The following is a 239,162-nucleotide window of genomic DNA, read 5'->3' as shown; positions in this document are numbered from 1 at the left end:
AGCCTCCTCTGCAAAAATTCACAGAGGTGTGAGTTAGCTGTGTGTTAGGGGTGTGAGGGGTAAGCCCTGACAACTGCATTGCTTGGGAAGTATTGTTAATAACGAAAAGACATGTCCCTTAACAGCATGGTTCCGGAATGCCCGCAGATGGGGAGTTATTCAATATCTTAGCACACTGATAGGAAGTGTGTAAGAAACACAATTGTTTCCAATTACCTGGCATGTGTTGTGTGTTCTGCTTTTCCCCCAAATCTCTCTCTGTGTCTCTCTTTCACCACATGTACTTTTCAAGTGTAAAATTATTCCCCTCATCTGAATTGTCTCAGTGCACTGCACTTCCATGTAATGAGGGAAACTTTCAATGTTGAGTACAGAAAGGAGTGCATTGTTAAAGTCATCCGGAAACCAGTCCACAGCTGAGATATTATCTGGAAATGATAAAGTTTGGGTTTTAAAACTTCTTAACTGCTCGGGCAATTACATGGTGCTTTTCAACCGGTTCATTCTAGGTTAAGTCTGCCTGAGGACTGCTAATTATAAAGTCTCATGTTCTCACATTTTCAATTTGACTTTTTAGCGAACAAACGCAAAACGCATTTGGCCATCACGGCCTTTAAATTTGAAAAACGATGGCTGAAATGAATTAGGAAAAACAAAAATGACAACTCGTCATTGAGATTTCAGACTCAAATGTCAGGAAAAAATGTGGTGACCATTTTTGTATAGTGATTTGAGACTCATGTTGCACTACACACTGATAGATGCAGGGATTATTGTTTTATTACTACTTTGTTTCATTACTGTAATTAGCTTTTTCTTCTTAATTAAAGCAGTGTTGTCTGGGCATGGTAATGCTGTATGTTCAGAAAGCCAGCACCCTTGTTCTACATACAAATCCCATAACTACATTTCACCAGATTTAACCACACTCCCAATTGATTTTAAGATTTTGCTGCCTACTTACACAACTCTGAAACGTAAGGCTATTTGCATTATTCTTCTGTTCTAATCTCATATTCTAAGATGCATGATACATTCTCTTGAAGCTAGATTGAACATTATGTGCAACAGGGACTCGTGTTTTTATGCAATAATGCTTTAACCAAGCTTATTTGAGATTCATCGGAGACTTATTCAGTTAATGAATACTCACCCAACTGAGTAACCCAGCAATCCTGTAGTTTGCTCCTTTTTTTCTTTTTAAGCTATGATGAACTTGACTGGTGTGGTTCTAAATTCCAAAACAACAAAATGCTTTTGTTGTCTTTAGAAAACAGTGTAAAAGCCTGCTTACTCAATGTGTGAACTTCTGCTTTAGTTTAACGTCTCGTACGCGTTTCCAAGACAGTAAAAGTCATGCCAGAAACACCGTTTTATTCAAGTGAGATGAAGTTATTTTGACTTCACCTTCTTTTAAAAATACGTTTTTGTGAATGTGCCCCGTATCACCCACCACAGAGCTTAGGTGAGGCAATTAGAAAAATTATATTACTCTGGATAAGCATAAGTAAGGCATGAAATCACTAATTGTTATCATATGATGAACATTGTCATGACTCTCACCAAACTGAACATTGATCGATTTTGAGCGTAGCTTGACCCAGCTATATAAATATATAAAATATACTACATTTAGCACCATGAAACTCATATGACCTTCCAAACTTGCTCCATACAGTGCGTGTAAGATGTGTATAGCCATTTACTCAGAGCAGTACAAATATACAGAAGTGAGTTCTAGTTATGACATGGGACTGAGCTGGAAAGTGCCATGTCACTGAAGGCAAATGGAGAGGTTAGAGCTACAGCACTGCGCTGGCAGACAGGAGACAGAAAAATCCTGGGAATGACTGTGCTGGCAGACAGGAGACAGACGAGACGGGGAATGTGCAGTCCAGCCGAGCTGAATAGGACAGGAAAGGCATGGAATAGCCGTGCAGAGCAGATGGGGAAGTGGCACAGTCCCACAGGTTTGGCTGGTCGCTGTGAGGCGTAGCGATTATAGGGCAGACTGGGATCCAGCTGGCCACGTGCTTCCGTCTTGAGATGGGGCCTGGGTAGTCAGGCCGATTTCTTGTCATTCCGATGGGCTGGTTAGCGCAAGGAGCACTTTCCTAAACCAGCAGGAAGCTCAATGACAGAGCGACTAACCGTGGACAGGGCTGTGTTTAAGTAATCTGGAGCTGAACGGGTATTTACCCGTTAAGTGGGGGCAGGTGGCAAGGACAGCCACCCCAATCGAGTTCTCATGGCATCAGGAGGAGTCTGGCTCTGTGTGCGAACTCGGCCAGTTGTTGTGGGCATAACAGTTATTCAGTGAAATTGCGCCGGAGCCCAAAAAAAACATTTGCTCATGTTCTTCAGATTGCTACGCTGACCAACATCCTTAAGAAGTACTTCGAGCTAAAGACTCATATGTGTCTCGCAAATTAGCCAGGCCACGTGGAGAGTCGCATGTGAGGAAAAATCTCTTTTGTTTTGTGTGCCACTTTCGTAAAATGCAAATTAAGACAGCAGGCGCTCAGAAAAAATGCTGATGAGAGTACGTGCTGATTTTTCCAGGCCTGGAAAAATTCCTGGCCTCCAGTTTACAGGTGGTGTGGACCCAGAATTGTTCATGCGGTCAGGACAAGTTTTGTGAGCAGATTTACTCATGCAGTGAGCTGGAATTGGGTCTAGGGAGGCAAGTAAAGGTTGATGTGATTGTATTTGCTGCCAATCCAGACTACCTTCTTTTTTGGAGATCTGTTTTGGGAAGAGACCTACAGTATATTAGTGAGAAGCATGTTTCTATTTTGCTGGGAACACCTACATCAAAGCATGAAGAAGGCTTTGCTCTTTTAACCATAAAAAAACACACAGCGTCTGCTTTTTTTAAGGGGGTCAGAATTCATGCAAATCATTACAGGCTGTGAGAGAACAGGTTCGAATAGCAGAATGTTCAGCATGATCCAACATTTTGTAAACTGCAGACATCAGCACTGTTCTTCTAGTAATCATTCTTACAGGATCTTAAAGGAGCTCAAATGGTTTACAACACAATATTAGTTGACACACCAAGTTAAGCCATAGGGGTAAAAGTACAGTATGTTATTAGGTCACAATTCTAAGACCAAATGTATTCATTTTGTCACCTGTTGCCTCTTCAGAAATTGAACTTTAAAGAATTAAACCTTCAATTTAAATGTAAAATGTAGATCCATTATAGTTTTCTATTCGAGGCAACCTCATACCCTAAATCAAATTCAAAATACTGAGATCACTTGTGATTAAACACTGGGCTTTCTGGTCTTAATTTAATAAATTAAGGAAACTTGAGGGCAGAAAGAGATTTAGATTTTTGTTCCAAATGATCTTGAAATAAATTTTACCAATCACTTCCTTAAGAAATCCAACAATCCAATAAAATACCAAGCATTACCTATACCATCTGTAAGACTGAGCCTCCCCAATACCAGGATTGGAGACTCGAAGGACTTCCTTCCAGGACTGGAGGCTGGAAGAACCATCTGTTGAAGAGTTGTTCGCTCAAGCAATCTGATTTCACTCGCGTGTAAGACACATTCACTTTTTGAAAAGGAAGAATAAACAGTGTATTTATGCTTCCAATAAAAGTCATATACCACATGTACTGAACAGTAAACGTGTTACAATACATACTGAGAGACAATAAAAATGCAAAAAAAGGCTGCTGGCTCCAATGTTCATTTATTGTTTTTTGATTCAGTACTCAGTTTTCCTTTTATTTTCACTGATTAACTGCTCAACAAATCCCAGTTTGCTTTTTATGCATGGTATAAAAACAGAAACCTACAACAAATCTGTTGCATGTTTTTTAAGAAACATTTTTTTCTGTTTTTCCATTATCACCATAAACAAACTGAAACAAATACACACGACAGATGAGTATGTTTCAACGGATCTTGACGAGACTGGCTGGCTTTTCAAGGAATTCAAGATCAGATTCTGCAGATTAAGTAGTATACATAATACAAGGAGTAACGCAGGGATAAAACCCCAAATATGAAGGCAACCGCAATTTCATGCTTCGGTGAAAGCTAGTTTTATAGACCTTTATTATTTAAGGGTTTAGTCTCAAATCAATCCGACAAATATAACTGAAATAAGGCAAAATAAAAAACAATCTATAAGCAAATTAAATCAATCCATCCATCCATCCGCCCACTCACCAGAAAGCTGTTTATTCCCAGTAAGGGTTACAGCAATCTGAAGCTTATTCAGGAAGCACAGGATGAAAGGCAGGACAAATTCAATCAATAAACTTAATTTATAAAATTTCAAAACCTTTTTTTTAATCTAAAACAAATCAACGTTTCTAGAGGCACGCAAACCAAACAAAAACTTTATTTGACCAAAACCTTCCATAAGAACGGACTGATTTTGTTGCAGAACATGCTTGTTTTTAACTCCCCCTTTAAAATCGGTGCTTCCTTGCTTTGTTGATGAGGTGCACTGCAAAGGCTTATTCTCCCAATTAATTAAAGAAAACAGATTTATTCTGTAGGTCAACTTTATTGAACAGAGAATAAAAGTTTTGAGTACTCTTTTTTTTAAAATGATGCATTTAAATGTACATATGTGTGCTGCCTGAGTACCTGAGCCCAGAAACTAAAACACAAAAGAGAAAGTCTGTTTCAGCTATTTACACCCTTTCCAGAGTAACACATTTACTCTGAAACACAGAGTAACACAGCCTGAAATCAAGATACGTTACATTTCATTTTTAATTAATTTTAAGAAAGTTTGAGCATTTGTTTTTCACTTTGAGGCTGTGCGTTTCAATGTTTAAATAAAGGTAAAATACATTCTGATTTAATATGCCTTGATAACAAGCTGTGAGGTCACAAAATGTTTGTTTGGAAAGGGTGTGTAGACTTTCTATAGCCCTGGACATTGCTCTTGATTTATATACATTAATACAGTATAAGAATATACAAAATCCATCTTTTGTTTCTTTTTAATGCTTTGGATGAGAGTTCTGTAGCATTAAAAGTGCATTCTTCATTGCTCCTTTTTAAGAGAAACAAAAATAATCACGCTTCAGTTAGGAGCAGGCGATACATGAAGAACATAGTATTAATGTGTAAATTCAGGTGTCACCATATAAAGTAAATAAGAAATTAATGAAAGAAAAGAAATACAGTTGTCAAGACGGTAACAAAGCAATTTGAAAGTCAAACATTTTATTTTTCCATGGGAATATTAATCTCAGATCATTTTGCTTCACACATTTCCACATTTAAATAGGGTGTATTTCATATAAAACTACAGGTAGTGGATAGAAAAATGGAAATACCAAAGTAAAGTCACTTGACAGGGCAACCTGTGAAACCAGTATGTCCCAAGTCCCACTCCTGCAGTATGTGCTGTGGCATAGAGTACTTCTGTAATTCTGCAGGAGGGATACAGCACCATTCTTCCACAAGAACATCAATCAGTTGATGGAGGTAGAAAAGTTCCTGATTGCCTGAGATGATAACATCTGCATCACGTTCATCAAACTTCTGGGCGACTACGTGTGCTCCCTGGAAGGGAAAGACCCCCCCCCGCTGGAAAGAGCTGGGATTAAGGAGATCACTCAGTACTATTAAGCACTGCAATAAGCATTGGAAACAGGCCTGTGAAAGGAACTGGGCGCAACCAAACCATATCAGAAAAATGCACCCCAGAGCATTGCAGAACGACAGGAACCCTTCACTACTGGAAACAAGGCCTCTGTAGAGTTCCTAAGCTTGGCCCCACTCGTGCAGTAGACCATTTGTTGAGAATATTGTGATTGATTAACATCACATTTCTCCACTGTCTGGTAATCCCATGCTTGTAGTCTTTGCAGCATTGGACTGTGTATTGCCAGGTTTAAGAGTGGTTTGTTCTCCTCTTCCAGCCAAGCTAGTCATTCTCATAGACAACCAGACCTGTCCAGTATTTTGTTCGTTATTCAAGCAGGTATCCAAGCTACTTGCTTGAATAAAGTATGAATGAGCCACAGCTGAGTGAGCTGAGCTTTTAAATATACTTGGTGTCACTCATTTGCCCAGATGCTTCCATTTTTTGGTCCAATACCTGTAGATCCTCACCTGATCAAAAGAGATTTCACCTGAATTAGTTCCACTGGGGAACAGGTCTGTTGCCTTGTCCCCAACAGAGTTGTGTGCTGTTTCGTCCTGCTTGTGTACAGTACAGGAATGTCCTCAGACTGACTGCAGGCTGTCAGGTCTTCATCAGTCGCTCAAAGCTGATCAAGTATGAGGATTGAGTATCTCCTTCTTTGGAACATTTACAGTAACAACAAAATAAGCGGTAGATAACATTTGTCCCTACTCTTACACCAAACATTTGCTTAAACATTCAAAAGGCTTACCAACTCTTCGTATTAAATAAGTAATAAAGAAAGTAATTTTGGAGATGGTAAGACAGATTGACCTTTGGGTTTGACCCCTCCTGTCACATGGCCTCCTTAATTAGCGTTGACAGCCTCTGGAAAGCCTGAAAAAAATATTGTTTAATCAGTTTCAGAGAAAAAGCCCTAGTTATTGTTTCTTCATCTGCTAATTTCTAGCATGAAATTGCTAGCAAAAAGGAAGTACATACTTTGCAAAGAGTTCATTTGTTTTTTTTGCCCGTATTAAAATGGTTTTCCCTCAGTGATATCATGATATCACAAATGTTGTTTTGCACACACCTGTCTTAACTCTATGAACAGGCTTTGTGGGTAAAGCTTGTGGAGGCTGAGGGCTTTGTCTTTGTGTTCTGCAGTTGTCTGTTTGGCAAGGGCTGAGTCATCAGAACATACTGTACATCATCAATGAGGGGAAAAAAGAAACCTGTTTGCTTTTATTCAGCCTGCGTATTTTTTAATCTTTCTAAAACACTACCACCTCCCGCTTTATACTGCTGTATCTTGCTGCCCACATTTTTGTGGAAATCTACTAAGCACGAACACTTGCCCCTTTGCTCTGGGACTGGAAAAAGAAAAAGACAACTGTACCAGGTCAATCTGCTCTGGAGAGGACTGGGAGAAGGCTGCTCTCACATAGGGACAGGGCTCAGAACTGTTTATATTGAAAACTCCTCCAGGGACGAGCAGCACCTACACAAAAGAAAAGAGTAATGTACAGTACAAGCTACTGGTGAATAGAGGTTTCCATTCGTTTTCAATGCGGTACACTGAGGCTACCCGTGACTAAGAATAGGAAAGGTTATATATCAACTATTAACTTGTCATACTAGCAACCAAAATGAGCACTTGTTACAGGAGTTTGGGCTTTTGGGTTTGGGGTTGGGTTTGAGTTTCTTCAAGGACCCCAGGCAATCTGCTTTCTCACTCCACTCAAAGCGCTTTACAGGTAATGGGGACTCCCCTCCACCACCACCAATGTGCAGCCCCACCTGGATGATGCGACGGCAGCCATAGTGGGCCAGAATGCTCACCACACATCAGCTATCAGTGGGGAGGAGACCAGAGTAATGTAGCCAATTCATAGAGGGAGTTTATTAGGAGGCCATGATTAGTAAGGGCCAATGGGAAATTTGGCCAGGACGCCGTGGTTACACCCCTACTCTTTTCGAGAAACGCCCTGGGATTTTTAATGACCACAGAGAGTCAGGACCTCGGTTTTATGTCTCATCCGAAGGATGGCGCCCATTTACAGTATAGTGTCCCCGTCTCTATAGTGGGGCTTTAGGACCCACATGGACTGCAGGGTGAGCGCCCCCTGCTGGCCCCACTAACACCTCTTCCAGCAGCAACCTTAGTTTTTCCCAGGAGGTCTCCCATCCAGGTATTGACCAGGCTCACGCCTGTTTAGCTTCAGTGGGCTGCCAGTTGTGAGTTGCAGGGTGATACAGCTGCTGGCGAGATCATTTATTCATTAAGACTGAACTTGAATTTATTCTTTCCCTTTGATGGCTGTTCCTCACTCCATTCTATAAATTCTATAAAATGGAGTTCTTTGAAAATCTCACCGAGAATGCAAATAGCTGTGAAAAACACCCTCTTAGATTTCTGAAAGGCAATTAAAAAAATTGAAAAAACTGATAGGCTTTGTGTTAGCGTGACCCTTATTTGGAGTAAGTGGCTTCCTGACGATGCATGGACTTTCATTTGATAGTGCAAATTAAGTTATCTTTAGTATTTTTGAATGAAAAGAGAGAAGTAAACATTACACTGGAAGGAACACAATGTTTATAAAGTATTAGGACAATGAAACCTATGCATATTATATTACAGGAAAGTATTTACGACTTCTTATTACATATGCAGAACTGAAGAAACCACTCTTTTCAAATAATCTTCTAATCTGCACCATTTATTTAAATTTTAAATCATGCTGCTGGCATCTGAGCAGTCTCTTCCTTTTTGAATAAATCAGCTTTCCACAATTCAGTTCTGCAAATTGACAAACATGAACGAAGACCAGAGGATCAAAGGGCATTTGGTTGTTTGTCAGAAGATGTGACAGTGCAGCTCATTTAAATTCAAGTTTGATCTCAAAAACGGTATAAATGAAATATTAATATCCTGAAATCTATTATTTACAAGCGGAGAGATTTTATTTTTATTTCAAAAGAAGTGGGAAGGAGATTTTAATTGAATCAAACAGGAAAGAAAGAAAGTATGTTTGAGAAACAGATTTTGTTCAACTATGACATATTGATATGGAAAAGTAAGCACTGCCTCATATTACTGGATTAAAATATCGTCTCATTCTTAATTAGAAAACACATATTCCACTGCCAGAACAAATTAAGATGAGAAATTTCTTCCAAGAAGAATAAATAACCTGAACAGCTCAAAAGTGGATTTCATTAGTGGGTTTGTTTCAGGATACTCATAATCTGCCGCTCATCAGTTATTCTGAAACCCTTGTGGACTTGAAAGACATGGATTTACTGCAATACTCCTTAATGCAGCTGCTAGCTGCACACCAGCAAAATAGGCTTCAGTCACCAATAAGATGTGAATGATGGCAATTCAACTCAACCACCTAATCCACTAAGAGAACATCAAGGGACAGAAGAGACGTCTATTATGCTAAATTTAAAGGCCTCCTGCAACAGCAGAATTCAGCACTTTCCAGAGAACAAGGTAACATCACATTCTGTAACAGGCTCAGTGCCTGCTGAGCTTTGTAGCTCACAGCAAACATTAACTTGAAAATAAGTCACAAAGAGTCCAAATAACCTACAACCATGTATATCACAGTAGTTGCATGAAAGTCATTAGCATTAAAAATGTGTGTCAGAATGCTACTAATTTAATCTCTTTTCTGACAATATGAAATACGCTTGTGCGCCAAAGTGCAGCTACAATTATAGCGCTCGATGTGCTTTGTGTAAAAGGTAAAAATGAACTAACCACAAGGCAACTCTTTAAACACACTCAGGAGTTCAAAGTTCTGTGTTGACCAAGCCTTGATTTAATTGTCAGATCTAATCACGTATTTAGTAAAAGGGTTACTTTAAAGGAAAATGGTCAGATCCCAGAACCTTTCATTTGGTGACCTCTCAAACAATATATACACAATAATCAATTAAATGGTTTTGTAAAACTTAACATCTTAATTTCTAACAGCTCCTTCACAGGCAAGCAAATGTCATTCACTGAGTAACATACAGCCGTGATGCAAAATGAATGCCAATTTCTACTGAATTTTAAGGTATTATTTTTCAGAAAGATTTCTACATGTACAAAATGAATAAAAAGTGTTTTATATACACTATTCCTATACCAAACCCTTCCAACTTAATACATAAACAGCATATTACTGATCTGATTAATTTATCTATATCTGATATTATAGTGCCAATGGCACGGTCATGTGAAAACTATACACAAGCCAACTTATCCAGATCCCAGATGCTTCTATTAAAGTTTACTAGTTGGCATTAATGCAAAAAAGTATTAATCCGGCTCACCACCTAAAAAGTTCCCAAGTGTCTTGCAAGATAACTAATGAAGAATTGTCTTCAGCAATCCAATTATTCATGGTAAAGACAGACTTTTGTTAATTTCTTCTGGACAACAGGGAATTTCAATTGTAACTACATGCTAACGAAATTCAGTGAAAGTGATGTGGAGCTTTCTACGGGTGTCTGTTAATGGTTATGTTATGATTCAACAGGGTACAAGAGTTTACCTCCTTTTCTAAAGCTTTCTCCATGATAAGCCTCTGCGTGTCTGTGATTTCTTTTAGCTTGATCCAGAGAAACATGCCGGCCGCAGGGGCGTGCCACTCTGCTACACCTGCGGAGCAGACAGGAGGTCAGGCTGGCTTGACAGTTCAGTAAAGCTGTGCTTTAACAGAAGCACATGTTGGCCATTGGCTATTTCTTCCCACCCCCCAGGCTGTGGAGGGAAACAGTAGGAATCGGCCTTCAGCAGAGTATATCCCGTTACCTAATGCTAATCTTAAAACAATGATAATAAATAACAGAAACGTTCCTTCAGCCTGTCAGTGTAGGGCATGCCCTTAAGCCTGGGAATCTATCTGGGTGTTCTGTACACAATATTCTGAATGATATTTCACTAGTACACTGGTAGACGTGTAGTGAATACATTGTTTTCCTGCAATGACAGGAAATTAAAATGAACTCTTTGTAACCTCAGCAGGCTGCTTTTATCATTATTTTTTCTTCCAACTCCATCATTCTTCCACACAGCATGAAGTTACAGATTTTCCTCATGGTTTTTGAAAGAACATGAAGTCTTCAGAGAGAGCATTACAGTTTGTTACAGACCCTTAACAACACAATTTAGGGTGACCCATGGTGCAATTAATTACAGCTTTCCATTAAGAAAATGAACGGCAATATACAGTAGTCCCCAATGCTATCTTAAGTCTTTTGGATTGGAAAACGATCCAATCTAAATTTCACAAGTGTTCACACTTATGTTCGACACACTTTTGCTTATATTTACATGTAGGAAAAGAACGTGAAAATGTCTTATGATAGAAGTAACTGCTCTGCTAACACGTTGGCATTTTTTTTTGTTTTAAAACAGTACCAACCTTTGAGCCACTTGTCTGCAGAACCAAGCATGGCATCACGCTGTTTTCTGTAAAACTCCACCACACTGCAAGTAAAGGTATCACAGTAAAAACTGCAGGAGCTGGGGGTTTGTGTAGAGGCACACACCTCTTCAAAGAACTGCCTAGAAATTACTGGCCCATGAGGCACTGAGAAGCCACAATCACCACTGTCTCATGAATACCTGCTTTCCATTGGTAAAATGCAGATCTAAGAAACGTTTAAAATGACAGAAAATACCTTACCTCATGGAAATTAAGGATGCATTACCTACATCCTTCAAAATAGAAAATCTAGCACCATACTGCTTAAAAAAAGTAACTGTCAAAGAGGTCTGTTACTTTAAAACAGAGTTCACTGGGTTGGGCACAATTCCAAAGAGAAGACTCTAAAGGTAAAATAAATAAGTTTAAAAAGCTTCATCCACTGGAGTATTTGAACAATACCATACTAAAATAAAAAGTATTTAATATTTTAGGCAGTATGTTTATTAATTCCTTTGTACTGCCAATGGCTCCTGTTGGAATATTTTTTAAACCCTCTTTTAATTAACAGAAACATAAGATAGGTTACAAAAATGGATGCCATTCAGACCATCTTGCTTGATCTAAGGATCTTACCCAGATATTTCTTGAATGAAACCCTTGAGTCTGCATCACCAAAGCTGGCTAGCACACTGCAGGCATCCAGAAGACAGTCTTACATTTTAATCTTTAACACACAATCTCTTAAGGTCTCCAAGTTTCCACACTTGTTTCACTATTGGCTCTGATCTAGTGCCATGACCTGAGTTTGTGAATGCCTTTCAGGGTCTTAAGGTGATCTCAAAGCCCAAACGGAGGATGTTTGTAAGACGTTCTAGGGCAGTGTGGCCTACAGCATTCTGACCTCCCACCCCTTACCTGTCAATGTGTTTTAGGAACCCTTCCTGTCCCCATCCCTGCAGCAGCTGTGAGACCATGAGCTGTAAAAGGGAGAAGGAGAAAGATCGGCGAGATGATACGATGGGTTAAGCGCCTCCAGGCAAAGATTAACTGAAGATCAACTGACTGCAAAATTTCAGACTAGGGCGGCGGGCAGCCGGTTTCATCAATCTACCGAGAGCTCAGCAGGGCAGGATACCGTAGCCGGGTGGCAGTGCGCAAACCTCTCATCACACCGGGAACGCACGCTTCAGAGTTCAGCGGTGCAAAGAACACCAACGAGTGGACAACCGGGGAGAAGGGGACAAGTTCTGAGGAGGGATTAGGGGACTTGCCTGTGTGAAGGTGCTGGTGTGCATTGTAGAGGCCTGTATGTGGAGAACAACCCTGTCAATGAGCGGCTTCGGCCCAGTCACAAATCCCACCCTCAGCCTGCAAAGCAGAGAGACAAGCGGGCGAATGTTACTACGTGTGCCGTAATGCAGAAACTGGGAGTGCAGAAAAGAGAGGGATCTTTTTTACTTTTTGTATGTGTAATAGGGTAAGGCTGGTCCACATACAGGCAGTTTGAACAAAGCTGTGGTCGATTAATTGGCATTAAAAGTGCCTGGATATGTTCATTTACCCGATGAAGTGGAATACCAGTACATCACAATTAAAGAGAAAAGCCCTCCTGAGAATCTGCTTCTGTTCCCAAGGGACTTACAAAAGGGCCGGCAGTAGAAGCCAGAGAGGCTGAACGAAGAGCGACTCTCTAACCTGCTGCCTTGGTCCTGAATGGTTCCTCCAAACATTTCCGCTGTGAAAATGATCTGACAATCTCTTCTCTTTCCGGATAAAAGGTCAACTCAAATAACACCTGTTAGGCCTCCGGGCATCAGATAATGATTGGTCTTATGCATCGTGGGCATTTCAGTTCACAGCTCTATTTATATCTTATCTATTTTATATTTCTTTATATCTTATTAAGTTATTAATACGATTTTGATTTTATAATGGGCACTGACATTTAAGATGCATTTTAAAGAAATACTTTATTTACAGAATGCTTTGGTTTGTCTTTCATTTGAGACAAAAGCTCAGTGCAGTGTATTCTCACTTTCTTTTTATTCATGCATCTTACAGACCACTTACTGAGGAATCTCAAGAGCTTCATATTCTTTACATTCACACCACTATACAATCACAATACCGTACCAATCAAAACGCAAAAACTGTAGCTGACAGTGACATCTGACTTATCAGGGGTTCCTTGCTTTGATCATGGGAGATTGATATAATAATAATAATAATAATAATAATAATAATAATAATAATAATAATTGCTTACACTTATATCGCGCTTTTTTGGACACTCCACTCAAAGCGCTTTACAGGTAATGGGGACCCCCCTCCACTACCACCAATGTGCAGCCCCACCTGGATGATGTGACGGCAGCCATAGTGTGCCAGAACATTCACCACACATCAGCTATTAGTGTGGAGGAGAGCAGAGTAATGTAGTCAATTCATAGAGAGGGATTATTAGGAGGCCATGATTGGCAAGGGCCAATGGGAAATTTGGCCAGGACCCCTACTCTTTTCGAGAAACACTCTGGGATTTTTAATGACCACAGAGAGTAAGGACCTCGGTTTTACGTCTCATCCGAAGGATGGCGCCCATTTACAGTATAGTGTCCCCGTCACTATACTGGGGCATTAGGACCCACACTCACCGCAGGGTGACCCCCTGCTGGCTCCACTAACACCTCTTCCAGCAGCAACCTTGGTTTTTCCCAGGAGGTCTCCCATCCAGGTATTGACCAGGCTCACACCCGCTTAGCTTCAGTGGGTTGCCAGTTGTGAGTTGCAGGGTGATATGGCTGCTGGCGTTAAAGTATAAGATATTTAGTCTAGGACAGGGCTGTCCAATCCTGATCCTGGAGGGCCAGTGTTACTTCAGGTTTTCCAAGTCTCCATAAAACAGCAGCACCTGAAGAGCTGAGAGAATCTCTCATTGGCCCAACAGGTCCAATTAAGCCAGTAACCAGCTGGTTTAGGCTGATAAGACCTGAATAGGAATGAAACCTGCAGACACAAAGGCTCTCTAATAACAGGACTGAATACCTGTAGTTTAGGGTTTGTTATTTTTTACTAGCATGTGAAGTGTTGTTTTGGTTTTGCACATATATATATATATTGTATATAGTATGAGGCATTAAAACGCAACAAAAGCAATTGGCCCCGGTACTCATTTGTTGTGTTTATAATGCAGTCTCTGTATGTATGCAAATCTTCAGCATGAGGTTCATCTGATGAAAATGAGTCACTTCCCCCTGTTCACTTTTATCTCTTTGGAGTGACACTGGCCACAGCGCATCAAAGAGGCTGTAATTTCTCCAATTCTGGAATACCAAACCACAGCTGCTGTGTACTATCTAAAGGAGAGATAAAAAACCAAACCACGACAAAATTGCACTTGTGAGTTATTAAACGATAAAGGTTTTGACAACTTTAAAAATTCATTTTCATGGTCCAATTTTTTAATTGACAAAGGGTGTTTCTGAATGGAGAAAAAACAGAGTGACATATCCACCCTGTTGACATTTATTCTTTCATTCAAAAGTGTTCAGCTTTTACAATCACTTTCAATTACAACTATTCTGTTTAAAACACCTATAAGTGCGGTTTGGAATTCAAGAAAATGAAGCATCGTTAAAACAGCTGACACAAATAAAACACTTAAAGACAAACATGTTAGTCAGAAATAACCAAAAATTCACCACTTTACCAATCCAGAATTACTGGATATTAAGAACTAGTTTGTGGGCAGTAATGATGTTTAATAAATATCTGTTATCATTAGTAACACCCTTTGTACTTAATATGTTGTGAAAACCTTTAGGTCTAGTGTCTAGCATTCAAATCAAGCAAAATACTGTTTATATAAACAGTATGTCTCTTTGGACGTTTGATACCATAGTTATCATGAAAATACATGTACTGTATCCTATTTTTTTCAATACATATACTTGTTAAGTCCATTTCTTATTTTACCATTCACTAATGTCATCAGATGGTCAGTCTGCTCATAGAATATTCGTACCACACAGTATCTGAATACAAAGTGTAAGACGATGTGTGAACGCTAGAACTGGGACAGTTTTCTGTCTAAACCAAGGATTAACACCTCACCTCTTAATGGCCTAAATTAGCTCATCTTACTCCCATTTCTCCAGGAGCTGTTGCCTTAAAGAAACCTGGGAAAGACTGCCCACCCACGCTGGCTCTCTAGGAGCAGGATCACATATCCCTTATTTAAATCTGTATGAGGGACAACCCTTTAAAACTCCTTATAAATATGCCTAAACTAACGGCTCCACACACCCCTAAGTGCAGAGCTGCACGGGCAACAGTGTAAGACTTTTCTCTTGAGATTTCGATAAATTTGTTTGGGTTTCCAACCTCCGACTTCACTTTAACAGGGAGACAACCTCCACCTTTCCCTCCACTCCAGAGCGTGCCTCATTCATCTGGCTTCTGAACTGTCCGGAGTTCTCTACTCACCCGGACGACAGGATCTTGGAAAAGGAGTCCGTGCGGAGAACTCGACCGTCCACGTCCATGGACAAAAACGTTGGCGCCCAGGGCTATGGAGGGGGGAAAAGAAAACATCAGTGATGTGAAGACATGCTGGACCTCCTCTTCTCTGCCAGCTGGCTCACTGTCTTTGTCAAACAGCGCAGCTCCTGTTGCGTAGCTGACATACAGTACAAGCGATTAAATAAGTCCCTAGTTGTATTACAACACAGAGACACAAGCTCTGCTCATTTATGCAGCTCCAGCGGGGATATTCAAAGAGTGAACTTTAAACTTATACTTCAAAGAGTGTCAGATTAAACACTTAACATAAATCAGTTAAAGCCCTCTTGCACTTTAAAACAAAATCTGAAAAAGTGCCACACTGTTTACCAAACCCCGTCTACCAACATCTAGAAGCAATTGCTGCCCCCATGTGGTCATGATGAGTAAAAAGGAGTTTGGAAAAAAACCCTTTCTACATGTGCATAATTACCTTTTCAAACTGTAGAAAATAATAGGGATCATCTTCAACGATGAGGAAGTCATAGTCTCTGGCAATCTTTTAAAAGGAAAAGGAAAATAAATCAAAAGAAAAAAAGGCTTGAATTATAACTAATGTATTACTCAGTGTTCAGTATCCATGAATAATTCTAAGTCTGACCTTTTGTTAATTATATAGAACCCATACATTTATAACTATATTGATAACTGGCTCCCATGCTTTGTCGTCTTAATACCACTGTAACCTTTATTCACCTAAAAACACCGGGCTGGTTTCATGAACAGACACACTTGAACCTGCACAACCCTTGAACTGCTCCATCACAACTTCCAGCAATAGCACAGGTCTGCGATACCGAAAAATGCATGAAATTATGTTTTCTTTTCACTCATCTTTTGTGACTAGTAGCTTCTGAATAGGTAAACAGCAGCATTTTAATTGCTGACTGTGCCCTTTGATGTAACTGAATTGAGAGTAATAAGGAGGCAGTGTTAAGTCACTTCTGTGACCATAAAATACAGCTTTATAGAGTCATCTGGTTCTGTAGAAAATGAATGTTCAATTGTAATGTTCCACTTTTTACAAAACAGCAATCTCCTGCTGTTCTTATTGCTAGGGAATGAGAACCTGATAGATTTCGGTCTTCCGCTCTGTAGTCATCGAAGCCCCAGTGGGGTTGCCCCCATTAGGAATGGTGTAGAGGACTTTGGGAATGGGACTATCCGGCTTCCCGACTTCATCCAGGCTCCACTTGGAAAGAATTTCCTTTAAGGCTTTAGGAATCATGCCACGCTCATCACTTGGGACATTAATGATGTTGCACCCTAATGGCTTCAGCTGTAGAAAAACAAGAGTGAACAATAACCACAGGGTAAGTGATGAGTGCAGCTCAACCTGCCCCTGTCCAGAGGCGATCCTGGTCATTTGAGGGCTCCAGGTACGAAAAGGGCCACTCCAAGACCAAGTCCTCCACCATGTTGGAGTCCTGCACTTTCTACATTTCAAAGGGCGGTAACTCACTCAGCACTGAGCCCTGGTAAATATACAGAGCACAAATACAAAGTATGAGGGTCAGCTTTTAATTAAGAATAAATACTTGCGGTAAGGCCTATTGTACCAACTAACACAATGTCTTTAGTTCTCAGTTAATTACTGCAAATGAAAATATTATCTTATATAATGTAACCTCATAAAATCTTTTCTGAATATTGCCCCTAACATCTGAATCTTGAAAAAAATGGATCACTTCACAAAGTTTCACAAGTCCAAGTGGCAGAGGAGAACTTACAGCAGCCAGTGTCCCAGAGTAAGTAGGAGCATCTAACAAAATATTGTCCCCAGGATTGATAAGCATTTCAAACACCTAGGAGACAAAATAAAATAGGATCTTGCATTAATATTGAGATTTCTTCGTCTTTTTACATGGAACGTATACTAAATGTTTATGCTTGTAAATATTTCACCAATTACTCAACGTCCATGAAGGCATTGACAAATTCCACCCAGATTTCTTCAGAATGTGCAGTGAAACACAACTGTTGGAAACTAGATGAAAATGCTTTTACAACTGAGAAAAGGTGGTAAATGTTTGTCGATAGAGGGGTTTGGAAGTATGGAACAAGCTACTCAGCCAGTTGGTGCAGCCCGTGTCCTGGCTTCTCCAAAGAAAAGGCTGGATGAGGTCCTTGAATAAATTAATGCCGAACTTCCAAATTGGGTAATAGGACTAAATGGCCTCTTCTCATTTGTAACACTTCCTGTGTTCTTCATTGCAAGTGGTGCAGGGAGTCTCAAAAGGCAATATTAAATGTCCTGCCAGACAGGTTTGTCAAAACGGTACACTGGAGCCACACAGCTCACATTAGCAAGAGATAACTTGATTACAAGACCATGCGAGAATACGTGCTGGAAAAGACAATGCAATCTTAAAACTGAACTTGGGTTCCAAGGAATCTAATCTGGGGGTGGTTATCCTAGGAATGAATAGAAAAGATTGTACAGTATGTGACTAACACTCAATTTTCTTTTGACCTGAACTCTGGATGTCACTGTGACTTTATTATGCAAAGCTAAGCAAACCAGAATTGCTGCCATGACAGATCAGATCAAGGCTAAAACAGAACAATTCATATTTGTGGTACACATGCTTCCTTTATTTCCTTTATTTTTATATACGCTGCTGTGAGCTTTTCAGTCTTCGTTTCTTACTTTCAACTTATTGGGAATCATTTTTGTTAAAGTGACGGTAACAAACTGTTAAATTAAAAGGCTGTCTTACCGTAGAGTGAGATTTTATTACAAAATTTGTCATTGTGTTTGGTACACAAGAATAAGATATCCACAACAAATCGGTTATTGTTTTTCTTCAAACTCGTTTTAAATTATTCAAAACCATTTACAGTGTATGCTGGGCAACTCCAGCTGATTTTCCAAAAACGTTAAGTTACAAAATTATCATTTTCTCTTTTTGTTTTTGTAGTCCAGTGCTAAATTTGCACCTCTCAGTGACTCAAGTACTTCTAGAAAATGGTAAGTATGTATTGCCTAAGAGAAAAAATCTTTGAAAATCACATTGACATTTCTTGGAAGACTAACAGAGGTTGTTATGTTCTTGGAATATTACATTTTGGCCCTCTCAGCCTCTTTCCAGAGAAGGGTATGATGGACTTTTTCCTTTAGTACTTATGCTAGGTTACTCTGTCTACTTTGCAAAACTGATCAATGCTTCTAAAAATGTTGCTGGCTATGTCTTCCCTTTCTCCTATTTAAAATGAATGTTTTACATGTTGAAGATGTCAATACAATTATAAGACAATCAGTAATTTCTTGTTGTTGGAAATTTGGCAGTTAGCAGCTAATAGATCAGAGGATCTTATTCAACCATTTCAGTAAAAAAGCCAAGGTATCAGCTTCAACAACATGGTTGGGTAGCTTGTTCCGTACTCTCCGAAACACTGTGTAGAATGCCTCCTGTCTGTCCACCATAAAAGAAAAAAATATATATTCTAACAAAAATATGGATACTAAATTTAATGGTAATACATTTCTGGGATACTAAAGAATTTCTAACTTTAGGTGTTGCGGTGCCTTTTGGTATTATAGCTAATTGATCATTCATTTGGAACTGTAATTCCACTGTATTGCTGAAACGCCCTTCAGAGAACAAAACCAAAATAGACCATGACTGTTTCTGCCCTGCTACAGATAAACCAACCTCACAGTTACTTTAAACTGTACCTTGCACAGGCCTTCCTGGCTGCCCGTTGTCACACACATTTCCATCTGGCCTCTCTCTGGGCTGTAGCTGACCGTGGGCGGGTTATGGAGGCTTTTCTGAAGGTCCTTCATCCAAGAGAGCAATTCTGGAATCCTGAAGGACATCTTGTAGCTTAACACTTGGGGAAAAAAAACACTCCCAACTGCTTTACAGTTTAAAATAGTTTACAAATATATCAACCTTAAATACATTTTATAGGAATCGAGTTAACTGGAGAGTTAATGGGCCACCTGGGTTGAGCCGGATACTCTCTATACTTGCGTGACCCCAAAACTAAGAAAAAAAACAATACATAGAGCAAAGCTCACCCATAAGAGCCAGAGTACTGCAGGGCTCTCTTCATGATGCCCTCATCAAACACAATGTGGCCCCCATTCTTCAGCGTGATGGTGGCGGTTTTAAAGGGGAACGTGTCTGGATTGGGAGCCCCCCCTGCTAGTGAGATCAGAGAGGGTGGGGACTTCTGTTGTAGCTCAGCTATAAAGGAATGTAAACACACAAGAGGGCATGAAGAAATCAAACTGAACCTATGAAAAAAATAATTCAACATATACTGTATATATATGCAAAGATATCAACCCTTATTTTTGTTTAGAGAAAATGCTGGTGGGTGTTCAGAGCTTAGCTTAATTGATATACTTTGGCCAGAAGGATGTTGTTAATTCTTATTTCCCTTCACCTCCCGGGCCAAGCAGCATAATATTTAGCAAAATATGATGTGCGTCTAGTTTTACAAGCAACAGACTCCGGTCCAAATTGTACAGAGGGAACAGATGGACAGCTTCAATCACATTTTGACAATTTAAGATGATAAGTACAAAGTATCCAACACTTAAGTGTTTGCTTATATACAGAAGTCCTGATCTTAAGTACTTGTAGTAATGTCCTTTATACACTGTACTTTAAAGTGGTGGTTAAATATCGACAAAAGTCTAAATGAAGTGTGTAAACTGTGCCAAATTGGATCAATAATGTACTAAATTAGAAATTCTGTTTCAGTTCCCATGTGCCATTTCATAGCCTGTAGTACACATCGTGATTAAATATACGTTTTGAATGCGCAACTGCTTTTGCTTAATCCACCTCCATAATGTCTGTAGAATGACAATGAAATCTGAATCCACTCAGACAGGTCATAAGAAAACTCTGCACCACTTCATCACTGGTCTGCACTGTCACTGAATGGCCTTCCCTGTGGAACTTCTGAAATGACACTCAGCAACAATGCAGACGAAGTTGACAAAATATGTCGCATGATACAAGTGCCAAATATTAAACTAACATTTCTGAGTGGCAAAGCACTTGTAGATTCAATTTCCCAAGAAAGAAGGCTTTACTCATTGTAAATCCTTCAAACCTGCATCTTACAAAGATACAGTGTGTAAGTGACACACAATATCCAAACAATGGTAGAAACATTCATGTAAGGATTGCAAGGGTTATTTTATGTTTCTATAGCTGGGTTTGATATTTCCAAGCTTACTTAACAGACGGATTGGAGAAGCCTTTCTTGCTGCACTGACAGCAGTCACAAATCTTGAATAATTCATGACACCTACAACAGAACAAAACATTTACATGAGAAAATCACATGAAACTCATTTCATTCACAACAAATCAATACGTTGTCTAGAACTGAAGTGCGCTTTGTGTATCCAACACCCTGCCCCCAGAAGAAAACAACAAAAAAATATCATTAAAGAATAGCATTCCTAAAACATTACTGTCCATGTGTTATGGAAGGAACATCTCACAAAACCACTCCTGTGTATTTACTGTAATGTGCAGGGATTTCATGAAATCTCTGTTTAAATACTTAGGAATTATACACCTTAAATAACGGAGGTCTTCAACTTTTATCCATTGTCCCCCTTATTATCACATGTGGGTGTAAAATCAAATAACGTGGTCTGCATCCTGTACGAGCTTGCACACGAGACACTGTTCTGGATGATGTTGGAGATCCCAAAAAGCAGGCAGTGTCACACATGAATATCCCGAAACGAGACACTCAACTGGCGTTATGCTTGGGCCTGCAACATCTCAGAAGTGGACTGAGCCATATCTGTCACATCCAAGGGCTTTGCAACAACGTGTTGGGACATTTCTGCTTGAAGCACTCTCTGAAATGAATTACACTCGTTGGAGGGTAACCGTGGCATGGATGTAAGGGACCCCCTTTCATGAATTGATGGTTTCCCAACTTGTCTCCTCAAATGCCGTAGTTATCCTCCCACGTTCCAATGAATAAACTGGATACACGTTGCACACAGAAGGAATTCCTGATACCTGAAGGCGTTCCTTTGTTACCTCTTTGCTTGTGGCACGTTTAGTTGCAATACCCGCAGTGAGAAAATAGCAAATGACCTTGATAGTATTAATAAATTCACCCTATTTTTCACAGCTCCCGGGATGAGACACTCAGGAGACAACGACAATAAGTCTCACCGGTTTCAGATTTCACTGCACACACTAAGCGCACTTGTAGAAATTGCACTCACTAAATAGCTGTGCTACCTCTTGTTGCCCTGTCTGATTGCATCAAAAACTCAAAAGTATTGCTGGGCCTCTGTCTGAATTTATAAATAAAAAAAAACACTGCTCCAGTATGGTGAGCAGAGTTTTGCTACAGGAATGGCCATCCTTCAGATGAAAGAACTCAGGACCTCGGATTAACTTGGTCATTAAAGAACCCAGGTCACTGTAGAGTAAGGATGCTAACCCTGGTGTCCCAGCTAACTTCCACTCGAAACTTGACCAATTATTTGTTGAATTAAAGGTACTCTGATTTTACAGATCACTGAAGGACATGCAGAGCTCTGTTCCACATTATCTCAACCTGCAAATCACCTGCTTGGAGAGCCTGATCATTGTTCTGCAGCAACTGAAATGCGAACTATTTCAAGCCGTCATGGAACTTCAGTCTCAAATTAAATAACCATCAACCTATCCATTTTCTAACCACTTTCGCGGTTGACCCGGGGGCTAAATCGGGGTACAAGGTGGACAGGACGTCAATCCATCGCAAAGAAAATCAATAACTTCTGATGTAATTATTGATACATTAAATGTCTAAAAACCTGCATTACGATTCTAGCGAAGTACGGCTTTACTGGCAACTTTACTTAACCGTCACATTGAAATGCATTAAGCACTCATTAAAGTGTGATTCGTTATTCTTTCCAGATCCAAAATACATTGGGGACCTATTACACTTCACCTTTCTCGTGTTATTAAACCGTATAAACCCGTCTTATCGGGTTTATGGACACCGGGAGGGAGATACAGATTTCCAGGGAAAGGTGCGACACCGGCATTGCACGAACTTGGCTTTTTCGCGTTCAACGTTAGTATTTTTTTAAATATTATTACTGTCCTCCAGTGGTTCGGCTGTTATAAAGCAATGGTCGTAAACAGTTTACTTAGACAAAAGGTCTAAGCAGCTCTAAAGATTAAGAGAGTGTAGTATGGCGACAGGAAAAATATCGTTCAAAAGTAAAGCACAATCTCACCTAATGCCAGTCCCGTGTGCTTTCGGAAGGCTGCACCGACAACTGGGCTTGAGTGATCGTGACTGCGGCTACGTCACTGTGCAGCGCCACACTGGTTTTGGATCAGAGAGACATTATGGGCAAAGACGGGGGAGATGTATGCTATTTATGGAAGAGTAATTCCTTCGTTATTTAATGCATCGTCAGAAAATGTATTTTTTTTGCTGTTATGGGTCATTAATAAGCAATGCTTCCTTTCGGAAGTCTACTTAAAGCACAAATCGGCCTGATACCGTCACAGATTGATGTGTGTGCAAAAAAAAGTATAAGACTATAATTCGGTAACATAAAAAAATGCATGACAAAATCACATTATACTTAGCTCTCTGCGGATGTCTACAGTGCGGAAATGTTACTCGATTTGACAACGATTTGCACCCCCTTGCTAGGTGGGGGTCCGTACAGGGGTGTCGACATACCTCTCGGTCAGCTCTCCTCTATGGACTCTAGTTACGCCTAATGTCTGCGTCATCCAGCAAAGTGGTAGAGTTACTTCACTGCGGTTTTTAACTCATTCAAACTGTACTCTGATTCACTAAAAATAAGCCTGGTGAGTTGGTCTTCAAAAGTCTTTTAGCATATAAACTTATTTAATGTAACCCCTAACACCACATAACCTCTGTACTATGGACAAAGTGCATTTTGTGTTTTTTTTCTCACCCCCCGTTTCATTCACTTGTTGCTACCTTGTTGTGTCATGTTGAGACATCTGTATATTTGCATGTATACAGTATACCCGTTTGTTGTATTTCCCCCTTTCTGTATTTAAATAAAAAATTAAAAAACTTCACTGTGGTCAGTGGCAGATGGCAGTAACACTGTCGCGGAAATGTTTTAATTCTAAAACATTTCATGCATAACATACCATGTGTCGATGATGTAGTTGTGTGCATGAACACACTGTAACTTAATTGATTACATTACGTTGTTGGCTGCATCAGCTCAGTAAGACTATTCGAGTCAGAGATTTTTTTTTATTAGTAATCAAACTTTGGCTCTCATACCTATAATAACACTATTAAAGGTATTAATATTTTAGGTAGGTAAATATGTCAACTAGTGGATAATACTACTGTTTTCCTTAAGAATAGAACAGACCTGGCGATTGCAGTTAAAAATGGTTTCATCTGTTTCAGTATTATCTTTTAATATAAACGAATTTGAACTATTTCCCCTTGAAGAACTAGGAACAATTGATAATATACAGTACAGTACCTGTATAGAAAGTGGTGACATACCTGGGTGTTAAAATTTGCAAAGATCAGGAAGAATTACAGATTTATCGCTGACAATTTGTTGTATTATTATCAAAAACATAGGGCATTTCTCATTTTGTTTGTGCTTCATTTTTACTAGGTTCCTAAACACATATTAGTGATGATTGTGTTACAGGTATATGTCACACTGAGGTGACCCCGCACACTAGAATTACTTCCTGCCTCATACATGACTACGCCAACTAGCAATACAAATGAGGTGCTAGACCCACTCTACTTTACTACACGTTCTGTTCATCACCCAGAATCACCAATGCACACACAGACCAGCGAGCATTAGTATCATATAAGTCAATATTTACTATCACCCTAAGACACAAAGAGAACAGCATTTGCTGCAACAAAAGGTACTTCCAAGGGTCATAAAGGATTCCTGAGGGTCAGCTGTCCTTTTAGGTGACAAAGAGAGGGTGTTACAAATTCTTGGTGGTTCAGAGAATAATAATAATTGCTTACATTTATATAGTGTTTTTTCTAGAAACTCCACTCAAAGCACTTTACAGGTAATGGGGACTCCCCCCCATCACCACCAATGTGTAGCACCACCTGGATGATGCGACAGCAGCCATAGTGCGCCAGAACATTCACCACACATCAGCTATCAGTGGGGAGGAGAAGAGAGTGATGAAGCCAATTTATCGATGGAGATTATTAGGAGGCCATGATTGGTAAAGGCCAAAGGGACATTTGGCCAGGACGCTGGGGTTACACCCCTACTCTTTTCGAGAAACACCCTGGGATATTTAATGACCACAGAGAGTCAGGACCTCGGTTTTACATCGCATCAGAAGGGCGGCGTCTTTTTACAGTATAGTGTCCCCGTCACTGTACTGGGGCATCAGGACCCACATGGACCGCAGGGTGTGCGCCCCCTGCTGGCGCCACTAACACCTCTTCCAGCAGCAACCTTAGTTGAACAGCAATGCAGAGACGAGGGATGCAACGCACTCCAATTTCCTCAGTCTCCGTTTGGGCTATATCAGGAGTCCTCCTTTAGGCTGCTCTACGTTCCCCTTGGTTCAGAATCGACTCACCAAGCCGGTTACTTTTCTCCATGCCACCAAGTATTAAATGTCCCTGCGCAGTATCTCCTTCCTCTCCCTTGGTCTGCAGCTCCTGGGCCAATCTCCTCTGTGGTCTCACAGGCTGCGGCCTTCCCTGCGCTGCCTGTCTTGCGTCAAGGGGCTCATCGGGAGGAGTGATCTACCTCTGTTCAGGTTCAGATCTTTTTATCCCTTCCATAAAACCCCCTCAGGGGTTTTCCCATTGATTCTGTCAGTGGCAGGTGTGCCCAAGAGATTACAGATACTGCAATGCTCTACTCGCTGGGGTATCTAAATCTACTCTGAACAAACTGCAGTATGTCCAAAATTCAGCAGCCAGAATCCTGACCAGGTCTAGTGCAAGTGTCACATTACTCCTATCCTGGAGTCCTTGCACTGGCTTCCGGTCCAATTCTGCGTAGACTTTAAAATCCTCATACTCACCTATAAGGCTCTACATGGCTTGGCACCTCAATACCTGTCTGAACTATTATCGCCCTACTCCCCACCTCGCAACCTTCGCTCTTCAAATTCTGCCCTCCTCACTGTCCCCCAAGCCTGTCTACATTGTATGGGCGACAGGGCCTTCTCCTGCTATGCCCTCAAGCTCTGGAACTCTTTGCCCAAGGATATCAGAGAGTCACCTTCTCTAAACTCCTTCAAATCCAGACTCAAAACCTTCTTCTTCAGAAAAGCCTTCACTTAACTGGTTCCATTCTTCACCCCTCTGCTCTTCTTAGTACCACCTTCCACGGTCTCCTCTATTGTTATTGTTGTATTGCTGTAATTGTAATTGTGTCTTATCTTGTGTATTCTTCTTATTTATTGTTGTAGTCTTCTTATTTATTGTTATTGTCATCCTGTAAAGTGCTTTGAGAAGCCACCTTTAAAGGCGCTATATAAAATAAAGTTTATTATTATTATATATTATTACCAGGAGGAAGCTTGGGTTATTTTGAGAACTGGCAGTCCCAGGAGTCATGGGCACTTATCCCTTATTTGTTTGCTTTACTGCTCCCCTCCTCTGCCCAAGGTCTGGTTCAAATTGGCTGAGCAACTCCTCACTCCCTCAAGCGTCAGTACCTAATGGCTTCCTGGCTGGATGACCTGGGTGTAACAATTGTTACAAATTGTTCCCTGCCCCACCTGAAGTTGAAAACGTATATTCAGACTGGTTCTGCGGATAGACTTGGAAAACGTTAGCTTTAAGTATGTCAATGTGAATGTTAGATTTAAGGGGTTTGATATTATATTTTGCAAGATGTAATTAATCTGTTACTAATAATAGGGAGATATCACATCCACAGTCGTCCGTTTCTACTCCCTCTTTCAGTGTCTATAAGGCAGAACTTCAATACTGTTTAAACTCCATCAAAAACTTGAAAAAATATTTCTAATGCACATTTTCTAACGCCGGCATCCAAACATAAGCCAATGGGACTCCGCCTGCAGATACAGGACATCCTGTACTGCGGTGTCGCTCTCTTTCTCCTTGACAGCTGCTCCACCAGTTATATCGGAACACTATCTGCGCAGGCTGTGACGTCAGAAGAGCGACGCGAACGGCGGCGCAGTATCTCGCTGTGTTTTGTGTAACCTAGTTATTTATAGACAGCAGGCTGCAAAGTGCCTATCTTTTTCAGTTTGGGGAATTTAAAGTTGTTACCCTGAGTACTTTAATATTTAAAAAAATTGCAAAATAAATGAGAAATTCTATTTTCAGACAGTTTCATTAGGATTGTAATTCATTAGGACTGACCCAGTTAAAAGGATGGTGCAAGTTTAATTATATTTAATAAAACTTTAATATATTACAAGTCACATTTATGCTTGTAATCGGCTTTGAGAGCATGACCTTTGCAAGCACCGCCTACCGCCTCAAGCAGTAGCGCTGCTTGCTGGTTTCAGAACTGAGTCTCTCGCAGGAATGTAACAGGAGAAAAAACAAAACATTTTCATGATCATTTGGAGGTTTTAAAGCAGTACGCGATAGACGCCAATGGGGAAGAAGAAAGACATGATCCAAGAAAAGTTTCTTTCGGGTAAGGAACATTTCTTATCTCTTCACCTGAACTGGTTGTGTACAAAGATTTAAGGCACAATTTCGTCGGAAAAGGCCCGTTTTCCAGTCGAGAGGCTCAACTGACGGTTGCGGGCTGAAATTTAAACGCTGTTCTCTGAGATGGTGTTTTATATCTGATCGCTTCCGTTACTTTTAAGCTTCTCATGGTATAGGCTACATTGTAACCGGAAAATAACCATGTAACGTTTAAGGGTTATAGAAAAGGCTATACCCTCCACTGGCCAGTTTTTGCAATGAGGGGAAAGAAGATTTTTATAGGACTACAGTAATTTTAACCAAAATAGTGTAGGATAATAATAGGTAAACTTAACAAAAGCAGATTTGCAATTACAGCAGTCCTATAGTTTCGATTTTTAGGTGGTGCTCTGAAGAGATTCTTTGTAACGTTATAACTCAAATAGTGAGAGTGACGCTGTTTCCGAGTCCATCGTCTGCACAGGGCTGATTTTCAATTCAGTTTATTTTCATATAGCGCCTTTTAAAACAGATTTGCCCCCATGCACTTAAAAAAGCTGTGTGACAATACATGACGTTACAATACAGAAAGTGAAAAAGCCAGAAGACAACGGAGGAGAGGAAACAAAAGTGATTTTCGGCAAGTTATCGATAAAATAGTCCATGCTATTGGTTTTGTTGTCACACGTTTAATATGGTGTCACTGATTGATATTTGCAACTTCTTGTCACGTTAGCAAGTTGCAGAATAATTTGCGAAAAATGAACCCGAGAATACATGTAGAAAGTACGAGGAAGTGCACTTTTAAAGGACAACAGGGAGCACTTTATCCGAAGGGTTGTGGGAGTTTGGAACAGCTGATATCCTGGCTTCGTTCAAGAAACGGCAGGATGAGATCCTCTGATCAATTAGCTATTACTGAATGTGGGGAAAAGTGCTCATTATCCACCAGTGCAGTGTAGTAGCCATGTGCTCTGCTCCTGCAACCCACCGTAGAGCACATCAAGTAGAGAAGTGGGTAGCTGTTTCACCGAATGAGTAAGGTGAAGGTTCAGAAAGGCCAGGTTATACAATGTCAGAGTGGATGTTTGCCGGAAATCCAGGGTTAACACTCCTGCTCTTGCAAACCTGTCTCATCCTGTAGTGTTGTGTCTGGTGTCACTCCAGCCCCAGGTCCACCAACACCACTTAAAGCAGCAACTTGGTGTTCCTTAGAGATCTTCCATCTAAGTACTGAACAAACCTGCTTAGATTCTGAGATCTGGCAAGATCTGGTTACAAGGTAATAATGCCATTGCTGTTATTGGTTAAGAACATTAATAACCGTGTTACTGCTTTGAAGGCTGATGCAGTTGGATCAGAAAAAAAGGTTAGCTTAAATGATAAAACCTGAACTGCTATGCAAAGCGATTGTTGTTTAAGTCTGTGAAGCATAGTCAACATTTATTGGTTTTTTTTTTACAGTAGTGATCTGAAAAGTACACGGTCTCATTACTTGAACTCAAACATTTGCTCCCGCCCCAGCTGAAGAAAGCTGAATGAGTTCCATCGTTTTCTGCCTTGTGTTCTCAGGAGATGGAGATGAAGGTGGTGGTCACAATGCCCACAAAAAGAAACACAAAAAGCACAAGAAACACAAGAAGAAGCACCACCAGGAGGAGGGGGGACACAGCTTCTCCTCAGAGGCGCTGGAGTCCGACTCGGGAGTCGTCAAACCCCAGCTCAAGTTAAAGATCAAGCTGGGAGGACAGACGCTGGGAACCAAGAGGTAGCAAAGTCTTCATTCAGCCAGCTTAGTTCTAGACAGCATTCACACACCTTCACCTAGACTTCTTAATTTGAAACTAATCAATTGCAATCTCTGGGTTGCGCATTCAGCTTTATTGCATATCTTTATGCGAGGCAGGATACACCCTGGATGGGACACCAGTCCATCACAGGGCGCACACACACCGACACAAACGCATTCACACTAGGACCAGATAACAACAGACAATTAACTTCCCAGGACATTCTGTAGTCAGAAACCCACATGAACACGAGGAGACCTTACAAATTGCAATTGATTACTGCAATTTCCCTCACGGGATCAATAAAGTATCTATCTATCAAACGCCACACAGGTAGCATCCCAGGTCCACAATTGAATCCCATAATGTTAACCACTGCGCCACCATGCCACCCTTTTATTACATATTTTTTAGTTAAATCACCTTAAATCTTAAATCGTGTCGCTTACTAAATTGGATGCTGTTATCTTAGAAGACATTATTAGTTAAGTACAGTTGAAGAGGTAATATACATAAGTCAGTGAAGAATTAGTGAATTACATTATTCGAGATAAAAGTGCTGGAAGTGGCTAGTCTTCACTACAGTCAGTACAGATGTTTCTCTCACATATCTTGTCCAGAATGTTTTCCCTGACTCAGTTTTTAGTGATCTCTAAAAATAAAAGCTTATAATACTTTCATGTCATGCTTATCTGGAAGCACCGTTGTCTAATTATCCAAACAGTATTTTATTATAATCATTAATTCACTAATCAAGTCATTCACTAATGTTACATTTTTATTGCAGATTTGTCATCTGGATAATGTACAGACATGTTTTTGTCTTGTGTGTGTAATCAATTCCAAAGCAAAACATCTCCACTTTCCTGGGTAAAAATGTTGTATTTGAATGGGATTTAAATGTCCATTTTTCAAGTATATCAAGCCTTTTGTTTTCTGCGTTTCGCATTGGTATCATGTATAAAACTACAACTCCCGTTTTCTAGTCAATATCTTCCGTGTTTTGTGTGTGAGCAGCGTTCCAACCTTCACTGTGGTGCCTGAGGAGAATCGGTCTCCGTCTCCTCTAATGATAGTGGATGACGACGAGGAGCCCACAGAGGGGGTCCCCATTGAGCAGTATAGGGCTTGGCTTGGTAAGGATTTGAACTGTTAAGTTTCATTACACAAAAGGGCTCATCATTAAAATCATGCTTCAATTTATTTAATAAATTTGGGTGACTTCATCGTATTGAGACACAGTATAGAATTGTTTAACCATACCTGAGCTCTTAAACATTCCAGCTACTTTATTTCTGATAAAAAATATAGTATCAGTCTTTGTATGTATGGTGTCTTTACAGTATTTCCTTTTCCATACATGTACTTTGAACATGGCAGCGAGTTGGAAAGATAGTTTAAAACCCCAATCAATGTACATTGCAGTTCACTTAGGTAGCTTAATGGCTATCAGTCCTGTAAATAACAAAGATGGGTTGAACCTTTTGGATAGGTGGACTGGGCTTTGTTTTGGAACCCACCTAACTTGTACCTTGTCTTGCTTTGAGGACAGATGAGGACAGTAACCTGGACCCCTCTCCCCTACCCGATATGGACTCCGAGTCCCTGCTGGGGGGCCCCGAGGATGAGGAGGAGAAGTGGCTGGATGCCCTGGAGAAAGGAGAGCTGGACGACAACGGAGAGCTGAAGAAGGAGATCGACGAGTCTCTGCTCACAGCCAGACAGGTAAGGGAAATCTGGTAGGGAGTGTGGACTGAGGGCTCAGTTCTGTTTCTCCACGTGAGAGCTTGTCCACACAACACTGACTCACCTGGACCAAGAATTAGACGTTTTGGGAATCAAGTGGCTTCTTAAAGATTGTGTTTTTTCTGTGTACACATTTCATATGTGTATTCTTTTTGGGTGGGGGGTTCTGTCCTCTTATAGGGGAAAGACTTTGGTTTCATTATGGAGATAACTCTTGTGGGTTTTTTGGAGTGCTAATTATCCTCTCAGGGGTAACGTGGCATTCTGTTGTGTTTAAGCGACATGTACCATCGCTCAACGCACATATTTCAAGAACAGAATAAAGGGCTGGGAACGTGTGATGAAATCATTATGTCAGTCTTTATCTCTGGTGGCTAGTGGTAAATTGAATCTTCAAACTGCATTGCTTTGGGTAGGCTATATAGCAGACTTGCAAACAGACATGAGAAGCTCAGAGTATGATCTGCATATAGGCTCTATAAATATACTGTGCACAAAGTTGTTACAGACACACCACTGTAAATTGCCAGACATGTTTTCACAAAGCACTAAGAGTTATGGCCATTCATAAGTATGTTTTTTGTGTCTTTACAGTCAAGAGTTGAAAGTGAGCTTTTTACCTGTACATGTTCAGTTTGAGCATTCATGTTTTGATTAAAAATATTCACTTCACATGTATATCATACAGTATATGGATACATACAATATGTAGATATAAAATACATAATTGAAAGGGGATGAATGCTTCACTATTTTTGTATAACATTTTCATTGCAAGCAAGAAAATCAAGCATTTTTTAAATCAGAACAGTCAATCACCTTGGCCACCACTACTCTTTAATGTCTGTGATAAGCAAAATTAACATTATGTATATGTTCTTTTGAGATCTGTTTATGAATTTACCACTAGATTTATTTTTAAATGACACTCATGACAGAAATTAGAAAACGTTTTGGAAATGTACACGTTCAGAATGTACATTTCTTAAAGGCACCGGAGACTGCTCACCTGGCTGTGTGCATTCTTTTCCGGTCTCTAGAGGGCGCTGTTGCACAAGCAGCAGAGCCAGCCCCTGCTGGAGTTGCCCATGGGCTACAAGGCGAAGGAGATGACGGAGGAGATGATGCAGAAGAGGGAGGAACGGGCCCGGAAAAGGCGCCTGCAAGCTGCCAAGAAGGCGGAGGAAAACAAAAACCAAACAATCGAGAGACTGACCAAAACCAGCAAAGCCAAAATCAAGACCATGAGGGAGAAGAAGTCCAAGCAGTCCCAGGTCCCCATGATCCGCTACACTGACTCTTTCCAGGGGACGATGATCTCCTTCCCCCAGGGGGTGCCCACTCCAGTGGTCACAAGCCCGTGCCCCACCCCTGTAGCAGTGCACTGCGGGGTCACCGGATGCTCAAACCTTAAAAAATACTCCTGCTCAAAGACCGGGACGCCCCTCTGCAGTCTTGAATGTTACAAGAAGAACCTGCTTGTTCAGCCTGTTGCTTGACTGCTCCGTCAGAGGGAGGCAAGAGAGTTTAACTGTGCTAGTTTAAAGGCAGTGGCATTAAAAGCTCAACAAGAACTTATCCTGTGCATCTCTCTCTCTCGATCAGGGATGGTAGCTTCGGTTCAAGCATAATTTATTGTAATGTTTCCGTCATAGGTTATTGTCTGTAGTAGAACTGGAAATGCAATCATGGAAGTGTATGAAGAATGGGGGAACAAAAAGTGTAAATCATTGCAAATGTAAAGAAAAAATGTATTTATTTAGTGTCATAAAGAATATCGCATGTGGTGTAGATTTCTGTGAACTGGAATACCAAACTTATTTTTGTACATAATAAGATAGACGTTTCTCAAAAGATACTGTTTGAGTTTTGTTTTTGTTACCAATAATTTCCAAATGCAAACACCACAAATGTGTTGTCTTTACACCCGAGAGTGTTAACGGGGACATCTTGAAGTCAGATTGTGTCAAATGGTATAGTGACCATATCCACTTATAGAAAAAGCAGTCTGATAACTTTTTTTTGTTGTGACCATACAAACTATAATGGGAAATGCATCCTGTGAGACAAAATCATATTGTCACAAGAAAGTTGTTATTTCTTGATGAATAAAAGATAGATAAATGGACCTGCAGTTTAACTGAATGAACTTATATTATAGTTATGCTGGATAAGAAGTACTCCATAGTACCAACCATTGAACAAACCTATATTACAGCACCTAACCAAATTTATATCTTGTTCTGTCCAGGTTTCGTCAGATTGTCAGAAATGCGGAGTACACTGAAAATTAAGCAAAACATTAATTACCTTCATTCTTGAACTTTGTTGATTAGAAATGTTAATTACAGGGGAAGAAATGCTTTTGCAAAAATGGCTTTTAATTAACAGTGATGAGGTACATGAGGTACAAACAGCAACATTTCAAAAAAGGGAAACATTTCTCTCAAAATAGTGTTTAAATAGCATATAAAAGGGCTTTCTTCAACATGAAATTCAAAGTAGTTAATTTTAAGAGGCTTCATTGACCACATGATACAATACATCATAAAATACAACAGCATCTATGTTTTGGTACAAAAGGGAGAAGATGTCTTAAAACATCTGGTCAATGACAGAATGGGTTCACGTACAGAACATAGAGGAAGTGGCCTCATTTGCTCTGAATACTTTTCTGCACACCACGCCATACTCCTAAATAAAGATAAGGTAAAACAGAGACATTTTATGTCTCTATTGGATAGGCTTTTTTATATCAAGACATGATATAAAAATATAATAAATATAAGGATAAGCACAATAATTTTTCTGGAACTATAAGACAGCCTGTCTGTAAAACAAAGGTTGAAGGGCTTTAGCAATTTTAATACAGTAGACCCTGAAATTACAGTATGTAGAGACACAGAGCTGTCAAAAGGTTAGGTGTGAGTCTCAAACCAACACCTGAAGTCAGGGATCAAACCGACTACACTTGAATCTCCACATTGATTAATCAATAAGTTCAAAAGTGTTTTTCTAGCAGCAAGAACTCCTTTGTACTGATTGATGGCAGCCTGACTGCACAGGGGTACACTGATCAAGTCCTGCGGGCACATCCTGCAGAATCCCGATTGCAACAGAACAAACACACATCCTCGTGCTGCTCTTGTAACTCCAGCGTTCTTGCAAGATAATGACAACCCAGCCAGATACCAACTAGTTTGCAGAATAGTTTTCTGGAACTGCAACGTATGGTGTGTATAAAAAAAAACAGTTCGAGGGCTTGTAAACAAGGTCTCTTCCTCACGAGGCTAGACCAAAAGAGAGCCGGAATGCCATCTCCACTGGGACCTCAGCCACAGAGTCATGAAAGCACACGTAGAATTCTTGAGGAGTAGGCTCGAGAAGCATCCTTCTGCGGCACAAAAAAAGTAACAAGAAACCAAGAGGATGAGTCCAAGACTGAACACATTTTTCGCAGTGTTTGCAGATCACAAATATGTTGCACCGAATACTTTGCATGGAGCTGTTAGTTTAAAACAAGGGGGGTTGCCTAGCTCTTCATCTGTTTCTGAAAGAATACTACTACGTGCCAGCAGCCTAACTGAATCACAAAGTGTTTATCATTTCAACTCTGTCTGGGTTCTCAAAAGCCTCTCTGTGAAAGCTCTCGTACTGAGCTGATTAATCACTTCACAGCTGCTGTCTTTGAAAAACAGAAGAGAGTACTGACAGGAGATCCTTCTGCAGAATGGTGAGATAGAGGCATGTGACAGTCCATTCATCAATGATCTCTCCTGTGCCGAACGCTGCGTACCCAATAACCCAGTAGGTCATGCTAGGAGGAGGCTTCCTCTGGTCGGTCCAGTTCTCGGGCTTGCACTGGAACAGAACCCCGTGCTCCTTCACTGACCCAAAACCACGTACGTTCTGAAGCTCATCCGCAGCCTTCCTGTCCTGGAGGGATGGAGGTGAACATCAGTGGAGAAGCTGGTACTTTTCACAGCACTATCACAGGCATCAGTACCATCCCATACTAGACTGATAGTAAAAAGCTTGTTTGTGCAGTAGCACCTGATAAAGAGGAAAATTCACTCATGCCAGACTGTTTTACCATCTGTGCTGTGGACACCCGAAGAAGGCTCCACAGCCGAAACATCGTGTTTTCTTTCTTCTCTTTTAAGCATGGAATAAACCTATTACTTGTTCATTTACAGCCTACTCATGCTGACGCAGCTACCCACCTGAATTGTTTTAATATCTGTTTAATCTCAGGATCTCTACCTCCTGGATAGGTGTCCTGTATGGCAGGGGTCTCCAAACCTGGAACTCAAGAGTCCCAGTCCAGAAAATATTTATAGGTAGTCTTGAAATAATCAATTTCTAATGATCAGAACAATTTAATCATGATCAATTGCATAGGTGGTGTGTTCAGCAAGTCATTTAGAGATCACTGGGAACAAAAAATGGAATATCCCCCAGACCTCAATAACCAGAGTCACATTCATTAAACAAATTCTTGCTAAACAGACAGTAACTTAAACATAACCCAAAGGTATTTATAACCTTTAAACAAAAAATACTTAGGTTGTCCCATAAGACTAACTGAATGGGATACTTCAGAACCGGGGTTAGGGAGGTCTTACTATATTGAATAATATAGTCAGGTTACAGTAATTGCTGAAATGTGATACACAAAAGTATTTTCTTATAAAGTACAATCCCTAGAAATAATGAGGAAACATTATGCTTGAAACAGGTAACAGACAGATTGAGGGCGTGGCGCAGCGCGTCCTGACAGTTTAAAAACCCGCGGCGTCGGGCTCTCACCTCTGACAGGAGGCTCCGCTGGAACACGGCTCGGATGGACAGGCAGCACCGGTGGAAGTTCTTGATGAGCTGCGGGTGGATGGAGCCACTCAGCTGCGCCACCTCCCTGTGGGTGGGGGAGATGAAGATTCCCTGAACCGTCTCCATGCACACATAGTGGAACAGCGTGTTTTCGGCACCAGAGGTCAGCCTGCAGCGGGGAACAGTCAGATCAAAAACAGCCCACAGAAAGCAGATTTAACCATTACGCACTGAATTCCCACAATTTCTGTTCTGACTATAGTAATTAAAAATCAGGGTTAACCTGTTTAAAACTAAATTAGCTTTGACATTCTCTTCTACGGAATCCGAAATTCCTTGTAATAATGAAGTTATACCTTAGAACCCCGGCCTCGTCATAATGTAACACTTTAAAACTCACAAAAACACACATACGGTACATCACCTAACAAAGAAAATGCATTAACAAATAAAATCAAATGTCTGAAGACTGCTTTTCACATTACTACTACACTTAAACTTTAATTAACACATTCTGTTTAAAATCCGTTTAAAATGCTCTTGATTTTTAGCGGCAAAGTTGCGATATAAACATTTTCAAACATTTTATAATGTGAATTCATTTCTATGCTGAAAAGAGAAGAGATGGGACGTTTCCTCAGGGGTCACCTGAAGAAGGCTCCACAGCCGAAAAGTTGTGCCTCTTTTCATTTCAGCTTGGAATAAACCTTTTCTTGTTCCTATTTCTCATTTTTTGCAGAGGAGAGCACACTCACTTCAGTGTGTTATACATTTCCTCGGTCTCTCTTTCATTAAGGCTTTTTTTCAGCGTCCCCAGGTAGAAAGGATTAGGGTGCTTCTTCTTGGTGATCTACAGTAATGCAACACAGAAGCAAATACAATCAAGCCAATATAGTTATCCATTAGTCTACCCATTCATCTGTGCACCACAGGTTATCATTACGGTATGGCTATTGTTTATGATGGACAAGGAAGACTGAGGAAGGAGTGGCTCATAAAATGGCACTTTGTAGTCTTGTCACATAGCAAGCTGGTAAAGAAGGAGAAGTACAGCAACATGTCTGACAGTAGTAGGGGTTAGCAGCCAGAACTGGTAGGTGCAAAAATAAAAATCTTGTGACAAATATTAAGACTAACAATGGCAAAGAATAAGTGACTAAGAGTCACTAAGTGACAATGGCAAAAAAATGAAGCTGACATATTAGTTGCCGAGGTGTTAATTCGTTATTGAAGCACTACAAATGGAGGGCTCGTGTTTTTGGGAAGGGGGTGTTACCCTGAACAGGGACCCGCTGCCTGCACTGCCGTCGGAGCCCCCAGATCCCTGCGAGTCCCTGCGCCCCAGCTTCCTCGTGGAGTCGGGCGTGGAGTGGGGGCTCGGGCCTGGGTTGAAGGACAGGTTGTCGAGCGGGCCCTCGCTGCCGCTGTCCGAAAGACTCCTCTGCGGGCTGGGCCGGCGAGTCCTCAGCGCCGGCTCCCCGAACAGCACCCTCCGGCCGGTGGGCGAGGTGGCCTTGGAGGAGCCGGGCAGTTTGCCGAAGACCGGGGAGCTGGTGATGCTGTCCAGTCTCTCCCGGCCGGAGGGGAGGAACCAGTCGGCACAGGACAGGCAGGGCATGGGGGGGGCTGCCAGCCTCTCCTCGATGCTCCTGTCCAAGCCCTCCAGCTGGAGCAGGGTGGCTTTCACCTGATCCACGTAGATGCAGTCCGGTCCCGGGTTCCCCAGGGCTGCAGACGCACACCCTCCTGCCTCTAGCAGCACGCACTGCATGAAGTGTCTCTGAAGCCAGACAGACACGGGAGAAGAGCCCATGAGATCAGCACAGCTTTGTACACACAGCACTCCCCTCCAAACCACTCCCGGCGCATGTATGAAACTGTACGTAGTTTCAAATTCAGTGGATCCGATAGTGCTTTCTTCGGCTTGTCCCTTTGGTTGCTTCACCAAAACAAATTCGTTCAAACTCAAGGTGGAGTCGCATCAGGCTAGAGCTTATCACAATTTCTATAGTGTTCAGCTTTCAGAAATAATGGCAACAGCCCCTAGACAGAATGCTAGCCCATCACAAAGTAACTCTCATCAATACAGTACTGGTACTCAGGTATAGTACACAAATGGGTGGACTAGAACAATTCAGGACAAGCAGCTGTGTCTGCAGCTGCACCTGAACCCCAAAACCTTCCAGTTAGGAGACCAGAGCTCTTAACAGCGCTAATCTATACTGTCCCCCACATATCCTCTAAGTTTGGTCCTTCTATGATAGGGACAAACTTCTACTAGGATTAAACTGGCAGCATCACAGCTTTTGGACAACAAGTCAGAGATCCACAAGATCTACAAGATTTACAAGCCCAAAAAAAGAATAAAGTCAAAGCTATCAAACATATCAAACTATGACACTACATTAACATTTATATTACATGAACAGCAGCTGGGTGTTAGATTGTCTGGGTCGTAAAAAAGAAACATTTCCCTCTTCTTGGCCTTAATGCATGCACATGCTGTTCAGAAATGAAAGGAATGACAACACCTTGGGCTTCACACTAGGGTTCACTCTGAGTCCAGTCAGACTGCCTCCAGTGCAACACAATGTTCTGCACTTTGCTTTGACAGCAGTCAGAGGGTGATCAACCACAAGCACCACCATATAAAAGGGAAAGCAGGAAGTCACCAGGCTTGGGATTAGTTTAACAGGAATGTGCGCTATTCAGACAGCAAGAATAGAAACAGCAGGGGACGGTAACATAAAGAATGAGGAATATTTAGAATATCTACCAAAACAGATCACTATGTTTCATTATGAGTGTTTTCTCCGCCGTTTTGGATTTTCTTCAGCACAATGTAAAGTTACATGGAAACAAAGATGTGCATTACACCTTTCCCCATACACTGGGATATTTTCTCACACAACGTGATCCTTTTGAGGAATATTGCCAGATTTCTTTAACACTGGGGGGAGGGGGAGAGAAAGTGTTTACCAGCCCGACAATGAGCAGAAAGCAGCGCCCGTCTGGCTCGCTGTATCCTGGGGCGGCCGGTTCCGCGCTGGGCTGAGACTGGCGTTGAGGAAAGACCTCCCTCCAGATCACCAGCTGCCCGATCCTCTGCTCTGTGGCCAGGGGCAGCAGGCAGTAGTGGTGACAATAAAGTGCAATGTCCAGCAGGTCCTCCTTTGGCAAATGGTTTCCGATCAAATAGCCCTGCAAAACAAAACAAACAAAAAACAAAACGAAGAAGGACCTTAATGCATGAAACAAAACAGCCCTCTGGATGCACTGTAGAATCACAGCCAAGCTCTTTGTATTCTCCCCCTGAGTTAATTCCTATGGAATTGGAAACCATCAATAAGAAATCACTGCCACTCTGGTGAGTTACTCCTGGTAAGTTACTCTACAGTCCTGGTAAGAGACTGCACACCTTTCCAGTCTATGAAGACATTAAACGTCTTTTGTGTACCACTTAATGAAATGTCAGCTTATACCCGATTTGTGTACAGCGCATCTCTAAAATCTACAAGCAAAGCAAAAATGTTTTATATACTGTATATAAGTGCTAAAAGGTCTGGTCATAAAGTGGTGCCTGGGCAGAGAGACGATGATAAAGAAAGTGGTTGTACTGGAAGACAAGTCAAATCTTTTATCTGAAGCACAGACATTCCCTCAGCTAAAAAAGAGAGGAGACCTTCATTTCCAGCACTGGTAAGAACGTCCAAATGAGTACTTTGTTTAGGTGATACAGAAATCCCCCGGCTTAATAAATATTTGAATCAAAGTTGCTCAGCTATGATCTGCAATTAGAGCTACTGTAGACCCCAGAGATGCATGGAATACAATTTCAATGTAATTGCATCCATGACAGGACTAAAAAAAAAAGAAGCTGGGTACTATCTGTTACCTACTGGAAGCTCAGTGTTCACACTTTTAGACCAGGGACAAGCCTCACCTTGTAAAACAAGCACGAGCCCAGAATCACATAAAGCCGTCTCATGTCATAGTAATCTTCAGACTGAAGATAAAGGGAGGACAAAAGAGTTAACACACAGCCATTCACATGACTGAACAGCACAAGCTTAGACTTTACAGGAACGGGTTTCTGCTAAAGGAGATGGCTTGACTGGTTAATTATCTGTAAGGAGTGACAACCTAAATAATTTAGCTGAGGCACTCAGAGAGCTACCTGAGAAGGACCTATCCCTTTCTTCTTTGTCACCTTGAAAATTAGCTATCTTTTTGTAAAAAGCATTACTCCAATTGTTATGCTAAATCGGGCTGTTCAGAGAATTGCACACTGCAACCTACTTCACATGTGAGAGAGATGGTTTCATAAAGAGCCTTATAAAATACATTTATAAGGTACCCATTGACATATTTCTTTGAAAATTATTTAATCACTGCTTGTATGCACTGCAATAGGGATGTAATTCATTTAACATTTTTGTTACATTGTGAACCAAAAACTAAAAGTGCTAAATGATCACACGAGAAACTATCAAGTGCAAAACCAAATGAAAGGAGGTCTCAAAACAGGAACAAACGGGGATCACACACGTGTTAAAGATGAGAAAAAGACACCTGACCAATCTGTCAAACTTTCTGCACTAGCAGAACCTAATGTGGTCGAAGTAAGTCTAGCAATTTATTCTTTTTCTTTTTTTGAAAACATATGGGGTTGAATGGGATTTGTGGCAGGTTATAACTGGTTCAAGGCTCAGTACTGCAACAGGTATAGTTTTGTCTGTGACAAAATGACAGCAATAGGAATCTCCTAAAAGGTTTTACTGAACTCGCTCACACCCTCCTCTCCAAACCACCATTTTCAAAGTATTTTTATTAGGAATAAATCATTGGATTTATCTTTGGGTGTTCTGACTTGTCTGCATTCAATCACATGAAGACACGGGTTGTTAACTTTCCCATAAAGGCTTCTGTGTTTGCCGTGTTCAGACTGGCGCACCATGATTGTTACTGCCTGCTGGGGACGTGAGGAAGCAGCGATTTGCATCCTTCCAATTCAGCTTTGCTTTAAAAAGTTTCAAGGCAAACGTTCACACAGATACCAATAACAGGAATGCAGATGCAAATGGAAAATTCAAAACAACAGGAAGGCAAAGGACGAACAATTCAACAGCTTTGCAGGTGGTCAATTTTCTAGCAATTACCAGAAATGGAGCAAACTGGAAACTGGTAGGCAATGATGTAACAAAGCCAAGTGCGCTAAAAAGGATGAAGCGTCAATTTAAAAACAAAAATAAGAAAATAATACAAGTTTTACTGCCAGGGGAATTTTGAAAATTTCTAAACCAATTTAATCATTTCAGCTTACATGAAGCACCACATAAATGAGAACCACATGCTCAAAATTGCAATGTCTGTTTTCAGAGTGAGACTGAATTAAATTTTACATCCACCTGCCAATGGTAACTTATAGACCTATTACTTGAGGGTAGCTTTCTGTTTGCCAGAGTTGACCTGCTTCTAGCCAGCATAATCAAATACTGGATCTGTACTATGTAAACCAAAATTTTGATCTAATCTGGGCTTTAGTTTTGAATAGAAGTTTAAAAGGGCAGGATAACAAGAATAAAAAATAATGTTCAAAAGGGCCATAAGAGTTAAACTAAGAGTTATCTTTTATTTACCATGTCTCCGAAATCTGATGATTCAAAATCAGACAAAACTGTATCGATTTCCACCTAAAAGCAAATTAAACAACATAATTATGTTAAGGTAGAACAAACGAGCATTATACAGTTAAATATATATGCTTACTACTGCATTTTGTTCTCAATGATGCCAAATTAAGATGTGATGATAAAGTTTGTCGCAGCTGAGAGACTTTCTCAAAATAATTATTAATCTTGTGGAAAGGAAAATATAGAAGGAGCTGAAAACATTCTGTAAACTTCCAGTGAATCGGCTTGCAGGGAACCCATAGAAAGAACGTTTTTATTTTATTCGCAAAGCACATATTTATTAAAAGGAATGCCGATCTGGGTTTACTGAGATCAGGATATGAAAGGGGGGTTTAACTTTAACCTGGCAGGGCACTGCATTCCCACTGAGGTATAAAACCTTCAGGGCTGCGATTGTGATTTTGGTTCAGCTGGAATTAATGCAGTTTTTCAGAGACATCACCCAGATGATCTGACCAACCTCATAAACAAACATGACTACTAAAATAAACGGCAGTCGAAAGTTGTTCCAAAGTTGCACAGTACTATAGAACGTTAAAGCTGCAGATAATTTGAGTACATTAAATACAATAATAATCATCATTATGGATGAAGTTAAAAATGCATGAAATCTGGAAGGGTTAGTGACATGAGTTACAGCAAGGTCAAGGTCACTGTAAAGTTTGAGCAGAGAGATTTCTACTGTAAATACAGAAAAATAAATGTAACTGAACATACTCCATGCAATCAAATATAGAGTCTATACTTTATTTAGGTTCGTTCTCAATTCACTTACCAAATCTTCCAACTTGGTTAAATGCTACACTGTGAGGGCAACTTAAGATAAATTGTTAAGAATGAGGATTTTCAAGACTTTCGGAGCTATAACTACATAACAGCAGGTGGCAGCATGACCACAGAACACTGGAACACAATCCAATCACCCCCATGAACTGCAGTTTCACGTTTGAGAGTGCTTTCCATAAACCACATTGAGAATAAACTTTCTGCTTGAAATAGAGGCTGATGAAAGTCGAAGGTGGTTAAGTCTACAGCTGCAGTCACTTCAGTTTAAAAGGAATCAGAACTGAGAAACGCAGCACTGGCTAGATAATACCACTGCCAACTGAAAGATCTATTCTTCAGTTGGAAATAAAGACGACACAAAACATTGTCAGGCGGCAACAGTCAGTTACAGATGGAATTTACCTTGATCTCCTGGGGTAATGTCAGCCAGCGCACTGCGGGCAAACTGTTCAAAAACAAATTTCTAGAAATATCGAGCGGCTGAGAGCTGGGGCTGCCATTCGGCTTAGGCAGCTGGATGAGCTGCTGGAAGAACAGGCAGAAGAAATGGTCCAATCGAGGCATGTTGTCAGCCTCACAGAAAGCACTGCACAGGGAAGAAGAAGGAGAAGCTTCAGGACAACATCCAGCTGCACCCGGTGACTCTGAACTACCTCCAAAAGCAGCCTTGGACACCTGTCCTCATTCTATAATCCATCATACACAAGGCTTCAGATGTCCAGGAGCACAAGAACACATGAAGTCATGGAAGAAAGGAGTGAAGCAAAACAAACCTGTCTAAGGAGCTGTACATGACTTTCAGTGTCCGGACCAAACCGCCAACCACATTTTTCAGGTGTAGAAGTGGAACCCTCGAAAAAAAACAAACAATTAAAAATAGTGGAGATAATAACACCACTCTAAGCTATAAACAGTACTTAAGCCTAGGTACTTTAGTGTTGGTTCTTCTTCGCCTATTAAAAGATGCGAGACGATTATTCTTCATGTACTGGGGTGAAGATGTCAAGTACAGTACCTGGAGCCTAACTATATGCAATTTAGTACCGAGTTCAGTAACAACAAAAAAGCTTTTTTTTAAATATTTACAGAGTCTGGATAGATGACATACAGTACAGTATATGACAAACATACATCCTAAATAGGTAGGTTAGACACTTTTTCATGATTTTCACAAACTAGTTTGACTTGGATATATGGACTGCACTGACCATGCTTCACCTATATTACACTTTTGGCAAGACTCCTGCCCTGGTGAAGCATGTCCAATGGTAGCCAACTTACTAGATGCTGAGTCATTCTGCAGTGAAATTTAAACACTTAAAATTCCTGTGACACCTGTGGCTTTAAAAACGTTTTGAAAGCAAAATTCACAAAAAAAGGACCAGGATTTCTGTAGCTATTATATCCTACTTTAAGGATTAAGCAAAATATGGACATGCAGGAAGCGGTAGTTCTAATTGGGAGGAGAGGAGGGAAGCTTTTACTCTAAATTAAATTCAAGCTTGCAGTTGACAGCTCGCACCCTCACCTTTCTGCAGGCAAGCCGACGACCAGCAGGTTGTCTCCTTCTTTCCAGTAGCCCACATGGACCAGGTGCTTACCCAGCAGCAGTGTAGAGCTGAGACAACAGAGAAAATGACCTACTGTACCGATGCACCTCTTACTTACTGTCACAGGCAGTTCCAGCCATTTACATATTCGCACCTATGCACAGAGGAACTGAAATGCACGCTGCACTTTTCCAAGAGGAAAACCCCTTGCCAAGGAAAGTCAGCCTGGTAATTACAACGGGAAGCCATTCGCAGTGACCAAGGGGTTATGTGGAGGGATGCTGGGAAACAGGCACAAAAAGAGCGGAATTTACTCTCCGCTGATAGCTGGTGAGCGTACTGGTGCACTATGGCTGCCGTTGCATCATCCAGGTGGGTGCTGCACATTGGTGGTGGTGGAGGGGAGTCCCCATTACCTGTAAAGCGCTTTGAGTCTAGAAAAGCTCTATATAAGTGTAAGGAATTAGAATTCACGTCTGCGGCACGGGATGGGAGGGCAGTGGTTTTCTTCCCTGAGCTTTCTCTTAGTTTCTAAACCTATGTCTTCACATTATCGTGATAGAAATATCCAGGCTGTTTTTTTGTTTATTGCAGGGACTCCAATTAGTCACACCAGCTTTGAACACGAGACAGAAAGTTAAGTTGAATCAAAGCCACAGCCCTGTATGGGATGAATTTATTTAGTGCATGCATGGGTGGCGGTTTAGATCTATACCTGACAATCTGTCCTCCAGTCACACCTTCGAGCATGTCACAGAGAGTGAGAAATATTCCCCTTACTCCCTTCAGCTGCCTAGAGGCCTCAGATACCGGATACTGGTAGAGAATTTCTTGCTGTGAGAAAAGAAGGAGTTAATTCAACAGGAAACAAAAACTCTGTACAGAAACCTCTGCCACATCTGACAGTAGAATGTAACCAATAAGTAACAACCTATGTCCAGCTCTCAGAGTTGAGATATAAATATATTTATTTATATAACTAATAAATTATTCTTATTCTTATTCACAGCAGTATAAGTAGTGTGGACTGCTAAGTCTCTCCTAATCCAGGTCTTGAAATAATTTAAAATAAAAAATGCAGGAATTATCCTTCCAACCTGTTCAAAAACCAACTGCCTGCATTTTTAGTAAGAACAGAGTTGCTCATGAATAGAATTTAGCTAGCAGCTAATTAGGATTTTTTTATACAACCATTTAAGTTTAAAACGGTAACTGGCAACCAAGCAAGTTTAATGAGAGACATTCTGCCTCTGATCTGAGCTCTACAGAACTCTTCCAGCGACCCAGCTTCACAACCAAGGAAACGAGAAGCAAAACAAACGATCTGTTTGAAAGAAGCACAGCACAGGTCTTCCCCGAGCTTTGCAGAATGGCCTTTTATGTTGCTGACAAACACAGACATGGAATGTTAATGACAAAACTGTCCCTTAAGTAAAACATTGTTAGAGGAAAATGGCCTAAAGAATGTTCTCAAGAGAAATTATCTCTCAGCTCCTTTTTGTGTGATTTCTCTCCGTCTCATTAACCTAGATTTCAAATCATAAAGACTTGAACAAAGAATCTCCTTAATTCTTTGGCTCCAATAACAGCACCATTTCGGTGCAGAGAAAATAAAAAAATAAAAACTTGGAAAAATCTTAATTAAAAAATAAAAGACACATCGGTACAGGAAATAACAAGTCTTAAAGACTTTGCAAGTCTGCTTTTCTAAGATGCTGTAAAACATGGCCATAGCACAGTGGAAATCAAATTACGGAGAGACTTTCAATTTAAATTCATTTAACATGCTTGCATGGTAAGCAAAGCAGATGAATTTGTGCCACCAAGAAACAAAATACACTGAGGCTAAGAAATGAACTGGACTCAATTATATACATTTACCAGCTGCTAGCTCATCAAACTCAAGCAGACATGCAATACTTATGATGCAAGATTTCTATTTTACATTAGTTACAATGGTGGCATGACCTTAGAGGTTTCACAAAAGAGCGCTGCAGTTCTTAAAATTATATGCGCAGCATCAAATGCTCCTTGTAACACAAGATTTCACCTGCAGCCTAAGGCTCTGCTTCTCATCTGTTTTTATAGTTCACACTGGAGAGTGTGGCAATTGGCAGCTTGAGAAAACTAGCAATGCCAAGTAATAAAATAAACACAGAAAAAATGTGTTATGTTACGGATTTTTTGTTTGGTTTTGATCTTTTTTTCTATAGCCCTCTAAACATAATTTCAACACACACAATAATCCCGAAGAACGACCTAAGAATGAAAGTCTACTATGGAGGCGTCTTTAGCCAGGCTGTGTATTATGCAGAGAGACGCTGAGACACCTACTGTACTTGTCAGCAGCAGTGAGCTGAGTCTTCAGACTGAAATACTTCTTCTTGTGCTAAGCAAGTGTTCAGGGCTTTTGCACAGAATCGTACTGAGACAAGCAGAGGATACGCAAAAAACCACAAACAGGAGGCTTTGGTAGAAAATGAGATCTACCAGACCATTAGACCTACTTCCTCTTTTGGAGACTCCGAGTCCAGTTTGAGGGACAGGTACATTACTATGTGAGGAATGTTGCCGATAGACATCTGGAGTTCCACGGCATCTTCACCCCACAAAAGCTTGACCAGGTTGCTCACAGGTTGCGACGGTTTACGGTTGAGATGCTCGGAGTCAGTCCCTTCAGCATCGAAGGAGGCGGTCTCAAACGTTAGCTTCACCTGAGTAAAAAAACAATTCAACACAGTCAGATTTTTGGTGTAAACGTTTCCGTCATTTTTTTGGTGCAACGTCTTTTGATGAATTGGGAAGAAAAAGCCACGCCGAGGTGCATTTGTACCTGGGGTAGGTGAATCACATGATAAACATAAGAAAGTCTGCAAATGAGAAGATGCCATTAGGCACACATTCAGCGGCTCATTTCGATTTTAGTAACTAGGTGAGCAGCCATTTCTAGTAAGAAGCAAATACACACTACAGACAACATGGTTGGGATATTTGTTCCAGACTTCTACAATCTCTTATGTAGAAAAGTTCCTTCTCGTGAAACAGTGAAATCCAGTACACGGGCAAAGAGGCCTTGGGAGTACATTCCTGCAGACAACGACAAGCAGATGGCTTTGTGCAGCTGTGTACAAGGCGCTATACAGTATGTGTATGTATCACAGACAGTGATCATGTTGAGAGCATGTAGCACCTTCCACTGTTCTTCGTGTCAAGAACAGATAATAAGAAACATTACACAATAGGAGGCAACGGGCTTTCTAGCCCATTTGGTATTTAGTAGTTTACTGATCCAAGGATCTCATCCAGCTGTTTCTTGAAAGAATCCAGGTTATTGACTTCATAACATGGATGGTTAGCTTGTTTCACATTCCCCCAACCCTTGAGTGCCTCTATAGTAGCTCTCAGTTTAAAATGAAAAGCCGCATGGTTTCCACTTGTATCCTATTTAAACACGGCCACTGGTACTTGATTAGGATATTTCACACTGCAGCATGTTTGATTTACAAAAGGAAAAGAGAAAAAGACACCTGACTTCTTGACTCAAGAAAAATATATTTTGGAACTGTGTCATTGAACTCCTCATAAAATAAATTAAAGTGATGAACACATCGCCAAGCAGAGATGAACAGATGAACAAGCAGTGGCATGGATTATAACAAAAACTCTTTTAGTGATTTGAAATAAGAATAACTTTGCTCATTTCAGATGCATGCCGGAATTTTCCTCATGTGTTCTTAATTTCCGGTCTGGCAAGAGAGCAACAAATAAACATTTTCAGTATAAATATAAAAAAAAATATTTTCCATTTGTGATTCATTCGGGAAAAAGAGTTCACGTCATTTAGGAAGTGTAATTAATAACATAAACTAGAGGAAGACATTCTGCCCATCTAGTAGTATTAAGCCTATATGCCTATCCTTAGTTATTAGTTTATAGCTAATTGAAGCAAGAATCTCCACCTTTTTCTTAAAAGAAACTAGGGTCTTGGCCTGATCAACAGGGCTGGATAGCTGGTCCCAAACTTCCTGGATACTTTCATTATATTAAAGTTCCCAAATGTATGCAGCTACAAAAATAAACCAAGATGTTACTATTGTAATTTGTACACATTTTGAAACATGCAATCAATGGCATGAGCTGAGTAAGGCAGGCTTTGATGTCTGTTATGAAAAGCAGTAATTTGGGTTTACTGTACCTTGTTAAAATTTAGAAGTAGTATAAACTCACTAAACCAGGAAAAACACAAGCTTGTATGTACTGTATACAAACAAAACAGCTCTGATATTTAGAATGATAACACAGTGTACATAGCCCTGTTTCCTACGAATAGAGGCTAGGGATGATACAAGGTCTGCATATTGCATAGCTTTATGCAATACACATGTATGCTAGAGCACAAGGATTACTGAAAAGTGATAGCTATTGTGAGAGGATTTGGTAAACAGATTTCTAAGCAATGTTACAAATGCTTACTGACTGGTTTGGTCAGAGACAGACGTTTATGCATGAGAAATCGAAGCAATGCGTTTTAATGAGGGCACCAGGGCTGCTGGCTCATAAAATAATGAATTAACGGATGATGGAATGATGACAAATAACTGTTCCATTGTTAATATGGCCGTTTCAGCTTTATGAAATGTCCCCTTAAATACTGAACTGCAAACATTTAAAAAAAAAAAGTAAAAACTCTTAGCTACAGCTGGACAAAGCGCCACACCAGTGTCTTATCCTCCATACTGTAATAAAGCTGTCTGAGTCGAGGGAAAATTAGCTTGCTCAGCAAACACACATACTGTACAACCCTTGCCAGAGTGATGCTCAGCCGGCCCCTTCCGTGCAGTCATGGAATTGCCAGGCTCAAATGTCAGCGCAGGAAATGTAAACGGACCCGCCAGCACTTCACACTCTAGCACGCTCAGCCAAGGTAACTTGAAAATCGAGCAACGTTTGGCCTCCAGTCTTCCCATCCTCTTGGCTGACCACTACTGACGTGCACGAGCCGTGCGCATTTGGACTTTGACTAAGCCCTCGCTTCTGGGCTCTTTCCATCCTTGAGAGTTAAAATGGGAGCCTGTCATTAAAGGCTTCCCTGCAATGGTTTCAGCTGTCACTGTCCTCTGCAGACTCACTCACCCTTGATCATCCGATCCTTGAAAATGGTCAGCATCAAACCAAGGAAGCTGCATTAATTTCTACTTTTGCACAGCGCCAGATGGGAGATAATAGCAGGGGCCAGATGCACCATGATATCATGGTTCTTAATAGACGGCAATTTTTATGTACTGACATATGGAACTACTTCTTGAATTTCTAAGCACTAAGACAGGAAAAAAGACACAGAAAAAGAAATGTAACAGTTCCGATCCACATCGTACAAAAGTAACGAAATTACACAACCTTACTTTGACACAATACATGGCCTTTTAAAATCTTCCATTGTGTGCTACCTGCAAAAAGCAAACTTTTAATAAGAAAGACAGATAGCTGGTTACTGTCCGTTCTCAAAATTGAGAATTAGGAGCTGCAAGAGCAAATGTCCAGCTACATTTTAAATTCACTTTCATTTAACACCTAACCACATTTACTAGTGACACTACCATTCATAACCTGTCAGTGCTTTTTAGTTTCTAACTCTCCTTAGAAAAGTGATAAAGGTTTCACATTTGTTACCTGAAACCTGACCAATTAAACAATTAGCTGTTACAATAAAAATAACTGCAGTGTTACAGTACATCCTGTACTGTTAATTACTATAACGAGGCAAGCACATAGTGTATGCTTCGTATCCAAGGACAGTGCATTTAAAAGCATCAGAGGACAGTTGTTTTGGAGTTATAGGATTTTGCTTTCACTGTTTCGCAGCAACCACTTACCAGAGCACACAGAAACATTAAACACTAATCAGCCTCTCTCAGGATGTTTAATATGAGCGTATTACTATGAAAACGACTGCCTCAATAATGGTTTGCTTAAGCAAAATAATAAAGGAAGCTGTTTTTTTTTAATCGTTGGGCCTTGCATGTTGAAATACCCAAGCAAAATTAATGATCTTAATGATACGGGAGGAGGCTGGGGTTCACTAATTCAAACAACATTTCCTCGCTCTTAACAACAATTATTTCCTTCCCTCCTGGGGCAGCACATAAGAGGGTGATTAACAAGTCAGCTGGCAAATGCCCATATAGGAAAGAAGTTAGAAAAAAACCTGGGAAAAAGTTCAATATGGCAGGTAAGGCATCCAGAGACACATTATTAAAAGAGCACAGAGCTCACCACTTCAAAAAATTAACACTGATTTGTACCACATCATAAAAGAGCAGCATCTCGCATCCCCCTTTCAATATCTCATCCCCTCACTGCAAGATCTTGTGCTCCTATTTACAGAGACTTCCAGTGTAAAAAGCAGGTTGCAAAGATACAGAACAAAAAACATTACACCCTTTGCATCTTTTGAATGCACTATTTGGTTGCGCCTTCGGATCAATTGCGCTGACAAGGCTGCAACATAATTGTGCTCTTCCTGTGGTTTTCTAATCGTGCCGCTACAGCTGTAGTTTTTTGCCATGACTGGATTAGTCACTGCGCACCGTATAATTTTAAAACCCCCTTTTATGGAGTAAACGGAGACACAGACAGAGATTGCAGCTGTAAAGATGAAAAAAATCTGTCTATGCTTAAGGTTTATGAAACCAACTAAAAGAGAATGTCCGCCTCCTGAAGCTGTTGGTTGTTTGACAAGAGTTCTGCATGGCCACAAACTCCGCAACGCTTGCTTGTGAATGACAGCCGTTTATTCTCGTCTGCTCAGCATCTTCGCTTTGGCGAAGCTCGGGTATGATGAGCTGGCGGAGATGAGCAAAATTCTTGCCCTGTTTGAGAGAAAGGTACTGTAATACTGTAGAATTGCCTTCATTCTGATGGAAGAGAGGTACATCTGCAAAATGACAAATTATGTACTGTATGTTTTTCCCCAACTAACCCTGGCGTTACTTAATGATTAGATTTCCCTCAGCTGAACCACTGACTCTTCTCTACCCTGACCCAGTTTAACAGCAACATTTCATAAGCTCATTTTTGCCATTTTATTTTTACCACTGACTTTAAGACCCTTTATTGAAGAAGGGCTTTATGGATGAGGAACACAATGTCAATCCTTATTAACATCAGGTTAGTTGCTGCTTCATAAATTGCTGTGGGGTACACACAGCGAAGTTTACGTGTCATACTTGCTTACTGTGATTATCTACTGTGCTCTGGTTTATACTCAGCAAAACAGCTTATACTTAAAGTAAATTGGGTCTATTTTCCCTGTTAGCCATCATTATAACAGTTTTCACTTACCTTCTGGATTACGTAGCATTTTAAAAAATATAAATTTTGTGTAACAAAACCTAAACTTGTATCTTTGTGTCACAGGAGAGGTCGGGGGAAGAAAACTAGAAGCACGAATACCCACTGGAAAATTTTGTTCTTTATGTCTATAATATTCCTTATGCCCTTCTCTTATGGACAATTCAGTCCTACTCTCTTTAGCTAAATATGTGCCTCTATGAGCACGGACTCCCAACCCTTTTACATAATGTCTGTGCATTTTTCACTGACTTCCTGCAAGAACATGGTGATTGTGTCTTAAGACTATGTGTAGAAAAAGTGAAAGCACACTGCTTGCATCTTTTAAAACACAAGTGAGTCAGTGTATGCCAGCAGAAATTTAGGATGCTCTCATAACTAATCAGCTTAAACACTTCTTAAGGAGCAGTCTTGAGTCCCTCATGAATATTTTGGATTCTTATGATGGCAAAGACAAATGTGACTATTTCCATGACATTTAATAGCAAGGAACAAGCAAGTTATAGACACTGCTTCTTTAACACTGTGATTTACGAACCTACTTAGAGCATATTAAAAAAGTTCAGTGCCTGCAAATTCACTCTTGCCTTGTTCCCTCTGTAGGCAGCGCAGTTCAGAACTGCTCATCTAAATAACCACATTACATTTAGAGGACCTTTTAATTGCTAAGAACTTTGGCCGCTATGGTTTCAGTGGTTAGGACTGAAGATAAAATCTGCAGAATTTTAGAACTATGTATATAATTTACGCAATCATAAAGTTCCCATCAAAAATATCCTTTGTTTTATTCCCCCATTTTCCTCTGTAGTCTACTGTGTAGTCTGGACTTTTTTTTTTTAGATGAAAGGACAAAAACACACAAAAAACGCAATGCATTCCCGATGGGAAACCAAAAGTATTCACAGCAGAAATGAAAACTTGTACAAGCAGTCATGTGACACCTACTGTCACACCCAGTGACTGCAATGACAGAAAGTAGCAGTGCTAAGAGGTGGTATCCCAAGTCTGTGGAAACTTCGAAGACTGATCAAGTGCAAGAGCTGCATTTTCAAATGTCCATTGGAAATAAACAGCTAAGAAAAAATGTTGTCCAGCATTTCCTTGCAATGATTACCTGTCAACTGGAACACTCGCACAGTTGTGTCAGATTTCATTCACAGATATGCTTGTTAATGCCTGTATGATTCTTTATGAGAATCAGAAGTTATAGTTTGATTTACTTTTTCTTTTCAGTCCATCTTTAGAACGTTTTCTTAATAAGGGATTCATCAGCCTAAAAATTCCTTAAACTCCTGATCTAGTACATTTTTAGATGATTAGAATTTGTACATTTTCCACTCTCCAGTATATACATGTGAGTGCATGTCTTTGTCCTGCAACGTGAAGGTGTCTCATCGAAAGTGTACTGCCTTCCTCCCCCTGCCTGCTAGGTTAGACTCCACAGTTCACCACATCCTTTAAAGGATAAAGCAGTTACTGAAAAGGAGTAGATGGATGTCTGTTTAATACAATGACACAGTGACACATCCTTAAGGAAAATAAGGACCATTCTCTTTCAGTAATCTCACAGGAAAAGTGACAAATGTGGAGAAACCTCATATTAAACTTTAGAAATCAGAAGATCTTACTCTCACAAAACAGGAAGATTTATGATTAAACTGAGTAGTCAATTTCTAAGTTCTAAGCTTAACTACTTAGATCTGTTGTTTTAAAAAAAACACCATCATAGCCTGTTATATCATGTAAAAATATTTTTTGGAACGACAAAGGGCTTCATTCAGCGAACACCTTAAAGTGAATGGAAGAAGGCAATTTTCTCTGAAACGTAAACTGAGCCCCTCAGTTGTGAAACTGTGCAGAATCTTTCTTAGGAGGGTAATTAAAAGTCTTGCAAGTTTATTTTTCATGATTCTGGGACTTCCTCTAGTAACGGTGCCAGCAGGATGTCAGCTGTGTAGGGTTCTGTACCGAGAACACAGTTTCATACCTGTGTAGGCCCTGGGATGCAGGACAGGACCCTTTCAATATTCTCCGACGTGACATCGACATCGTTGACCGCTACGAGAACGTCTCCTGCAAGAAGAGAAAACGGGGTCTTCAGGGGGCATGGAATCCTCCAACAGCTCTCACGCCTCACATCGTGAGAAAAGCAGGAGTTGAAATATTGATTTCTGCTGTGTTTAGGCAAGACCTGACACCACCTCAATAATCTGCAGGTCTGTCAGGACATTTTGGAAGAGAAAAAAAAACGTATCGCCGTTGCACTTGTGTGGAGTAACATGGCCTTCCATGATAAGATATCCATTATAGCCATGATATTGTACACAAAAAATGTACATGAACAGCACTCATTCCGCAATCAGACCGCGATTCTACTGTACATTGTTGAAGCAGATGGTAAGATTAAAAGGAAATCCCACTGTAAGGATTCATCTCAGTTGAGGTCAAAGTATAGAGGTTGGGTTTGCAAATAACACATTTTCATTAAAAGACACTATGCAGACCCAGGGACAACACACAGGATAAAATCATCTGAATAATCTGAAAGCCACCGCCTGGCTGAACACTTCCCAGCCGTTGATTCTTCGCAGAGTTGTGACACCACTAGGGGGCGCAGCAGCGTGGCAAGTTATCTTTCAATAGGCAGGTCCAGGGGAAACAGACACAGAGGTATGACAAAAAAAACATGCTCTTTATTTACATGGTCCGAAACACAAAGAGACTGAAGATCAGCCATTTCAAGACCGCCTCCTCGCCCATGAGCCACACTATCATGGGGAGGGCGGTGGGACAAACAGGAAGATTTTCTCCCTCTCGGGCCGTCTACCCGCTGTCTTTCCAGGTTACCCTGGCAGCATTCTGCCTTCTCTGGCTGGGGGCCCAGTCGATGGCCTAGCTACCTTTTCAGTCTTGCACGGAAACCTTCGGAAATGTCTTACAATCTTTTGTTCCTGAACGTGCAGTACAACACAACGCTACTGAAAAATTCAAGAAATAACTCCCAGCAAGGAAACATCTTACATATTTGAGCAGTAATACCCCGCAGCGAGGTCTCTTATCTACCTTGTGATTTATGATGACAATTACCGAGGCAGAAAAGGTATTTCTCTTATTTGATTTCCCCACAAGTAGGAGATACAAGTGGAGAACAGTGATGCATGATTCATTTATTATAATGTGTGTTCTGCTTTCAGTTATATTCTAGCTGGCTGAGGCTTGAGAATCCCAGGGGAGCGCTGGACTGGCAGAGCAGAGTTTGGGCTATCTGAAGAGCTGGCTGCGGCCACGTTTGGTTGCTCAACGAGAACTACTATATCGTTGGCAAGCAGAACCACTTGACTTTCAAGTAGCTCTTAACCTTTTATGACCCCTAGGAAAAGAGTCAATTTCCTCCTGGAAGTATGTCCCCTCAAACCTTTTTTTAATATCTCTGGAAATGTATACAGTAGATGCCTGGTTTATGGCTTAAATTAAAGCTAAAACATCAATCTTCAAGCTCTGCACAGTGGCTACAGAGTTCTGCTGCACACACTGTGTTGTCTCTCCACAGGTCCATGTGGCAGCTGAACCTTAAGTTCATTTCACAAAGATGATAAACAAAGGAATGAATTTCATGACTGACGGTAATTTCCCAGTAGATACCAATGTATACAGAAAGAAAAAATACATTTTCCCAAGTATAATTCCCTATGGTAGTACAAATCAACATAGGATCCTTAAAAGGTTTCCAGAATCTCTTCTTCTCCGGCCAAGTAGTGCATGAAATCAACACTCTTGAGACAGTGGATCTGCCTCTAAGAGTTCTGCATTTATTATTTTATAAACCGAGTCACAGATCTGACAAGCGGTAGAGATATTCCAAACCGAACAGATCAGTCCGATCTCCCACTGGCCTAGGACCGCCAAAATAAACCTTTGCCCCTAAGAACCAGGCAGTTGTGGCGTTTTTAACAAAACGCCACAACTGCTCATTTGTACATCTTCTGACCTGCACCTTCTGCATACGTTTACCTGTAGCAGTGCAGAACGCAGCAGCAGAATCACCCATTCTGAAGTATGACATAAAATTAAATAACAATATTGAATGTACTGTATAAATACTGAGATATAAAAAGTAGTTGCACACAAAGTAGTTTACATTTTAAGGTGGGGGGGGTTAGGTGTTTATCCAGAAATCTACCAGTTACTTATCTGAAATATTTACACAAGATACTGGTTTAAGCATGAACAAGGGTTTCCCCCAGGAGGCCCTCTAAATGCTCACTTATGTGCCTGCTTCCCAGAGCATTTCAGCTGGCAAGCCATTGGCCTCTTCCCCGACAGCTGAAGTGGCTGAGCTCTAGGAGACCACTTCACAGAACTGGCAGCACAAAGCGAGAGGCAAGACGAGTCAGCCCTGAAAGAAAGCCTTTCAGACACACGCATATCTGTCCGCGCCGAGACAGAAACAGCTTTTTTCTTTCGCCTGTGCCCAGGCAGAACTGATTTTCCATTCGACGCCAAAATCTATCTGGTCCCGCAGGACTCCAGAGGAAAAGGCTCAAATTTTAAACTCCCATTGGAAATCGGTTCTTCGTATTAATTCCAGTTCTTTGAACAGCATATGAAAAAAAAACACAATAGTTAACTTATAAAGTAAAAAATATGACATGTGTGCTTAAGCACTGGAGTAACTTTTTGCTCAGCAACAAACCACAGATATGAATGAAGGATCAGCAAAGTGTTATGTCCAGAGTTTTAACTTTGTCCACAAAGAAATTTAACAATATACACCCATTCCCCAACATACATGAGGGTTATATTCCTCCTTTACGTCATCTGAATTTTACTTTAAGTTGGAAGCTACATTTTCTTAGCCGTTATGCGAACACATACAGTAGAACTGTTCGTGATATTTATAAATAGGAAGACTTTATGGGAAAAATTAAAAGACTAATTAATATGATTAAAGATGTAAACCTAAAAATACACAGAAAATAATAAATGAAACATTAGAGACAGAGAGAAAAATTATTTAACAAATTTGAAAATGTCGTATATTTTAATAACTCTACACCAACGTTCCCAATCCTGGTCCTGAAGACACCCACACCTGTTGGCTTTTGTGCCACTTGAGTCCTCAGTTACACAACCAAACCCTTCATTGAAGTAATAACAATAAAATTAATTTGAGCTCTTTGTTCCGAGCTCTTAAATATGTTGGAGCTTTAGCCATTGTATTTTGCATGTGAAAAAAAATCCCAAACTCGCAACTAGAAACAAAAGGCAAATATTAAATTGAAGCAACTTCTTAGATCAAGTTAGGCTTCAATTATCTAATTAAGGAGGGCTGGGATGAAAACCAGCTGGTGTGTGGCTCACCAGGACCAGAACTGGGAACACCCGTTGTAGTCATTACACACGAGATACAATAAGACAATCCTGCAGTGACAGGACTGCCACCCCCACCAGTGATAGTCCATGGACAATGTATCACATTGTCCATGGAAATAGGTCGGTAAGACTTTTATAGGACCTCACAGACAGTATACCACTTTACTTACCTATCAGAATCTGTCCACATTTAATTGCTGGACTGCCTGGCACCAGTCCGTGCACAGCAAGCCTTTCTTCAGCACAGGCTGCTTCTGGCTCCTCTCCTTTACCGACTACCTTTCTGGCCCAAGAAGGATGATAAACAATCCCCAGCAAGGACTCCAGCAGACGACTCCCCTCCGTTGATAACAGGTTCCCCAACCTCTTAGGGTTCACATAAACGCAGACATCCTTCAGCTGTTGCTGCACGAGAACCCCCGGCCTCTGACTGGACTGGTTCTTGAGAATCGAAGCCGGCTGGGAGGACTGGCTTGCGTTCTGGCACCCAGAAGGGCCTTTATCATCGTCCGTCCACCTCCGGGAGAGGCGTTTCCTCCTCAGGATCTTGGCCAGCCGTTTCAGTTTCGGCTCCAGCTTCGCCCCCTCCTTGCGCCTCTTGCCGTCCGTGATGATCTCGGCTTCCTTGTCGCTGAAACGCACATGGTTGGCGGCAGGGCCCTGCGCGGCGCCGGACTGGGCGAGAGCGACCTCCTCCTCTCCCTCACTCAGCTCCAAATAGAAGAGCTCCCCATTCTTCTGGACATCATCCAGCCATTCAGGCTCCACGTCACTGCCACAGAGAGAACAGCCAGGAATCAGGAGGCAACGTCGGAGAGTATACAACCTTAATTACACCTAGGCCAGGATCGTCAGCCCTCAATATGTATAATAGTTGGTCTGATGTCAAATCAAACAACTAATCCAGCTGGGTACAATATCGGAAGCCCTTTTACAGATTCGCAAAGACACAACATTACAAGCCGCCTTTCAGATGAGACGTTAAACCGAGGTCCTGACTCTCGGTGGTCATTAAAGATTCCCGGGCACTTCTCAATAAGAGTAGGGTGTTATCCCGGTGTCCAGGCAAAATTTCCCCCCTCGACCTTTACCGTGGCCTCCAAATTGTCCCCATGTGTGATTGGCTTGCCCTTGCCCTGCGATGGACTGGCGTCTCGCCCAGGGTGTACCATGCCTTGCGCTCGTTGCTTGCCGGGTAGGCTCCGGCTTCCCACTTATGAAGCAGTTTGGCAAATGCCATGACATGAAAACACTACAAGCAGCAGTGTTCCACCATGCCCTTACTCTGCACTATTTAGCAGCTTCTGCACCACCTTATTTCACTTCATTGGCATGATGGATAATTTACAGTGTTGCCTTAGCAATAACGATTAGGAAACAGTAGCTTTTCTAATACAGTTACATTAGCTAGAAAATTAGAACAATGTATGAAGACGGAGGAAGAAGGGGAAAGGAAAGAATTTCAGTGCCCTCCATTGATTAAGTACTTCATTTTTGCTTCAGACTACATCAGTTGGTGTCTGTGATCATGCAGTTTCTATAAATGACATTATACATTTTTTTAAAGTAATTCCATACATACATTTAATAAGAATGGAACAAAAACATTTCATGTTCATCTTTTAATTTCAAGTGTCAATAAGTATTTGGGACAGATTCACTTTAAGTCAGTTTCAGAATTTGGTTGAAGATCCCTTAGAGCCAATAACTGCATGTGACCCACTGAGCTAAATACTCTGTGCAACCACTTGCCACAATCACTTTGAGTTCTTGACTGTTTTTGGGATGATCCTGGAAAATCGTAAAGACTGCCATGTACTGTAAAATGCACACTCAATTAGATTTACATCTGGAGATTGAGTCGGCCAGTCTAAGATTTTCCATTGTTTTTTTTCTACTGATGAACTCCTCTTTTTTCTACTGGTCCTATAGTCCTATAGTCCATTTAGTTTGGGTCACTGTCATGCTGCATAGTAAGGCACCACCGTGAAGAGAAGCATTTATTTCTCAATAAGAAGCCCATACATTTCTGTAAAAACTTTGAAATGCATTCTGCTGCTGTCATTATTAGTTACATCATCTATAAAGAGGAGTGAGCCAGTTCCAAAGACAGCCAAGCATGTTCAGGCCATGCCTTTATCTCCATCGTGCTTCCAAATGTGCTGTTAGGTACAAAGATCAGCAAAATGAAGTTATGGAACACGTTTTAATGATGGGACCAAGATACACCTCGACAAAAGTGGTACAAAAATGACTGAAAGTATGGAGAAAGAAAGGAACTGCAGATGCTGAAAATAATACCACTTCATCTAGCCTGGGCCTGCATGGTCACCTCTGGAATGTGCTCACCTTATTCAGGATGTAACTATGGATGGCAGCAAAACTGATTTCTGGATTTACAAGAACTTCTGGAGTGATTCCAGGCCAAAAAAAGAGCAATCAGATACAAGCCTAGGCTTCTTAGACAAATTCCTAAAAAGTATCCTTGGATCAATTATCTACTATCATCCAAATGGCTTCTTCATTTAAGCTTTCTTATGTACTCGTATACAGTATGGGAAAATAATTTGGGCTGCATTTATAGTATAAAACCTTGTCCCTACTGGTATCCACGTACTGGGTTCTGTTAAATGACCACTTTATTTCAGAATATGCAAAAAAAACTCCTATGGCCACAAGTAACCCAATTTTGTGGTTTGGCAAAAAATCAGCAATTATTTTTTTTTTCTCTTTGAAATGACCTCTTGCGTCGAAATGCTAAACTCAACGTTGCACATTGCTGGCCATAGTAAGTGTTCACTCCAACACCAGCAATGAGGCACAACACCCTTGGTAAAAGCTCTTGTCTCGAAACAAGACTAGTCTTCTTACCTGTGATTCCACATCCCAGGCTGATGAAATGAATAAAGAAAACCAGCTAAAGAATGAAGATGTCCTTCATGCTCAGTTCTCAAGTGCTGGCTGTCATATAAAACACATGAATGTAATCCACTGGCGTGTGTTTTCATATACTCCATTTTCAGGTTTGCAGCTCTTACCCACAGAGTATTTTTCAGTATCACCCACACTGCTAACACAGTATAGACTTTGTATTCAGCTACTGTACGTCTTTCCAGCTGCAGTCCACGAATATAATCATCCTATCAAGTGTGTATGGGTTCCCTTCTTGACAAACACGTTAAATAGGTTTAAGGTTATCAATAAAATGTCCAACCCTGCTAACCTGCAGGTCAGAACTACGTTTGATTTAATTGTACCCACCTCTATTCCAACCATGCAAGCAGATCTCACAAAGTGCTTGCAAAATTGTTATACTTAATGTCCAAAAATCAGATACTGCCGTGATGCTAATTGACTCAAATTTGTTGTCGAATTCTGGCCGGATTTGCCAGATTTGATTTCCCTCTAAATCAAACTGAATTAGAGGGATTCACTTTTTTAACCTTAGATCATAAAGTAAATAAATGAACAGTGACGTGGACATATCTACAAGTTACATATAGAATCCATTCATAAAACAATTCTATATTTATATAAAATAAATCTTAGACTCCATTTTGTGTGGCTTTTTTTAAATGTCTGCAAAGCGACGTTCACAAGACGGTCAAAAACAATGTATCTGGAGGGCAAGAGATGAGAAAGTGGTAGTCTACACCCCCTAAAATAAAATGTTCTAGCTTTGCAAAAAGAAAACCAAAAATCTAGGCAGACATTTGTCTTTCTTTAAATTAAGCCACGCCACTCCTGTGGTAAGGAGCACTTGAAACCACATCCATAAATTTTATAAAGATGGTGAATGGCATATAATTATTTATGAAGGTTCACTTTCCAAATTGGAAACAGAGGGCTTTTTTTTTGCATTAGACACTGAATGAAAGCTGCAGGATACAGTACAGTAGCTCTTTTTTATATTTGCTCTCTACAGTAATTCAATTTATTTAAACTCCATGTTAAATTAAGCACAGATGATCTTTTTCAAGTGATCTTTTTAAAGTGAGAAGTTTTGACAAGATAGAGTCAACATCAATCCCTTGCTCAAAGCATGATTTGTCACACAAGAAAGTTGAAACTAATACGGTTTACGACATGGGATCGAAGCTGTAGCCTCTGGCATTTGCAAATCAAGACCAGCCAGGAGAATCAGAAAGCAAGACATGACTAAAAGAATATAAAGATTAAAATTGAGAGGAGGCCATCTGCTAGTAGCTAACTGATCTGAGAATCTCATTAAGGCCATTTCTGAAAGAAGTCAAGGGCAGCTGTTGTGACAACCTGAGCAGCTAGTTCCAGATTCTTGGAACAACTTAAACGTGATGCTGAAACATATTTTCTTTATTTTCAGCGGAGGTTGCATGAAACTGGCCTCAAAGGTCCAGTTTCTGTGTTTTCCAGCCCAGGCAAGTCTCTTCCTCTCATTCTGCACTGTTAACAATGGTTTCCTTGCAGCAATTTGTCCTGGTAGGCCAGCTTCACGCGACCTCCTCTGAACAGTTGATGTCGACACATTGTACTTCTAGTTGCATTGAGCTCAGCAGTTAGCCACCGGTTTCACAGACTTGTGACTCTAATGAACTTATTCTCTGATTCTGAGGTCACCTTTGGCCTGTCTGACCTTTTTCCATCCTCGCGAGTTCCGGTTTATTCATATCGTTTGATAGTCTTGGCCACGGCAGTTACTGACACTTGCAAAGTTCTTGCAATTTGTCGTAAAGATTGATCTTCATTTCTCAAAGTAATTATAGATTGGAATTACAGACTTTTGCCCATGCTCCCTATATTTATAGTAATCGTGGACCCTCACCTGTTTACCAATAATTGGTGACAAAAGGTAAATGAGGTAACATGCTAGTTAACTGTGAGTTTACAAAGAATTTTAAACTTATTTTAGTGTTCTAACACCATGTTATACACATTTCTAACTTTAAACTAACCTGGGCTTCAGACTGAAATCCGCCTGCTTTGGGTGTTCATTTTATTGAAAATCAAAAATTAACATTTTCAATGCAGTTCACTTCAGATTAAAAGTACACATCTCATGTAATTAAATATTAAGTGCTTTATAGACAAGTTTATACAATTTAAAGCAGAGATAATCATAAACCTGGTTTCAAGAAGGTGTACTCAAACTTTTGACTGGTACTGTATATTTTTGCACCTATTCTGTGGAAGCCTAGAAGACTGAAAATCAAGAGACATTCTCTGACACGGACATCACGAGACATTCTCACACGGACATCATAGTCGCCTTTACCCAGAGGACTCAAGCAGATAAAAAGCTGTTAAATGTCTCAGCCCAAAAAGATCAGTTAAGTCAGGCTTAAATTAAGTCTGTACAGCTGCCCTTCTGCTCATCACAGCCCTTCTAACCCCTTAATTTTCTCTTCTTTACACTCATAACAAAAAAGTAAAAAGTAAAAGCAGACTCCGAGATGCCCAAAACCCTTGAAGCCACCAGGATTTCAATCACTTAGCTCCCAGAGAAGAACTTAGTGCACTGAAGCTTACAGAAGTTACTAGGTCACAGAGGCACACAGAAATTGTTCACACTGTTTGGTGTACAGTATCAGTTCATTCCATTTGTCTTTGGTGCTTTGGAGCTGTAGTTCAACAATTCACTATTCACATGACACATTATCCTATGTACAGTACATGATCACCTCAATAACCGATGGCTCAAGTGGTGCACTGTATTCTTGTTTCCTGCCCTTCTAGTAATAGCTGTCCCCTACCTTGCAGAACCTCAAGCTTTTTTCACTGGCTAGGAAGGCCAACAAACACGATAATTAGCAAACAGCACTCCTACAGTAGGACATGTAACAACAGCAGGTGACATAATGATTTTTGCTGCCCTCAGTAAAATCCCCACCCTGCTTTCAACTGAGAAAACATTACATTTAAAGGGCAAATCCAAATGAATATACACAGGAAGACAAGGCCACAGAGAGCGAGATCAGAGAGCCCCTATACCAGCAAAGTGAAGGAGATGATTCAGGCCATGTGTGGATGAGAGACAGACAAAAAGCAGGGCCATTCTAATGAGGGTATCCAAAACTACAGAGAGAGGAACCAGCAGGAAAGAAAGACTTTGCAGTGAGGATGGCAGGTGCTCAGGTGGGACAGATCTAATTACAGCTCATGCACCAGTGCCTGGAAGAAACGAAAGAGGAGAACTAATGGAAGAGACAGAACCATCAGTAGGATACCTGCTGAAAGCTTTAACATTGCAGCATCCCAGACGTCACAGCAGAGCCAACAACCACAACAGGAGAACTCAGCGAGGTGGAAAGCAGCAGCACCAGATGAAGATGCAACAGCACTAATGACAAAGACTAAGGGAATTGTTCAGAGAAATCACATAACAAAAACAGAGACTGGTAACAATACAAAAGGTCCCACTGCAAGGACTGGAACACCAGAGCTATTAACACAAGCACTGCCCATTGGTTTGAAGGTCACAGAACTGAGGGTTTGAAGGTCACAGAACTGAGGGAAATTCTGATAGTCAAGGCACAGACAGAAGTACTTTAAACACTCAATGGGGAAGGTTGCTCAAAGAAGCAAAGAAAAGGTAGGCACTTTTGAAGATGGTTCAGCTGTTTTTTTCTAAAAAATAAAAAAACACCGTAAATTGTGCGTGTTCTGCTGTAATTTTTCAAAAGCCAGGAGATGAGACAAGAGTACAGGATGGAGAAAAAAAACACTGTAGTACAAATGACATTTTTATACAACTGAGCCTTAATCATACTGCACTCAAATTTCATTCTGGGAATTTATCTGAACCTTGCATATCTAAGAATCATTTTAGATCAGCACACGAGAGAAAACCCTTCTTAACCTGTTTCTAAAACTTTATTATCACAAATTAAGTTAGTGTCTTAAACCTAAATCTCTGATATTACTACCTTTCTGAGTGAGAACTCTAGAATTTACACTGTCATACCAGTAACTCGCTGTACATTATTATTGCAACTATTTTGTATCGTCTGCTTTTTAAAGCTCATGACACGGTATACTTTATGTAAAAACAAAAACTAATAAAAGACGTTATCAGTAGTTGGCAGCATAGAAATACTTCAGCCGAACTCTGTAGTAAATATTATTCACAATTACACTACAACAAAACATCTAAGCATATTTTCAGATTTCAGCTCGTAATTCAGTTAATTATTTTCATCAGATTTATTTTTGCTACGTTGTGACGGTATCTCACTCTGAGTAATCGGAGGGGCTGTAACTTGATGTAGTGTCACTCTCATAGCTGCCTTCGTCGTCCTCCGGTTGTTGTTCTCTGTATGGACCGGGGGTGAAAGGAGACTCGGAGGATCGCTGGAAATCTCGAACCTGGGAATTCATCTTCTGATACGCATTAACACGTTATAGTAACGCATACCGATCTTTCTCTAAACTGTCTACAGTACGTTACTTTCTCACGTTGACAACTAACACTTCGCCATATTGTCCCGCATACGGGTTAGTTTGAGTCATGTGACAGGAATACCACCTTTCTGATTGGCTAGCAGCGGGGTTGCCATAGGCACAAGGAAGCCTTGACAAGCATAGAGGCAGGTTACACAGGTGTGAATGGATAGGTGTCGGCGATTAAATAAGAAATTGCAGAAAAGCCATTTCCTTAGTTATGCGTTTGTGACACTTAGTATACACACAAGTATATACAATTGTGTGTACTTAGCTGTCTGTCCTATTTAACAATCTGTGTTATTTGTACTGTACATATATTTCAAAATCATAAAAAGATTATTTTAATCGGTTGCTTTTATTTAGTTTGGGAGTAACCTTATAACATTAACATAATAATAATGTCTGTACGGTAGAATACATAGAAAGTATTGTGAAAGTTGAAGTAAACTTTGTAGTAAAATTTGGCTTTACATCATTAAGAAAATATTGTTTAAAAATCGTTATCTAAAAATTAATTTTCTTAAAACATTAAAGTGCTGCAAAATATTCAATTTTTTGTCAATGCGGTAAAATTTTTATTATATCAGCTATTTAATTATGCTTGAATACGAGGTGTGTGCTTACCACGGTTGACAGTTTGCAACTTACTTTCTTGGTAACCTCACTGTTGTCCTGACGCCAGAGGCGTGGATGGCCACAGTGCTGTAAAGCCTAATAGTTTCGACAGAGAGTAGATGTATTTCTTGCTTAACGTCTAATGCTACCACTTGCGGTTGTCTTTTGAAGGGTTTTTATGGACTAAACTGGATGCTTACCATTGGTGTTCTTACTGTATTAAGAACATTCAATGTGAACAGAAAAATACAAGTGAAATGTTTCTTTTTACATCTCAATAAAACTTCGGCCATTTGGCAGCAAATTCCCCCTGATGAAAAGGCACAGTACAGTGTATTTCCTTGAGAAAGCTAACAGTAACGGACGGCGATGTTTTAGTTTCCCTATGGGTTTACAGTAAGAGAAGGCAATGTTAAAATAAATTCGATATTATTACCCTTTAAAACACGTCATGCACAGAAAAGGTTCTGGAGATGCTTTCCAGCTGCAAATGCTAAACGTTTAAAAATAAACGTATCTTGATCATCGTTGCCACCCATTACAACTAGGTCAAATACTGTATTATCAGAAAAAGGAAATACTGTTTTTATGTTGAATTATGTCAAACTGGCTTCATGTCTTGTGTAAACAACGCAAGTAACGTGACTGTTATTTTGAATGCGAATACAATAAAAAAATATGTTGCACCAAGCAAGACCTTAATCCCCAAGTATTCATTGACCAGTACATGAATACAAAAACTATGCGCACTTTCTCCCCACATCTACTGTACAATCTGTTAAATGTAACGTATATGGTTAAAAATTCATTACTTCCCCAAATGCCAAGTTACTGTTGTTGGAGAAGAAGACCAAGGTACACTAACCTGTAGAGAAGCACGCTGCGCACAGAATCGAAATCCTCTAGGTTCTTTGAACAGGGTCTTGATGTTCTTCCATCTATACCGACATTAAACATTCTTTATTCCTGGATCATGTTTCCACGAGGAGCAGATGCTGGAATTAATACCAGTTGGATACAAACCCATTGCCTTTGAGCGTTAAGGTTTAGCAGCTATACGTTGGCTGTGCCGCGACGCCAAAATCCCTCCCATCGCAGTTTTTGCAGTTTATGAAGAATAGCCCCTTCAAAGACCGTGGCTCTCGAAGCGGTGTTTTAAATTGTGTTAACAACAATGTAATCTCTCGCTCTGGCAGTCGGCGGTACATTCCAGACTTTCTCGCCTTCAAACTGAATGAAAACTCCTTTCAAATTAGCTTCCCCCCCAATTCACACGCCAGTCACTGACGGTACAAAGCTCTCCTTTACCACCCGTTGCTTTGAAGGCAAGGGAAGCGGCACTAGAGTCCTTCACAGAGCCAGGGCGCAGTCGTTAGAATAAATACCGAGCGCCAATTCTGGACAAGCAAGATCTGTGCTCTGCGGTAAAGGGATTACTGCCTTTCCTCAATACTAAACTGAGTTTTGTATTGAATTGTGTTAATCCGCAGCCTTTACTTAATCGTTTAAAAGGCGACTACCAGACGAAACGTGGTATGCACAAACATTTCACATTGAAAAAAAAACCCTCAAACTCTCCTATGCATAAACAAGAAGTGCGCATTCACGCCTTCAAAAACTATATACTGTACAGCGTAACCAGTACAGATTTTATGTAAATAAAAATCTACAGTACATTCAAGAAGCGTTTAATCCAGTAATGCCAGAAATATTACTTTTGTCACGATTTTAGACATTCTTTATTACTTTGAAAAATGTTCATTTCTTTCTCAGATGTCTGCTCATAGATATACAGTATCACCCACAACAGACTTGTGGTTGCAAGTAAAGCAAATTTTATCCTATTTTATGTTTGTTAGTTAATGATAACCAATAATACGGAATTAATAACGTTAATTTATCTCATGTGAATTTGCTTCAGACACAACAAGATTATGCAGTCATTCTTATTGTGTTTTTAAAAAAAATTCTTAATTTTATTATTACTTTATAAGCAGTAACACAAGTGAGGCAAACGAGTAGTCGGGTGCAGTTTCATAACTATCCAACTTGTGAGGACGTAGCAAAATTAAATTGTGTTACATCGCATGTCATTATTATAGCACATTTTTTACTTCTCACGTTGGTGAGTAATTTATAGGCTGCCACTTAGAGCCCGCAATTCGACCCAGTATTTATTTATCATAATATTCTTGGTCATATCCAATCAGCTGATTGTTTGTCCTTTATAGCGCTCACTAGTGATTGTATTAAACTAGATATATATATTTACATTTATTGATGATTTAAATACCAGTTACCATGGATGATGGCCACTGCAAATCACAGACGATTTAATAATTGAATTGAGAGTGCCATCTTGTGGCGTGAAGAACGACCAGGCCGTTCTGAGGAAAAAAGGTTTCAAAGTATTTCAGCAGAATAACGCGATTTTCGCCATTTAGCCAATGAAGAGGTTGACACGCACAACAATCTGGGAGTTGTGTCGGAGTTTCTAATAACTACCCTTTCAATGTCGTGGACAGACAAAACTTCCCCTCCCACATTATCGGTCTAGTACAAGTCTAGTATTGAACCTTTTTGAAAAACTGTTATTATTAGACTTAACGGAACCACTGTGAAGAGAGACCGCAGCAATAATTCTTACAACTTGGTTTCCAGGACAAGAGGTTTTCACAATAAAAAAAAAAATCAGATTTTATTGGAAATCAATACATATCAGTAAGCATACATAACAGTTCACAAAAAATATAAAATGCCCTTTTGCTGAATGGGTTCTGACTGTTTTTTTCAGTGGAGAAACAGTATTTAAGTTGGACCTCCCAGCTATTTATTGCACTTGACAGAAACTGTCAAGCCATTTTTTGATAGCATGCAGACCATTACACATTCCCAAATTATCCCTACTTGTACAGAAAATAAGAGACAGAAGTGTCACTCTGTTTGATCTTCCCACAGTACCTGCTTGACTGTTCTGTGGGACAGCTACATGACGAACTTCCTAACAGAGCAGTATTCACTATATCAACCCACCTGAATCCCCATTTACTGTGTCACCTCTTTTAAATTGGATAATGTTTGTTAATTCTTTCAGGATTTACAGAATTTTAAATCACTGCATTCAGTTGAGATCCTGGCTTACAGTAAATTCATGTCCCTTGCTGTACAGTATGTCAACATCTTGTGCTTTCATTTTGAGTTGTACAAAAAACAGCTCTTCTTTTTTTAAACGTTCATTTTAAAATAATTCTAAAGGCAGTTCTCATTTAAAACTTGTACGTTAAAAAAAACCCCAATTCTACAGAGGTCCTAGCCAACTAAACACTTGGTTTGTCTTTTAAACATGAAAGAGTTAAATGTAACTGAAGTTTAAACCTCAATAATGTAGAAAAAATGCATAATCCAACATTTTAAATGTGTGCTCACAGTTTATTAGTTAAGGTACTGTAGATATTCATAAAATATATGGCTTTTGTTAACCCAGAGTAACTTCACAATTTATGTTTCATCAACAATAATCATATTAGACATAAAATTCAAGTATTTTAGAAATATGGCAACTTTGAAACCCAAAGTATTTTTCGAATTTCCTAAAATTCACAAAAATCAAATCCGTGGACGGATTATCTATATATTCCATGAATTTCAAAATATTTAAATGCATAGTAATCCTTTTCAAATAGGCAATAGCTTTTGAAATATCATTTTTGGAATCCGTATTTTCAAATGCGTTTAATGTCTCACTGGCTGCCTGACATATTGTATTCGATTCGAGTCAGACTACTTTGTCCCTGTTGATGAATCATCCAGATGTCACAAAAATACTTTAACTGAAAGGCGGCATCAAAATTTTAAACTTACAATAACCATCTCAATGAATGCATGTGCGCTATGTGCATTCTTCATATGCATATAATTTAATTAATCAATAATTGAATTAAGATAATGCAGATTTTGTATCTTCCACATTTTGCTTTTTTGTAAAAGTTTTTTTGTGCATCTTAAGGGTTGCGATCAGTTCACAATGACTGTGAAATCTTGTGCTTTGTCCTTATTGCCAGTTTACAGCAGCCTGAATGCTGAAATGGAAAGGTTTAAAATCCTGAGAAGAGATGCGCTTAAGGACAGAAGAGAGGTGGGCACTGCTTCACACAAAGCATGATGGGATCTGGAACAAGCCGCTTATCCAGACAGTTCATCCCAGATGGATGGCTGTCACAATCACGTGTCCAAGTGCCCTGTCTGCATAGCCCTAGCAAGTGAGCAATGAACACCCCTCTCCAAAAGAGTTCCCTTGCAGCAGAGTGTTTGAATATTCCTGAGAAAGTTACATACCTGCTACAGTTTCATTTTACTGTACATCCTGAGACCTGACGCACAAAGACTGATATTTTACAGGAAGTAAAAGATCGTTTCGAGGCTTGACTAGCGATGACCAGTTATCCAACCGGATGAGAAGAATAGGCTCCCCCCATTTTGAGCTCTTCCTGTGTTCTGATTATCTTCCACGATTGTTAAGTTTTTCCTCAGATGATTCGTAATTCATCCAAGGTCTTCAGATCTTCATCGTGGAGAGGTCGGACGAGATGGAAGAACTCCAGCAGGTTCATCAAGACCCCTCTGTCAAACAGACTGGCCCGGCCGTCTCCTCCTCTGAGATAGCTGTATTTGTGATGGTTGAAGTACTCGTTAGTGGTCGTGTTGACGGCAGCCATGTAAAGCTGTTGACAGATGAGGGGGAAAAAAAACCAAACATGAACATAATTTTAGAATTGCAACCCCAAAACAAGCATATGCAGTCACGCTAATCTCAGTAATAGATGAGAAATCTAGACGTTATCTGTAACAAGGAGAAGTAATCCATCCTCTAACCACTTTTATCAAGACAGGATTGTGGGGTAGCCAGAGCACATCCCAGCAAGCAGCGGGCACAAGGCAGGGTACACCTTGGACAGGACGCCAGTCCACCGCAGAGGTCACACAGACGCAAGCTTCACAGAAACCAATTAACCTACCAGCATGTCTTTGGACTGTGGGAGGAAACCAGAGCACCCAGAGGAAACCGATCTGAATGCAGAGAGAACCCGAGGTCGGGAATCGTACCCAGGGCCTCAGTTCTGTGAGCCAGCAATGCTAACTACTGTTTAATCGTCCCCCCCCCAGTTCAGTCAAAATCTTTAAAAAAAAAACTATTTTCTATTTTTTGGTAAATTAAAATAACTCTAACAAGTGCAACAAACTTTAAAACAATTTTAGTATGTAAAATGTTCATCATCAGCATGCGTAGGCTGCAATTTTCAGCATCAGCATGCGTAGGCTGCAAAGGAAGAAGTAAAGGTTTATTCCATGCTGAAAAGAAAGGAAACAACGTTTTCGGCTGTGGAGCTTTCTTTGGGTGTGAATTCTGAATAGTGTTCTTTAAGGATAAACAATACTGCATAGCCTGTATCATACAACAGTAATGGCATGCTATATAATACTTTCAACATTTGACATTCAAAAAATAGTACTTAAAATCTTACCTTCTGTTAAGCAGCAGTAAACAGTATATTACCTTTAGCTCTAAAGTGCATTTTAGCATCAAAAACTTAAAGTAGGATATCTTTTCAGTGTCACTTACACTAAAATGCAATGGTGTCTCATGCTGTTTGTGTAAGAATTTAGTTATGTTTATGTAAGACTTGCCAGAAAACTTCTCCAAGCCCATTTAAAAAAAAAAAAATCATAATGTAACTTTGTGTTTTTACTACCTCTAGATGTTTTAAACTCTAGTCAGACGAGACTTATGCTTGTAAAACTTTCATGTAACAGACGACCTTTGCTCTGACAGCTAGAACTCATGATTCATTCAAACGTACTTTTTATTTTTTACTCAATCTAGACTGTTTTACAGTCCCGAAAATGAACAACAGCCTTCATCCATTGCTGGATGACGTAATACAGTCTGGGTGTCCGATGAAGCAAGCGTTTGTCATGAAACTGTTCCTTTAATGAATTACTCTTTGTCCTCCATTTGTTACCATCAAAGGTCCAAAATGCTTTAACACCAATATAGGGCAATATTTATCTAATTTTAATACTCTGTAGAAGGTAAAATGTAAACAGATGAAGCGCTTTTTTCTACAATTCCTCCACAAAAAGTTTGATTACAGATGTTCTTGGTCCAATGAACTCATGTGATCATGTTTGTTACTTTGTTATTTTGCAGAACATCTGGCATACTGCACTCACAAAGTTAACCCCCTAAACACATTTACATTTATTACAAAACGTTTTATTGTGCCAGTACAGGTATATCAAACATTTGCTACCATTTCATGTGTATTAATTGGAATATTGATATTTAATAAAAATAGTACTTTAGTATGAAACTAAAAATTCTCTTGGCTTCATGGCTTTAACATTCAAAATTTCTATTAGGTCTCTGTAGTTAACCTGAAATGTAATAATAGGCACAGATAGTGTACAGTAAACTAAACAAATCTGCAATATCATTCTAAAGTAATTTCCCGACTAGCAGGCGGCTTAAATCAGCTGCCTTACATAACATTCACAGGCAATTTAAAGCATGACGATTACATAAAACCATAGCCCTAAGCCTCAGTGAACAACAAAGTTATTAATATCTAAAATGACATGGGGTCATGCTATAAAAATCTCTAAAAATGTTTAATATCTACAGTACTACAACTCAAATATTTTTTAAAAATGTGTTTTGTTTCAGACATAAGTAATCTTATTTATAGTTTAACAGAAGGTCACAGGGAAATACCGAATACTGACTGATAAAAATGTCTTACTGAAACTGAATATTGTGAAAATGTAGCAAATGTAGTAAAGCCTGATTTTCTGTGAAGAGCTAGAATTAGCCAATATTTTTTACAAAGCAGCTAGCTTACACCAGGATATAATAGGAGGTTCCTTTAAAAATAGCTGATACCACAAATGTATCCCCTTAACAAATAAGATGAAGAGAATGACACATATTATAATATGGTTGTTAATATTGTACATTAGTTAACAGGCTATAGTAACCATGGTGATCAATATAGTGTATGTGATTTTAAGACGTACAAGAGCAAAACTACTACATTCAGTGCTGTGTGGAGAACACAGATAAGTGCCTCTCAAATTAGTAACATACAGTACAATATATTTGCTATTTTTTTAGATCTTCCGATTTTGGCTGCTCTGTTTATAACTCTTGGTGTGAGCAGTACTGTAGTTCTGAGAAGGCTAACAAATGCGATCTAAGATCTAACACCCAGTACTACATGGATCCACAAGAGGGCAGTTCAGTTCAGAAACTACCTTAATATCCTTAAAGGGACATCTGATTCACTTGCGTGTGGCGTACTTACACAAGCGATTGCCATTAAGCCAGAAATGACCCCTATCGCTGCCATAAAGATGAAGCCAGCTCCTACAAAAATGCTGCGGCCCATTACATGGAACCAGTCCCAGCAAATATAAACTCCCAAGAAACAATTGATGCTCATGGTACTCAGGAACCCCAAGAAGTAAGTCCTAAAAGAAAAGAACACAACAGATTTAATATTTCTGTATAGACTATACAGCACAGAAAATTCAGAATTAACACCAATAATTGAAGGAAATGGGCTAAGAATTAAGTGTTATTAATGCCCTCAATAAATTTTGATTTTACATCACAGTATCCTTATTCCTTAAACTGGATCTGTTTTTAAAATATTGTACAGTGCATGTGAATGAAGGAAGAAATGTTTTCAGGAGGGTTTTTGCTAGGAAGAAGTAGGCCGGCCAATGGCAAACTTAAAATCAAGTGACAGAATTTTAATGTACGTTATTTTAAATCGCAGGACATCACAGTGGCGCAGAGGTTAGCATTGCTGCCTCACAGCGCGGGGGTCCTGGGTTCAATTCCTGGGGTGTGTTATCAGTGTGGAGTTTTCACATTGTCCCCACGTCTGAACAGGTGTCCTCTGAGTGCTCGTCTCTTCCGGAGGAAGTCTAAAGATATTCTGGGAGGTGAACTGGAAATGGGAAAAAATTGACATCCGGTGCGAGTTTGTGTTTTTGTCTATGTGTGCCTGTCCAGAGTGTATCCCACCATGAATCCAATGCTTCCCGGGATCAGGTCTGGGCCACATTGACCCCCGAATCGGACAAGCGGTTTTTCTAAGTGATGTGGTGGATTGGAATTTTTGATAAAATGCTGGCTTTAGCGTCCGACTTTTTCACTGAAGTGCGAGCCATGAAAAACGATCAGAGGAACATCTTTGAAGAGGAGACCAAAAAGATAAAAAACTGCCATGCAATTATTCTAAAAAAAAACAACAACCAAATGATCCTGGTAGAAAAGGAACCTGTTTCTGCGGCCCACGTCGTTATAGATGTAAGGGCAGTAGTGATCGAACTGCTCCACGCAGCGGTTGGTGACACGGCAGTGCTTCGTGCGAAAGGGCTTCACAATGTGACAGGTGTGGCACAGTCTCTCTAGGGGGTTCCTACCCCCTTTCCACTCTTCAAAGTGCACCGCCTGCAAGGACACCAAGAGCAACTGAGAGAAAGTCCACAGCAGAGAGTTCGCTAGGACTACAGATCTACACCCTCTATAAAACAGAAAAAATACACAGACAAATAACAAATACATTGCTGAAGAAAAAAAAATACTCAGATAATCAACATATTGAGATAAAAACTGACAGTCATGAATTTCAGTAACAGTAACAAAAACAGTCCAATTTCTTTTTAATAATCATTCATCAAAGTAGAGTAATATTTAATAAAACATTTTAGTAAAGGTCAGTCCAACTGCTATCAGCAAACCCACTTAAGTATTGAAGCTTTTGTAATAATCAGCACAATCATCCAGTCCAGTGACCATTCTGATCATTACAGCGATCATATGTTCCATTTCTATTGGAAGACAGTGGCTTGTTCTTATCTACATTAGTCATATTATTCTATTTTTAAATTACTCATGTTAGGAGACCTTGCAGTAGACAATAGTACCTACAGTTTATGACCCACAGAATGATCCTAATTCATTACTGATTACATGTTACAATATTTATATAAACTGGGATTCTTTATATTTTACATGGTCAAGCCACTGGCCTTAACAGAAAGCACAGATTATAAAGAATAAAAGGATACAATCTGTTTTGTTACATAAAATATTAAGTCAAGCTGCACTTATTTTTCTACGTGACAAGATAAAAAGAAGCACAGAATAGTTTAAAAATAAAACAGGGCACTTAAAGTCTTTATCAAAACCAATTTATAGCGAATCTTGACACTTCATAAGGATGAAAAGCAGATCTGCACTTCTGCTCAGTTCTGACTAACCTTAGTTTATTAGAATTACACAGAATTTCCCAGAAAGGACTAGCTTTAAACAATAAAATGTACAGTTTAACATGTACAAAATTATTCTCATTCATTTTATGTTATTACCTCTGCTCTTTCATGCATTTTTTGTTATGTCTGAGGCTAGCAGCTTACGTTTTTTAAACATAGACATCTAAAAACATCTAAACTAAAGCCTCCAAAAATTTATTGGAAATTAAATGATATTGTTCACACAGTATTTGATATTGGAAAAACATGCATCAACTGAGCTCGCAGCCACAAATAAAGTAAGTGACAAATAAGCGTGTGTGCATCGTTTCTTATCAAAAACTTAAAATTATGCACTGTGACCGTGTTACCAATAAACTGTTATATGTGCATAACGTGGAATTATTGGCGTTTAAAATGGAGCGTGTGTGCCTACATGCATGTAGCTCTCTCTCTGTACCTCAGTGTCTGCATCCCAGGAGAAGAAGATAGGTTCTCTACCTGTCTAATGGCCCGATTGTATTCCTTACTGTCTCTGGGAAGAAAACCCGGATCCATCAGAGAAGCTTTCAGGAAGAGAAACCACATCAGGGCATTGCCAAGCAGGAAGGCCATATGAAACTCCCACAGCTTGTTAAAGGAGACAGAAACAATCTGCACAGTGGAACAGAGGGCAATTTCACTCATTAGGGTCAAACTAATGGCTTTGGCAAAAGGAATACATGTAAACTGATAGCCCTGAATCGCACATTTACACCAGCGTGAGAGGCTCCCCCAACTGGATTACTGATGCAGCCAATGCTTCAAAAGACAGCGAGTTCGATCTAAGTTTTAGATTTAATGACCAGCAGAAGTACTAGTTGGAACATATGAACAAATCAAATTCTCAATGTCCCAAAAGGGTCAAGTCAAAAATCTGAATTTCGATATTTCCTGCCAGTGCTTTTTTTTTTAAGGTATCCCTTTTTAGCCTGTGCATGCTATAGCTCACAACTATTACAAATTAGTAGACCAGCTTAAACAGCCAACGTAACAAATGATCATTTGTGTGTACCACACTATTTTTAGCTTTGAACCGACTTCTACAGTAAACACGGCCTCACCTTTAGAAAGTAGGTAGGGTATCCCCATAGAAGCAAACAGCCGTACAAGAAAAGTATTGGACCTTTTGATTTCTCAGGTGGGCCAAATACCAAAGTACTGGAAGACAGAAAAAATATCTTATAATACTATATTCCTCTAGAAAATGAACACACCACACTATGAGGACAATGTATAGTGGAATAAAACAATCTTTTGTAGCCTCCCTGCTGGGTTATCTAGTGTCTCAATAGCACCTCCAATCTTTCACTCTCTGTTCCTGACATTTGTAGGCTTATCACAGAAAAAGCACTCTAATCCAACTAAGGAAGTTAGCATAAGCATCTCCTTTTTGGTTAATGGTACATATAATTAATGCTTATTGTTGTTTCAACGATACTGAAACTACCGTAGCTGATTTTACATTCAGGTTATGAATGTATTCACAGCTATACTGCACGTACAGTAATTGTTAGTATTTCATGTTTTGATTTACTTTGTTTCAAGTGGGCGTCTAAAGCAATTCTGGAACCCATTTTTAGCTACTAATGCTATCACCACAGGGTCCAGAATTGTTCAATGAGGAAAGAGAGGTGTTTGGAGCACACATTGATCTCTGTGGGACAGATGTGTCCAGTTCCAATCTGGACTATGTCGTTTAGTTCACTGTGGCCATGATTTTCCAGGTTGATCGCGATTAGAGAGAGCCGCCTTACTCCTGTATTTCCAGAGGCATTGTACAAGATCCTTGCCCTCCCCCAACAATGGAACAAGGATATTGGTGTTATCAGCAGAGGCGATTTATAGTTTCCCATTTTAGGAATTACAATTGGCCATTTCACAATGGAGGGATATAGAAGGAAAAATTATTAGCCATCGCATGTTCTACAAAAAAAAAACACTACAATAATTTTACTCACATGGTGGAAGGTTTGTTAGAATGTACCGCTTTTCAATAAGTTGAAAGGCAATAATGATCCTTTTTGCCTACTGGGGTGTTAATAGTTCATTCGTGCTGAAAAACTGCCTTTTGAAGGAACTGAGTCATCATGTGCGTGTCAAAACCCCCCACACACATCTTTTAAGTAATTCATTGATTATCTCCTCTTTTGCAATATGGCACGGCTCCTTCTAAACATCATCCCAGTTGACCCGTCGGGCTTGATACGGAGGTAGTGTGAGTGCACGTTTATATTTATCCGTCATTAACAGCCACTGCCAAGGACGATTTTGGCAACCTGCTCACGTGGCAATCTATTTACAGCACTGCGTCTCTGAACAAAAATGAAAACTCTCCCGGTGTGCGTTTTTGTCTGCATTGTCCTTCTCAGAAAAAAGGACCCAACTAATCTCTAGGGAGAAAAAAAAAATGTCCTGAACTCTGACAAGCATTATATAACCAGATTTGCAGGGTGATTATTATTTGTTTTATATGGCATATTCTCAGAGGAGACGAAGGTGGAATTTCCAGCAGGGGGGGACAGATTCCAGAGGTTAATACAGAACACGTGTGTCTGCTTTTGGGACAGTCAGTCTGCATGGAGGGAGAAACGTTGGCAGATCAGAGGTCACCCATCTGTCATAGAAAAGGTTAGCAACAAAAACGGCCCCCAGGAAGGCTTTCTCCTGTTAAGCCACACACAACGAAACTTTCCAAATTGTAACTCATGTTATTTAAAATTACCTCACAAAAGCTTGGGAGATCCCATTTGCTATAGCTCACTCGCACATCAAAAAGCCCCGAGCTACAATTCAATAACAATTGAATTGATTCAAGACTCATTTCTAAAATGTGTTTGAGAGTTCATTATTCACTTTACAAATCATCGTAGAGTTGCAAGAGACCAAATAGCTTCTTCACAGCGATACACTGGCTGAACTATCGCCACCAAAGAGAGCACTTGTTTGTGGAAGCGTTGTTGAATTCTGAGAAACAGTCTCAGGTTTAACTGTCTCTGCAAAGTAATGAATTGTCTTTGTAGTCAACCACTTCTGAGAAATCTAACAACTAGGTAAAACAAACTATTGTAAGGATGATGGTTCGTAAATGTCTGCAGTCTCTCAAAGTACATTTTCAATTGCTTTTAACATTTGTTGTCACTTTCCAGTTCATTAAGTCTTTAAGAAGTTTCTCTTCACAGAACCCGAAATTACAATATCTACAACTCATTTTAAAATTCTGTGGATTATTTGTGCTATTCTTAGTTAGTCTCTCATCTGCAGAAGCGTATTGCTGCCACCAAGGAAAAAAAATCCTCATCCTTATCTTGTAATTACGAGAAAATTCTCATAATTATGACTTAGTAATTCTCACATACTTTATGTGCTCATGTAATAGCACAATTGTCATATAATACCTATATCAAGTAGGTAGCTACGTCAGCAAGCGTAGGCTGCAAAGGAACATGTTAAAGGTTTATTCTATGCTGAAAAGAGAAGAAAAGAAACAACGTTTTTGGCCGTGAAGGCTTCACAGCTGAAATGTTTTGTTACCTTTTTTTCCCTCTTTATTTATTTCATGCTGCACATTAAAACTGGTGTGAAACAAAATAAAAGACTTGGCTTAGTTTGTTAAGGCTACATGCAGTGCAGTTCATAATTTGAACTGATAATTAAATTGACACATCGAAATCTGTTCCCCTAAAGAACACCTTTTGTTCATGGCTGCAGGACTTCTGTCACTAGAGGACACTCGAATTAACTTTGATCCCCGCAGGAGTATTGTGCCAAAAGTTGTGATCAGCAAAAATGTGAAAAGGGTAGCTGATAACAGATTTATCTGCATTATACTGTAAGTAGAGCATAGAAACTACAGGTACCTATATGCATTTGAACATAACCTCCCTTAATTCAAGGTAAAAGGTGACTGTGGTCTTCATAACAGAGACCAAATTGGGGTGAAGCAACGCACCATGGATAATTTAAAGCAAGAAAAGTTTCAAAAACCCTTGGGTAATTTGTGCACTTCTCCAAAATAGTGAAAGATACACTAAACTACTGTACATAATATAGTAACACTTTGAGGGACAACTTACAATATTTATGTTCTGAAAGCACTATAATTCCATCCATTATCTAACCGTTTTTTCCAAATTCAGGGTGCTGGGGGAGCCAGGGTCCGTCCCAGCAAAAAACAGGTTCAAGACAGGACACATAAACCCAGGCCATCACAGAGCTGACAGATACCGACACAGACCTCCACACCGACAGTCCAGAATTGAACCCAGGGCCCCAGCTCTTTGAGGCAGTAATGTGCCAGCGTGTTACTCCTCAGAATGCACTAGTACTATTCAAAAAGTAAAGATCCTGCTACCAGGACACTTCAGTATAAGTACAGCAGCATCAACAATTTCCTGCTATTTGCTTATTTCCTGCTAATTGGATTACATGTTCTGAGTGCTCTCTGCTACTTGCAGCTATTCCAGTAAAAGCTTTTAAGATAATAGGAGGCTCATTTACATGTTTAAATGGAGAACCTTTACACAAAGAGTTGCGAGAGTATGGAACAAGCTACTAAGCCACATTTTGGAATCCAATACCTTTGTTACTGTACCATGAGATCCTGTAATCTATTAACCACTAGCAACCCAACAGATGAAACAATGGCTACCTCTTATCAACGTCCATATTTTCAATTGCAATACAGACTCTGCAAAGGCTCTTCAAAGCTGCGTGGGAAAGCAAATTTAGTTTCCAGCATAACAAAGTAAACATGACAAGAACAACTGTAACATTGGAAAGACAGAAAGCGAATTGGAGGAGATGGGTGTGTGTTTCACAACATTCAGCAATGCCATTTCAGCTCTGCGACAGGTTGTCAACTTTCGGGAAATTTTCCAACGGGCTACCAAAATAACACTTTTGAACTCGGGTAAATGACATTTTGGCATCTAACCTGTCTTAAGGAAGCATTTGGGTGAATGTTTTATTATCTACAGGATTATTGAAAAGGTCACAGTATAAGCTTCAGAATGGAGAGAGACAAGTGCAAATCACAAAGGTCGGCAGTCAGATTATTCATATCCTCTTAGATAGCCTCAACCAATCTATTAATGATTCAGATTTTATACCTTATAAGCACAAACCGATGAATTACCTTACAGATGATCACAATCCAGTTTGTATAATTCAAGAACCACAGACATACTGCACTGCTGAACTGCTGAACACTGGTAGCCTTCAGAGCACAGGTAAAATGCAAGGTTATCTTTATCATGACCCCATTGTATGACAATTCAAAATGTCAAAATGCTTTATACACCAGGCAAAGTTTCTCCCAAGGAAATATCCTTCAGACCTTGTGTGTTGACAGACTATACAGTTTTTCTCTTTGAATTTGGATATCAAACTGTCCATGTCATATTTCAATAGAAAGAATCTTAAGGTTAGAAACTCTAAAAAGTGTTTAAGAAAACCTACCTCCAGTCAAACTTTGGGACAAGGCGCCTCGATTGCTTTCTAAGGTTTTCTAAATACTCTGACAATTCATAATGTTTTCGAACCCTGGACAGCTTCAGTGGGGAATAGCCATTTTTATCTTGGGTTTCCAATTCTACGCCATCCTGTAACATAAAACAGTTATGCATAAAGATGATGTGATATCTCACAAGGGGAAAAAAACAGATACATCTGCAACTTCAAAAAAACTTACATATACATTACATCCCTCATTATTTATTAAAAGCAATCCATAAAAACGTTAGTATTCATTAATTTCATTTGAAGGGTTTAGTCTTGTGCATGCCTTAACATAGAAGAATCATAATTTATTGTGTCTGACCTGTATTCTGTATAGATTTTCCTAACATAATTTCTGAGTCCTTTAGAGGTTTTCATACACATTTTTTATTACACATCTACAAACTCTGTCTATATTCTCGATATGTTGACTTTGACTAAAAGAACAAATTACATCCCCAACAAATGTGTTTTTAAGTTCATATTCTTCACAAGTACTTATCAATATAATCTTATGCAACTGAAATTACATTCATCTTCTCAGTGCAATAATTAAAAGAAATGTGATAAAGTAACCGATTACTCCATTAGATGTGCATTTGAATAAAATGCGCCTTTGTCCTTCAAATGAAAAAACTTCCTCCCCAAAAATATTTATAAAACACAAAGAAGTTTTAAACTGCTATGAAGAAAATGGCACAAAAAAGGACTTGTATCTCTTTTTTTTGGTTCACATGGCTCCACGGATAAATACCCTTCCGCATTATTCTAAAAACAGCCATACAATGTCGGAATGCAAGAGGAGGTAAACAGGTTGTCCAGCCGCATCACTGGTGAGAATCTCCACAGAGGTCTAAACTAATTAGCACATAGTGTGGAGAGAACGATCTGTAGCACGCGCACACAATCTGCTCTTCTGCTTCCTGCATCAACTCAAGTTACAGCAATTAAGTCAGACATCTGAAAAAAAGCTTGACTCTCCATAGGAACAGAGAAACCTCAATAAAAACTGAAGTACAAACGTGTGCCAAATTGTTCAAATACAGATTGCTGAATACTCTAGAACTTTTTTTTTTAAAAAAAGGAAGTTGTTTTAGCTGGCCTGGCATTGAAAGAGATTTGATCGGTCAGGAAATAAAAAATCCTTCAAATCGTATGTATTCAAAAACAATCTTCACCAACTCTATCCAAGACGAAGAGATTTTTCTCCTTTTCATTTTCTATTTTTTTTATTTATTGGAAACTGATGTTGAAGATGAATGCCCAGAATAAAGTAAAAATCTCCGGAATTGCACTGGATGGATATAATTAATTATGAATCCAACTGTTCAAAACAGCAGCTTTGTAGCCTCAAGCCAGATCTCAGAATTCAAGAGAAGCTACACCTGCTCTGTACCTGGATGAAAGTCCTTCAATGCAAAAGGTGGTTCCTGGTGCAAGAGGAGCTGGAGGAATATTAGACGCCAATTCTTCCTCTGGACCAGCATTTCCAAAAGGACACAACCCCCCAGTGTGGTGATCGGGAGGCACTGTGAGGCATAAGGCGCTGTCCTTTGGATAAGATGTTAAACCAAGATCCTGACTAGTAGGTCATTAAAAATATCAAAGCACTGCTCTAATGGAGGAGTCTGGTGCTGGAAGAACCGGGTCTCTACATGTAAAGTGCTATATCAATGTGATCAATCATTAATTAGAAAAATCCAATAATGGAATCCAGTGGGATTCAGTGGTCAGTTGTGGTGGATGCAGGACGTAGAAGGTTTACCAGCTAAACACGAAACAGCTGCTTCATACAGGTAGATGAATAGATCGGATTTGGTTTGAGAACGATCTTAAACAAACCGTTAAGTTCAGCTGCAAGGCAAGTGTCTACTGTAGCTGTACTTTTACTCTTCCCTTACGAGTGGCATTCACGCAGTTTTAAAAAAACGCATCAGTGTCGTTTTAATGAACAACAAAATCATTCCCACCTCCCTATCCCCCATCCCAATCAGCAAAATATTGTCTATTGGTCAGCAACCCCCCCCAGTTTCAAAATATCCAGCTTCATTATTTTCAAGTTCGAGTGAGGGGGGAAAAAAGACTGCAACAGGTAAATGTGTCCATACAGTAGGTCTTAAACTGGTAATTCTTCAAGGTTATTTTTTCCGTCTGTGCAGGTATGGAGCTGCAGGCATGAAGGCCCACAGACGGCTCTACTGACCTGTTCACACAGCAGCTGCACGGTAAGAAAGTCCCCACTGAGAACAGCCAGATGCAGAGGAGTCTGTGGAAGAGAGCAGTGTTCACGTCAGCAGAGTGCTCCTTCTGCCACATCACAAGCTATTAGCAGGAACACCTTTCACATCGTAATTAGCCAAAAAAAGAAAATGCACAGACACACGAGCTCTGCATCTAGATTAAACAATGCTCCTAAGAAAAGGGCAAATGTGGCCTCCCAGAGAGTTTATTTCTAATTTGGTGTAAATATATTAACAGTACAAAAATCCCCTGCCATAAAGAAGGACTTGTGTTGTATTCTGTGGGTGTAGAAACACTGTGTTGTCATTTTTCATGTTCAACATACCGGCCATAAAATATGCAGTGTCTCACAAAAGTAGTCACTTAATTCCAATAAGGTCACATTTTGTTGAATTACAAAGGGTGTACATGCATTTCTTTAAAGTGAATATATTTAAACAAAACTTGAAGGTTGAAACTGAACTCTTTTATTGGTGAAAGCCATTACATACCGGAAATCTGCAAAGAAAAATGAGAAGCTATTAACAGAAAATACTGATTGCAAAAAATGTCAACCTTTTGCCATCAAATACCTAAATTAGTTCACGTGCGCATTTACTTTATTCAGCATCTGTGAAATGATATACCTTTCTCTTACACTTCAGCAACTTTGCGCTCCATTGTTTAGAAAACGCCTTGATCTTTATGAATCTTGGCTTAAAAGTTACTTTACAGAGGTATGTGCATTTATTCTGAAACAGTGTGAGATTCTATTATTATTGGCCTCAAATTAAAACGACAAATTGTAGGACTGTGACCACAATGAAGTCAACAATCAAGAAGTGGAAGGTGTATCGTACTACCTAGACACAGTGTTGACAACCTGTGGATGGGGGGGGGTGGTGGCATTCTTTTGCAAGACACTATATCTTTCAAAAATTGACACACTACTATAAAGGAAGCTACTGAGTAGCACCTGTCTTTATCTTCAAAAAGATAGTCAAATAAGCTAGAAATAAGAGCTTCAGTTTTAAACAGCAAGCCTAATTCTGAAACTGTTAACAGTTATTAAACAAGACCATTACTATGGAAATGCTTGTTTCATGAGCCGCAGAGCCATACCCAATTTTTCCCCATAAGGTATTACGTTTTCACCAAATTCACCATTTCTGGAGACTTCAAGGTACCTAACCCTCATGAATACCAATGTTTTATTGTATTGGCAGTTGGAAGGTAGTCACACCTAAGGGTGCAAAGGAACAAGTAATAGGTTTATTCCATGCTGAAAAAAAGAAGAAAGAGAACACAACGTTTCGGCCGTGGAGCCTTCTTCAGGTGTGATCAATGTGATCAATAAGGGTGATCAATGTCCACTGAGATTTACTCTCTTTCAGAAAGTACACCTTGGCAGTTTATCTGCACGTATTAACAATTCATAATTGAGCTCCAGAAAATAAATAAAAGCATGCACAAGTAACAAGGAATGTGAAAACAGAGTCTAAACCATTAATTGAACAAAACATTCCACTTTTTCAGGTGGCCTTAAATCTGTTTACCATAAAAGAAAGATCGCTGTGGGCGAGTTGAGACATACATACCCCAAGTTAACTCGGTTCAAGATATCCGACTTCCATGCAATAAGCATTATATTATTTCTAAACAAATTGTCACCTCCCAGGAGAGTCTTGATTTGCCCATCTCTCTGGTGTACCTTGCGATTTGTGAAAACAACAGAGCCTTGGCAGATTCGCATATTTCTGGACTGTACATTTTGGCTTCCCAGAAAGTTGGTCTTATCAAATAATTAGTGTATTTCAAGAATTTGTACAACGTGCACCCGATGTTAAAACTAGGACGGAAATTTGGCTGTAGTTATGTTTAAGGGACCATATTTCGGTTTACAAAATGAAGGTACTCTTTATAGGGAAAAGAAATGAGAACGTTTTCCATGTATTTTGCTAAATGACAGATTGCTAATGCTCTCTTCAGGTGGTATGAAACCAATAATGTAACCAGCAGGAAAGCAGAATTGCATTGTGCTCCATTTCAGTGGTGCGTGTGCTTTTATTCACTCCGATAAACACAGCCAGACTCTTTCAGCATTGCAGAAAAATAACTTTATTAACAACTATAGCAACAAATCTTGAAACAGAAAATCAAAGAAGGATTTCATACTAAGCACAGAAGAATGTTTTCTAAATTATTTCACATTTTTTTGCATGGAAATCTCCCATATTCTAGAAACAAGTGCTCTGGATTCGGCCCAAAGAAGAATAATCAAACAAAAGTTGCAGGCTTAAAAGAATGCCCTACGTGGACGAGCTGAAATACAGTAACTGCATTTTTTAAGGCTTGGACAGAAAAGACCATGATTGGACATGATCCAAATATTCAGAATCTTCAAAAGTATTAAACTCAAAGATCAAATTCAGAATCAACAGTGAAATATGAATCAGAGGGCACAAGTGGACACAATGAATGCTTTTATAACCGAAACTGCCTGGAGAATCATGTAATTTGTGGACTCTGCATATGCAATTCAAGAAATGCAAATCAGTATTGAGCTATCCAGATGGAAACATGGCACAGATGAGTCCTTGAAGTGCCCAGTGACCAAGGTGTCAGCTGACGCAGGCATATCTAATGCCAACACTGCTGTAAGGAGAGACTGAGGACAAAATTTTGCTTGGTCTTTATTTAGCGCTGAAGTTTCACAGATAATGTTGCCTACTCACTTCCGGATCTCAGTTTACTTATGGGAGCCCACTGGGTGTACTTGCTTTTCATTCACTGGAGCTCTGATGATAACTGACTGCATTACGGTCAGGAGGAACTGTTTTTGCTTTAAACCTGATGACCAAAGGGAAGTGATCCACTTAGGATGCTACAACACTCCTAACCTCCTTCTGTAATTTGCAGAATCAAATGCTTCACAACAAATTACACAACGGAATTTGCATCCTAGTGGAAATGCATGAATGATACGGCACATTCGAAGTGTACTATCTCCAGTTAAAATATGCTTTTTTCTTTCATGGTATTTTTCTATAGTTAATTCACCTTGTCAAAAAGCAGTTGCGCTAAGGGTATAATTTAGGGCTTTTGTTAAGAATGTCGTATCAGGATTGTAAACTGGAATTTTTCAAACATCCACAGCAAACGTCTGTGAAAATCAGTGCAACAAGAAGGATTAAACTAGATACCCACTGAATTGGCCAGGTCTTGATTGACTTAACTGAAAGAGTGTAATAATAGCCTTCTAGCCTTTTGACAAACGTCCGTTTTAATATTTTTCCATAACTCTGTGTGGTTCCTTTGTAGATCAAAATAAAGGAAAGTATATCTCATACAGTAAAGTGAATCTCACATGAGCCACTTTTTATTGGGCCTCTGGTTTTGTTACTTCCTGTGCAGTGTTTTACAAACATGTTAAATAATTAATTTCATAGGGAAAAACAAGCAGCAATGCAAATCCTGATTCTTGTAGTACAACACTCCCTTCTACCAATCTCTGGAGCAGCAACACATTTAACATCTTTCCTACAGTGAAATGTTTATTGGGTATGAAAAATAAAAAACCCTAAAATTCAGAATTTAAAAAAATAACAGACACAAACGCCAGTCCTAAAAACCAATACAAATATCCCAAAGAATGTGATCTTACCTGGCCAAAATGATCTGGTTGTGTAGGGCTGAGTCCTGCGTAGATTAGCAATCGAGTCAGTTCACAATGGCCTGATTATGGAAGACAAAAACTCAATTAGAGAAATAACTAAAGAATTAGCCCTAAAAACTAACATAATACATTAAATTAAAAAATGATTACTCACAGTTTTACTGTTCTATGCCCACACTAAAGTCTTTCGTTTTCGATTACGGACTAAGACAGCGCATTTGTTTTCAAGATAATAGTATTTGAAGTATTTTCAAGGACATACAGATATGCTAACATACACTTCTGAAATAAGTAAATAACATCTTTCTTTTATGAAGACTTTCATGGAATTGTTAATGCAGACTTGTTCACTTACTACCAATTATCTGTCTGTCTGCATTTAGTGTAAAACACTGCATATATTGCTTCTTTTTACAGGTTTCGTGGAGTACAACCTCCAGATTGGGGGTTATTAATAAAGCCCTGGCTTCAGCAGGGGGTTCTTAAATTTAAATTTATGTTTACAAGTTATGATAATGTAGAATGATTTAAGACAATATATTAAATAAAAACAGGTCAAAGCTAACAGATGTTTCAGTCAGCAATGAAGATACATCCATTACTTGTGCAAGATGTGTACAAGGTAAAAAAAAAAACAAAAAAACTTGTAAAACATATTGCTGTGCAAAAGTCTTAGATATTTTATCAAAATGTTTTTTCTTACACGGCACTCTTCATGACTAGGCATCCTAGAGCACCTTATAAAAATAAAAGCATGAACAAATCCAGTTATATTGAATTAGAAAAACAGATCTAAAACATAAATCTTCAATCTGCCTTTAAAACAATCTAATATCCTAGATAAAAGTTAAAACTGTTAGGTTTCATGCTGTAGTTACTAGTTTCTGATGTGAAATGGAGGGCATAGCAGATGAAAGACTTGTGCCCAAATCACTTTAAACACTGCCAGGGCACAGTCAGTAAACCCACATTCTCTTCTCGATGAGCCATCTGGGACCTGGGAATATTACAAACTAGAGGAGGCAATTTGGTCTTTTGGTCTCTAATAGCTTAAAAATCTTATGCTGACATCAAGTGATTTCAGGCTGAGCTTAAAAATTGTGGCTGAAGAGCTCCAGACTCTTATAATCCGTTGTTTAAATAAATATCTATTGCTTTACAGCCAAAAAAAGAAAGCAAATCTATTCTTAGGTATTGTAGCCCTTTTCATACATAGGCATCCCACAGTGCTTTAACAAGAGTAAAGGCAAGGCAGTGCAAGAATAATTTTTAATTTTAATTAAGTTTAATCCACATCTAAAAGGGAATTCCTTCAATTTGCTTTTAAAACAATCTAGTGTCCTAGATAATATTTAGAATAATGAGGTTATATAGCTATTAGATCATTTCTGATGTGAATTGGGAAGGTACTCCATAAAGAGAGGCTATAGCAGCTGAAAGACTTAAAGAAATTACTTTAAACACTGCCAGGGCACAGTCAGTAAACCCACATTCTCTTCTCGGTGAGCCGTCTGGGACCTAGGCGGTAAGGAGCTCTTGAAGGTAGATGGGTCCTGACCTATGAAGGACTGTATGTATTTTAATTGACTCCATTAAATCTACTTGAAAACGCACAGGTAACCAATGCAAAACCCCAGCACTGCAGTGACTTGATGAGAAAAGCCGGTGCCCGTCAGCAGCCAAGCAGCAACAATGTGAACAAGCAGGAGCCTGCAGGCCTTGCAGTCTGGCTCATCTACAAATAGAGTTACAGTAGGCGTCAAGTCGTGAACCCATGAAGGCATAACCCAGCATCTCCAAATCCTTCTTATCTGGCACAAATGTACATTAGCACAATTTCTCAAATGATAAAATGAAGTTCTAATTATAGTCGTAATACAAGGGTCACATGCAGTCTCATAGCTCAGAATAATGCCCGTTCTTAAAACTTGGGGGCACAGAAACAAGCCACCATCAAAATGATCCTGGAAGAGTTAGATTTAAATAGCTTGCAGTTAGAGCAGACAGACAATGTGTAAACACAGACTGCCATGTCTGCATGGCTTGGAAATGCCACGTAGCTCTGTGTATTGAAGTAAAACTCCAGTTTATCCTTTCAGACGCTATTACCAAGTGCCTGCCCGGCGTTTCTCAGGGCTCTGTGTTGGGACCTAGTCTGGACAGCTCTCAATGCAGAATTAGCTTTGAATATTGAGACACACTTAATGGGTCGAGAGACAGGTGTGAGTTTAAAACCAATAAACCAACCTTAGGCTGCAGGAATTTCAAGAAAATATGATAATTTTACAGTTTAATTAGACGCAACAGGGAGATTAAGAATAACAAGCATGCCAAGAGCAGAAGAATAACTTTTTTTTTCTACAGTTTTCACTTGTTTTTTGTTCTTTATGCAGAAAAGTGATACTGCAAAGTGATCTTCTGCAGAAATTGTTGTTTTAGTACTTAAAGCTAAAGTTAAGATGATATATCCATATTTTGCAGTGGTGTTCATGAAGTATTATAAATGTGCTGAAAGCAGAAAATGATGTCAATGACAAGGAGCACCTGACTATGAGTCAGTTAGCTAATCCATGGGATTTACCAATCAAACCTAATATGACACTCCATATTGGGTACTCATGCATAGTTTACCCCTAGTGGCTGTGATACAGTTTTGAAGACAACTCAGTAATTATACAACAATCATCACTGGCTATTATTTTTATTCTTAACATCTTGCACAAGTCCGTGGCTCACATCTTCCTAGACTGCTCCGGATTAAAAACTGCGACAGAGAACACAGAAAGCGTCTTGAAAGTTTTTTTTTTTGAAAAGTTGAAAAAATAAAGCAAAAAAAAAAAACACCAATACGCAAAAGCAGGGAACAGTGAGCTAATAGAAAAGGTGTGGCCAATTAACAACATCCAGTTTTTGAATCACACCACGTCTAACTTGTGAATCGAGGACTGTGACAATTTACATCATAGGAGTGCAGGTGACATCCCTACCTTTAAATGCAGCCCAGTGCACAGCACTGTCCCCTTCACAGTCACAAGCGTCCAGGCGGGCTCCTTTCCCCATGAGATAACAGCACAAGGCCGAGTGCCCAAACTGCGCTGCCAGAATCAAAGGAGTGCATCCTCTTTGGTCTGGCGAGTCAACCGGGACTCCGGCCCGGAGCAAGAGATCGACAACTGCAATGTGCCCGTTCACCGCTGCCCAGTGAATTGGTCTCAGTGCCAAATCCGCTTGGCTGAAAAGATTAACTGCGCCCTTGCACTCAATGAAACACAGGATGAGGTCAGAAAACCCATTCAGGGCAGCCCAGTGGGCAGGAGTGTACCCTTTGGCATCAAAACGGCTCAAGACCTCCGGTCCCTCTGCGTCGATTATTCTTTTACACTCTTCCAATCGTCTATGAAAAGAAAACGGGGGAAATAAGACCTAGGCTCTGCCGTTCATTACAAATGTGCTCATTTCGGCATGAACTCAGAATTACACCTGCATGCGTAATATCCTGACGAATTCACTAGTATTCCTCTTACTCCGGGTTGTAAAGCTTTATTAACACACGGACGTTTATTCAATAGTCAACATTCAAGTTCATACAGTTCAAATTTAGTTAGCAGTTTTTTAAGTCTTGCACATATCTGGTACAGTATATACGCTATTTTGGGCATTTTTGTCTGGTATGTGAATCTTCCAAATGATTAACCACCTTTTCCCCTTTATTCACACGGAATAAGGATCACACACGGGAATTCTCTGCTTTCTGAAGTACAGACATAAAGTGGTAAAACGATACTTTTCCAATGAAATATAATTATATTCACTTAACTATATGTAGCGCAGACCACCGAACACTAAAAACTGTGTACAAACAGGTAGGAGGTCTCCAAACATGACTTCTCAATTATGCACTCACCCCAGTTTAGCGGACTGGAAAATATCCCACTTATTGCTGCCGACTAACGACCGAGACGATTGACCCTTTTCACTGCAACGTTCCTTCTGTCCCGACAGATTTAACAGAGGATGGTGATGAGCTGGTACCATTTTTTCAGAACGCGTGTAAAACCTACAGCTCTCGCCACAAGCGCTTCAAAACCACCATCCTTTACGGGGCGAAAGAGAGAGCAAGCCTTAAGTACCAACACCCCCACCCCTCCCCCTGTCTACTCATACATACTACTGTACTTGATATCCAGCCTTGCTGTATTTTGGACAACTGTGGCGTTAAATACAAACACCGCTCTGGTTTCCTTTAGCACGGGCAGGGTGTTAATTACACAGAATGAACTTTTAAAAGTTCATTCTAAAGGAAAGTGCCTCTTTTTTTAAAAAAAAAAGTCATCATTACAAATAATCATTACATTCTGCCAGGGGAAACGCGAAACCCCTTAAAGCAAGCTGCAGTGATGTAAACACAGGAGGCAATTATAACACGCAAATCGCCCAGAGGTACCTCTCTTCCTGTGTACTTCCCTGGCGTCCTCTGTGGCGTGTGATTGTGCTCCGATACAAGCAGCGCCAGCCGACAGATCCACGTTTGCAACCGACCTAATCCAACACCTACTGCACAGTAGGTCAGGACGTTAAAACGCCAAAGAAGTTAAAGCCAGAAGAGTTACGGTTCTGAAACAAAGTGTCGCTACAGCCTGCCCCACGATCCCTGCAAGTCCCGGGACGCTGCAGGCAATTCACGCAGATCAAACGCGAGGCAGGTGACTTGACTCAGTCGATCCCAGCGGACCCCGTCTCCTCGGTGTTGTGTATCGCATGGGGTAACCGTGTTTCAGAAGTTACACAGCGAACAGCGTCATAGGGAACCTTGGCTTAATAAGCACTTCTGGGAAATCTACACAAGCGATAAGGGCTGTTGCAGTCTCTGTGCGTTTGTGAAATAATAACGCCACAGAAAAATATAGAATATACTTCTGATTAGTCGTAACAGTTGAATTGCTCAGTGTACAAATACGCCAGCGAGGAATAACTATGTGCATTTTCTTATATTGTAAGAAAAAAACATGATATTTCATGAGCGCCCTGTATTTTATTTTATGTTCTACATAAAGTTCAGTTCAGGGAATCGTTATCAGTCTGAAACAGGTGGTCAATAGATCTCAGTTTTTACTTTCTTACTCAATGCGATGAGTAATCCGATGGCTTTGTAGAGAACAAATCAGAAAGTGCATCCACAGACAAAAAATAGTTTCTTTATGTTTACAGTCAGGGTAGGCAACAAAGATCAAGGACACAACAACGTTGTACTGAAATAATAATTTTGCAATAAAAATGTGATTTCATCGATATAAAATAAGGTTTATTTAATAAGTTAATATCGTATTATACTGTATTTGAACTGAACGTTATCATACAAGAGGAAAACTTTCCAATTACTGTACATCTTTAAACAAGGGTTTCAGACATCTCAATGTGATCTATAAAACCTCTTTAACTGTTATGTAGAACATATTTCCAGCTGGGAAACATTTCCTACTCTAAACAAGTTATTTTTTTACACAATGGGGAAGTTATTATTAAGTGTTATTATTTTGTATAGCCCCACAATGAAGACAGCAATGTTGTGTGTTTCTAGAACATAGTTCTAGATTATTATTTTTAAGAAGCAAAACAAAACATTACAGTTGTTACCCTTCTCATGTATACTGCTGCTAATATATTCCATATTAATGTCATGTATTGTACCCGAATTCAGTTCAGATGAACAACACTGTGATAGCCTAAACAAGCAGGACACTGTTCAAGCTTTTTCTTGAAAAGATTCTATGTCCTTCCATGACTGAAACTCCTGCCAACATCGGTCCCTTCTCTCCCACCCGATCCTGTTAAACTATCATTAGTCATGAGCACTGAACCACTTCATAGCTACTGTAATTCAAAACTGTTCTTAAGCCACAATTGTATTGTTTTACTCTTTGCCTAATTATATTGTTCTTCTTCAACAGTATAACTTGTTGTTTTACCTTATATTGTTTATATCATTGGAATAACCTGTTATATATTCCATTAAAAACTGATGGTGTTGTAAAAATCCTGTAAGGAACAAGCAGGTGTTAATACAGAAATGTAATAGAACCGAAAATAACACATTTCAGCTGTGGGGCCTTCCTCGGCCGTGTGGAGGAATGTGGGAGAGAGCACGGATATATCAGGTGAGCAAAAGAAAGAGTGAAATGAGGTTTGGGGGTCAGAAAATAGGTCCAACGAGGAGACAAATTCAAATAGAGGTGTTGAAGGCAGAAATCTGCACATTATTGAAGAGATTTAGAAAGAATGTATTTTATCAAGGATATCTTGGGGAAAGCGTGAACCTAATATAACAATATTATAACAATCTTTGATCCTCAGTGCTCTGATACGTTCCCTGAAACAGTCAGCCAATCTTCTTCGTGTTTTCCCCAATGTTAGAAATTCAATTGCTGGTCAACCATGATACCCTCTAAGTCGCTATGAAATGGCCCGACGGGTTATGCGTCTAAATTCTTCTGAATATTTATTTGCAGGTGATAAAGACGTTATGCTTACTGTGGAGAAGAAATCTGCGCATGTGAGATTATTGTTTGTCTGGAAAAAAGCTTCCAGAGTCTCCCAGATTCTCTCTTGGGACCTCCTCTCTCACTTCCTTCTACCCATTTTCACATTTTATTTCTTTTCTTTCCTAAACCTCATATTCAGTTCCCCATATTCTATCCCTCATCCCCACATACAGTACACCCGAAGAAGGCTCCTATCTTCTTTCTTTCGGACTTTTTAGCATGGAATTAACTGTGTTCTACAAAGATTTCATCTCTGTTCTACATGGAATTAACCTTTGCAGTTCATCTGCTGAGGCAGATCACCACATTATCTTTATTTACATGACAAATGCCTGAAACTGTGATACGTCATTGTAAAGCTGTGATTCTTTTATGTAAGTTGCCTTGAATAAATGGGTATGCTAGATAAACTGAGAACAGTGGAGAAACACATATAACCACAACACACACAGCATGAACAGGAGAGCCTTGCTTTTGCACTGATAATATATTAAGACCTTAACATAAAAATGCCTATATTTCTAAGACAAGTAACCGTTCATAAATTACAGGATTAGTTATTTTAGTTCTAGTAAAATTTGAGATTTGTTTTGTTTTAGACTTTGGATTTTTTGTTTTAAATGCATGTTATTCTTGTGAGCTTTTGGACAGGCTTTATTTTGATGCAATACCATATCTGTAATAATTACTGATTTGATTTATAATGGAAATTGCAGTAGAAGTAATTAAACGTTTTTAATCTGTTTTTTTTTCATTTTCTTTGGTCATACTGATAGTGATGCTTGCATTTAAATAATAAATAATGTTTTATCAATATTTTGCCGGAAAAATGCAACAACTCGAAACAAAAGTCGAAACAAAACAGAAAAAGCTATCTCCGTTTTTAAACTGTCCTGTAGTAACTGAAGAGCGCCATCTTTTGGAGCATCTGGCAACATACATAGAAACTTTGTACTAACCTCAGGCAATCATTCACTTATTTTGTTAAAAAATGCGTAGATTACACTCGGGGGTCCCTAATTAAGGCCCAGTTTTACATTACATTAAGCTTCATTAAGTTTATCCGCGCACATTTAGATTATGAAATAATTACGAAGTCGTGGTATTTACTATTTTAACTATTCCACTTAGGTATTTACTATTTTTTCTTAATCTAAAACTGATCTGAGAGACAAAATCTTAATTTGGAGTCTGAAATCTGACATCCCCATACAAATACATTTATTTCACATTTTGTTTAGAACACAGTTGATAACTGACAGTGTTGATGACGCTCACAATATTAGCTTTTTGTGATATAATGTTGAATTTCTTCACACTGTTTTTTGGGTATGTATTATATATTTATTTGAAATCAAGCCACCCCACAATAACTCTTACGTCGATTCGGGTCTGCAGATTCTGCACAGAAGTCTGGAAATGCGACGCCACAAAAACGATGTTATGCACAGATTCTGAAAACTGCGGAATTCTGCGTCACCAGAGTTCGACCAATCGACAAATTGAAATACGGTGACGTCTATTACAAGCGCCACAACAACAACTCCTATGGGCGGACACGAGGTTTTAGAGTTTAGATTTGAATAGAACTGTCAGTTTAGTCGGACGGAGAAGTGTGATTTAGTAAAGAGGTACGTATAGTTTAATAATGAAATATCTTGTTTTACGAACTTAATGCATGTACCAGTACCATGGTTAATTTATCTCTTTTCAGTATTTTGAACAAATACAACATTAAGAACACGGGTAAAAAACTGGAGACACCCAGACTCGACACAAGAAGACGCTCAGTTTCATTTCAAACTTTCTTGTTTTTCCTGGGCGATGTCCTATTAGATATATCTTTGATATGTTCAAACCATAGTTGGATAGGGCTGACCCATGTCATAATGTCACAGTTCCAATTGGTTATGAATTTTGATTTAGTTTTGTCTGATGAGTAGGTGTAGATCATCGTAAGTAGGCACATCATAATATTTAAAAACTGAATAAGACATGTATAAAACAGATCATTTTGTGTCACTGTGTAACGCGTGACTTTATTTTGTAGATGTCATTAAATGTGCCTTTTTCGTCAGCAGTTTTGACGTTCATCATTAACGCGGATACTTAGTGTAGTTGTACTATTTTTACGTTTAACACGTAACCTAACTATATGTTATCCACAGGGCGCATTTTAATGAAAGGAACCATGGTTGAACGTGAAACTGAGAAATCCGAGCACTCCTTGAGCTGCGGAATGTCGAAAGGCCAACACAAGAGCGAGGACCCCCACATTTGCGGCGAAGAGTCTTCGTCAACCCAGGAAATGTTTGAGCTGCTGCGTATTGACGTCGACAGCGAGACGCTGAAGATTCCCAGGACTGATAGCCAAGACAGCTCGTGCTCTGTGAGTACCATGATTAGATTTCTAAGAGCTCACAGCTGCTGTACGTTAACTTTAATGCTCTGGGATCAAAGAAACATGATTCTGAAACACTTTTAAAAAGGGTGCAGAGGTGAGGGTAAGTAATGTATCTTGCATTTTCATTTTGCGGTGCGACTGAACGCTTTCATTTGCATGGTGATGGTCCTTCCCAAAACTCCTAAGCTTGGGTGGATGCACAGATTTTAATTTTGAGGTGCGAAAAGCAGGGGAAGGCAACCTTTGGCCTTGCACACCTATCCCATTCCATTGCAGGTCTTTAATCTAGTTTCTTCTTATTTAAAAAAAAAAGAAAGTTAAGAGATCACTTTATTGGCCATATACAATTTTTTGCATTAGGAATTTTTCTTTTCCCATACCCCAGCTTGCTCTCCATGAGACACACTGGCACACAGATGGGGAGAGAGAAGCTTGGGGTCAGAGCGTGAGGTCAGCCATTTATACAGCACCCCTGGAGCAGTTGGGGTTAAGGGCCTTGCTCAGGGGCCCAATGGAGTAGGATTCCTCTGCCGGCTGCGGTATTTGAACCGGCAACCTTCCAGCCACAGGCGCAGATCCTTAGCCACAGTGCCTTCAATATCTGACCACAGGGCCAATAAAGTCAGCATATCTTTAGATAATTGTAGGTGAAGCCAGTTCTTTTGGATTGCAGTTGACTGTAATTGACCTTCATCGGGCACATAAAATAGATTCCTGGGTAAGCACTAGCTGTACTCAGGATCTTATATACTTGAATCAAATCTTCTCTCAGTCTCCTCTGTTGTAACTGTTGAGGTTAAGCTCCCTTGACCTGTCCTTACACAACAAAACCGTAAGACCATAAATCAGTCCTGTTCTCTGACATAAATAGAAATTTAACTGTATTGACATATTTTCTAAATAAAAGCTAGTTAAACAAATCCATTTTCACATGGGACATTTATGTTTGTAATTGGCAGATGCTAGGGGACATACATTTTATTTTCCTTTTATACCCCCCTGTTGAACTGCCCTCAGTTATAAGTTATATTTCATAAGAAGAGGATCTGGTCATCGGGAATGTGCTATACAGAAGCATCTGTGCCAAGCCCTGGGTCTGCTCTTTCCAGGTAACAGCTCAAGTTGGCACCTGGGAAAAGCTATATACTGCAGGAACACTTCTTATCCATTAGATGTCTCTCTTCCCTCTAGTTTAAACATACAGACCCATGGTGGGTGGTACTGTCTTTAAGTGAGCCATTAAAGATTATATAGTCTTTCTTCAAATGCAGTGATGCTATCCTTGTATCCACGGGCAAATCCAGTTAAAAGGAAATGGCAAATTGTAAAAACACCATATACTACTGTCTTTTTATGTAAAATCTTTACTGATGTGTGTATTATAGTGCTGCAAAGCTCTATATTTAACACACCAGTGCTCATCCCTAATAGGAGTATATTAGATGAACACAAAATCATGAGGTTTTCACTCCTATGTATTTTGAGGTCGTGTTGCATTCTGGAAGATGATCCCCTATGTACATGCATGTATTGTAGGTTTGTTTGTTACTTTTCACAGAGAAATGTTTTGAGGAAGCAGAAGAACTGGGAGAAGACACTGGCTGCAAAGAAAGGCAAGAGGAGAGAAGAGAAACAGAGAAGGAAGCTGAAACGCATTGAGGAGTCAGGTACATAGTGTCACTTAATGGCAGAAAGATGTGATAGGACGGATTCGAGAGGTAATGCTGAAATCGCACATATTCCTTTGGTGGGTGCCTGGCAACACATTCCATTTGTTTAACTTAACCTAAGTTCTCCATGTAATGTTATGAGAATGTTCGGCAAACAGTTAAAAATATATCTATTTTTACGCTTTACAAAGCTATGAAAATATTTTTGTTTATTTAAATGAAACTTTTCTAAATAAAATCACAAAGCCCAATGGGAATTTGAAGTAATGTGTGGTTTAGTTGTCACATGTGGCTTGCATTTGTATTGCAGGCAATATGCTGCAGAGCTCTCAGCACAGTAAGCGTGTTGTAAAAGCGATCACCAAAGAACGCCTGATTGAGGCCAAAACTGTTGGCCCCAGACTCTGCATTGATTTGAGCATGACAGACCTCATGTCTCACAAGGTGGGTTTTGACATGCGGTCATTTACAAGTTAATAAATTGCAGGATTAAAATACACATCTAACTACTCAAAGTCCATGTAGATATCCAGTATAGACTTGAAAGACCAGTTAGAAACTGTCTGGTGTGGCTTCAAGAAAGGCATCTTATTTTTAATGTGTACAAAACATGTACAATTTCTAATTAAGCCACTATGCTGAATTAGCAGATAAGCCACACAAATACAGGATGATTGCCAAAATAAAGGAAACACTTGAATAAATAAAGGGATACAACTTGTATTGAAAGCAGGTGATTCCATACAAGTGTGGTTCCTGAGTTAATAAAGAAGTTTACATTTCATAATGCTCAGGATCATGTATGGAAATGCTGGGCAGGCTCAGTTGCCCATTATTTTGACTACCATGGCCAGAAGAAAAGACCTCAGTGACTTTGAGAGAGGTTTGGCAGGAGCTTCAGTGGTGAAGACTACTCAACTTGCTGATGTTTCACGAGGAACAGTGGAACTTAGGTGATGGCATGGAAGTCTTGAGGGAACAACGTCATCAGCTAGGGGCAACTGTGGACGAAAGCACATACTCCTTGACCCTAATGCCAGTGCATTGGTTTTAGATGCAGGTCAAAGCAGATGTGCAGCTCTGAATCAGTTGAGCAGGGAGTTTCATCAAGTACAGTACATCAAGGTCTTCACAGAGAGGGATACTGTGGTTGGGTTGCAGTGCCTTTACCCCAATTTACACCTAAAACAGCACTTTTGCAAGTAAAAGTGGTGCAAAGAACACGGGCGGTGGTCTACTGAGCAGTGGAAAGAAGTCACATGATCATGAGTCATCCTTCACCCTGTTCTCACCAAGCAGATGAGTCCACATGTGGTGCATGGCAAAAGAAGCCTACAGGTTCAAGTGCTTGTTTTCCACGGTGAAGGGTTCTGACAGCTGTGTGGGATGCATTTTCTTCACATGGATTAGGCCCACCCAACCCCTTAGAGGGCAAAACAAATACCAATAAATACAAAGCCATTCTGAGTGATCACATTCATCCTATGGTGAAGCATTTCTATCCTGATAGAAGATAGTGGAATACTCCAGGACGACGATGTTCCCATCTGTAGAGCACGAGTGATCACTGAATGGTTCAGTAAGCGTGAAAACTATGTAAAGAATAAGCCAAGGCCCTTCCAGTCCCCAGATCTCAACCCAGTTGAACACTTATCGGCAATTCTGGAACGGTGCCCGAGACAGCGTCTTCCACCACTATCAACAAAACACTTTATTTTGGCAGTTCCCTGTATTTCGTCTTAATTCAGTTTTTTACTAAGGGTACAAAAGCCTTTAATCTGTTATCTATACACGTTTTTAAACAAATCTGTATGTTATGTGTTTGATTGTCCCCGATGGCAGCTCATATCTGTCTGATTCATGAAAATTATTACATTAAGTTATTTTTTGGACTATTGTTATTTTTTGTCCTTGAGGATTTCCCTTTTAAACTCCATATTATCCTTACTGCTTCTGCATCATGCAGGATCTTCAGAAAATTTGTACTCTAACATGGCTTGGTTTGGTTCAGTAAAAGTACAGTTTTCAAAACATTTGCACATATACAATGTTGCTGGCAAAAGTAGCTTTTGCTCGGTTGCTATTACAAATATGATACATGAATAAAGAAGGTTTTTCTGTTTTCTTTTCAGGAAATAAGTCGTCTAGCTGGCCAAATAAGGAGGCTGTATGGCTCCAACAGAAAAGCTGCCAATCCCTTCCACTTATACTTGACAGGCCTCCGAGAAGACGGCCTGCTGTACAAGGAGTGCCTGCGAAAGAATGATGGGTTTTTGAACTATGTGGTAGGTGCCTCTGCAGCAAGACCCCTGGAGCATGCGTTCTGTGCAAAGCAAATATGTCACAAATGTCTGTGGCTGGGACATTCTTCATTGATTACTGCTGTGTGCTCCAGCTCGGGTCCTTGTGGGCCAGTGTGTCTTCTGGTCTCTAGCTCTCTTTAAAGCCATAGGACCTGAAGAGCTGAGAGGCATTTACGCCAGTAATGAGCTGATTCAGGCTATTAAAAGTTGAGGTGGAATGAAGTCCTGCAGACATACTGGTACCTCCAGTACTGATATTGGACCTCCAGGTACTATTACAATGGGCATCACAAGACACTTATCACCCTCTCTCTCTATATATTTAGAATGATTATGTGAGGAAATCCCAGTGTGAAGGTCTTGGGAGGAGTTCCACTCACTATAGAACTCAATATTTTAGTGATTTATTGCAATCTGACTGCATAAGATTACATTGCTCAAGTTCTGGGACCTCATTCGCTGCCCTTACTGCAGGCTCACCTTGAAATGACAACATCCCAGCGGAACAACAAACCTCTTCATGCGGTCTGGCTTTCTTCTGAGATGAGAATGTGACAGCTGTGTTGCAATAGCTATCCTACTCGCCAGACTTGAGCTCCATTGAGTATTTGTGGGGAGACCTGCTAGAGCTTGGAAAACAGTGGGCGTGTTTGTCCAGTCCCTATGAGAAGAACTGGAGAGAGTTCTCTAAGACACCTTCATCTTGGTGCAAAGTGTGTGTGGCAGATGAACAGTGTGTATTTCAAACAGGGGTCACATGTGCTACTTGTTTGACATATCCACATAATTAATTTGAATGTTATTGTTCCTGGAATATTATCAGGGTTTATTCCTGATAATGTTGTGAAGTGTGTGATTTCTTTTGATGATCGTTATAGTATATATAGTAAGTCCACATCTCAAACTGTCATTACACATTGTAATATTTAAGTCTTTATTTCCAAAATGATATCGTCTACAGCATACTGCTTCTGTAGAATGAATTGCATTTTGAATGTATAAGCACAAACTTAATATTTTGTCCAGTAATAGACAACCTTGTTAATTATGTGTCTCTTAATGCTTCTTTGTATTTAACTATCCTTGTGCTATTTGAGTTCGGAAAGGGACACTCTCTGTATTGGAATACATGAATGTAAAAGTACATCATGTCTCTTTTTCTGTCAATATCATGCTTAATTCCCATGCAACTTTATTCTGTCAGTAGTTTAGAGGTTTAAGTTCTTTGACGGTTATAAATATAGTATATAATCGCACAGATAAAGATGAAGCTGCTTTAGAATATGGCCATTAATCACAAAGGCTGGCACTGTATTTTATTAGTAGTAAGGAGGTAATCTTTAATGATTTACTTATCTGTATTTAGATGGATGTAACAGAAGACAGCTGGCTGGATTTGTTCCCTTTGGATAGTGTAATATACCTGACTCCTGACTCAGAACATGGTAAGACCATAGTTTGGACTAGAGACGTTTGGAGACTAACCATGGTGGTGTGCTCTAGGTAACCTGCTCATGTGATTAAGAAACAAAAATGGTGGTGCTTTCATGTTAGGGACAAAGGTGACAGAAGATATTAAAGTCAGTGGTCCTGCAAAGTTTAGTGACAAATTCCTAGTTTTCCCTCTCTTTAATGTGATCTCTTTTTTAAATACAGTTATGTCCATTGTCCATGTTCCTACAGATGCTAATTTTAAAAAGATTAGAAAGTTTTGTAACAATTGTCCTTTTTCTAATTTCAATACCACCATACTGTGGCAGGCTAGCCAGCCAAGCCAGAAGGCATGTGTTATTGCATTTTTGTCTCATAATGCTAGTACATTCATTGCGCTGCTGTTGGCTTTTTAGCTCTGGAACATGTAGATCCTGACAAGGTGTACATCCTGGGGGGTTTGGTGGATGAAAGTATTCAGAAGGTAAGTTATTTTTGACAACAGATTCCTGCAACACGTACTAGGAACAAGTGGCTTTCTAAAACGATTTCTAATGATATAGTGGAACAACATCATATTCTGGAATAATTTGCATCGCCATCCCCATACCAGCCAAAAAATGCTTTATTATGTTTCTTTTAGAAGATAACATACCAGAAGGCAATGGACAGCTGTGTGTGCACAGCCAGGCTACCAATCCAGGAGTACATGGTCAAAAAAACAAATGCAAAGAACTTCCACTCAAAGATACTTGCAATCAATCAAGGTGAGCAAATTGGTTTGCTGTGCTTCTCTTGTGAATAACAGTGATGACTAAACTGCACTCGAAAATCACAGGAAGGATTGTTTTTGTTTCTCATTCAGAAAACTGCATGGCAAATTTAATCCAGTATGCAGCTGAGTGACACTGGCTTTTGCACCATTTGTTGTTTCAGTATTAAAGAAAAGTAATCGTATTACCTTACTGTTATCATGTTATAAACCTGATTGCAATTTCCCATAGACAAGAGTGGTGAAAAGCCATTGCTGGTTTGAGAATTCCTTTGTGAAATAAAGCAGAGGTGACCTTTTTTTTTTCCTAAAGTTTATTTTAAAAAAATGTACAGTGAAATTATTTTTTTATTTATTTTGGGGACAATTAGTTATATTGGGGTGAAGAGAGTAAGAGACCCCAGATACAAAACTCGTGGTTTTAAGAGAGGAGTCCTGCAGTGAGAGGAAGGAGCAAAAGCTTTTCAGTCTTGAACAGAGAAGACTACAAGGGGCCTAATAGAAGTATTCAGTATCTTCGAGAACATTGACAGAATCATCCCAGCAGATTTCTTCAGAATAAACAGCAGTGCCCTTCATCCAACTGTATTACCATTTGGGTTACAAAAGATTATTTAATGCAAAAAAAATGACAAATGATAAAGAAAATCCGTCACTGGATACGGTGTCTGAACTTGAACTTTATTGCCATATGTAATTGGTACATGTACTGGTACAATGGAATTCTTACAGAAGGTCACTCGATTGTTAAAACAAGTGTAAAAAACACAAAGTGCAGACAGTGCATCACGACAATATACAAACAAACAGTAGACAATGTACAAGTAAACAGTTTGAATGTTAACAATGCAGACGTGTAAACATGACTGGAGATGTGCAATAAATAAATAAGAAATCATAATGAGGTAGATGGTGTAGGTGTGGTCCGAGGGGCATGGCTAAATGTGTTCGCCAATCGCACTGCTTGTGGGTAGAAGCTATTGAGGAATCTGGTGGTAAGTGTCCGTATGCTCTTGTATCTCTTGCCTGAGGGCAGTGGGGTGAAGAGGCCCGGAGTGGTGACTGTCCTCTGTGATAGAATGTATCTGAGTGGAATGCAACAATATTATGGGTTGAAAACAATCCTGTTGTGGGACTTGGCTGCCTGGGCCAGGTGCTGTTTCCACTTGTTACTGGAATTAACTCTTTGGATATGTGTTTTACTCCGCAGTGTTTGATATCCTGTTGACGTTCTGTGAAACTCAGAGCTGGCCAGAAGCACTGAAAGCAGGCGTGCCTCCCGGCAAAGGCTATGTTCTCTACGGAGAGTCTGCCCCGGATGCGCATCTCTGCGCAGAGTCTGCCCTGGAAACACTATAGAAAAGAGGTAACAGGCACCTCTGGCCCTGGAGTACTGCGTGCGTTTCTGGGTTTCATCCACCTCAGATCTTAATGGCTTAATTGAACTTAATTAAGTGGACAAGAAGTCGGATCAGTTGTGTTTTCCACCTTAGTCAATGTGCTTATTGAAACGAACCAGCAGGAATCTGGCACTTGTAGACCATGGTTGCCTACCCTGGGAGTGTGCTACTGTTACTCTCTGCTTTTAATTTAATAGTGGGTAGCAATGCTACAGGTACTCCTGATTCTTCTCTCAAAAGACCGTGTGACTACAGAAATATCAGCTTGTATTTTCAGCTTTGTTGGCTTGAAACCCAAAGGGCTGTACTTCACTATGTCCCGGAGATCACTCGTTATAAGTTTTCCGGGTACACTGATTACTACAATATCTTGGTAGTTCCATTGCAGAGAAAACAAAACACCGGAAACTCCTTATGAAGGAAGACACAGAATAGGCCTCCCCTTGGCCTTACCCATGGACTGGAGAGAAATAATTGCTGTATTTATTTTACTAGTTTAAAATTTAAAATTTGGCAATTGAATTTGGTTTTAATTCAAGTTTGACATTACCAGTTGCTAATCAACCTGACTCAACAACTGCTGCACCCTTCTACAAGCCCAGGGGTAATGAGAACTGCACACACCTACCTCTAAAATACTGTATTTGCTGCAGTGTCACCTTGAATAAGACACCACATGTATTTATTAAATTTTGTGCCGCAGCCATATTGAAGTCCAACATCCCTGCAATAAAAACGGGCTTTAGTTAAATAGTAGTTTGTTTTTTTAATTCTTGATGCTTTTGTAAGAATAAAAATCTATGATAATTTAATATTTTAAAAGCAATTTAACAGCACATAACTACCTAATCTAACTATGAAAACTACCAAAACAAAACCAGCACTGTCTACCAAATGGGTTAAATGGGCCCAGTGACTGCCTTTTATTTTTAACTATATTTTTTAACAGCTTTCTGTACGTGTTGTTTTTCTGTAATTTTGTAACCTGTCTTTGTGAGTCCCTGTGAACAAGGTGCTTGTACATTAGTGGACCCATCCTGTAAAAAATCATGTACTGTAAATATGGTAAATATGAACTGACAGCTACCAACATCCGAGGTGTTTTCAAACAGTCTTTCAATAAAAATATGCCACGTCCTCCATAATTATATGGTGAATTAACCTTTTTTTTTGTCAAACTGTTATTATTTAAAATTACCCTGACCTCTGATCAAAAACTGCTTGTTGTGTTTTGATGGTAAAACCTAAGTGGACTGAAATGAAGAGATGGCCTTAAATATACTGCACAAATGTGCTGTGTACAACACCATTTGTAGAGATATGGCTAGTGTCAAAGATATTAATTCAGCATGTTAAAGTTCTCATTATGAAATGTTTTTATTAGTTTTCATTTTGATTTATTTAAGATGCGGACCGTGTTCAAGAAAATAATTCACAATTATGAATAACTCCAAAAAGGGGTAACCTCAAAATAAGTGAAATCCACACATGAGTTCAAGCTCATAAATCTTTATATTGGAAGGAACTGAGAAGGACAGTCAAAGAAATTGAAATAACCTATTTTATCATATCTCCCTTCTGTGTAAATTCCCCCAAAAATGGGGTTTTCCACCTTCCTTGTTCCTACTTTCAGTGATAATGTGTGCTTTCTCACATTTTCTCAGAATGTCACAAGAAATGTCAGCTGTGAAAGAAATAGGGAACTTTGGAATGAACCATTTAGGAAAGCTGAACTGACACAGATTCACAATTGGAAACTAATAAAGATGGAGGACAGGAAATAGTTCTTGACGCAGAGGTGCGGGGATCTGGAAAAGGCTTCTCAGTCAGGTGATTGAGGCCCTGACTGCAGGTATTTGTAATAATGACAGGATGAAATTTAACTTTCGCATGGCTATAAAACAACTTAACAAGCAAAATGCACTCATTGACCTCTTCTTGCTTGGATACTTTCTTATGTTCTAAAATAAACACATGAAAATAATCTCTAATCAGAAGCAACCGAAACAACGTTAGAAAGGTGATATGCTATGGCTTGGAAATTTAGATGAAAATAATGATGTTCACAGGAACAGGGGATTAGGATAAATTAGTACTGCTCTTCTTCATTACTACAGAAACATAAGCATAGGTTACTTCTGAATGAGACCTGCTTGGCGGTAAATATATCAAATACAATCCACTTACTGTCTTTATAGACTGACTGGGGTTAACAAGATTTATTCATTTAAAATGTTTTGAAGGAATAGATGAATCAATTAACATTGCAGTGCTGACTGGATTCATGTCTAGAAACGTCTGTCAAACAATTCTATTTTATACAAGTAAAATACATTATTTAGTAACTCCATGCTCCGGTTTTTCTGAGTACTGCATTGTTTGGAAAGACTAAACATAAAGTCTGCACATAATCTAAGAATGTATTTAACAATTCAAATACTCTTTAACGTTTCATTTCTAAAAAATGTCACATGCCATTTTTACTCAGAAGAGTCCTAAAATAGTTGAACTATACTGATTTCACAGTGGTATTTCGTGAGTACAAGTTGTACAAGTTGTAGTTAAGATTTATAGTGAATATATTATTTTTCTCTAATGACATGGACAGTCCTGACATTTATAGAAGCCTTCTGTGACAATACTGTCACAAAACTGACAATAATTGAATATATACTGTAGTATAAGAAGAATGTGAGAATGTTTCAAGACCTGTGGGAGAAAATGTGAAAATAATATTAACCAGAAATATTGTATTTGACCACAGAGAGGCATGGAAGAGCATGCACAGCATATACTTGACTGAACAGCTGGACCAAGATATGTTACAGTAAAATTTCCAATGGACGTGTATTTCCGACAGTGCACTGTGTAGATCAAAATGGCAAAACATTTGGCTTTGATTCCACCAGTTACTGAATGAAATTAACACAGACTGTCCCAAAATAAAACACATTGTGTGTTCAGCCTGTGACAACTCAAGATAAGGACAGTGAGATGACTAATGTTTTTCATCCTAGAGCACTAAGAAACCAGCTGGTATTAAATCTGTACCACTGTCTGTACTCTTTGGTCACTTTTAAAAACAGATAAAACTGGCAACACTGACATTGTTTTTACTTCTTCCTGACTGTCGGTCAGTTTCTGGTTATGATGATGTAAGAAGTAAATGTAAACAATATACTCCTGAGGTGAAAATAGAGCACTGGAAAATTCCCCTTTGTCACATAATTATTAAAATGCCTAAAATCAACAAATTCTGGAATATAATTTGCAACTGTAGTGCATTTAAGGTTCATTTTAAATTTAACATCAGTGTATTCCCTTCTGCCCTTTTGTGAGCACTTACATGATCTGGAATATAGTTCTAATGTTATAAAAACTGAATATTGAATTATATATAGATTAAAATGATATTTTTAATTGGTAACGGAGATTATTTTAATTATTGATAATGAATCTAATGCAGGACTGCCCCTGTGCAAAACCTAGATTCACACTGTGTGTACTGGAGTGTACTCTCAGTGGTCTCTCCTCCTCCCAGACTTCCTTGTGGAGGTCCAGCACTCCTGGGGACACCCAGCGTCTGCTTGTCACATCCCACAGAGGGGAACAGTAGGTGATGACACTGGAGGGGGTGACCCCATTAATCTCCTTGGCCAACATGTCTCTTGACCTGTGCTCCAGGCACCCCATTGCCAAGAAGTGTTCAGCCCACAGCCTGTTATGATTCTGTCTCTAGGACTGCACAAACCACCTGGTTCATGATTGCACTCATGAATCCTGCATTCATGAATCCTTTTCCACTGCCTTGTAAGGCACTGTAAAGTTATTCCAGATTTTCACTTTCCACACAGCCACCTGAAAGTAGTGACAAAGGAGTGTGTCCTCTATTATGGTGTACTGTGATTTGGAGTGCAGAAAAATGACATCTGGAGAGCGCCGATAAATTATTTTTTCTGAGGAGGGGACGTCTGCTTATCGATGCAAGTGATCTGTTGTCGGCCTTTACTTCATAATTGTTTCTGTTTGCAGCAGTTGCTAGTCCGGAATCGTTTTTAATGGATGACAGTGCTCGATCTCATTGACGAGGCTGGTAAACTACTTCACTGTAGATGATTTAATCCTCTTGCATCACATAGAAATTTAACAGAACATTACACAGCATGTCTGCCACATGGTGGAGCAAGGGTTGGTATGGTACCGCATTACAGCACTGGGACCCTGGGTTCATCGTCTGTGTGGAGTTCACATGTTCTCCCTGTGTTCCGGGAGAATGTACAACACATCCGTTTTTTTCTATGGATGCTCCGGTTTCTTTTTGCAGACCAGAGTCATACTGGTATGTTAATTAGCGTATTCCCATAAGCTAAATCGGCCCTGGTGTGAGTGTGTGCACCGAGGAGCACTGCCATCGCAGCTAGGGTGTATCCCGCCTTGCGCCTGTTGCTTGCCTGGATAGGATCCGGCTCCCCCGCGACCCTGTATTGGATAAAGTGGTTACAGCATTTTTGATTACAACACAACCTTGATGGTATATAACGGGATACTCTGTGACTACCATATTTCTCTATTTTTCATTTTTTTACCGGTTTACAACAATTTTCCACTGACTTATAGATTGCACTTGAGAAAATAAGTAGAAGTAACGGAGCCGGATATTTTATAGAAGTGCTTAATCGCAGTCATGACGTTCTTTACAGCAGCAGTTAGTAGTAAAGCTGTTCATTAAGAAAAACCATCGGATATTTGTAGCCGATGGGTCAATGATGTGTTGTGAAGGGCTGGTTTAGTTTAAAACACGAATAACGAATAAAACAAAACAACTATTTTATTTTAAATGTGTGTAACCCTGTTAATCGTTTTAGGCTTTGACGATCGTGAGCGCATATAAAAACAATCCCATACCTCAGTCACAGATGAACAAAATATTTTTTCTGTCACAGTTCGGGCAAGCCCTATCCGATCTGAGCAGATACCTTCTAATCCCAGCTCTCATTAAATGCCAAATGAAGGGGGAAGTCCTTCCCCAAGCAATGATACCGGCCAGCCGATTGGTGAAAGGGGGAGTCAGTCACAGATCAGCCATGTCTGGGCAGAAATGAACTGCACACATCTGTGGTACTGTATCCCTGCTCAAGTCCGCTATCCTAAGTGCTGGCGCTATTACACGACGAGCCGGGTTCTTTGTTATTCTTTTTAATGCGAAACATTGTCCCCTTGTAATATCACCGCTGCTTTGTACCGCGGTTCAAGGATTGAGGGGGCAATAATGTTTCCTTTATTCAGATACGAAATGGAATAAGACCGTGGGAGTGATTTCACACTTGACTGTCTCGCCGGATTCCTCAACCTGCTGCCTTACTTAGTGACACTGTTGTTGTTGTTGTTGTTTTTTTTAAATGATTTGATAACTGTGTTTTATTCAGAGGGGAAAGCGTATGTTGATGAAAATCGAGCATGTCAGGAAAACATTACAAGGCTCACGAAGTCAGTTGCTGCATCAAGTATTTTATATTTGGATTCAATATCATTTTTTGGGTAAGTATCGATTCCCCCTACTTCTCCTTGTTTAGTTTGAATTTTACGCTTTTTGTGAGATGCTATATTTGGGCCCAGTAATACAGGGAGGAGAGAGTATCGCATCTTCGTCTTCGGTAGTAATATTACTTTACCTTTCATACTGTATATGCTTACAGTATGTGCTTAATCCCTCCGCTTTATCAGTCTTCCAGGCCTGGTTAAAGGGAAACCGTTGTCAGATCTTTAATAAAGAGGCAGATATAAATAAGCATGCCAACTCCGGTCTGCTGTTGCCGTTAAGTGTAGAGGTGCAAAATGCCAGGTTACTGGATGAGTTTCGTGGGATTGTTCCTAGTGTATCACCGCTACTCGACTGTAATTCAATTATGTGCACAGTAATAAGCATCGTGTCACATACTTGTACGTGCCCTAGAGAAAGATAATCCTCTTTCTGATCATCTGTGTCATTTACTGCATCTATTGTCTGAATACTTGTTATTGTCTCTTAGAAAAAAAAAACAAGTGTGTCATTGCCGCTGTACTCGTTACTTACCAACTGTTTTTTGTTCTTCTGCTGCTTAATCTGGCATCCAAAAAGCATAATTGACTGCTTTGTTGCTCAATCTGGGTCGGCCGTGGGCTGTGTTTCTGTTTTTTAAGTGTCTCTTCGAAACGGATTTTTGTTCAACCCCACCTCCCCCCCCATAGCAGCGTCTTGAGCAAATTCTGTTGATGTATAAAAACTTTAATGTAATACAGGGGACCCATTCAACCAGTAAAGAAAGAAAGAAACGCATCAATAACTTCGTTTTATATCTATCTTAAAATGTACAAAATAACCGGTTTCTCCGGTATTTCTCGTTTTAAAAGAGAAGCATTACTGCTTTTATTTTCAGTTTTGACAGTATTATTTATTTTTGCTGTCTTAGATAAACAGTACGTAAATCTGTTCTCAGCTTTTCGGCTAAAATGAAGTGTAGGATCTGACGTGGTATCCCATTTTTGTAATATGCTGCAATTGTGTTATTAGAATTCATAATTAATAATTAATTATGTATTGTTGCCGAACTGTACCCAGTTAAGACGCCTTGCAGGCTACGGAAGTCATGACTGGATGTGACAAAATGTTCATGGCTTATTAAATATTTTTCGTCAGCCTGCAATGAGTGTTTAAAATACATAGTACCTCTTTTAATTCACTCCATGCGCTTAAAAGTCACTAACCTCTAGAGTGATTTGCGGGAAAAATAAACTATGGAAATAATTCTGTAACCATAGCGGGTTTTATGCTTCATTAGAGAAATGTCTTTTGACAGGTGCTCTACTAAAATTTTAATTACGTAAAGAACGAACAGCAGTTTTCCCTTTCCCCAGCCTTTCTGAAATATTTATATTGGTTTTACTCATTTAATATTTACATTTCTTATTAATATGGATACAGACATTGGAATCCTTATCTTTATATTTCTGTACATACAGTGTAAGCATTTATGTTGTATTTCTATCAACAAATCTTTCTGCCACTCATATGTACAATAGGCCCAAATGACATTAAAATTAGTTTAAAAAAATGTTGGAGCTGCAGTCTGGTTTGGGCAGAAGGGCAGACCCACTATAATTCTGGGGGTGCTCTTTTCTCCTCTGGGACACTGGGACATGTCTTGCCCAAGTTATGAGAATTAAATTTGACAAGGTAAGCGCCTGTGTTCCAGTTCCCAAACAATGCAAAGACTTTAATTCAACTTAAATGCTCAGTTTTCAGTCTTTGTCTTCATTCTACTTTGCTGCTTCCTTTCTGTCATTACAAGTTGTTACAGTTGTTTTAATATTCTTATAAACCTTCTTGGGCAGGCAGTAAGTCTGCAGTGCAAATGCACAATAACGAAAGCACCATTGATAACAACTGTCAACTTTGTGTGAGTAATACAGTAGCTGTCACATACATAAGAAATTTTACGTATCCCCCTTCTCCTCATAGCAACTTATGTTAGTGCTTTAGAGTTAAACCAAGGTTTAATTTTCCCCCTTGCAGTCTAGCAAATCCTTAACAGTTTCTAGAGGTTAATCAGAATCACTGTAGAAACTAATAAGGCGAAGTATTAAACAAAAATTGTGTTTCTGGATGTTATGTTTCCTTTGGTATGTGCAGTACTCCCTTCTGTTTCAGAGAAATGTACAAGGATGCCAAATATGCCTAACTTTTCAGGTGACGGGAGAGCAATACAGAAAACACCACGACAGAGATAAAATTATTTTGCTTAATTGAGCTCAATTTCATGAAGTGTCTCTGACATCTTTGGTGCTGAGTTTTCATAATTTGGCAAAACTGAAAGCTCAGTTTGTGTTTCAATACTGAGGGGAGATGACAAAGCTTAATTCCAGGATGACCACGGAGTGTGTTTGTCAGCACAAATCCAAAAGGAAAATGTCGACCGAGAAAAACACACGAAAAAGTGTAGTTAAAGCCGTGTTGTCATTCTATTAAAACCAAAACACTTTTTTGCTGGAGAGACATTTTCTTAAGTGGCAGACTATACAGCGAAGTTTTACCCAAGGAAACCATTAGCATGTTTTATAATGCAAGAAATAAAATTTAATTTTTCAACCATTTAACAACTGTGACTTTTTCACTGGGAGATCAGAGCTTTGATTGTCATTGTTCAAAAACATATTTCCAGCTCTTCCCATTTACTGTATTTCAATGGTGTTCTGAGTTTGCTCGTATGCCAGGAACACCCATTAGTTTATTCCTGTTCTTTTGGCTTGCGTTTTACACTCCCATCCTGTTGTAAGGCACCCACCATCAACAAGGCGGCACTAAGCTGGTGAACCAGAAGATTAAACATTTGATCCCTGTGGAAGCTGTCTGTTGTGGCACGGAGATAAATCATAAAGTGATCACTGTTTATAGCCTTCAATGTCCCCATAGTTCATCTAAACGTTCTAGACCAGCATCTCCAGCTAAAGGTTGGAAGCAACAATTTAGTCTACAGGGCATAAAACTGAGAGAAATATTTTTTTAACTAGTCTTCATTCAAATCCGGTAAATATTTTTGACCATCATTCTTTCTTGACAAGAAATAAGAGTTTTACATTACCTTTTAAATTTGGTTGACTGGCACAATCCAACATAAATTACATTTGTACTCATCTATACCGGTGTGTATTTTACTAGAGAAATCTCTAACAACCAACCGTGGTGCCTGAGATTTGACACCAGTCTGCCAGTCGCAAGTCCAAACTGCAACTCTACGGTGCTGTAAGATGATCTTTTGCCCTGTGCTATGGATGGCATCTATACAGTAGGTGGGTTCCAAAGTCCACCTCCATGTCCTTGCAGTTAAACCTGGGGAATGAGGGTCAGCACACTTCACAAACGGGTGAAGAGTCCACTTGGAATGAGCTGACAGCCGTTCTTGTGGATGAAGGCTACAGCAGAATGAGACATCCAATCACCATTTCCTCCCTACCATTGGACCAAGGTCAAGTACAGGAGAAACAGCAGTTTCTTCAAAATCGACGAAGACGTGCAGTCAACTTCCATTCCCAGCACACTCCTCACGTCCTGTGGCAAGCAGGATAATCATGTCTGCAAGCTCTTAGTTGTGACCTAGCACTGAGACTGTTAAAAGAGGTTTTCAGGCACTTGGGTTGAGGCAAACCTGCACAGTGACAGCTGTAACAGTGACTGAACTGACTGAATAGAACTTTTTAAGATCTCCCTTTGAGGAAAGGGCTAGAAAAAGGGCCCTAGAAATAGTTTGTCTCACCACTCCTGACTGGGTAGCTGCATCCAGAGGGATCACCATTTTGCAGGCAAAAGTTTTTGTAGTGATAGTATATCAACGTAGTCAGTGTGAGAGAAACCTGGCTGGAGAAGAGCTATTCAAGGATTCTGGAGATGGCTATAGCAAGACCATTGAATTAATAAAAGTGGATTTGCCTTCAAGAATGAAATCGCCAGCCACCTGCATGAGTTCCTTGATGGAATCAGTGGGTGCCTCATGCCTTCTTGTCTTGACTTAGCAGGTAACCAATGTGCCTGCCTGATATCTGCATATGATGACCTCACACTTGGTTCAGATGACGAAACCAAGGAAAATTTGTATGCCAAGCTCCACCAGATTATTTGTGGATTTACGAAGGGGAATGGGTTCAGTCTTCATGGAGACTTTAACGCCAGAGCTGGAAGAGATGTCTGTCTCTGGAATGGAACCATTGTCATTAGTCTGTCATGACCAGCGTCATGTTTTGAGATAAAAACAGATCCAGAAGATCCTGGCGATATTCACGGTGAAAACACTGGGACATCTATTCCATCGACTGTATCTGAATCAAAACTATGTCCATGACCACATCCCTGGTGGCAGGAGATCACAATTTCTGATGGCTGTGAAAGTGACTTCTGGACATTGCTTTCCATATAATATATTGTATTACTTGGAACTTCAAGACCATAAATGGTTTGATAAAAATGAGTGCAAGGCTTAATCACCAGGGTTCTGTCATGAATAAAAAATAAATAAAATAAAATATAGAAAAACAAGATGTATTATTAAGGATGTACTACTTGACGCGATGACACAAAGTGATATCTCTCTTAAGGACAAAATAAGATAACAATGAACAGGGACTGATTAAAAGATTGATTTAGTAATCAGGTGCTTGAGAAAATGAAACATACACACATTGAAACTGACCTACTGTAAACCGACAGGGATCTGACCCTCAATTTGCAGAAACGTGTTGTATGATTCAGAAGTCTGTGCATTACCAGTTGTCAGTGGATACAGCTGTTCCTTTCTTTATATTTCCTCCATAGTGACACATACTGTAGCTAAAGACAGGCACCTTACGCTTTTTGAATGTGTTATGTATATTAATAAGCTTTTGCAAGGCTGGTGGATGTTTTTGTTACTTAAATTTGCCCCGATGTTAGATTTATTCATTGATTCAGAGTAAATCGTAAATGGATTTCCATATTTTGGGGTTGAATTCTTTCATATTGAGATTCCCAGTTTTTAAATATGAGTGGTACCATTTAGATTTTTACACGTATGCATTTTCAAATATGAAGTACAAATTTAAAAAATACCACCTAAAGGAGAAGAGGCCATTTAACACATTATGGGCGTTCTTTCTTTGTCAGTGGTTCCTGTACGGTATGTTGTTTTTCCTTGCATGTTGAAAATGAAGAATCTCAATGGAATAGCAATTGTAAACAGGGGTGCAATAATGTTACATGAATAATTTACTGCACAGTTGGCAGGATTAATGATTAATCATATATTAATGATTCTGGCAGCACTAAAGTTGGTGTTATTTAGATTTATAAACCAAGCACACCATGAGCATGGTGCAGAGACAACTTGCAGAAGGCAGATCTTGCCAACAATAAATAATAATAATAATAATAATAATAATAATAATAATAATAATAATAATAATTCCTTAAAGTTATATAGCATTTTTCTGGGCACTACACTTAGAGCACTTTACAGGTAGGGGGGGACCCCCCTCCACCAAATGAAGCCAGTCCAGAGAGGGGGATTATTAGGAGGCCATGAATGGTAAAGACCAGGGAGAAATTTTACCACGACAATGGGGTAACAACCCTACTCTTTTTGGAAAACACACTGGAATTTTTAATGATCACAGAGAGTCAGGGCCTCAGTTTTACATGTTGTCTGAACCACGGCACCTTTTTTTAAAAGTATGGTGTCCCCATCACTATACTGGGGCATGAAGACCCAAACAGACTGCAGGGTGAGCTCCCCTTACTGTTCCCCACTAACACCTCTTCCAGCAGCAGCCTTAGTTTTCCCAGGAGGTCTCCCATCCAGGTACTGGCCAGCCTGATCACCTGCTGGCAACATGTTGGGGCTTTGGTAGCAGAAACAATAGCCTGAATAGACAATGTCTTGCCATTAAAATGTGCATACTACTACAAATCTATTTTTGGAAGACTTCATCTTCCAGCTACAGTAATAACGTAATAATTAATCATTTGCTTTTAAGCTTCAAAGTGCAGTTGTAAAAAGAGGTTTTTTCCAAAGCTGAAAACGTGGTTAAACGTAGTTGTTTAAATAACAAATATAAAACAACAACACAAATGACATTTTTCTAAGAGACAACTTGAGCATGTTTTAAGTAACCTTTTTTAACTGTCAGGATTGAATAACCTTATTTACTCTACCTGTCAGTAAGGGTACAGTGACTTACAAATATGAGCAGAACTGATCCAGTCGCATGCTCGCCGAGTTTGTCAGAAGCTTTGTGTTCTATAGAACTGCACTTTATTGTGCCTCTTGAAATCAAAGAGGGCTCAGGAAATGATTTAGCTCATAAAGAATTCAAGAAGAAGTTCTTCTTGAAACAACAGATTAATTGTCAAGGAGTTGATTTCAGTCAAGGAGACAGACTTCATTATGGGGGTATGTCAGGCTAACTCCCTTTAAATGTTGAAGTACAGTACTATGTTTGGCCTTTAGATTTGTAATTGTTTAGCAAAACAGATTATGCTTGCTGCTGTAAACTTCATTTTCCAGAACAGCAAACTTATTATTTTTTTGTTTGTGCTTTTGATTTACAGCTTAATTAGGCAGCCTGAACTAAATCTGGGACCACATATGGTTGACTCACAAAGCGGTTCGCTTTTTTCTCAGAAAACAACTGATTAATGTGCTGAAATGTTTGGTGACTTGAAGGTATATGAAAACCATGCTAATGTTAGAGGATATTATATGTTCAGTTTCTCCCACATTGTCACCACTGATTTTGAGGAAATCCCAATCAGCCTTCTCTTTTTTTTAACCTCTCTAACTTTCATTTTTTTTCATTTATGCCAGAGTATTTTGAACCCTTTTAAGATTTATAGGATGGTTTCCATCTAAACAACTTCATACTGTACAGTTTCATATGTTAAGCAAAATCCAGTGGCAGCAGTCTTCGATCTGGTAGGCTCTGTTTTCTGTTAATGAGCTCCGTTTACTACTAAGTGAAGTCCAACATTAGAAAAGTAACAAATTGTACACTTTCAGTGACAACAGAAGCTGTGTTTTCAAAACCTTTCACACAACAGCATGTAGTTTGCTATCTGCTTCCAAATCACACTGGCTCATTCATAAAAAGATCATAAAAATGTTTTAAGAAGTTGGAAAAACAGCAGAGTTAAGAAAGGAAATTCTGTTTTTTTATTACAATAAGTTAGAGGTTCGTTTTCAGTTCTTACATTTAAAGCCTTTACCAGTCTTTTTTTTACGTAAAGGATTCTATCATAATGATTGAACAGCTTATTTTCTGCATTGTCCACTGTCTAGAGTCAACGAATTTTCTCTTTTCTCATTTCTTCTTTCGGGAAGAAATTTCGGGGTTCTTATATCCCTAGATACTCCAATACTCATTTAAAATATTTTTTAGTAGAAATTTTAATTTACTGTTGTGCCGTGAATATACTGGTTAGGTCTGTCAGCACAGGGCATTGTTTTTCTCTTTGTTGTGGGTGATACTAGTTTCCCAGTGGCAGAGCAATCAAGGCCTCCAGAGGAGACAGAACAGGTTGCCTTGGAAACAGATGATCCCATACTCCCCTTTCTCACTTACGATATTTAGGCAGTGGCACATAATAAATATTTCAGGAAATGTGTAAATATCCTTTTAGTGGTACAGTACTTGTCTTATTGCTCAAAAAATATTGTTTGCAAGTGTTTGTGTATTTTAAACTCATTAGACTTCTAAATTATTATTTTTACTGAATCAATTCAACTGTTGCCAGTAATCGGAGTGTTTTAGTTAATAGGTCATATGTTTTTGTTGCAGGTGTGTTTTTTAATAAGATGTTTTTTGTCTTTAGGGGCACACTTCTGTGAGTTAAACAATTTCCTAAATGCTTTTTTAATTTAATTTTTTAAAATGTATTTTGTTAAAGATAAGTCCTGTACGTGAGCAGGGTTTTGTAACTTCCAATTATACATTAGTTGCTAATTTGTACTAATCCCTAATATCATTTTGTGTGGAATAACGTATGAAGATTCTACACTGAATTATTAATTTAGAAAATTGTTTATAATTCTCTTTTATGCCAATTTCTTGGTGTCTGAGAAGAAACTCAAGCAGTGTTAAATTTGTCTTTCCTAATCTTTGAAAACTGTTGTTATTCACCACAGTCTTCTGTTCATCATTTATCTTAAGTTAAGGATGCTCATTAAAATACCATCAGCTGTTTCCCAGATTTATTTGCCATTTTCTTATTAATTTTAATGAACAATGTGTCCATGTGTACTCCGTGATGGATAGCGAGCCATGTATTGCTCACCAGGGACATCTTAAATGCCACAGTTTCTTTTACATAAATTCAGCTATTGAGATGTAGTTCTAATATATGCCTGTAGCAGTTTTGAGTTTCAAGTAAAATTTGAGATTTCTGACAGCTGTGTATAGTTTGCTCTTTACATTCTTACAACATATGTAAGACCCCACTCTGAACAACCACAAGGTCTTCCATATCTCATTCTGTAATTTCAAGTGTTTGACTGGATATTTGATTGAAAAGTTTTCCTAGTTGTTAACTAGCATATTCTCTAGGTTTTAGTAACGACACCTCCACAGCCAGTCCTATCTACAAGCCCTGCAAAGGTTTTTCGAGTGGTTCTGTAGACCTCTTAGTGACTTTTCTCATTCCTTAGCGTTCATACCAAGAGTTTTCTTTTTATTCAGTTTGTGAATATTGGCCTTTATTGATAATTGCCGTCTTATTGGTAGAAAATATTAACAGCTGACGATTGTAAGATTTGACAAATAAATAAAAAACAACCCATTTAACCTAAAAACTCTGAAGTATATTGTAAGCCTTGCGTGGTCTCTTTGTTATTAGGATGATAAACATGATATAAGTGTATCAGACAGTGTGACGGATTACACAATGCTTGTGTTCAGGCACAGGGAACATGGAGCGGTTAATTAATGTACAGTAGGTGTGGCTGCCACCTTCAGTTCTGTGCTGCATTCATAGCAAGATTCATTTGCACACAGTTGAGTCAGAGGCAATAATAGCAGGATACACTGCCATTAAGGAAGAGTGTCAACTTGTAAGGAGCAAAATATCCCCCAAAATATGTAGAGGCTCAAAGTTATGCTGGGTTGTCCTGGCTAGTTATAAAACTTTACCTTTTAATGTAATATGGATTTATATGTTTTGGATTTGATCACAACATGTTTTGGTTTCCTGTTGTTCAGAGATAAGGGGAGGAGAAGAGTAGCAGTACATTTGTTTTTGTAGCAATGTGTTTTTTGCTTTTAAGCTCTGACTTAGCGTATGAAAGAGATCCAGTCACTTGTGTTTCCTCCATAAAGATATCCACAGCAGCCTTTACTGACATGCATCCTCTTCTGGCATGGTATCTTTGTGAGGATGCCTCATTTATTACATGAAATATATTATGATTTCATGATTTCCAGCACTCTTTGAGTTCATAAAAAAAGGCCATACTTGAGCCTAGTGGCTCATCTGGCCAGAGCTCACTGTGGTTTTTGTAGGATTGAGTAGAATAGGAATATATGATTCCTGCCTGGGTGGGGTGATGATGATGATGCATACAGTTTGAACAGCCGGACTGGACAGGATCCCCGAAACAGTACGGGAATGAGCACTGCAGGTTGAACAGTCTCCTCTCAGCTGTATTTCTTGTATTATATTAATCTCCAGTTAGAGGTTCAGAGCCCTGAGAACCGTTCTAGATTGTACCCAGTGAACTGATAAGGCTCCCCTTAACACTATTCGAGTGTGTTTTACTGTGCATGTGTGAAAAACCAGCCTTCAGTGTCAGCGTTTGTCCAAACACAGTGTCATGTACAAATGTACCCAGCTGCTTATCAAAGCAAGCATCTTTACATTTTAGAAAATGCTGAACTGCGTGTGGGAGAAGCAAGATAACTGTGAATGCTGTAGGTTACTATTACTATGTGTACTATTTTTGTTCAGCTGTCTCTCTCCAGTGTTTATAAGGACTTTAAATACAATCATTTTCTGAAAAAGAGAGATGTACAGTATCTTGTTGTTCTTCCAGTGTAGGCAGCTTAATCAAAGGACTAGTAGTCCAAACTGTTAATTCAGGAGAATTTTCTTCCATTTATGTCGGGGGAGAAAGGCGCACGGCAGAAACCTGCTGGGCAAGGAATTGTGGGGAATAGGGAAGATTGGAGCAGAGGGAATTGAAAAGGCTATTCCAGGAGCTGGTCAAAACAAATGAGGAACACAAAGACTTTCATACTTAATGACTTTGCCTTCGTAAAATTAGACGAATCTGAGAGATCCATTATTTATTGTTATTGACCGTCTGGTTTCCTTCAGGTTAGTGGTTATTGACAGAACAGTCCCTTTTCTGTGGCTAGCAGGGCTTGTTCTGAGGGAGATGGAGCCTGGCAAGCATACCTACTAAATGCTGGCTACCGTGCTATTTTATCTCAGATAAGCAGGGTTGAGTAGTTGTTGAGCCACATGGGCATTTTTTGGATTAATGATTTGGCTGTTGTCAATAATTGACTTTCTGTTCGATTTCTAATGTGCTGTTTCACCTGTATGGTTGAGTACATTTGATTTCCTGTTTTTTTTGTATTGTTAGGAAATAAATGAACCAAAACGCAGCGAATCCTTTGGGAAGCGTTGTTTGCCGTTCTTAAGGTGCATGAATGTGATTAATAAGGGGGTAAACTGGGAAGAGGTAATTTAATGAGTCGTCCAAAACATGTATGTGATCCTTAGAGTATGTATTCAGCCTTTGCACGATTATTCAAAGGCAGCCTCTTATGGTTATCATGTTAAATTGTAGGTCTGGGGAATTCGGCTTCACATTTCGAAATTATGTTTTGAGCTGAAGAGAGCTGGAGCCAGCTGAGGTTGTATTGTTTTCCACTGCTGTATCTGTAGTACTTGTAGTGCTGGAACAGAAATGGATTTTAGTCTGTAGCTGGGATGGGGTGAAAGATTGCAGGATACAAGGACTGGGATATCCTTGATCCATACTCTATTGCATTCATTTACACTGTTCTTGTAGAAAAACGTGCCCGACTGTGCTTGTGAAAACATTTTACCAGCCTGGAAAAATTAGTTCTTTTGTGTACAGAATCTGTCTAATATGCCCCTGTTTCCTCTTTTCTTGTTCCTCTTTCTTGTGAGCTCCCGATTGTGTGTCATTATGTTTGTTTGTTTGTTTGTTTGTTTATTGTTCAGCTCTATTGTTTCTGTCCTGTCATTGTCACACCTGCTGTAGCAGGATGCTTCCTCTTTGAAGAATTGTAATTTTAATGGGCCCTTTTCTGCTGCTCAAGAGATCTGTGGTTCTAGTGATATACACGCCTGTGTGTTTTCAAAATCATTCTAACTGCATCCAGAATCTTTCTCGCCAAATGGTAAGAAACCATCAAAAGATTTTTTTGTAATAGCGTCTTCTTCTCCATCATCTTCTTTATTGGCTTGTTACAGACAGGTTAATATTGCACACTTTTCACTCGGTAACTCCTTGCTTGGATGTTTTCCTTCGTCGGCACCAGCATCATTAAGACACACTTTCAGGCTGTGTAGGAGTATGACCTATTGAGTGACCATGAAAACGGATAGCTTTCAGTTTGGAACCTGTACTGGCTCAGTATAAGGTACATGAATATACATGCTGATTGTTACTCTTCCACAGCAACTGCTGACATGCTGAATAGGAATGTAGTGTATTGAGATAAAGCAAGCAGGACTTAAGTGTCAATCATTACACTCGTGACCTTACATTTTTTCACTCCTGCCTGCTGTGACTGCATTCCTTTTTATGTACAGGTTGGTGTTTTGTATAAATAAGTTATATATACAGCACAGGCCTAATAAATGTGTTTTCATTGGCTCAAAGTGCAAGCCTGTCTCTTTTTACCTATGTCACTGACTTGGACATCCTGCTGGTCCCAGTCAAGGTTTTTATTTTTAACTCGCAGTATCTTGCAGCCATATCGCCATGCAACTCACAACTGGCAACCCACTTTCCAAAGGCATGTCACTTCTGGGAGAAGCACAGGGTTGCTACAAACCTCCTGAGGAATAAAAGGATGGATGTAAAACTGGCCTATTCTGTGAGAACTTCAATAGTGTATTAACATTGTGCCGCATTGGAACTCAGATGACAGTCAGCAACTATATCACCCTGCAACTCACAACTGGCAGCCTACTGAAGCTCAGCAGGTGTGAGTCTGGCCAGGATGAGAGACCTCTTGGGAAAAACTAACTGGCTGCTGGAAGAGGTGTTAGTGGGGCCACTAGGGGGCTAACACTGCAGTCTGTGTGGGTCCTAATGCCCTCGTATAGTGACAGGGACACTATACCGTAAAAAGGTGACATGAAACCCAGACCCTGACTCTCTGTGGTCATTAAAAATCCCAGAGTGTTGCTCGAAAAGTGTAGGGGTGTTACCCTGGCGTCCTGGTCAAATTTCCCATTGGCTTTTACCAATCATGGCCTCCTAATAATCCCCATCCATAAACTGGTCTATTCTCCTCCCCACTGACAGCTGGTATGTGGTGAGTGTACTGGTGCACTATGGCTGCCGTCGCATCATCCAGGTGGATTCTGCACATTGGTGGTGGTGGAGGGGAGTCCCCATTACCTGTAAAGCGCTTTGAGTGGAGTGTTCAGAAAAGTGCTATATAAGTGTAAGCAATTATTATAATGATTGTTTTTAAGTGCATTCACCAACTGTCACTGCGACTTCAAAATCGGTTTGGTGTTGTGTTAGTCAGAGGGAATATTAAGAAAGACAGATGTGTTGAATTTAAAGCAGCTGCCAGTTGTCCATAATCTCAATAATAATATCGAATTAGGTCACCACCACAAACAGATGTGGGTGCCTGGAACAAACTGTTCCCTGTTGCTGAAGACAGTTCTTTCAAATTCATCACAAGTAAGAGAAGCCCTTGGATCAATACTGACATGCCAGCTCATTGGTTTCGAAAAGACTGAATGTCTATCACCTTTCTTATATTTTTAGATTTTAAGTTACAGCAGTAGTTAAAAATTTATAGCAGAGGTGTCCACTTCTGATCCCAAAGAGCCCCAATCCAGTCTTATGTGTGACCTATTCCTAAATATGGGGGACAGTTATAAGGTTTTGAGTAATGTACTAACTTAACAAGTACCTTGTTTTAATTAAGACAGTTCTAAACCTTGAGTAATAACTAAATTTTTCCTATCGCAAGACAACATTCAAGTGTTCCTAACGATTGTGTGTGTTTCTTAACAAACTTCACTAACTCACCTGCTTACTGATCGCAGTACAATGGTTTTAAATCTTTAGAGATGGGTGATTCAATGGTTATTTATCAGACAAGCTGGATGGGGACTCTCCAGGACCAGGAGTGCCCATCTCTATTCTATAAAGAACACCGTGTGCCCACTGTGTGTAGGAAGTGTTCCAATTTACAAAGCCAAGTGTGGTTGCCAGCTTCTTAATTGGTTAAGTCTTTTTATTTTATTTTTTTTTCAAAAGAGCCGCTGCATCTGATACTTGATCTTGGATGGCTCTTTGTGCTTTTAAAATGAACTACTGTACGCAACAAGAGCCCTTTACAACAGGGAATACAGCATAGAGATATGTAGAGTGTGTAAATTTCCAAATGCAATAACTGTCACTTTGCTGCCGATTAGTAAAAAGCTTGCTAGGTTTTCACATTTTTGTTGATGAGTGTTAGTACAGTCGTTAATGTCCCTTATTGATGGTGAGGTGTGTGTGAGAGATTGGAAAGCTCTTGTATGCGGATAAACTCCTCTGTGCCAGAGCATTACAAGGTCTGGCCTTCATGAGCTGTCATTCAACTTTATGTTGCCCTTTTGTTCAGTGTGTTCCTGAGGCCCTTATCTCTGCTAGGAAAATAGACTTAAGTGTTGGTGATCTTCTAGTATGTAATTCTGTTCTGTTCAATTATAATGCAGCACATTAACCCATATTAGGTGTGACTACATTACAATCTGCTGGCCAGGTGTGTGTCCCATCTGAATCAGATTAGTAGTCTGCTCTGATAAAACACAAAGCAGCATATTTGTCAGGAACGTTAAAAGATTTTAAAGATATGGCATAATGTTCCCTGCCAATACATGTGAGAACATTTAGGTGTTCACCAATCTGACATCTTTGGTGCCAACTGTACAGATTGTATTCCTATAGATGGTTACAAAGAGTTTGATCCCAGCTGGGAGCAGTTGTAGGTGCTTTTCATGCTGTTAAATTTTGAAGACCGCTTTAGTTTTACTCGCTGGGTTAGGTCATATCATGGCAGAGCTCTGGAGGGGCCTCCACGCAGTGCACAGAAAGGGCTATATCCTGGACACTGTAATTTTGAATCCAGACTTTCCCTTTTGCTGCCTGTAGCAAAGAGTACTAAATGGGGCTGTAAAATCATTGCCTGACCTCCACTAGTCTGGCCAATTCTAACTGACCAAAATCTATGTGACCTTCAGTTCCCCTACCCTATGTTGATGCAGGGTTACTTTGGTGAGACCAGACAACTTTAATTAGTAATTCTAAGTTGGGACATAAAAGCGAAGAATAATTCCTATATCTGAATTTATTTTTAGAAAGAATGGGTTTATTGAAATAGTGTGCTTCTTAAAAATCAATTCCATTCTGATATTAAGTGACTTGGTTCTGTGTGTTGTTTTATAAATGAATATCAGAAGGCGTGCCCTCGTCGCCATAGTTTGTCTGACCTGCAGTTTCCATGAAGTCCATTTTCTCTTTTCTGTTTTGTTGGTTTGAGGCACGGCAGCGTAGAGAGTAGCCCTGAACTAGTACCCCCTCAAAGTGCGGTAGTTTAAACAAGCATGTTTGTTCAGTTTCCGTTAGGAGAAGAAAGATTGCTTTTCTGGAGACACGTTATTGCCAGACCTTCTGCTGATGGGCTCTCTCGTTTCCATCTCACGGGCAAATAATGTAAGACTGTCTGTAATAAAGCGCGATCTCTGTCCTCAATAACGATGTCAATGCCAAGTTACCATGTTGTTCAGTCTGGAATGCTTCCCTGACTCGTTTCCCAGCGCTTCCAGACGCACATCTGTGCTGCACTGAGCCCGGAAGAAGGTAGGCAAGTGTGTGGGACCCTGACAACACGTTCCTACTCAATATTACTTTTTGTCATGGGGCTGAGGGATAGAGATAATAAGTGAACTCACAGAACCATGGCGAGAGATGGTTTCCGTGATCGTTAATAATTAATATTCAACATCAACAGCAGCCTTTACTAAGGAATGGCAGGAAATGCTGTTATGGGGTACTGCCGCTGCAGTTTGTAAAATGGGATTATCTCTACAGTAAAAAACAAGTCATTAGTTGTTAGCATTATTATTTTGACAGGATAATGCCCACAGTTCCATGACTCACAGTAGTGGGCATGCATACAGGTGACACTTTAGTGTAGGATCCTGATACATCAGTCTGTAAATTAACTATTAACGTGTGATTAACAATGTTAAAAACCAATGTAAAGTGTAATTAAATACACCTAACTATAGAGCAGGGTTAGAATGAGGAGTTTTGGCTCATTTTACGGTAAGGATTACAAATGGTTAAGGTTTTAAATACTAACATGCAATTCATCTGCAGTAGAGGTTGGAATATACCGAATTTACATCTCTCTACAATCATGCTTTATTAATATATCCCAAATCTAAAATGTTTGAAACCCCTAAATATGGATGACGTAATATACAGTTGTATGCAAAAGTTTGGGCACCCCTGGCCAAATTACATGCTTTGGTGATTTTCTAAGTGAAAAGAAGTTAACACAACCTTTGCAGCGAACAAACTTAAACTTGACTTAGTTCTGCAAATTTTAATACACAGTTCCTATTTATTTGCGGAATTTAACAGATTGGAAAAAATAAAACAGTAAATGGAACACGTGCAAAAGTTTGGGTACCCTTCCATTCGATTCACTAGTGTTATTTTTTTGTAAGGTCTCAGAACTTAATTGACTCGTTTGGCCTAAATCTAAGTCAGGCGATGACCATTCCAGAGCCTCGTAAATTCTCTGACTCTTCGAACTTTTCAGGCTGTTGTGCTTACACTCAACAACCATGAGCTCCTCGAAGCAGCTGACTGAGGATCAGAAAATAAAGATAATTAGGGGAAGCAGGGGAAGGCTGTAAAAAGATATCTAAATTCTTCCTGCTTGCAATTTCCACTGTCTGAAATGTCATTAAGTAATGGAAGTTAAGGGGAACTGTAAAAGTCGAGACGAGATCTAGAAGACAAAGAAAAATCTCTGATAGAACTGCTTGTAGACTGGTCAGGAATGCAAAGCTAAACCTCCAAATATCACTGCAGAGGACCTGCAGGAAGGCTTAGCTGGCACAGGAGTAGTGGTGCACCGGTCCACTGTGCAGCGTTGTTTGCACAAACATGATCTGTATGGAAGAGTCATCAGAAGGAAACCTTACCTTTGATCTCATCACAAAAGTCAACGTCTGAAGTATGCAACACAACGCTTAGATAAGCCAGAGGCGTTTTGGAACCAAGTGCTGTGGTCTGCTGAAGTAAAGATTGAACTCTTTGGCTACAATCACCGAAGGTACGTTTGGAGAAAAAAAGGAGGAGCAATTGAAGAAAAGAACACCTTGCCAATTGTTAAGCATGGGGGTGGATCTTATTATGCTTTGGGGTTTTGTGACAACCAGTGGCACAGGAAATATTGTGTGGGTAGAGGGAAGAATAGATTCTACTAAATATCAACAAATCCTGGAAGCTAATATCCCACAGGGAAGAAACTAAAGCTGAAAAGAGGTTGGATATTACAACAGGACAATGATCCAAAACTTATCTCAAAATCAACCATGAACTACTTCAAGAAATTAAAGATTAAGGTTTTGGATTGGCTTTCCCAGTCCCCAGACTTGAATATTATTGAAAATCTGTGGGTAGATCTCAAACATGCAGTGCAAGAAATATGTCCAGTTTAAATTTGTTCGCTGCAGAGGTTGTGTTAACTTCTTTTCACTTAGAAAAGTATGTAATTTGGCCAGGGGTGCCCAAACTTTTGCATACAACTGTACTGATTAATAGCACTTGCGCTAATTCACAGCACTGTATAAGTCTTCTGGAAGCAGTGAAACCTCTGTGTTTGAAACAGGACATATAAAGGGGAGTACGTTTACAGCTTTTAATTGCTGGAGGATTCCTATCCAGCCTGTGGCACAGCAGGGAAGCATGTCTGATGAGTTGTGATTTGCTTTCTTTTACTGCCCCGGTGCACAGTCTCACACAGATGAGTGTGTTTTCTGTGCGGAGGTGTCATTAGGGTCTTGTTAAGTAGATCCTGTTAAATAAATCTGCACATCCTGGAAGCTAGTGTTTGCCTTTTGTACTGATTGGCAGGTCCGACACCTGACAGGGACAGGAATGTCATTCTTTTCATGGCTTTGGAGGAATATTGTTTATGGCACATACATCTCATCAGAGCAAATTAGTTTGTGATCTCAAAATGGCTTATCACAGTAATAAAACTACAATGTGTAACACGTAGAATTTCCTCCATTTTTCAAAGAAATGATTTGATATCGCCTTGATTTTTGGTCATATACCCACTCGATTGCAACCTGCCAGAGGGCCCCTCTTCAATAATGACTTTTTAACCTGCTTGGGAGCTCCTGCTTTTTTTTTATCATGGCCAACTGCTAAGCCATTCATAATGTGAAAAGCCTGGCTGGAGAGTTAAGGCCGGCTGGGAAACTCCCACATCCCCCTGTAGGTTATTTGATTCTTGCAGTTAAGTCTTGCATTTGGTGATTTCACATGGACCTCCATCCTTCTATTTTTGTTAGTTTCAGATTGACCGAACGCACGCTAGTGGTTCACACTTCAGAGAATCTCCCATCTCATTGTGAAACAGTGAGTTCAGACTCATCTGCGTGTTTCGAATTTCAGTATGGAGAGAAATGAGTAAGAACGTTTGTCAGGCTCTTGGCCTGAGCTGTTCTTATGGAAGGGATATAAGGAGAGAGGGGAGTACTAATATCAGAAAGAAAAGAAGCCTAGATGATCTTATCTTCTTCTCACAAACATAAAAGCATGAAGAAAGGTTACAAATGGAAAAAAAGGCCATTTGTCCCATTTAGTTTGGTAGTTAGTCACTAATTGATCCAGGGATTGTAAACATTAAAGAAACTAGTTTATTAGTTTCAATGATATGGCTGAGAAACTTGTTCCATACTCCCACAACTCTTTGAATAAAAAACAATCATTCCTCTTATTCTCAAATTCAAATGTACTGCCAAATTTCTTTATATTACCTGAAAGAAAAGAAAAAAAACCTGCACCTTGTGTGTATGCACATGAATTCACACAGTATCACCGATTTTTTTTAAATGAATGTTTTATATCAAAACCTGAATGCTCAGACTGGAGGTGAATAATTTTGTAAGGCACTGTACCAACCATCTGACCCTCGCAAAATGAAAAGAAACAATAAAAAGAATACTTTATCCCCTATATGGAGCCTGTTCTAAATTGATCACATTGTTTTGAAAAAAGGAAACACGTTTCCAGTGCTTCAAAATTAAAGGAAATGTTTTTATTGCCCTTTAAGCATTATTGACCCTGAAAGATGTGTTTTTATTTTTTCCACCGGTTTTGTTAAAGAAAAAGAAATCGGTCAGAACCTTTAAGAAACATTGTATGGTGGTTAGTTGTTTTTCTTTTAGGATTTGATGTTTAACATGAAATACACTTAAATACCTTAAACGTCCATACAACCGGTTTGACTGTCCTGCGTGTTCTGGAAAGGTTTCGGACGACTGTACATGTGTTTGAGGGATTTGTGTGTTATTTCATAATCGGAAACTGGAACCAGATTCCAGATGTGTGTTGTATTCATTGAACTGCCTGTAAGTCTCTTGGCAAGCTAAAAACCACCACAGTTCCCCTCGGAGTCCACCAGACCTTTATAATGGATGAGGGAAAATGCACAGAAATGCTGACATATACAGTTGTAGCCAACGTGAGATTGTTAGCATGTCAAGTTTTCAAAAATGATTGAGCAGGAATGAATTTTCATTTAGAGGAATCATATTTCAAATAATATTTGTATTAAAAGGGCAGCATAATGCCACAGGCATTAGCATTTGTGCTGGGGTCCTGGGTTCAATTCTTCAGGTGCTATCTGTGTGGTGTTTGTATGTACTGTAAGAGTTTTCTCAGCATACTCCAGTTTCCATGGTGGTCCATTATTGAGCTTCCTCAGACAACTCTTCTCCTAGTAATCCATCACATATGAAAAAGGTGGTGTTACTAGTAAGATTTTAGTGTTTGAATAGTGTCTAGAATTTCTTGAACGGATATACAAAGATCAAGAAATGAGTCAACGCTAAGCTGAAAATAGTTATCGCAACTTCCTTTTCACTTAAAAGCAACTAGAAGCACAATTTCCCCGTAGCCAATTCAGTGTTACCAGAAAACCTCCAGAAAGAGACTCTCGAGGTTTTCTTGAAGAAACACACCATCGTATGCTGCCACCTGTAGTGTTGTTTTGCTGTGAAATTACATTTTTCAATGTAAGGTGTAAAATTTACCAAAAAATGTTGGCCAGACATGACCTTTTTGCTAGGTGTACCATGTCTAGTAGCCTGTTTTGTTATTGCATCTAAGAATATAAGGTAAAATAAGAAGGTATTTTAACCTTTTTGGTAGTTAATAGTTAATTTATCCAAGAAATTCATACATCCTTTTCTTGGAGGAATCCAGGGTATCGGATTCCATAACACGGCTGCCCCCACACCTTGCATAAAGAAGGGCTTCCTGTTTTCAGTTTTTAATGCTCTTCCACATTGTTTCCATTTCTGTCCTCTCGTTTGTGTTTTACTGTTTATTCTGAAGAAGAATTTTGAATACCTGGAGCAGATCCCCTCATATTTTCCTCCGTTCAAAACTTAAAAGGTTCAGCTCCTTCAGCAAAGGTGTGTCCAATATTCTACAGTTCCTGGTAGTACATTGTGCAATGTTAACATAAGAACCAATTACTTTGATTCTAAACTTTTAACTGTGTATCCTGTCATTTACTTAATTTAAGTCTTGTTCATAAGTATCCTTTTCAAGCTTAGTTTTGGTCTGGTTTTTCTACCTGTACTTAAATACATTAAATGTCATTGGCCAGGAGTTTGCCCAACGTTGAATTTTATGTAAAACCTTTTAAATGTCACTTTCTGCTTCTGTTGTGTTTGATAATCATCGGTTTTTGCTGTTGTCTGCAAGTATGAGTAGTTTACTAACTATACATTACATTATATTGCTATAAATTAGGCAAAACAGTGGTCGTAGTACTGATCCCTGAGATACTCCTCTAATTACTTCACACAAGTTTGGCCTTTTGATTGTTGAAGAACACCAGTGTTTCTTGTTCATGCACAGCTAGTTTTCCAAGAGCTGCCTCTGTCTGAGGTGAGACATATTGTACAAATGTGAAAATAAGAGATGAGTCTAAGAGTCATAAACTGCAAAGAGGCTATGAGTGTATTGCAAAGCCCTGTGATGCTTTATAAGCAGATGTTATTCACAATTATATTGCAACACAAGGCAAAAGCTTCTTTAGTCCTTCACTGTATTCTCATTATAATTGCATGCAATTGTAAAATAGATTTTTGTTGTGCTGCAGAGCACCATGGGCGTAATGACCTACCTTTAATTTGAATATCCATATGGGATACATTTCAAAGACAAAAATATGACCAGTTTTTCAGTGCAGTGTGCACTGACACAGCAGATTTAGTTTTGCAGAATTCCTTCCACGCCTGGAAAAGTACACGACCTGTACTTCAACCTTGAGAAAAGCGTGGCTGTTGAAACTTCTGTGTTGCCTGTGTGCAGCCGGTATTTGAGAATCTTGTGCTGGGCTTCCTTAATGAGAGAGGAAGCGAATGCTGTTGTCCTTCCTGTCAAGTCTGGGTGTTTTCCAGTCCAGTATACACACGTAGGTGGTCAGTCCTCTAACTGAATATAAAACAGATGGCACTAGAGAGAAAGGCAATTCTCTGTGACGAGGATAGTTGTTTCCTTCATGAAGAACTCCAAAACAATGCATGGAAACAAAAGCCATTAGTGAGGGGAAAAATTAAGGCGGAAAGCCAGGAAATCATATCAGTGGTCGCTAATTGTCTGAGAATTGCAGTTCTTTGGAGGCCTTTGAAAATGACGTCATGCTGAGGGTTTTTATGATAAAACGTTATGAACATTTGACAGTAAAGAGCACAAACACAGTCTTTTAAACAGGTCTGAGCTCCATCACACATCACTTTTCCTCCTCTAATCCAAATAACCTTCTGAGCATCTTGCGATTCTAGAAAGATCTTATTGTCTTGGGTTCAGTAACATAACTTGTTCTTTAAAGCTTTACTGTGAGTATTTTATGGCTTCACCCCCTCTTCTACTTAAGAAATCACCTCAACCGTAGTGATTATATATCTTTTATGGATACGATGAAAATAAATATGGTACCTGTCAAATTGTCTCGTGGTCTGTTGGAAGGAATAGAGAAGTTCACATTTTCTCTTTACTGTTGTTTTTGTTAGGGCCACATTTTTCCCACATTTGCTGTTTTTTTGTGACAAAGTATGTGTGACATTGCGTCTGTTAAGGAATTTCAGACCCCAGTGAGAAAGTGTTTTTAGGAGTGTTTATTGAGGAGTTGGAAAGTGTTTTTGACTGAACCTGCTTGGATGAGGGCCAGCTATTTGACTGTAGTGAGGACCCCCATACAGACTGACAAGGATTAGACAAGGATTTTCTGCAGAGGTGGAGATGGTGTAGAGGAGGGAGGCAGAAAGGCGAATGAATAGAAGAGAGAGTGGCTTACCGTGGGTATTTTAGATTTTTTGGGGAAGTGTCATGGAGAATTCTGAGTCAGAGCAGCAGAGATGAGGACATCCTTGGTTACTGTCCCTCCTAAACTCATACTAAAACATGCCTACTAAACATCATCGAGGTGAAGTAAATGCATAACCATCTCTTCCGAATTTATGTAATAAACTCGGTTAAGATTTTTATCAAGATAGATAAGGTAAAGATAAAAATATTAATTTAGAATTAATTAGAACCGATTTAGAATTGGTTGGACTCTTTCAACCAACGATGTGGCCTTTAAAAACCATCACACTCAGTTTCTTTTCTGTGTGGACAACCAGTGAGATAGAACCATAGGTTTTTCAATATATTACCTCACAAGTGGACACCAACTTCCTCCCAAATGCAACTGATGGTATACTTTAATCTCACGTTACACATTTCAGATCTCTAACCAAGAGCACAAATGATACGTTTCATGGTGTTATGCAGAATGATGTGTTGCACGTTGAATAAAATAATGCCAGCCCCAAAGGTATTATAAAACATTGTAAAGTACTGTAGTTGAATGTCACACCACACATTCCTTTCTCAACTACTCCCATAAGATTCTGAGTTTAGACAGAAAGAATAATGTGTGGAAGTGCCCTGGGCCAAAACGAAAAATAAATTACTTTCTATTTAAGAACAAAGCTCAAATTCTGTCTTAAGCTGCAAGTGTATTTTTCCATAAGTGAATATAGATTTGTTTTTACAAAAAAGTAACCGTAATGGTAAACATGCAGCTTAACATTTTAGATATTCACAAAGTCCTTTGTTTGTTCATTTGTGAAACTGGGAGCTTCTGATTAATTGATAACTTTAATCCCGCTTGTTGACAGGCTGTTTTGGCAGCCTGTCCTGGTGTGATTGCTCTTTGAAAGAAATGCTAACATACACTGTACAGAGCAGCATCCATGTAATGCTTAATGTGAGAAGATGCTTAGAAAGTTAGTGATATAAATGGCACAAAACGCAGAACTCTCCTAATGGGAGAAGACTCGTGTTTACGTATATGCGCAAAACAGAAGTCTGGACGTCAGTTTCAGTATAAAAAATGCTCAATGTTTGGTTACATACTCTGGAGTACCCTACTAACAGAGGTGCTACAAATTAGAAATATTTCATTTAAAATATGAGAAAGTATATCAAACATGTGCAGTGGGCATTTGCTAAAAGCACAAAGTTAGATTGCCTATTCTTTAAATCTCATTTATTAATGAGACATGGGGCAATGCAGCCAATATAAAAGTAACAAAATTTGAGTTTTTGTAAATCTGATGTTCCTAATTACATTTTAGATGCCAGAATAATAATAGGTGAATAACGTTATATAGTGCCCAACGTTTAGAGAAATAGCAGTTTCTATGGTATGTTATTTGTGTTAATGATTTTTAAAATAATTTCATTAGTCTCTGGGGGTCCATTTTAATAAAGAATTAGATTGCATACATTACATTAACAACATATCCAGCTACTGTGCCTATCTAGATAGTGTTATGGTGTTTATTTAAAGTATTTTGTCTAACAAACATTATTTTGCATCATGAAAATATAAAACCTGAAAATATTTCAGGGTACGTAGGGTAAATTGCTCTACAGAAGGTAATGATTTATTCTGTTGTTTAGACTACAGCTGGTACTTGGAATTCACTGCTGTTTTGCAGAAAAGACTTTGAAAATGCTATCAAAGAGTTATCTTAATGACTTCTTGGTACATTCCCTAAAGAATTCTGCACATTCGTGTTTGTACTATAGCAAAGCTTGGAGCAGATAGCTAGCTTTTTAAATGCAGAGTAGAATCGACTTGGCTTGCTCAGCTGTACTTTCCTACCCACCTCTGTCTTTAATGCTTAATGAATAGGATACCATAATCATTCAATGCAGGCATCTGACCCAGGGGAACCATGAATAACTAAAATTTCACAATAACTTAAAGAACTATGTATGCCTTGGGAGAAACAGGAATAGAACTACAGAACATTAGGATTGCGATTAATTCTTTAACTTTTTTGTGGAGCATAAAAGTACATTGAAAGATACTTTGTCACTTGAGCGTTCATACTCACTTGTCTGTATAGGTAAGATTGCTTCAATACAAGGCAAGTACCAGCAAAACATGGACGTTTCAGTCAAGCAATAGATCTGTTTGTTAACTCCTGCCCGTATTTGCTCTGAAAGCAAGCATTTGAGGGAACGTCATAAAAAATGCAGCTCATTTTAATTGCGTGATCATTTTTGCTGTAATCATACATGATTCATACTAGCTCAGGGGGGTAGATGCGTCAGCATGCGTAGGCTGCAAAGGAACAAGTAATAGGTTTAGTCCATACTGGAAAGAGAAGAAAGAAAACACAACGTTTCGGCTGTGGAGCCTTCTTCGGGTGTGGTTCATACTATGCTAAACAGACAGAAACTGGGAGTTTTGCAAATTAGTCCAGGTGCAGTACTTGTATGTCACTCCAGAGATACCAGGAATACCTTTTTTTTCCTGTCCAACCAGAAATTACATTTAGAAATTTATAGGACCTTAAATCATATTGCATATGTTTGTGTCACAATTCAAGTGTCAACTTTTTATTAAATTGAGCAAAGAATTATTGTTTTTGGTTTATACTTTTATTCCTGAGTTGTATCCAATGGTGGTTCAGTGATAGAAGAGGAAATCTGAAGTATGAACTTCTGAGGTGATTAGTGACTTAAGTTTAGCTCTTTAATGGTGTTTATTGAGCTCTTTGATAAAGGATAGTGCATATTTGGTTTTGATTAATGGATTATACAATTATGCATTGTGACAGGTATAATTTTCACATGGCTTTTTCACTAGTATGCTAGTAATTTCATTTGGAGGTTAAATGAAGGCAGTTAGCTGAAGCTTTGTTTCTGATAAATTATACTCTGCAATGCACAGTAGTAAGACTCTAAAGCTATGATGTGGAATTTGTTTAAAATCTACTCTGAGTGACGCAGGCACCTAAATTCAGCCTTGTTAATAAACTAGTTTATTATTAGCAAAACATTATATTTTAATAAGACAAATAGTGTAAGATAAAACCTCAATTTTTACTGTTAACAACAATCTGTAGGTCATATTTCGTACAAAATCAGGATTAGTAATTTACATATTTCATCCGTTTTCTGTCATTAGTTCACAACCTGTTAGAGTCATGCTAATCTGTCGAACTCATCACAGTGAGTCTTTCATTAACTTAAAGTCAGCTGCAACGTGCTAAATTCACACTCTTTACTATGGCCTGTCCAATTTAAGTAGGTAGCTGCGTCAGCATGTGTAGGCTGCAAAGGAACAAGAAATAGGTTAATTCCATGCTGAAAAGAGAAGAAAAGAAACACAACGTTTCAGCTGTGGAGCCTGAAGAAGGCTGAAGAAGGTTGTGTTTCTTTTCTTTTCAGCACGGAATAAACCTTTCCTTGTTCCTGTACAGTTTAATGAGCACCTTCTACTGACAAAGGGCAAACAACTGAAAGTTCACCTCTTAAAACTGGTAAATGCGGGTGAGAGGCTGAGTTCATATTCACCTGCTCTTATCAATAGTTGCTTTAGTCAAACTCTAGTCCTAGAACTGCACGGTTTTTCTCGAGCTCTAATATTTTCTTGGTTTCATTCAGTCTGAGCCCTGAAGTATATGAGTGAAAGAAATACTTGTTTAATTGATCCTGTTTTTCCTGGTTTTAAATTGGTGGTAATGTACTGCACGGTGTGTGTATACCCTGGTAGACTGTGACCTCTAAAGCAGCAAAGCTATGCAACAGTAGTCATCGCTCAGTGTGATGGCAGGCGGCCTCCCTTTGGGTATTTTATTTTTCTGAGTCAGAGTCTGAAGATGGAAGCACTCGACAAGTCTGCCTTTCCACTCCACCAGGTTGACACGTCCCTTGTTCCTGTTCGTCTTCGTGACTGCTGTGCTTTATTTTTCCCTTTTTTGAGTTTGGGCGTCCTTCAGCATATTGTTACAGCTCTTCACATGCCTCTTGCTAGGAGATGGATTGGAGGACACAAAGCATCAGGATAAAAACTGATAGAGCCTTATTGCACATTCTATGGTCCTCTCTAAAGAGAGGCCTCTTTAATTTTTCATATGTTTTTCACTCGCAGTTTGCTCTCAGTCCCAGCTTCCTGGTGACTGGCAGAAAAGGTGCTCTTCGCTATTGCAAAAAGCACTTCATTCTTGCATTGCGGCCGTAATACAAGACGATACAATACAATACACACATGACACAAAACAAAACCACAGGCCTGCTGGATATACATAGTAGCCTTCATGGCTTTCATTGAAGCTTACTGTATGTCAAAACAAAACAAAAACTTTCAGCAGATTGTTTTCCTAGGATTGTGTAGACAAATATACAAAAAGATGATTTTCCTTCTCACTGTGTAGTCCCATAACCAGAACTGATCACACCAGACACACTCTACTCTTGAGCAAGGGATGGTCTTTTTCTTTCATTTACAGTCACTGTCTATAAACGACCAATTTCCATTCCAGTGTGGGCATTTCTCTACACGAATGGCTTTTTTTGTGATAGTCGGTACTGCCTGTGAATAAGCTGTGGAATTTACCGATCCTCGAAACTAAACAAATAAAGAGTTTTTAAAATTGAGAATTTCCAAACCACTCTCTTTTGGCTCATTCGATTACACATCTGCTGTAAACATACTGAGAAATTGATTAAAAACTACTTGCAATAATAAAACCTTAAGAGAGCTGAAGTGCTGGAAGCTGAATAGGACCCTTATGAAGTCTCACTTTTCTCCCCCATTCCCTCTGGTAAGCATTTTAGGAGCATAAAGGCACGAACATCCAGATTCAGAGATTCTTCCCACAAACTGTGAGATTACTGAACTCTACCCCTACCACTGGCTCATGCTTATATGTTTTTTTTTCTGACTTTTGTCTGACTTTTAAAAACAAATTGCGTGTTATTTAACTTGTTGTTGCTGCTGCTGTTCTGTGTTTATGTTTTTGGTGATTCCTTTAATGTGTTTGTAAAGCACTTGTGCACGTGACAAATAAACTGAACTGAATTTAGCTGAAGAATTGTCCAGTAGGTGAAACTAATAAATGAATGCTCAGAATTAGCTATTCAGAAATGAGATTATTGCTTATTCCCCAAGCAGTAGATTGATTCCTTCACAAAAAAAACAGTCACTGTAAACTTAATTAAGTGTTCCTCCAAACCACTGAGAGTGACTTAATATGTATCTTCTAGGGTTATGTGTATAAGAATGCCACTTAATCTTATTTTTAATTATAGATAGCTTGAGTGGAGCCTCCTATTAGTGTAATTGAAAACTACAGGTGTTGAGAAGACATTTCTGGGCCTACTTCAGTAGAAGCACATATTCTCATTCCCTGTGTCGAATACATACATTTATTAGCGAGACACTTATTCAAGGCGAGAACTGTGGAGGCCTGGAGTTTACTTTCTGATGGATTGTGGTTGCTAGTAGCCAGATTATCCAAGGATCTCAACCAGCTGTTTTCTTGAAAGATGCAAGGATATCAGCTCCAACAACATACAGTAGATGAGTCATTTCTTCCAGACTCCCACAACCCTTGTGCAAAGAAGTGCCTCCCAATCTCCTCTCTTTTTTAAACCCTGAAACGGTTTAACTGCACTGAACTGTGTAATCATTGGAGAAGTTACGGGATGATTCATATTTCTTAAAATGTTAGAAAATGTTACTAATGCTATTAATTTGCAATGCAGTTGCATTTGATTGACAACGATTTTTTATTAAGTATTACAAAGCAAACGATACATTTAGTTGGCCGGCCAGCGCTTTCTAAAGTAAGGGTAGTTCTGTAACTAGAACCGACTGTAGGGAAGAGAGGCACCACAGCCTCTTCACTCATGGGGAGAGGCCTCAGAGAAGCCAGTCTGTGCCGTCCAAATTCGTTGTATAAAATAAACCAAACTTAAGACCGTTAGATTAAAAATGAGAGGTGCCATTCAGCCATTCTGGCCCTTTAATTAGCTAATTTTAATAAGCTGTTTCTTGAAAGAAGTCAGGGTATCAGCTTCAGCCACTGGTTGGGCAGCTTGTTCCAGCCTCCCACCATCCTGTGGGTAAAGAAGTGCCTTTCTCCTTTTTAAATGCACTTCTGGGTAGTTTTCCTTTGCGTGCTCTGGTTCGTGATTGTGTGGCTGATTCGCAGTCGCGAACATGATTCATAGATTCTGGTTCTGAGGAACAGGACGTTGCTCTAGTGGTCTGCTTGAGAAAGTGCTGTTAATGTACAGTATGTATCAAAGCAATGGTTACAATAATTGTCTTATTTTGTCTGTGTCAAGTAGATTCCTGTGTTCCAATATCAGTGCAGTGTGTTTGAAATGAAAAAAGTTCACGTTTAGGTTTTCATATCATGAGCAGTTGTATACCAGCAGTTATAACAACCTGAAAAGGTTATTATTCTAATTACACCAGTTCAGTACTACAAAGGTTGGTTCACTTGCAAATATGTATGCACCTCTAAGCCCCTTTATGCGTAGTAGTACTCTTAACAGTGTTTTGATTTCTTTCCAGAAACCTTTCTTTTGGTTTTGATGAGAGGCAGGGTAAGTAAGTAAGCAAGCTTTTGTTGCTTTGATGAAGTATGGAGCCCAAGGCGCCTAAAACAAATTAGAAATCGAACTGTGGCTGTATTCTCTCTCCCTCCCAGCAACTGTGGTTATGGAAACTATTGCTTTTGTGACTTCATTTTACACTCCTCTACTTCAGTGGCCTTTTCTTTAACATCATTTTAAATGGGATTTTTGTCCAGTATATTTGACGGCTTAAGAGGTGAAGTGTTTTGAGCTCTAGTCTGGGGACTCCTGGTGGTCAGTGAAATTAACTCGGGGATTATTCAGAGAAGAATAATGTCACATGGTATCAGATTTAAAGGGGAACTGCGGTTCCAAATTCTCAGACTGGCCACCCCGCCAGCCCTGTAGGTTCATGGCAGCAGCGCGGACACTGCTGTGCTCCGCAGATATGTTTTTTGTAGTAATCAAAGAAAATTTCACATAACTGCAGGTGTGTATATTACAAATATTAAGTATAGAGTACAGTTTATTTCTTCATTGTGCTTGGATTCCCAAAAGTAATAGAGTGTAAAAAAACAGACGGTATGTGGTGGGCAGCGAGATGTTTGGAAATTTGACAAAAGGTCTGAACATTTTAAGAGAGAGCACTGCTGATTCACAGAATTATCCACCCACCCACCCTTTCAAAAATACCCTTTCTGTGGAATCTGAACTTCATCTTTTTAAGAGGCTTTGCTTTAATATTTGGCAGCTCTAAATGGCCTTAGCCAAGGTAATGATTCAGTTAATGGGATGCGTAATGCCTAGACATCCTAATGCCAAGGATCAGGGAATGCAGAGATGTAGTGTAAAACAAGCATTTGTGCTCAGTCCTGTAGTTACAGTTTATATACAGTAGTTTGATGTTAGTCCCCCACCATGAGCAATTCTGTTTTAGTTTTAGTTCAATTTCAGTATAGGAGATCTAATAATTTAACATTTTTTAACATTTTGTTGCTGCGGCATTTCATTAGGCACCAGTTAACATGATCAATACCACACAACTATTACTTTAATTAGGCTTAGCCTACATTTCCTTAATATCTGCAGTATTTTAAGAGGAGGTGTATGCCATTGCTCTTGAATTGGGTTTGCAGCTGTTTCTCAGGATGGAGGTCACTAAGCCATCTCACTCTGGGATCACATTGCTGTGTTTGCTGGGACAGGCAGTCAGCATATAAACTGCTAATACCCGCTCTGAAGACATCACTTAATTTTGAGTAGGCTGCCGTTTTGAAATATGAATCACATTACCCCTACCCTGGAGTCCCTGCACTGGCTTCCTGTCAGGTATCGTGTTGACTTTCGAAATCCTCATGCTCTCTTACTGTATAGGGCTTGGCATGGCTTGGCACCTCATCTTGTCTGAGCTGCTATCGTTCTATTCCCCGCCTTGCTGCTTCACTAATTCTGGTCTCCTGCCCATCCCCCAAGCCCCTCTACACGCTGTGGGTGTCAGGGCCTTCTCCTGCCACGCCCCAGAGCTCTGGAACTCTATCCCGAAGGACATCAGCTCTTTCAAATCCGGACTCAAAACCTTCTTTTTTAGAAGGGCTTTTATTTAACTAGGTTCTGTGTCTGCCCCTTTGCCTCCCTACTGCATTCCAAACCCTCGTTGTAACCATGATTCTCTTTATATCTCTATCTGCTATCTCCTCTTATTGTTTATTTTTTCTGCTATATAAAATACGGTTTATTCTTATTATTATAATCATACTACCGGTAAGTATCCAAGTGCAGTGAAAATGTGTGAACAGTCTCGTTATTTCTTGCACTTCAGAGAGTGCATCACTCAAATATCTAAGCACGTATTCTGTACGTGCTCACCTTGCCATCAGCTGGCAAGAAGTGTAAACTGCTGACATATTCTGTTTCTCACAGTAAATCAGGTTATTCATGTAAATGAGAAACCTGCTCCTTAATGAGGTTCCTCAGTATTTTTTAACCAAAATGAGAAGAGCTGCAGTTAATTTTAGAAGGGGTAAAGTCTTAGGAAATCTCTGTAATTTGTGACCTTTTTAAAATGTACACATTCAGCAGTTCAGTAGTTAAAACCTGATGAACAGTCCTCATCTGATAACCCCAGTAACTTTAGATTTTGGTTATACAATATATGAGTCATCAGTCTTTTAACTGAATATTTAATTGAACTCCCAGTTTATTTTGTAGCACACGCGTCTGAAGAATTCCTAAACACTTAACAGATGGAGGCTCATTTCATATTCTTGGTTTCAATCCCCCACCCAAATAAAATAATAAAACGGCACATTTTATTCTCCTTATCATTCACAATTACAGGCACTTTAAAATTTCCATCTGTGTAACACCTGAAAACAATTTAAAATTACATTTCGGGTATGGAATTTGTGAAGTAACTGAGAGTGCAGCTCAACCTCTGTAAAGGGATTAACAGCCCCTGCTTTATAGTGTGAAATATGGTGTTTTACTTTTTTCAGAAATTATCTTTTTCTCACCAAGGTCTACAGTACAATAGGATATGAACAACTGTATGTACAGTATTGAGACAATCCCATGAGCTGTACAGTGAACTTTTGCTCCAAACATATCTGAAAAGTGAAACACGGGGGAAGGTGATTTGTGCTGCGTTAGGAACATATTGCTTTATCTGTTTATTGTCTGTTCCATTGCTTATTAAATATAAATTTTTTATTGCAAAAGATAATAATTTCTACAACAGCACCTTATTCCTGTGTGAACTAATTGGAGTTCGTTTTGTGAACCAAAGGACCTAAAATATTTTCCATGCATAGGACTGAGTATTGTTGTAAGTACTGTACTTGGCTGCATCCAATTTCTTCACTTTGCTTGTGCAGTTTTTAACAACTTAAAAAACCGCCAATGTGTGTGTTTCATTGACCAGTCTGTCAGCCTGTACCATGATAGTATGATTCCAGAATACATGGTTTTCTGAGAAAGAAATGAAAGATGGGAAAATTCCAACATACAAAAGAATTCATAATTGTTTTTTTGTGCCTTATCAACTGCAGAACAGTAACACAAATTTCCCTTTTTCTTCTCTTGGCAGTTGCTTGGTGTAGCCTTCCTGGGAATTGGGCTCTGGGCATGGAATGAAAAGGTAATTCTGTTGTTACCTGTGTCTAGATCCAAGGCTGTCTGGGAATGCTATTGTAGGCCAGTTGTTCTCAGTCCTGTCCCTGGAGGAACACTGCATTTTCTGGTCTTCATGCCAGCTGCAGCTTTTTATCTCCTGTGCTAATTGTTGCCATAACTGATCTCCTTGCTTGTTTATACTTTTAGCTTGTTTCTTTGGCCACTCCTGAGTCCGTATTTCAAGGGTGCTGTTTCCAACAAGTTCAGTGCACAGACCTTTATGAAGGCTTTCATCAACCTGCTTGCTATGATTTCTCATTAATCAGCACTTATTAGGTGATTACTAACCTGTAGCTCTTAGCAGTTCATCAGTGATGAGCAGACACGGGTGGGAATGACAATGTATCAGACAAGCCCACACAATATGGTCATTTGGTTTTTTCTTTTGCCAAGGTCACATTGGCTACATTTCAGGTGTCCTCAGCAAGGCTGGCACCAATACCATTTACCTTTTAAGAGCTGAAGGCAAATTAAAAAAAAGGCCCCAAATAGAAAACTGAAATCAATTAGCCTGTGATTAAGAAGAGACAATTAACTCCTGTTCCTCCAGGACCAGAACTGGGAACTAATGTACCTCTGAGTGCAGTATATGTTTTAAATAGAAAAAAACCCCACAAAAACAGGTCTTGTGCCAGTATTGTGTTTAAGTATTTGTATGTGTTTGTTACTAAACATAAATGTCTATAGAAATACAACCTCACTCAAGGTTGATTAATACTTATTAAGTGAAGTACAGTTTTCAGCTACACTCATTTGTCCCTGATTCCTCTTGTAAGATTAAGAGAAACATCATTCATCACTTATCCTGGCAAGTGGTATTTCAGATTGAGTCAATTAACTACTTTCTAGATCTAGGTGTGTCTTCAACCTCAGCACTAAGAGAACAGCTTCCACAGGACACGAGCTACATGCTGGCCTTATACAGCCAGTGTGTGACCAGTCCCTCAGTAATGGAGCCCAAAGCAGACTTTACTACCTCATTCTAGTCACAGCTTTTAATAGCAATTGACACGAACAGCTATGCATAAAACAACTAATTGCGGTTGATGGAAACCTCATTTGTAATAATTTCTAGGTTCTGAATTTATATGCACTTTGTTGTTTACAGATGTTCAAGCTACAAAGAGAAAATAGTATCTGTCTTTAAAGCCGGTCCATCACAGACACATTGTCCGCCTCCTCTCCTTCCTTCACAATGCACAGTAAAAATGCTGGCATCTTTCAAATTGTCCTCCTGCTTTATCTTGAGGCTGAGATTAATCCCCAAAGAGCCTTTTACTGTCTACTAATGAAAAGTCTCTGCATTCAAGGCTGAGTGTGCCAGCCGGTTAAACCACTCAGGACAATTTACAGACTGACATCAGCTTGAGGTTTATACAAGCAGGAGAAGAGAACTATAAGTCAGTTACAGACCTTATAGTTCTGAAATGTTTCTAATAGATGTACACATGGAGTGAAATCTTCTACTTGCATTTTTTAATGGATTTTGTCCAATTAAGGCAGTAATTGTTCAATTTACTTCATAAGAATGAAGTTGGGTTGAAAGTCTACCACACACCAGCACTCCTGGGACCAGGACTGGACACCCCTAGTGCAGTCAGTGTTAACTGCATCATTCCTTCAGTCCGTACTACTGTACAACCCCTTTAGGCACTGTGGGTGTGGGTAATGGCAGACAGCTCAAACAGAGCATGTTTCTCACAAGATCTATCCCTCTTTTACTGCTGAACATTGTAGTGGTGATCCAAGAAATTAAATGGAATAAAAAATTATTTATTTTTTTACAAAACCTAAAACCACGCTTACCTTATTTTATAATGATCAAAAATTTATGCTGGTAAAAATCCAAGAATTGAAATAGCCTAATGTTATTTTGTATTGTAATGAAAAGAAATTTCTCCCATTTGGGTATTTGATTTGCGGTAGTAGTGACTGCAAAGATGAAAGATCCTCTTCCCTTTTGCTACACCCAGTGTGAATATCTGTTGTGTCATCTGTTGTGTACACATCTGCGTGCCACTCACTGTCGCTTTGGAAGGAAATACAGACGAGCACGATTCCTTGCACAGCTCTCCAGCTGGTGGAGGAGTGAGGCAGCTTTTACAAACCGCAAGTAACAACAAACCCGATCAGATACAAGTTCTCAACAGATTCTGAAGAAAATGTTCTTAACTGCCTCTCTGAAGCAGAAGGATTTACAGAGTTGATAGAAGTGTCCAGCCCAACATCCTGTACTGTACTATAAGGGAGTACCAGCATATGTGCTTTCACACAGGCTGTCAAAATTGATGCCATAACTACTTTTACAAAGTCGTTGGATGAGATTTTCAGCTCAGTTAGCTACCGTCTTAGATAGAAGCACTTATGGCTTTGTAGTTTGCAAACTGTATGTTCTTAATATCTTAGAACTAATCACAATTATCTACGTTTTGCCAAACAAAAAGTTAAAGTCAGTGTTGAAAAACATTTACACTCGGTTCAAAATTAGCTTTGTCTCTCCCCTAATATTTGACAGAACTTCAGCTTTAGCAGGAGATCATCTTTGCAATTTCACATGTACTGTATATGGCACACAGTATACTGAGACAGGGAGCTGGGGGACAGACACCTGAGAGGATTGGATTCATAGTTTGTAACCTGGGGCACATTTCAGACCTATTCCAGTAGAGGACAAACAAGCTACCTCATTTTTAAACACTGGAGGGAATAAAAAGCAAACCTGAAACATCCTTGACATAGTTATGTGAATGGATAAAAATCTAATGGTTGCTTTTCTAAAGAACACAAATGAAACTTTCTTAATATTTTAAGGTGTCAATGTGTGAAAATGTCACTTTTGTGGGAAAATATAAAAAAAACAAGTCTCTGCTGTACTTATTCAAAAATGAATCTTGGAGAAGTGTATCCCTGCTTTAAGTCATATTAGTTAACATTATGAACAAACTTTTGTGTTGTATTCCAACTGAGTTGAGCATAATACAAGAGTAATGAGAGAGTTAGAAACTATACAGTATAAGATTCACAATATAAGGATTCGAAAATTGCAATATTGTCAAATGTTTGATTGTAAGATGTTTTAATAATTTAAACAAAACGGAGATTGCTTTCCTTTAGGTTTGTAATCTCTGTGAAGATGATATGATATACTGTAAAACGAATCATCGGTCACTAAAATGCTCCTGACACATTCTGAAACAGAAAGGCTCAGAATTAATTAGTGTACATGGAAAAACAGTGGCACAGTCTACTGGAGGACAAAGGTTTTTCGTAAAAACAAACAACAAACATCCTTCAGACCAAAAAAAAACCAACATATGAAACATATGAACCGCTACTCCCCCTCAACAAAATGTTTTTGGATCGAAAAAAATATTTGAGTTGCAGCTTGAGAGCCGTTAATGCTTGACTTGATTTAAGACCCCCTTAACCAGAAGCAGACAAATCTTTGAGTTTAAAACAAGGGCAGGAAAGCTTAAGTTACTGTCAGACACGGACTGCCAAGCCTACACTGGAAAACATTAGGCAGTTTATTTTGAATATCAACAGAGGTTAATTTTCATATGAACTTTCTTTTCTTTTCTGTAGCAGCTCTGCCGCTCAGATGGTTTGTTTTGGCTTAACTAAACAATCCTGCTTTTTCAAAATGCTAAACAGTACTTGTCAATTTAAGAGGAATAAAAAGGGATTCGGGACAGTTAGTTCAAATAGCAACCTGGCTCCAACTTTTTTAAATACAGCCTGGACTTGGTTAACATTTTATCTTTTGGTTTTGCCTGGAACCTGAGTGAAAACCATCAATAAAATAAAACCGATGGAGATTTTCTGATATTCAACATAAAGCATGTAAAAGTACATCTTCATTCAAGAGTGGTGGAATAGAAAGAGAGGTGCGATCTCCTAGATTCCATTAAAAGAGCTACAGAAGTGCTAGCAAGCCCAATTTAATTCATTGAAGCCTTTATTTGATTAAAGCCAGATATCAAATTTTAATTGGCACACGTAAGGAGGCTGGAAAAGGGCTTCACATTAGAGGAAGTGGAGTGGCAGAAATTGAAAGCAAACTTTGATCAGAAATAAATCTGATGAAACCAAAATGTGATCAATGAGAGATGTGATTAAGGTCAAATCTGATAAACTACTGTATGTACGCTATATTGGAGACCCCTTAAATCCAGAGAGAGAGAAACTCTTCCATTTTCTTTCTCCTGAGTTTCAATAAAAATGGGAATATGTAGGAAGGTAGGTTAGGTCCCCTTTCCAGGCCATAAAGGCCCATGGGGAATGGGGGGGCAAGGTACACCATTTTTCTCAACCATCCGACACTGGAGGTGGAGGGGATGTGGTCAGCATCACACTCCAGACAGCCTATTAATCCTGGAAGGATTAACTTCCAGTACTCATTTGGAAAGCAGGCTGAGTGAACCTGGGAGCCGTCTGGAAGGAATTAGAGCAAGCTACAGTACATTGCTTGCCCCTACCTGGGATTGAACCCAGGACCTTCCAGTCAGGAGCTAGAGACCCTTGCCATCTGATCTACCATGGCTCCATATGGAAATATGTATCTTTTTAAAAAAAGAAAATGTACTAAATCACTTCCAGTCTATGAATATACAAAGGTAGAATTCTCTCCTGAATAATGAATAAGTAAAACAATGAATATTAGTGAATAAATAATAGTACAATTATTTACATCTCAGTCTTTGCATTTCTTGTCATACTCTGTTAAATTCTGGAATTCCGTTTTGACTTATTTGGGAATGCGTATCTGCTTTTGAGAAGGATCGCCTGTCCATTTTGTTAGGAGCACTGTGACCAGTTACATATTAACAATAACAAAACACAGCTGGTGAAGAGTTACAGTGATCTTCAGCTCTTAGTTTGTTTTGTGCTGTCTGTTCTTGCAAATTGTTTAACTGAAGTGCCCCCAGAAGGTGAATGTTCAATGTTTCTAGTCTCTTTAACAGCTCAATTGGGCTTCATATATGTCACGAAGAAAGGGAGTAAACTTCCTTTTAAAAGGATTTTCTGATATTCCAACATTCCAGTTCTCATTTTTGTGGTTGATTTAAAATACTGTATGTGGCAATTCAATCTAGACAGTCTAGTCTCTGCTGAATAAAAGTGTTTTACGATTTAATTGTCACAAGAATCTGACCTTTGTATTTCAACATTAAAGCATAGAAAATAGGCCTGCAGTCAATAACTTGGTATCTGTTTTCCATAGGGTGTGCTGTCCAACATATCCTCCATCACAGACCTGGGGGGGTTCGACCCTGTGTGGCTCTTCCTGGTGGTCGGGGGGGTGATGTTCATCCTGGGATTTGCTGGCTGCATAGGAGCTCTGAGGGAAAACACCTTCCTCCTGAAGTTTGTAAGTCCTTCCCACAGCACCACTGCCCCTCTCCTCCCACCTCTCCCCTTGTCTTGTCCAGAACTAAGCTTTTGTACTGCAATAACGTAAGCTTTTTTCCAGCATTGCAACAGCACACCCGCAGTAGAGTTACAGTAAGTGTCTCTGAGATGGTCATAGGAAACCGTTAGACGAGAAGAAAGAGAAACGACTGATCACTCATTGTCAAAGCTGAAATTGACAAAATGCCTCAGGCTGAGTAAAGGAACGGTTTGATGTAGGATACCAGCTTTGAAGATGCAGAGGTGTTAAAGGTGTCGGAAGCTCTTCTGGGATTCTGCCCCATTTCCTCTGTAGAACCTCTTCAACCATGTGCCTGTTCATTGGTCTTTGAGCCCTACACGTAATTCATCATCGCAGGTCATGTCACAGATGTTCACTGGGGCTCATGTTGGGAAAACAGAGCTTTCAAAGTGTACCTATCATGTTCTCTTTTTGAAAGAAAGCTGGGGTTACATGAGCCAGGGTGCGATATGGGATGTGTGTTGTTCTGCTGGAATGTTGTCACGTCAGGATGAGCCCCCAGGAAGGGCAGGTAGTGAGGTCGCAGGACTTGGCCAAACAGTCTGGCTGCCGACCATAGATACAGGTGGAGATCTAGGGCTGTTAAATATACAATTAACACCCTGCGTGTCTGCATCACATTTGCTGATGACCATGATTCTTTGCAAGAGAAAAATTGGTTCTGTCTGAGATGTTGGTCCAATATGCTGATAATCAGCATGAAGGCAGTACTCTCTTGAAAAGTGGGACTTTATAGTTCATTCCTTATTGTTCTTTCTTAACTGATGCTCATTACATTTAACAGTATGTAGTTGAAGGGGGGTTGTGCAAGTACATTGACGATTACAATGCAGTTGTGTTCCTACAACTTAAAATGACAAGAGAGGAAATGTATACTCCTGAATGCAATAGTCCTAACATGTACAGATTATGAACTGTACATGCCTACAGTCAAACAGATACAGATTGTTTTTTTTTCTGTTAGCTTGAATTAAATTTTATTAATCTACTGTCGATTTCTAAAAGTCTCACTGTATGTGTAAAGGCAACAGAAAATATTTTATCAGCTTACTTTCAAGACGCTTTTATGTTAGGTTTCCAGAAACCATCAAGTAATGCAAATAAATTAATTAATAAGGGAAACTAAGTAAAACAACAGTCTTGCCATATTGGCCTGGAAGGTTAAAGTTGATTTAATTATATAACATTCAGAAAATGATTGGGAAATGTGTAAATGATTCATCTGAATGGTTAGCTAAAGAGTTTCCTGGAAGCTTTTTTTAGTTTACAAACATCAGTGAGATTGCAGATTTCATGTTCATGAACTTATTTTTTTTTGTTTTGTATTAAAATATGCATGAATTTTGATCAAACTTGCATGTTTTATGTAAACAGAACCCTATTAACCTCTGAGATTCAAAGACATTTGAAATCTACAATGTGAATCTTTAAACAATATTACAGTCTGGTATCAGTCCTTCTTATCTCTTGTAGAACATTATGGTATGAATAAATTGGAAATTCTTTTTACTCTATATTTTTTTAAGATATTTTGATGGCTTTCAGTGCTTGCAGCTGCAACATGTTAAAAACATTGCATTGGGAAGAGTTTAGTGCAGGAAAAAATCCCAGGAGTGGTATTAGGTCCACATGAGAAAATAAATAGTTTAATGCAGGAGTTTGAAGAATGTTCAACAAATATAAGATTTGGTTTAGAACATCCATTTTTTTCCTTTGAATTTCTTTGAATTAAGATTAGAAAAACTAATGAGCTGGGATCCTTCAAAAAATAAATGAGGTGCTGGATCGCTTGGATGATCAGATGTGAGGAATCTCTAACAGGCTGAGAATATTTGCTGTTTATGCAATTGTCTTTTATCCTTGTTCCTTTTGATGCAACAGTAGAATTGGCAGACAGTAAGTAGGCTGCACCCATTCAAACAGCTTGAAATCGTCTTAAGAATGGACTTGACTGACCATATTTACAGAGAAAAGCACATCACTTCAGAATGTGATGTTCCCACTCACAAATTATGGTACAGTATAGTGTTTTGACTGCTTTACTACGTTTTTCACTGTCTTTATGTTTATAGAATATAAAGTGTACAGATGTTGGACATTGATTAAATGATTTTGTCATCATTTTGATTAGTCGAATATTCATTGCTAACCACGATACATTAAAATGATTGGACCAGCAGAGCACCTCATTAGGGAGAGCTGACTTGACATGTGAAAAGGTGATTTAACCTGCTGAACGTAAAGCCTAGTGGAATTCACGAAAGCAGAAAACAGTAAGGAGCCCGTTTAACAGCAGAATAACACCTTTATGTCAACTGTATTGTTGGAAGTTGTTGTAAGTCAATCCGGGGTATTCACAGTCAGCAATTTCTAAGATGATATGGCTTTGCAGTCAAGTGCAGTCCATCACTGATGGGCCACAGTCTGGGAGGTCATGAGTCACGTCAACAAGATTGATGGGGAGGTCCAAGTGTCCTGGAATATTGGCAACTGGTTACATAGTTCTACATCAATCAATCAAGTCCTGGGGTTGGTGGGTCAATTAACCAACCAAGCAAGCAATCAATCAAAAAGTCAATCAATCAACCACAGTGTCTCATTTACTGCCATTTGTACAGATCATCCCTCTGTGAGGACATTCCAGCAGTCGTGATTCATGATGCTTTGGTACCAATGGCTCTTTTGTCAGATGAGAACGCGTCAGTAGTTTCATGGATGGTTCATTTGTGGTTTTCACTGAGATGGCAGGCATGCCTATACTGTAGCTCACAGATGAGTGAACAGCACATGCTGGTCCTGACTGTGGACAACATCTCACCAGACCTGATGGGATCGCCATTTGTAATCTGGTGCAAAGTCTAGTCTACTCTACAGCTTGTATTGCTTCCAGCACTGGCCACACATACAACTGGCCTGTAATTTTCACAGTGGACGTTCTATCCTGTTGCTGACAAATGCTGATCACCGTAATTAATTTACATGTCATGTCTGTTATATCAAGTGGAACAGCTTGTGGAAATGGAACTGGTTTATTCCGAGCTGAAAAGAAAAGAGACACAAAGTTTTAATTGTGGGGACTTCTTCAGGAGCCTTCTTTTCTTTTCAGTATGGAATAAACCTTTACCTGTTCATTTGCAGCCTATACATGCTGATGCAGCTCCCTACTTGAACTGTTGTATTAAATGTCAACTTGCTTCAAAAATCATAATTTGCCTGACAATAACATTGTACATTTATTTCAGTTATAAGCAACACGTTTTGTTTTGGATGCTCAATATACTGTATGATACGTATCCATTTTTCTCTTTTGTTTTGGTAATTGGTCTGTATTTTTATTTACATGTATACTATCCTAAGGTTTTAATTTTCATGTGCATCAATTTGCTGTGACTTTTTATTCTGTAATTATAATCATAATTCTGTTAACAAAATTGGAAACCAGAGTATTAAGATTCTTTAAGAATCTTTCAGATTTTCTCCTGGCCTTAGCTATGACCTTTGTGGCCTTAATTGAGATGAAATATTTTATATAACAAAATGTCATTTTTGGTTGTAATTGAGGTGACAGGTGTTAGGTGCCATTTTCACCTACAAACTTTTGTTTCAGTTTTCTGTGTTCCTGGGGGTGATTTTCTTCTTGGAGCTGACTGCAGGAGTTCTGGCCTTCGTCTTCAAAGACTGGATCAAAGATCAGCTCAACTTCTTCATCAACAACAACATCAGGGCCTACCGGGACGACATTGACCTCCAGAACCTGATCGACTTCACCCAGGAATACGTAAGGACAGCACTTTTGGCTTTATTCAGCAGTTCCTCTCCTGATTCTGCAGGTTCTGTGGCAGACTGGTGTATATTGTGAAATCACAGATCGTTAACAATCCCTCCCATGTGCTGTCAGAAATTAAATATTATACAGTGCAGGAGAGGCAGAGGCAGCACTCCACTCCCTTTTTGCTAATTCTGTGTGCTAGGGCGTAGGCTAATGAAAGAGTTGTTGTCAACGTCTGCTCTTTCAGCTTATTCCTTGCTAATCCAGTTTCAGTAGCCTACAAAAGTATCCTTACCCTAAATGAACTCTTAACTAAACTCTGCAGTAAGTCCTCGTGCTTATTCTAGTTTCATTGGAGCTTGTTTAAAAACATTGGCAGATTATGCCTTATCAAAGAAAGACGCAGTCGTACATCAGACTCAATATTCATGGATTAAAATGCAAATAAAACATTTATGCAGTAAGTGTAAATATATATAGTAAATACACAATTTTCAAATTTATTTCCCACCTTGTTGAAAGGTGTTGAAAACAGAGGATTACATGGACTTAACTTCTAAATCTCATAGCTTCCCAAAACCTCAGGACGTTTATGGAAGCTTCTGGAAGTTATCTTGTATAACACAGAAGTAAAACATTCAGTAGCACTTCATCATGGCGGAAGACAGAGAATAGTCCAGAGATACATAATAAGGTAAAATAAGATGGACCTCAATCAAGTGGCAGCTATAAAAAATAAATTCCCATTTACAAATATTTGTAATTTCTCTCTTTTCCACAGTGGGAGTGCTGTGGTGCTTTTGGTGCTGATGACTGGAACTTAAACATTTACTTTAACTGCACTGAGACCAACCCCAGCCGAGAGAAGTGTGGAGTACCTTTCTCCTGCTGTACCAAGGATCCTGCGGTAACCCCCTAAACATTATTTTTAATAAGGCACTTATTTAACGTCCAGTCGGCTCCCATCAAAATGTGCCCGATGTTTACAGTGTACAGAAAGAATGGTAATTATCAATTATGGCTCAAGTACAGTTTTAAGTGAATCCATCTAGTGAAGTATAAGAAACGGGGGATGTCAAAATATATGATCCAGACCCTCACGGAGAGCTGTGTAAAAGAAAAAATAAGTCTCTGCAACTGACTTTGGGCCTGTAAAGAAAAAAGAAAACAAACATAAAAAATCGGGTCCAAAGAAACATCTTTTATGGGGAAATTAAATAAACAAATCCTCCAGTTGGCAAGCCATAGTAGTTATGGGACAAAAGTTTGGAACACAGTGAAACTGGGAGAAAGGGCCTCTTAGTGTCTAATGCAACTATAGTAACAAATAGTACAAAAAGGAAACCGTCATCCTGACATGTCTTCTAACAAGGGCTATTCAACTGAACACACCAACAGCTCTGTTCTCCCTCAGCGTTTTTAAAAATGTGTTGCCGATATTTTGTAACGCATTTTTAAGAAATGAGGTCATTGAAACTTTTACACAACAGCCTTCAGATACATGTTAATGATGGCTTTTGCTTGCTTTTGTGTTTGTTTTTGACTAGTTGTCAGTCAGCAAGTGGGCCCAGTGAGGGTTTTAACATGATATCATAATTGAAGTGGTTAATAAACAGGCAAAAGGAGCATAACTTTGTGAACAGCCACAAGCTGTTGGAGCTGAGGTGCGTGTCGCCCCCTGGAGATCCGTGTGGTAATTTATGGGAAGTACATTTAGTATTACATAAGTTCAAATAAGGACAGAAGATGAAAACACTAATTAGGCAGGGCAGCAGAAGACATTTCCTCACATAAGACAGTTGTTTGTACTGTATATGGACTGCCTGTTTTGTTTTCTCTGTAATGTGGATGATGGAATATGGATGTATGTAAAGAAAGCAACATTTTCCGTAACTTAGAGGCATTTCCAGTTCACTTTCTTTTTAGTTTTTTAGACTATTATTTCTCAGTTCTTGATGCCTTAAATCCAACCTGGCATTTGGTGTGTGTTCAGTTTCCTTAGTGGAGCTCAACACAGAAGGCACAGTCAAGACAGCTGCTTCATAGCAGATTCCCGCAGCACTGAGCTGTCATCCTAAATGAGAGATGAGATACGAATGTTGATATGGTTGCTCTTCGACATCACCATTAAGCCTTTTCCTCTTTTTTCAGGAGGATGTCATTAACACCCAGTGTGGCTATGATGTTAGAGCGAAAGAGGTGAGCTGACAACGTTTCACTCATTTTTTCTTCATTAGGTACTAATACTGTTTTGTTCTGCACTAGCCCAGAGTATTTTCCAGGGATATTTTATATTGAGGTCTCCATTGTTTACTTGGAACGGAAAGTTGTAGCTGGTTGTGAACAGTGATTAATATATTTTAAAGAAAACGAATAAAAAAGGGAAATTCAACAATGAATTACATCGATTTATTATTGCAATTTTTTAATTGCACAAAGCAATTGGCGGTTTTGGCTTCAAAGAATTAATCTCTGCTGTTCACGATCTATGTAACTGGGACTTCCTCCAAGTTTAGTTTTGTGCTCAACTTTAAACTTGTAAAAAGGAGGACTCTGCTGATGAAGGAAAAGGTCCCAAAAAACTGAGTCAGTCATGACTCTACTTTGCTGATTTCAAGAGAGACACCCTTTGAGTGTGGCTTGATGGAGTGGGTTACAGAGCAAACAAGGGCTGAGAGGTAGGAACAGCGCCTTAAAACGAGCCATCACTTCTCCCACTGTCTCAAAAATTAAAATCACCTACTTGCCTAGAAGTCATTTGGTAAATTATGTGCCCAAAACACTACTGCCTGATCAAGAATACTTCAGGATTGCTTCAAGCTTCATTTTCAAGATAAAAAAAGTGATTATCCATTAATACACCTTTTGTTACACATTTGTATTGACAGCTGAATGACAGAGAGTATACAGTACAGCTGGTGAGGAATGGAGCACTTGAAAGAGAATTGCAATTAGACAGTACTTATGGTAGTGGTTTACTTGAATGAGGCTAAAAAAACGCTGTCATAATTCTTAAACACGACACAACATGATGAAGCAACATGCAGAAAGAAATAAAACATTTCACATCAGCATTTCGGGACCACTGCAGATGCAGAAAGACCTTGTCAGCTCTCAAGTCCTGAATGTGTCTTCCATTATTTTCACCTCAGTTCTCCCTCTCTGGAGTTCTGCTCCTAGTTTTCGACTGAGATCCTGTGACATTATGCACCATCCATTTATTTTCCAACCACTTATTTCAGTTCAGGGTGGATAGGGGCTTGAGCCTATCCCAGCAAACAACGGGAACATGTCAGGTTACACCCCAGATGAGACCCTAGTCTAAAGTAAAATTATGAAGTATAAATAAAGTCTTTAATGCTTTTTACTTATTAACTATAATAATTGAATGCCTGTAATGTGATTTGCATAAATGGTTTAAGAGCATTATGCATCTTATTATGTTGTGTTCTGTAGTGTTTATGATGGAGTTACAGTATAATGGTGTTTTTACTTTGTATAGTTTGTATAATATCTATCGGGAATGATGCCAGGATGGAGTTATGGTTTAACTCTTCACTGTACTAGCAGCTGTAACTGGGTTACAGTGGGTTTGACTGTCAGATTTCCATACAACTGGTAAAGCTGTCACATATATTTTGGTTTTTAACACCCCATGGATTATGGTTCTGTTATGTCTTCCATAAAAAATCCAGCTGACTTTTCTTAGGATATATTCCAAAAAATAATTTCCTCGTTCTACATCCCACATCTGTTTGAGCTTAAGTCAGGTGGGGTACTACATGTCCGAAGTAGGACTGTAAAAGCAGTGAGGCAAAGACATTGTCGCATTTCTATTATTGTCTTTTTTCTGACATTCCCACCACCAGGGTGAAAATCACTGAGTTTGGCCGCTACCATTCATAGATATAATTTGCATCCTATGCAGCAAGAGTAAATGAACAAGCGGAGCTTAACTTCATGCTGAAAAGAAAAAAAAACGTTTGGACAGAAATGTTTTTTTTCTCTTTTTTTCTGTGCAGCGTGGAATTAAATTCTGCTTGCCCTTCTGCAGCTTGTACACTGACACAGCTCGACAACCGAACCTCTAATGTAGCTGTAAGTGTGGTGAAGCACAAAGACGTAATGCTATCAGCCCGAAGAAGTCCCCCACAGCTGACACTGTGTGTTTTTAGCTCTTTTGATTAACTTCTACTTGTACCATGGTAAAGCACAGTAAAAGAAAAAGAAATGGTCAAAACCAAGTACCCAAAGAGTAACATGAGAAGAAAATGCATTTAGGAATATTTATTGAGAGCTTGAGGTTGGAATCCCCATACAGAGTGTAAGGGGGAGCTACAAAGGTGGAGATGAGGTGGCACAGGGATGCAGAAGGACTATTGCAAAGACAAAAGAGGGATTTACTAGCGTGAACATAGCATTTTTGGGAAGGAAAATCATGGAGGGTTACAAGTCAGAGTAGCAGAAGTGAGAGTGACCTTGGTTGCTATCATTCCTCCAGAACTTTCTGTTAAAACTCCATTAACACTCAGCTACAAAAGAGTTAAAACACGGATAAGAGGTGGGAAAACAAACGCAAACGCATGTGGTAAAACTGTCAAATCTTCCGGTGGGAGTCTCTGTTCTGTAAGATGCAGCACTTTCTTGTGTGAGGAACACAGCATTCACAATTTCACGTCGTTGCTGGTTTTTGTTGTGTGAAGGACTCAGAACAGAAGACTTTCATCAATGTCAAAGGCTGCGTACCTCAGTTTGAGAAGTGGCTACAGGACAACTTGACTGTTGTAGCGGGCATCTTTATTGGAATTGCACTACTGCAGGTAAGAGGGACTTTTTCAAAGTCTAGTACGCGCAGCAAGTTAGTTTTGTATTTCAGAACGTTGTACCAATTAAGAAGTCAGCTCAGTGTCGTTTGAGAGAAACTCTGATATCATCCATGAGTTGAAGAAGCTTATTGGATATTTGTAAGCATTGTGATGCAAATATATCCATATTATTTAAGTATACTCAGTAAGTGGAGCAAAGTTCAGTTTATTATATACAACATCGGTGGTCTCCATCCATTTTGTTTTTCTGAAGCTAGTTTTGATCTCAAAACAAATGGGTAAGTTCTGTATATAATGAATAATATCCTGAAGCACAGACAGATATATTGAAAATAAATAAATTAAATGTGAAGAAAATATCTAGTATAATCAATATATACAATCAATAATTGAAAATGAATGAATTCCAATGCGAAAATGTGGCATGTACAGTACAGTGATAACTCCACAGGATAGAGATCTAGTTATGAAGCTTGTCTGGCTGATGGATTTGAAATTTTGATTTGACAAAACGTCCTGTTGTGAATGACGGATTCGCAAATGTATGCTGAACCAACCAAGACATTTTCACTGCTGCTGTGCTGTGTTACTGTATTTCTCTGTATCCACAAGCCTCCAAAAATTCCTCGATTTCAGTTTGAATGTGATTTTGTGACAATTTTGGTTTCCCAAGCTACTCAATCCAGGATAAACGTTGAGCTGATTTTTTTTCAGAAATCACACTAACAGCCACTTACAGGACAGTTTTGAAGTACAATTTTAGGCCAGACCCAGTTAAGAGGTTACTATACTTGCTGATGTCCAGGAGGCCAGCAGTGGATTTGTTTTCTATCAGTATGTGGAGCACAGAAGCAAACAAAATGTTTCATTTTCTTCATCTGCATTTGCTGTTCCCAAAGGTTAAAATTTCAATTTCAGCACTTTCGCTGCATTAATCATGTCTGGAATTGCCTTTTGTATCCCTTCCATTTCACAGCTCAGACTGATTAATTTTTCTATCGCATCTGTTAGAAATACCAAGTAAAAATGCAACAGAATGTCAGATGTTTGGGTGGTACATTTCTTTCTTGAAGCGGATGTAAGCTTTGGTTTAATTCTAGCTTTTAATCCCAGGCAAATGTATATTTTTGTTTTTGCAACCTTTAAACAATTAGCTTTCTCCTCTAACAAAGCTGAATGAGATTTGCAATTGGTACAGTATTAACCCTCGGCTAATTAGTGAATCTCACAACAGCTTACCAGTTGGACTTACGGTAAGCAGAAGGAAAAACACTGACTTACTATAGTGGTTTTCTGATACAGAATCATTTCCACCATTGTCTGTTCAACATTAATTGATTGCCTGTTAAGAGTTTTTTAGTGAGAAATAAGGGAGCAAATTCTTAATTTGCAAGTTTAGGAGAGACAGCATAAGATTCCATTTGCTAAAATGTTGGAAATAATGCACTTCAGGGTCAAAGTGAAGGACCAGGTGAAGCAAAAAAAGTAATAAGCAAGTAGATCAGTTTCTGGCAGCAGTTAAGGCTGGTGATTAAGTGCCCATTTGGAACAAAAGACCTGGATAGGGAACCACTAGTTTAGTGCATTGATAATTGACTCCCGATTGGCACAATATTTCTGACAGAATCATTCTTCAGCTCATTAAATGAAGCAAGTTACCTGGTTCTGCCTTTCAAAGGGTTTTCAGCGTCAGTAACTCCTCTTGAATAGTGAGGTCTTCGAAAACCATTTGAAAGAACTCAGCCGACTGAGTAGTGTCACATGAGTCAACCGATTCATCACACTTAACTACCGTTTGCCCTTAACTCCTGTAAGTGTTGGAAGTGACAAACATAATATGAGACTTGTTTTTCATCAATCCATTTTCTAAGCGCTTTGTCCAATACAGGGTCAAGGGGAAGCCGGATCCTATCCTGGCAAACAACAGAAGCAAGGCAGTGTACACCCTTTGTACAGTCCTTCACAGAGCGCACACAGATACACACTAACACTTAGGGCCCAATTTTCCACAAAGCCAATTAACTCGCCAGTATGATTTTTGGGTTGTGAAACGAGCGCACTCAGAGGAAACCCACTTAAGCATGGGGAGAACGTACCACACAGGTAACACTCCGGGGTCTGGAATCGAACCCAGGGCTAACATCAGAGCTAACCATTGCACTTCCATGCTGCTACAGATTTGTTTTTTAAATTTTAGAATAGACTCATCGTCCTTCAGAACTGTGATTGCCATAAACGCTCAGCTTTGTTTTGGGGTAGAAACTACGCAACTCGAGCAAACAGATGCCTCTGTTACCATGTTAACTTTGTCCCTGGTTTTCACATGAAAAACAATTGCTTTCTGTGTAAAGTTGCTTTCAGGTCAATGACTTTTCTGAGAGGAGGCTGCTTCCTGCTGTAAAGTCTTAGGGAAAGATTTCTCCTTTCAGTGTCCTTATATGGTGATTTGTTGTCTCCGCACAATGTTATGTACAGTGTTTTAATGTCCCATAACATCATTTTGTTTTTCATTACAAAATCGTTTACTTTCTGAATACAGATGAGGTTCATCTTTATGTACTGCACGTAGTTCTTCCTATACAATATTTTTTCATCCCTATACAGAAACGTATTCTCTCCGTACAGCATTTTGTTGTCCAAATAGGGCATGTTAGTCTCCTTGTAAAGTATCTTGATGTTTTTATATAGCTGGACCTGGTAAAGCCAGCCACACACGCAGATTATACTTCTCTCTTTGCTCTTGGTTCATACTGTACTTCGCCAAATCCCATTCAAAGATCATTTAGGACTATTCGTCACATAAACTGTTTTTTTCCCCGTAGATCTTTTGTCTTTGTTTGTGATGCATTGTCGGATTTAATATTTTTCAGATTTTCGGGATTTGCTTGGCGCAGAATCTAGTGAGTGACATTGAAGCTGTGAGGGCCAGCTGGTGAGAATAACATCAACCTTATTAAAAGGAAACACTGTTCGACACAATGTGGTGCTTTTTGATGGCCAGCAGGAGACTTTCATCTGCTGTTACAGGCTCTGGATTATCCCTAACCTAACCAATTAATAGGATGCAGCAGTATTAAATAGGTTTTACTTAATTAAAATAGAAACAACTTGATAAATTCAAGTTCACCTCAGTTCAATTTCACTTGTAACTGCCATTACATTTTTAACACAGTTATAAACATAGAAGCCACAGGGGACTTTATAAAAGTAGAGCTTATTCAGGCTTCTTGTTTCTTATTTGAAATATTCCAGTACAAGACTGATTGGTCTTAAATGTAGGCTAATAAACTGGAGCTCTGTTGTTATTATGTAAATTGTTTTACATGGAAAAAGCATCACAAGTAATAAAAATGAAGGTTTATTTTTTCATGTATTATCTTATAATGCGTTTTAAGTGCCCACATTCCAAAGGCCCCAAGGTACACTGAACTGAATGATGTATGTTGTAATAATTTTATGTTAAAGCCTACCACCTTGTGGACATCTCTCAGCCACTGCAATGTTACAGTAAGTTTAAATGAGTGGCTTGAGTAGGTGAAAAAACAACAACATTATGCATACCCATAAGGTAACACACAAATGAAAATTCAAATTGAATTAATTTGTCTTATTTTTAGTAGTAGCATTTATTATTAGTATTTATTATCTCATTAGGATTTTTGTTATTATTATCATCAAATGGATGACTGTGAAATCCACAAGTTCATGAACAACATGTGTGACTTGAAAAAGCGTACGAGTCAGAGATATGACTAGATTGTTCTGCTTGTAACAGGCATTTCAGTAGTTTGGTTCAATTCTGATTAACAGACTGAGATGACAAATATAAAGAGACTGTGTATTTCATAGTTTAACAGTTGGCGTTAACTTGCCTGGTTGAGGAAATGACAGTTCTGGCTGTGAGGCCGAAGCTCACAAAACCAGCTTCGATTGCAAAGAATGAACCAGGGAGGCAGTAGCAAGGGTATAGAGGGAGGGGTATTAGAACAGCTGTGCGCAAAAGGGACTCAGCAGGTGAATATTTACATTTAAAGAGAGATAAAGTGTCGAATTACAATTTGATCTCTTCCCAAACCTATGTTTACCAATAATTAGGATAATGTATTTTTCTCTGAAACACACTTTTTAATGGACAAAAGCACCTTTTGTTTTATACCGTACTCCTCTCCTTTAACTCTGACAGAGTTAAAGTGATTTTTTAAAGACTATTTGTTGCTCTTCTTTCAGTTCCTTGACTGAAAAATAAACATTAAAGTGCCTTCACATCTCCAGACTAAAATACGACAACATCTGCTCCTCCAACTGTCGGAACAGAGCTTCATCTTCCAAATGCATATTCACAGATGTTCCTGTTAAGTTTAGATATCCTTAAATTGCTTGGAGCTCACAGCCTGACAGTTAATTAACTCATTGATTAGCTTATCTGGACCGTACTTTTCAAAGGCCTTCAGCTGTTGATGATTTAAAGATACTTGGCAAACCTGCTGGATTCTGGTTCTCAATAACCGCACTGAAAGTATGCACCTGTGCTTTAACCCTTACTTTCCCATAAAATAAAAACATACCTTTAGGCCATATTGGGGTTCAAACCCATATGTGACCTGTGCTTTGTAGTAAAGCTCTATCCTTTTTAATAAAGGTATAGAGTTCACCCAAAGTTCTCTTTAATCGAACAGTGGCTACTGAGCAGTCGAACTCACTACTCAATTCTGAGTTTAAGGGACTGCTGCGATGCACACGACGAACAGTTTTATTGATGGATTTCTTATATGTCCGAAATACATTTAAAAACGTTTTCTGTGAAAAATATGGGAAAAATCCAATTTAACCTGATCTGCAGAATATGAACAGCTGAATCTCATTTAAGTCAAAGGGTGGTAGGGTTAAGTCAAAATGTTATTTTTATGAAAGTCTACTGCTGTATCCTGCATGCATTTGTTACCCCACGGCCCCTCGCAGTGACCTCTGTTTCCTCCATATTATTTGGCTGTCACTGCACTCCACAGTGGGCTTTCATTTCTCTTACCCTGCCTCCAACTCTAAAATGATGCCTTCAGTGACACTGCTAGCGTTGAATGCTAGCTACTGAATGATGTTTTCTGACTGTTGTGCATGTTTGTTGTTTTTCTGAGTGGTCTTAAACCTAACCTTGTTTCTTTTGCAGTTTATTCACCTGAGGCAGCATTCCCTGATTACTTAGGTAATGCACTGGCTTCTCTGAAGCATTCTATCCTTTTTGCATTGTCACTGCAAGATGTGAAATATCACTTCTGGTAAACATTAAAACTATATTACTGGCACCAAGTGTCAGTTGATTTTGGCATGCTTTTGCCTAAATGAAATGTATACCTTGAGAGCTGTTTTTTCCATGTGGAATCTGAAACTCAGCAATTTTCTCATTTCATTTTTTTCCCTTTTTTACAAAGGTCTCATCAAGCATGATAGCGCTATCAAGGGAATAGAAAACGCCAAGATCCGCAAGTTCCACAAGTGTATAAAGAAGAGTTTCTGTACTATTTGTTTTATTATGTGTATATATTAATACTTTTGTAGCAGTTGCATACTTTTTTGACAATTTATGGCAGTGTCAAACACACTTTCTGTAACAAATGTAAAAAACAAATGTCTGTAAATGCACTGCATGCCTAAAACAAATGGCATTGGTTTCCCTTGTGTATTCAATGATGTAAAAAATCTTGTGTACATTGATATTAGTATTTGTATCACTTTTAAAACACATCTGGATTAGAAGCTCAAAAACAAGTGTAAAACATGCTGCCTTCTAAAATACAGCAACTTACAATTCCAAACTACGAAAGAGAAGAACCCTTTTGCTTTAGCAAAGCCAGTATGTGTTCCTTAACAGGTATGTCATGAAACATTTTTGTCTAATTTTTCTCGTATATAGTGGTATTGTACTACTCACTTGTTACAGTGGTTACAGACATTTGGAGTCTGTCAGTTAAAAAAGAATACATCCTAATAAATTAATTATGGGAATGGTGCAAATAATAAGGTTTTAGAACTAAGGATGTTTCCTTTCCAAAAATAAACTAACTGGGTGCATGTTTGCATAGTTCCCATATTTTCAGTTTTCTGATCCATAATTTCACTCAGTTTTTTTTAGAACTGTGTGATAAGACATTACATCACCCCATTCTGGAAGATTATGTAGAAGTTTTGATGATGCAGAATTCATTCTCGTTATTGCCATAAACGCAATTAATATAGGAATCTGCAGCGTTTTAATACGGAACCAGGAAAGAAGTGTCGAAGATCCATGTTTTCAGATGAAAGTGCATGAAGTATTCTAACGAGCTGTGGTGATCCGATTCATCTCAGACTTTTTTTTCCTTGTCCAAAGTACAAGTTTGTATTAGAAAGATGTCACAGCTGTTGTGGGAGACTAGAATATCAGTCAGCTCTGTCACATTATTTCAGGTATTGATGGTCATTGATTTTTTTTAAACAAAAACAAATTTACAAATAAACTTGGCTGCCCCAGCTTGATTATGTTCCTGGTCCCATTTGGCATAGAATGATATTACATTTTTATCCCATGCTGTAAAGTGTACTTCATGGATCTTGTTTTTGTCTATTACCAAACAGGAAAGTGAGTGGTTGCAGTGTTGTATTGGTTCACTGTTGTGGCAGAATGACTGAGACTAGTCACATACAGTACTCCATCAGCTGCCTATAAATAAATATAGCTTTACAGTACATGGCATTGGACATGCAAAAGTTACCATGCCACATACTGTAGAACTGGCCCATGCTTACAGATGTTCAGAGAGCTTAACGTCAGTCCAGCCCGAAGCAGGACTGAGTGCAGAAAAATGAGTTACACAGTTATGCGTGTGAAGAATCCAGCCTTCTGGTCCATGAGTCTGGCTCATAAACCATATGACATCTACATTCACTGTTTAAAGAATTCATAAGATAAGCATTTTCATCAGCGTAAATATTGTGTCTTCCTGTCTGAAGTTTTAACTGCACTCTCTCCACATTGTTGTGCTACCTTGATGAGCAACGGACATCCGTCTTACAGCCAGGAAGATCTTTTTCCAGTAACCGATGTGAGTGTAAAGCCCTAGTAAACAGAAACCCCAAAACATAAGGAAATAATAGAAAGGCATGGTATTTTAGACAGGATAATGTACATGAGATCTGAATTTAAAAGAGATTATGAACATTTCTGAACCGGACAGTTGGAACGTGCATCGGTTCAGCCACCACTCTAAATAAATTACAGGACCTCATGATGGCAATACTCTTTAGGATTAGATGATCTCCTAGGTGTTCTCTCTAGATTGTTTTAGGCACTACAACAGTATAACCTGGCTAAATACACCAAATGTCTTGAAGACACTCTTATTTATCTTGCTGTGACTGTGTGTGCAAAGTAGCACCTTCTAAGACCAGTCTTGTAACCTTTTACATCTTAGCGATTGAATGAAGAGGAAATTGTCCTCTCCAAGCCTAACTTTTTGGAGCAATAATATTCATGTTCCATTACATTTATAAGCAACAGGAGTCTGGAACTGGAAGCAGATAAACTTGTCATGACAGATAATATGGTGATTTTTGACCGTATGGTTGACAAGTTAACATTCCTGAAAAGGAGACTTGTCTTATGTTAAGATTTAAGGTCCTATAACACTATCCTGGCTAATAATCATTCTCTTTATCCATGTTTAACATTGACCCAGAGTTACCTGCAAAGTCTGACGAAACTTTTATGTATATAATTATGTTCCAAGTATCAAAAATGGAATTGGAATTTTGTAATGGAATCTCATTTTTAAATTTTCCCCAAGATCTGTTTTGAAGCAGTATTATACAACAGGCTCCCAGTTCTAGTCCTGAAGGGTAACACACCTGTGGTTCTGAATCATTTGCTCTAAATTACTTAATTGGAGTTTTAATTAAACTAATAGATTGCTTAATTGAAATCTATGCATTTTAATTCCTTCTCAAATAGAGATTTTACTTAAGAAATACAATAAACGGTAGCCTGTAATGTGCTCAAGAATTGAAGAGTCAAACAGTTCAGATGAATCAATTAAGGGTTAAACCGTATAACCAAGATCCTGTCTATAACAAAAACCAGCAGGTCTGTGGACCTCCAGGACCAGTTTTGGGGACCCCAATTGTAGAAGGCTGATGGGTTGGGATTAGTGCATCACACTGTATGAAGTTACTATTTACCCATCCATAAGATGCAAAAAAAGCACTGTCTTTTTCTAAACCTAAACAACAGTGATCATGTTCCTATGTTCAAAATAAGCTTACTGAAAATATGTTTTGTACAAATGAGTACACCTCCCATTTCAGCAAAATAAACCCCACCTGTGTTTCTGAAGTAATGCAAGTCTGATAATTATTGAGGATTCGGGGACAACAATGAAGTAGTCCCAAGCCCTGACATGCATTTTGTTTCTGTAAATTCCATCTGCAAACGCACACGATATGTAATCTTAAATCACATGAGGAAAGAACTGTGGCTCGATACTTCCATGAACATGAACAAGATGTTAATCAGAGGTTTTAACTACTTCACTGTTAAAGATCCAACTGCAATGTTCATAAAGGCAAGGATGTTAACCCTGATGTTTGCTTAACTTACACTGTGGTTTTCAAAACGTGACTTTTCTAACATTTCCCCAGAATTCAGTCAGTACTTTGGTACTACTGGCACTTAAAGAAGGCTGCGCTTCAAGACTGGAAATAAAGACTAAAATATTTACTTTGGCTCGGTTATCGTAAAACCAAACCCAGAAGCACTTTAGCCCAGGTAAAGTACAGTCTTGCGACAGAGTAGGCTGTAATTGTTTGGAAAGTGAAATACAAACTGTTTCAGTGTTTTCTTAAAATCTTGACTCCACAAAGAATAAAGACATACAAAATGATATGATGCATCACAGGGCCAACATGCTAAATAGACATACTTCAATTGCAATGAGAATGTGGTAAGGCCACTTCTAAGGCATTTACCATGGTGTGTGCAACAAGATTGATAGTGTAGTGACCTATATTAAACACCCCTTTTCAATTTTACAGTTGACTGAATGTGCAAGAGATCATTACTTATCCTACACTAGTACCTGATCTTCAGGCAGTGATAGACTGTTCATATAAAGCAGGGTTACTGCTGAGATGTCTAGCTTTCCCAGCTGCCACCAGCTGAACCATACCCCCTCTATGGGGACTGACAGCAACAGATCCATTGGCGTGGCTCACAGTCTCTCGGCTCGTTACGATGCCTGGAAGACACGGGACAGACACCCTCACAAAACACGAGCTCTCACACGTTTATTGGATCATCTGGAGCCTTTATTGTATTACCTTAGGAGCCATGATGTTGTTTTTGACATTGCAAAATGAGCAAGACCAGTAAAAGGAGAGCAGTGACCACACTGGGCAAGTCTTCCAGTGCGATGGTGGGGAAAGAGCAGAAAGGAAGTAAGGAGAGGTTCTGCAGACGGGGGACCGGAGAGGGAGAAACCCCACCTTCCAGCCTGCCCCTGCCGTCACAAGCGCTACATTTGTGTGTGGGTCAGAGGTGGAGAAGAGGGGCCTGGAGAGGAGAGTGGCTGAACACTGTTACACCATCAACTGTACTAGAACATGCACATCTTAAAACTACGTGGTATCCAAGCAACAAGGGACATGGTCAGACAATTCATGAATGAGAAGTGTTTGTTTTTTTTCCCTTTTGGCAGATTCATGTCACAGCTATGGTCTTAAAAAGTGTTTTTGTGTGTGTGTGTGTGTCTGTTTTCTATTTAAGAAGGTGACCTATAGTGTCATCGTTCTGAATTAACTGCGCAGACTTGTAAATGCATGCACGAGTAGTATAAAGGGTGGGGGACTAGGGGTGTTAGCAGGAACAGCTGACGGTGGACAGAGAGGGGAACCCTGTGACATGACGTGGGACCGAGGGGCATGAAGACGGGGGGGGGAGAGGAGGAAGAGTCCTTCAGCTCTGTACTGTTAACCTCTGCTCTGTCAGCGACGCTTGGTGGGCCACTGTTTTGTTCTCGTGGGATCGTAGCTTTGACACAACGTCCAGAAACGTCAAGCCCTGCACTGCCTTGTGGAGAGGTTCTGTGGGGAAGGAGGAGTTAAAAAAAACAAACAGTCACATGTTATAATACCGTGCAATCCAGGAAATAAACACATGAAAGAGGATTTTCAAAGGTAACTGAATTCTAATCGCTTTGCTTTCTCTACAGGACAGGGTCACAAACTATTGGAAAGGCATGGTTCGGTCGTTAAGCCCTAGAATTAGTTAAGCGCTTCACATTACTACAACCAGGTATTACCTCCATCAGTATCGCAAACCGGTGCGCTGTAAGAGAAACCCCTTTGATTACAAATTTAATTCCAGATAGAAAGAGTGGTACACACTGGTTTTCACATACTAGAGAGGCCAGAGTTCTTGAGATCAACAATGAACAAGCCGGACTTACCAGAGCCCATGAGAGCACAGATGAGGATCATGGAGTTGTATTTGATCTCTGGGGCGCTCTTCTCATCCGACAGCAGCTTGTGCAACACCTGCACCAGATCAGCACTCTCAAAGTCCTTCTCTGCCATACCTTCCGAAACACAGAAATCAGCAAAAAGACACTTTGTTAAGAGCGCAATGTAAGATCAACTACGTTTTAAGATATTTTATCTACAATGAGCCCCTAACAGGAGTTTATCTTACAATTAAACTGAGTAACAGGGCTTGGGATGAGCTTTACAGATTCAGTTATTTTACTTTTGTCAGTTAACTCTCTGAAGGCCCCAAAAGAAGAATTCGACTTCAAAAAACACTCCCATGTCTGTAATTCCGTTTTGTGTTTCCCACATGGAGCCAGTATTTCCCTCCAAAAAAGTGCAAGGACACAGATGCTGCGGTGAACCAAGGTGCGTGAAGGGCCTTGTTTTGAATGCGAGTAAAGAGTTATAGCAGTGCAGGCGCTACCAGCTCGAGTCAACGGACTGCGACCGGAATATTCCCCAGACGGTGAGACATAATTGACACAACTGTGTAGCCAAGGCACGACTAGAGTTTCCTCAGCTTGTGACGCCTGGGACCTGCTGGATGTCTGGGGGCTGGCATTGACAAGGGTGTGAGGCATGTCGCTCTGACACTCAGTACTGAGTATCCCGCACGGTTACCGAGGACCTCGCAGAGTGACAAAGGACTAATGGCACTGACAGGTGGGTGCGGCGATGCAGTGGTGGGGGCTGGGCGGGGAGTTGGGGATTGTAGCAACGAACTGAACCGGTTAACTGGCGATCCTAAATTGGATCAAACAGAAAACAGAAAACAGAATTGCGCTTCGACGATGGGGAAAGCCCAAAACCAAATCGAATAAGATGCTGCCCTCCACAGCTCTGCGAGAGACTCGGGTAGAAACCGCCTCGAGGTGAAGGACGGTGAGGGTTCAGATATGTTAACATATCTTAACAAGGAAGAAACAAAACAACACAGAGAAAATGAACATAAAATGAATGTTTTACAGACTGAAATCGCCTAATTATTTTTGGTATTCTGATACCCTCCCAGTTTGGAATTGCCAGTTGCCAAACAACTATCCTGCAAACCCTACAAAAGCTAACAGGAAAAGTACACCGACTGAAGGAACAATCTGCTCCTCTCCTTGACAATGTCCTCTCACAGGCAGGCGACGAGGCACTACGGACACAACCTCCCATCGTCCCTTATCAGTTTGCAAAATTATATGTAATAGTGTTGAAAAAGCCGTAACCGTCATTCCAGTGAAAACCTTGGCCTCCTAATCACCAGGCCGACTCCAGCGTAAGAAAGAATACAGTATCATGCAGTATCTCCCTGTTCGTGCAATGGAATACACTGTACACTGAAATGAGGACTGGGACTTGCTGGTTACATCAGAGCCGGCGCACGTTAGATTACCCAAGTCCAAGGCAGCCATCAGTCCAAGGGCAACCAGGGCTTCGTTCTGCATGATCATGTGCTCGCTTGTTGCCATGGTTACCAAGTGCCTCACGCCGCCACACTGGATAACTGTCCTGACAACATCCTGGAGCAGAAAGAAGCGGAAAGCAAAACACATAACGTGAAGAACAGTCAGCATCTTGCCTTTCAATAACAAAATTCAGATGAGAACATCTTTAGGTTTAACTGCCGTGTCATTCCATAGTCAGCATTTCCCTTTCACTTTGCTTATATAGCTTTAGCTGATTGAAAACCAAAAGCATATTACCTTACACAGCATTTCAGCTCTCCACCAAAATTATTTTTTTCTGTCAGCGAAAAGAAATTTTGCCCAGACAAACCGTAGTTGTTTCTGGGTAGAAAACTCAGATTTGAAGGTCTCGGATAAAGCTGAAAAACAGTGTGCTGTACTTCGGTGCTGTGAAACTGACCTTTGATTTACTGTGCCTAATCAGCGCAGAGAGAAGCCTGTTGGATTCTCCCATCACTCCAGCGTGGTCTTTGGCTTCGCACCACTCCACCAACCGTTCTACTAACTTCACATTGTTCCCCAACTGGTCTGCAGCTTCCGCTAAGACACAAGAGAAAAGACCATGCATCAGGCTAGGCTGACGCAAATTCAGTTACAGTCACGGCGTGTATCAGGCTTTTATGAAGAGTTTGGGTAACTGTCGCTTATTTGTGTCTTGGGAATGTGGAAACGAAAGATTCATTCATGCAAGGGAGAATATACAGAATTCCTGAAAGGAATTCGACCTGTTAGTGAGAGACATTAAACACATATCCCCTCTGTGTTGACCTTAGATTCCTCATGCTGCAGACTTCTGGATTGTAAGATAAGACTTACAGTACAATTTACAGGCTCAGTTAACGGTCCCACCTGAAGGTTCAAAACAAATATCAGTAAAGCTCTTAAGGAAGACCTACAGTACTCTAAAAAAAACACAACAAACCCAACATTTACACATTTTTCAACAATGGTCTCTGTACAAACTACAAAATCCCCAATAGGCCATCTGTGGAAGCTGAAAGTCTAAACATTTAATTTTTCCAGAAATCTTATCGACACACTTTGCCAGGAAAAATAAAAGGCTAAAAGTAGCGAATAACTAAATAATCACTAAAGCTCTTAACTCAGGGGGTGTCAAACTTATTTGCAGTGGCAGGTCAGATTTCTTATTTTGAAATACTGAAATATTAACACTACTGAGTTATTGAAAGACAATGCACCACTATTACAAAGAATTACTTACTGTATTTGTTGTGTTTTGTGCTTTTTGACGATTATGTTACAAGGACACAGAGTACTTTTTCTTTTGATCATAAATGGATCATTTTATTTGAAATATGCTGTGTTAACTTTTCAAAATATCTTATATTCAGAAAAAGCAATAAAAAAAAGATAACATTTATTAATTAAAGCTGTGAAAGAGTCTTTAAAGGTTGGCTGTAATGTGGGTGACTCACTCTGTGATTCAACACTTGGGCAGGAATGCTCCTGGAATGCACTTCTGATGTGTAATTGAGCTTTTCGAATGATTAAGCCTCTTATTCCATTTGTGTTTCTTCCTCGTACAAATCCGCACAGCTCTGAAAATTTCTGGCTTTCCTGACTGTGCTGTTTTCATTATGCAGACTAGCCCAGTTTCTATTGAGATACCATACATTATTTATAGATGCTGAGACATCACAGAAAATGTATTCAGAGATAAGCCTAGAATAAGCCCTGTGTCATTAAAAAAGTTTATGGTTATGCGGGATTGCTCAAGGCATTTAAAACAACATTTACTAAACTCGCCAATAAAATAGTCTCTTGGGCCAGAACAAACTGGTGATGGTTGCCTTTTCTTTTTTATTTCACATCATTAAAATTAAGAAATGACTTTCGGAGCTGAGCTTGCTTTTCAACTTTTATGTGAACAAAGAAGAGAAATTCTCTTTCCTTATGTCACAAAAACAGTTTGGTGTGGGATAGTACTGCCATAAATTTTAAATTTTCCAAGGTGCTTCACAATTCCTCTGATCAGGCAAATGGATGAAGATTCTGGGAAATTGTGACCAAAGCCCCCCCCTTCCTTCTTCAATGCTTTTGAACATTTTGGTGTTTTGCAAAAAAAAAAACTTTAAATTAGCGGTTAGGGATTGAAGCAATATGTTAGCCTGTCCATGTGAGTAATGAAACAAAATTTCACAGACTGGTTGATAGCACGTGTCCGCATTACAGAACAAGAAGGATCAATCCACTGCACGTGCACAGAGGACATATCCAAAACCAAACAAGCAATATAAAGCATGAAAAATGCCTTCGTTACTTCTGTTTCCACAGTCATGCATATTAAAATTATGTTGATGGACGACCGAATCAGTTCTAAAACACAGATGTAAAAACAGTTCGAGAGCAGCTTTTTTCAAAACCTGTTCGGAAGCAAATACAACCAACCAGCTTTAAGGCTGCAACAGGAAAACTCAGTCATGTAGTTTCCTGCTTCTTACTGATGCAAACTGAATCGATACTTCTACCTACATGAATGCATTTGGCTTGTGAAGCTGGTAGGTCTATTCCAGTGCCGTCTATGAAGCTCAATAATACCAGCTCCTCTATTTCTTTGCCAAGAGAGGGAAGCATCCTTTGATTATGTTTCGGGGGGGGGTATCAGGCCGTTGTGGCATGATATTTGATGCCATCAAGCCCCATTGACTTGGCCACGTGTTCAACATTGGTGCAAGAAGAGTTTCAGCCCGGCACTAGGAGGTCAGCAGCACAATGACAGCTGTACTGAAGCCTCACTGCTTGATGAAGATACAATTGAAAATTTACATCACAAAGGTTAGGCATGGTGGAGTTTTTACCACGGGAGACATTCTGCTGACTTACGAGTTCAACCTTCACACGGCCATGACCTGTATTAGCTCTCAGCATGGAGCTGAAAGGACTCCACTCTTTTAAAGGAGTACCTGTTGCTCAAAGCGAGAGGTTTCCTTAATATGTCTCCAGGAGACAGTTTTGAATATATTTATTTAGAAAAAAAAAGAATTTTCTACTGATTTTTTTTTATACATTGACACAATTTTTTCTATACACCTTGTCATATTACAGACAACACAGAAAGGAACTTTGGGAGGTTGAAAAGGAAATTGTCGGTGCTTTTTGAGCCTTAAAAGGCTGAATGGGGTCGATGAATTGTAAAATACATTGTCAAGCAAACTATTTTAATCTATCTGATAACAAGACTCCTATAAGATTTCCATCTCCTTTAAGTACTATTAAGGCCCTTAAAGATGCAGTGTCACAAAACCACATATCTATCACTGTATTTTCGACTTAATGTTTCTCAAGCAATCCCGTATGTAACTTGAAATGGGTTGGCAATGCAGTTACCTTTTCACAGCATCAAAACCTAAAAAAATAGATTTCTGTAACCTAAAAAAATAGATTTCTGCCCACCTCAAACCAAAATGAACATGTTAGGACATGTACAGGAAGTGCTCTTCAAAAGACAGGGCTGCAAAAAAGACAGGCTGAGGCACTGAAAAAAGATGGCAAGTGCCAGTAACCAACATCTCGGAGACGCAGCACCCCAGGGGGATCAAACGAAATCACGGAAATCTTCAGCAAAGACAAACACCTTCCCTGTACACGGGGAAGCAGATGTGGCCACAACGATCACTGAAAACCCAGCTGACAGGCAGCACAATGTCTGATCACAGCAGCGATACGTCTTAAAATCTTGAGCCAAAGCTGCTTTGAGGGAGTTCCGTCTCCTGGTGCTGGTGAACATCGCGCCGAGCGCTTGTGAGCCCCTGTGGGAGTGAGACTCTGCCCACATTTGGACTGCCGCCCGAGAGGAAACGAGGTGAAGCGAAGGAGGTGATGGCGCCTCGCTGGCTCTGGGAACACCGTGCCAATAACAGCAACACGCTCGTGTTCCCTTGGGCAACCATTACCTCACTCCTCGGGTACCTCTTTCTGCTGTATCGTGTTCGTGCCATAAAATCCACCTCTCCCGACAAAGAGGAAACGGGATTAGAAAGAGATAAAGAGGACTGTATCACAGAAACACAGCAGGTAACTGGTGGGAAATGTTATTTTTAGAACGCATCCTGCTGAAGACCTTTGACTGGCACAGAGGAGGAACAGAAGAGTGGAGCCGAGATCACGATACAGGCCAACAGTGAGAGTGACATCTGTGAGGATCAGAGAGTCTGTGAAATGACAATGTTGGCTAAAGCTGAGGTCCTGCTTCTAAGATGAATGTATTTGTACTCTGCCTGCAGCACCAGCTGTATCTCAAGGAGGCTGCCTTGCTACTCTCTAGGGGATATAAAGGCTTGATAATTCTCTCAACCTTTGTAGTCAAACCTCAGTATAGTAGCTGTAGTTCAGGATTTTACCTGCTCACATAGCTTTATTTCTGAAGTATAATTGAGCACCAGTTGAACTGAATTGTGATTATGAGCGGTGTTAAAGTTAAAAAACAGGTCAGGTTAAGCACACTTACAACACGATCAACTGTGGGATGTTTCCTGCTGAATTCTCTTAATTCTGTACAGGTTAAGAGTAACCCAACACACACATTTCTGACTGCTAATTAGGCGTTCAAGGCACTGATGCAGCTTGGCAGGGAGAAGTGTTGTTTTCCAGGCAGCAGACGGAGTGCAGCTGTTCCCCGGTGGATCTGAAAATGCCTTGATAACATGGCAGGCGCCACCCATCACCCAGGCTGCGCTCTTTAACTAGGTACCGTAGCTCAGACTTACTCCTCCCCAGCTCATGAAGCAACCAGAGCCAAAACGTTTAAGTGCCAGGCATGCCTGATGGGGATTATTAGGAGGACATGATTGGTAAAGGCCGGGGGAAATTTGGCCAGGACACCGTTTAACACCCCTACTCTTTTCGAGAAACACCCTGGGATTTTTAATGACCACATAGAATCGGGACCTCGGTTTTACGTCTCAACTGAAGGATGGCGCGTTTTTACAATATAGTGTCCCTGTCTTTGTACTGGGGCATTAGGATCCACACAGCTTTGAAAGCACACTATAAAACATCTCTGCGCTTTGTAAGTCACTGCATTAGCATTGTGCATCAGTCCAATCAGTTAAGCAAAGGAATGGCGTTTCCAGATGTCAACACACATGAGAGAGGATGGGGTCAGGGTGTTTAGATTACAGCAGGGGTATCACCTGGAGGTCCCATCACTCAAATCACAAAACTAATTCTACCCTTTGGTACCTGTTACTCAATACCTGCATTTCCCCTTCGGTCTAATACCACTTTCAATCGAAGGAGAACATGGGGGTTTTTCTAAATATTAATCAACACCACATGAACATGTCAGGGTGGCTTAGTGGTTAACATTGCTGATTTATAGTTCTAGGGCCCTGGGTTCAATTCCTGAGGTACTATCTGTGTGGAGTATCTTGTATGTTCTCCTCTTGATCATGTGGGTTTCTTCCCACAGTCCAGAGACATACTGGAAGGTTAACTGGCTTCTGGGAAAACTGTCCCCGGTGTGAATATGTGTGTCTATGTGTGCCCTGCGATGTACAGGCCAGGGTCTAGGCTGCCTTGCTTTTGCTGCTTGCTGGGATAGGCTCCTGTTCCCTCACGAGCCTATACCGGATAGCCTGTAACAGCCAGGTGGGAACTGAACTTACCTTGTGTGTCTATAAGCATCCGCAGTGTCCCAAGCAACTTAAACTGGACAGGAGGCATCTCTGACTTGAGGAACTTTAAAACTACATCCGACACTCCAGCGGAGAGCATTTTTGACTTGTTTACCACTGGGGAAAAGTAAAAAGAAAAGTTCAACAGCACGACTGACGTATTTTCAGTTTTACACATGACTTGTTCAGACAGCATGTTGCTTCATACATTGCAATTACACTTCTAGTACACACGGAATCACCCTAATGTTTTTCAACATTTGGGCACATTTTGTGAAAACAGAGAGATAAACGAGACCTTTTAACGTCTTTGCCCCCAAAACAGCCTTGGCTGTGCACTGACAGCTGTGGGTAATCTGATATCGCCTGGTACTGTATGTGCTGTTCAGATCCTGAGCCAGGGCTGTAAATGAAGAGTGCACAGTGCAATACTGCTCACCAGGAATGGCCAGATTCCTCAGGGCACTGAGAGCAGCGTGCTGAACGGTCACATTTCCATCCTCTGCGTGCCTCTCCAGAAGGTCCAGTAGCTTCTGCACGATGCCAGTGTCCACCATGTGAATGCAATTACCATCTGAATACGAGGAGACACCACATCATGACAACACTGAGGCAGCTATTCGTTTCACTGAGGCCAAACTTTTTTGCACTTAATTGTGCATGTTCTTGTCCTCCTCCACTCCTGTGCAAAATTACAAATTGATCATACTTGTGTTCAGTGATGCATGCTCGGGAGAAGGAAAGACAGAGCTCAGTGACAGCTGATGAAATTTTGATCAATTTGCATGGCACGGCACTTCAAGGGAAGGCGGTATTTATTTTACCATGCTTGCATTTTCGACTGGGAGGCTGAGGGCACGCCGAAAGCAAGATTTGTTTTTTGTCTTGACAACAATGAGTTGAAATTGAAAACATCAGCCCCACGGCGGGATTTAAATGAGAAAAACTGTTCTGGGTGACCTCCATTTTGTATCAAGCAATTATCCACTCATCGATAGCCAGCGCATCCTGACACGACACAAAGCCGCAGCATCAATGGAGGCAATCTCTCGGAAAATTGACTGCCTGAGCTCATTCAGGATGAAGAGGTCTGCAGTAGGCCTGTGGCTTTCTCTGTTCCTAGAGACAGAGGGATCAAACTGGCCCACTATCAGGAGGGAGGTTTTCCTTACTCCAGAAACACCTGTTTTTATGGCCGATAGTCCTGTATAATATTCTCCCCTATTACAATTTGTTCTTTTTACTTGCTTACAGAATCAATTGTGGCAAACATGTTATGAAGGCTCTGGCACAGAGCTGAATTTCTGTGGAATACATTTAATATAATACAAAATTCTCCAGACAAACTGGCTACTTTATGCGTTGACCACATTCTGTAGCATTAAACCGCAAATGCCAGAGCAGTAACAAACCTTCTTTGTAAGATCACAGTTTTGATGAGAAGAGATACATTTTAAAATATTAATACACAAACTGCAAAGGAGGAATGTCTATAGAATATGGACTGAGGACAGAAAAAGAAAAAAACGCCCATGACTTACGATGAACAATGACTTTCCTTTTACATATTCACTCCATAACATTCTCTAGAAAATTTCAAATGAGACAACTTTGTGTTGAAGTTTAAAAAAAGGTTTGAACAGAACACACTGACTTGTTTATCAGTGTTAGCTCAGCAGATTGAATGACATTTCCAAAATCGTGTTCTGTGAAAACATTACAAGAAAAAAAATGATTTACAATAAATTGATGTGTATAATTGAAAGTCATATTTCAACATAGCTTGGCTTTTGGTTTTACACATTTTGGTACATATTCTCCACTTTGAAAAAGGTATTAGAAGTTTTCTGAAATATTTAGTAATATTGAAGTAGGTCAAAGCTGAGGAATAATATGGTAAATTCAGAACAGTAACCTTTTAGAGTGTATAGTGACACTTTAAGAGAATGGACAGACACAGAACTCTGTAACAAATCTCAAGATGGCTATTTCTATGCAATTGTAAAAGATCTCAAGGCCACTAAGAAACGATACTGGTATATAAACCTCCCTCTCCTATTGCAGACATCACTCACTCAGAAACAAGTATTTTGTTCTTGTCATGTTCTTCACAACCTATTCCAATACCCATCTATCCAATTCCAGTATAGTGATTTGAGGGGGAGGGTGGATTCTACAAAAATATATTCTCACCACTCTCCCAGAACATTTCAATTAAGCCTCTTAAATCTTCCGCAGACTGTCGCTTTTTTAACTTTGTAAGAACATCACAGAGAGGGGCAGCAATTCAGCATCACAGCAGAGCTGTCTTTCACCTAAAAATACCTGTCCTTACCCTCAAAGCACCAGGCACATTTGGAATGTGTGGTCTTTGTCTACTCCAGATGGCTACTGCAGCAACAAGCTTCACAGATGCCCTGCTTTTTAAAAACCAACTCGTGACCACTGTAAGTTCATGAAATGAACTTGAGTGTAATAAACTATTTTCAATTGACTGGTGAACTATGTTGCACCTACGCCTTGTAGAACACACCTCCATTTTAACAAACAACTGGTAATACATCAAAATCCAAACAAAACAGGCATAACACTAGAATAAGCTTTGTGTGATGCCTTTATATCCTCACAATGTATATCACTGAAGGATTTACAGAGCAGCTCTGGAAATGTTGCTATGAGCATGTATTATAATGCACACGTCCAGGATTAACATACTGTGAATTTGCCAGCTATTGGGAACTTATGTACAGGTCCAATCCTCCTCTTAATAAACTTTGTCAATCAAAGCAAGGGAAATGTAAGAAGACACCTCACTGCAACAAGGGAGATATTTAACCATTCTGAGCGAAAAGAAAACAATGAGGGTTCTCACCATTCCGGGCAAAATTGGCGATGGCCAGGGCTCCAGCCAGCTGCAGCTGGTGGTTGTGTGATGGGACCCAGGACAAGACCCTTTGGAAGACGCTCCCCTTGCCTTCCTCGAACAGCTTCTGCATGGATTCATCTGAAACATGCGACGCACACTGAATGAAGCTTCTCCGGGGCAAAGCCAAGGAAATCCTTAGGAGTCGCCCTAATACTCCCACTCATGGGATCAGACTCCGTCATTCCAGGGCCGTCGTCTTAATTGGTCACAGCTAATTAGTCGAACTCTACTGCATCTTCCAAAATAAACTGCAACCCCAAACCTCCCAAGAAAGAAGCAGCAGCAAGACATTTCTTTCTGCAGCAACCTACTCAGCAGCTCAGCCTCGTTGCAGATTTCTCTAGATTCTATCACTGCAGACTTATTAATTTCAGATTTTAAAATATTGATAATATACAGAAAAAGAACATGAAAAACATGAACTATAAGGACTATATGATCGCAGCAAATTGTTTTTCCATACATTGAATCCAAGGACAGCCATTTCTATGGCTCTAAGGTGGGGGAATTGTGTATGTCTGAATCACCTTCACATAGATCAGCTACATTAAAACAAAGGGGAAAAAAACACATTCTCCATACCCCCTAACAGCAGCAAGACCATGAGGTCAGAAGCGGTCTTCAGTTCAGCAATGTCCTCCTCTTTCTCTCCGTCCACTGTCTGAGCCACAATGTCCAAGAGGCACTCTACCAGTCCTGCCTCCACCAGCTGCAGCTTGATCACGTCTGTGGAGACGAAGGCGGGACAAGACAGAGGGACAGATCAGAGGTTAAGGTTAGGCACAGGACAGGAGAGAAAGATAGGTCGGAGGTACAGGACATAGGTACATGATAGGTCAGAGGTTAAGGTTAGGCACAGGACAGGACAGAGGTACAGGTCAGAGGTGAAGGCTAGGCACAGGACAGGTCAGAAAGGACAGAGCTACTTGTCACACACAGGACAGAGGTAGAGGTCAAAGGGATATGAGAGGTCAGAGGTACAGGTCAGACACGGGGCAGAGGACAGAGGTACTGGACAGGTCAGGTCAGGTATAGGTCAGATACAGGACAAGGAGAAAGACAAGCAAATAGAAACAGAAGAAGAAGACAGAGAGATGGAACAGAATAGGCTTTGCTATTCTGCTGGGATGTCATTACTGGCACATAATTAAAAAGCTTTAAGTATTCCACTGGAGAGAGTAAATAAACAGTCTAGAAAGGCTACTGATCTATAATACATCAACCCTTCTTCAAAATCCATTTTATTTCTTTTTGAACTGCAGCTCAAACTATCTGATGCATGAAGCTGCCTTGGAACTAGGGAACAGTTTCAATTTTTATTTACTACAGAATACAATTTTGTGTGGAACTGCACAGAATTGTGTTTGATAGTTCAGATTTGGTTTACCACAAATTAAAAATGGAAGGCTTATTAGCTGCTGGTCAGGTTACTTAAATAATTGAGCGCAATCCTGCCTATTTTAATTTTTAGACCTTTTATTTTTTAAAATACAGGAGGAACTAGCCATGTAAAAAATTCCATTTCCTGTTTCACCCAAGTGCATCAGTCTCTTTTGTTCCTTTGCACTGCTCTTTAATTAACATAAACGCACAAAGCTTTTCTTCTGTTGCAAGTTATAATCACCCCAGCCACGAGCCACTCTACTGCTCTCCAGGAAATCACAAACTGAACAACTGAGCCTTCATTTCAGAAAGCTTTAAGGAGCTGACATGCTTAGCAACTGCCAGACTTATTTTTCTTCATGCAAAATGCAAAACGTTTTTAAACACTGGTCACAAAATACCTTGGGGTGCTAGCACTCAGACTTTTAGATACCATAGGAAAGTTTTATCTGTTAACGTGGGACTTGTCGTTGGCATGGATTACACAACTACAATAGTGATGGTGCCTTCAGACCCATAGCAGAAAAAGATTTAAAACTGAAGGGGGGACGTAGTTAATTTATCAGGACGCTAAAAAAAGACCCACACAACGACTGTCATATATTTAACTTTTAACTCACTTCTGCTGATTTCAGTAATGTTTTAATTTGTGCCTCAGCAGAAAAGGCGCTGAAAGGTCCTGTCCTCAAAGGTATGTGCAAATTCTTACATGTTTTATCTTTATCGAACCTCACCAGCACACTGAAACGCCGGGAGTATACATTATATCAGCTCAATACCTTCTCACTAAATCTTCGACTCCCATAATGAGTGGGAAGCCTGGGCTTTGAAGAAAGGCCAAAAAATTAAAAGAATTAAAAGCAGAAGAAAATGCAAGTTCTTGCTGTCAAGGATGGTAAGATTCACATTCCCGGGACCAGCTTTCCTATCTTCCCCTCCACACCCGAAGGGATTCATAATCTGATTCCTAAAGCTGGGATTTCCTTCCAAGACCATACACCTCTATTCATTTTCAGCTCTGATAAATCACAACCTTGGGTGAGCCCTGCTGAGCGTTATGTAGGGAGAGGATGCTGTGCGTTTAGGAAAACTGGAGTTGCTCTCCTAACAGTCCTGACCACGTGAGGGAGCAATCATCCTTTCTGTAGCTGCTAAAGTAGGACGTTGTCTTGGAGACTAACTGTACAAGAAAGGCTGCCTGTGACCAGAATAACAATAATAATCCTCTCGTTTTATTTCCAGAGCATTATTTTCTCAGAATAAACACTCCTCTGCTAAAAAAAAACATTGTTTACAGATCCAAAACAATCTGGTCGTCAATGATCAAGGTAAATGAGACCTTTACAACTATGGCAGGCTACAATCCAAACCTCTTATTGAAAACATAACAATAACAACAACAAAAAACAACCTTTTAATTTAAAAAGAACCATCATTTTTTAAATATTTTTGAAGATGGTTTGATGAACACACAGACATGTTTTAAAGATACGGTTTGCTTTAAGGAGGAAAGTAAAGTATGGTACGAAAATGAATTAATTATAAAAAACCTCCTTTGTAAGATAGTGTATAAGCAATTTTCAAAGCCTTCTGCTGTTATGTCATCCAAATGTTCTTTCAGAAAATAAGCAAATCCGAATGTGTATTAAAGACATTCTCTCTGAAGACACAAAATAAAATTCATGGGATATAGGAAATTATTACCTTTTGTGTTACACAAAGCCACAACATAGTGTATTGTTACAAATGCGGGGTTACGAAACTGGTAAAAATCAGGAATTGACCGAGCAGCTTAGTCAATAAGTGAAATAATTATTCATAACCTCCAACATGTACATGATTTCTAACCATATACCTGAGCGGCTGGTATAATTAGAGGCAAGGGAATACTTTACTCTGGCACAGCTTTGTTGAGAGGAGTAATAATCCAGGCACATTTGGTTAAAACAAATAAACCACACAAAACATACAACACACAAAGTTACATTTTATACAGTATTTACAGATAAGGCATTTCAGAGGCCTAACATTCTGGTTACACAGAAAACGCCAGACTGCTACCAAGCACTAAACTCTTAATATGCCTACAGAGGCCACACAAGAGATGAGCTGCCTGCAGTTAAATCTTTGTCTCTGCACCCTGGATGCCAAAAATTAAATGGGAGCCTAGATTCCGATCCGTAAAACACACCCTAATCAGGAAAGACGTTTGTAACTGAGGTATCTTTTACCCAGGAAACCCAAGTTCCCTGATAAACAGAAAAGCCTGCCCTCTCTAACAGGGTTCAAGTACTTACTGTAGCTCCAATCAGGTTCTGTTTGGATGATCATGACAAAGGAGCTCTCCCCTGGTGCAAGCTTCAAGTCCCAACTCCTCCGGACTCCTCTCTCTTCTACCTGCTTCTCCTTCTCTCCTCTCCTTCTTCCCCTCCTTTTTTTCCTCTTAAGGTGAACTTATACTGTGTCTTTCTGCCCTGCTCCTTTGCAATCATTAATCCACAACTTGGCTAGGCACACTATAATAAACTTTTCTATTGTTTCTGCTCAAGGGACCCCCCAGACCTCGGCAAACACCCTCTCTGCTTTGTAGTTAGAAGTGTTTACTTTTCCCAGTGTCACAAAATTTTATCTAAAGTCTTAAAGACACTTCTCAGTCACCCAAAACTGTAACAATATATTATACCTCCATTAATAGGACTTTTTCTCTTTTACCCTGAAAACACAACACAGAGCCAACAGAAATCACCCAACACTTCCTGACAAAACAAATTCCTTACAGTTTCCTGAAGGTAAAGTAAGGTTTACCATAAATGCTACACATTTAGGATTATTTGCCTGTGATACGCACATACACTGTGCCTTGCAAAAGTATTCAGATGCTTGCATAGTTTTCACATTATGTTGCTTTCAAGCTTGCAGTCCTAACAGTTTCAAATACCAAATAGCAACTGTTATATACAGTTGCAAACGTTTGGCCAAATTACGTTTTGTTGATTTTCTAAGAGAAAACACAAATTTTAATGCACAGTTACTATTTATTTGCCGAATTTAACAGATTGAAAAAAAAAACAGTAAATGTGCTATGTGCAAAAGTCAGTACTTAGTAACATCCCCTTTGGCAGAATTACAGCCTCCAAACTTTCTTTGCTGTTTACTGAGTTACTGTAGATAACATGAAAGAAAAAGGAAAAGTCATGATAGTGATCATGAGAATGGTACAAAAACTACTGCATTCTCTGAATGTCCCTGTAAGCACATTCTACAGTATTATCCAGGAATGGAAGGTGTATTATACCACTTAGACACTGCCACGACCAGACTGCTCCTCCAAACTGAGCAGCTGGGCAAGGATGACACTGATGAGAGATGACACTGTGAATAACAGGTCCAATGACAAATCAGAAGACCCTGAAGAAAGCTCAACAGCCGAAATGTTGAGTTTCTTCTCTCTGTATTTCAGTGTGGAATTAATTGCCTCAGATCTGATTCTCTGTGGGACTGTTCAGGAAAATGACTGTTACATCCATCTATTGGATCTTTTTGCTCTGTAACAGCTGGAGAGTTATACAAATTACCTACAATAAACGCAGAAGAAATTACAAACGAAAAAATGCTACCACTTTGCAATGAGCGTGCGTGTTTTTAATGGAATTACTTATTAGGTAATACATTGTTTCATCCAGACGTAATAAGAAATGCACTTAAAATCATGATGTATCCTGTACGATAAGCAATTCCAAATGGATAAAACATGATCAGTCACTCACTGCAACAATCCCCTTCCCTTACACATCAAACTGTTTGCCACTTAACTTAGAGAATTGATCCCATTGACAGGAGTCAGCACTTTAATTATAGGAACCTCAGGTATTTAAAATCCCACCCAACTGCCACAACTTCCTGGGCACAACCTTAGAGCACAGCGGATGAACCAGAACTGTAGAATTGGGGTTGAACCACCAGATACATTCCCCATATTTGCATAAGGAAATAGGGGAAACTGTGAATGATCTCAGGCCCAGATCCACGGGAGGTGTTTATTTTAAAAGGTAACAACATATTTGGGTGGATGAAGCCCGGTAAAGACCTTTTCTTATTGAAGTGGAACTGCAGTCCCAATTTCTCAGACCAGTTATTAAACCTCGGTAGCAAAATAAATTGACGGCATCACAAAATTTGTCAAATTCCAAATTAAGCACAAAATCGTGAATTTTGTGAAAGCAGTGTATAGTGGCCATGTTGTTGCAAATCTTGCGATGGGCGAGAGCTTTCATGAATTGCGACACAAAATGGCCCTTCCTGCTCACTAGTCACCACAATGACTAATGCAATACAATATATGAGTAAATTAAGTGCTGGTTGTGCAGCAGATATTTCACCACAGAGTTAACAAGTTGTATTTTTTGGCCAAATCGTTTCAAGATCGAGAGCCATATTAGTACTAGATCAAAAGAGATGTACAGTTCTCACAGGCCTGGTTGTTTACAATACAATAGGGCAACTTCACCTCACCGGTGCTGCCTCGTTCTGAATCGCAGAATAAGGCGCTGCACACACCTGGAAATTTTGTTTGTGATATAAATTGAAGGTTTTTGTAAGAAAGAAGGCAAAGAACGAGACCAGCCAAACTGGAATTCATCGGACGAGGAACTTCCCCTGCTACAGGGATTGAAGCTAAATGGGCTGCAGAAGAAAGACGACAAGGAAAGAAAGGTAGTGTAGAACTTGGTGGTTCCCTGGGCCATTTAATCTTCCTTCCCATCGGGCTGAGTTTATGTGCAGCTTGGTAAGCTCCTATCAAGGGGGATCTCTTACAGGCCCCCCCATCACTGAATAAGGGTTAATTGTCACACAGTGGGGTCTAACATTCCATTTAACCTTCCTTGCTTCTTCAGAGTGAGAGGGAAAGAAAGACATCTCACATATTTCCCCTTCTTCATTATATGAAGGCACTAAGACCAGGAAGCAGGTAAATGCTACTGAACTGGACCCAAATCACAGATCCTTGTTACATACGCTTGAGGCTTGTCAGTTTTGCCTGTTGCTGCAGTTCATCAGATCAAAATAGAACAGGCGGCCATGCGTTGCTCTTTTGGCCTAATCTGTCACTAGGTTTATTAAATTATGGACAAGAACAGCACTCTTTTGCTAACAGGTAGATACATGTTGAGATACCCCTGTCAAAGTTCACAACCAAGGCTATATACAGTACATACATCAAGGATTTGAACTGGGTAATTCAGCTGGAAAAGCTCTTGATTTAAAAATCTGTTAATATTGTCAAATTAGCCCAAACAGCGAGTCCTAGTGCATCTACAGCTCAGACATGAAAGTCAGAAAAACACTAATCTTTCTCCAGAGAAACAAAGTTTTTCCTTTGAAAAACATGAGTCTGATGTCGGTTCTCGAACTGAAGTTAAGGCAGGGGGTAGAGACAAGAATAAATTAAAAGTATTAAAGATCAAATGTGCTAATAAATACATCATCTACAAAACACAGACTGGTATTGCTGGGATTAAAGTATCTATCTAAGTTACGGATGCTTAGAACTTTAATGTTTTTTGCATTATGAAAATTATTTCAAGAAGTTACATATGTTATTCAGGAAAGGCAGGAACTTTAAACTGTTGTATAGCTGGTTTCAATATTGGCTTAAACATCTGAAGGAGAGAGTAATCTTGAAGGGGACTGCACAGGATTTGGGGAAGGCAATATGCACTAAATCATTCCTTTTTCACATGAGATACACTTGAAACATGTGTGACACTGGGGAATAGTTCACCATGGCTAGGTTCTTTCTGACATGTTGTCTATATGGAAGAGTTTGTGTGGTACTGCTATCACAAAGGATTTATTTTTAAAAATTATCAACAATTTTTCAAACAAACGCTCGCAAAAACAGGCAGGTGGCTATTAAACACTCCCAATTATATCAACAACCATGGAAGAAATAAACTTCTACAATTCTAGACTTTCTGTGGAATATCCCTACTATTAAATGTTCAGGTTCAAAAAGGTTTAATCTTTTTCATTTTGTGTTTTTCTTGAAGCTGTTGAAACTTCAGTCTTCAGTGCAACTGCCTGGTTTTAAACACAGACAAACCAATCTGTTCTGCCACACCTTTATACTTTACACTGTGCTCAATTAACTCAGAGATTCTCAATCAAGCCATGGCCAACAGGGAAATGTAGTTTTAGCCCTCTAAATGGGCTCCTTGTACTACACAATCAAAACAGGGAAAGTTGCTTATATGCCATATGCCAATTTTAGGCAATTTGTGTCACTTAGAATGGTATACAGTGGGTAGCATGTGGCAACTTTTAAAACCCACACACACCAGTGTGCAAAGGACCAACTTTGATGTCCTTTACTATTTACATGCAGGCTTATTTCAAACAAACTGATAATCGAATACCAAATTTTCATTTATTTCTGCAACACATGTAACCAACTTCTAGCAACACTGTATCTAGGACATGAATAAGGTGGCAGAGTGGCGCAGTGGTTATCATTGCTGCCTCACAGCGCTGGATCCTTGAGTTCAATTCCTGCGGTGTTACTGGTGAAGTTTGTATCTTCTCCCCGTGTTCGCGTAGCTTTCCGCCAACAATTCAAAGACATACTGGTTGGTTGATTGGATTCAGGGAAAATTGGCCCTGTTGTGGGTGTGTGCGCACCTGTGCCTGTGTGTGGCCTGTGATGTGCTGATGGCCTATCTAGTGTATCCTGCCTTGCGCACACGTTGCTTGCTGGGATAGTTTCGAGCTCCCCTCTACTGGATAAAACGGTTAGAAAATGGATGGATGGAAGAGCATGAAAACAACTGGAGTCAACTCTATTAGCGGCAGGGTACATTCCTTTAAGCTCTTTAGATCACAGTTTTTTTTCTTGATAATAGCACTCTAAACCATCTTACAAAACACTCAATGGTACTAAATATTTACCATAGATCCAACTGACAGATGCAATTAAGGCAGAACAGACTGTCTTATCCTGTGTCATGGGTGCAGGCCAACCACAGATAGAGATCTGAACTGTTAAATCCATCCTGTGTGAAACAATCAAGGAACTGAGAACTGTCAGTTTTGGCTGATATAAGAGACTGTGAAGAGAGACGTGACTGCAAATGAGCCTCAGGAAGCTATAATAATTAAGTACTCACCATTCTCTGCCAAAGGAGCCAAGACCTCAAAGATCATCTCTTTCTTCTCATGCTCCGCCTGCTTCTTGAAAAGCTTCACCAGCTCCTCAGCAATATTTGTAGAGGCAAACTGTTCTTTGCTCGATTCTGCAGTGTAACGACAAGGCGATTAAAGACAGGAGAAACAACCTATCATTTCCAGAATATGTAAAGCACTACCCAACCACAGACTATGTAGCTGGTTTGTCTAGTCCTCTATCCATCAATATAGATTCACATGTACTGTATTGAGGATTTCTTCTTCTTTGCAACCTTTGCCTTTAATACTACAGATGACTTCCTGTACATTTTTGGAATTATCTCCCACTGATAGGACTCTTTGTTACCACTTTAGTTGAATGAGGTCGGAACTCATCCATAATCACTACATGACCTAACGTGCATAATTCTTTAAAACCAATTGTGCAAATGATATGACTGTCATGCAATTATTTGCAATGATGCTTAACGAGATATAGTTTCATCTGATAATGTACAGCAAAACTCCAGATAAGAAGATGAGGGAAGACTGACAAGGACTTTGTGTAGATGCTGCTCATTAAAAATGACGGTGTTATATTTTTGCTGCAGTATATGCATGTTATTGTATCGTGTTGTGTAGTCTCGATGAAGGAATTACTGTATAATAATTGTGTTTTTAGCCTTACTATCAGTTCGTTCTTTTAATTGGAAATTTTAACTCACATATTGACAGTGAAACTGGTTTGGAGGCTGTAGATTTTTTTAGATGTCAGACATCTTTGATTTTATACAGGATGTTACAGTACCTAGACACTGGTTACACAGATGTAGTGTCCTCTTGCAAACTGAAAATTTGTATATATTTTATACTCCAGATCTTGCTCTCTCATCATTGTTGCTTTTTATTTACAGCTACCTGAGGATTTCATACAGACTTTCAAAAGTTGAGTTTTTAACGCTCCTGCCCTTCAAAGGGTTCCCAAATTAGTCTGTTTCTTTTTGGTTTTGTTAGCTTGATAACAAATGATAAGTTAGTCGATAAATATGTCTGCCATTTAGAAAACGGTGTTGATACTGTAGTGTGGCACCAGGAAAAATTAAAATGGTCTCCTCACAAATACTGTTATGGTTTATTCAACACTGCCATCTGTTGAATAAAATGAAATTGTCCAAAAGCAGAATGTAATTGGAGAACTATAAAATCAGGTGTAAATTCTGATATTCTGGGGCAACTGTTACAGAAGTACTATTAAGCTTAAAGATCAGGATGATGCGCTTTTTTTACTAAGTTTATTGTAGAAGAGAAAATCTAGAACACTCAACACTTGATACTGCACTTTATATTAATACCTCACTCAATTTTGAAGCGAACACAAAGGCCTCATTTATTAAGCACTTAAATTTCCATATTTTGAAAATAAAAGTTATTAGGAAATTATTCTAATTATAATGTACAATTAATTGCATCACATGATTCAGAAATGAACCCGTTCCCTTTGACTAGCATGCAAGAATTAAGCATGAAATGAAATTAAAACAATTAAATATTACTACCTTTTATCTTCTAGGTCAATACCAGCTAAATGTTTGAAGGATGTAGTCATTAGATTGTGCAATGTCCTTGTTACAGTTCTAATAGCCTTCTGTCTGTGGGGATATTTCCATATACTTTTACATAAAACTGTCCTTGTTAAACTCTTACTAAAAAAAAATCTAATTTGGTCCAGTACTAAGTTACATCAGATATATTCAAATCTTCCAATTCAGTTAAAAAGGCAGTATTTAAACAGATAAATGTTTTGATGACATTCCTATCATAGAACTGAGACCGCATTAGTCAAAGACGTACTGTAAATGACCTTCAAATTAAAGTTAGTTAATCTTTAGTTTTGGTTCTTTTAAATTTAGGCACTGCTTTGACACCCCAAATCATTTAATTGTAATTAATCTTAGAGAATGAGTTGGTATTTAGGAAATTGTTCTGAACTGGTTTAAAGCATATGTAATAGACAATATAGTGTGCGTAAGGTTTGACCAACAATACATGTGGCATTCCACTGGAATCACTTCTGGGCTCTTAGTTATCTTCTCTATAAAAGCTACCAGTAGGTGAGAATGTTAGCAAATATGGCACAAATGTTCACAGCTATGTAAATAAAACACAGCTTTCTGTTAGACCCGGTGACAATAATTCTGATGTTATTCATACTGTATTTTACTTACAGTTGTTATGAAAAATATTATCCCCTCTTGGACTTCGTCACATTTTATTGTGTTAGACTATGGAATCGTAATGTAATTGTTTTTTTTTGTCATTGATCGATATAAAATAATGTCAATTATCCTCCTAAATTAATTAGAAATACAAAACCGGAACTTACTAATTTCTTAAGTATTCACCCCCCTTGAGTATTTTGTCTTTGGCAGAAATTACAGCCAAAAGTCTCTACCAGTTCTGCACATCTGGACACTAAAGTTTTTGACTGTTCTTCTTTGCACAATTGCAAAATCCCACAAATGTTTTAGATTTTCTGTAAAGCACCTTGGGAGGATTTGACATGAAAGGCACTATATAAATCCACCTGATAAAAACAACTGTTTTTTTATTAAGAAACATTACTTTGTTTTACATTTTGTTTATTGGAATCAGTATGTTTGCATTATTATTTTTCAAATTTCTAGTCTGACATAAAATACACATAGAGTAAATGTTAACACCTGCTGGCCATTCCAACATAACTGCATTTGAGCTAAGCAGAGTTCATGTGAAGGCAAATGATCTCAACAGATTTATTCAACATTCACCATTAACTGACATTTTTTTTTACACACCATAAACACAAGGTTTCTAACAAGGACGGTCAGTGTGTCACAGCTGTAGAGCTGTGAGGACTTTCTTTGTATTAGCCAACTTAGGGATGAATGTAAAGAGTTAAATTGGATATTTACCTTCTGTGATTGCCAGGGCAATGCTGGAACAATCACTTTTCTGGGGGAGAGATCTTATGTGCAAACCCAGATGTACAGTATCTGGCTAAATTAAGGTTTACTTCAGTAGTGAACTTTCAAACTAGAATTGTGATGTGGTATTGTTCTTAACATTGAAAGAGACATTCCAAGTTGATATTTTAGCACAGGGAGGAATATTTTTCTGGGAATGCTGGTGACTGGCTGGCCAAACCACAGACATGATAAGGCAGCGTACGAAGAATTTAGGTAGACAATTTCTTTGTCTATTCAGGCAGGGCAGTGGCGCATAGTTGTAAGGGGTGAGTGCAGTCTCCAGAAGCCTCTGAAATAAAAGATTTTCAATGAATGGTATAGTTCAGCTCAGCTCTCCTTTGAGATGGGAGGAATTTTCGTTTAACACGGTCATATGGAGCAAGAGGAGATGCAGACAAGCTTACCAAGTTCTGCCAGGTTCCCAAACGCAATCAGACACATCTCTGTGAGTGATGCATTCTGGGAGTGGATGCCAAGAAGCTTCACAAGAGTGGGGATCACACCCATGTTGATCAGCTGTGCTTGCAAAGTATCTGGAGGAAGAGGAAGGACATGGATCAAAACCCAGATTGTGTAGGGCGACGTGTAATGCCATTAAGTGCTTTTAAAAGCATACATACAAAACAAATACAATAAAAGTCCAGATCTATAATGTCAAAAATACTCACACATTAAGTGGTGTTAAAACTATATAGTTTTTTCAGACAACAGATTCTGTCATAATCTCCACACTCTTGTATATCACTTGTGAGTTTCCAAAATCTTTCAAATTTAAATTATGAATGCAAATGAGAAAATCCAAATATTACATATCTATAGAAACCTAAAACAATGCTGTTGGTAAGACCATTACAAGTAAGGTCTGCTCAATTATAAGGAGGAACTGTTTCCAAATCACGGGACAGGCATTCTGTGGGTGAAAACCATATCTTTTGTTACAAGATTTTGGAAACGCATCAATGTTTTGTGGTTACACTTAACAGGAGGAGGGCCGAAAGCCCAGAGTTAATCAGCAGAAAGTATTTGCCAAATAAGCATGTGTGGGTAGTCCCCCCAAGAGATTTTACACAAGGCCAGTGCAGCGTGCTGGAAACACCTATGAGACACTACAGGCACGTGGCTCAGAAAGGAAAAACATACCCAAAGTAAAAGCCAGAACCAAGGTAAAGGTACCCTGTTTAAGAAGAAACACCTTTACCTCGCTGATAAGATACGTGATTAAAAAAAATAAGAAATCTTCACAATCAAGTACCCGATGCACTGTAAAACAACATACAGAGCCCTGAATTCAGAAAGACACATACAGAGATGAGGACTGCTGGAAAATAGTTAGCCAATAAAACAGCACCAAGCAAGAAAAAAAAAAACAGATTTAGGTTAAAAAGATGCAAAGCCCATGCTTATGAAATGGCCAAAGAAAATATACAGCTAAGTAATGAGTTTACTAACCAGTGTGTAACGGCCATGTTAGAGCTCTATAAAGGGCAATCCTTGCTTTACACCAGTTCAGACAAGGCATGTGGACAAACACAGTCCCTTTATCAGCGTACCTTATTCTCATGGCACAGAAAACATCAGTGACATCCCTGTCTCTTTACACGCAGTCTGCATGGTTATGTCTGCTTGTGATTGACAACACAGCTGTTGCGCACAGTAGATTGGCTGTGCAGAGCTACCTATCAATGCTTCTTCACTCCTGAAAGAGCAGGAGAGCAAAAAAACAAAACACGGGCTGTACTGATCTCACAGTGGATCAAGACACAGCTTAAGGCTCCAGCTGGCTGCTTTTCATTTATGTGCCTGCTTAACCCCCGCGCTTTCCAGCAAGAGAAATTATGAACCTTCCCTATCTGCATATTACTGTTTTCGACAGCAAGAAGGTCCATCACTATTCTGAAGCTCTGTTTTTCATTGCCTGTAATCTTTATCTGGGGTTTACACAGTAGGAAGAGGCTAGAAGAGAAAATTTCCTGCTCCAAGCTCAACTTTGTTAAGAAAACTATTGATCAATAAGTTGACGAATGACGAAATTGTTATATTATAACACCAACTTGTTTCCTTATATTGTGCTCAATATTTTCTGAAAAGCCTTTAAGAATGCAAATAAGCTTGTGAGAATCAGTTTAAGAAACAGAATGATTTCAAAGGAGTTTAAAATCTTTTTTCCAGAGCTGTTTTAAAGAGGAACTGCAGTCCCAATTTTTCAGACTGGTTTTTAAAATCTCAGTAACAAAATAAATGGATTGATTTCAAAGAAAAAATATCAATTTTGAATTAAGTCTTTGTGTTGTCGCAAACTTGCATTTGAGTTCCCATGAATTGCGACATGACGCGGCCCTTCCTGCTCACTAGTATCCCCTAATGACTAATGCAATGTGATGTGATGTACAAATTAATAAATACAGATCGTGCAAAAGACATTTCACCACAGAAATGTTCCAACGTGATCTGCATGCAGAGTTAACAAGAAAATAGTATTTGTCAGCAAAACTGTCTCAAAGTCGAGAGCAATATTTTTATTGGATCAAAAGCAATGTATTCATAAGCCTGCTTGTTTACAATGTCACAGGGCCTCACACGTCACCTGAGTTTTGCTTCCTCGTTCTGAATCACAGAAAATGGCACTGCACTTACCTGGAAATGTCATCTATTTTGTGATGTAAATTGGAAGTTTAACATTTACTGCGTACATGTGGTTAAATGTGGTTTAAAATGCACTTATAAATGCTGATTATTTCAGTCAAAATATGAAAATAGCATTGCAGTTCCCCTTTAAACTGTCATTAAAAAACAGGTAAAACAACAGTCGTTACAAAACAAGTTAAAATCTTTTCACAGTGTAAAACCACAACTAATGATTCCAATAAGAAATGTTCCACCTATAAGAGGAGGAGAACATGTGTCAAGGGAAGAACATTTACTGGTTGATTAATTCACATACAGTAACCTTGCTGCTTCATATTTTTACAGTGGCTTTATTATTATAATTTTTTGAAGGTATTACGGCATTCAGTTTAGTTTTCATAGAATAGGGATTAGGTGTGAACTTTTAAGAACAGATAACCCTACCACCCAAAAAAAACAGAAAAGAACAAAACGCTTAAAGAGAAATTTAATCAATCTGTGAAAAATGCATACCCTCCCAGTATTAGTTGGAAAAATGATAGAAAATGGTCAACAGAAAGGTTGATTACATGGAAGTAGAACCATACTATAACTAAAGAAAATAAGTAAGGAAACAAACTTGTCTTGTTTCTAATGATAGCAAATCTGCAACTTGGTCCTTTTTATTACAACAAAAAGAATATCACAGCAAGTACCATTTTCTTTAAATAAATATATACAGTAGTTTCGCCTCCATCAGAAAAGTTCTTTCTTTTTCCAGACCTATATTAATCTCCTCTTAATTGCCACTTGTTAATTGTCACCTCCTCATGCAAAGCACTGGAGGAAATGTGCAGAGCATTTCCCCACTACCAAATTAAGACATTTTAAAAGGCACAGGAGAAAGAGAGCAGTGCTACAGATGAAGAATTAGATCAAAGTTTCAGAAGGCAGAGCAGCTGGAAAGTAGCAGGACTTTTCTTTCACAGAAAGAAAGTGAGGCAGCACACAGATCTGCAGGACTCCTGCTGGGCCATTAAGAATCTACACGGTAGACTTGTAATTAATGCTGTCTCCAGACCAACAGTACACTCAGTATTTTCCCCAAAAGGCATTCCAGACAAACTTTTAATAACAAAGTGTCTCCTTTCTACACTGTAAGCGCTCAAATATACAGAGTATAATATATGGGAGCAACATGTTTTTTTTCCGTCATGTTTTTCCTTCCAATTTTAAGTGATGCGTACAGATCTATTTTTCCCCACCTGTTAAGACTGAAAACAAATTGCATTCTCAAACATTTTACTCTGACCCTACACTAATATCTGCATATTAACAGAATTCAGACGTGAATACATACGAAGACTGCATTTTAAGTTGTAAGCATAACTATGGACAGAAATCTGTGCACCTTAATTATACTTTTTCAAAAGCCTCATCAACACTGTGGGTGTTCACGGGTAACTGTGACTTTAATTGATCATTAAAGTAAAAAGAAAAGTAGGTTACTCTTTTGTTGGCAGTTTGTGGCAGTGAGGATCAATTACTAAATAGAACAGTCTCTATAACGTTGAACACTGGAATGTTGAACAGCATCATGAATTGCTGTTTAACATGTACGTTGCTCTATCTGACTTATTCAGCGTTTCCGAATAAGACAGATACTTATCCGATTTGTGCTCCTTTGGATTTTTATTCATATCTACAGAACTCTCTATCCCTGGACTGGCAATCATCAACTATCCATAGCTTTGATAGCTTTTTGTCTATCAATCGACACTTGTGAAAATTAAAATCATTAACTTTCAAATGTAATGAAAAAAAACTTCAAAACAAAAACAGAAACTGAAGAATAATTAACTGGAGCTGGAGTATTTTTTTTCTCTTTGACTACAGTCAGACTTCATTGTTAAATTCATCAGCTGTTTCTCTACAGAGTGGCACTGTTTTTAAAGAGATGGAAAACAGGTTTGACCCAGGGGATGTCCAACATGAACGCACCATAACACACAGCAGGTGAGTGAATAAGGTGAGGAGCTGCCAGAGAAGGTAAATTACTCGGGTGTTTCATCTGACTATTTTATGTGTGTAACTTCTTATTATTTGACGTGTTAAAAATGAAGTATATCATTAAACACCTTTGAAGAACCATAAACCCTATGTGAGGTAATGAGAGAGAACTTTGCACATAGCCACCATCTTGGTTTAAACCTCAAGCCTAGTGTTGTGGCCTAGAGCCAAACGGGCCTCTCTGTAACCAACACTCGTCTCCTTGACAAAGCAACAGCTTTGTTGTCTCTCTTATCTTACAGTCAGAGACAGCCCACCTATCTGCTGGCGGGAAAGTCCAGGGAGGATGAATTTTCTCTCACAGCTAAGGGGTGAAGATGCCCTAGTCCTCTGGGTACCAACGTCTCCAGTGAGGCCTGGTTCAGCTGGCCAACCTGTCCCTCAACAGTGCACGTCAACTACATCGATCCTGGCAAACGAACTACTGTACTGCCTACAAGCAAACCAGCGCCATCTGTTTCTAGAGAGGGCTATTGTGTTTCCTCCTTGAAAGAAACCTTTTTCCCCCCTAACTGGTCTTCCAAACCTTTTAATTAGCCCGAAGGAGGGATTAATTCCAGAGCCTATCACATCAGACACCTCTGCTCACATGGAATTTCACCACATCTGTGTGCTAATTACTCATTGAGGTCAGCTGTACCTCATTTTGCAGTTTCTTTCCAATTAAATGTCATCTTTCTCTCAAAACACTGTACATTCCAGTTTCTTGACAGGGCAGGACATTTTAAAGAATTTAGAAAGCTTTCTGGGAAGCACATACTGTATCTGCAACAGCCACATGGTAGGTCACACAGAAAATGTAGCTATTAGCGAAAACTAATGAACGTTAAGTTTGGCATAGTGAGAATTTATGAACAGTCGGACACTAAAATAGACCACTGCCTCCTGCAGAATTTAATTTACAAGGAATAATTACCATTCCAGAAGCTGCTGATTTTTAAACTCAGTAAGATCTGATTGTGTACTAGGAGTAATGATTTCTTTCCTTCTCCAGATGTAAGAATGCATAAGGCCCGTCCTAAAAAAAATACATTCCATTTTAAACCGTTTTTTTTATGTCTCCATAGCCATTCATTCAAACAAGTCATCTCCATTTCTGCCTTTCATTTTTTACTCCCACTCTTCCCTTTTTCACCATTACCACCCACAATCTTTTTGTTTTATTTCTAGGGGGTAGGAAATGGTCTGTGCTGGCTCCCCACCATTCTAGAAAAAAAATAACTGAAGACATCTTTGTAAAGATGAATGTAGGGGGGGAAACAGGCTCATATTGCTTTACGAGAAACAGAAGATGGAATCTTGTTCTTTTCTAAAACACAGAATTGCTCCAACAAACTGTCACAATGATCCATTTGCGGCAGCAATAATGATTTGCGACGGCAACTTTCAAAGTCTCGTTGCAGATTTTCGATCAGGTTCGAGTCTGAATTTGACTGGACCCCTCGTGGACATTCACTTTCTTCTGGCTAAGTAACGCCAATGTAGCTTCGGCCTTGTGCTTTGTGTCACATCCTGGTGACAAGTGAACTTTTGCCCCAGGTTTAGGTCTTTAGCAGACTGAAGCAGATGTTCCTCGAGATTTGCCTGTGCTTTGCTCCATCTCTTTCCCCTCAGTCTTCTGAAGTGTCCCAGTGCCTGCTGATGAGAAGCAGCCTCATAACATAATACAGGCTCAATCATGTTGGACAGCGGGGACGGTATTGTCTGGATCCACGGTGTTCGGTTTGCACCAAATGCAACACTTTGCATTTTTACTAAAAGGTTATCATTTTGTCTATTCTGAACATGAAACCTTTTGCCCAAAAAAAGGTGTTTAGTTGCAAACTCAAAGCAGGATTTGAGATGGGTTTCTATTCGTTCAGCTTTGTGGAGTGACTCGGTTGTGCAGTGACTAGGATTGTACTGATTCATTGACGTTTTCTTGCATCTCAGCCACTGTGCTCCGTAGCTTTTTTCGCTGCTGGTCTTACAGTGACATCATTGACAAGATTCCTCCTTCCCTGTGTGCCCAGTTTTTAGCCCAGAAGTCTAGGTGGTATGATCCATCTTCCACTTCTCCATGAAAACCTTCACCATGCTCAAATATTCAGTGCCTAAAATTAGTGCCCACCCTTCTCCTGATCTGTGCCTTTCTGAATCTTTATTCCCGAGTTGTTTTGACAAGTTCTTGGTGGTCACGATTAACGTTTTGCTTTAAAAAAAAAACTCCCTACCTGACTGACTGGCTTTATACAGACAGATGTATTTATTTTGAAGTAATATGAACCACTATTATTGCACACTGAGAGGCCATTCTACTGTACAACAAAGTAATTTCTGTTTGCCATCATAAAAAGGGTATATTCTTATGCAATCAACACATTTTAGTTTTTGATTTTTCTTCCATGTAAGTGTCAAGAGTAACGCAATCATAAAGCATGAGTTTCAGTAAAATTCAATGCGAGGCTTCCTTGAATATATGTAAGAACAGCCAGTAAATGTACAATTATTTTATTTCACGCAGTCTTAAAACACAAATCAAGGTGAGAACTTTAAACATCTCGTATTAATACAGAACATTATGTTTAGGTCATATATTAGAGATACAAATTGATCAACTTTAGTAAAATAGAATGTGATATAGAGAAGAGTAATTGCTCAAAAAATGTTAATTATTTTATAACATCAATCTTCAGATGATTGTCCATTTTGCTTACTTAGTTGGAAAGTTTTATTAATCCTTTTACCTTTAGTTCCAATTATTATTATTCCTTTCATTTATACCTAATCACTTCCAGGAAACAGAAACCACACTCATTATTTGACACTGTGTAATTCCACGTGAAAGAACATCTTTAAACTGAGAACAGGAGACACAAAGGATTATGGGAGTCTGGAACAGCTACCCATCCTTATTGTTGAAGCCAATACCCTGGCTTCCTTCAAGAAACTGTTGGATGAGATGCCTGAATCAATTAACTACCTAACAGGCTCAATGGCTTTCTCTTGTGTATGACCTTTTGGTATGTTCTAGACTTTAAACCATGGGCACTTTAGTTAAAAGGATATCATTGACCTTGGAAGTTCCAACTATGGAAACTTTGTTGGCTTCCTCCTCATCTTAAGCCAGCAGGCTGACCGCTACAGAACTGTGTGTCAAAGCACATGAAGGCAGAAAAGGGACTGCAGAGAAAACTTCATTTATCGCTTTAAGAAAGAGCATAAAGCAAATACTAGCTCAAGCACAGGCTTTATTGGGCCTAAGGACAGAGCACCTGGAGACGGAGCAAAAACAAATCAAAACACTGTTCTTCCCTATTCAACATCTGCCCACTACACAGACTTAAAGGCAGCCCAGGATTGAAGATATTCTATAAAATCAATTTTTTATCATAAACTGCCAGGTTAGCAATAAACACAACATCACTACAACATTTTTTTTTTACCATTTAGTTTAAATTAGTTTAATTTAACTGGAAAAATATCTTACTGTACAGTAGAGGGCTATCTACTCTGAAATGTAAAGAAAGGATATTGTGTTGAAGGAACTTTGAAATGTGCAAACTCTTTCTGAACAGACATACAACAAAACGTGTCACTCTGTGAATGAATCACCTACAGGCAATTTTAGATTGCTGAAAATCAAACGGAAACAAAAATAAAACCGTGTGTGGGGTAAAGTTGTAGTGCTTTTCTTCACCAATCTCTTACGGGTTGTCAGATTACCCTCATTTATGCAATCTCTCTGACAGCACCACCCCAATAATCAAATATAGCCTTCAAGCACCAACCAGTGTGCACAAAGTCTGATGACTCTGCAAAGCAGCCTTCAGAGACAGTTTACAACTGCTGTGATACATCTAAACGCAGTTTCCAGGGGGAGCTGGGCTTTGAAAATAAACAAGGACAGACTGTGAACCACCAACCACCCAATTTATTTTTCTACATTTATGCATTAAATGGACTTTCTTAATTATGATCATTAGAAAACTAGAACTGTATTGATAATGATCATATCACTTATAGTGTGATTGTAATCTCAGTAACCACTGCTATGCACCTAGATACTGTACAGTACATTTAAATTTTAACTGTACTGTCAGTTTTACGGCTGAGGTTGGATACTTTACACTCAGACCTACCCAGGTACATAGCAGAGGTGCTGGCAATGACTCCCAAGGAAAGTTAGCAACAGCAGCCTTGATGTGCTTATTTCTTATCTTTCAAAGTGGAACGGATGGTAGTTTTCCCCGTGTGGTTCATTACCATTATCATTGCTATAGTTCATCAGCATGCCACAAAAGACAGTCAAGAGCTTCTCACTGGCAGGGTCTGTACTGTGGGACAGTGACCTAATGTGGCCAGCAACTATCTGTGCTCCACCCGCCTCGTCAACTGCACTCCTGCCCTCCTCTGGAAAACAAAGAGTTAAAGTAAAAAGAAAAACACCAGCAAACCATAAGAACAGAAACAAATCATAACATCAATGAAAAATAATAAGACAACATTAACTGCACAAATTAACGATACACAAACAGAACAATGTAATAACAGCAACGGTATATTCACAGGATTACAAAACATCTCTCCAATTATAACCTAATCATTGGACATTGAAGTCCTAAGTTAAGCTAAAAAAGGTCCTGTCGCCACATGGAGGAGTTTAGAAGCAGGGAGACCAATACTTATTTGTAATTTTTCCTGCCATGTCGTCTTCTTTTTATTTACTTGTGCAACTGTGTTGATTGTGTATTTAAAGCTCCTGATGTGCTGGACAGAAACAAGGGCAATTTAGTCAAGAGCCATACTGAAAAACCTTCTAAAGGAGCGCAAGATGTAGGCATTTGAAGGCAGCTGCATTTCCCTGAAAGTATCAGTGAATTTGATCTGCTTTAAACTGTTTCGAATCAGGAGCTTATCTATTCCAGTCCCTGCAGGACAAATCAGTGGGGACATTTTTCTTAAATTATGTGAGAGAGTGAAACAAGGGGACAATGGAATCTACAAGAGGAAATTCTATTTGGTTTGCTTCCATACATCACCTCCTTACTTAAAAAACCCATTTATTGCAGCACTTGATATTCTTTCAAATCTCCCTTCTTGTCCCTTGAGCTCAAGAAGCTGTTTCAAAACCTACTTTTTGCTGGAAAACTTTGTTACTGTGGCACAGGTTCTATATGGAAAGAGCTGCAAAGAATCAGACAAAACACATACACACACGATACAAAACAAGGACTGAAATCAGAGGACACTGGCACGTCAGATTGCATCACACTACATACCCTGAATTCTTCCTAGCTAATGCTATGACATTTGATATAGAATGGGATAAACAAATTCTAATGGGATTTAAATGCCATTCTAATTTAAAAATACTGCAGTACTGTACTTACAGTATTATTAATTTTAAAACTTCTTTGATTTGTACAAATATCTGTTTTAGTAACATCATTCTGACTTTCTGGTACAAAGGATCAAGTAAGTTAATACCACATGAAGACAAATACATGAAAATGAAAATTAAGAAGAGAAAAATGTTCAGCCTTCTTTTTAATTAAAAAAAAGTTATTATTTTAATATTTGGGGGTTCTGTGACAACAATAATAATCTCAGTAGCATTAAGTGAGGTCTTAGCCTTTTAAATATTAAATAATGTCAGGTATATCATTTATACAGTGGTGACTTTCATGTCAACATCATTTGTCATAAAATATTTCTGCATTCTTTTTTAAAAAAAGAACAAATTATGGACTGAAATGGTTGGCATAAAATTGAAGCTGAAGCTGGGTTGTGTGAAATTTTATGATGTAAAAAAAAAATCAGTAAAATCAACACAATGTCTTAAGATTTAACACTAGTAGGATGAATATACTGACTGGTGCACCAAGCTTGCATCAGGAGAGCATTTGACTAGTTACAATATCATCATCCCCACATATATTTAGTGATAATGAAGTTCACAGAAGTAGTGATAGATGGCTGAATGCAATATTGGTCTGAGAGTAGATGTCTATGTGTAAAAAGAGTTTATGCTAGCATGAAGTCCCAATTAACTAAGGAACTATTTTCAGCTGATAGCTTTGCCTAAACCTGCCCACAGGGACAGTATAGTTGTTTGAGTTTCAGATATGAAAATTATACTAAGAATAAAACTGCAGGTCAATTGAGACACTTCAATCTATGTTATACTCTATATCTATACATTAGAATACTGTATATGTTATAGTATGAGGCTTAGCAGACAGCAATAATAGTAAATGAACATTAAATTCACTGTGTCACTTTAGCAGTTTACCGGGGTAATACAGATGCCATGAAACAGTTTATCTTTTGTTTTCTGTGCCTTGGCTTCTCTCAGGTAGATCTGCTAGGCCTACTGGCATGTAGTTGCAAAAGCTGTGTTCATATGCGAAAGAGAAAGTATTTGTGGTCAACGTTAGTCAAGAAAATATTTTAAAAACTCATTGTCTTTTTTTTTTAAATTGTAGCTTCATTACTGGAAGAAGTAGTCATAAGCTATCATGTCAATACACCACAAGAACAATTTAACATCATTGAGGCTACCAATAAGAAGAAGCCATTCAGCCCAATGTGCTGATCGTGGCTCTATCTCCCTTGCAGTACTGATAAGCCACCGAAACCAACCCCAAAGAGGCCAGCTGAACACTGGGGTGGGGTAAAAAACTGAGGCACCCCGCACAAAGCCACCCCAAAACGGGAGAACATATGAACTCCACACAGGCCGACACCAGACGTTGGAACCCAATTTGGGAATCTGGAAGTTGAAAGGCAGCAGTGGTTTGTTACCATGCGCTGCTCTCCACATCACCCACAACACAGGGATGCTGGGACAGTGAATTATATGCCCACTGGTTTTGAAAGCTGATTTCTGGAAAATGGCCGGAGCTCCTGTAAAGCCTAAAGATCCACTGTATAAACTGTAGCGCCAGTGCGACATCTCCTCATTACCAATTAAAGAAGCGGGAGGAAAGGCAGAACCGGAGGGGAGGCACAACGGAATGAATCAGTGAGACAAGCTGTTTACCTTGCCTCGTCTCATGACAAAGTGGCAGGGAAGGAAATCATTATCTTCCCTGCCAGCCAGAGAAACAAGGGGATGACGCCGTGAAACGGCTCACAGTTTCTATTTCTGAAGTTTTCACGTTCACGTTCAATCCTGGAGGAGGAACTAAGTGCTATGACATTTAAAATATTTCTCTGTACTTTAAGGCAGCTGTGAAATCACTTATATTATCTCGCCATAAAGTGCATGCAATCAGCGTCTCGGGGAAAAGATGAGAGACCATCATTTGTAATCCACTATGTGCAGATCCACCGTTTTTTTTTTTGTTTTTTTTTAGCTGGTACGCTTCACAGGCTCCCTGAGGCTTACATGTTGGAATATTTCCATGACTCCAATTCCTTGTTCAGCTGCAGACTCGAGCCCAGAATGGTGCCTTTTCAGCTGTAAGCCTGTAAAATCCGGTTCCAAGTGAAGTAAATGGTGAACAAGTCACAAAGTCAATTCTTTTCATATAGCACATAACCAAAGCCAAATATTTGGGAAATTAGGTCAGAAGGAAGAAGTCCATAAGGCTATATGGCTTGATTTGAAAGCAATGATAAAAAAAATAGCTTTCAAAGGACCAGTGTCAAAGCATCAATGTACAAACCAAAGTCGAAGATTATACAGATCTAAACCAAGTGGTTAAGGAACTCTAATCTAAGGTCATGAAAAACATGCAGCTCTATTTTCAAGGATAATAATAGTTGAATCTGGATGCTTGAAACTCATCCCCCCCAAGAAATTGTACAATGGAGAAGAATTTGAAAAGCTGCTTCCATGTATGTATATATGCTTCAGACACCGGGAACTGACTTGTCTACTTCTGTAGCCATGCGTGACCAGTGTATACAACCTGTTTAATCGAGACATTTATCTAATGAAAGAGGCTACAGTTAAAAAAAAAAAAATAGAACAATATGCTTTAAAATGCATTTTCTTTGGGCTGTCGGAGGTCCTAAACTAGCCTATTGTGACTGACTTGCCTAGCTAAAACCTATTCTGTAAAGAAAGGGGAAAGCAAAACCATTACTGTATGTCCTTGAACCACCAGATCTGTTAATCCACAGAAGCAGTGCAGAGCCCTGATATGTCTGTATCCTGTGGTCTGTGAAGGACAACATAGAAACATCTATGAATTGTCTCATTTTAAAAAAAGATGGGTGAACAGTAGAAGCTTAGAGCTGAAGGTGAGGGTCAAATTTAAAAAGTACAAAAGTGAATTCCTCTCAGAAGCAGTACCCCTGTTAGTTTAAACAGAGTGGGAGGATGTTTGTGTAGGTGTCTTGATTGGGTTTGTAAAGATACACAAACATGTTTTTCTTTACTTCTCGCATCATTATGAGAGAGATGAACGGTCTGACCCATAATAGCACTGAGAAAATGCTTTTCTTTTAGTCAAAATAGTTTATAAAATCATTTTCTTATTGCAATAGAGAATTATTTCCCAAGCAGCCTTGATAGGAAAGTGGCTCTAAGAGATCATCCATAAGGCACAAAATTGTCCCAAACTTCAACAGAGACAGGTTTGAGACAGATAAATGGATATATTGTAACAGGAAGGATTATTACACTCTGAATTAAGTGTTAGGAAAGATGTGTAGAAATTTATTTCTGTGGTCTTAAATGTACAATAACCCTGGCAGAGTAAAACTGCTGATTTAAGTTTTAGGAATGAATCAGAGAAGGGTCATCTGCACAAGCTGCAGGTCCAGACTCTTAAACGAACCAGGACATCCTAAATAATATCATCATAAATAAATTGGTGGCATCTGTGACTCTTACAGTTACTGTATATCAGCAAATATAAAAATCAGCACAGCTTAGTCTCCTATTTCAAGACAGACCCATCTGGAGGTCACCTGTCAAATCATCCAGTGAGGTATCTTTGGGATGGGGAAGAACTGAAAATTCTTGGTGGGAGAAAAAAACGTGTTTACGATAATTAAAAAAGTCTGAACAATTCATTCTCAGGTGATCTCTCTTAATCCGAGCCTGCCAACCTGACAAGCTACTCGACCATGTGACACTGGCCACATTTATCCCAGTTTTTGGAAAGTGAACTTAAGTTCAAGACACCGGGCTGAGAGCGAGTCCATACATTAACAGGGTTCTGCTCACAACCTCCTCTGCAAAAAGAGAAATTGGGACCCACGAGACGACTGTAATTATGGCCCGATCAACAATGGAAGTACTGGTGAACTTTTGTTGACAAGCATGAATAACGTTATTTTCGGCAGCACCTCGGTAACAATGAGGGCTAGTGAACCGAAATTTTTCCCAGCCTTTGTCCCTTATGACCGAACCTCGCACAGAATGTTGGAAAGCTACACGAGACATTGCAAGTGGAATCATTCCCTGCCTCTTTTGTTGATGGTACTGTCATTGGCACTGAGACAGAGGAAGAAGATTGGGCAGGGCTGCAACAAACCAGCTTAGCTCTGTCTCCAGTTGGGACCTTCAAACTCTCCATAAAACAACCTGACCAGAGAGTTATTAGATGAGTATAAGCTCAATACTTCTTCACTTATTGTACTTTAATGGAAAATCCCAATGCTCTCTGATGTACTGACTGCAGTTTAAACTGTGGAGGGGAGGGATGGTCTGTTTGTCATCACTGTGAAGTGCATTGTCCTTTTCCTTTCATTATTTTTGTGAGATAACCCTTCATAAACATACTGTGAAAAAAGGAAATCTCAAGAACTAACCTACTGTATTATTCCAACACAGGGTAGATACATTTTAATTTGCAACAGTGACTTAACATTTGCCTGTCTTTGTAAATATTAATGTTGCTTAATAATAGGAGATCGATTTAAATTATCAGGGTTGGCAATAACAAGTGTTATAGTCAATATATTTTAATTTAGGTTATATTAATATCTTTGTAATCCCTGAGTGAATGTTCGGTCATTTATCAAAGCTGATCGATTCACAAATATTACTCTGGTTGGTATGCTATGCAAGTTTTGTTGTTAATAAAATGGTATATTGCATACAGTACTTTGAATTTTTGTTAATATTGCCTTTTATTTTGTCCTTGCAGCAATAAAAACAATCTTGAAACATATTTCACCAATATCTAATAGTTCCAGTAAAATCAAAACAACACTTCAGTACTACTGTCTCTCATGATTAACTTTTCACAGGACCACTTGACCTCAACCGCTAACTCTCCTGACTCCAGTCCTTGAATGAGTTTACCTTATCGATTTGCAGAAGCCTGTTGAACAGTATGAACTCCAAAGGCAGCTGGAGGAGTCCATGATAATGAGACATCAGTTTTCTTCTGAGCCATGACCTTCTTAGTCAGATCCCACAAGGGAATCTTAGCATTCTTTGCTCTGCTACACTTATAGGGTTCGAGACATAAGTGATGAGTAAAGTTGGTTTTAAAGAGGCGATACTCATTCAGACATACTTAGTAAGTCAAGAAAAGTCAATGAGACAAAAAAAAATAAGAGCTGTAATCTGCACAGCCACCATCATCATCTGCATGCACCTACCGAGAATGCTGACGGGTGAACATTCCAGAATTCAGACACGCTCACTGCAGTGGGGCCAGGACAGCTGAGAGCTGTCTTTCAGCTGGTGTCTCCCCTCTAGGTATTCACAGTCAAGCTCGGTCATCACACTCTCACATTTCACACAGCTAGGTTACCTTTCACTGTACTGAGTAACATCAAATTACATTACATCAAAAGCATCCTGGATTTGTTTTCTGACCTGTCTCGTATGAAGGAACATTGAAACAATTAAGGTTTCTACTGTATGTAAGGCTTGGTATCTGTTGTCATCAGACTTTAAAAATTAAAAATAAATGTTGCTGCAGCTTTAAGCGAATTGTCGCCAGTGTTTGACCCAAGCAGCTTAAAGTCAGATTCCTCTTGCTAGACTAGATTTCCTTCAGATCCACCAGTGACCCTCCAGTCAGACTGTACCCAGACTGTATATGACCAGTCCAGTGCGTTGACCCTTTACTTCTTCAGGAATTCCAGTGCTGGCCTAGTTGTGAAATTGGAAATGCAGGTCATGCTGAACAATCAGCAAGCAAGCAGTAATTCCTATTGCTCTGGAACACTGGTTTCCTTTAAGTGTGCCAGCTGTTTGTTTTTTACACTTGGTCTCCCATTTTGTTTCCATATAAACTGTGGTTTAATTTAAAAAAATGCATTGGTAATGAACTTTTGATTTCTCAGACCATTTGAACCATTTGAAAAAAAAAGTCACCAGGTTTCCAAAACGGCTGCCCAGAGTGTATGCCACACTCCATTATTCTCCGTCAAAATGTAGTTTGTTTTCCATGTCAGATGTGAATCCTCTATAATTAGCAAAATTATTGCTTCCACACACTTACTTTTCCAAGAAACATTTTACAGTACAGTTATCTTCCTGTGGAACTTAGTGTACAAAACATATGACGACATTTCTAGATGACCACACACACACACTTTTGTAAAGTCTCCACGCAATTACTGTAGTTTTACTCCGGTCTCAAGAAGGCCCGTGTCTTTTGAGCTCCTGCTTAGTCAGGCTTCACCATCGACTTCTCTTCAACGCCGATTGTTCAGAATGTGCTATCTAATTCTGTGAGATCCTTGCTCATTGGTCTAAGGTTCTACTGTATGTAGACCTTCCAAAGCAAATTGCTATTCTCCTTTTACCGGCAGCTCACTTGCACTGCTTCTAGAAACAAAACATTTCAGCTGTGTAATTTTTGTCACAGAATTTTCTTTGAAATTAGCCTTAACCCAGTCTCTTATTTCAACTAGATAACTACAGTTAATCACTAAAAAAACAAAACTTTCCTTTTCTATAGGCTTAATTTGTAGCAGTAAACCTTACGACTTGGTGCCTTATTTTGCTTATTAACAATATCAAGTGCTTGCAATATAAATGTCTTTTAATAACTTGTTCTACACTATTTTACTGGCATGCTGCGGCATGGTTTTTAAATTATGATGACCATTCTTGACACAGAAAGCAAATAATTTGGAACTGACTGCATGGGATTAAAAAAAATAAAATATCCAAGATGTGAAAAACGTATTTAAATAAGGACAATTATGCACAAGCATTTCTAAAATGATTAATGAGGGACTGATCTATGCGCAGGCCAATGCACACACAATTAAATACTGTTCAGGAGTGCAAGCTACAAAATTTAATGCTCCCTTAACAAACGGCAGTGCCATTGCCAGAAACCATTCCACACCATTCATCTGCAGCAGTGACTTGTTTATAGCGATTCAATCAAAGTAATACAAAAAATGACATTCTCGACATACAGGTGGCTCGTGGCAGCAGCGCTCGTCCATTCAGAGTGGGAAAACCTGCCGGGAGTGTGAGCAGAGCAATAGGGAGGCGGAGGGGGGCTCGGGGTTACTCACGGCTGTCATAGCAGATGTTTCCCAGGGCTCGGCCTGTTTGCAGGAGCACCTCCTGGTCTTTACAGTGTAGGAGCTGAACCAGGGGAGGAATCAATCCGGCCTCCACGCAGGGGCTCCGCATGAACTCTGTAAACAACACAGGACTTCGTCATGGCCAGCCCTCCACTCACCCGCAATTCACAGGGTCAACCTCCTTGGCCAATGGGCTTCCCTTCGCAGGCTGCCCACACGATGCCACGGCGCGCCGGCGGACAAATGCCCACAAAGAGGGCTGCCAGCGGGAAAAAAAAAATTAGAGACCGAGGCAACGCCTGCAGAATACAAGGTTGTCGTTTTTCGGTTTAGACAAGGATCTCCCATATCAATAAAACAATACGGACCATTTTGAATGTGAAGCTTGAGGTGACTATTTAGAAAAGAAAAGGCAACAGTACAGTATTCGCCTGCTCTGCAAAGCAGATGTTCCTGCTACACAAATGACATTATAATCTCAAATGAGCTGTGAGAAGCTCACAGAGCCTTTTTAGACTTCCTTGTCACCCACAAAAAGAATTGCTGCTTTTTCTTGTCTAAGAACCCCATTTCTCATGTGCGTTTTCATTGCAAATTTAATTCCAGTACCAGGGCTGTGACTTTGGTAGCAAAAGCTCTTTCAGCATGTTATCATTTTTCTTTGTGATCAAATGTTGGGAGCAATGAGCTTTTCGGACTCCAGAGGCCTTGCACTCTGGACCACTGACAATCATCTGCTTATGTAATACTTCAGTCTGTCTGCAAAAAAAGCACCGTCAGATGTTTTTTTTTTCCCCCATCTATTTTCTGTAGTACTTCTCAACAATCTGGAGTCTCCTGCCCACTGCATATTGATGTATGACAATTTTATACAAACCCTACTTCCCTTAAGATTTATAGCATGGGATTTCAAAATGGGGCATAAAGAGGAGCATTTTATTGTTATGGTAAAATAATGCTGACTAGAGCAAACAGCATGTTTACTGTTTAGGAAACATATCTTGATCATCATGTTCTGTTCCTTTATTTACACTTAAAAGCCTTTTCGTGGTGAATGTGTCACTTAGAGAACTTGCAGTGTTACAGGTAATGAAGAAGCAGTCCACAAAGAACTGTAATTTTCCACAAGATCCAGCAGCGTTGTGCCAAATCGAAAATGTCCATTGGCTAGCGCTGTGAGAAGGGAAAGAATGGATTATGTCCGGCAATAAACGAGCAGTGCCTTAAGAAGGACAATCATTTTCACTCAGCCCCGATTAATCCAGCCTGTGCTTCGGGAGGAGCAACTGGGAAAAAAAAATAATCTGGGACATCCTCACTTTGTGGATTTTACCCTTGTCTAAATAATGCAAAAAAAAACACTTTTTGTAAGGATTTTTATTTTGTAATCTATCACGTGGATGTGTTTTAAGTAGTGTATACTCTCTGTACTGTGTTACTCTAAAGTGCTTTGATATTCGCATATCAAATGTATATCAAATATTGGTATGGTATATCTGGTATTACTGTGACTGTATTCACAATAAAGTTTCTTATGGCTTGCAATGCATGCATTCAAATTGGTCTAAGCCATGAACTTTAGGCCAAGATACAACTAAAGAGATAAATGCCTAATTTCTGCTCCTTTGCCAAGTTCCAACAGCAAGCAGATAGCAATCAAGTTGCAGATGTCTTTTGCAGGCTATTAAGAATGATCAATTATCATCCTGGAATTATTTTTTTCCATCAATTCATCGCATGTTACTTCCAAACCTTTTTTTATTTAGAAAAATCATGTCTTCTTGAACACAAAACCCTTTTTGGTATGGAAAACAATACCAAGGACACAGCTCTGCAGTGTACTGTTCAACAAGGTGTGATATTAACCACAAGCAACTGAGATGGAAGAAATGCATGTTAAATTCAGCACATTTGACAAATGTTTCAGATTGCAGATTAAAAACTGAAATTTTACTTGTTTTGCTATATAGTACAATGCATAACTGGACAGGCAGTAGCTTTCCTTAAGCCAGTTTTATACAACTGTATTGCTGCCTAGTTAGTGTCTGTTCCAGAGAGCTCTTGCTGCTACCTTTGCACAGGGAATAGTACAGTCAATAAAGGATTTTTCAGCTCATCAGGCACCCCCAATTCATTTAAGCTTTCACTGCTGATGTGAAAAATCCAGTGTAAATCAATTTCCCTGCCTCAATGTAAAACTGCAGGCATTTCAAATTTACTTCAAGTGCACGATTTACAACCCTGGCCTCCCCCATCTTAAGGCTGATTTAGCAAAATCTACTATCTTCGCTTTCAAAACCCAGTTAAATCTTTAATCACTTTGTCATCTACCGATATGTTTAGTTTGGTTTAATCTGCAATATTCACAATATACAATTAGGACTCTATAAAAAATGCAGAACATGCAGAGAATTTAAAGTCACTGCAATTCTGCAATATTTAATATGCAGTATTAAAAAATCAAAGCATGGTAGTAATTCTCAATTCTCATCAAAGATCTTCTATCAATGATAGCTATTTTCATTAAATATCATTTGATATCAAATATCAAATATTATATCACTGCAGTCTAACACAAAAGATGGGTGGTTCTCTTTGTTGAGACCGCTACTAAAATGCAGAGGAAGGAGACAATCACAGCCACAGTTTCATTTTGATGAAGTTTGAGTTCAGCTTTGAGTCATGAACTGACAAAGACAAAGAAGACGGAGCTGGAATATTTTATGTTCCAAACAACATAATTACACATGATCTGGTTTGAAGGTACGATACTAACTCTTTATTAACGCAGGTCCTTTATTCATGATAAAAAAAATAAAAACAGGTATCCCTGCGTTTACCAAAAGATAAAGACTGAGACTGTGTACATGAAAGATTAAGCCCTCTTTCCAAAAGACTAAAAGCAAACAAGCCGGATGTCACAAATGCATTATTACTGCCTTCTGTCGAACAGCCTAGTACCATCTGGTGAGAAGCGATATATAAATTGGCTGAAAACAGACCCACAGTCAAAGATAAGTCAGAATGATGCCAAATTACAGGATACATTTGGGTGCTGCATGCTGGTACAGACAAACAACTGCCCATCCCAGTGACAACATGTGCTACCTCTGGCCATGTGTTTCAAAGTTAGCACCGAAGTATGCCACTGCGTATACTTCCCACAATGCCTGTAACTCTGCTTGCATACATGTTAATGTTCAGAAGACAGAGGCAACATGGGCCACCTTCTTAACATTAAGCAATATCAGATTTTAATCTCTGGCTGTGGATTAAGTTACTAGAGGGCATTGCAGGGTTTCACCACTGAATGATAAATTAACAAATGAAGGGAGTAGGATGAGTAGCAATAGACTATGCAACACAATTATAAACAATGAAAGCCAACATAATGTTCAAAGAAAAAAATGAAACAATAAATGGAATAAAAAATATTTACTGACAAGTGGCGGGAGCAAAATTGAAGATGTTCCAGCAGAGAAAGTTCTCGTGGAAAACCTCACCATTTTTGGCAACTTCAGCAATGACGTTAGCTACTTTTGGTGTACTGGAAGACTGTGGAGACAACAGACCCGGGAACATCTTGAGAGTCCCACTTTCGTGGATTTTTTCACTAGCTTCTACATCTGCAAAACACAGAATGAAAGAACAATGAACAGAAACGGACATACTGCAACACTCATAAGTTCAGTCCAATGCTCCTTGACGGGGAGATACATTTGACAGAACAATGCAAACTAGCTGGTAGTTCCAATTTGAATTAAACATTCAAAAATTATGCAAAACCTATTGAATTATATAAAAAAAACTGTTTTTAAAATTCTAAATACAGCTTCCCAAATAGTTTTAAGCAATAAAGGTGTCCAGCCATAAGGAAGTTGTGGCCAGTAGTATAACTGGTTGCAGTCCATACTATCCCATTACCTGACCCTGATTGAAGCAACACAGCACAACTGGCTAAACTAGGACAGTCACAGATAATCTTGGGTTTTCTTAATTCATTACAGGACTTTGATCATTCCAATGCATTATTTACAGAATTGATGCTTAATTGCTTAATTTTCCCAGGTAACGAATGAGATGGCCAGACAAGTGCACGTTGAGAGGCGTGCATACATCTCCTTCATCTCTCTCATGCAAGTATGATGGCATTTATGGGAACTGAAGAGTTTAAGAGCTGAAGGTATTTTACATTTCCTCACACAGACTGGGAAATACCATCAGTGGAACCATCAGAAAGACTGCTTCTTACTCTTTGTGTCTGAGCACCAAAAAGAAGGCTTCATATTCCTGTTTTGTTCAAGTCTTTTCAAACAGTTAAGACAGTGAGGAAAAGGGACAATAAGGAATCAATAAGCAACTGCAATCATAATGCATTATGATCTGAAGCATACTGTTAATTTGAACAGGCAGAATCTAAAAGACAACGTTCGGCAAAGTAGGAATGGTGTACAATACATTGCAAGGACAGGTAAAAAAAAATAATGTTAGAAATTCCAGGAGATGGAGAAGAATATTGCAAAGAAGGCTAAAATAAAAGTTTCAAAGGAAGAGATAAAGGTTTATTCCAAAAACAAGAAACACAACATTTTGGCTGTGAAGTCTTCTTCAGGTGTTCAAGTCTACTCAAACTAAAACAATAGTTTGTTTGGTATTTCATGGGAAATGGGAAACATTCTGTTGTAAGGAAAACAGATAACATAAAATATTTTACACAGGTGTTTAGCAAGGAAGAAACTGACAATATGTCTTAGGGTAAGAAGTGAAAGAACTATTTTAAGTAGTGTTAACATAGAAGAGACAGGAGTGTTACTCAGGAGAAGTACACTGAGCTATTAAGATAATTCTCCAGGGCTTGACAGTTTCCTGCAAATTGTACTCCCAATATTACCAATTGGAAAGGAAACAAGAGATGATATCTATAAATCATTAAGAAAAATCTTCCAAGAGTCACTCAAGACAGGGGTGAGTTATTTACTGGGAATTACTAATGTAATGTGCCCAGCCATGAAAAGTTTGACTTAACTCAACCAACTAAGTCCTATTTCTATTACACATAATTACACATACACCTTTAAAGAAATAATCATAATTATATAAATACAAGAGAGTGTCATCTGTATGACCAGAAAATTCAAGTCAACATGGATTTAGAAAAGGCAGACCTTGTTTAATCATCTTGTTAGAGGTCTTTGAGCAAACAATGATTCTGGATATAAATAGAACTTATGACACAATCTAATTATATTTTCAGTGCTTTTGATAAATTGCCCCATAAAGATTAATCCTTGCAGTAGGCATTCAAGGTCGTACATATTTTTGGGATGAGAACTGATTAATGGATTGATAAAGTACAGGTTAGACCTGAATGCTCAAATTGGGTGACATGATGAAGATTTGTTATTAGGACCACAACACGTCTTCATTTATTTCACTGACCTACTACTGTAGATTTTGCTATAGTTAGTAAGCTTGTCAAGTTAGCAGATGATACCAAAAAAAAGATCAGCACACGCTGCAGAATCTGAAACACCAAATCACCAAGACTTTTTAAAGCTACCCCAACCACGTAGCTGAAGCTAACAAAATCATCAGTGAAATGAAAACCAGAAGACCCAGGTGAAAACGATGAGGGAGTGTCTTTAAAACGGAGATCAGGAGGCATTTGGTTCTGTCAGAATGTGCAAGAAGCTACCCAGCCACATAGTGGCCAATACCCTGGCTTCTCTCAAGAAGCAGATCAATAAGATCATCGTATCAATTAGCTAATAGCAACCAAATGTGCTGGATGGGCACAATAGCCTCATTGTTTGTGACCCTTTCTTAAGTTCTTATTACATTACCAACAATTAGCATCCTTGTCAGCTGATTTTAGCAGTATTTTATCAAATCTGGTAACAATTACAATTCTATACTGTATCTCTGTTGCAGTTTACGGGGTACCATCATGTCCATTGTTTTGACTAAGACTGTTAAAGTATTTGCCATTTTAGGGTATTTGAGAAGGCTGACTGGTCCTGTGATTATAATGTAGCTTTCTTTGCTACTCTACTAAAGCCAAGAGAATGAACTGGAAAAATAGCAGTAATGTCAGTTACTGCACAACACACTGACAGAAACTGATGAGCATATCTATTTAAACAACTACCACTGAAAGCTGGTATGGGAGAATTTTGTTTTGAGGCAAAGGGGTTTTCCCATTTTAACTACTACCTACAGTCTGTTGAGAGTGGATCCAAAAATAGGGAGGAGTAAAATTGACTAGGCTTGTTTCTCTACAGAGAAAGGTCTCTGATTCCCATGCTACAGTTTACTTGATTTCCGAAATGAATACAACAGAAAGAATAATTTTACTTAATTATGAGTTTTGTTTTGTTTTTAAAAGATGTTTCCTGCAATTTCATTTGAGAATAATGCACAAAACATTCACCAAATGAAAACAAGCCAGCCTGGGCAAAAAAAAAAAGTCAATTATTTTAGGAAACCATCTTCAGTAAAATTTCAGTAAAATAAAGACCCCTACACAAAATACTTTTTTATTCAAACCTGAAGGAGTACAGGCGAAGTAGAGATGTGCATGACTGTTTCTCAGATCTGCAAGACTGAAGAGGTTTTCATTCCCAGGGGCTATTGGAGCAAAATATGTTCCCCTGTGGACTTGGCTGGATTTGAGAAAGGATGATTAGACAAAGATTTTGCTACTAAATTGCACTAAATGTCAATTTACAAAACAATGTGGCTTCTTTTTACACACAGCCTCAAAATGTGCAATTTTCATTGTCATATGTTACCCAAATACTCTGGTTTTGCTGTTATGCTGGAGAACCTGTGAAGGCTTTGTGGCTGGTGGCCAAGAAGCCCTGCTTAAATCAGTTGCCAAAGGGGTAACACTTTCTAATTTTAAACCATATTTTTATGCATATACGCAAATAACCAAAAAAGTGCCTCACCAAGTACAAGAAAAGAAGACGTGCATCACATGAAAGCTCTCTGAGCTGCCATAGCAAACCAAACTTGTCTGCGGATATTACATGATGGCTTGGCTCTGCACTTCCCACCTCAAATGAAGTGACAGAAAAGCCGATATGGGGGAAGAAAGAGCACAGGAATTTGCTTTTCAATGTAAATTGCTCTTTTCTCCTCACTCCCACGCCAGACATTGGAGCAGCTGTTTGAGACCAGCTTTGTTCATGCGCTGTTGCCGTCACAGAAACAACAGCGGTCCTGTGTGAACCAAGATCTGCTGATGCCCGATGGCTTTTGCGCTTTGCTTCCAGTTTCATTGCTATTAACTCGGACAGAATCCGAGACACAATTCCAAAATGTAGTATTAACGCTGAAAAGGAGCAAGTTAAGATTTCACCTTCGCCAAGCTATACCTCTGCGTGTCACCAGAGAGATTCTGAAAGGGAGAAAATTCTGGGTCCAGTAATTCAATGTTCCTATAGTACTGATATGGAGACCCTCACCATTATAGAAGTCGAACACGTATTGGCATATAACAGTCAACCCAACAGTTTGGTTTGGGCTCAACAAAGAAATAAGGAACTGGGAATGTCGGCTACATGCACAGGAGGGATTTAAAGATTTTAAGCACAGAATCGTGGAAAGGGATCTGTAACCTTAATGTTGCACATCAAAAGCACACCTTTCCCACTGCGGGTGATGTTCCAACACTCCATGTTCAATTCGGACATTTTGAGGCGATTACCATCTGTGTAGTTACCATTTGTCTTGTAGGTTTATTTTTACAACCCTATAGTTGGGATGGGCAGCATGATGGTTAGCATTGCTTACTGCTTCGCAGTGTTGGGCTCAATTCATGACCTGGGGTGCTATCTGCATAAATTTTGTACTGTATCTTCTTCCCATGTTCACATGGGTTTCCCCCAGCTGCTCTGGTTTCTTCCCATAGTTTAAAGACATAGGTTAAAACACTTCTGGGCAAACTGATTCTGTGTGTGTGAGTTTCAGTGTGTGCCCTGTAATAGACTAGCGTCCTTTCCAGGGGGTATCCTGCCTTGCGCCTTGCTGAGACAGGCCCTAGCTTTCCTGTGACCCTGAACTGGATAAAGTGGTCAGAAAATGGATGGATTTATTGTAGCTGGGATCTCAGGTTCCTTGATCATAATTACGAGGTGTGTTATATCAAGGTGCTGTAATCAAATGGTGATGGTGAACAACAGTAGGTTTGACCTGCACAGAAAAAGCATCTCTAAAGTGTCTGTGTGATCCATGTTGCTTGTGTTCTGTGAAAATCATAACAAGCAGCAGTCATGTTTTGATAATTACATATCAGACAACTCCTGCCAAGTGGGTTTTGCAAATTTCATCCTATTTTCTACTACTATACCTATTTTAGCACTAAATGAATTAAAAGGTTAAGTCATTACAGAAGTTGTACAATGTCTAGTTTTTTAGTAAGACTAGATTCATGACTGGATTTGCATGTTAAAGTAATTAATCTTACACTCGTCAATTAACGTCACAATTTTTGGTCTTCTGAGTATATTATACATTTTGGTTATTTGGCCATTAAATGCAATTATCACCGCACATTTTGGGCAGATATCAACATTAATCTCCAACCCTTTTTGAGACTCTCTTGAAGACTACTCAAACAAATTTGTTAAGCCGGTTGCTTGGGACCTTTCTAGAAATGATGATTTGTGCTTCTTGAATCAAAACATTTAAAAAACAGGCACACATTAAGGAATTTGGGCCAAATGGCTTCTTCTCATTTGCAATCCTTATTCAGCATCTCTAAAGAACAATAGAGCAGAGGTACTTGATTACTCTGAATCAAAGCCCATCACTCCCAAAAGTGTAATCTTTTTTTTTTCTCCCTGTAGCTTTACTGAAAGCATTCCCTAAACACATTTCCTATAAACAAGCGGTGCCAAGGATACTGTCCTTGGAAGTGTGTGCCAACTGCCAAACCTGTCTAGTAGCTGAGCAGATGGAGCTCTTTTACAAGAGAGTGAATTCCTCCCATTATGATCACACCTACATTTCGTGAGAGAACAAACAGGCTGTTGTGAACTTTGATTCAAACTAAGAACAGCAGGTTTTAAATTTTTTAAAATCTGCTCTTATTATAGAGCAGAATTCTCTATAACCACCAACTTATCCCTGGGATTCAATAAACTATATAGACATAAAAACGGTTCATTTTCTGGCACGGCTTCATATTAAAACCAAATCAAAAAATAACAAAAGAAAGAAACTTCTATTTCATTTACAAAATTAAACACAACTGAAAATCAATGGTACTAAAGCCTGCCTCCTATTTATCTGTCAGTGTTTGTCACATTTTTGAGGAGGTTCAGTTACACAAGTTCTTTATAATTTCGGGTTCCATGCTTTATCAGTTTCTCTTTAGGGAATATGCATGAAATGCACTGAACAAAGGGAATGAGGAGAGTACATTTTTGATGCGTGTTCAGAAAAAAAAACTCTGATGTTTCTATTCAATCCGTTTAACCCCATTAACTTGCCATCCATCCATTTTCTAACTGTTTTACTCAATTCAGGGCCGTGGGGGTGCTGGAACCTATCCCAGCAAGCAATGAGTGCAAGGCAGGATACACCCTGAATGGGACACAAGTACATCGCATGGCACACAAAGATACAAATGCAGTCACTCACACACTCACACCAACTTTCCCAGAAGCCAATCACCCATCAGTATTAACACAGTCTTAGGACTACGGCAGGAAATTGATGCACCTGGAGAAAACCCAGTGCGACTGTGGGGAAAATAGGTCGCCCCCAGGTCCAAAGTTGAAGCCAGGGCCCCAACACTGCAAGGCAGCAATGTTAACCACTGCGCCACTTCCCTGCCCCCTTAACTTACCATCTTAACAAAAAAAAACTCCTGAAAACATGTCTCAAAGCTCAATAAAAGAAAATGAGAGGTTGAAGTACACATTTTACAAAGGCTTCGGTACATCATCAATAAGTTTCAAACTGCCCGAGAACTCTGATATGTTCTGGGTGGTACAGAGAAAAAGCAAGGTGGCTTGATATACAGTAATAAGAAAAACAGGCTGAGCAACAACATCACGAAGAAGACAGACGTAAGACTATGAGGAAAATATCTGTAGTGATATAGAGTGATGGTGATTTTGACTTTCGTCCCCATGGTGTGAATGAACAAGATAGAACATTTTCACGAATCTGAAAGAAAACAATGAAAATCAACCTCAATGTTAAACAATCTTGTACAGCACTTTCACATTGGCCTATTGGTTGAATTAGTAAGACAATACACACAGCTTCACAATTTTAATGTTAAGAGGTTGGTTGAGAGAGACTCTGGTCCCGGCTCAAATTGTTGTTGAAGTCAGCGTTACATAAATCAAACATCCATATACTGCAGGAACAAACTGACCTGTAAACTAACTTTTGAAAACTACTCTTCAACAGCACCCCAAAAGATCATGTCAAATTCCTTCCTTGGAATAATTACTTAAGGTTACCCCCCCCATCAGACTCTTCGCATCTGCGTGATCGCCTTTTCATTTCCCTGAAATCTGAAATCCCCTTCTTGCTTCACTCGGGCAATTACAACCTCCCTATGAATTACACCTCGTTCGGCGTGCGGAAACTGCTCATTATGATGCCGTGACTCACAGCTACCTGTCACCCGGCAGTGAAATATAGGAATGGATATGTGCTGCTTGCCCTGGGAGGCAGAGTAATGTGGAGAGAGAATGAGTGGGAGGCACGAGGCACACAACCCCCACAGTGCTCTTATTTATCCACGGCCTCTCGGTACACAGTGAGGCCACGCACAGCAGCCCCAAGAGTGGGCACGACATAAATTAAATAACAGAAGTGCGTGACATGCAATCGAGATTGACGGTGGGGGGGAGATGTCACTCTGACCTTGAACAGGTCAGGAACGAGCGAAGTGAACTTACTTATTTCATCTAAAGCTCAAAGAAGACTCCGGAGAGACAGCAGCCAGGAAGGTGAGAGTGACAAAGGGCTCCAGCTGTGATGAGGACAGGATAAGATCTAACGGAGGCAGGACTAAAAGGAAGCATGTTTAAGCTAATGGTCTGCCAATGAGCATCATAAAACCCACCCCAACCCCCCCCCCAAAAAAAAAATGATTGTGGACTTAAAACTTAAAATAAAACCACAACGACTGCGGACACAATCTGGAAACCTGAAAAAACTAGGGTCGCCGTGGCCAAAAATGTGATACTGGGCGTCCTTTCATTTAAAGGATGTTGGACCACTAGATCTCATGTGTCAATGCTTAACATGGGAATAAGCCGCTGATCTGGTGGCATCTTTGATCATGGACAGGAGTATGGATTTGCCACTGAAAAACATCCATCGGGATCATGGCTCATATGGGTACCCTAGAGAGCTTTTACAGACCTTTGCTTGAGGGGGGGAAAGAGGAGAGGCTTTAGACTCAGCACTCTACAGTATATACTGTATCAGCAGAGGAATAAGAGAATGACGTCTGTCAGCTCACATCACACTAGTTGGTGCTAAACTGTAACTGTAACAAACTAAACATGCAACCAGGAGACAAGGGGGCATGAGATCAGTGCAACAAGATAACAGGTTAAATCTCCATTAGTTAAACACTAAGCCACATCATAAGCTTTTCTCCCCTAATTGACTGTTACCTGTCAACTACTCTAACAGCTGTTGCAGTCCTAATATGTTTTGGCTGCACTTCAACTAACATAGACATTGCAGTGTCTATGTTGTACCTAGGAAACATTTACCATTAGTGTTTTCTAATGAAATAATGATGGCTGGGGCGGAGAGGATCACTTAGGTGTAATCAAATTTAAAGCAATCGACATCTGCCTTCTGTTATGCGGAGAAATCAAACGGAGATTGAATCGCAGGTAGATACAGTAGAGATAAAACTAATTAAAACGCTGGCAAATTGAATGAAGTGTGAGTGGGTTTCTTGCAAAACGTCAGCTATAGAGATCTGTAGGCAGACGATTTCAAGATCATCACTAGATGTTTCCAGGTGTACCTCAGAGATTTTAATCCCAATCTAAAACGTAATCACTGAAAGAGTCGTTTGATATTTTAAACAGTTGCAGCCGCACAGCATTAAGAAAACATGGAAGACATGCTGCTTTTTAGTAGAATGGTTTTTATTGAGTATAACAGCTCTTGGGGATTTGAAAATGGATTTAAACTAGACTGCTATCTGGTGAAGACATTTTCTTTCTCTCAAAGTCTATAGGTTCCCGAAGCAATTGCATAAGGAAATAATTTCAGGAAAAACAGAACAAAAAAAAATCAGGGATGGAAACGCATCATGAAAATGTAACACACGGAACAAATTATACCATAACAGCCATGACATGAAACCCAGAGCTAGACAAGGAGGAACATTTGAAATAATAGGTTTTTCATTCTCCTGTGAAATTATATTCTCGCATGATCAGAGACTCTGAGGGGCTTTTTAATTATTCTAAAAATAACCCACATGAACTTTTATATGTGGAAACAAACTATGTTCTTCAAATATTCTGAAACCCCATACATATTACTGGAATAAAAAATATTCTAAATTACTCAAGGAAGAACTATTCAACATGCCCTTTTCAGGCCAAAGGTTTTTCTCTTTCACGCTGCCTTTTCAGAGTCAGCTGCCTTGCTAACATTTGTTTTACATTTTTTGACCAACATTGACACGTTATCATCGGCGAATCGGAAAAGTCGGAAATCTGGAAATTAAAAAAGCAGGAAGTCTGTGCAAAGCAGAGAATGAGAGGTACATAAACACCAAAGCACTGCACTCCCACAGCAGCAGGCAAATACCTCACCTACCAGGAGGAATGACCTCAGCGCAGACTCTGCAGTGCTGCCGATCTGTCCTCATACGGTTGACAAGTCAGACTTACTATTATGAGCCAATGCTTTAAGCAGGCAGTCCAGGCATCCCTCCAAACTGTCCACTGTGCTGTCAGCTTCTGTTAGCTTCAGCTTCCTCAGGGCTTCACAGAAGTTATCTGCTTGGATGACATAAAACAGAGAGATGTCAGAGCCGCCGTTGAGTCTGCAGCAACTTCAAAGCCCTGATGCTAAAAAGGTAAAGAAGCAGCGACTACAGCGCGCGTGGCAAGTGCTTAAAGGTTGACAAATCTGTCAGTCACAAAAGCCAAACGGCTAGTTAACCTTCAGTGAGGCAGCTCCTCAGTGCGCTTTTCTTCAGCAACTACAAACAAACAGGCAGTACCATGGTAACACACGTGTATTGCCAAGTTGAGAAATGTAAGGAAGACTCATAAAGTTATCCCTTTTGTAGTGCAAGATTTTTCACTCTGTGAATCGAATCGACACACTTGGAATCGGTGTCAAGAGTTTCACGAGGGAGGAAACCATTTTGACATTAACTCAGGACTATAGGAAGGCAGCTCCAACCCCAAAGCCAGCGAAGTAACAAGAAGGTCAATAAATAAGGAAGCTTAGCACGCCTTGGAGCATGACCACTGCAGTTTCAGACACAGGTCGTGCAGCTGCTCGCAAGTGGTCAGTTATCACCATGGATACCAGGGTTCGGGATGGATGGGTAGGAATCCACAGAGGTCCTCACTGTGGTACATACTGTATGGCCTCCCTGTTTGACCAATAACCTGCAGAACCCTGTAATGAACGCTGAAGCACTGACAAACATGCCTGGCTTGTTCACTGGAGCCTTTAGCAACTGCGTCAAGGAACCGATAACAAAAAAAGACAGCATCGAACAGTATAACAAAATCCACAGTATGGTACTAATTTCATATGGTTTTTCTTACAAGGCAATGCAGGTTACTCAGGGGATTGAACTACTATAGCTATATTCCTGATCTTGCAACCTACAAAATAATCACATGACACCACAAACAGCAGGCTGGAAGTTCTTCCTGAAATGAGCCACAAAACACATTTAATAAGCAACAAATGTTCAAAATACTTTGTGTGATGAATGCCATGACTCACATGCATTAAAACTAATGTCAACTGACCACCGATTTCTGAAATTTGAAAGAAAGCTTAAAACCCTTTTCTTAAATGTATAACTTACAGTATTAATTATTTGGGAATCTCATTTCTCAGAAATCCACCAGAAAGTATTGTGTTCAGAAGCAAATGTTACAGGGCAGCACTACCTGGAAAACGTGAGCTCAATAATTGTGCTCCTGAATCAAGGCCACAGACTGACTTTCAGTGAGCGAATGGCAGTGTGTCTGTGGGAAGTCAGCGATCCTGACATGGACTGGCTTGCCTTGTCTCTGAAATTGAACCTGACTTAGCACCAGGAATCAGCTGGCTGAACACCAGACTGACCACACCTTGCTGTATTTGCAGAAGAGCTGAATGCTTCGCCTCAGTTTAGAAGCTGTAGGCCATCGAACAGCAGGTGATGTCGATGTCCAGGCAGTAACAATGATCAGACTGTTACTGATGCTCGTAAGGGTGTTACCCGATACTGCAATGCAATATTTTTTACTGGGGTCTGCGTTTGTTGAGAGTTTCATGGATGATAAACAAAACTAAGAAGTGCCACTGCAGTGTTTTCTTGGTAGAAACAAGCAAATTCACATTTTATATTAGTGTGACTGGCAATAAATAGACATTTATGGAAATACAGTGGGAAATTGTTCAGTATCCTTAATATGTTGCAAGCAATGGATTTTTAAGACTTCAAATCAAAGGAACCAATGCTAAATTAAAACAATGGATTAGTTACACTCACTTTGACTACTGCATTCAGTTTTAGTCACCATGTTACAAGAGACAAATTTCTGTTAGAGGCCATATGAAAGAGAAGTGCCACATTACTTGAACAGAGGAAAGAATTTGCTGTTTTTTGCTTGGAATACAGATGACTACGTGGGGACTTGATTCAGGTATGCAAAACTCTGAGAAGCAGCAACCAAATCAATTCAGTATCAGAACCAGTATCAGGTACAGCCAGGGCTCCTTGGACATTAATGGCAATTGAGCTCAGTGCTGACTCTGTGGGTTCTTTGAAAAAAAGACTGGCAGAATTTGTGGAGCTTTATTAGCAACCAAAAACAAACTTGCGTAAACCTCTGAAGAAATTTAAAACCTATGGTAAAAAATATTCTATTTCAAGAACTAGCACTTAACGCACTAGAAACTAACTGCACTCTCAATATAAAGTGTGTGTTATAAATATTGGTCTAAAACTATTATTTCTGTCTTCTAACAATTATGCACATTAAAAGCCGTTTAATTATGTGCTGAAAGCTCATGGTGTATATGGAAAACAAATTAGTGTCATGGAAAACATACAGCAACAACCATTTAATTTTGGTTGACCACAAACTAAGGATAAGCACAGGCTTTAAGTTAGGTAACACTACTGTAAGCAATCTTTTCGTAGCAGGTGAAATGATATTCCATTAAACAGATATGAAATAGGTAAATTCATTATGCTAATTATCGTTTGTCGGCAACATGGTATCTACTGAAAAAAGTTATGAATAGGAGAGCATGTTGTCACATCTGGAAGTCATGTAAGCTGTACATCTAAAATTGATTTTTGCCCTACGTTCCAAATGTTCTCTTGAGGGGATCTGTACTATTCCTCGCGTAGAGGCTCGACAAACATGAGCCAATTCACAGAGTCTCTGAGCTCTAGATACCACATGTCAACCTAGCTTATTCCAGAAATATTCAAAAGGACTCAGGTCTGGAGAGTAGGCCTTCCACAGCATACCTGCCACGCTCTTATCTCACGAGAAAGCCGGCGTTATATGGAATCTGCATGAGATCACGTGTTGGCCATGCTGAAATGAAGGAAGGAAGCACAACACGTCACCCAGGACTGGTGCAGTGAATTTCCAGACCACGACTGGTCTGCTGGGTGCCACAATTATTTCTCCTGTACGTCCGCACCTGTCTTGCTGATTTACCCAAAACCTTGATTCAAAAAGAGGACTTTGCTCAGCCCAGCAAAGCCACCCAAGGTGTTGCTCCAACACAGCAAACGCACAAAGGTGGTCTTTTTGATATGCAGAGTGTGTTGACTCCTTACCAACCCAACTGCATGGAACTGCACTGATCAATTCCTGGGACCTCACTAAATACCCTTGCTGTAGCGGGTTTGGAGTCTGGGGGATTTCACTAGGATTCCCCAAGCGGTGGACACTCCTTTTGATATGGATGGATGGATGTTTGCCCGTTATGCCTCCCAGCGTCCTGTTGCTGTTAACGTAACGTTAGTTTTTTTACAGTTCTTGAATTCAGGAATACTGTGCTGGCCTGCACTGATAATGCAAAATCAAAATCTGTCAGGCAAATCTGAGCACCTTAATTACAGGCGAGCAGCATTAAGCTAATACCGTTGCCTTTGATGTACCTGAGGTATGATGCTTTTGTTCCAGTTCAGAAACATGCCTCGCTCACCGATAAGGGGAACAGAGACTGGAACAATTGTTAATAGCAGGCAGGTTTTCTTGATAGAAAATATCCATTGCGTAAAAAAACGGCTTACTTAGCTTCATCTCCACTTTATAACATGTTGTATCTTACAATACACCTCACTTGGAAGAGCTGGTTGTAAAACGTAACGGGTCTTCCGTCCTCACTAATTTCAGCTGAAACTAAATGGTAGGCTTAATGGCTTTTCTCCTCATGAAGAGTGCTCTTGAAAAGGTCTGCTCATAAACAACCTGCCACATATTATTTACAGCAGCCAACAGATTCTATATCAAGGCTCTGTACTTTCCCCACATAAGCCGAGTTTTTTTTAACCCCAACACACATACTGTGGGTTTAAACCGAAATGATAAGAAAAGCCCTCTCCAGCAGTGAGATGCAGTGAGCACAGGGAATAATGACACAGTGTGGTGTTAAAATACAGTATAGCAAGAAAAACTACCAGCAGCGTATGTGGCTCGATAGCTTTTTGGAAGTGAATCTTAACACATAACATTCCAATATGTGCAAAATACAGAAAGTGAAATGCTGCAATTCCCTTTAAATGACAATGCAAAGAGGCCAAAGCCTTCTTTTTATAGAAATGAGGTGGTGGGGACAGAAAAAACAATGCTGATAATGCACATAATGGAAGTGAAGAAGTGGGCTGTTAATAAGACAACTTGGAATGAATCCTTCCTCAGCCCATTTCAAATACACCACTCCTTTTTCCTCCCCTCAAGATCAGCCCTTAAACAGCAGAGCAGCTGTGCCAGAATGTAGTACACTACGTAGTACAGAACCTAGTAGTACACTACTCACTCTTTGCTAATATTCACCATGACAGGCCGTGCAAAACTTTGTTTGGAACCTAAAACGATGACCCTCTGTCTATCACAATGTGACGCCAACAGTGATACCAAGAGGGCTAGTTTTCCTAGACCATGTAAGAAATGCTGTATTGGTTGCTCCCAGAAAAGCTTCAGCCTGCAGACTGCACTAATCCCTATGACTAATGCAAATATGAATTTTAGAAGACTCCGGCAGTCTAGTAAAACAACCCCTGCAGTTACAAAAACAGTGCTCTCATCCTCAGAGACTTCAAGTGTAGTACTTGTATGTCTCAAATGCCAATGAATCACCCCTGTCAGGGCATTAAGTGAGATGCACAAACATGGAACAACAAAAGACAAGAGCTTCTACTACATCTTCCGACCTTGAGCACACAATCCAGTAATCATTTTCTGTTGCTATGATATTGTGATTCCTCAGGAATAAAGGTTTATATCCCTGAAAACCTGAAACTCTGACAATACAGGCCCAAGTAATTAATTTCTCAGGCCTTGTCCACGGTTGTAAGTTACTGCGGCAGTTATAATTATCTGTCACACTAACTGCTCCATCAAAATATCATCCCCGAAGTCTTTTTTTTTTAATGTAGGCTGAGAAAACGAAATACTTTGTGAGCATCAGAGAAACTTTTAAGAAAAATGAACAGTGTAAATTTTAGATACTGAATAAATAATTTAGGATAATTATGGCTCATTGATATTTCATGACAGACCATGATACATGGCTTCTTTCAAGAATGGAGTTTGGTTCTGGAAGCTGTTCCTTAAGATATATTTCACTAAAAGCAGATTTCACTCTTAATAGGTATGCACCCTTACTATTTAAGCTTCATACTTATTGACAGATCATAGTAGCTTCCTATGCTATTGAATGCACAGTTTATGGTATTGTGTAATAGAATGAATACTTTGCAAAAAACAAAATCTTTAAATTGATTAAATAGATTGTAGAAAATAAAAATGTTAATGAATTAAACAACTCAGGTTATTTTAGGGAGGGGGTATTTATGGAAGCACTATGTTGCCTTTAATTATCATTTACATGACTGTAAAATTATAAGACTGATTTTTTAAAACGTTACAGCAGTTTCATGTTAAGTAGAATTTGTACAAGTCAAGTGCTATATAACCTGTTATTGGTTGATTAGACTTCAAAATTAAATATGTAAAATTTTGTAAGTTATTAAGTAAAAAAAAATCTTGTTACTTGAAAATTTGCTATTTTTTGCAGAACAACTGGCGCTCTCATCAAAAACCAGGCTATTTCCCTGATTCCAGCTATCCTGACTCAGCTTCTCTCCTTGCTAGACGTTTTCTCTGGACAGAGTTATCAATCTTTCACTCGCTATGGTGCTTTTTACGGAATAACTCCTTTCTGCTGACAGCCATCTGAGAAGTGAGAAATTAAACTCGGTACTCAAACACAGTGGAACCGAACTGTGCCTGAACAGGTTTCTATCTCAGTCTCTTCTAAAGTTCAAAAGCAGTAGGAGGGGGGAGTTCCCCAAGGGAACTGCTTCAGAATTTCCACAATATCAATTGATAATGCTCATTTTCAGTTGAGCATTACACAGATAGCCAGGAGCGACTGTATATCACCCTGCAACTCACAACTGGCAGCCCACTGGAACTAAGCAGGTGTGAGCCTGGTCAGTACCTGGATGGGAGACCTCCTGGGAAAGCTAAGGCTGCTGCTGGAAGAGGTGTTAGTGGGACCAGTAGGCGAGTGCTCACCCTGAGGTCTGTATACATTATATTGATGGTGATACTGTACTAAAGATTCTGTCCTACGGATGAGAAATAAAACTGAATCACTGTGGTCATTAAAAATCTCAGGGTGTTTCTTGCAAAGAGTAAGTGTTATCCTGGTGTGCAGGCCAAATTTCCCACTGGCCTTTACCAATCATGGTCTCCTAATAATCCCCATCTACAGTATCAACTGGCTTCATCACTCAGTTCTCCTCCCCACTGATAGCCGGGGTACAGTGAGAGTACTGGTGCACTATGTCTGCGGTCACATCACCCACATTGGCGGTAGAGGTTGAATGCTTGTGTAGAGTATCGCTAAACAGGAAAGAGATAGCTCTCTCACTGTTTTAGTGAGGTGCAAGCAAGAATCTGATCTAGTGCTTTTCAGTACAGCGTCGGCCCTAAGTGAAGCAAAGATGGGTGCATCCATTTCAAAAGCAGCAGAGACGTCCAGAGGGACATATGCCAAGGATCGATTGCAGTATACCACTTACCACTGCAAGCTCTCCTAAATGCACATCAAGTGGGCTTTAAACTCCTTGCTCTTTAGAAACCTGGTTCCGTTTTGCAGTATCACTCATATTATGAATCGAGTCAACGATGAAAAAATAAGATTATTAACCCTAATCACAGTGTTATCATCACTATTAAATGCTGAGAACTTAGGACTTAAAATGAAAGTGTGCACTCTTGACCAGCCTTGGTGTTCTTCAGAGGGTTTTAAATAGATATATATTCCTGTTATTCCACTTTCTGCAAGAATATGCACTTTTTTATTGTTATAGATACATCAGATGCAACAAGGAAAAACTAAATGACATGGTTAAAGGTCACATTTTATCCTAACCTAAAATCTTAAAGGGAATTTGAGATATTTATTATATTATCGACTCATCCATATCCTATCGGGGGAGCTGGAGCCTAAACTGGCAAGCAACAGCAGGATACACCCTGTACAGGATGCCAGTCCATCACAGGGCAGACGCACAGACACAAACACAGTCTCACATCTGGGCTGTTCTCCTAGAAGCCAATAAACTCACCAGTATGTCTTTGGACTGTGGGAGGAAACCCACGCGAACACAGGGAGAAAATACAAACCACCTAGATAACTCAACCCAACCCAGGGCACCTGCGCTGCAAGGCAATGCTGGAATCTAAGATAATAATAATGATAATTAATAATTGCTTACACTTATATAGCGCTTTTCTGGACACTCTACTCAAAGCGCTTTACAGATAATGGGAACTCCCCTCCACCACCACCAATGTGCATCCCCACCTGGATGTTACATTTATTTGTTATATGATGTACAAGAATATCCCTCTCACTATAAACATCCGACTTAATCATGGTCCAAACTGACAAACCAGAAAGCTGACCACAATGGCAGTCATGGTGACATAAAACTACAGTAGGGATTCAGACTCATAATTGGTCATTCAAATCATATTGATTATCAGGCTTTCCCAAGAAATACAAGGATTTTTCCTTTGTAACTTTTGCTTAAAAGAAGAAAACCACAAATGCATAACTACAACCCATAACACTACCCCAGACCTCATTTTAATTTGATGACCTCCCAACATTAATTGATAAATATTATTATTAGTAGCAGTATTCTCTCTGGACATTAGACACGTTACAATAAATCCAAAGCAAAATTCAGCTGTGGCCTCTTCAATTACATTAGCAACTGAAAAATTGTGAGCAGGGTTCAGATTAGCCTAGGCAAGGAGCACAGGATTAATAACATCCACCCTTGACTCCAGCAGGACTTTCACACAATGGCACATCTTTACTGTCATGTGGCTTTCTGTATCAAGTGACATCCAATCAGTGTGGCAATTTCGCCAGATATGAGAGGGAAACAACTCAGTGGAGGATCTGTAACAGTGCAGTAGGCGCGGTAGTCAGGGTAGCCTCCCTCCTCCTGTTTTTAGCAGCCTGCAGCAGTGGCAGTGATATCTCTTCACTTAGCCTTCACCCCACCTCCACAGAGCCACTGTGAGAAAAACATTCATTAACCCACATTTGTTTTCTCCAACTTAAACTTTTTTTTTCGAGAAACATGCAGTTTCTGGATATAGAGATCTATAGAAGAGCTAGACTCTTCCAGCAGGATGCAGATAAAATGTAGCCACATACCATGTGCAAACACAGAGCGTTTTCGAGGTTATTTTCTACAGGAGGTCCCCGATATATGTAGGGACCAGAAAGTCACTTACCGCAAAACAAAACATTGAAAGAAAATATATTGAAAACAGAAAGTTTCCCTCATAAGAAAAGCACTTAAAGAAGAAAAATATATTTTGATTTTCACAATGTTTTTTTTCATTTCCTGAAAAAACAACACCTTCATTGATGATTTTGGTGCCTTGAAAAACAATGACAATTTTTCTGTCGAGACCCTCATCAATTCATCAACAACGTCAGTGCAAAACATCATGCAGTGGGGTGACTTACTGTATAACATAGTAACCAGTACTATGATTTTTGATTTTTGAGAAGTCCAGAAAAATGTTTAAGGAAGTGGTCTGCAATTGTTAAATTCATCAACTGTCTTCCTTACAATGAGTCTTTAAAATTAACTCATATTTTATGTGAGGTATTATGCCTGGTACAACTAGGCACATCTTCGAGTTCCACTGACAATCTGATGTTTCTCTCAGCTGCTGAAGAAACAACTTGCTTCCAAACTGAAAGACTCCTGACATTAACTCCTCTGTGAACTTCAATCAAAAAACAAAATTCTAGGACTTCACCAAAAAAGCAGATCTTTCTTTAGAAAGATACAGCAAGGGGTATAAAGACGTTTGAGAGCAGTAATGTTGCTCTATATTCACCTTCCAGAATTACTCTCATGAAAGGTTCAGCAAATATTCAATCCAGAGAGACACTGATATTGGATGCCCTTTTTCTATAAATTAACTTCCTCTGTCCTTTTAGATTCATTACCAGAAATATCCGCAAGCTTAAAACAAAGTCAGATGGTTGCTATTACTAAGTGTGCTCCTGCATGGTTAGACCACTATAACTACAGGAAGAAATAAAGACAGTATTATTAATTTCCTTAAATCTCTTATCTACAAATAAATGAAGATTTACAAGATTATCAACCCATGAGACTATCAATAATTATGTAGTGCAGTAAAAATATTTACATAAGACAAGACAAAATGTAGCTAAAAGTAAAGAAATGAAGGGTAAAACATACAAACACCCAAGTTCTTCATCTTGGGTCTGCTCTATTCTTTACTCCGGACATAACCCTCATTCTTGCAACTACAGAGCTACAGATGCAAAGCTAGAATAAACCTTCCTTCTGGATTAGAAGTGCAATCAGGGGACGATCCCTCAAGGACAGAAAGCAAAAACAAAAGTCTCTTGGGTACAGACTGTGAATTCACCAGTCATATCCAACACAACACGCGAAGTGTGTCTTTTATACAAAAAAATATGTACAAAGCAATCCTCAGCTAAAGCCAGACTAAGCCCACTCCATAATAAATAAAAGGTCTTGAAATATTCAGTGAGCTGTAGACAAATCCTAGGAATCTCAAGGCAATAGAGCAAGTCAAGGCTGGAATCTAAAGCTCTGTGAGGTGAGAGAGAACTGAATGTGCTTACAATCAAGGAGGACTGTCAACAACACCTGCTTTTCCTCAGAACAAATAAAATCTGCAGGCTGAGACTTTCCTGCAGGCTGAGACTTTCAAAAAGGCCCTCCTAGAGACAGCATCTGTAGTGAACCTGTTCTAAATACTGTAGCTTCAAATAAGTCTTGGAATAAATTACATTTTCCCCCAAACAAAATCATTAGATATCGAGGAACTATGTTATTTAAATAGTTCAGAGCACAGGAAGGTCAGTAATATAGACTAAATAAAGGTTCCATGACCCATCCACAGTGCAGTAATCATGATAAAACAAAAGCATGTTCTTCAAGCAAATTCATTTTATTTCCACTGACAACAATGAACAAAAGAGAAAAAGTTCTAATTGCACCTGTTCCTATCTAATCCTCCTACAAGTCTGTAAACTAATTTGTATGCTTTTGATTACAACCTGCCTGCTACAAATGACACTTGCCAGTTTTCGACTTCCGTGACAAAAAAAGGGTTCTCTAGAACGAAACTTCCAGACCGTCAAACAAATTAAACCAAGTGCCAGTCCTCTGTTCACAAGCAACACACGCCCACAAAGTGAAAGTGAAACTCCTGCCGTGTCCACTTCACCCATTTAGGCCACCACAACTCACCTGTCACTGCGCTGGACAGGCCTCCATCCCTGACCCCCGCCCTGACAGCTGCTCAGGTTTGTTTTCCCAGTGCTGGCTTTCTGAAACAGCTGCCATTCCAAGGAAGCACAAAGAAGCCTCTCTGGCCTGATGTGAAAAATTAAGGAGCCGCAGTTTTGACAGTTATGACTCCTCGCAGATTTAGTAACTTATCTTTCGCCAGTTTTCGGCACCACACAACTCTCTTCTTCCCTGTGCAGCTGTTCCAGCCTTGCAGGATAAGGCCTGATTTTAGTTTTGCCCAGGCATGTCCCCCGACATTGCCAAATCTAGGCCCTACACTTCAACATTTAGCTAAACTGCTGATAAGCAAAGTAAGAGCTCTGCACATTTTATTTTATGGTCAATCTAAACTTCATGGACCTTAGTGAAGGATGGGACTTATAAAGAAAAAAACGATAAGGCTGAGTTCTCCAAGCAGCCACTGTGACCATTTTGTGTTCAACTGCATCTTGCAGAAAACCTGTACTCGCAGATTATTCTCCAGACCTCTAACTGGACTGTCATCTATCACATAGAGAATGTACACTGGGGAATGTCCCAACACTTTTGGGGAATCTGGACTATTATGAACAGCACAAGTTTTACAAACCTCCTTCAAAGCCTTGCAGACAGGACTGGGTGAAACGTGAACTTGGGCTCTAATCCATCAACAGGAAAAGCCTTCACATGGTACACAGCTCATCGCTAGAGAAAGCACCATGGCAACCTTTCTCCTGTCGCTCCCAGCCCGCCACTTGTGGTTTCCCTGTGAAGTGAACTTCAAGTGTGGCGTTCCGGATGACCCGTGAACCTTCCTTCCCCAGGAGACTGTACAACCCAAGGTTTCTCCATGCCAAAGAGTAAAGTCACGTCCCCTCAAGGACTGGACTCCCAGCCTTCAGTAACACCCACAGACCTTTATTGAGCACTAGGGGAAGTATCAGCAAAGTCTTTCCCCCCAAGAGATCATCCTAACCTTAAAGAGACTGTTCGTAGCCAGGGGATGGACTGAACCATGATATTGGAGAAACCTAACCAGTATCAGCTGCTGCACAACTCTCTCTTGCACCTATGTGCAAACAGCTGCACAAAACCAACATGCAAAATGCCTGCTCCAATTTTCTCCTTAAATCCCTTAATAGCATAACCTTAATGGTTTCCAGACACCTAAACCCACAAGAATGAATCGCTCAAAGTGACAGCTGCTCCGTTACACTTCATTAGCTAAAACTTAAATTTCTGTGCTCTTCTTGAGACTTCCTTCCCAGGAGCCATTGTGTTCACCACAGATTAAAAGCCCTACAATGGCAATACTGCCCACACTCATGTAGGCCTTGAGGCACACGGAGTGTGGCACATTCTGATGGGTTGCCTGACAACCAATAACACTGGCAGCATATCAATATAATACCGTATCTGGTACGACGTTCAAATTTTGCAAATAAGACCTTATTCATATATAATTTGAAGAATATGTTCTCTTTTGCATCCATATATTTATAATATTACATCGACACTTCAGCCTTGTTGCAACTGTTCCAACCCAAAAGATTCTGTGATGTGCAACACCCACTATATTGCACTGTGATCAACCAGACACCCTGTATTTTTCTACTCTAATTTGCATCACTAAAAGAACCAGATCTGCTGTAGAACCCAGCTGATCGTTTTACTATTGTGATTGTGAACACTCATATACAGTACAGTGCTGGAAATCACTTCAGCGGATTCTAAGTTTGCTGTGCATGTTGCAATTGAAGCTTCCTCACAAAACGAAGCAATACATTATTACCATATGTACTAGAAAGAAGTGCAACAAAGACAAAAGATGAAAAGAACAAGATATATTAGAAACTAGAGAACAAGATATACAAAATAGGTCTATATTATAACCTACAAACACTTCAAGAAAACAAAAATCACGGGGCTACTGCTGAACAGAGCAGAATTCTGCATTATCTAGGGCACACATTTCCGACACTGACCACCACTTGGTCTCTGCTGTTATTCAACGGGTTAGAAGGAACAGGGACAGTATCTGCAATCAAGAGAGTTTCAGGTTAAAAAAAGTGTGCGATTCAAACGGCAAAAGAAAACAAGAGGCAATAGGCAGTGGTGTGATCAAATGGCAGTACATGAGATGCGATATAATGAAGCATTTGCCATAAACGCAAATTACAATTCATAATCTAAACAAAACAAAAACACCCACTGCGCAAAAGGGGCTGAAATCTAATTGATACAGTAAGAGTTTTTTTTTTAACAAAACTACACTGCAGAGGTTAATATCATCAGGTCTAATGCTTCTGCAGACCTCTTCACTGCTGGACTAAACATACTTTTCCAAGCTGTGGCATACTCCTACATCACAGTGACCACATGCAGCTGCTCCTGTGGCGAGGCCATGTGTTCAGATGAAACCACTTTCAGGTCTGACATTCACAGTGGAATGTCACTCGCACGTCCCCTCACCAACGGGAGGTTAGATCTCTCGCAGAAGGAACAAAATCTGGTTATTTCAGTCCTGGCTGTCAAAGGCTTCCATTGAGTGGAATTCTTTTCTGGCAAAACGTGGTGCTTTGAGCACTGCAAGGGTCACAGCTATACACAGATAATGAGCAACCTCTGCAGAAAACATAAAATGAAAAAAAAAAACAAGTCTCCTGTGTCTGGTTTTCTGTGCGGCAGCAAATACAATTAAGGGGCACTGACCTAGACTTTTTAAAAAATAATTCTCTTCTTCTAGGGAGGAAAATAAATTTCGGCAGCCCTGTTCTTCCCCTAATTAGCTGCACGGCTTTCATTTCCTGCACTCCGCTGGCGTTTCTTTAATCCGAGTTTCCTTCAGTTCGCCTTTCAAGACACCCCCCACCTGTGCGGCTGGTATTTATGACCCCATGCACAAACCGCGAGACAGACTCCAGTGGGACACCTAGGGCAGCAGCTCAGCAAAACAAAGAGCTGGGGAAAAACAAAGAAGTTGCACAGGACCGAGCACACGGCGATTCCTGCTGATTAAAATCAAAGTGGAGAGATACAGTACAGATTCGCACCCTCGGGGCATAAAGCACGCAGGGTTCTGGTTAAAAAACAAATCATATTAAAATGCAAAATATCATTCCTACAAGAGCAAAAACTTTTAACCACTTATCCAAGAAGAGAAGCATTCACACAATCAACACTTAGTGGTGTTGCGTTTAGTAAAAGTTTTCTGCATTTGCAGATCTGGATAAAGTGTTGTCGTCCGTGCCACGGGATACTCTTCTGTTCGGCTATTCTAGCACGGCCAAGTTCCCTCAGGCAGGTGGGCACTGCCATTACACTGCAGCTGGGTTCAGGTCAGGTCACTACCAACCTTGAGCCACAGTCCCGTTTCTCTTCTTCGGAATGACCTGACCCAGCTGCACTCGGCACCAAGTCACCATGCTCTACCACGAAGCACCTCCCGATGAGTCTGTAGCTATTACGCATCCTTTCCTTCAGCGATATCCCATAGTAATTTGCTGCATTTAGCTTTCCTTTAATCACGCTGAGGTTTCCACTCACTGCCCATTTAAATTAGGCGCAACCACAGACTGACATGCCATCCTGCTTCAGGACAGATGCTCTGAACTCACAAGCCCCTCCTTTTTGGTCTTTTTTAGGCATTTTAGCCGATGCTTCGGAAGCAGTTTGCTGTGGGACTCATCAGACCACAGGGTGCTTTCGTGGCAATAAGCAGAAAGCACATCCGCATACACACTTAATGTGCTTAGCTTTGTGCAGTTTCTAAAAGGCTTATACCTTAGTCCCAAAACAGACAAATACGATTCTGCTATACTCTTGGAAAACTGATACTCCGTATCCTTACACATTATTAAGTAGTCCTTGTCCACCGGTCTAGGGTTTTAAATGACCTCTCTAATGGTTAGTCTTCCTGCTAAGATTTTTCACACTGTCTCCCATACCTAGACGTTTTTTGTGCTCCGGCCCTATATTTCACTTCTTGACAACGGACTACATTTTATTTTTTGGAATATCAGATATATCTGCCTCCATCACATTACTTTGTCCCTTTGCAGTAGGTCACTTTGTTAAATCTAAAATAGTCTGACCCACTATCAAAGTAATTAGCACACCCCCCCATCACTTCTAAGGGAAAACCAAATAAAAATCTGTGTCAACTAATCTTATGACAATAATTACTGCCCTGCCGCATAAACAAATTAACAACGGTAAACCACGCATGAAAACATCTGTCCACCCATGAGTGTTTTTGTTATTTGTCATAGCGATATTATTGTAATTCTGATTATTATCATTATAATACATCTGGGATTATGAACTTCATGATCCTCTGTTTCCCTCATTTTGCATAGTTTGTATTAAAGGCGCTGGTCTTTAATTTTTAACCTTTGACTCATGTAAATCATGACTAATTGTGCCTGGAGAACATGAGCAGTCTAGTCATGTCAGGTCGGCAAACAGAACAAAAACATACATTTGTTTGTGTTCAGCTTTGAAAGCAATAGATCAAAAGAGGACCACTGCTGAACTATGACTTCAGCCTTCAAATGAGATGGATAAGCACAATACCTCCAGTCCAGAAAGCTCCCTTAACAGCTTCACAAGCTGTCAAGACCATACATAACTGCATAGTTAAAACTATGATCAGGTGAGCTTTTGAAAATAAACATTGAAGCCACAAAAAAGGTTTTTGAGTCAAACTGAACCTTCTGGGTACATACCAAGAGTCAAGACAGAATAAAAGGTCCTGTGATCCGCCTCCATGTCCACCATGAGCTTTTTCCTACTTCATCACCACAGACAAACTACAAATCTGCAAATCAAGTTTCAAGTATAATTCTCCATTACTCACAAGACAAAATGTTTTCACTGCTGGTTTGGTGGGGGGACAGAAATAAAATGTTATCAATTGACTTTCCTTTCATATGACTGTGTCTCTGCTATCAGGAGGAACACGGTCACATTTTCCTGAGATTTTTAAAGAATTTACTAGAACATCCCGTGAAGGGGAGGCCTAGTGGCACAGAGGTTCTCATTGCTGCCTCGCAGGACTGGGGCCCTGGGTTCAATTCTGGACTCTGGGTGTCCTTGTGTGGAGAACCCCATGTTCAATTGGGTTTCCTTCCAAAGTACAAAGACATGCTGGCAGGTTCATTGGCTTCAGTGAAAACTGGCCCTGGTGTGAGTGCGTGCTTGTCTATGGGTTAACCCCAACTCTAAACCTACCCAGGGAGTACCCCGCCTTGAGCCCCTTAGATAGGCTCTTCTTCCCCCCATGAATCTGAATTGCATGAAGGGGTTGGAAAAAGGATGGAAACAGAAATGGATTTTATGGACGTCCCATGAAAATGACGATCGACCTGACACGGACATGGGGAAAGATAAGGTTTCTAAAGCAAACTTTCACATTTCACAATTCTCCAGGATTCCTCGCAGGAATTCTCAACTAGATGATAACTTCAAGGAAAATTTACTAAGATACTTGCAGTTCTATACCTAGACAATCTAGATCAATTATGCAATAGTATCACGGAACCACCTTACAACAGTACTGGATGAATCATGTACAGAGATGTCAGGAATAATTAAAATATTTGAGTCAAGACAATCTCTCTCAGTTGCTGGAGAGCAGGGGGTAGCATGGGGATGTGTGGAGGGTGCAATATAGCACACATGGTCTCAACACCTTCACGGGTGTATGGAGGCTCTGTGTCCTGGAGAACCAAACTCACAGGCCAAGTTCTCCATTCTTCCAAGTTCTCAAACGTCATTTGAAGACTTTGGGTGGAGCACATCGAACAGATCTCACAGCCATTACATGAGGTCCCAGAACAGTGACAATGTGAGAGTCTCAAATGCAACGCAAGGCACCGAGTATCTGAGGACAAAATTATTCAGTAAAGGTGGCACACAAAAACATGGACTATTATGTCCCCAGAAGCAGAGCAATGGATTCCCATTTCTTTTGGACGCAGTATTAAATAATGAAAGGAGAACTTGAGTGTCAATGTTTTCAGTTTCTGTATCCAAACCAGAAGACAGCTTCATATTTTGTCTATGTGCAAGCTATTCCACAAAGCCACTCAATGTAGCTCCACTATGTGCTTCACTAAGGTGACAAAGAGATCAGTGCATTTTTGTACAGACCTGAAGAAAACTCAAGATTGGTCATATCTTGAGTACCTCCTTTAGTATGTCCTTACTGAACAGGGACAAATACAATGAACACAAAATATTGCCTCCAACCGTGGTGAATTTCTTTACTTCCTGCTCTAGTGGCTTGAAATAAGGTCCTTTACCAGGATGAACACTCTTGAAGGAAAAAAGAAACATTAATTTGAAACCTCGTTACCCAAAGGGCCCCTTTAGTGATTTATCCAGAAGAAATATTTCACGTTTGAATGAGGATCAACACATTGGACCATGACTGTGAAAAATAAACCAAAAATATAACAACTTCACAGTCTCCTTTACCAGCAGGAGTTTGGTGAACCAGACCTTCTTTTTCACTTTCAGAAAATGCCCACAAGCATCATCAGGTTTTGTATCCGACCCAGATTACTGCAACAGTGTCTCAACATCTTGGCATCACACTAATAGTCATTTAATGTTTATTTTCAGAAGGATTTGTCTTCTTCCAGAACCAATCACAACCACAAAACACGACACACCATTGTATTTTATTATATCCTTTTAAGAAAAAAAAATAATGCAGTGCTCTAACAAGGCATAAAATGCCTTGTACAAGTCACATTTCATTTAATGTATCTGCACTCAAAACCACATGCTGTACACTAGTTTTAAATACTTCTAATCCAAGCAGTATCATACCATAATATAAAGCAACTATAAATTTGAATCAGGTCAAACACGACCATAACTACTCTCCTTTCCCGGAAATAAGGTAATAAAAACCCTTGCCTTCTCTTTACAGATGTTTGATGATAAAGCAGTATCCAAATTAGGCGTTGATCGGCCCTTACATTGTTAGACACATGCAGATTGTTACAATAAACAAAGTGTTTTCTGTCAAGTGCCGTCATTAATCAGTTGCACGCGCCAGGAACCCTTTTCATAGGCAAACGTGTGCAAAATAATCACACGTGGATTGCGTAACGCAATAATATTAAATATTAAAATACAGTTCCTTTGCCATAGGAGACTGCACATTGATATAGCAAATTACCGGACACGCCAACTCCAAATTGATTCAAAGCAAAACGTTTGCTATTAGGAGTATGTACAAACCTACATGCATAATACGTAATTGTCACCTTTGCACGGTTTAGTAAACACACAAAAAATAAAATTATAGAAAAGTCAAATAATTATTCATCTCAATGCAACAGAAATGGATAAATCACCACAAAACGTTACAAATGTAGGATATAAATATTATGGTCTAGCCCCCAGACCTTTTAATCAGCCTCTGTCCTAGACCAGTTCACCTACATAGTCCACTCTGTATGTGAAACCAGCCCCATCAGTGTGAGTGCGCATTTATTCGTGTTGGGCAGAGAAAAGACCATGATTAGATAACAAGATGTTCCATATGAGAGAATAACGTTAATTTGCTAAAAAAAAGATACGGTCACCCCACCAACCCGCTGCAGTAATACGCCTCTTGCAAAGAAGCCTGATACATTCAAAAAGATTAAGCTTTGGCTGCTTGACGAACTACCAACAGTATTTCAGCGATGCCCCACCAATATGAACTTGATCTATATTAGAACTTCGCATAGCGCATATCATTTTGTTAGGACTTACCCATATCGGCTGGTGAAATGCACGATAGTCCCAGACACTATTAGGATGCGGATGATGCCGAAGACTTGGACGACTGAGTAAAAAAAATGTTTTATTTTTTTTTTAATCTGGAGATGACCGTGCCGGGATTTTTAGTCACATAGACATCCGGGCAAGGCCCACCTTAAACCCGCACCGCGGCGTCCCCAGTAAGCAAAGCAGTGCACTTCACAGTCCCGCACACCAGCGGAAATCGCTGCTGCTTTACACGCACAGACACGGGGACCCCGCAAAGTTAATGGACTCGGGTTATGCAATTCTGCCAGGGGAAACTGATCTTCGTAAACACTGAAATGACATCAATCCTCCCATCTAATTATTTACTTCCTTCTACTCTAGCCGGGTTGCAGCTTAGAGAGCACCGACTCCAACACAGGGTGAGAGCCCGCCCCTCGCGTTGCTCTTGATTGGCCACTTGGCTGCACGGCAGGGAGTTGCTCCGCTGCTGATTGGACAAAGGCGGCGTCATCCGCCTGGGCCACGCCCTGCTTCGCGGCTTGGGGTTATGAGTGCTTTGCACCGCTGAGGTCTTTGAAGTCTGCCTTGCAGGTAGTAGTTGAACTTCACTGACACATCACATGTCACTACTAGTGTCATATCTGGTCTTACAGCATAATTTTCATTGATTTCTGTTCACGCACCTATTTTTTTAGTTTTCGTTACAAATGCGATTTAAGGTTCTGCACAGGCTGGACGCATTTTTTTGTGCTTATGATTCGCAGAGAGTGGATCTAAATGCGGATCAAACAAAAACGATACTGCTTCATTTAGTTCACGGGCCCTCGCCAATAAATTCTAATTACGCAAGAATGCACCATGTCTGGCTTACCTGTAGTCATCTGGGAATACAGCACCATTATCTGAATTCACAGCACAATGCTTTTAGGTCACCCTGTTTGATAAACTGGGACAGCTGCTGAATACCATGTGCCAACATTTATTTTTTCTAAACTTTTATTTTTGTTCCAGAAGAAATATGTCCTTGTTATGTTGCTTTTCGTGGAGTAGAGTTCGTAGTGTTTTTTTTACAAGAGACCTATTTTTGAAAGTTCCAGATTTAATATCTTACCGTTCTCAAAAGGAAGTATAAAATGAAGCAAACGGACAGTTTTCAGCAGTGCTAACCATCTTTCGTATTTTTAGGATTCACTTAAATGACAGCATTGCCAAGATATACGGTATCACAAGTATATGAAGGAGAAATTGTTGCAGTGGTATTCCTGCTTTTCTTGATTTATGCAAGACTAACATTTGCGGTTGTAAAACGTTATTTTCACTATAGAAAAATGTGTTTTCCGTAGACAGCTACATTGTCTCCTTCGGGCAAATGGGAATAGCTCTCTCACTTTTTACAAACAGTTCGAAGAGGACTTTCAGCAGGATCTTTCCTGGGGAATTGGGAAACAGCAAACGCCTGTTGTGTGTCTCACCCCCTTTGTTACTTAACAATATGCCCCATAGAAAAGAGAAATAATTGCAAAAGATATCATAAACAGAAAAGAAAGGAGGACTAGCCAAATACAATTAAGTCAATATTTGACTTTAATACGAATTGAGGTTAGAATTATAGCATGTTATATTTAATTATGTTACTGTATATCAAAATTCACATATTATACTGTACCTGGCAATCTTTTCAGAATGTAATTGTGTACACTTGTTGCACTCTTATGATAGTTCAGAAAGAACAATTGCAACAAATCATAGATCTGATTAATGTAACATGTTTGAACTTCCATGTCATGCATCGTCTTTCAAATCCAAAGTTCTTGATATATTATTCGTGATTTTTATCAGTGACCTTGATACTTCAAGCTTTCCTTTCTAAAAAAAAAAAATCTGGTGGTATAAGGTCTGGTATTCATAGCTGTTGCTAGAATCTTGCCTGGTCCTCCAGCACCTTATAAGTTTGAAAAAGAATCAAGTAAACATCAATTCCATGCTGACAAATACAGTATAAAGGAGAACAACAACATTTGGGCTGCTGAGCCTTCTTCTGGTGTGCTCAGCAGCCTCAGCAGAAGGCCATTTTAGATGTGTGGACCATTCAGATTGATGAATGTATGTGAACTAGTCTCCTTCTGGGACTGACTAGAACATTTGGCATAGGGCTCAACATGTTGTACAGAAGGCCCAACAGCCAAAATGTTGTTTCTCTCCTTTCTATTCGTCAGCAAAGGTATAACCATAACGTTTTCCTTTGCAACCTTCTCACACTGGTATAGCTTCCCACTCCAACATTTCATTATTCTGTTGCCTAACCAAGTCCTGTTCAAATGATGTGCAACAAGACTCCAGACTGTAACATCTTGACGTTTTGCAGCAGAAAAATCACGGGGCTGCTCTCGGTACCCTGATAGAATTGGCTCCCTGAAAGGAAATTCAGGTGTTCCCTCAAGGGCAAAAATCAAAGTTCATGGTGGTGATGGGTCATGAATAGACTTCGAGGCAGAATGCAAAGCCCTAAACTCTACTGATGGCTGCACTGCCTCCATCCCACTCAGCCTGTAGGAAGTGGACATGCTAGGAGGGGAAAGCTTCCGTGCAGAGGGCCTCAGCAGAAATCCCGTCATAGATGGTTCAAGATGTGGCACCGGCTGCTTGTTTGAGTGGTGTTTTAGACCAACATCACTTCAGTAAGCAGTGCCCAACACTTGGACACACTCTTCTTTGTGTGTAAGGTGACAATGTGAGAGCAGTGTAGCGGAGCTAGTGCAGTGACATCAGCGCTCTTCCTGCGCGTAACAGGGACCTCAGCTGCCTGGGCTGAGGGAGGTCTCCTTTAGCTCACACGGTTGGTGCCCTGTTGCCTTACGCCGGAGACGCCAGAACCACGACGATCACACAGCACCAGTAGAAGAAAGGCATAAAGTAACTCTGGAGGCTATTTGTGCATCAGGGTACCCGGCCTTACAGAACTCCTGTAGAAAGAACCAAGGTGGCAGAAGAACAAACATATCATGTCAAACAAGGCCACAGTCATTCTTGTATAAAGACTCCAAATCATTTCTATTGCCTCCAGACGGAAGCACCGTCTCCATTCAGCCATCCTGTGGACAGGCGTTCCACCATGATGTTTTAGACACAGTCCCGTCACGCAAATATCCACCAAATCTCTCTGTCCCAGTGCTGTTGCATGATCTAACATTAAGATAACCTGTTGTGTTCACCTCCAACTTGGTTCAACTGAGAACTTGTCCGTCTTCAAGGTAGTTAAGCATTTATATTCCCAGCGCTCATGAATAAGGGCCGGGGCCACAGCCATTCACTTGGAAAGACTCCACGGAGCCAGCGACAGGACTCTTTTCACACTAGCACATGAGATAAGACAAGCCTCTCAAATACAGAGCTAAATAGATATCTGTTTAGCCACCCGAGATCAAGGATTTGACAAAGAGTTCCTTCATTCTTGCTTACCAACGAATGTCCCAGAATTATTGGGGCATCCCAATAACAGTGCCTCGTTTGCATTGTGAGTCAATTAAAGGGAAAAGTAGCTCTCTCACCACAATGGGGGCATCTAATGGTTGGTATCTTGATGGTCAGTACTCTGCTCGTACAATCGGTGCCAGAAGTACTGTAAATTGTTAGCACCATATTTGATAGCTGGTACTCGGCATCAGTGGTTGATTAAATGCAAAGACAGTCGGTCTTCTGCATCACTGAAGAGGACTATATCCACACCTAAGAGGAGAACATTACAACATAATCCCAAGTAAGTAGAGACCTACTGCAGCCAAAGGTGAAAAGCAGAGAAAAAATGAAGTTGAGGACAAGAATGAGGACAAGAGGTTATACCAACTCAAGAAAAGGTCAACACGTCAGCTCATTGTAAAATGCTTCTGCCATTGTTGGGAGCTAGGAATCCAAATCCAGAATAATCTTGCGTGTTTGAAAGGTTTTAGGAAGGTTGAACAGTCAGAGAGTTAAATTGGACTAAGTAATACAAATGAATGATTTGTTTGAGAAAAAATAAAAGATTGTTGTAAGAAGCCATATACAGTAGCAGGAACAAGTTTCCTTGGACATAAAATCATTAGTCACAGAACCAAGGTCAGAAAAGCTTTATCTGTTGTCCCGAGAGTCATCCTTTTTACCACTACATGATTAGTGTCTAAATCTCAGCAAAGCCAAAAGCATGCTGTCAAGAGAGCAACTGATGGTAATAAATCACTCCAAGCTCCCCTTCTCTCATAAGAAAGGAAAGGTTCTTCTGATGATAGCCTGGAACCAATACCAATGGACCAATATCAATTTTGTATATTCGGTGGAAAGGCACTAACATGGCACTGGCCCATGGGGTAGTGATGTCATTAACCTTGAAAGGAAACAACAAACTACAGAAAACACGTTTCACAGGATAGATCTGTAGGAAGTTACATTCCCTGAAAATCGGAAAATATAGCCACAAAAATGTTTTATTGTAGATGTCACATAACAAAATGTTGAAAGGATACTTTCAACAGACACATATAGCTTTTACTCAGACCAACTGAACTTTTGTTATAGTTGAGAGCGATCGGTAACTCAAGGGAGTGCTATCGGTGGTACTGAATGTTTCTTGCAAGGTTTGTATGTTTGTAGTTAACAAAGAAATCCTGGCAGTGTCATTAGTTGTATGAAATTTAGGACATCTGATTTTTGAGATTCGCTATATTCCTGATATAAATATCCTGACAGAAAAACAGTAACTGCAGCACTCTTGTGTTCACATTTGCAATGCAGGAAAGTTGAAGTAAGGTGTAAAATGTGGAAACTCTACATTTCTTAACTCGAGTGCTACAGTTGTCAGCACCGAGAAGTTGCAGAATCCCTCTGGTGGATAAAAGAAGCATGAAAACCTTTCACATGCATACCTGTTCACCAACAGTTCTGTTTTCACCAAAAAAGCTCTTTTCACCACAGTTGTGCAAAAGTTCAGTTTCTTTAGAAAACTTACTTCAGTCAACATGACATTAAGAGCAATTGAACATAATTCTTGTCAACTGTACTGCTACATATACTGTAGTTTTTTCCACAGTTAGTATTTGGTCACGTACTGTACTGTACAGCTCCGAATGATTGAAAAACACCATGGAAAATGGAAATATAGCTTATTTTGTCCTTAATGGTATACATTTCTTCCATTTCCAGAAATTCAAAACTAATATTTTTATGGTTTGCAGGATTGACCCACACTCATTATATATGGTTACAACTATAACTTGAATCGAGAGCTCATGGAAATGAAAAGAAACCAAATCTGTTCATTTTGCATTATAAAAAATGCAAATTCTATGCTGACTTTTGTACTGTCGATAAAAATTCAATACACATGTGGGAAAATAAATCTGCCTTACTGTGAGATTTAGAGAGAACAGAAACCTATGATAATCTCTTTTAAGGCATTTGTAGACTCTTCTTCAACATTTCAGATTTACAAAATCTGAAATGTTGACATACGTCAACTGTCTATCTGTTCTTAATAGATTTGCTTTCTTAAACACAAAACACTCTCACAGCATGTCACTCAGTGACATTCCTTTTTGGTTTTGATACTGTACTTGTTTTGAGGGTAGAAACCCACATTTCTTTGACAATTCTGCAAGCAAACTAATCTACTTTTTCAATAGCAGTCGAAAATATGAAAACAGAGATTCTGTTGTGATGTCGTCCCATTTGTGGGTTCTGTGAATGATTTACCACAATGAGAAGTCAGATGCACTGTACTAGAAGGTTAATCTGTCATCATGAAATGTGCTTTCCTCTTTTTTCTTGGTTGCAGAGGCAGCGCTAACACTGAAAGTACACCTCCTAATCTGCTGATTGCCCTCTTCATTATCTCTGAGCCTGCAACATTGTCAGCCATATTAATTAAAAGTAGCCCACAAAGTCTTTTCAGAAGAAGTGCACACAATTAAAATAATCATCAAACTTCTTTCACAAGACACGTCAAAGAACTCACACACAGCTGTTGCTCATGATTGTGAGAACCATCTCCATCTTTTATCATCCTCATCAGT

General features: G+C 39.5%; 7 protein-coding genes and 1 long non-coding RNA gene across 20 annotated transcripts; 3 read left to right on the top strand and 5 right to left on the bottom strand.

Moving 5' to 3' along the window:
• Window positions 1–3,689: 3,689 nt before the first annotated feature.
• On the bottom strand, window positions 3,690–23,351 carry aadat (aminoadipate aminotransferase). 2 transcript variants are annotated; one of them, XM_015345907.2, is made up of 14 exons: window positions 23,286–23,351; window positions 20,799–20,870; window positions 19,624–19,792; window positions 19,276–19,408; window positions 17,327–17,401; window positions 16,666–16,875; window positions 16,030–16,095; window positions 15,522–15,604; window positions 12,311–12,407; window positions 11,955–12,016; window positions 11,034–11,098; window positions 10,161–10,267; window positions 7,010–7,111; window positions 3,690–6,507 (listed from the first exon to the last, which is right to left on the bottom strand). In XM_015345907.2, exons 2-14 carry the CDS (start codon window positions 20,863–20,865, stop codon window positions 6,466–6,468), a joined length of 1,278 nt encoding a protein of 425 aa, XP_015201393.2. In that variant the 5' UTR covers window positions 20,866–20,870; window positions 23,286–23,351; the 3' UTR covers window positions 3,690–6,465. The 2 variants fall into 2 exon arrangements, with proteins under 2 accessions (XP_015201393.2, XP_006629970.2); XM_006629907.3 differs by lacking the exon at window positions 23,286–23,351 and adding an exon at window positions 22,828–23,262.
• Window positions 23,352–26,735: 3,384 nt separating this feature from the next.
• On the top strand, window positions 26,736–32,616 carry ino80b (INO80 complex subunit B). The gene is made up of 5 exons (XM_015345369.2): window positions 26,736–27,228; window positions 28,797–28,992; window positions 30,032–30,150; window positions 30,567–30,739; window positions 31,801–32,616. Exons 1-5 carry the CDS (start codon window positions 27,186–27,188, stop codon window positions 32,257–32,259), a joined length of 990 nt encoding a protein of 329 aa, XP_015200855.1. The 5' UTR covers window positions 26,736–27,185; the 3' UTR covers window positions 32,260–32,616.
• Window positions 32,617–33,123: 507 nt separating this feature from the next.
• intu (inturned planar cell polarity protein) lies at window positions 33,124–65,796 on the bottom strand. Of its 3 annotated transcripts, none has more exons than XM_015345964.2 (16): window positions 65,242–65,796; window positions 56,513–57,114; window positions 52,957–53,042; window positions 46,127–46,333; window positions 44,335–44,453; window positions 43,598–43,687; window positions 42,843–42,920; window positions 42,472–42,655; window positions 41,230–41,283; window positions 39,534–39,596; window positions 38,570–38,791; window positions 36,867–37,370; window positions 36,346–36,440; window positions 35,570–35,759; window positions 34,557–34,696; window positions 33,124–34,154 (listed from the first exon to the last, which is right to left on the bottom strand). In XM_015345964.2, exons 1-16 carry the CDS (start codon window positions 65,331–65,333, stop codon window positions 34,043–34,045), a joined length of 2,838 nt encoding a protein of 945 aa, XP_015201450.2. In that variant the 5' UTR covers window positions 65,334–65,796; the 3' UTR covers window positions 33,124–34,042. The 3 variants fall into 3 exon arrangements, with proteins under 3 accessions (XP_015201450.2, XP_015201449.2, XP_006630084.2); XM_015345963.2 differs by lacking the exon at window positions 65,242–65,796 and adding an exon at window positions 63,553–63,825 and having other exon boundaries at window positions 33,124–34,151; XM_006630021.3 differs by lacking the exon at window positions 65,242–65,796 and adding an exon at window positions 63,553–63,824.
• A 1,267-nt stretch (window positions 65,797–67,063) lies between these two features.
• On the bottom strand, window positions 67,064–89,281 carry LOC102692275 (uncharacterized). 2 transcript variants are annotated; one of them, XM_006630020.3, is made up of 10 exons: window positions 89,036–89,281; window positions 88,119–88,525; window positions 85,120–85,190; window positions 81,439–81,501; window positions 79,197–79,339; window positions 74,801–74,897; window positions 74,199–74,351; window positions 72,722–72,894; window positions 71,738–71,903; window positions 67,064–69,097 (listed from the first exon to the last, which is right to left on the bottom strand). In XM_006630020.3, exons 1-10 carry the CDS (start codon window positions 89,164–89,166, stop codon window positions 68,903–68,905), a joined length of 1,599 nt encoding a protein of 532 aa, XP_006630083.2. In that variant the 5' UTR covers window positions 89,167–89,281; the 3' UTR covers window positions 67,064–68,902. The 2 variants fall into 2 exon arrangements, with proteins under 2 accessions (XP_006630083.2, XP_015200862.2); XM_015345376.2 differs by having other exon boundaries at window positions 74,199–74,327.
• A 3,903-nt stretch (window positions 89,282–93,184) lies between these two features.
• Window positions 93,185–103,560, top strand: trmt10b (tRNA methyltransferase 10B). Of its 3 annotated transcripts, XM_069191529.1 has the most exons (10): window positions 93,185–93,301; window positions 93,839–94,059; window positions 95,633–95,741; window positions 96,055–96,188; window positions 97,877–98,029; window positions 99,414–99,492; window positions 99,895–99,962; window positions 100,122–100,245; window positions 101,461–101,616; window positions 103,315–103,560. In XM_069191529.1, the coding sequence occupies exons 2-9, from the start codon at window positions 93,850–93,852 to the stop codon at window positions 101,607–101,609; spliced, it is 1,026 nt and encodes a 341-aa protein (XP_069047630.1). In that variant the 5' UTR covers window positions 93,185–93,301; window positions 93,839–93,849; the 3' UTR covers window positions 101,610–101,616; window positions 103,315–103,560. The 3 variants fall into 3 exon arrangements, with proteins under 3 accessions (XP_069047630.1, XP_015200875.1, XP_015200874.1); XM_015345389.2 differs by lacking the exon at window positions 103,315–103,560 and having other exon boundaries at window positions 100,125–100,245; window positions 101,461–102,795; XM_015345388.2 differs by lacking the exon at window positions 103,315–103,560 and having other exon boundaries at window positions 101,461–102,795.
• Window positions 103,561–105,752: 2,192 nt separating this feature from the next.
• Window positions 105,753–106,685, bottom strand: LOC138239451 (uncharacterized). Its single transcript, XR_011189935.1, has 2 exons — window positions 106,556–106,685; window positions 105,753–106,129 (listed from the first exon to the last, which is right to left on the bottom strand). It is a non-coding gene; the product is annotated as an uncharacterized lncRNA (long non-coding RNA).
• Window positions 106,686–106,771: 86 nt separating this feature from the next.
• On the top strand, window positions 106,772–161,175 carry tspan5a (tetraspanin 5a). The gene is made up of 10 exons (XM_069191531.1): window positions 106,772–107,188; window positions 138,695–138,745; window positions 144,005–144,151; window positions 147,822–147,992; window positions 148,765–148,890; window positions 150,135–150,182; window positions 152,687–152,803; window positions 155,680–155,741; window positions 157,974–158,009; window positions 158,236–161,175. Exons 1-9 carry the CDS (start codon window positions 107,108–107,110, stop codon window positions 157,984–157,986), a joined length of 816 nt encoding a protein of 271 aa, XP_069047632.1. The 5' UTR covers window positions 106,772–107,107; the 3' UTR covers window positions 157,987–158,009; window positions 158,236–161,175.
• A 945-nt stretch (window positions 161,176–162,120) lies between these two features.
• Window positions 162,121–233,555, bottom strand: rap1gds1 (RAP1, GTP-GDP dissociation stimulator 1). Of its 7 annotated transcripts, none has more exons than XM_015345819.2 (16): window positions 233,284–233,555; window positions 233,122–233,194; window positions 214,940–215,050; window positions 205,547–205,669; window positions 202,032–202,157; window positions 193,845–193,991; window positions 185,330–185,458; window positions 181,923–182,048; window positions 173,959–174,102; window positions 173,323–173,454; window positions 170,890–171,024; window positions 170,442–170,567; window positions 165,215–165,354; window positions 164,742–164,868; window positions 163,282–163,410; window positions 162,121–162,916 (listed from the first exon to the last, which is right to left on the bottom strand). In XM_015345819.2, exons 2-16 carry the CDS (start codon window positions 233,123–233,125, stop codon window positions 162,789–162,791), a joined length of 1,827 nt encoding a protein of 608 aa, XP_015201305.1. In that variant the 5' UTR covers window positions 233,126–233,194; window positions 233,284–233,555; the 3' UTR covers window positions 162,121–162,788. The 7 variants fall into 7 exon arrangements, with proteins under 7 accessions (XP_015201305.1, XP_015201306.1, XP_015201304.1 ...); XM_015345820.2 differs by having other exon boundaries at window positions 214,940–215,047; window positions 233,284–233,554; XM_015345818.2 differs by having other exon boundaries at window positions 233,122–233,555.
• Window positions 233,556–239,162: the final 5,607 nt, after the last annotated feature.

Source organism: Lepisosteus oculatus, chromosome 1, assembly GCF_040954835.1.
Source record: "Lepisosteus oculatus isolate fLepOcu1 chromosome 1, fLepOcu1.hap2, whole genome shotgun sequence".
Taxonomy (NCBI): Eukaryota; Metazoa; Chordata; class Actinopteri; order Semionotiformes; family Lepisosteidae; genus Lepisosteus; species Lepisosteus oculatus.
Note: the sequence above shows the minus strand (reverse complement) of the source record. Positions and strands in the feature narration are given on the sequence as shown.

What these genes read in the sequence shown, in the direction of transcription:
- aadat (XM_015345907.2), bottom strand. Translation starts at nt 20,865, where the DNA reads ATGAATTATTCAAGATTTGTGACTGCTGTCAGTGCAGCAAGAAAGGCT. An exon ending in GCCAGGAAGGCCTGTGCAAG is followed by an intron (nt 17,402 to 19,275) that starts GTACAGTTTAAA and finishes TTTGTCTCCTAG; the next exon opens with GTGTTTGAAATGCTTATCAA. An exon ending in AGAAAGCTTTAGAAAAGGAG is followed by an intron (nt 7,112 to 10,160) that starts GTAAACTCTTGT and finishes TCTTTTGTGTAG; the next exon opens with GTGCTGCTCGTCCCTGGAGG.
- ino80b (XM_015345369.2), top strand. Translation starts at nt 27,186, where the DNA reads ATGGGGAAGAAGAAAGACATGATCCAAGAAAAGTTTCTTTCGG. An exon ending in CAGACGCTGGGAACCAAGAG is followed by an intron (nt 28,993 to 30,031) that starts GTAGCAAAGTCT and finishes GTGTGTGAGCAG; the next exon opens with CGTTCCAACCTTCACTGTGG. An exon ending in CTCTGCTCACAGCCAGACAG is followed by an intron (nt 30,740 to 31,800) that starts GTAAGGGAAATC and finishes TCCGGTCTCTAG; the next exon opens with AGGGCGCTGTTGCACAAGCA.
- intu (XM_006630021.3), bottom strand. Translation starts at nt 63,695, where the DNA reads ATGAATTCCCAGGTTCGAGATTTCCAGCGATCCTCCGAGTCTCCTTTC. An exon ending in AGCCCCTCCGATTACTCAGA is followed by an intron (nt 57,115 to 63,552) that starts GTGAGATACCGT and finishes TCTCTGTGGCAG; the next exon opens with TGACGTGGAGCCTGAATGGC. An exon ending in ATGTGGACAGATTCTGATAG is followed by an intron (nt 53,043 to 56,512) that starts GTAAGTAAAGTG and finishes CTCTTCTTGCAG; the next exon opens with GAGACGTTCTCGTAGCGGTC.
- LOC102692275 (XM_006630020.3), bottom strand. Translation starts at nt 89,166, where the DNA reads ATGGTACCAGCTCATCACCATCCTCTGTTAAATCTGTCGGGACAGAAG. An exon ending in TGCAGCTGCTGTGTGAACAG is followed by an intron (nt 79,340 to 81,438) that starts GTCAGTAGAGCC and finishes TTTATGTTACAG; the next exon opens with GATGGCGTAGAATTGGAAAC. An exon ending in ACCCTACCTACTTTCTAAAG is followed by an intron (nt 74,352 to 74,800) that starts GTGAGGCCGTGT and finishes TCCACTGTGCAG; the next exon opens with ATTGTTTCTGTCTCCTTTAA.
- trmt10b (XM_069191529.1), top strand. Translation starts at nt 93,850, where the DNA reads ATGAAAGGAACCATGGTTGAACGTGAAACTGAGAAATCCGAGCACTCC. An exon ending in GCCAAGACAGCTCGTGCTCT is followed by an intron (nt 94,060 to 95,632) that starts GTGAGTACCATG and finishes TACTTTTCACAG; the next exon opens with AGAAATGTTTTGAGGAAGCA. An exon ending in ATGGGTTTTTGAACTATGTG is followed by an intron (nt 98,030 to 99,413) that starts GTAGGTGCCTCT and finishes ATCTGTATTTAG; the next exon opens with ATGGATGTAACAGAAGACAG.
- tspan5a (XM_069191531.1), top strand. Translation starts at nt 107,108, where the DNA reads ATGTCAGGAAAACATTACAAGGCTCACGAAGTCAGTTGCTGCATCAAG. An exon ending in TCTGGGCATGGAATGAAAAG is followed by an intron (nt 138,746 to 144,004) that starts GTAATTCTGTTG and finishes TGTTTTCCATAG; the next exon opens with GGTGTGCTGTCCAACATATC. An exon ending in GCTGTACCAAGGATCCTGCG is followed by an intron (nt 148,891 to 150,134) that starts GTAACCCCCTAA and finishes CTCTTTTTTCAG; the next exon opens with GAGGATGTCATTAACACCCA.
- rap1gds1 (XM_015345818.2), bottom strand. An exon ending in TGCTGAAGTTGCCAAAAATG is followed by an intron (nt 202,158 to 205,546) that starts GTGAGGTTTTCC and finishes TGTTGTTTACAG; the next exon opens with AGTTCATGCGGAGCCCCTGC. An exon ending in CGCCAATTTTGCCCGGAATG is followed by an intron (nt 171,025 to 173,322) that starts GTGAGAACCCTC and finishes CCTCGTATTCAG; the next exon opens with ATGGTAATTGCATTCACATG.